General features: G+C 37.3%; 3 protein-coding genes across 4 annotated transcripts; 1 reads left to right on the forward strand and 2 right to left on the reverse strand.

Annotated features, from left to right (window-relative positions):
• The first annotated feature begins 969 nt into the window (after window positions 1-969).
• On the forward strand, window positions 970-66,261 carry chodl (chondrolectin). Of its 2 annotated transcripts, XM_039744960.1 has the most exons (7): window positions 973-1,260; window positions 37,316-37,634; window positions 49,922-50,079; window positions 52,090-52,137; window positions 53,349-53,435; window positions 59,599-59,695; window positions 65,838-66,261. In XM_039744960.1, exons 1-7 carry the CDS (start codon window positions 1,176-1,178, stop codon window positions 65,920-65,922), a joined length of 879 nt encoding a protein of 292 aa, XP_039600894.1. In that variant the 5' UTR covers window positions 973-1,175; the 3' UTR covers window positions 65,923-66,261. The 2 variants fall into 2 exon arrangements, with proteins under 2 accessions (XP_039600895.1, XP_039600894.1); XM_039744961.1 differs by lacking the exon at window positions 52,090-52,137 and having other exon boundaries at window positions 970-1,260.
• A 12,985-nt stretch (window positions 66,262-79,246) lies between these two features.
• Window positions 79,247-236,432, reverse strand: tmprss15 (transmembrane serine protease 15). Its single transcript, XM_039746291.1, has 26 exons — window positions 236,369-236,432; window positions 233,510-233,541; window positions 226,753-226,820; window positions 222,826-222,977; window positions 205,632-205,673; window positions 190,821-190,862; window positions 173,628-173,747; window positions 171,861-171,969; window positions 171,605-171,714; window positions 168,624-168,761; window positions 165,532-165,681; window positions 158,158-158,257; window positions 144,045-144,195; window positions 137,605-137,746; window positions 133,178-133,267; window positions 126,310-126,435; window positions 125,875-126,015; window positions 121,192-121,302; window positions 119,351-119,483; window positions 114,869-114,964; window positions 112,038-112,084; window positions 104,234-104,408; window positions 100,926-101,107; window positions 82,069-82,164; window positions 81,508-81,647; window positions 79,247-79,414 (listed from the first exon to the last, which is right to left on the reverse strand). The coding sequence occupies exons 1-26, from the start codon at window positions 236,430-236,432 to the stop codon at window positions 79,247-79,249; spliced, it is 2,925 nt and encodes a 974-aa protein (XP_039602225.1).
• A 10,539-nt stretch (window positions 236,433-246,971) lies between these two features.
• On the reverse strand, window positions 246,972-251,168 carry lyz (lysozyme). The gene is made up of 4 exons (XM_039744962.1): window positions 250,987-251,168; window positions 249,001-249,159; window positions 247,951-248,026; window positions 246,972-247,432 (listed from the first exon to the last, which is right to left on the reverse strand). The coding sequence occupies exons 1-4, from the start codon at window positions 251,114-251,116 to the stop codon at window positions 247,363-247,365; spliced, it is 435 nt and encodes a 144-aa protein (XP_039600896.1). The 5' UTR covers window positions 251,117-251,168; the 3' UTR covers window positions 246,972-247,362.
• Window positions 251,169-288,358: the final 37,190 nt, after the last annotated feature.

A 288,358-nucleotide genomic window follows, 5' to 3' on the forward strand; every position in this document is an offset into this window, starting at 1 on the left:
CAGTGAAATCACTACACTTCTAGCATTAAGGAGATGATTGAGATATCGTTGACATTTACACTTCCTAAATGTGTTTTTCTAGAAAACTGCCATTATCTCATAAAACATTTCTGCTTACCCAAAGACTTACAGCTTTTTAATGCAATTTGTTAATCTAATTTAGGGCATCCAAGCGTACTTGAGTTCTACAACAAATTCTAAGACCAATTTGTCATTTTAAAGGAATCATAACACAGTAGGGAAAATAGAACTCTTTAGAAATAGAAATAGAAATAGTTTAAGGGAATATATTATGAAAAGAAAAAGCTCATAATGCATTCATTTATTTTTTCTAATTTAAATTGCAAATTTTGCAGCAGCACATTATGCACATTCAGGTCACAGTTCAATAGTTGTTTTGACTGGGCTTCTAGACCAAAACCCACACGTGTAAATGGAGGTCTAGACTTTGAAAAAAGAAGGACCTTGTTAGTGTAAAGAGAGTTAATTAAGATTGTGGATAGATGCTATGTGGAAAATTGTTATAGCATAGTTGCAAGGATTCATTTTTTATTTGCATTTTCCTTTTTGTGCTATGAGCTGTATGCTTGCTTTTTAAAGTTACATTTTTTAATGAAAATGAACAAAGTGTTTTTAATTTGCAATTAGACATAATATATATGTATATATATATAAAATATATATATATATATGAATAAGTGTGTGTGTATATGAGAAAGAATGCGTTTTGCTTTATGTTTTCTCTACAAACTGCAAGAATACTTCATCACCTACTTAATCCTTTGTAACCCATTTTAATCTCAGAAAAGAAAATGCAGAAATCCACAATTCAAATTAAATCGTAGCTGAAACACATGCACAGTGAGGTGACATCATTAGAATGTTTATTGGCTTCAGAGAATTCCTGGCAGTTAAGGGGGAAATCAATTGCTGAGGAGGGCTGGCAGTTAAGAGAGTCACAGCTCTCTCTATTTAAGGCGCTCCTCGCCAGTTACGGTAAGGGACAAAGCTTTTAAGAAGTGAAAAGGTTCAGTGCTAACCAAACAGTGAGGATTGTATTTTCTTTATAAGATGAAGACTGTGAACCATAGAATCTAACAGGACTACATTGTGCTTCTGTTTACTTTGACATAATTACTGCTTTCATCTGTAACACTCACCTAATTCCTGGGACAATGAACCCGCTTCTGAAGTTAATCCCACTTTTATGTGGCTTACTTTCAAAGGTTCACATCTGCTATGGAACAAGAGTAGTGAGTGGTAAGTGACTTTTGGATTTTAACACTTATCTGATTGTAACAGTTGTTACTCTTGTTATAAATGCTTTCACTTGCTACAAAATAGTAAAGGATATATTTCAGTGAAATAAAAAATTGCAAATAAAACAGTATTCCAATAGGAAGCTGTTACTCATTCTTGAAGCATTCGGATACACACATTCAAGTTCAGTTTAGAATCATGAATTCATCTTACATGCACTCTTCAAGAAACCCAAGGACCTGGAGACAAGCATCAAGACTATAAACTGAACCCACATCTTTGAACATGGAGGCAGCTGTGTTAAACACTGCACCACCCTGCTGTCCTTATACTGCAATGATTTTTTCAAACACTGTAACTATAATTAATACATTCATGAACAAATTTAAAAGAAAACAATCTGTTAGTCAATATTCCGTTTGAGAGCATAATGATCAGGGCTGGATCTTTGTTAATAATGTTGCTGATGTGTTTTATTTTGAAAGTGTTAATTTAAGCAATCATTTTTAATGTCCTTCTGTAAATATTTACAATATAAAGCGTCCCTTTGTTGAAAATGAAGTTGATTTACTAATGCATCTGGTAGTAAGAATTAGACATGTTCTAATTCTATTAGATGGACCTCATCAATCAATTAGCCTATCTACATTATTGAATTTTTTTATATGCTTGTTATAAAATATATTTTTTTAAACTCGCTAGAAAGGGTGTGCGCAATATGTTTTCAAGGCTGGATTGACTTCATTGTGAGGTCTGCCTGGTTTGCTTTGTGTCTTTCCGTTGACTTTCCAGTTAATTGTCAAATCTAAACTCTCTTCAGTACATGTGAGTGTTCTTGTGTGTGTGTGCACTGTAATGGAAAGAAGGTCTGTAATTGAAAATATTTTTGACTTGCTGTTAATATAAGCTGTGGAATTTGAAATTAGACATGGAAACAGATGCATGATAAGCAAATTTTTAATTTGTCTGGTCAAAACTGAATATTACGTTCAAGATGAGTTAAGTGTTCTTTTTTCCTCCATTTCGAAATCCCATCCATTTACTTTCTGAACCTTCTTAATTCATTTATATAATTGTAGCAGCATTGGCCTATTCATCATTCACTCATTCATTCAAATTTTCCAAACCCATTTATTCCAATTGGAATACAATTTAATTCAGCTGCATCAAGTGTATGCTGGTAACCAACTTTAGATGGGGAATCAAAATAGCACACACACTCACAGCAAGCACACTCACACATTTAGTATTGCCATGCAACCCGCTTAGCAACGTGAGAGGAAATTGGAGGACCCAGAAAATACTATGTGGGCACAGTAACAATGAGCAAACTGACACACATAATGTGACCAGACAGGGGAACCGAGCTCAGAAATCGGATGCTGCATTAATATGTCTGATGGAAGCAACTGTAACAGAGAGTTTTTTGAACTGCCTATTTTATTGGAGGTGTTTATTTCATAAAGATCTTTTATGTAAATTGGAAATACATTTTCTTTAATGTGCAACATATTGCAGCAGTGGTTAACTCCAGGAAATTAGATCTGAACCATGGTGTGATTATTGTCTCTGTAAAGTTTGCATGTTCTCTCTTTGTCTTTGTGGCTTTTTCTCCTGGTATTCAGGCTTTCATCCATAGCACAATGAGGTGCACATTTAGGTTAAATGATGATACTAAACTGGCCTGGTGTGTCGATGGCGTTGTCACCCGCGGTAGATCTCCACTTTATCTCTGGCTGGTTCTTGACTTGTGCACAGGGCAGCTAGAGTAGCCTTCAGATCCAAGTGACCATGAGTTGAATAGAGCAACATTATGAAAGAAATGTGCAGATTGTATTCATTTGTAGTCTCTAAAGATCTTTAAAAAGGAATTTAAACAATGTTGAGTTAAATTTCAACAGAATTGTGAATAATATTTAAATGTTTAATATTCAGTGTAACACAATTGTTAACTTAAGTATATACAGTATAGGCAAATTAATCTATTTCCAATCTGATCACATTTTCTAAGGGGCTTTAAGGTTGAAAAAATTATAATTTATATTATAATGTATCATTGCTTATTTGTGTAATTTACCAGTATGCTTCATTCCTCTTCTTCTGGCCTTCTTGTCATGCACTGGTCCAACTTTCTTGCATGGTCTTGGACTTTTAGTTAGGCAGCTCCTCAGCTTTTGAATTTCCTCTTCCTTCATTCTCTAGATTTCATTCCTCTCTTTTAAAATAACCTAACACTCATTTCTTTTCACGTCTTCCTATCTGCCATAGATTATCTTTTAAATTATTAGATTTTATTTCTATTTTGACTTGTCCTGTTTAATTGTTTTTTTTTGTATTTTATGCTAACATGCTTATATATTATGGTTTTATCCACTTAAATTTACAGCAGAACATGTACCTAATTTTAAGAATGTAAAAAATGAATATACTATGCAATGTAAGCCTGAGGTCCACTTGATGTTGCTGCAGCCTTAGAGATCTACTGTCCTTAGTTCAAATTGCACACCCCATTGTTGTCTGTGAGGAGTTTGCATTGTCTTCCAGCACTCTTACAAATAATAATAATAATACATTTTATTTAAATAGCACCTTTCCCAAGGTATTTTATTGTTCTTTATTGGGTTGTTTGTTTCCTTTTACTTGACGAATCCCTGTTTCATTATTGGGATGGGTTCTTTGCCTATGAAGGTGGTTCTTGTGCTTTGTAAAACTTCCTAATATGTAGAAAAACACCTGAAATCTTTAATGGACTCAGCCGGTGTTACTGTATGCAGCAAGAGTTCTTTTAAAATCATGACAAACAGATATTTCACAAATCTGTTTCCATCTGTTCATGGTTATTTACTACTAGCTGTGTAAGCCCGTGGTGTAAAAAGCACAGGGTCCTTAAATCTATTGAAATTGTCAGGAAAAAAAATTGAAATGTAGAGATTTCAGGTGATTGAAAGGAACTACTCTGGGCATCTCTCTCCTAGGAGGTTTTGTTCTGCCGACGTGCTCACATCGCTTGTGCATTAGCAGCTAAGTGACTGTCTTTCTTTGGAGGTTTTGTTTTGCCGATGTGCTTGCCATGCATCTGTAATAGTGGATAAGCGAGTGACTCTCTCTTCTGAGGTTTTGTTTTGATGATGCGCTGGCCTCGCTTGTGTATCCTCGAAGGTGGAGCCCTTACCCCGACTCCATCTCTCACTTCCGGGCTGGACAGACCCACACTCTTCCCCATGTAGACGTTAATATATAAGATGTGGAGCCTGTTATAGATCTAAATAAATAAAAGATCTTTCTAGAGCCTTCATGTGTATGGGTCTTTTGGGAACTCCAAATGTCTACCCTATGGCATTGCTCCAAAGAACCACTCTGGCACTTTATTTTTAAGAGTGTATGTTTGTCTCAGGTCTCACATCATCAAAGATGTAAGTTAAATAAACAGCTTTGATGGACAAGTAGTTAAAACTTGTGGATGGAAAAGGATTTGTTCCCAAAAAAACAGTGATCCTGAATAATTACAAAAAAAAATAACATTAGTACTATTATTTTGCCACATCTATAAATATTGAGAATAGCATCATCTCATTTATAATAGCTACCTCAGTTTGATTGCTCATCCATTAACTGATGCTGTCTACTTAAGTCACCACTTCCACTCTGGAAGTACCTTTTTCACCATCATATTTCCTCTGCTTTAAAACATATTTTCCACATTAGCTAGAACATCATGAAGTTCTTTCAGTAATGGATGGATAGACGTACATTGCATAGTACATGCAGTATCTCTTGATAACAGTTATTAAAAATGAAATAATTTTTGTGTGTCTAGCACAGTGGTTTATGCTTTTACTACACAGCTACAGAAGGCAAGGTTCAGATACAGGGCTGTCTTAACACATGGGCATACTGGCAGTTGCTAATCTATGTACGTTGTGACTTGCTGAATGGTTGTCTAAGCACTGTTTGCCCTGGGGGCCTATAATGCTGTTAAGATGGCCCTGCTCAGATACCCAGTCATTGTCTGAGTGATGTTTGCAGATTTCTCTCCAAATGTTTGCTTGGATTTTACTTTGTGCACCATGTTTCGGCTTTTCATTTGTGAACATTGTGTGTGAATTTGTCCTGTAATGGAATGTCGTTCTGCCCAAGACTGGTTCTAACTTTCCACACAATGCCACTGAGAGAACCTCCAGCCTCCCTGACCATGACTTGGATAAAGATAAAGAGTGGATAGATAATCTCTCCATTTATTTTACAAAAGCACCTGTCCCATTGAGTGTAATAATGCAGACTAGCCCCCCTTAGCAATGTTTACACAAATATTAGTAATGGAGCACAACACACAAACATGACTGTTTTTGTTTTCACTTTTCCACAAAACATTGCATGCACCAACAAGACTCTTCTGCTGCTTTCTCAAAATGGATATACTAGAGATAAACTTCAAGATGCAGTAAAACTTTTATTTCTTCATTTTTAATCTGCTGCATTTACAGTTTTCAAAACTTGTGTATTTTATCATTTGTTTGGTTACTGACTACAGTCTGATGTTACTTGCCACACACTGCACCATGGCATCTGCCATTATCACTCAGGACCTTATATTGCCATGTGCAAAGCTACAGGAAACTGGACAGCCCTAAACAACTTGCTCTTTCATGTGTGTCAAACGTGGCAGCTTAACTTCGCAGTGTTTTGTGTCCACACTCACAACATGTCTTGTGCATGTATAGGTATTTCTAGTAACAGTGGAAAAGAACAGCTATCAGCCATACTGAACTGCAGCCTAGCTACACTTGTGAAAATATAGCTAGGGGAAATAGTAGAAAAAAAATGTATATTCGCACAAAGAGCAAGTTACAAACATCAGGTAGCTGAGCAATGCTTGTTTTGTTCTGTCAGAGACAAACAGCGAACAAGTGTAAATAGCATGTAAGCATATCAATAAATCATGTCGTCATTTTCTAACCTGCTTAATCCAGACTAGGGTTGTGTGGTGCCTATCCCAACTAGCATAGGGTACAAGGCAGGAACAACTCCTGAACAGGGTGCCAGTCCATCATACACCAGACACACACTAGAGCCAATTTGTTCTCACTGATTCACCTAACCTGTATGTCTTTGGACTGTGGACAGAAAACCCATGCAAACATGGGGAGAACATTCACACTCCACCCAGAATGTGAATCGTGGTTTCCTTACTACGAGACAGCAGCACTACCACCAAACCACCACACTGAGTCAGTCAACAGATCTTTATTCTTTACAGCACTGTTGGCTGACAGTACCACCAAAAGATACTTTACACAGCAAGATATATCACAAAGCAAAATTTAGACTTATGGGTTAGCCTGAAGAAAACTGGACTTCAAGCCAATATAATAATGTAGTAATGTACAGGAATTATTTTTTGCAAGAGCTTATTGATAAAGGCCTAATGGTATAGGGGAGTCAAAAAGAACAAATGATAAAGAATTTGTGGAACTGAATTTGACCTGGATTGTAAAAATACATGTTCCTTTTGTACAGTAATGTTTTTGACACTGCAGCAATGGACAGATTATATATAAACTAATGTTAGTCCTGGCATCTGTTGAAATGCTGCTCTTTGCATTGATATTTAATATCAATCAATCTAATCTTTATTGATATATTGCTATCATCAGAATCTATCATCATAAAGCCCTTTAAAAAGCAAAGAATACCATACAGCATCAAAAGTGCTGCATAATCAACCGAACAATCAAAAACAGAAAATACAAAAAGAAACAACAAAGGATATAGGAATTATAACATACCAGTAACGGCATACTACAAAATAACGTGCAGTGAATACACTTGCCTTGAGTATTCATACTCTTTCTCTGTCTCTGTTTAGCATTCGTTTGCTCAGAGGCTGATGCGCTTGCTACTTCCTGAGCAGCTCTTCTTTTCTCCACTCAAGCAGCCCGCTGCTTCTCTTCCTTCGTTGGCATCTTTTCGCGTTAAAACTGATTAAGTTAGTTTTTGTGTTGCAATTACTTAGTACATTTTTTTTAATTTTTCACTTAAGCTGGCACTTAAGTCTTCAATCTGCCTCAAGAATGATTAAAGATATGAAGAGGTAGGGGAAGTGACCGCGAAGGTGGTAGGGATGAAAACGGCATACGCATGCACCACACGGCCGCCCTGCTGCACGCTGCCAAGAGTTGATTCTACAATAAAATAAAAATAAAAAGAGTAATAAAAATCATCACCCCGAAAGTGGATAGTAGACTTCACGTAGAATATGTGTACTAAATTTCAAGTCAAGAGGTGAAACGGTTTGCGAGCTACAGGTGATTTAAAATCCTGAACAGACAAAACGAACAACCACGGTAGCGTATTATTTAAGAAGATTATAACAGCTCACGTAATCAGAGTCACAAGAGGCCAAAGCCTGCCCTAGCAGCAATGCATTCAAGTCAGGAAGCAGCCCTGCACAGTCCTTTACTGGGTCTGTCAAGTTTAAGTTTATTGTCAACTGTACATAGTACAATGAAATTCTTAATTTGCAGGTCTCTTCTGAATAGTGACAGTGAAACAACTGTAACAGACACACAGACACATAAAAGTTAATAAATACTTAGCATATATAGAATACAGTATGTATACAACATTACACTATTAATATTTACAGTATATTCTTTATTCTGCAGCAAATGTGTTAGTGAGCCTTCTTAACAACAGCTTGAAATGTATTGTGTCCACTTCAGTTCAGCACTGATGGTCATGCCACCATATTTAAAGTGGATCACCTTCTCAAAAACTTCCCCTCTGATATACTGTAGATGGATCTGCTTAATAAAATCTATCACCAGCTCCTTGGGTTTGCTGACATTTGGAGTGGCATTGTTGTGTTGGCATCATTGAATTACTAAGGAAACCTATTGTTTACAATAAAGTTTTATACACTTTCTTCATGTGCAGTCCCCCACTTAGGTGAATCATGCCATTCCAAACAAGGCAAAATAGGATACAATTTTATGCTGACTTTGACACACGAAAATAGTATACAATGGTCTGCAGTCTGACTGCCCATTTCGTAGTTGTCCCTAACTGTCTTGTCGTATAATGCTTGCCTAGCAGTTCTTATATGGTAATCCCTGAACTAAATCTGGCTCTGTGTCAACTGTGCATGTGAGCAGAAAAAGACAGATTTATTAAATATATTTGCACAAAGCACAGTGACATATTAAACGTATACACTTATTACAAGGATGCAATGCTGACAATCCAAACATTATAAGGTCTGCCAGTTTGCAAGTTCAAAATCCAATTACAGAGGGTGGCACTACATCCTAAGATGGGGAGTTTTAGTTTTAATGGTAGAACAGTGTTACAGGCTGAGCAATATGCTATAAACAGGACTCTGGCATACCAGGAGGAGGAGGAGGTTGGGAGCAAGTGCTGATAGTTTATTGCTGCACCCACCACACAACAAAGCCCCTGGATTGGGACCTGTGTGCAGTGGGTGACCTCAGCATTACACTGGAGCAGTGTCAGGTTTTTTTATGGTGGCTGGGGTGCCAATCCTGCCGCCAACCCCGAGGCTTTCCTTGTAAGTTGGAGGACCTCCTTGCAGGGCTGGATGCAGATTAATGTCACACCATAATGAAGCAATTGCAGGTAAAGGACTTTGCTCAAGGCCCCAACAGAGTAGAGTCACTTCTGGAGTTTACAGGAACCATACCAGTTTTTATTATCCAGATTTGCCAGTTCATATGAAGTGCAAGGGATATTACATCCTCCATGGGTTGGTTGTTATGACAAGCAAGCTCTAGTCTGTCCAGGCTAACTAGAGTATTCTGTTTAATGTTTCTGATAAGCAGTTTCTCAAAGCACTTCACATGAGGAATTACTGCTACTGGTCATAGTCATTGAGTCAATCCATTTTTAATTCTTTAGCAATGGAAAAATGTTAGCTTTTTTTTAAGCAGGTGGACACCACAGATTCTCTCAGTAAGATAGTAAATATATTTATGAAAACACCAGCCAGTGTAATTGGTTGGTACCAGGTTGGACATGGAAAAAGTCATGTAAAAATCTTTCCTAGGTCATACATAGAAATAGAATTGTGAGAAACTGCAGGCAGCAAAACGTTGGGAAACTTTTTATCACAATCAAAGTAGTCATTGCAGGCATTAAATTTATTGGGAAAAGAAAATGCAGATGAGATCAGAATAAATATAGGCATCTTCAAACTCTTCAAAATTTTGTGTGACTCATAATTATTACCATACTTGTACATGAGTAACTTCCTATATACACTCATGCATACCCTGATATTCATGCTCACAACCATTTTGTTTTGTAAATGCCAGTTAAAGTTAACCTAACTTGGCACGTCTTTGAGTATGTGAAAGGAAAAGTGGAGTAATTGGTGGAAGACCATGCAATCTAAGGTTCAAACTCGGAATGCTGGAGATATGTAGGACAACTGAATTACTTACTGCACCACCATGCTACAGGAATTATATCAAACCAACTTTAACAGCTTCTTCTTCTTTTGGCTGCTCCCATTAGGGGTTACCACAGTGGATCATCTTGTTCCATAATCAAACCAATTTTATCAGCAAACCCACCAAAAACAGTTCAAATATACTGTAGGCAATATATATGGGTATATGGCAAACATGAGAAAATTGCATTTTATTGGAATAAAAGAAAATAATAAACTTTTCGATAAAGCCTTCATAGCTAGGAGTGTCAGTAATGCAATACATGGTAGTGCCATTACTATCAAAATCAAGCGAAGGGTCTGATGATATATGGAAAATTAAGGGAGAAGAACTAAATGGCCAAAGGGAAGAGAGCTTAGCTGATGTCTGATTGTAAACAGAGATGAGATGTCACAAAAAGATCTAACAAGAGAGCTGCACACAGTAGTATGATCACTTGCCAAGAAATACACAAAACATTTTTGAACATTAAGAATACCTTATATGTTAAATAGGTTTATTCGGAATCGGCAGTAAAGACAAGGTTGATGAAGTATTGGAGTAAACAACTTTATCTGTTGATAATAGGTTTTGGAAGAGGCAAGGCTGTTATAGACCAGCAAGTTAGCAACTTTAGAAAGAAAAGTACTGAAATTAATAAGTTCTTAAGTTCATCAAATGCTGGAGTTTCATTTGGTATCATTTTTCAATATGGTTTTTAATGTTGCAAATAACATGTCACTATTAAACATCCTTTTTTTAGAATTGCAATGACAGGAGAAAGATTTCCGAAGTGTGTAATGCTTGATTGAAGGACAGTATAATCATGTACTTTTTTTAACATAAATACTGCAAAAATGCTTTGAATCCTTAACAGACTGTTATGTCTTAATGTTCACCACTTAAATAGCCTTAATATTTTCCAATGCTTTTCACTTGTGTGTTCAGGTGCCATTTAAAATAAAAACTTTTTTAGCTTGTGTGGAAATAAAATCTACCATATTTACTGGTATGTTATTTTAAACATAGCATAACATAACATCTTAATTCTTCTTAATACAGTGTAATAAGAGAGCTGAATACAAATAAAAGGTTGGTGTTATAACACCATTTTAACATAGGTGTGAAATTAAGAGAACAACGGGGTAATGGTGTCATTTGGTATGATTTTGGGTTCTCAAAGGCTGCTGGTGTTTGACTTCTTTGTTAGGTGTTCTTCCAGTATTGCTAGGGGTGTGTCCTCAGAGGTCAGGACTTATGCATAATTGATGAGATAATAAGCAATAAAAGGACGACAATGAGTGCAAATCCTTATCCAATCTACGGATACCAAATATCTGAAGCGTTCGAAGATTATCATTGTGCTCTTTTCTCACTTGTACTTTAAATTTTGATCCCCTTGTTCCCCCAACTACAATTCTTGTCTCTCATATCGGGCTTCAGTTTCATTTCACTTTATATTTTTTGTTTAGTTTTGTTTTTTACATGCATCTTCTAGTTTTTCCTCAAAAGTTTATTTGGAGGTTTTCGCACTTATGCAGAGGAGCTCCCTCTCTCTCAAGCGCAGGTTCATTAATGAATGCCAACTTCTGGTTCGATGCATAAAGGGTGGGGCTTTCAGAATGCCGAAGAAAATTATGTCATCTTCTGAGTGTGGGTCTTCAGGTCTATAGAATGAAAGAGAAAACATGCCAGCCACAACATCTGTCCACATCTCAGAGAATCAAGGCTTACCTTGTTGAAGTTCTGAAGGTATCTCCTAATCCCGTGTGTCTGACAACAGTTAATAAAAACAACTGGCAAACTGAGCAATATTTAGGTCAACTTTAATTTTGAAATACCAAGTCTTATTTTGTCTCCTGTGGAAAGTACTCTAAAGTTCTTTTATATATCTGTTCATTTCCAACTGTTTAACCTTACTTTTTTGCATTGGTCCCTTTTAATAATATCCAGTCATTTTCTTATTTATAAGATTACATGGCACTTGTAACATATCTGGTGAAATTCCTTGCTTTTGCATCTTTTGCTGCCAGGGTAGGCTTCCCTGTGACCCTAAGTGAGAAATCTGTGGCTTCAGCAAATGACGGACAAACAAATGTCATGAGTGATTCTTATGTTATAATATCTGGCAGGAGATGCTGATTTTGTTTTCAGTTTGTTCCAGGTGTTCCTTGCCCATAAAATATTGAGTATAGTTTTAGGATTTTTTGAAGTCATGGAAACTATTGGTAAATTCAATTTTCTGTTTTTATGTATGTTAAACAATGTTAAAAATGATTTATATTCTCCTGCAATGCTGTCTTGTTTTGGAATAGTTTTGTTGATGGTCGTATGTTGGGAAATATGAGATGGTAGCAGAAAAGACAGTGTTGTGCATTTCATGGTTATCCAAGGTTAGGGGCAAAAAATAAAAGCTGCATCTTCTGGTTGGGACCCTTTTTGTTTACCTTTCATACTAACATTTCTGTTTTGCGATTTGATTCTAGTTATGTTTACCCTTTTGGCTTTTGACTGCCACACCTTTCAACTCGGCTACATGTCCTGAGCTCTTTTATTTACTGTAAACTCACGTTTAAGTTCTCCTGCGGATAAGTCGGAGCTTGATTTTACTGTATCATTTCCAATAATTTATAATGTCAGTTGTATAAGTTGAATGTGGAAAACTCATGCTATTGGTCCAAGAGATTATGATATGCTAACGCGCACCTGAGAGAGTAAGCACGGAGCACACTGCCTTTTTTTGTATGTATTGTGCCTACTTGACCACATTGTAATACCTGAACTATTCCGAAGTGACGTTTGCACTGTTTGGTGTTTTATTTTGTATCTCACACCCTCATACACCTTTATCGGAAGAGCATCCCTTATCTACGATGGAGCGTTCGATCAGAAGAAAATATGAAGCTGGTTTTAAATTAAAAGTCATTGAAGTGGTGAAAGAAATTGGTAACTGGGCTGCTGCAACAAAATTCAATTTGTCTGAGAAACTGGTGTGAGACTGGAGGAAGCAAGAAGATGTAAAAAAAAAAATAAAAATAAATGTTGCATTTTTGAACAGGCATATAAGTCAGGGTCTGATTTTTCTGATTGATTTTTTGGGTTTCAAGACCCGACTTATACCTAAGTATATACGGTAAATATTGTCTTCCAAGTTATAACCATACAGTAGATTGTACTTTTGACCCCTTCAAAGAATCTTCCTATTACATTTACTCATCAAATTACTCTCACCCTATACAGACTGCACAACCTAAACATTTCAGTATATTTCTATTCTTATTTTATTTTATGCAGTCTTATTTTGTCTCCTCTGAACATACAGTAGGTTAAGAGTGCATACAAAGATTTCCAGGACAAATGTAAAACAAAGAAATTCACACAACATAACCGTGCATCATTTACATACAGAAATAAAAATATCCATCTTGATGCAAAGTAGCAGAGGAAGTAAACACTGCGTTTTGTCTATCAATTTATCCTTTTAAAAATAAAACAGGTTCTTCAGAGTGGTATCATAGGGGAACCATTTTTGATTCCTAAAAGGAACATCCACATGAGGTTCCAGAAAGAACCTTTATTTATTTACACCCAAAGCAGCTCCATAACTAAACATGAAAAGATTTGTAAAATAACATCATGTTCATGATTTTTAAATGACTCTTGCTGCCTACAATAACACAAGACAAGTTCAGGGTTCTGTGGTGGGCTGGCGCCATGCCCGGGGTTTGTTTCCTGCCTTGCGCCCTGTGTTGGCTGGGATTGGCTCCAGCAGACCCCCGTGACCCTGTAGTTAGGATATAGTGGGTTCGATAATGGATGGATGGATGGAAGTTCTGGGTTTGTTAATCTGTTAGTATCCTGCTATGTGGTCTACTATGTAATAAAGATTTCTGTTTTGTCTTTGGGAAATATTTCAAAGCTAAAAGAAAAAAAAATCCTATCTAAACAACGCAGAATGAAATGGTCTGTCCATGATTAGACCCTTTGTATCTATCTATGGCAACCACCAGGGGGCACACAATAGCACCAAACCACTGAGGCAGTAAAGCACCACAGGCTGATAGGATAAAATAAAGGATTAAAGGATTTGTATTCCTTTCCTAAGCACCTCTCCAATCCTACTTCCAATAACAAGCAACAAATACAATTACAAACACGATAAACAAATGAGTCTTCCCGTTCCATCCTCTAGTTGAGTGTTGGTCACTTTCTCCCGACTCTGACCCCAAGAGTTATGGAAGCAGGCTCCTTTTAGGGTGGACCCAGGAGTAATTCCAGTGTATGTTGCCAGTTAGAAGTATTTCTATGGGCTACAAGAAAACCAGGGGGATCCTCCCTCAGCAGTGTACTCTACCATTCCCCAAGGAACCTTACAGGGCTGCACTTCCAGACTCCAACTCCCATGCAACCCTGTGGGTATCCAGATTGGGACCCAACATGACGGACACTGCCACCTAGAATGGTGGGAGATGAATTGCGCTCTTGCTGTTTCTGACGTCTTTGGACATAACCATCAGGGGATGGAATCATAAGGCATCTCGGCCTGGTATTGCCCCCAGTTATTCCATCTTTCTTTTATGGCATCCCTGCCAGATAAAGAATTCACCTCTGTCATGGGTGAGACACCCACTCATCCTCCGGGGCATCTTCTATGTATCTTGTCATTGGCTACCTGCTTGTTAACTCAAATTGCCTGCTGTAAACCGCTAATCACGTTGGTACAACTCAATAAATTCATCATATGCTATTAGTTGGCATTTTGTTTAGTTTTTTTGTGCTGTTTTGTGATCTGATTTTCCCAATGTATGCATCTGTATAGGGGTTTTAAACACTAAGGCATCCAAACATAACATTAATTTTTAATTTTATAGTGATTTGAAAATATTTATCATTTTGCTTCAATACCGTTTTGTTTGACCTAAGATCAGTCATTTTGTGCACTTCTGTTGTGGCAATTGCTATGACATTAATATGGGTGATGACCTCGGTCCCGCTACGTGTGTCATTAGGGGCCAAAGGTATAAAGTTTAACTTTATTTGCTTCCTGGTATCCAAGATAAGTTAAACTGTGTTGTGCAAAATTTTTTTTCTTGGTTAAAAAACCTGGTTATGATATTTAGGCCTTTGATATTAGGTTGTTGTTTCAGCTTTTGATTACAGATTGGTTACACTTTTGGTGATAACTTTGTCTAGATTTTTGATCTGATACTTTCAATACAACATTTGCACTCTCATTCTGAGTACAGTGGTCAGGTGTGGCCAACAGGTTTAGATGTTAATCGACCATGGACAAGATGCATTGATTTAAATGGTTTTGACCAAGATTTCTAATGTCAGAGGTGGTAGTTCCAACATCTCGGTAACAACTGCCCTCTTGTACTATTCGCTAAAATCTCCAGAGTTTGCAATAAACAAAAAACATCTAGCAAATTATATCTTTGTGAGGGAAAAAAAGAAACTATAAGTGAGGGTAAAGGAAAATGAGGACACTCATTCAAACAGAAAGGCCACAAATACTAAAAGCTGTTTGAAATGATGGAGTGCAGAAAGTCAAAGTCGAATACACAATGGTACATCAGGCCTTGAAGCAGATGGGTCTACACAGTAGAAGAGCATGCTGGGTTCCATTTCTATCATCTAAGACAAGGAAGATGACTTTGCAGTGGTCACATCACCAATACTATATGAAAGACTAAAAAAATGTCTCCTAGTTGGTAGTTTGGTCAAATGGAAAGGCATTTGGTAGAAGAGTGATAACCTAATAAAGTGACCACAGCATTTTCTTTTATCATATATTATTGTTTCTATGGTCACTTTTGAAGCTCTGTAGTAGCTTGTAAGAGTAGTCCCTCAAGTAAGATTGAATAAATGCAGGTAACCTACACTGCTTAATGCTGTAACATTTTATATGTCTGAAATAGGGGTGTGGGCCTCCTCTCTGTCTTCAGTAGCTTCCTGGTCAAAGTTACACTTCCACTAACTTTGGTGTATGTTCTCCATCTCTTGTTGTTCCAGTATCTTCTCATATAAAGAAGAACACAGTCTCTGAAGCATCAATGGGTGTTTCCATGAGGAGATGTAGTTAGTTTTTAAAATAAATGTAATAAAATTAAAGAACGACGCAATCAAGTCATGGTCATACTGTCAGTTACAGGTTGCCACAGTTCAGCAACTGCATGCCCTATGACCTAGCCTAGATTTAGCTGCACTCCACAATATGTGCTATACTTTTTTATTTTTTTGCTATCAAATGTTTATGAGATAAATATGCAAATACAAATTTGAATAAATATAGTATAAGCTGCGTTGAACGTTTTTAGACCACAGATGATCACAAGCTGGTTTGAGGGTAAGGTAGAAATGACTGGCAAATTTCATATGCTGAGAAGATCTTTGTGTACAGAAGTAATTTTAAACATAATTTTGATATTTAAATATTTGATATATCACTACACATAACAATGATGTTTGTATGGGAATATATTTTTAACCCCCAAATGACTGGTAGCTGTAAATGGTTTAGACTTTGACTGTCAACTTTTCACTTCCAATACTTATTTAGTAAAATAAGCCTGTCCACATACAAACTATTTATTAGGTCCTTCTTTTTCCAACCCTTGCTTCTGGTTGGCAGAATCTGATTATTTAAAAATCTGCAGTTATTTTTTAATGCATCATCTCTACAACTCTGTTCTCTTGATAAAAACTCAAGATCAGAACCAATTCAACAACAACAACCTTTACTTATATAGCACATTTTCATACAAATGATGTAGCTCAAGGCACTTTACATGACGAAGAAAGTGAAAAAAGACAAAATAAATACGAAAATAGAATTAGGGAATACTAATTAACATAGAATAAAAGTAAGGTCCGATTGGCCAGGGAGGACAGAAAAGACAAAACCAGAAAAAACTCCACAGACAGTTGAATTGACTAATTGAACAGTTCCTAGTACCCAATTTTTTAAAGGCAAAGATTAAACCAAAGAGGGGGTTTGGTAGCCAAAATTTCTGGAAACTTCTTGGAACACAATGGAATGGTAGAAAATAAATCAAGTGAATGACTGAGCTAACACTAAGGAAAGCCTAATTGATATTGCTTCCTTACAAATGAAATGAAAGTAGAAGTCTTATGTGAAGCAGGGTAGCTAGGTAATAAGATGGACCTCGGAGGTAAAACTTGACCATAACATTTTTTTTTTTTAAATTCACTAGACATGCCATGCAGTGGAAGGAATAACATAAAGTACTGTTTGGGATACTTGTAGGACTAGAAATGGTATACTGTACAGCTTCCTTATTATGATATGACTTTACAAATATTTTCTATAAATATGCATTAGCAGATTGTTCTTATATTGTAAGTGATGACATGCTACTCCAAATTATATAAGAGATTCTTCTTTCTTGTTAGGTGTGATCAAAGAGTAACAGATCTCACTGACTTATGAAGTTTACATCAGTGATCCTTTCACTCATGGCTGCAGAGGCATGGATTTTAATAGATACATTAGACATGTGGCAGCAGTTGTGCCTGAATAATAATGGGTGTAAAAATATTTTACACAAGCATACTCAAAGTAGCCTAGAAGTGGATAACAAACATCTGCAACAATTATTCTTAAACTTTCATTATAAAAGTAAAATATGAAATTGCTGTTACTGTGTCTAAGTAAAATGAAATCCCTGACAAAATGTACTCTAAGGATCTAGAGGTCCTCTAATTGGCTTTTGAGCTGACGACGAGAACTGCTGAGTCTTCTTCTGAGCCCACAAATGAACACTGTAAAGCATACAATGTGATGATAATGCAAGTTACGCTGAAGCAATTACTTAAAGTAGCTCTAGTTCCCTGAGCTAATCTTTTAGACTTTATCAGTCTGTATATTAATCATAGGCAATTGACCACATCTCATATGTTTACAGCACGTTCTGATTTCTCATCAGAATTTATGACTCAGAGCAGTGGTAATATCTGTCTTGCTGGATGCTCTTAACCTCTGGCTCTCATTTTCACATAATATATTAAAGCTAAAAATTGACACCTCACAAATTTCTACTTGTCTTTAAAAAGTATCATTTTTGAATCATGTAAGTAAATTATGTAACATCTAAACAGTAAAAACCTGTTTTTATATATTAAAAAAGTTAAATATCAACATAAGCAGAATGCATTGTAGGGGGGCAGTCTTTTTTTTAATCAGTGAGCCAACTGGAGTATGGTGATCCTGAAGTTCTAAGCATTTGAAAAAACCTGATATACAGTGACCCTGTATTTAGGATATAGCGGGTTGGATAATGGATGGATGATATAAATTAGTTACAAAGGCTGTTATTAAAGTTGCAAAATTTGCTGTTTGTAAAATTCTTCTATTTGACATTACTTATAGGGTTTTTTGCTTGTTTGTTATATTTGTTATAACGGGTCAGTCACATCTGTCATATCAACACTACTGTAATGTGACCACTTGCCTATTGGGTTTTTATTTTGTTGCTGAAAGATTAACCTCCTTAATACTCAATTATGTCTTCAAAGTGACTAATAACTTCCAACTGTACCACCTGCCTTATTGATTCAGACAAGAGGATGATGCCAAGTCTCAAGGGTGTCAAGTATATGCACTCTAGAATTCGACAGTTTTTCCCAGGTCAACCATCTGCCAGTCTTGTGCAGATGCAAGGATCCCAGCAGATGGCCTCTTCTGGGATTGGGATGGCTCCCCCTTCCTCAAAATTTTGATAATGTACTTTGTGCCTAATGTTACCAATAGCATTGCACATGGTTCCAGCTAACTCCTTCTAAAAGTGTCTTTAGGCTGTGCTTCTCCAAGTGCTTTTAGGTAGCAACTGAGGATATGGTCTAAACATTCATCTTCCTTGGCTCAACGAGCATGCTGATGCTTCTGCTCTGCTCTGCATATAGAGGTTGAATAGGCTAGATAGAAAATCATAGAATGCTTGAGTTAGGAAACAATATCATGGGACGTTGCTTTCCAGAGCTCGGCCATGTGACCTTACACTGCACTTCACTGCTGCCTTCCATCTTATCCATGCTCTTTGCTGTCTCATGGTGACCACCTTTCTTGAATAATTTCCTGCCCACATATTTTACTGTACCAGCATTCCCTGTTCCTAGCCTTGGGCCCACCCATACTGCACCACCATGCAACTGATAAGGACAGCCCTCCCAATGAAAACAGCTCCCACAAATTCCCTGTGCCATAGATGGGATTCAGTCAGCTCCACTGCTTCCTGCACTCTCCACTTCCTCCAAGTCCTTACCTCATCCACATTTTGAATTTGTCAGGCAACCCTGACTTGTCCATTCCTGACAACCAAGATTCAATAGCTTGATTTGTTGCCTAAATCGAGGCTGAATCCTTAAGGCTTCAGGTGAGCACTTTTCCCAGGCTCCTCATAAGCTTTTCTGTGACCAGTGAGATTGGTGTTTAACTAATGTAAAATGGAAATACATCTGTGACCATACCTCTTCAGCACATAAAGATCTTCATTTACCCTCACACACCCTTGAAGAATCCACTATCATACTAGCACTGACACAGTACTCAGTCAGGTCATCTGTGAAAAATTGTATTGGAGGCCACCATAATCCTGACTTCGATAGAAGGCCTGTGTAATCTACTTTTACCACCTTAATTGCCATGTTCAAATAGATAAGGCAAAGAGTGTTGCAAAGGTGGTCCAGCACATTGTGATACCTTCCTCATGCTACTGCTATTCCAACGTTGTCACCCCCAGTAGTGACTTTGAAAAAATAGTCAAGCATAGGGTTCTTGAGTCTTTCTGGAATATAGTACTAGTGTAAAGCTTTCTCTACCAATTTATGGGGCATCAACCTATAAGCATTAGAGAGTTCCAGTGCACATCAAAGCCAAGGTTTTTATTAATCTCTCTTGACTTGTCTAATAAGAAGAGATTCATACCCATATGTTCTAAGCATCCAGGCACATTTGGAATCTCTTCTGTCTTCTACAATGAAGGGTGAATGTTCTCATGCTTAATTAGATACTCTATCAGCACCTGGGAAACCTTGATTAAAAACTGAATGCTGACTTCTGCTTTTAAATCCGTTGGCATCCAGACCACTCCAGCAAGCCTCCACTGATGGATCACGTTGCCATCACCTTGTCCCTGTGCTAGATTGTCTACAAGATCTTCCAGAGTCAGCAGAAAAGCTTTGGACACCCCTTAAAGATCTTGCAGGGTATTCAAATTGTTCCAAGGGCTAAGTCTGCTTAAGCTGTCCAGATGAATTCCTTAGCCTTCTTTCAACCTGACCCATTGCTGTTGATCTCTATATTAGGACTTAATTGTTTGACTAAATTCCTTGTTTCTTTGTGGTTCAGAAAAAAGGTCCTGGAGATACTTGCTGTCATCCTCCTTCATGCAAACCAGCGGCCCTCTACCTAAACAGTCTTTGTTATACCAATGGGTTTGAGATAAAAGCAACTTGCTTGCTAGCTCTCTTCTTCCTCCTTCTTCTTCTTCTGTGCGACTCTGGTCAGTTAAAGGGGTTATTTCTGACATGATTTAGAGTTGTTTGTTAAATACCTCTCTTACTATAATTTCCAGGATGCTATCAGTATCATCATCAAACTGCTGTCAGAAGTTTTCTCTGCTGGTGTATGTCCACTTGAAATGGTGATGTTCCTGCCTGGTGCAAGAGTATGTGGTACTTGAAGGCAAGTGTCTGTGGTTGCTCTGGACATTCTCCTTCTGCATGTTACCAAAAAGAACTGCTGCAAATTGTGCTGTTTGCTTCTTTCCAGGGAAGTTCATCTTGGCTTAATTTAGTCTGCAATATTTGTTTTCGTAAGGTCTGTCCAGTTTGGGTGTTCACCAAACCCCAATCCCTCGAGCAATTTTGGGTGCATTATTGCTGCTGGGTTTGTGATAGCTTGCTTGGGTTCCTCCTCACAGAGGATACAGGTTAAATTACTAACCCTTTCTTCCCAAGTTGTCATCCTTCAATGTCGTCTAGACCGTTTATCATAAATTGGATAGTTTATGATGAAACACACAGGTGTAAATGGACACAAGTTAAGATTGTGAACTGCTGGTTCTTTCCTCATTTGTATCTTACTGCTAATAAGGACGAATTAAAAAAACAGGAATGTAGATGTTTAAGACTAAAATAAGCAATTAAGACAACTATAATGAAGCAGAGAAATGTTGCTTGCGTAATAAGTATTTCATCAGCAATAACTGACTTATCCTTGCCTTCCAGGACCAATGTTTCCTACTCCTGCTGTATGAAATGATATGAATGGGATGTAAACTCAGAATAGAACATAGCCATCATAAGGGAAGAGTGACACACTGAACACATTTCTCAGCACAGACATTGTCACTTCCCACTAAATTGTGGAATCACTTCTATAGTTAGACCTTGTGGCATTTCTGCATCTCTGAATCTTTGGTAGTCCTTAAGTAACTTGGTCTAGCAGGCATCCTCTCGGCTGACTACTCCTAGCATGGAGCAAAATTATTCTGCCCACCTAATGAATGGATGAAATATTACTGGTTTCTTACCAGTATTTCTCAAGCTGACTTCTGAATGAGCACAGACATGACACATTTCTATGTAGGTCACCTCTCTCTCTGTGTCTTATGTGAAACTTCTTTCCATCACCTTTGACATATCTTCAGCATTCATCCATACATTTTTAGATTGGATGCTGTATTTTACTTTCTAATTGTCTTCCTATATGAAATGTTGATACATTAACATAGGTATAGAATTTTGCTACTGTACAGCAATGTTTAAATAAAACTATATATATATAGGTCTACTCTTTCCATATAGAAACGTTTAAGGGTTGACACTCCAAGGCCCCATTTATGGCAATTTTGTTGTGTAGAGCATTGACTAGAAAAAAATGCATCCCTGTCTAATATGAAATTATCTTCATAACTGAGCTACTGATTTGTAAAGCTGTTTTTTTTTATAAACTTTAGAATGTGTGTCAGAATAATCACCATAACTGGGCCGATTCTGGCCTTTCTACTATTCTAAATCCTTGGTAATTGTCTCTGGGGAAATGGTTATTTTTTTTATAGTAAACCATTACATTTTTTATCTGAGTGAAGATGGCACAATTTACTAACAGTAGTTTTTCTCTTTCATTACAAAACTTAAACAAGAAAGATCTGTTGAATGGTTGCTTAAATACAAAATGACAATGGTAATACTAATGTTAATTCACTTTGACATAACACCACATGGCCATACTACTCCATAATGATATCATCAAAGCTGAATTACTACTATCATATATCAAATTTGCTTAAGTGTATTCCTCTTCTTCTTAATTCTAGTTTAACATGGCATGCAAATGTATTATTTTCCAATTTAAATGCATTTGCCTTTTTTCACCTGGACTGAAAGTTTACTCTTTGATAATTAACAGTCTCCAGCAAACTGAAAAATTGTTGTTTGTGGCTCTTCTAACAAACTTATAAAGGGGAACAGCAGACAACTGTGATCACCACGCACAATTTCACATAACAACTTGATTAAAAATGACATCAGCACATCTGCTTTAACAAACTGTACATAACATTTAATATTCTAATAAGTCTTGGAGATCATTTTTAGTTGGAAACATTTTTTAGTGTACTGTATAATACAATATGTACAGGTGCGACTTCTTTTATATAAAGGTTGTTTCAAGATCTCACCTGGTCATTTCTTCTGCTCTCTCCACTCTCAAACCCCTGCGCTGAATGGCCTGATCAGTTTATAAATTAATCAAACATTTTCTTAAGAATTTTATTGTCTGTTATCTCCTCCTTGCTCTTGAGACTGTACTGGGAGACACAGCAAACCTCCTTGCAATGGCACGTATGGATGTGCATTCCTGGATGAGTTGGATTACCTATGCAACCTGCATTGGCTACAGGTACTGCCTTTTGCTGTCGGGAGAGACAAGAACACTAGCAAAACACAAAACTAGAGAAGTATCCATCAGGAAGGATAAGCAGAGAACAATTGTCTGTGGCCACCACCTACAAAACCATTCCCTTTTTGGGGGTTGTCTTGCTGTTGCCACTCCAGTACACATGTTGTCACTTTCATTCAAGTAGGTGACATTAAATTTAAATCGCTTGTACTTCCTAACTGAATAGATTGATATCCCATATATGAAGCTTAATTGACTTGGTGTTAGATTATGATGATTAAGTGTTCCCTTAATGTTTTTGAACATTGTTTGTTATGCACTGAAAAATGATAATCTTCTTTGTTGTTAATGTTATTTGAGGTGGAAACAACCCCAAACTATGTATTTGCTACACATTTTTTTTTTTTTTATTCTAACCAGTATTTTTTCTCTCTTCTTATTCCTTCAAAATAGCCAGACATTTATATTTAGACGGTTTATAAAGATACCTTTTTCATTATCCAGAAGAGGGAAAGTAGACAGCAAGAAAATACTTTTGCCCTCACTTACCGTAAAACTGGGGTTGATTAAAAGCTTTGTGAAGGTAATGAATTGAACTATGAAAGAATTCAAATACCTCAGGCAGAAATTTCCTTGCATTAGTGAAGCAAACATAAATGAAGGTATCTTTGTTGGACTTCAATTCCGGTAGCCTTTCAAGGACACAAACTTCAAATTAACGCTGTGTTAAATCAAAAAGGAGCTTGGGAGGAATTAGAAACTGTGTGCCACAATTTTCTTGGGAATACAAAAGCAGAAAACTTTGAGGTAGTTGACGAGCTTTTGTCTTCATACCTAGCACTTGGGTTCAACACATCTTTAAAAATCTATTTGCCACACTGGATTTTGATGTTTTCCCTGAGTACACGGGGTGAGATTCCACCATGACATCATTCAATTGGAGAGACGTTATTGTAAAAAGTGGAGTGAGTCTATGTTAGCAGCCATCTGTTGGTCATTCCAATATGAAACACAATCAGAGGATTGTAAGAGGAAAAATGTACCAAATGACTTCTCTTTGCAAGAAATAAGCATTTTTAAAACAATGATATATTTATAACTGTTTAAGTCTAAATAATTAATTCTATTCTTAATATCTAAGAAACTGCATGTGAAAGACCAATTCTCAGATTTCTAAAGAACATCCACGATTTTTAATAAATAAAAAACTTGTAGAATTGAACACAAAAGAACACTCTGAGAGCTCCCACATTTAGCAAAGTGTTTGCATTTAAAATTTTTGGCTTGACCTTACAACTACCTTCTAGCGGTCAGGGGCCACTAAGATTCACACTGTCAAAAATGATGGTGATTTATTTATTTTAATAGAGGAGACCCCAGGAACGTCCCCAGCCTTGGATCGACCCACACATACTCACAACAGAGAGCAAATAAAGCACACTGGGGACATTAAGCAATTAAGAATATAATTAATTTAAATGAAAACAATAATACCACCCGACCCATTCGGCAATATTACATTTAACAAATAAACACAAACACCACACAGCAAAGTCCATGTAAACCAAACTGGATGAAATGAGAGGTGATGAAGTTAAGTCCAGCGATCTGTATGTTGAAAGGGTGAAAGAAAACTCAGTCCTACTGGTAGTTACTGAAAGGATGAAGTCGAATGGATGGTTTGGGAGTGCTCCAATCTTAAGGAAAACCAATGAATTCCAGCAGAGTCCTCAGTGCACAGGTAGACAGACGACCGAGACCCCAACAAACGAATACAGTCCAGGACACAATGATTAATTAAGGTTTAAATAACAGCAGGCAGCACGACAGATAAATGTAACACACAATGCACCAAAACAAAACAAACTTTTTTTTTTCTCTATTGGCCCCCTGCCCTCCTTTTAACCTCCTTTGACCACCTTTGACCCCAACAGTCCCTGCAAGGACTGCTGGGAGATGAAGTTCTTCCTTAGTAGCACTGCTACAACCTTGCCTTCCCATTCCTGCTTGAACTTTTCAGATATGTGTCTTGTCCATTTTCAGCTAATATCATGTTTTGCGCACAACATTTTTGATCATACCAGATTAGGAACCATGCAATTACTCATCAGGATGAAGATCACGTACGCCCAGTCATTGTGATCCTTCAAATCTGTCTACAGAAAGAAAGTGCCTCAGATTAAATTCTTTAGATTATTTTGTGGGAGAAATCAAATCATCTAACACTAAATTGCTGATAGTCATATTTTAGGCAGAATCAAAAACACAGTGAATTCTAATTTAAAAAAAACATCAAAAGCTGGTGAGTGTAGAATTAAAATTTTGATTGCAAATATTGTGGTCTATCTTGGAGTTTCTTTCACCATTTTTAGTTTATAAGGACTATTTGTGATTTGGAATAACAAGCTCAATGTAAATTCTGTTTACTTGAAACTTGTATCATCTATAAAAAAGTAATAACAGCAATAATATAATAATAATAATAATAATACACATGAAGAAGTAGGAGATAAGACACAGCTAAGCAAAATTAAAATGATCAGCCTGACTATAACTTTCAGCTTTAAAAGCTTTGCTAAAGACTGGTTTAATTAAAAAAAATAAAAAACATCTGCCAAATGTGCTTATGTTAACTTCCATTAAAACTTGGCAAATATCTACCTCTGTTGTTCATTACCAAGTAATCACATCAATTTTTTGTTCACTCCTTGTTTGTGTATAATAAATCTATCTGAGTATTTTTGATTTTCCACATGAAATTGTGTTAAAATATTAAGAGCTATTTTTTATAAATTTTAAAAAATACTGTGTCTGTTCTTGCAGTTTAAAATAGGTCTAAAGGTGGCCTGGATCCAAACGTGAAAACAAAAGCCTTAAAGTTACTCAAAAAGTCAAAAAATGACTCATGCTTTTGCGCCCATATTGCAATATAGTATATCCAGTTCATTTTAGGAAGGAACAAAGCAAAACATTTTCATGATGTTCAGCCATTTTACAAAAGCGCTTCACCTCACTGCTTATCTTTCTCCCTTTGGTGCCAAGGGCAGAGTTTCAGCACTGAAATTAAAAACAAAATGGTGGTGGAAAATAGCCCAAATCAAAAATGAATTTTATCACAAGGTGAAAGGAACAAATGTATATTACAATCAAGAATATTTAGACTTTAAACATTTAGAATGAAGAGCACATTTTAATATTTCAGTTATATGCTGTAACTATTTTTGATTATTGTATACTTCTATCTCATGAGGTACATCATTACATTTCTTATGAACACCCTGAATTAGGGTGACTTAGGCTAATTCAGACTTTTTTCTAGTTTCCTTTCCTTTCAATCTTCACAAAGATGAATAATAAGCATTGAAGTCACGTTATCTTAAATCAAAACCTTTGCAGCTTCAAAGTGGATGTATTTGGTAAGTTTTTTAAGGCTTTTGTTTTAACATTTGGACTCTGGGGACCCTTAGTCCATTATAAATTGCCGGAACAGATGGGGTTTTTTTTTTTTAATTTACAAAACACGCTTCACTTTATAATACAATTTCATGTGGCAAATAAATAGTTACCATGCCTAGAAAGAAAGAAGTTTAACTTTGAAATTTCGGAAGCTATCCTTTAAGTCTCTGGGGTGGCTCGAAGTTCTTCAATCCCTGCAGATCACTGAATGATCTTGCTGCTGTGCATGTGGCTAATGGCAGTATATAAATAAAAGTAATCGCTTTTGCTTATTAAAAATGCTCTGTAGTCAACTTCCCATTTTAAAAACCCACTGATGTTGTGCATTGAGTGGATGGCAATTCTGTGTTCTCTGCTGACAGTATGTCAACCAAGCAAACTGAGCTGCAAGTTCAAGTGAGCAATATTGACAGGCATGGGCAGAGATCATGGTGATGTATGTCATGTCCTTTGCAAAAGTTTTTCCTTTAATGAGCAGTACCATTACACCTTTTGTGTCTTCGACATTTTTAAAAGGTTTGGAAGTGAATCTTTGACTCAAGAAGTTGGTTCAGCAGTCCAGCACCTCAAATACATTTTTCTCAAATAATCCTTGGCCTCAGAAAATTTATCATGCAAGCAGCGTGGAGGGGTCACTGCTATGGGCCATCTACAATTGGGAATTCATGTGCATTCTGCAGCACACATTCATAGAATCAGTGGAAGTATTCATCAGTGTGCTTACCATGAGGTGCTCTGACAGAACACCAATGTTCTTTTAGAAAAAAGACAGAGCAACAACTTCAAGCTCTAATTGGCTGAGTTAACCTATTTCTTTGGTTCCATTACAACCAGTAGCTGTCACATTTTGAAATTAAAAGAAAATGACTCCATTTGCTTTAAGTAACCATCTTTTAGCTAATCAGTTCATTTGTGTCAGAAACCTTTCAAGACGTTACCACTCCTACAACTTGTACAGAATGAGTTGGACCTCCTTATTCTTTTGGGTGGTGCTTTAGGTTCATAAGGTCCTTTGCTACATTCCTGGTGTCTCTGTACAGCTTATACTTTGTAAATGCATTCTGAAAAGCAAGGTTCATGTCTTGGGCTTTACTTTACACAAAGATGTCCTTCTCCTGAATGTACATAACCTCAGCTTGCAACCCCCGATGCATGCTCAGACATATTTTATTGCTCCATCATAACAATGGACTCTGTAGTCTGACATGACACAAAGCAATTACACACAGTTGATGAGCTTTGTCCCTCAATAACATTTGCACTGCAGTTCAGAAACCGATGCGCCGCACAGTTAAAATTGCTGCGCTATTGCTAGGACCACCAACAGGAGGAATAGGCTGATTATAAGCATGAGGTATTGCATCCAATTCAGTCTCCCTTGTCCCCCTTAGCAAAATTGTCAATCAAACCTCAAAATCAGTGATGTGTCATGATCAGGGATTGCACAGAAATCAGTGCTACAGAAGATCTCACCCTTCTCTACAGATCATTGCAAGGTCTAAATTCCATTCTCCATATTTGCAAGTGCTGTCCCTGCAGCAGGGAACCAATGAGAATGTGCATTTCTGCAGCTAAGTGACGAGTCACAATTGTGCGGCAATGCTTGATTGATTTCAAATCATAGAACAGGAACACTAATAAATGACTTATAAATAACGGCACACTGCAAGACATTGATTGCACCATGATAAAACTGGATAATGCACCTCACTCAATTTTGGTGAATCGCAACACAGTCTTCCTATTTGTCGAACTCTGCCATCTCAAACCCCTGATCATGTGATAAGCATTCAGATTTGCCTTTTCTTTTTTCTGCCAGCTGGTGAGGATTCGTTGTCAGTATATCATAGTAGTAGCAGGATCCATGTGAAATCAGAATCAAAGTCATTGCATTCAGGGATAGTTTGGCTTTGTCGGGCCCTCTGAACCCCTACAGATTTTGTTTTTTTTTTTTCCTCCATCCCTCTGGAGTTTTTATTTTTTTGTTTTTTTTTTCCTTCTAGCCATCTGACCTTACTTTTTTGTTCTTTTATTTTGCCTTATATAATTTCCCGTATTAGCAATTTGTTAGTATTCACATACCCCTTGGGGTCAGCCATTGTACAGCGCTCCTGGAGCAATTGAAGTTAAGGACTTGCTCAAGGGCCCAGCAGAGTAGGATCTCTTTTGGCAGTGACGGGGATTCGAACCGGCAACCTTTGGGATATCAGCTTCAGAGCCACCACTCCGCCCTTTATTCTTTATTACTTAGTATTGCCTAATCTTATTTTTACATTCATTTTTTTCTATAAACTTTTTTCTTTCTTCATCTTGTAAAGCACTTTGAGCTACATCATTTGTATGAAAATGTGCTATATAAATAAATGTTGTTGTTGCCTTCATTTCCTGTTCACAATTTATTATAAGAAAATGGCTGACAATGACATGTCATTTTCATAATATGCACTAGTTGAATTTGATCTTAACCCTCTTTTATATTTCAGTTTATGCATTAATAGTGCTGAACCATTCTGTGTCTGATCTTTCTTCTGTCTTTTTCGTGCTTTTCATCCAAAATGAACTTTTAGAAAAAAAAATATTGTGCCTTTCATGTTTTTGGACAGTAATTCAGTGTTTTTATTTGGTATATGAAAAAAGTAGTTATCAAAATTGTATATAAGAGTAAGCCAGAAGAAATGAAGCTGAAAACTCTGTTGTACTCATTTTGGCTCATGTCAAGCCCAAGTTTGAGATCTGAGGTTATGTTTGAGTAGACTGTCTCATTAAACCAACCTCTCTTTAAAAGCTGCTGCCAGTTCCTTAACCAGCCATCAAGAAAGCACAAGTGTGTCATGTGCCAGAGCCCAAAATCAAAGTACCAAGATATTAGGATGGACATGCTGAAAATCAGTCTGCATTTTAACCACCAGTCCTGTTCATTTCTCATTTTAAAAGAGAGAGACCTACACCGGTAAGAGAAGACCCCTTATGAGTCAGTGTAGGCAAACATCTGATAAGGCATTTGCTATAAGGGAGGATATCTGCCTTATAAGCTGGATTTCTGACATTTACAAAAAGCTGGATTTGACTTATCTATCATATATATTGGATATTTGATGTGGAAGTTAGACATTTTTCATATAAACTTAATTTGTGATGTATGATTAAGACATTTGCTAGAGAACTTGGATATTTTATATTTATTAGGGAAGCTGACTTACAAGAGGGTCATTTGTTCCATAAGATGGATACTTGATTTTTCAGACAGATATTTAACATGCAATACTTTTCATATAATTGTGACATTTGCCATATAAATGTGTTGTTTTGACATGTTCACACTAAAAAGTGTGCATTGTTTCATACAAGAGAAGACAGCCCTACTTAGAACTCCAGAAATGTCTACAACTTTCCAAAAATCCAAATGAACAGACACCTACAGCTTGTGAATAATATTCTGCGGTATTCTTTTGATGGGAGATGTTTGTTGAATTACACCCTGTACTTTGTGTTGCTAGTATTAATTTTCAAGTTGGTTTGCAGAGGCACTTGAAATTGTTGACTAAATATAAGTAGGTGTTTGAGTTTATGAGGTATATGTTGCTTTCACTTCGCTTATCCAATTTGAGCCTTGAGTGTTAAGAGTGTTAAACTCATTTATTCCCTAGTTCCCATATGGTTTAAATAAGGATTAAGCAGCCTGTTGAAACTGTTCTTCTTTGGCATTACAGTTCAAATTGTTAGACTCTTAATTACTCTAATTTAAAAAAATGTTCTGTGTAAGTCCAAGTTCAATACAAGTTCACAAAAAGCACTAATTATTCCATTACAGTTCTTCATTTTCAAAGCACCTAGGAATGGTGTTATAAAAACTAAAGTAAGATTGTTTGCATAAGTTCTGTTACATTAAGATCCATTCCTCCATTTCATCCTGCTTTTGGCTGATCGGGGCTTCAAGAAACTCAAGTCAATTCAAACATTATTTCCGGCGCCACATGCAAGTGGCAGCCATTCCAGCAGCTTGTGAATTTACCCTTGGGATTAATAAAGTATCTATCCTATCTGTCCGTCTGTCTGTAAGAGGGGAAACTGGCTTGTGTGGCATTGCAGATCTACAAGATGAAATAAACTTTATTCTGCATAGTGACATTAATATTATGCACCATTACAAGCCATATTCCATAGAAATAAGATTACAATTCAATATCAAAAGTAGAAATTGGTAATAAGACACGTCCATGAAAAGACTGACACTGGATACATTTAGAATTGCCAATGAATCTAATAAAATATATTTGGACTAAAGAATGTAAACAAAAATAACTGAAGAAAAACCATAGAAAGACAACAAAATAGCCACAACAATGACACCAATGATTGGAACTGAACTTGAATCCAAGGTTGGTGAAGCATCTGTGCCTTTTGCCAAAAATAAGAGATATTTGACTGTCTTGATTTTTCTATACAGTGGCATATCACAAACTCCACTACTATTATTATGTAGACCTTTGATCACCTGATCCTCCATTATACTCCTTCTTCTGATCTTCTTTTCATTTCTTGGTATGATTTACCATCTTTGAGGTAATATAACATCTTTCCTTGGCCTTCCTCTTGATTTTTTTTTCCCTCCAGTTTACCCTCCAACCCTATTTTCAACAGTCCTTCTCCTCTTAGCACATGTCCCATCCAGTTCTGATGCCTTCTTCTCACTGTTTTAAGCATGCACCTTTCTTCACCAGTCCTTTCCAGCACATTTTCATAAGATAATTTATCCATCCAACTGATCTTTTCCATCCTTCTCTATAGCCACATGTCAAATGCTTCCCCTCTGTTTACATCCCCTTTCCTCATTGTCCATGTATCTGCTCCAAACAACACAACACTGCAATTTACTGTTTTTATTATTGTGTTCTACCCATTCTTTTTGTTAGAAACTTTTGTTTTGTATTAAAAGGCTGCTTTTCCCATTGCTATAAGTATTTATATTTCTTTTTCACTTCTATCATTCCATGACTGCATACTTCCTAAATATTTAGAGCTGTCCACTTCTTCCAAGAGGTGTTCTTCAATTATTATTACTGGTTTTGTTGTTCTTTCCTTCGATTTTCGTTTCTTTGCATTGATCTTTATTTCATACATCTTGCATGTGGAATCTAATTTGTTCATTAGTTTATGTAGTCATTCTTTATTGCTTGATGTCATTGCTTTATTGTCTGCAAATCTTATTGATGTAATCCATCTTCCTCCAGTTTTCACCCCCAGCTCATTGTTTCTCAGGGCTGCTCTAATTTTTTCTCACAACATAGATGTTAAACAGGACTGGTTAGAGTGAGTATATATTATTATTAACACTATGTTGTAGTGCTCGCTTTTCCTTTTTGTTAAGGAATTTATGCCTTTGTTTTCATTTGTGAGTTGTATGAGAAAGCTTTTTTTAGGCTGGAAGAACGGCAGACAAACTTTAGTTTTACACAGGAGGGGCAAAACTCCTAGTTAGACACTGAATGGCTTATTACATCACAACAATATTCTTAAGTTACAAAACATGTCACCAAAGCCTGGCTTTTGAAGTTTTGGACATGCTGGAGCACCAAAGCCACTGATCTGCTACAGCCTGGATTATTGTGATCTGCTTTTTAAAAAGCACAATAAAAACACCATAAAAGTCTACACTTAGATGTTTAATAAGAATAATAGCATAAGAAATTTTGAATAACATAGCAGAACACCTCCTTCCCTCTCATTCATCTGATTGTATTGCTTGATCCCGATGAACCTAAGTTAATTGACAGCTTCTCGCTGTCTGTGTTTTTAAATCTAAGTAGCTCAAGGCAGATGGAGCAATATTTTGGCAGAGAAACCAGCCATACCACATATTGATTTCACCTTAATCTTTTAAAAGCAACACGCTTTATTAAAGATTAAACGTTATGAGCCTATTGAATTTTTTTTTTTTTGCTTTTTGGAAGTTAAGGTTTTCTTGATTTATACATCCAATTACCCTGCAATAAGTAAGAACAGCTTACATATAATTTTTTTCCCTTCAGTGAGTATTCAAAAGAAGTTCAAATGTCAGTTTAACAAATATTTCACTCAGAAATAGAGATTCAAGGGTGTGTCTGTCTAAACCAAGCTGATAATGCATGTCTGACTAGATATGATCCTGCATTGCCCTGCTGAGAGGCAGTAAGCCTAATGGGAATCATCAAATTCATTTTTCTCTCTTTTGGAGAAGCCTGCTTTAGATTTTAGTTTCACTTTCCTTTAATTAAGTTAAATATAGAAAATTGTTATATTGTTAAATTCCTTGTGTATTGGCTGGAGCCAGGGAAAAAATATGATGTTAACCATTAGTCATCTGCATTTTGCTCCCTCAGCAAGAAAACATTACCTAAACAAATACTTTTTACATCTTTATCCATGCATACATTGACAGCTTCTAGATACACATACCATTCATTGAAAAGCAGTACACCTTCTTTTACATATACATACATTTACATAAACTTTTTTTTACATATTGTGGACTTTAGGGGTCGCTGTCGCCCTGTTAAACCCAACAGACACGTAGTGTACGTAGACACAGGGTAAAAGCACATAAAAGATCTTTTAATTATATTGTCTTCTTCAAAGTCACTTTTAAGCACTACAGCCACCATACACAAATAAATCATTACAATATTGTCCTCCACACCTCCCAGCAACCTCTGTCCTACTCCTCCTGACTCCGGCTTGCTTGCTGGGTTCACACCAGTCCTTTAAATAGTCAGATGGAGAAGTTGTAATTTCTTCAGCCCAGAAGTACTTCTGTGCTTCCGTCCCCATGACTTTGGAGTACTTCCAGGCTATGTAGACAGTAAAGACTCCCCAGTCTCCCTGCATCATCTCCTGGTGGTACCCACAGTACCCAGCAGGGCTGTGAAGCTGAACTCCGGATCCCATGGTGCCCTGCGGGAATCCGGGGCACCACTGTTCTGCAAGGAAGCTGCCAACTAGCGTCCTGGGGGAGGCAGTGTCCCAAAGTAGCTGCCTTCCCCCATCCTTCCATTTCAGGGCTGTCCCAGCTGGGATGAGCTGCCGGCTGTCTCTTACAATATACAGTATAACATGATGTGTGGAGTACAAGTCCAAGGAGGTTCTGCCCAAGCTTTATAAAACACTGGTGAAGTGTCATCTGGAGTACTATGTGCAGTTTTGGTCTCCAGGCTACAAAAAGGACATAGCAGCAGTAAAAAACGTCCAGAGAAAAGTGACTAGGCTCATTCCAGGGCTACAAAGGGACGAAAGATTAAAAGAGCATTTTGCTTTCAGTTTAAGCAAAAGAAGATTAAGAGGTGACATAATGGAAGTGTTTAAAGTTATGAAGGGAATTAGTCCAGTGGATCAATTTATTTTAAAATGAGTTCTTCAAGAACACGGGGACACAGTTGGTAACTTGTTAAGGGTAAATTTCACACAAACATTAGGAAGTTTTTATTTACATAGAGAACCATAGACACTTGGAATAAGCTACCAAGTAGCGTGGTAGCAGTAAGACTTTAGGGACTTTCAAAACTCGGCTTGATGTTTTTTTTAGAAGAATTAATTGGATAGGACTGATGAGTTTTGTTGGGCTGAATGGCCTGTTCTGGTGTAGATTTTTCTAATGTTCTAATATGCCAAAATTGATACCAATAAAAAACAAAAAATAAAAATCTCTTATGCTGTTGTAAGCCAAATACATAATGTGTAATAGTGACAACAGATACACTGGAGAAGCAAGGGCAGGACAACCCCCAAAAAGGAAATGGTTTTGCAGGTGGTGGCCACAGGCAATTGCTCTCTCTTTTCCTTCCTGATACACTTCCAGAATGGCACATCCATTCTTGCCATCACCAGAAGGTTTGCTGTGTCCCCCAGCACACTCTCAAGACTATTGGAGAGATACCAGGAGACAGGCTGTTACATGAAGAGAGCTGGACAGGGCCGTAGAAGGGTATGAGCCTTGCAGTAGGACCAGTATCTACTCCTTTGTGCAAGGAGGAACAGGAGAAGCACTGCCAGAGCCCTACAAAATAACCTCCAGCTGGCTACTGGTGTGCATGTTTCTGACCAGACTGTCAGAAACAACCTCCATAAGGGTGGCATGAGGGCCTGACATCTTCTAGTGGGACCTGTGCTCACAGCCTATCACCATGCAGGTAAACTGACATTCACCAGAGAATATCACAATTGGCAGCCCAGAGATCTTTAATGACTAAAGAGAGTGAGGACTTTGGTTTTACATCTCATTTGAAAGATGACACTATTTTTACAGCACAGTGTCCCCTTCACTGCACTGGGGAATTGGGATCCATATTTAGACCAAATGGAATCCGCCACCTCCTGCCCCACCAAAACCTCTTCTAGCTGCAACCCAAGCTTTATCCTGGGTGGCTTTCCGTTCAAGTACTGGCCAGGCCCACACATGCTTAAATGAGAAACATTTGTTTAGAGACAATACAACTGTGCAAGGGACAACCATACTAAAAAGGTGAGGGTGCAGTTGGTGTAGCAGTTTTACCTGTAAATCTTACGCAATGGCAAATGCTAGCAGAGTGGCAAGACACAAGATGGTCATCCAGCATCATCAAAGTCTCAATCAAGTTAAAATTTCACACCAGACAGGTGTTTCCAGATGTGGTCTTTAGCAAAAACACCAACAAATGGGCAAGGTTGAGGGCTGGAAACACATTGATGTGCTACAGCAATAGTACAACAAATGAGAAATACATCAACTTTACTCCCCTTCAAAATCAAAACATGTCAGGTCAGACCTTGCAGAAACCACTGGGACCCTAGAACATGATTCTACAGTCTAGAGAAGTCTTATGAGGAGTGGTTTTCCTGGAAGAGATGAAACCAAAACCCAGTCCAAATGACTAACTTACAATCAAAGCATAAGAACTGAGGTGAAGAAAAATGGCAACAGGTGCTCTGGACTGAGGAGTCAAAATTTGAAATTTTGGGCTCTTACAGACAGCATTTTGTCCACTGAAGGGCTAGAGAGTGGTGCATTGATGAATGACTGCAGGCAATAGATAAGCACCTTGGAGTTAGTGATTTGATCAGTATTAATGGCAACATCACTAATAAGTACAGGCGGATTCTTTCCATCATGCAATACTATTCTGGAGGCACCTGATTGATCCCAATTTCATTATACAACATGGCAGTGACTCTAAACACATGGCCAAAATCATAAAAAAAAAACACTACAGTGAAAAGAGCACAAGATGTTTTGGTCCCCCACAGAACCATGATCTCAACATCATTGACTCAGTCTGGGATTACTTGTAGAGATGGAAGCAAGTAAGACAGCCAAGGTCTGCACTGAAAATGTGGCAAGTTCTCCAGAAGGCTTGAAACAACTAACTATGTAAATATCTTCAGAATGCAATTTGTAGCAGAGAATTGCTTCGTTTTCCAAGTGAAATTATCAAAGAAATTAAAAACAGCAATCGGTAAGAAAGATGCATTAGAAATCACCTGCGTCTCCAATGTATATATTGACCTGAATTTCCCCAATATGGTATGCATAGTTCTTATCTGCAGTCAAACATTCACATCAGAGGACACCTTCCAGGCTCATCAGTGGTATGTCGCACCACTAACATGTCATTTCCCTTTCCCTCTACAGCTCTGAGAAGACTCCCTTTGGGGGCAACTGATTTTGCCTCTTCGTCAGAGCACAATAAAGCTTGGGTTCCATGGAAAAGGGTGTCAACTACTGGAGCTTTTTCTTGACCAAGACAAACTTGATGAATAACAGTTATCTTATGCCTTTTTGGGCTTTTCTTTCCATTTGAAACTCACTGACAAGATTGTGTCATCATACGCTTTACTTAGTTATCATTTGTGGACTTAAACAGGTGGACCTGGCTGGCATTCAATCTTTTTGCATCTCTGGGCTGTTGTCATGGAGATCACAAAATTCCTGATAGCATGGGCATGACATTGGACAAAGGCTGAAAAACAGCAAACAAAATTGAAACATCTACAAAATCTTAAATTACTGTCACATAATCTAAATATCAGGTGTCCAGTTGTATGGTCACAATGTCCTAAAACATGTATTTTAGTTTAAACATTGTCCTTATATTGCTAAATACACCACTTCCAGAAAGAGCTCTCATGCATAACAGAGAAGCTCGTGCAGAGAAAATTGAGCTTTTAAACTACAAATAGAAGCTTGTGCTATGAGAGTTTATTGAATAATGAGTGAGTGGACTGTGCCGTGGAGTGAGTCTTATTTCGAGATTAATAACAGTTTTCTAACAGGAGACTTACAAGTAGTTAATGATTTATTAGTACAATAAGTTAGTCCTATTCAAAGCTGCAGTTGCCAGGGACTATGCCTAAACACAAGACAGGACTCAGGCCTGGATAGGGCACCATTCCATCAAACACACACAAACACATCCACACTCACCTTTTACCAGCACTTTACACACAATGATTAATCTAACATTAACAAATATTTGGATTTACACTAAGACTGAGCTGCATCTACCAGCTGATCACATCTGCACATGCAAACCACAAGTCTTATTCTTTGCCCTGTACACTTTCATTGCAAAACCTATTTAGTGACATACATTTGTCTTGGGCACTTTAGTTGCGGTGCTCATGGTAGAGGACAAATTTAGCATTGAGGCCCCACAGCTCCAGAGTCCTAGGTTCAAATCCCAGGCTGTTCAAAATCCCTAAGAAGTTTACATGATTTTCCTTTGTTCATGTGGAAGTTTTTTTCTGGATCCTCCCATTTCCATTTTCCTGCTAATAACATACAGTTAGATTGGCAAAACTAAATTGGTCTAGTAAGGGAGAGTCCAGCTGTGTGATAGTTTGGCTTCCTATCTAGAACTAATTTTTACCTTGTGCCTGATGTTTCTGGAAAAGGAACTTGGAATCAGTGGCCTTATATTGGTAAACAGTGCCTTCCAATTGTCTCAAACATTATGGTACCCTGAAATGGGGGATCATGTATAAAAAGTGCTATGTTCCTACATGGTGTGACTACAATATATACAAAAACGCTTAAATTAAAGTCTGAAAAGTGCAATTTAATCACGTCTGAAACGTTTGATTTAAAAGTTTAAGCTGTGGAGCACAGGGGTAAATCAATGAAAAATGTGTCTTTCTCCCAAACATTATGGAAAACACTGTATATGGGTTTGTAAAACCAAACAAAGAACTAAACATCTCTGTCTTATTTTCTTTATAGGTCAGACTGTTTGCTATGGAGGATCAAAACATCCATGTTATAAAATAGCTTATTTTCAAGATATGTCCAGCAGGGTAGCATTTAAAGAAGCCAAAAATGCATGTGAAATTGATGGTGGTACCCTACTCAGCATAGAAAATGAAACCGAACAGAAACTGATAGAGAAACTTCTACATGACCTAACATCATCAGGGTCTGGGGTTTCAGATGGAGACTTCTGGATTGGCCTGACCAGGAATGGGGATGGGGGAGCGCAGACTACTTTTGCAGCCTGTTCTGAGCTTTACAAATGGACAGATGGAAGCGTTTCTGAGTTCAGGTAAGTAAAATGCAGTCAACATATAGACTCAATTGAAAGATCAGTATGGTCCATGTAAGTGACTTTGCCATTGTTTTAATGCAGAGCTTTGTTTAGTTTCTTACCTCTGTTAATTCTAAATTTATACAGTGAGCTGCTTCTTCTTTTGGCTGCTCCCATTAAGGGTTGCCACAGTGGATCACCTTTTTTCATATATCCCTGTCCTCTGCATCTTGCTTTGTTACACCCATTACTTGCATGTCCTCTCTCACCACATCCATAAACATTTTCTTAGGCCTTCATCTTTTCCTCTTGCCTGGCAGCTCTATCCTTAACATCCTTCTCCCAATATACCCAGGATCTCTCCTCTGCTCATGTCCAAACCAACGCAATCTCACCTCTCTGACTTTGTCTCACAAACCACCCAACCTGAGTTGACCCTCTGATGTACTCATTTCTAATTCTATCCATCCTCATCACACCCAAAGCGAACTTTAGCATCTTTAACTCTGCCACCACCAGCTCTGTCTCCTGCTTTCTGGTCAGTGCCACTGTCTCCAGCCCATGCAACATAGGTGATCTCACTACCATCCTGTAGATCTTCCCTTTCTCTCTTGCTGATACCCATCTGTTACAAATTACTCCTGACACTCTTCTCCAACTGTCCTACCTTGCCTCTCTTTTTCACTTCCACAATCTCCATTATTTTGTACTGTTGATCCCAAGTATTTAAACTCATCCACTTCACCAACTCTACTCCTTGCATCCTCATCATTCCACTGACCACCCTCTCATTCACCCACATGTATTCTGTCTTGTTCCTACTGATCTTCATTCTTCTCTTCTCTAGAGCATATCTCCATCTCTCCAGTGTCTCCTCGACCTGCTCCCTACTCTCGCTACAGATCACAATATCATCAGCAAACATCATAATCCACAGGGATTCCTGCCTAATATCATCTGTCAACCTGTCCAAAACCATTGCAAATAAAGAGCTCAGAGCCAATCCCTGATTTAATCCCACCTCCACCTTGAATGCATCTGTTACTCCTACTGCAGACCTCACCACAGTCACACTTCCCTCGTACATATCCTGCACACTTCTTACATACTTCTCTGCCACTCCTGACTTCCTCATACAATACCACAACTCCTCTTGGGGCACCCTGTCATATGCTTTCTCCAGGTCCACAAAGACACAATTCAACTCCTTCTGTCCTTCTCTTTACTTCTCCATCAACATCCTCAGAGCAAACATTGCATGTGTGCTGCTCTTTCTTGGCATGAAACCATACTGCTGCTCACTAATCATCACCTCCCTTCTTAACCTAGCTTCCACTACTCTTTCCCATAATTCTTGCTGTTACCCTTACTACTTCTGCTGTAGTTACCTAGCTGTTTGGCACCTCTTCACTTCCACCCAGTGCCTCCTCCCTAAACTCAACCTTGCAGTATACCTTTTTCAACTTCCACCATTTAATCCTTGGCTCTGCCCTCACTCTCTTCCTCTTCTTGATCTCCAACTTCATCCTACAGGACACCATCTTATGCTCCCTAACTACAATTTTCCAATGCTCAATCTCCTTCAGATTGACTCTTATGCAAAGGATATAATCTATCTGTGTGCATCTTTTTCCACTCTTGTACGTAACCCTATGTTACTCCCTCTTCTTAAAATACGTATTCACCACAGCCATGTCCATCCTTTTCATAAAATCCACTATCATCTGATCTTTTTCATTCCTCTCCTTGACACCATACCTACCCATCAACAACAGCAACAACATTTATTTATATAGCACATTTTCATACAAACAGTATGAAACCCATCACCCATCACCTCCTTGTCTCCTCTGTTCCCTTCACCAACATGACCATTGAAATCTGCTCCAATCACCACTTTCTGTCCCTTAAGTACACTGTCCATCACTTAATCCAACTCACTCCAGAAATCATCTTTCTTATCCATCACACTCCCAACTTTTTTCATTATCATACCTCCACTTTCCAGCTTCATAATCATTACTCTGCCTGACACTCTTTTCACTTCCAAAATCATCTTGCCATACTTCAGAATAACCCCAACTCCATTTCTTCTCTCATCAACACCATGATAGAACAATTTGAATCCGCTTCTGATCCACTAGGCCTTACTTCCCTTCCATTTAGTCTCTTGCATACACAATATATCAACCTTCCTTCTCTCCATCATATCTGCTAACTCTCTCCCCTTGCCAGTCATACTGCCAACATTCAAAGTTCCTACCCTCAGTTCCACTCTCTTTACCTTCCTTCTCTCCTCTTGCCTCCGGAGATGTCTCCCCCCTCTTCTTCTTCTTCTTCTTTGTCTAACAGTAGCCCAATTTCCACCAGCACCCTGTTGGCTAACAGTACTGGTGGTGGCCATTGTTAACGCAGGCCTCAACCGATCTAGTATGAAAATTTGTATTGTTGTCTGTATATTGATCTCGCAAAATTTTACACTGGATGTCCTTCCTGACGTAAGTGCCAAAGTAAACTCAAACTAGTAATACAGCACCAAAATATACATAAATATCAAAACAGACAAAAACAAGAGAAAGGGTTGGGGATCCACCCGGTATATTATAAATATTGCTGGGAAGCCAAATTCAATGATGCCAAGTAATTTTCAAAAGACCGAGTCCAAAACGGGATTGTTGAGTCTGGAAACCTGGAGGTTCTTATAGCTGGGAGGAAGGAAGAGGCAGGTCTTTGGAACAGTAGCAGGAAGTGAAGTCAGGATCTGGGTTGTGACTGGAAGTACAATCTGTGGAGGACAGGTTTTGTGGTTACTGTATGTAGGGAGAGGAGAAAAGTCATTACTACACTCTGCCTACCCCCTGTGCGGTCCAGTATGTTTGATGAAGCCCATTGATTGTCTCCTATGCACATGTATGACAATAGATAGAACTTTTTGTCCCCAGGGGGAAATTTGGCTTTTTATAGAAGCATAAATAGGGAGATCAGCAAGTAAATAAATAAACAGATAGCTAAATAAATAAATACACACACTTTGGTCTGGACACAAACCAGAATGACTATAACGCAAGAAAAATAAAAAGAAAGAAGTACTGATTTGGCTGTCACAGTCACAGTGAGGCATTATGCAAATGCATTGCTGTTTGATATAAAGGAGCCCCAGTAGTGTTTCTTGACACAGTTCTGTTGAATAATTTGTTCCTTTGCTACAACCTCCAGATTGGTTACAAAGATGCCTTTCAACCAAAGTAAGCCATACAAATTGTAAGTTATGGCAGTAATTATTAAGGTCTTTAGGAGCAAATTATATTTTTTATTTACCTTACTGCCAATACTAGTAGGGTGACACCTTTTATTGGCTAACTGAATCAATTACAATATGCAAGCTCTTGAGGCAACTGAGGCCTCTTCTTCAGGCAGGTTGTAATCTATTACAATATATGACAACCTGCCTGAAGAAGGGGCTTCAGTTGCCTTGAAAAATTGCATATTGTAATTTGTTTTGTTAGCCAATAAAAGGTGTAATTTTTCTTGACTTCTCCTTACTGCCAATGTTAATATTTCAGTGTCACGTTTAATCTGTTTTATTGAGACACTTAATTTGGTGGGCTAAACAAAGCCAGTAATGCTACTGCTTTAATGCCCATTGAGCAGTCCCATGCCACCTATTGAGTTTAAGTGGTACGGTAAAGCTAAAATGTGTCTGACAGTTATCAGCAAAAGTACTTACTAAGTCTATAATACCTTCTGCAGAATTATTTGTAATATCTGTTGCAGAAGGCGAAACAATTGTATTAGCAACTCTTATTTTAACCATAACAGGACAAGAAAAGACAGAGTCCATAAAACATTCAAACTTAATGTTTGTAGGTTTAAACTGAAAAATGCAGAGGTACAGAAAAATGGTAAAAAATCAATGCACAAAATTTATCAATGATTAATTTTATCCATCCATCTAACCATTTATTATACTGGCATGTTTAATGCATTCACAACAGTGCATCAGTGTCAAGTGCTGTCTAGCAGAAAGCAATGTTGTGATATTGATTGGAAAGTTGTGGGCATTCAGGTCATGCATCAGTCAACTAAAGAAGAAAACATATTTAATTGTGGAATCAAGGAAGAATTGTCAAACAAAAACAGAGATAAAAACACCTACTACAGTCTTTAAGGACATTTTTAATAATTCCCTTCAGTGCACTTCAGCTTTTTTACAGACTTTGAAATATCTGGTGCAGGTCAAAGTCATCCACTGGCAAAAGGACGATTGAACAATTAAGTTCCATCTTCTGGAATTAGGTGGCACTGACAGGCAGGTGTTGATTACCAGCAAAGAAATTTTGTTCTTGATGCCAGAAAGGTGGCATTGTTAATACTTGATGAACAAATGACAGCTCGGCTAGGAACAATGAAGCTACTAAGACATAAAATTAATTGTGTGAAAAAAAATCAGGTTTGGGCAGCAGTTTCCTACTGGATTTCTTATCATTTTGCATTTTATTAATCAAATACATTTTAACAGGCAAAAAGCTGTAAAAGGATTAGGATGAATGTCAATAATTTCTTCATTTTCTTTAACTACATTTTCAGTTTGTGTTTGCTTAATAGTAAGAATAGCAGTACATTCAAGATACCTGAGCAGTATTTTATTTTGATCAGCAGCAATTATTTCTTTTTATAAATTCATTAACTGGTTTGTTAGGGGTGCCACATACACTGTAGTATGTAATGTTTGTCACAATGCTTTGAATTATTTTAGATTTGAGTGAAGCATCTCTGTTAACTTTGCATACCCTATCTATGTTTGCTCTGGTTTCTTCCTAGAATCCAAACTAGAAGTATTTGTTTGGAGGATGTATCTAGCATGGGTTCATACTTTCTGGAAAATAGTTCTTTAAAAACTACAGCCATTACAAAAATCATGCATTTCCCTCCTTTTGTGTGCTGGTGAGCAATTGCTTGGGTTACGTTTGTTTTCATTGTGAAGTAAAACAACCAGAACATGAAGGAATCGTTGATTTCTATTTATGAGGTTTATCCATAGTCCATCCAGGTAGCTGTGCATCACTATCATCAGAGCGGGATGACCTGAATTGTAACATTATCTCGGTGACACATAGCTGGTAATTAGCATAGTAAAAAGAAACAACATGGCTGGGCAAAGACCTTGAGCAAATGGCAGCAACCTTTTAAAGAATAAGACCAAATGGCACTGCTTGAACAATAAAAAGTAGTGTTGATCAGCAAAATTCACCAAAATATTTTTCACAACAAATATGTTGATGACCTTCTATGGTGAACATTTTCTTCGATATTAGCTGTGCAGCCAACTTAGATTAATATTTTTGTTTCCTCTCACCATTTGATGCTTTGGGAGGCTAGCATGACATCACAGAGCTATAGCAGCCATGCATTAAATTTCTACACTTGTATTCTGTAGATATACTCCACATCACATTTTACATAGTTGCCCTGTCTGCTTCACCATATTATATATGACTAACCATGTGCAACTCCAGCCCAAGCAAAACCTCTCAGTATTTTCATTTGAGTTGTACATTAACTGACCATAAGGAGAATATTATGAATACTGCCACTGAATATCTATTTCTGATCCCTCCATGCTGCATTGCTAATCTTGTATGCCTGCTGAATGCATAAGCAATTAGCTATGAATAAAGCAGCTAGTCAGAGAAAACCTTAAAGGAGACTCATCGTCATTGGTTACAGTATGAGACATGCCACCGTGAAGTCATAAGCGAACTTGATGATAGTGCTGCTGGAATAATTAAGTGTACAGTCATAAGTGTAAAATGGCATAGAGAAGTGGGCTCAGTACACAACCCTGAGGGGAACCAGTGAAGGGTGGAGAGGTTGTGGGTGCGAATTCTAACAGTTTGTGGGTGGCCAGTGAGGAAATCGTTCATCCAAGCACAGAAGGTTCTGGAAATACAGCTTATCAATTAGTATACTAGGAATGATTTTATTAAATGCAATCACTGTAATTGACAAATAACATCTTTACATAGGTCCCTGAGTGTTGCATCTATTTGATCTATAAGCAAACTTTTGAGGGTCGAAGGTGTCAGGGAAGCTGGTTGTAATGTGCTGACCAATAAGCCTTTCAAAACATTTCACAACTGTTGATGTCAATGCAATTGGTCTGTAGTCATTAAGGTTATTAATGACTGACTTTTGAGGGACAGGGATGATAATAGCTCACTTAACACAGGGAGGAAAGGTGGCCTGTGCCAGCGACAGATTCAATAAATTAGTAAGGCTCCTGCCAACCGGTCAGCACAAGCTTTAAGTACCATGCCAAGTATGCCATCTGGTCCAGCAGCTTTCCTCTGATTCCCTCTCTTGAGCACCCTTTAAGTTCCTGAAAAATGAGCATATCGCAGCTGGGAGTCTGTGGGGGCAGAGTGTCAGTGCAAGACCAACTTGCCTCAAAGCAGGCAAAGAAAATATTTAGTACCTCGGCCAATGAGGCATCGGCACAGATTGGTTCATGGGTACTGCTTTTAGAGCTGATGATTAGTTGTATTCCCTGCTATACCTGCTGTGGGTTATTACTTGTCACGTGGGCCTCTACTTTGCCATTAAAGGCCATTTTAGCAGTTTTGTTGCCTCTCCTCAGATTTGCTCTTGCTGCACTCTACTGGGCCTTATCCTTAGACTAGAAGGCAATGTTTTGATTTCTCAACATAGACTGAACCTCATTGGTCATCCATGGATTTTGGTTGGGGTAGACCCATATGTGTTTATGGTAGATGTAGGGCTCTGTTAGCATGCTTTAGGTTGAAATAAGCACTGTCCAGTGTGTGCTTCCCCCAGTGGAGTACTGTATGTATTGAACAAATTTAGGGAGTACAGTCTGTAAGGACATGCTTAATTAAAATCTTCGGCTACAATGTGAGCACTATCGGGATAAGCTTGTTGATGCTTGTTGATTACATTGTGTAGGTAGGCAAGGGCTGAGCTAATGTTAGTGTTAGGAGGCATATGAACAGTAGTAATGATCAATGCAGTCAGCCCCCTTGGTAGATAGAATGTTATTGCTTCCAAATCAAGAGAGCAGTGTGTGTATAAAATCTCACGGTTTGTACACCAGTCATTGTTAATATGCTTGCAAATACCCCCACCTTTCTTCTTGCTGGAGTCTCAGTTCCTGTCAAGGTGGTAGATGGTATGGCCTGCCAGTTGCCCAACAGTGTCCAGGATAAGTAGGTGCAGTCAGGTTTCCTTAATGATCATCACACAACATTTGCAAATACAGAGGTTTGCAGCCATTAGTAATTCCAGATCATCTAATATGTGGACGATGAATCTGGCATTTGTGAAGAAGGGGCTTATCCTGCTGCTTCCTTAGTCTAACCTTAAGGCCCACGCAGCATCCACGCTTCTGCTTGTGCTCCTAACAACGTCTGCACTGCCTCTCGGACCCAATAACAATTCAAGGATCTCCTGGAGGCCTCGCTATATCCTGGTGAATCTGCTGGTAACTGCTTGTAATGTCTATATGGCATCATAATCCAATTAAATATGTCCATACGCCTATACAGATCCATCTTTGCACACCTTGCGCATAATACATACATACACATTAACACAACCAAGCACCGAAACAGAGAGCCAAGAGCCCCCAAGGAGCTATATAAATGTTGTATTTTCTTTGTGATTATGGTTCCATCTGCATCTTTTGTTGAGTGATGCACAGTGTACCCATGGAGCACTGCTGCTTCACAGCTCAGGTCACATTTTCAGGCTCAAAGAGAATTGTTTGCATCTTAACATCAGCAAAACCAAGAAAGTGGTTATTGAATTTCACTGCACCAAAGAGCCTCTGGGTGCCCGTTCACTTTCCAAGGAGTGGATGTAGAGGTGGTGCACTCCTACTCTGGAATACAGAGGAATTACAGTATATAATAAAGGACAGAGCAGGCACTTTTTTTTCAGGAGACTGTGTTCCTATAATGTGGAAAGTGACAACTTTCACATCTTCCATAACTGTTTGATGGCCAGTGTGATTTTCTACATTATGGTGTTCTTGGCTGGTAACATCACTTCAAGAGAGGCCCACCAAATCAACAAGCTAATTAAAAGTGTGCTAGAGTTTCCATGGAGCAATATCAAATATGTTATATTATAGAACGCTTTGTTAAAAGAATGGTCAAATTTCAAGAAATTAAATGATAATGGACCTACAGTTAAGGGAGAGGGCAGCAGATCATCCTTGGGCATATGTGAATAAGGGATGTTCACCAAATAATATACAGAGAACTATGGGTATCATAATAAAGCAAATACAAACCCCCCAAATCCACACAAAAACCTAAAAGCTCAAAATAGCTTACTTCAGTAACTCAATAATTCAAAACTCAATTGTAAAAATCACACTGAAAGAATAATGCATGAATACTCAAACAAATGAATGAGCATTGAAAGAAAAAGAAATCTATAAACTGACACAGCTGTGTTCTGAACCTGACAGTAGCCATCCAACAATTCTGAAACTTCACTAAAAAGATAGGATAGGGATTCAGCTTCCCAGCAACCATGGCAACTTACACATGTGAATTTCCTCTTGGGATTAATAAAGTATCTATCTATCTATCTATCTATCTATCTATCTATCTATCGGCAGATCCATAATTAGGCATTTCCTATATATCTCCGACATCGACTGGAAGAGTTTTTCCCACTCCTCCACGCAGAATTCTTTAAGCTGCGTGATATTTGAGGGGTATATTGTGTGCACAGTCTATTTCAAATTTTTTTTTCAGCCATTCTTTGGTATGTTCAGGGACACTAATGTTCCGTGGTCCACTTTCTGTTAAGCTTCAGTCTTCTGACAGGTGGTCTAACAATATCCACAAGCTCTACCACACAATGGAGAATTCATACTGGATTCTATGATGGTGAACAGCCCAGGCCCTGATATAGCAAAGCAACCCTAAACTATAATATTGCTATGGTTGTTATGGTTGGAGGAAGTCGGGAGAAGCAGAAACATATGCGAGGGTGGTGCTGGATATGTATGAGGACAGTGTGACTGAGGTTGGAATGACAGACTGGTTCAAGGTGAATGTGGGGTTGCATCAAGGATTGGCCCTGAGCCCTTTCCTGTTTGCAATGGTGTTGAGTAAGTTGACAGATGAGGTCAGACAGAAGTCTCCGTGGACTAAAATGTTGTACATTTTTATCTGTAGAGAGAGTAAACAGAAGGTTGAGATAAACCTGGAGGTACACACTGGAGAAAAGAGGAAAGCGTGTCAGTTGGAGTAAGATGGAGTACATGTGAGTAAATGAGACAGAAAGTGGTGGAAGGGTGCGACAGCAAAAAGCAGAGGACGTGAATGTAGACAAATTTATATACTTGGGTTCAGAGAAAAGCCAAGCAAAATTACACCTTTTATTGGCTAACTAAAAGTTAGCCAATAAAAGGTGTCATTTTGCTTGGCTTTTCTCTACATTCATAATGGCTAACACGGTACAACAACCTAGTACTATATACTTGGGTTCAAAAGTCCAAAGCAACAGAGAGTGCAGCAGAGAATTGTAGAAGAAAGTGTGCAGGCAGGGTGGACAGGGTGGACTACAAGAGTGAAAGGGAAGGTCAATAAAACAACAGTGAGACCAGGTTTGGAGATGGTGACACTGACAAAAAGATAGGAAGCACAGCTGGAAGTAGCAAAGTTGAAGATACTACAATTTTTGTTCAGAGTAATGAGGATAGACAGGATTAGAACTGAGAATATTAAGGGGACAACACAGGTACAACAGTCTTGTGACCAAGTGGGAGAGGCTAGAGTGCAATGGTTTGGGTACGTGCAGAGGAGAGATGAGGGATTCATCAGGAAAGCAATGTTGAGGATGGAACCGAAAGGCAAGAGGAAATGAGGAAGGCCAAAGAGGAGGCTTATGGATGTGGAGAAGGAGGACATGAAGGCAGTCTGTGTGGCAGAAAATTATATAAAAGACAGGACTAGATGGAGATGAATGATCTGCTGTGGTGACCGCTAAATGGGAGCAGCTGAAAGAAGATGAAGCTATGGTTGATATTAGGTTCTTGTTGTAAAAAGCTGTTTTCTATTTTCAACAAACATGTCTTCTGGATCTGAAACCAAATAACTCTTATCTTTGCCTCATCTGTGTTATTGACTTTTTGCACAAGAGAAATCTGTGCTTATGTCTATTTAAATTATTTAATGGACTAAAAAATGTTTGCTATATCACCTTTACGTACAGATTCTAATGAATTTAAGATATGTTCAAATGTACTGTTTCACATGACAGTATATTACTTGTTTAGTACATGAACTGTATTTTTTTAGTTATGATGTATATTTCATGTGACATGTTTTTCAGTACCTTGTGTGTAATTTACTTAAGTTAGTGTAACATTTTATTTGCTGTAAACATTTTGAGGATATAATCTATATGCAGTAATTTCAATTTGAAAATGAATGCATTTTATCTAACAACTAGCAAAATACCCGCGCTTTGCAGCAGCGAAGTACTACCTTAAAATTTTAATTAAGAAGAAAAGTAAACCTTTTTAAACTGAGGGAAAATATACCAATAATTATTTGTTAAGGATCTCTTTGTATGCCATGTTGTCAGTTCGGCCCTCTGGTTGTAATATGACTAAGCTGTGCGCTGAGCTTACTCTTGAGCATGCAACGTACAGTTGGCCATGTGAACAGTAATCTTGTTTCAAATCTCACAGCTTTGATTGCTGCTGTTATAATCGGTTTGAGTTTCATGGTTTGTTTCAATTATGACAGTATTTGCAGGACTTGTGTTGAAGTGACATTCGGCATCTGTCAAGTGTTGTAAGCATACAACCGGTTTCATCGATAACTTCGCATCCAGCTTTTGAGAGTTTAAACATTCATAAACATCAAAGTGTCCACTACTGAAATCGTCACCTGTGAATCTAAGATGTTTAAGAGGCATTGATGGTTGTCCAAAGGTGTAAAATATTTGAAAGTGACAACCGAATAATTCAACTCACATGCAGAAGCATAGGTGAAGGGCTTAAGCATTTCACTCTTATAGTGCTCCTGTGTAGTATAATTATCTCCTGTATCGTCATCAGTCCACACCTTGAACCTGTCCCAGTCATTCAATACATAAGACACAATGGATATCAAGAGTGAGCCTGATATGGCCGTGCAATATGTAACACAGAGAATGTAAAAGGCAGGTGCCATCTCCGGGTATGGAAACCACTCGGTAAGTAACAGTTCTTTGATCGATGGTGATCACCTCGATAGACATGTTAATGGGGGTACAGTTGGAACGATAAAGGAAATGGGTACCTGAGCAATGTAAACTAAGTCTAAAATACCTACACAATAACTATAATCGTAATAAACGAACAATAAAACAGTGGAGAAGCTGTGGATTAAATAAAAAGGCTGGAGTTATCAGCAGGGAGACGTGAATCCCGTGGCGAAGCAAGGAAGGGAATGTAGAGGCTGGAGCAACGGACGGCCTTATATAGGCAGGAAGCCAACAATGTGGGAGGCGTTGGGATGGGGGACCCAACGGCGCCTCACACGGCAACCGAGCTGCAGGCAATGGACGTATATATGTACTGTGGTCCAGCTCCAGCCCCGGCCGGGACGCCCAGGAGGACCAGAGGAGGGCTTGTGCCTCCTCCAGACCGCGAGGGGGCGTCCGTCCTGGTTATGTTGGGGGCCTCGGGTACAGGGCTTGGAATCGGTGCAAGAGGCACTGGGGTTTGTGCACGTGACTTTAATTGTAAATATTGTAAATAAACAAGTGTGTGGTGGAACTAACGATGTCTGTCTGCCTGCGTCCGGGTTCAAGTTCACAGTACGTAAGTAGGATTCAGTTAGCTTTGGGAACCCGCGTACCAAATTTCTTGAAGATGGGCCCATAAGTAACAAAGACTGTTGGAAAGTTCAATATGGCGGCCGACAGTGGCGTCGTACCACCGAAAAAGTACGTACATTGGTTTCGATTAGCGCAGAGAAGCCGCCTACCAAATTTCGTGAAGATGAGGCCATAAATAAGAAAGTTCACATGGCGGACGTTGTCGACCATTATGACTGTATAATCGAAATGAAACCTGCTTAACGTTTGCAAGTAAGCTGTAAGGAATGAGCCTGCCAAATTTCAGCCTTCTACCTACAAGGGAAGTTGGAGAATTAGTGATGAGTGAGTCAGTCAGTCAGTCAGTGAGGGCTTTGCCTTTTATTAGTATAGATTATAAAACATGTATTCATCTTAAAACTTAAGGTAACATATTTCAAGTGTTTATGTCTCCCCTGCAGAAACTGGTATTATGATGAGCCTTCCTGTGGCGGAGAAGCCTGCGTTGTGATGTACCATCAGCCAACTGCACAGCATGGACTAGGAGGTCCTTACCTCTACCAGTGGAATGACGACCGATGCAACATGAAGCACAACTTTATTTGTAAATATGAACCAGGTATACATAAACTGCTGTATAATGCTGGGACTGGATATATGCGTCACATTAATAAGATATTCAAAATTTCAGTGTTCACAATAGGACATGTTCTATTGGCCATTTTTTTTATTCAAAAATTGACAACTGTCAGAGTGATGTCAAAACTAATTCTAACAGGATCAAATTTCTCATCAAAAGCAAGATATTTATGCTATTTGTTTTTAGGATTTAGCCAAAAGATTTCATAGTGTAAATAACATGACACAATCTTTAAATATAACTAAGCAATTACATTTCATATTGCAACAATCGACAATCGTGTAGCAGCAACCATTTTCATCACTATATAAAACATAGCTGCAGCCAAGAAAAATGAGTGCAAAACTGTGATGCTTGCGATGAAATTCCAATCCAACATGTCAGCACGGTGACATCACCATCTTAACGATAAAAATAAATAAATAACAGAAAAGAAGAATATTTGCATTCAGAAATATTCAAGAACAACAGATAGCAGACTACTACGAATCATGACGTATGCTGTTATTCATAGCTGTCATTCGGAAAGGGTAGGTAAACATTTTTATTTTTATGATGATACCATTCAGCTGTATTCATCGAGACACTCAAGTGAAACTGCTTCTACTGCTTCATTAATTAGTTGCTTTGGAGAGATGAGAAATTGTGTGAATGAAAAGTATTTACATTTAAATGTATAGAAAGAATGATTTTCCTTGAGTGAGTGGTAATTTTGCAAATAGATAGCACTGATTACTCCTGAAAGGCTATAACTTTACTTCAGCACGTGACATCCTTGGTGTGATTTCACATTTATTCAACACATTTCTGTTCTGCTTAAGTTCTGTTTTTTTCATCTCATACATATTTCAAAAGTAAGACATTTTTAACATGCAGGATTGAGAAAAGTTGATCAGGCTGTCAAAATTATTCCGTTTATAATCTATAGTTAAACTTTTTAATGGCCTATACTTTAAACTTTTCATGTTCACAGTGAGAAAACCAAGACTGTAAAAATACATTCCACCTCAGCTTTTGCTAAACAAATTTCTTTTGGCTCATTTTTGGATCCCACCTGCAAATGGGACTAATAAACACCAGGGTCGATTAGCCACATTCTTCAGTTTTGTCCTCGGTTTAGTTTCCACTGGGCGTCCACCTGAACGGCGCTGTCAGAGATCTGATGCACATTGAATGACTAACATCCTCTAATTGCTTATTTCACCTATCGCTAGTTGTACACACCTCCTCAATGGTCACTAAAATGCAGTTGCATTTGTTACTTTGGTATCTCACTGTTTGGTCTCGCGCCAATGGAACAACCCAGTACCACTTTCTATTTCACAATGGCTCATAAATGTATTATAATATCTAAAAAATGAAGGTCAATGAATAGGGACTTTATAAAGTTTTTCAATCTTTCCTTGGAAATGGCTCTTCTTTTTTGACCCCCAGGGCAATCTTAGACCTCCCTATTCAACTCCTAATATATTTTTAGTGGGAAATAATAGCAGGTGATATTGCAATTGGTTGATATTAAATGTTATTTTATCTACTGCCTGAAATGTTTTTGTCACTTCATTCATGATGCCATTCCATGGTTAATGTCATTCTGGTTTCTAGTAATGCTTTCCCCTTGCAGCACTGCTTCTGCTGAGAATGCGTCAATTGATAACGAGTTGAATCCCACCTTATTTAAGTGTGAAGAGTTGCTGACTCTCTTCTTCTGATTCCTGAATTAAGTGCTCACAATTATAATTTTTATAATTGTAATGCACATAAATCTTGCTACATTCTCTTATTTTGCAAACACCGATTCTGTTAATTTTAAATTGTAGAAAATGTAAGATGCTTTATTTATATTGTTACTTTCCACTAATTATTTTTTTTGGCTATGCTTTCTACAGTGAAGTAGAACTACATTGAGGTGTCCTTTATGGTCTTCAGACTTAGTCAGCTAGCCTAACAATGCTTACCAACTTATTAACTAAAATTTATTTTTCTATAAAGAGAGCGTCTTGGAGAAAGAATTAGGAGACAGAGCCGAGCCAGAATATGGTAAGATTTCATGATGGAGTATTTAGTGGTCTTTTTTCATGAAACACATTAAAGCATGTATTGGTTCAAAGAAGATTTAAACCTGATTTAGAAAGAATTTCTTAGATTTAGTATAAACATAAAAATACTAAACTTTGTGAATGTCTAGTTTTCATTTTTTTTTTATTGTCATATATGGAGTACAAAGGAAAAGTATATATCCTAGTTACCGTACATCTTAGAAACGAACACAAGCGAACTTGTCATTTTAAAAAATACACTTCAGCCTTTTTTAAAAGGAAGAGTCAAATACACTTGTAAAAATAAAGGAACCAAGGAGGTTCTTCTGAGCCATGTCACGGTTGCCAAAAGAACAATCCACCTGAATTTTCCAGAAAGAATCTTGATTTATTTAGATCTGCAACAGGCTCCATAAATAGCAATGAGTAGATGATAACAGATTTGTGAAAGAGCAATGAGTTCCTGATTTTAAAAGGACCATTGCTGCATACAATAATACCTGCTTTGTTTATGTAAAGCGACTTACAACATTTGTGATACAATTGGTTACAGTTTTTTTTATTCACTCATTTGGGACACAAAGTCACAAAGTGACTTGCTCAGGGTCAGTGGTGGGATTTGAAACCACAGCCTCAAAGTTTGAAGTCCAAAGCCTTAACCGCCACACCACACTGCCAGCCTGCTTGAGCACAGGTTTTCTTGATCTTCTGTAATCTGATCTGTTGTATTCTAGGTATCCTACTATACATTAAAGGTTTCTGTTTTGTCCAAATATTAGGAGCCTTTTTAAAGCCCAAAGAACCACATTCATATTCAAAGAACCCTTTCCAGATGGAAATTTATTTTTGTCGAGCAGTGATTCTACGTGGAACAACAAAACCCATTGAAGTGCCATTCCAGGACCAGTATTTTTAAGAGGGTATTCATTTTACAAACTGTAGCAGCCAAACTGAATCACATTTGGTGCTGCACCTGGAAATTTCACCAATTTAATATTGAATATATAATTTTATGAAAAAAGCAAGGTTATACCTTTCCATTAGTGCCACTAACTGCATAAAAAAAGTAAATCATGAAGTAACTTTCGAAATTCAAGGAAAACATAAACATTGGAAAAATGATAGAAATCATCATTTATTTGGTGTATAATTCCAAACTATTCTAGAATCTGCTTTGTAATATTATAAAATATTATTCCTTCTTTTTTGCAGAAATATCGACATCACGAGAACCTACTCAAAAAGACGAATCTGGCAAGACTGAGGAGGATGCGCAGGTGGTGGCAGCAAAATCTTCAGGTCAATTTTCAGCTTTACAATTACAGTATCTGGGGTAGGAAGAGGCGAAACTTAACATATTACCTTTATTGCCAGTATTTATTTGAATAAAATACTGCTAATAAAAAAAAAATCAGTATTGTTTCTGATGTGAAATATCTAGAAGAGGGTGATTCAAAACATTTCTTTAGTTATATTCTGAGCTGATTGAATACTCTTCTCAGTTGTATTTGAGACAGAAAAATCAGTGCAGTCCCCTTTACAATAAAATTATTGCGTATAGACAATTTTATGGGAATGACCTGTGCTTCATTTGTAAATAGGATTCTGTCTAGATAATTAGGTACTCAACCTCAGCCGCTAAAAAAATAACATTAATAATTCTGTGAATTCTTAGAGAGATAACATCAATAATTCAGTGGGTATTTGGTGAGAAAAAAAGCAATGTTTCTTTCTCTAAGACTGGGTAATGTCTATAGACACAATTTTTATAGGTATAACATCTGAAAATTATAGGATTCTGTCTCAAAATTGTGTTTTGTTCCAGAGTAAAAGAAATAATATTCATAAAAACTATTTATCTACATAAATAGTTTTTGAGGACATATTTATCCATTTTTCTGTTTTTTAAATATATTTCCCCAAGCAATTGGGCTCCTTCTAAGCCAGCAAGTCTCACACAGGAACCAAATATTGACAGGACAAGAATTCATCACAAATCCTACTAACATTAGACAAAACAGTTCAACAAATAGAACAATTTGAAAATGGAGTAGGACTCCTCAGAGGAAACCACTGCAGGGCTGTGATATAGTGGATCCGTGACTCAGAAGGGAAAAGGGTGGCTGATTATTTAATAAATAAATAATTGAATGGCTGGCTCAATCTTCGTGGGTGTCCATGCGTGTGGGAGGTCGGTGAGGTTATTGAGGTGAGATGCACCTGCACGTGAAGGTACAGTCTGTTTCAGTTGCTTTATTGACTTTCTGCAGTTTGCAATTGAGACACTGCACCCACTGAGGCAGATAAAAAGAGAGTCGGTACAGTAATCAGGGATTAGGAAAAAAGAATCAAAACAAGAAAGAGGAGGAAAAATAGACTGTTCAGAGACAGAACAAGAAGACGAGCGAGAGATGCAGGTTAAATGGAAAGAAGACAGAGACACAAAGAGAGAGACCAAGAGTGTCTGTGTTGCAGGGTGTGAGAGGCAGGTGGTCTGGAGTGAATTTCATGACTGCAGGAGCCTGAAGCTGAAGAAAGAATGCTCCTTCTGAGTGATTGCCAGGAAGTAGGAGTGGCCCAATTGACTGGGTCTCTTGCAAGGGCCAAGTGTGAGCAGCAGGAGAGGTGTGTGTGGCTTGACAGGTTACCCTGTGCATGCTGATGTAAGGGTGGCAGGGAACAGAGACAGGTAATGAAGGTTGACTGCGCCTTTCAGTTGGGCATCTCCTCAGTTGCTAGATTCCATGTGGGGTAAGCTGAGGAGACATCAGCTTTCAGAAGATGGCATTGGGACATGTGTGTTTTAAGGAGTAGTGGGCTGTCTCTGGTTTTAAGATCCGGTTTTTACAGCATATTGATAGGATTGTAGCTTTTGTTAGATTTTAATAAATGCACTAGATCACTTATACACCTACCCCTTGCTGGGTGTGTTTTGTCTTCATCTGCTGGCTCATCCTCGGGTATTTTATTGATGGTAGCAGGTTCAAGAGGCTCCCAGGATGCAACCGGTAGCATTTAGCCAACCTGCACCGTCACAAGGTTATCTAGCTAAAAACCATGAACCACAAATAAAGACTTGCATCATTATACCACCTAGCTCTTTATAACTGCACAATTATTGATTATCAATTATGTATTTTCTGTTATGCACAATTTCTACTGGAATTTAATGACTGAACCCTGACATGTGTAAGGCCTATACTGTGTTTCTAATGTGTTGATTCTTTGAGAACATTTTGCATCAGGAGTAGAAAAGGAAAGGTCAAAAATAAAACAAATGATTGCACCATCAAAAAAAGAAATATTAGCTTTATTTTATTGATTAGGAAGCTACTTTTTTAACAAAAGCAGAAAGAAACATGTCCATTAATTTCAAGCCTGGCTGGAACAGTGGTCTTCAAAAAGTACCCCAACAAATATTTGGTCTGCTAACAAAAAACACTTGCAGGCCTTTACAAAAGGGTCTTTTTTATGATTAATTCAGTGTTCCATCCATCCATCCATTATCCAATCCCAGCCAACACAGGGCATAAGGCAGGAAACAAACCCTGGGCAGGGCGCCAGCCCACCACAGGGCACACACACCCACACACCAAGTGCACACTAGGGACAATTTTTAGAATCGCCAATGCACCTAAACTGCATGTCTTTGGACTGTGGGAGAAAACCGGAGTACCCGGAGGAAACCCACGCAGACACGGGTGTTAATAGTAATAATTAAAGCTTACAGTGCATCCAGAAAGTATTCACTTTTTCAACATTTTCTTATGTTACAGCCTTATTCCAAAATTGATTAAATTCATTTTTTTCCTCAGAATTCTACACACAACACCCCATAATGAAAATATGAAAAAAGTTTACTTGAGATTTTTGCAAATTTATTAAAAATAAAAAAACTGAGAAATCACACGTATATAAGTATTCACAGCCTTTGCTCAATACTTTGTCAATACACCTTTGGCTGCAATTACAGCCTCAAGTCTTTTTGAATATGATGCCACAAGCTTGGCACACCTATCCTTGGCCAGTTTCACCCATTCCTATTTGCAGCACCTGTCAAGCTCCATCAGGTTGGATGTGAAGCGTTGGTGCACAACCATTTTAAGATTTCTCCAAAGATGTTCAATCAGATTCAAGTCTGGGCTCTGGCTGGGCCACTCAAGGACATTCACAGAGTTGTCCTGAAGCCACTCCTATGATAACTTGGCTGCGTGTTTAGGGTCGTTGTCCTGCTGAAAGATGAACTGTCGCCCCAGTCTGAGGTCAAGAGCGCTCTGGAGCTCAGAATTCTACACACAACACCCCATAATGACAACATGAAAAAAGTTTACTTGAGATTTTTGCAAATTTATTAAAAATAAAAAAATTGAGAAAGCACATGTATTCACAGCCTTTGCCATGAAGCTCAAAATTAAGCTCAGGTGCATCCAGTGTCCCCTGATCATCCTTGAGATGTTTCTGCAGCTTAATTGGAGTCCACCTGTGGTAAATTCAGTTGATTGGGCATGATTTGGAAAGGCACCCACCTGTCTATATAAGGTCCCACAGTTGACAGTTCATGTCAGAGCACAAACCAAGCATGAAGTCAAAGGAATTGTCTGTAGACCTCCGACACAGGATTGTCTCGAGGCACAAATCTGGGGAAGGTTACAGAAAAATTTTTGCTGCTTTGAAGGTCCCAATGAGCACAGTGGCCTCTATCATCCATAAGTGGAAAAAGTTCGAAACCACCAGGACTCTTCCTAGAGCTGGCCAGCCATCTAAACTGAGCGATCGGGGGAGAAGGGCCTTAGTCAGGGAGGTGACCAAGAACCCGATGGTCACTCTGTCAGAGCTCCAGAGGTCCTCTGTGGAGAGAGGAGAATCTTCCAGAAGGACAACCATCTCTGCAGCAATCCACCAATCAGGCCTGTATGATAGAGTGGCCAGAAGGAAGCCACTCCTTAGTAAAACTCCAGCCCGCCTGGAGGTTGCCAAAAGGCACTTGAAGGACTCTCAGACCATGAGAAACAAAATTCTCTGGTCTGATGAGACAAAGATTGAACTCTTTGATGTGAATGCCAGGCGTCACATTTGGAGGAAACCAGGCACCACCCATCACCAGGCCAATACCATCCCTACAGTGAAGCATGGTGGTGGCAGCATCATGCTGTGGGGATGTTTTTCAGTGGCAAGAACTGGGAGACTAGTCAGGGTAAAGGGAAAGATGACTGCAGCAATGTACAGAGACATCCTGGATGAAAACCTGCTCCAGAGTGCTCTTGACCTCAGACTGGGGCAACGGTTCATCTTTCAGCAGGACAACGACCCTAAGCACACAGCCAAGATATCAAAGGAGTGGCTTCAGGACAACTCTGTGAATGTCCTTGAGTGGCCCAGCCAGAGCCCAGACTTGAATCTGATTGAACATCTCTGGAGAGATCTTAAAATGGTTGTGCACCGACGCTTCCCATCCAACCTGATGGAGCTTGAGAGGTGCTGCAAAGAGGAATGGTTGAAACTGGCCAAGGGTAGGTGTGCCAATCTTGTGGCATCATACTCAAAAAGACTTGAGGCTGTAATTGCAGCCAAAGGTGTATTGACAAAGTATTGAGCAAAGGCTGTGAATACTTATGTACATGTGATTTCTCAGTTTTTTTATTTTTAATAAATTTGCAAAAACCTCAAGTAAACTTCTTTCACCTTGTCATTATGGGGTGTTGTGTGTAGAATTCTGAGGAAAAAAATTAATCCATTTTGGAATAAGGCTGTAACATATCAAAATATGGAAAAAGTGATGTGCTGTGAATACTTCCCGGATTGCACTGTAATTAATAATTAATTAATGTTTAATTATACATTTTTTTCAAAGGTTAAAGACTTTAATAACAACACATCTGCAGTAAATAAGAGATCCATACACTGGTGAAATGAAACCTTGCACAGTAAAAACTTCCATTTAGGAGGCATAGTTGCCTAAATCTGTGATGAAAATAGCAGTTTAAAACAGGGACCTGATATGAGGCAATGAAACTCAAATATAAAAATAATGAGAGCATTCAATATATCAATATAGGAAATATTGTAATAAGTAAAGTATGCATAAAATATATGAGAAAACAAAGTTTTTAGATACAAAGTTCAACGGCATCAAACAGAACGCAAAATTCAAACACTACAGTATTTGACATTTACAATGCACATGTAACACTAGAATCCTTGAAGCCAACGAAAAAATGTATAATCCCAGCCCACCTTTAATCCCTTTGCACCTCTCCATTAGTGTCTTTTGTTTTGTAATTGTGTCAATCAGCACAAGCAGCAAGTAGCCTGCTATCCCATCCCCCACCTTGAAGGAGCTCACCTCAGGCAAAAACCTTAACCAGATTTCTTTTTCTATAGTTATATTGTTGAATAAAAGTGCACTTGTGTTGTTATACTTGTACCTTTTGCGAAAGTGTTTATTTGATATTTGGACTTCAGTCTTCACACATTATACAGTTCATGTCTGCATTTTGTCAATTATTACTAAAATATGAAGAATGTTTCTTTTTTATTGCGGTGGGCTGGCGCCCTGCTCAGGGTTTGTTTCCTGCCTTGTGCCCTGTGTTGGCTGGTATTGGCTCCAGCTGACCCCCGTGACCCTGTAGTTAGGCTATAGCGGCTTAAATAATGGATGGATGGATGTTTCTTTTTTAGTTATGTGTTCAACAATTCCTGCCTCACATTTCATCCTACAATTTACAGAGATTGCTGTAGATACCGAACACACATGAAATGTATGCATTCCAAATGACAATATATTTTTCACCCTGTTCAACACCAGGCACCACATACATAGATAAGGAGCCTAAGCTTAAGCTGGGAGAACTTTTTGCCCGAAGTGAGCTTCATCGAGGGGGAATGGGATAGCAGGCTCCTTGCTGCTTGTGCTAAATGACACATTTACAAAACAAAAGACACTAATAGAGAGGAGCGAAGGGATTTAAGGTGGGCTCGGATTACAACTTTTTTGTAGGCTTCAAGGATTCTAGTGTTACATGTGTATAAATAAAAACTTCTGGTGTAGAAGAAAGTAAATGCCACATATGTAATTGTATGGGATCATGCAAATTCTGTACTGGTATCAGAAGAGGAAAAGTCTTGAGATACTTTCGTTGCATGAGTGCAACTTACAGTGGGTGCCCAATTAGCTGGCATCAGGCAAAAAAAAAAACCTCTGAACTAGCAGTCACACATTTGCACATTGTTGGGCCTTACCTGACTGAAGCAATGCTCTGAAGTGATTTTTGAGCAAACCAGTGCACCTCTCACCTCTCAGTGTCTTCTATGTGATTTTTCTCTTTATAAAAACAAAAAAATGTTTAATGTTCACTAGAGGCAATGTAAAAAATAGGACTCTATAGAAACATATGGGTAAATCAGAGAAAAATATCTTTATGCAGAATGTAATAACTAAATACATATTTTATTATATTTTTAGGTCTTCTTCTTGTATATGTTATAATTCCAACAATACCATTATTGCTGTTAATACTTGTTGCTTCAGGAACCTGCTGTTTCCAGATGCTGACCAAAAAGTAAGTTTATTTTTTGTTATATGTCTGATAACTAGTATGGATGAAGTGGTGGCTCTGAGTCTAGGGATCTGCGCTAGCAATTGGAAGGTTGCCGGTTCACATCCTGCAAATACCAGAAGTGACTGTACTCTGTTGGGCCCTTGAGCAAGACCCTTAACCTGCAATTGCTTCTTCTGGGGTATGATGTTAATCTGAATCTAGCCCTGAAAGCAGGTCATACAATATGCAAGGAAGACCTGGGGGTTTGTTGCAGGATTGGCACTCCAGCCACTGTAAATTGCCTCACACTGTTTCAGTGTGGTGCTGAGGTGTCACCCACGTCCAAATCCAGGTGGTTCGTCATGTGGTAGGTGTGGCAACAAGTGGCATCAGTGCATGCTCCCAATTTGATAACTAATAATATAATATTAGCTAAAAAAATTTGGAGAAGCCAAAAATATTGGAATGCTTTACTGCTACAAATGTTAAGGTATAATATCAGTAAATCTTTATTTTTTGTGTCATTAACTGAGTACATCATCACAGGGGTCATTATGAAACAAACAGATGACACTGGGTTAAAATGAACACTACACTGCTGTTTAAAACTAGAATACAATTTGAGCGTAGTACTGGAAAAAAACAGGAGTTGCTAATAAGGGATGAGCTTAGGAAGAGGCAATATTATGCCTGTTCTGAGTAAATCTCACTTTTGATGGACTGACTCACAGACTAAGAGAATTAAAAATATATAGAGGACTGGATGTTTGAAAAGTCAAAAGAACAGGCTAAGGTAAGAAATTGGATGCACCATCATAAAATACAATATGCAATGAATGTGTTTAAAAAAAGAAAATGCCCTGACTCTCTAAGATTCCATTTTCCTATCTTGCCTAAAGTTGCTCCTAACATTGAAAGAATGCCGAAAGTTAGACAAAGAACAATCTCACCTGCTATCCTTACAGTGTCACCAGATAATGAAGTTATAAATCTCATTGTATGTGGCAAATTCATAATAACAAGGGCATGGTGTGAAAAGTGGCTTCTGCTGCTAGAAAATAAAACAAAACCAGTGAGAATCAAAATGAAAACCAATATGGCAGTGCAATATCCCAATCAACAAAATGAAAAATACTTTTCACAACATTAACATTGAATTATTATTAAAACATAATTGCATGCATAATGTTTTTTAATGCTCAAAAACGATAAAATGACTGAGCTCTTTTCCCAAGGCGCAGTCTCCAGATGCACACGTTGGTCCCCTCAAGAGTTTTTTATCATTAAACATTACCCAGGAATGACTCTGGGAACCATAACCTTGCCAGTGAACTAAATAAATCACTGCTGACACATGATGTTGTGAATCCAATTTTTTCATATATAAATTCTTCTGTTTTTCTTCAACCTCTACAGGTAGAAGAGGACTATCTGTCCTCGCCAATGGAATAGAAAACACTGATTTTAATCTCAATACATGAAATATAAGATGAATCTTCTAGTGAGCAGGCAATGCCAAACACTAAGAACCAATATATTTCAGAAGTAGTTTCTGAGACTTTACCATTAGGTTGATGTTTTGCATGGCATGCCACTCCTTCTGCCCTGCCCTACACCCTGGGGCTGGTCTCTTCTTGTGGTCCACAAACCACTGGGCAGAGGATGCCGCTGTCGTTAGGTTTACCACAATTTTCTTTAACCTGATAAATACTCTGTCAGACTAGGAATGGATGAATCTGATAATGGTATACCTAGTCAGTATTATTATCTTTAGAAATTATACATTTTTCGTATATATCAAAATGGAACATCTATTTAATGATATATGGAATATAGGGTTTTCGCACATGGAGAATCTTCATATAAAGTCTGTTTTGTTGAACCTTCATTGATAGAAAGCTCAGAATTTGTTTACATTTTATTGCAGCAGACAACACTGTTTTAGGATATTGTTATGACCATCTCCATGGAAATCCGCCACAGAATTCCCCAGGGTGTGCTCATCTGAGAAGTCATCCGGGAAATACAGAAGGTTAAAGGTCATCCTTGGTTATTCCGGGTTATCTGAACTTGACAAATTACTCTAAGTTCATAAATGAAAAAAATTGATTTTTTTGACTTTTTGGCTAAAAAATATTTTGGTGTTTTTGCCCTCAAATTTTCAGTGGTGTTCTTGAGTTTGAAGAAACTTCTTTTTGACTCCCAGTTTTGATTTGACTGTGCTTTTTCCAGTCTTTTTTAATTTTTTCTGTTCCTGTCACTTGCGAGTCAATATAGTTCAGATGGTTTAAACACAGGCATACATTCAAATTGTAATATTTTAATTGAAGAATTAGGTTACACAATGCAGGAGAACTGTGATAATTTATCCAATCTTCCTTAAAGGCATTAACCGTTGTGACAGATAGAGGGAGTTATCGTCCTCTTGAACCCTGGGACGTCAGACACCAGGTAAAAGTCCAATAGTTGACTTTATTAATAATCAACAGTGCACAAGGCACCATCCTCTCCACAATACTCATTCAATAAATTCACAATAATCAATAATCGCAATCCACAACTCCCAGACGTGTTGCCACCCTTCTACCCAGCTCAGTTCGTCGTCTGGGGATTTCCCACAGTCCTTTATAGTCCTTGACCCGGAAATGTTTCGCTCTCTCTATCCATGTGACTAGAAACACTTCTGGGTCAGATAAAAACTCCTTTTTCTTCAACCCAGAAGCACGTCATTCCCCTTGTCCATGTGACTCAGACGTACTTCTGGGGTGTAGGGCAAATACTCTTTGTTCCTCCCTGCAGTGTCCTCTAGCAGCCCCCATGGTATCCAGCAGGGCTGTGAATAAACACTCCAATGTCCATGATGCCCTGCTGGAATTCAAAGGCCCTCCATGCTACAGGGAAGGCTCCATCTGGCAGTCTGGGGGTATTGGCCGGGATGAATGGCCGGCCATATATAACACCATACACCACAAAAACTTCTTATTTAACTCTTTGCGTCTGGCTCTTTGTCTTTAGGTGATATCCAGATGTTACGTTTTATGTCGAAACTTTGAACAAAAAAAAAAAAAAAAATCTCCAGAATTGACAGCTACAATGTGGGGCTCTTTAGATTATTTTGGAAAGCTTTAATAAACAAATTAATCAGATCCTTGAAAATGAATAATAGGCAATCTTCGAGAATCGGTCAACTACAACCAGAATAAGGTTATAATGGTGGGAAGGTGGGAAGTTTGTAATTATTCCCAAGAATAATGAGCAAGGAAAATTGATTGTAAGAAACCCACTGGCAACATTTGACTAGATTTTGCTTTATTTCAGGTTTCAAAGGAGTGTAGAAAATTTCTGATATCATGAACCGCACTGTTTTACAAGGTGATATTTTGCTTAAATTGCTAAATGACTCTTCTACTGCAGGTGTCCAAGAAGAATTGTTAGAAGATTTTTTTTTTTTTGTTAAAGTGGTGATAGGGGTGATCATCATACTAAAGTTATTGATACAACATTTATAATGGGCAAAGGAAAACACGTATTTGGACCAGTTTTAGATTTTCTGGGACATCCCATTTCAAAATAGAAGTTAATTTAGATTTTTCATCAAAAACTTGATTTTTATAACCTAAAAATGTGCATTATTAGTTATCCAAATTGAAATATTTGAATATAGACTTCTTCTATCTGGAAATTCACTATCAGACACATTTTCAGCAAGATTAGGTTCAGATTGCAAGGGATAGCTTCATTAGGCTGGTGTGACACCACCTCACTTTCAGCTAAAGAATAGATCAGTTACTGAATTTCATTGTCTTTACAGACATCAGTCAGATTGTAAGATTAGGAGTCAGAGGGGATGACAGATTATATGAGTCCCTAACAACTTTTCAAAGAGACCTTTATCTCAACAGAGTTAGCAGCCAGAAGCAGTGCATCATAACATCATGTCCTCGCCTGTGGCTACTCACGGAGTTCTCAGCATCTTTTAATTCTGCAATAATTTAACCAAGGTGATGTACTCAGAATAGTAGAACAGCATTTCAAATTACTTTTCTTCAAACAATTAAAAAAAAATGTAACTGTAGTGGTAAGAGAAATGCAAATGTCAGTTTGTAGAAGCTCTGTGTAATTTGTCTCATACAACCAACATTCTCCAAATGCAACTTTAGCAAGTTTGTGTTAAATTTTAAACACTGTAAAAGCCTGGCAATTTAGGTAAATTAGTGAGGAGGTTAACATTCCTATTTACAAAGCCTCTTTCACGCATACAGTTTATTCACAAATTACTTACCAGTAAGAGGTATGTTGGGAAAGTTAAGCTGATGCTGCAGTGGGCTACAAGTTTAGAAGAAGGAATCTGCCAGTATTGCTGGAAAAATAAATGTATATGCGGCTTCAGACTGCACTTTCCTGAAATTAACCCAGGCAAAATTACAGTATATAGAACGGCAACAGTAGCAATCAATCATTTCTGAGCATTTTTGATATTTAACAATGATCTTTATCTTGGTTTTTGACGAGTCATTCTTAATACTCTAACATTACATGTAACAGCTTCTGGAGTGGAAAAGTCATTTAGCTCAATAAGAAATAAGAAAACCTTGAAAATATTGGCATGAAACAAGAGAGAGAGTTTGGGAGCATACACTGATACAGCGCGTTGCTGCTCCTACCACAACAATGAACCACCTCAGGATCCCAGATCAGGACTCGCGTGCAGCTGTGCAATGGGTGACACCTCAGCACCACACTAGTTCAGATGGAATGGAACGGTGTGAGGTGTTTTTTTTACAGTGGCTGGAGTGCCAATCCTGCCATCAACCCCCGGGTTTTCCCTGCAGGTTGAAGGGCCTACATGCAGGGCTGGATGCAGATTAACGTCATAGCCAGGACTGAGCAATTGCAGGTTAAGGGCCTTGCTCAAGGGCCCAACAGAGAGGAATCACTTCTGCCGTTTATGGATTTCAAAGCAGCAACCTTCTGTTTGCTGGTGTAAATCCTTGGCCTCAGAGCAACCATTCCGCCCAAGGACCAGGACAATACATTTTCCTTTCTGACAAATTTGTGATTATACATTAAGATATACTCTTACATAGTAACATAAAAGACAGGATGGAAGACAGATGTCACAAACAAACATAAACTGCAGAAGAGCTCTTAGTTTCTTTAGAGATTTTCTGGTTATACAGAAAATAGGTTTAATTTCTTGATTTTATGGGCTTTTCATTGAATGATTTCCTTTAGAAATTTTCACATAACATTACAGTTAGTTCCTTTTCCAGTTTTAAGACCCAACTGGGAATGAGAGAGGGATTACATATTACTTTGAAAAACATCTTGCTATTTAGGATAAAAGCTTGAAATGTGCTAAAAGTTTACTTGGCACAGATATTCCCTAAGCTTGTTGCACAGTACCAGTTAAACATAAAGTGATAGTTGGATACTTATAAAAATAGAGAGTTTTATCTTATCTTGCCAGACATTTAAGGAGACATCAGATGCTGTGTGGTTTCCTCTGGGTTCAAGCGAGGAACTTTTGCTTTGTCTTTGTCACACGGCCCTTTGTTGATTTCTGTGGTGTGGTCTTCGTCAACTCACCTTAGATGGTAGGCTTGTGATTGGGAGCCCACTGAATTAGGCAGGAGGTCAGCTTCTGGTTACCACAATTAAAATAAATGTCCTTCAAGGCACATTTTAGTCCAATAAAGCTTGCAAAGATTTAACCATATGCTTTTTATTGGAACTGCTATTAATTAAATCAATGGACAAGTTTGGTATATTTCAAGTCAAAATTATTTCTTTGATTTGGCTCTCCTATATAAACACAAATGTTTACATTTTTTTTTTTAAACAATTGTTGACGTTGTAATTAAATACTGCGGTGGGTTGGCACCCTGCCCAGGATTGGTTCCTGCCTTGTGCCCTGTGTTGGCTGGGTTTGGCTCCAGCAGACCCCGTGACCCTGTATTTGGATTCAGCGGGTTAGAAAATGGATGGATGGATGTAATTAAATATTTATGAAGTGATATCCAAGGCTGTAGTAATAAACTGTTACAAACTGTTAAAAAAATGAAATTGGTGAATGCTGGCAGTAGGCCCCTAAAATAAAATGTGCTTACTTAACACATCATTACTCCTATAAGTCAATGTGATGGCTCTTTTTCTCCTGCAGCAAACCCAGGACCAAAACGAGTGTGGACCAATCTACTCTTTGGATTACAAAGGCACCAAAAAAGGAGAACAGTATGGAGGTGTAATTAAAATGAAGAAGAATGATTTATTTTTCCAGCTTGATAAATGTATTACACAAACTTCTACGCTTCCCTCAAAAACGAACCACAAGTAAAATTGATGAAACCTGAAGTAAAGAAAGATTATTTATGGACAATTTTTTCTTACTCTGAACTGCAATTTGGCTGAAAGTTAATTCTGCAAACTCATTCCACAAACATCAGATGTTTCAGGCTATTCTGTGGATGTTACATAGGACTATTTAAAACTGTGAACTTCTCCTGTGTTTATGGATTCTGCATATTATGTCTTGTATTGTGTGTACTTATTAACTACAGAATTAAAGTTGACTGAAAGCCCCTCGATATATTTTAGTGAATGAAGAAAGCACATTTGTTAAAGTCAGATTCCAACTCCATTACTTAACTACCAGTAATGCCCCCTCTTTTATTTTTCATTATTTTCAACAGATCTCCACCTTGAATGTTGTAAACAAAAGAAAAAAACAACTTTCTCAAAACTGCTTAATTCAGTTTACGGGGCTAGAGTCAGACCTGAATGGAACACCAATCCATTGCAGAACTTAAACACATAAACACATCTATAGGCCTGTTTAGAAATAACAAGTGACTGAAAACATTTTTACAATGTGGGAGGAAAACTGAAGATACCCTGAGAAAAGACCCCCACAGGCAGAATGAAAAGGTTCAGACTCCAGGACACTGGATCCATGAAACAGCACTAACTACCTTAGCAAATACTGGCCTTCCACAGGAGGGTGTTTGTGTTTTGCATCACATCATGTGAATTACATTCTTTAAATGAGTAAAAGTAATATTTACTTACACACACACACACACCAATTACTTAAATGCACTCTAATGATTAAAATGGACTATACTTAAATACAATTGAATTTGATTGTTCCAAGAGGGAAATTTGGTTTGTCAGCAGGTTTTACAGAGAGACCACAACATTAAAAATACATCACAGAGAACACAACCATCAAACATAAAGTTTGTGCAAATAAAGTATAGCAGTAAATACAATACTTATTAGATGACATCTGATTCAGCATATTAGACATAAAAATTAAACCAGCAACAAGACTTGATTAATGATTTATGGAAGTGCTAGCTGTTCATCCCATGATTTAAGCCTTCGGCTGTTTATTCACATTTATCTAATGTTGGGATGCAGTAGTATTTGAAATGGTTGCTTTTTATCCTTGGAACTTTGAACCTGGGAATCTGACGGCAATAAATGGAATTGAGAATGGAGTGGGTGGGTCCTGTCTGACAGAATACGCTTTCTGTATTTGCTTATTAAACAGGTCTGTCAGATTTGACTGTTGAGACTTCGTTATTTTACAGTTTGACTTACTGTATTTTGTTTTTGTTGCTGACCTTAAGATATACAAACCAGGCCAGCAGAACACAAGCAAACACAGACTCAATACAAGATTTATAAAAGAGTGACATAATGGAAGGAGTGGCGGCACGGTGGCGCAGTGGTAGCGCTGCTGCCTCGCAGTTAGGAGACCCGGGTTTGCTTCCCGGGTCCTCCCTGCGTGGAGTTTGCATGTTGTCTGTGTGGTTTTCCTCCGGGCACTCCGGTTTCCTCCCACAATCCAAAGACATGCAGGTTAGGTGGATTGGCGATTCTAAATTGGCCCTAGTGTGTGCTTGGTGTGTGGTTGTGTTTGTGTGTATCCTGCGGTGGGTTGGCACCCTGCCCAGGATTGGTTCCTGCCTCTTGCCCTGTGTTGGCTGGGATTGGCTCCGGCAGACCCCCGTGACCCTGTATTCAGATTCAGTGGGTTGGAAAATGGATGGATGGATAATGGAAGGACGTGCACCAAAAAGACTCCACTTCCTTAGATAGTAGAGGTGCTGCTGTCTCTTTTTGCAGATGGCTTCTGTGTTTTCCTTTACAGTCACTTCTGAGTTGATGATTGTCCACTGGTATTTACAACTGTCAACAATACCCACTGCTTAGTCTTTAACTAGGCTGACCCGCCTTTTAAGGCGACTGACTTTTAAGTTGACCACTTCTTAAGGCAATTCAATATGTAGATCAATTTGATATTTTATACAAACTCATTAATTTGGTTATATTGCATTTGAGCGGTATTACTTTAATACTCATAGTTTCTGTTATTTTTGTGATGAAATTTAAACTTTTTTTCTATATTGAGGTCGCCCTTTTGAACCCCCCTGATATTTACTATGCGGTGAGGCATTTGTACTCCATCAACATTAATTATTTCCAGAGACATAATTTTGTCTATTTTTCCAGCGCATCGCGCACAAAAGCAAGGGAACGATGGGAGCACCAGAACTCTGCTCACATCATGTCGCCTGCACCGCAAGCTGCAAGTAGTAAGTCTGTGATAAGTGGAATACCGCTACGCTTTGCACTCACGGGACGGAAGGACAATCCCGACCGCTTTCATATAGTAAGAAAGAAGAAGATATCGCACAGTCTGGAGTAGAAAATCATCTTTTACCTTGAAAAACAAAACTACAAATCCCATCGTGTGTTGCAAAATGGACTGGGCGTGTGTGAAATTCTGCGCCTGCGTAGCACTCACGGGACGGAAGGACAACCGACCGCTTTTATATAGAAGGATGTTATTTTTTTTGTGCGGGTAAATGTTGTTTCTTCTAAAATCAATTATTAGTTCCTTAATCTTTGTAATGTTTAGGTGTAGAAAAGACTCCCCATGCCATTTAACAAAATCACCTACCACTGGACCATGACTAGTTTCATTCTCATTAAGGAGACATACAATCACTGAGTCACAAGTGAATTTAAAAATAATTCTGTTTTCAAATGCATTGTGATAAATAGTAACGTAGAGAATGTACTAAAGCGGTTAAAGAACAAACCCTGAGGTGATCCTGTGGAGGAGGACAGCATTGTCAGACAGACAACCTTTGACTTCTGCACATTGACTCCTGTCTGTTAAAAAACTGATCAGCCAACCTACCAAACTGTAGTGCAAATTAAAATCTTTAATAAGTCTCTCTGCAAGAAGGTGAGGCTGGATGGTAGTTAAAGATAAGTCTACAAAGGGGAGCCTCGCACGAGTCCCTAGGTGGCTATATCACAAATGAAACAAAGTGACAATGGTGTCCTCTGAACTTCTACTGGACTGGTAGGTAAACCAAAATGGATCTAATATATCTTGAATTTTCTCTGTCAACTTTATCGGTAGAAGTTTTTCAAATTATTTCATAACCAGTGATGTCAAAGCCACTGGGTCTGAAGTTATTAAAGGTTTTAGTAATTTTTTTTGTCATTAGCTATTAGAATTTCTGTAGCCTGTTTTCATAGCTTTGGTACTATAGAGTGTAAAATAGAAAGAAATTAGAAATCAAATTTTTTTTCTTGTGTTCTGCTGTATATCTACAGATTGAAACATGTAAATGTCCCAATGTCAATAGAGCTTACTGTGGTGCATAACACAGGAGTAACATGCTACGTTACTATAATATACAGATATTTAAAACACTGAGTTCTATTTACTTAAAGAGAAAATTAGTATCTACAAATGTTTTGACAAAAGCATTAACGCATTATTAAAGTTTTTTTGTTTTTTTTTCAGAAGATGGATATTCAATTTACAGAAATACTTGTTTTTATTGTGTAGTCACTAATTGCTTTTGTGATGGTACTTGCTATAAAAGTTGCAATAGAAATCTAAATATAATCCTTAACTGTAGTGTAGAGTACAGTACAGTAACAAGCTTTCCAACTAAGACAATTTATTATTTATTTATTTTATTGATTTTATTAAAATAACATGCCATACAAACAACTCAAGTTTTACAAAAAAAGGTTCAAATTTTATTTATTATGATAAAAAAGTATTCAGTAAAGGACTCAATAATTTATTCATATCCAGTGTTTTCTACAAAACTTTATTCAAATGGCACCTTGTGTGTAATTTTGAAAAAACATCAAATAAATATGTTGCAAATCATCAGTGCAGTTTTTTTATGGTCAGTTGTTGGGACATTTTATACAAAGGGTCCTTCTGATTTCCGATGTGATATAAATCAAGTGCTGCAGTGATGGTATAATATTTAAGAAGCCAGTTTAATATATGGGTTGCCCCAAAAATGTAGAACATTTTTTCTACTTTCATCCAAGAAGTTAATGTCTACAAGAAGCTGCATTCTAGCACTTGCACAAATGGCTGTGTTTTTAAATGAACATAAATCTTGAGTAGGCTGATGTTGCACATTCAACTGTTAGCACAGATCTTTTGCAGTCTGATTTCCACTTCTTTGGAGCCATCAAACATATCATCCATGGGAAAAGGTCAATGAAGAATGGCTGTGATTGTAGACTGGTACAAAAAGAGCATACTTGGCTTGTTGTTGTTGAATATTATGTAGAAAAATAAGGAGTGAGGCAACTGCGTCTAGGTATCCCATGGGAATTTAAACAAAAAGAAATCTGTAATAAATTATTAAAATAAAGCAAAGTGTGTTTCTGGCTAATGCTTCTAAAAGTCTTACTTCCTCAGAATTCTGTTAATGAAGTAGCTGACTCCCAAGGTTGTGACCATTTTTTGAAAGTTAAAGCATGATAAAAAGGTCAAACTACATTCCAAAATTATACCCGAAGAAGCTTTCCTTCATAACAGAGAATCTGTTATTCAGATGTCTCTAAAAAGACCCAAACGTTACATTGCAGACAATAATCACTGTCAGTTTTGAACCCAGGACAATTTCTTGTGTGTTCATACAAGTAAGTAATTTTTATGGTGGGTACCACATAACAGTCTCCGGTAACTGAGCAGGGAATCTTAAAGGTGCACAAATAACCACAAATGCTGGGGGTTTGTTGTTTCTGTCTAAATCAAAGTAGTTACATGAGCAGGGAGTCAAGTGCTGTATTTCCCCTGTTATTATACATTTTTCACATGCTTAGATCACATTTTCACATTGCAAACATAGCTTTTGTAAGGATTCCAAACTAATAAAAAGAAGCATCAGACACAACCCAGGATGGCTTTAAAAACAAACTTGCATTTTTATTACTGTCAAAGTTTAATCCTTGTTTTCTTCCTATATGATATGAGCGCAGCGCTGTCTTTACCGCTGAAAAACAGCCATTGCAGAGCAGATTGCACAAGATTGTGCCTCATGTTAATAGCTTTGAAACAAGTATTTCTTAACCTGGATGAACTGCAGCTCTGTTCAGGATCAAAAAGATTTCTGGACACTTTCTAAACAGGTAACCTAAAATAAAAAAGATTAGAAAAATACAAAACAAGCAAGGTTGTCATAGAGCTTCATCATAATTGGTTGGGTTCCTTCCGAATGATTTAATCACAACAATGTCACCAAATCATTTCTGTTGCTACACATAATTACATGCTAGTCCAGCCAATTGTATGGCTACATCTAGAAACAACACTCCATCTTTCGTCATGTATGTATTTGAGATGCAATTTACTTTTATATTCCTAGCACAGTCTGTACCTTTGTGAAACTGACTAATATGAAGATAGGATATGAACAAATGAGTGGCTAAGTGGCAATATTTTTCTTTTGAAAAAGATTGATAAAGGTTAATTTCTGTATTGTATGTTTGGCTAATAAATAATACATTTATTACAGTCCTTCTTTATCAGTGTATTTTTACTATTGAATAAATATTGATGTGCTTTATTTTATTTTATTCAATTTAATAAATATCAGGTATCCCTCATACTAGTCTTGGTGCTGGGGAGTTTCACTATATGCCTCTAGCAACATATATCATTAACATATTTGATTTAATTAACAGAAACATTTCTAATCAAATGGCATTAATAAACAAAAAAGACATCTAATGAATATTATTCTTTTTTGCTATGAAATTTCAAATACTCTCTGACTGTTGATGGGCAGAGGCTGTAGTAGATGTGCTTATAATGGAGTTAATTTTTGGACCAATTAGAATATGTGGGCTTCTGCTCTGTCACTGTGTGCCTACAAGACAATGAGTGTCTATTACTTGTACTCTATTTATGAACTTTGAGGAATGAAAAATCAAAAGTCACAGGTATACCCAAGGGTCCAAGGTTAATCTTAAAGTTCTTAACATATCTTTTTTTAAATTGCTTTGTAAAATGCATAATATTGTACAGTATTTGACACCCTCACTTCTAAAGATATTTATGCATTATTTATATTTAGGATGTCTTTAATTATACTATACCATTAACGGCACACTGCACGATAATGTGAAGTGAATACACTTGGCTTGAGCATTCCTACTTTTCATACTCTTTCTCTGTACGTTTAACATTTGTTTGCTCAGAGGTTGATGAGCTTGCTCCTTCCTAAGCAGCTCTTCTTTTCTCCACCGCTAGCGGCTCATTTCTTCTCTTGTTTCGTCGGCATCTGTTCACGTTAAAACTGATTAAGTCAGTGTTTGTGTTGCAATTACTTAGTACATTTTCTTTCATTTTTCACTTAAGCTGGCACCTTAATCTGACTCAAGAATGATTTAAGATATGAAGAGGTAGGGGAAGTGACGGTGAAGGTGGTAGAGATGAGAACAGCACCTGCACACATGCACTGCATAGCTGCTCTGCTGGCGAGAGTTGATTCTACAATAAAAAAAAAAATAAAAAAGGAATAACCTTGGAGGTCAATCATCACCCCGAAAGCGGATAGTAGATGTCACGTAGTATATGTGTACCAAATTTCAGGTCAATTGGTCAAACGGTTTGCAAGCTACAGGTGATTTAAAATCCTGGACAGTCAAACGGTGGTATAATACGCAGCTATGGTAGCGTATTATATATAAAGAACAAAGAGCAATGTAATGAAACATACAATATGTTGAAACATTTGTTTATTGCAAGCTGCTTTTTTAAAGGGAATTTTATTTCTAATTATTCCTAACTTCCAGTTTCAGTCCAGTGAAAGGCAGTGGATGTAAAATCCCCTAATTAAACTTTAAACATTCTTACTTTTAAATCTGTTGCAGCTCAAAGGTAGTTTTTGGATTGGACTTATAGTTTGAGGTGACATTATATTTCTATAAGCCAGAAACATAAAAAGTAAAAGCAAAATAGTATTTTTACCAAACATACCAGATACTCAACAGCTTCATTATGGAGAGGAAAGGTTCAGTTAGTCTTACTGCTTTACATCATTTTCATTTGTAACTACAGAGACTGTAGACAGCTACGCTGAATTTTAGGTTATTTTCCACGTAGCCCCCCTTAAAGATTCATATAGTAGACATAATCACTAAGAAAATAACATGAAAACTATCAAATCAAGAAAATATTTTGAAATATATACTGTATTTTGAATAAAAATATTTCAAAATAATATTTTGAAATGTACATATTTCAATTTCAGAAACTACGGTGGAACATGTGCAATCTACTTTCTTGTCGCTTTTCAAACAAAGGCTGTTAGGCTGCATTTGAAATTTGAAATCACACATTATATCACACCAAAACCTGTAATAAATCAGGTTTAATCTTGTTAAGAAAATGTCTTCCAATTAAAATATTTTATTATGTAACCTAATTATACATTACATGCTTAATATGACGTTGTGGAAGACAGAGCCAAAGGTTTAAATTTGATTTCTAATTGAAGATTGTAATGTTAGGTTTGGATGGCATGTAGTTCCACATGAGTTGAAACCCCAGGTTAGTAACTGCCTACACTGAGTCAACATGTTGTCCCATGAATGTGGATTCCTCTTTCATCCCAAAGATGTGCATATTAGCTTAAAAATGGGCTCTAAATTGGTAAGACTAGCTGAGAATGTGTACTGGCATTCCATTCAGAATTAGTTCTGACCTCTCATCTGTCTGCTGCCAGAAAAGTTATCATTCAATGGAAAAAAACAGGTTTAAGAAATTATGGATGTATGGTGGATGGATATAAAAGCATAGCAGTTTTATTAAAATTTTATTATAAAGTGGTAAACAAATCATTCAAACTGTCACTACATCAATTGCACAATAGTGTATGTTATGTACAATCCACAATAATTTACCCTCCTAAGCAATGCGACTTTTTTTTTTTAAACAATTGTCCAAATTTGGTTAGAATTTTCTTTTTGCTTGCAATACTGAACCAAAGTCCCTTAAATTTACAAAGCACTGCTAAAACAGAGATAGTAAACTGAATATACATCTGATTCACTGTCAATCTGATTTGACTGGTTAACCTCACACCTTAAAAGCAGCTCAATTTGCATTATCGAAGAATATTGAAAATGAGAATTTTGGAAAATTTGGTACTTTCTTTAATTTATGAATAGTGGCACTGAGGGCTAACAGATTAGTGAGACCACCGATTATTTTGTCCTGCATGGGACATAACACTGACATTTTGCTTCATATGATGGTTTCTCCATACAGACAGTAAAATGCAGACTGTATTTATATATATATATTGTGAACTTTGACCCGGACACACACAGACGGACATCTTAAATTCACCACACACTGTTTATTTACAATATTTACACAAATAAGTCACATGCACAAACCCCAGTGCCTCTTGCACCGATTCCCCCAATGTCCAGGCCACACAGTCCTGTGCCTCTTTTCCTCCTGGCCGCCTCTAGTCCTCACTCCAGCTCCGTCCTCTTCCACCCAACTTCCACTAATGACTGGAGGGAGGCGGCCCCTTTTATAGGAACCCGGATGGGCTCCAGCTGCTTCCCGGCAATCTCCGCGGACACACCCCGTGTGGCGGAAGTGCCGGCTGCACACCCGGAAGCCGTCCGGGTGTCCCCTGTCGTCTTTCCCCCAGCACTTCCTGGTGTGGGGGAAGTGCCGGCTCCCGGGATAATAAGGCACTGGGCGCGCCTGGCGGTGGCCATGGGCCCCTACAGGGCTGGGCTTCCAAGCCCTCTACCCGAGGCCCCCAACATAACCAGGACGGACGCCCCCTCGCGGTCTGGAGGAGGCACAAGTCCTCCTCTCGTCCTCCTGGGCTGGAGCCCGGCCGGGGACCACAATATATATATATATACATATATATATATATATAATCTGTTTGTTGTTATAGTGTCAATACAATTACTAGTGGCAAATACCACTAAAATGCAAATGCACTTTGTTTTCTCCCAGATTTTCTGAAATAAGCATTGCACTCAATGACATACTCTAGTAAACAAAATACATGAACTTGATTTACTTCAGTAATTGCAGAAATATGTAAACTAGCTGGCAATATATGAAAATGTAATACTTGTTTTTAGTTTGTTTTTTTTCTAGTAGTGATGCTAAAGAAAAAGATTTGGTAAGATATACATTTCACGTTATGTAGTTAAGTCTATGTTTACCTGATTAAACTACAACATCTCTACAAATTTAATATCTTGTTAAACCATTGACACTTACAATATGTGGGTTTCTAATACTTAGCATGGAAGAACTCACATATAATTGTTGTAAAGAAAACCTTGGATTTCGTAAGTTTTTCCTAAGTATTCCTGCTATGCTTGAAGTTTAGTCCTGTAATTTATTCATTTTCACTTAATTTCAATTTGTACGCTTTGGAATTTGGATAGAATCTTTGTTGGCACAGTAGTTATCTGGGAAATTATAAAGTTATTGCTGGGTGGCTTTTTCATTTACACTTTTAAGAAATTGTAATAATTAATGCTGCTCCATTACAAAGCAATAGTCAAGTCAAGTCAAGTTGGGGAGCATGCACTGGTACAGTGTGTTGCCGCACCCACTACTTGGCAAAACAACTCGGGATCCCCCCAGACAGAAACACGGTCCAGTCCCACCCACCGGAAATGACCCTCCATCTGTCTCAGCCAGGTGTTATTTGGGCGACCCCTTGGCCTGGTCCAGCCACTTGGGTCCCCAACAATGAGGATCTTATGAGCCGAAACACCCTCAGGGAAACGCGCCACATGGCTGTAGTGCCATAACTGATGCTCCCTCACAATGTAGGTAATGTGCCTCATTTGGGACTCCATGAGCAACCGCTCATTCGACACGAAGTCAAACCAATGGTACCCAAGGATTTTCCAGAGAGACACAGTACCAAAGGAGTCCAGTCTTCATCTCAGGTCACTGGATAGCGTCCATATCTCACAACCATATAGCAAACCAGGACTCTAAAGACTTGGACATTCATCCTTTTGCATAGATATCGAGAGCACTACACACCCCTTTCCAGTGACCTCATGATCCCCCCCTTGCTCTCCCAATCCGTCTACTGACTTCACACTGCCAAGGTAAATAAACCTCTCAACAAGTTCAACGCTCTCTCCGCAAACAGACACACTGCTGATGGCTGTGCCCAAGAGGTCATTAAAGGCCTGGATCTTGTTTTTTTTCGGGGACACTCGCAAGCCCAGACGCTCAAACTCCTCGCTCAGTCTCTCGAGTGCCACGATCAGAGCCTCCATTGACTCTGTGAAGATCACAGCATCGTCATCAAAGTCAAGATCCGTGAATCTTTCTTCACTAACACATGCCCACAGCTGTTGGACCCACGACCTTGTCCAACACCCAGTCCATACAAGCATTGAACAGAGCAGTGAAAAATTTAAATTTCAGAGTTGTAAAATAGATTTTCCAACTTTTAACTTAAAGAGTAGCAACAATGAAACTTACAAAGTCAAACACTTTAAATGATGATCTTTAAAGAAAATATACATCTTTTGATACTGCAGTATATGTCAAACTGCTATCTGTTTAGTGATGATTGTTATTCTCCGACCCAGGATGTGGGATCTGTGAGGCTGTAGTAACTGAGCGAGCTTGGTGAAATCATAAATATATTCCCATGAGATAAGTCAGTCATTGTCCAACCCGCTATATCCTAACACAGGGTCACGGGGGTCTGCTGGAGCCAATCACAGCCAGCAGACGGTACAAGGCAGGAACAAATCCCAGGCAGGGCACCAGCCCACCGCAGGACACACCTACACGCACCTACACTCCAAGCATGCGCGAGAGACAATTTAGGATCACCAATGCACCTAACCTGCATGTCTTTGGACTGTGGGAGGAAACCAGAGCACCCAAGTCTCCTTACTGTGAGGCAGCAGCGCTACCACTGCGCCACCGTGCCGCCCCCCCATGAAATAAACAGTGAGTAAATAAATACTCTAGTAGAGTCTAAAAATGCCAAAACAAAATCTAACAATGCATCTTAGAATTGAAAGGTATAAATGGGTGACACAAAATTACGTGTAAAAAAATTAGAATAATAATAATACAATTTTTTTAGGAAGTGTGTTTTAGGTATTTCATATGTGTCTAAAAAGTCAAATAGAGTGTAACTGGCCATTTCACATATGTCTTTACTTAATGGTGACATTGATAAGAAATTCACCATTCATATTGTTATTTAGTCCAAACATTTATTGTGCCATTCATATTAAATCATCCAAATAACACCATAGAGTTGCAGCGAGCCCCAGTGAAATTTTCGACTGGGATGCCTACTGTGTAGGTTTTTCATATTTTTCTTGTTTTTATGGGATTCCTCCCACAGTCCACATACATACTATTGTGCAGGATGTCAAAAACTTAAATATAGCCCAAATTAAATTAATTTCTGTCGTGTGGTTTTCTGCCAGGTCCTGGTATTGTTCGATGATTTTGTACTGGATAATCATTCAGAAAATACATTTATTGTATATTGAAATAAAATCAAACAATTAAAAATAGTTAATTTGCAATACCAATGATTAAAGAATGCAGAAAAGTTTCCAAAGTCATATTTCAAAAGAAACATTGATTCCAGACAACAAAGTCATTAACAGCAAATAAAATCTGTTTCTGATGGGAAACGATTTCTGTCATGTATTATACTAATGGTGCAGAACTGTAGCCAAAAACCGAGTGGTAATGAGTTCTGAAATTATGTTTAACTGTATTGTGCGATTAATGGGTAATTCTAAGGAATTAAAAGCTAATTGGCCACATCTTCTGTTTTCAGTAGTTTTTCATTCTTTTAAACCAACATTAATCCACAGTATTTTAGAGGAGATTCAGAGAAAAGACATCACTAAGACTTGCATATTGTTCATGGAGGAAGCTCTGCATGGGAATAGTAAATTCTTTATATTAACTCAAAGCAGTGACTTTTACAAGGTAAGTAGATGTTACATTGAAACTGAACTGTTTAGCAAAAATCTAATGCTAGCAATCATAGTTAATTACATTTCTTTCCACTATTGGAAAGTTAGGAGGAAGCAATAATATTTCATATGTTGACTTATTTACCTATTGCCATTATAATGTAATAAAATCAGTAAGTGGTACAGTTTAAAACCCAAAATTAAATTGCATTTGACAACTATAGTTACATTATATAAAGATATTCATTTATTTAGCATACAACAGTGATTTCAATATTTAGACAACATACACAAAATAAAGAACAACATTTCTGTAATTAAAGGTAGAATTTTCTAACCAACCCTATGAACATATTGCCAGCTTTCCATATTTGCATGCCACATTTTTTCTCAATTTGACTCTTTCTCCCATCTTGATATATCCGTTTATTTTTTCTTTTACAGTTAGTTGTAATCTCTAAACCAGGTGACTTACTAGCATAGCTACCTTCTCAATGCACTGAATTATCATATACCTTGCAACTAGAATTACTGCAGCACTGCCTTCATTATTGTTTTCACCTCAAACTCCCAATAGGCCCTCTTCCACAAGTGAATTTGAAGGTATTGTTAATCACATACAATACATGGATAAACATGTGTCTCTAAAGATAGCCCCTGCATTTCCCAATTCTCAAACTCTCATGAATTCTGTTTACAAGAACAACAATTTTATTTATTGTAGAGCCCAAAAATCACACAAGGAATGCCTCAATGGACTTATAACGGGCTCTGTGTTTTGACAGCCCCCCAGCCTCCTTAAGAAGACAAGAAATTTTTTTTTTAGAAAAGATACAAGCCATTTCTGTGAAACAAATCAAACAGAAGGCACAGCTTATGGTGACTAGGATAGCTGATGTGCTGACATGACATCATCTTGCTGTGAGTCTCCTCTTTTTGAAATCTGAAGCTCAGTACCTGGTCTGGTCACTCAATGTTTTATTTTCAACAGACCAACAAAAAAAGCACAGGCTTATAAAGTACAGAAAGAAAAATGTCAGAGAAAATGTCTTCCTCATGCTTTGATTTACACATTGTATACTATACATTCTGGTTATGTGCTTGGCCTCTCTTCAGTTTTAAAAAGGCAGCAACTCACATTGTAAAAATCTAATACTAAACAAAAAAATACCAGTATTAATAATCCAGTAACAGGAAAACAGAAAAGCATTCTGCTGTTACCAGGGGTGAGTAACTGTAGTAAGAAAACAATAAAAGTTAAATTAAAGACCACTTTATTATGGCCTGAATCCAGTCTAAAAATTCAGTGACACGGACATACACACCAGGACGAAATGGCTGAGCACACCCATAACCAAAAGAGGTGACACCTGCTAATATCCACTGTTTATCTTCTTGACACATGAGAGGACCCCCAGAATCTCCCTGCCAGATTAAGAACACAAAACACAAATTACTTAATGGTTTCCAAATATTAGATGATGTACAGTTATCATGTCCAGTAACAAATATGGTATAGCGTTAAAAAATCCCGCACCCCAAGTAACAAAACCAAATAGGGACCAATATAGCCCAAGTACAAATAAACAGTGTTTTATTTTAAAGGTAAGATCATTGACATGGAAGTAACATAAAACAGAAAACTACACGATTATCCTCAGCATCCTTAGGCTCCTTGAACAGTGAGACTGCCTTAAAAACCAGTGTACCACTATACACTCTTCTGACTGCATCACAGTGAGATATGAATTGATCCATGGCAAGTTACTAATCACAGCTTAAGTAGCACAAGATCAGAGCATCATTTGCAAATGGAAGTGGTATAGCCATTGTGTTTCAAGCCTCGGCTAAACCTTGATATCCTGTTGATAAATACCACAATCAGCACTGGGGATAAGATACTCCATTGACAAGGTGTTACACCTTCAATGAATTAAGTTGACTTGAAACCAACTTAATCCCAACATGACTTTGGGACTGAATGCTATTTACGTGTGGCCCTAGAACTCAATACTTTTTCAGCATTTTTCATAATATATTGAGGGTTACACAGTTAAACTTTATATACAGTATCTACAAAGTACTGGTAGACAAGATTGGCAGATTCCTATAACCCCTAAAACATCTACGCAAGGAGCAATATTGAACAACAAAAAAATGGTCTTGTCCTGGCTTCATTGTAAGTAGCTTAGCCTAGGCTTTCCAAGGAGGTTGAGAGATGTGATGTCCCAGTAATTGGAAACCACCATCTTATCCTTCTGTCTCCCTACATTTGCTGAGAGCAGCCAGGATGATGTCCCAGCTACCCATTCTATGCTATCAAGAGATTTACCAGAATGTCTTTGAAGTCTCCCAAAATTCATAATCAGTGGCCTCATCAAACTGCTCTCACACTTCAGCTATTACTGCAACTGCTGCCTTTGTGGTCAGTCAGCACCACTCAGGCATATCCATGACCATCTTGGTAAAATTGAATGAAAACCTTCTTTCTTTAACTTGACAACTTTTCGCACCACTGCCATCATGAGGAGCATAAACCATATTTTGCCCACAGACACACCCTGGTTGCATCTATGAAGAATTTCTCAACTTTGCATACTGTATTTGGTCTGGCTCCACTCCTGACAAATACAGAATGATCCATTTTCTAAAAGCCAGTCTCTATTTCCAAAATCTAATATGTCTAAATCTACCAACTTCAACGCTTTGCCTTGTAAGTGGCAAGACCACATTGTAGAACCACTTAGCTTTTTTGGGCTGAGTTTAATTGGGTTATATGCCTCATACATAACAGCAACCATTGGTATGGGCCCTGGAGTGGATACTGATATGCCTTTTCAGGTGAGGCATGAAAAGATTTGGTAGACCTTTATGGATTTCTCTGTGCCTGCTCCCTCTCCTTAGACTGGTATGGGTGACCTTTGGGAGAACATTACTGTAAGTATCATTAAGAAACATAAACCAATCTACAACATCAATATGACATTTCTAAGAAGCATCATTTTTACTGAACGAGTTTTTGAAAAAACCCCACAGTGATTGAATGAGAAAAACAGAAGGCCTTAGTGTGTCACATACTCTCCAAAGTAGTTGAAATATGGTATTTAGATATAGACAATAATCATGTACATTACTTTTTTAGTTTTTTACTCTAGGTATATTTTTTCTACAGTTGATTCCATACTTTATCATTGTCAAGACAAATAACATGTATGGAGAGTCTGTTCTTGCTGGACAGGGAAGTTGTATTGCTAGTGTTCCAGTGGTAAAAGCATGGAAAATATTTATAGAATGTGCTTGTGACTTACAAATTATTTTGGATAAGAGCATCAGATGAATAAGTTGTACTCTAATTATCTGTTTGCAGTAGAAAATGAAGAAATACTTTGTGTCTGTAAAACATTACCTGTGTACCACAGTTGTTAGTATAACACATCTACGAGAACGATCTAAGAGAACACCTTTCTGTTTTTAATAGCATTACACATTGCTCATTACAAATCAACATCTAATTGTACCTGGCAAGTGTCTATGCCACCGTCATCATATCCTCCACATATCATTCTCTGAGTGATATTGTATTCAGGCATCCTCTGCTGACAGACATCATTTGCTATTATTGGGACACTTGCTTCTTGCAAGATATTTGCAGCAGACCCTACATGAAATTAAAACATGACAAGGAAATGGTAAATATTAATCAGATACTCAAATCTAATGACAATGGACCTAAGGTGAGAGCTACTGACACAGAATGTGACTACATGCACATTACTTAATGCTGTGCTTGGACTAATCCTAACTTGTAGTTATTAATACTTTATTAAATATAAAAATGCTCAATTATTATTATTGTATACATTCTGTATGTTAAGCAATGGTATACAGTACAAGTAGAGAATACTGTAAGTGGAAAACCTAAATAAAGAGAATTTAACAAATATTTTACTTTAATTTTACATTAAATAAATCCTACAGTTTGCAACACATATTGAATATGCAGAACTATAACAACAAAGGAAAAAATACACTTTCCATATCCTTGTATTTATAGCCTCTTTTTACTAAGGAGAACTTACCATACTCAACCAAGTAGCCCCAGCCAGCAATAAAGCATTTTGTTCCTGGCTTAAACTGCTGATTTTTTTCAGGAAGACATATGGGTTGAATATAGTCTGTGAAGACATTAGCATAAATTAATCAAGACCTCTAGTAAAATGTTATCATAGATGTATTTATTATTATTATATTAAATCTTAATTGTATCCTTCCTAGAAACAATGTCCTTAGGTGATATCGGTGTAGTGTCATAGTTGTTTAGTGGACTTCAAACCCTGAGGTTGTGGATTCAAATCCCTCTACTGACACTGTGTAACCATGAGTAAGTCACTTTTTTCACCAACCTGTGCTCCTATTTGAAAAAAAAAAGAAATATAACTAATTGTATCTCAAATATAGTGAGTCGCCTTGGATAAAGGTGTCACCCAAATACAATAAGTAAATTTAAATGAGTTCAAGGGGCTTGTATATTCCATGGATCCTAAGAGCTATGTTTCCTGTAACAAGCCCCTTCCATCCTACCATTAATAAATTTTGCTGAGCTGTTTGCTGCTAAAGGACTCTAGCAGTATATAGTAAGCGAAGAAGTCTGCTTCACCCTCACTCTAAAAGGACAACATAAAATAACTGTGTGAGCTCAACAACTCAAACATAATGTGGGTAAGAAGCAGTGCGAGTTGAGGGACGGTCTTGAGATTAGTAGGCCTTTGCAGCAGAAGTTCTTAAAATGTGGAGCACAATTTAAACAGCATGCAAAAGGTTCAAAAGTTCCAGCTGGATATAAGAAGACATTACTCTAAGCCAGGGATTCCCAACCTTTTTCACCCTGTTTACCTCGTGGAAACTTTTCAAAAGTAAATTTATTCCCACCTTGTTTTGTTCAGTAATTCGAGTTTATACTATTACCATAATAAGGCGATCCACAAAAAGGAACTTCTAAGATAATGTTTTTAACATTTTTAAGTTTAAATAAGAATAACAATAATAATAGCAAATAGTAATGCTGTTTCACTTATTTAAAAACAACTAATGATGAGCCAATACTAGTATACTAGAACAAAACACACTCGACTGATGTGAACACATCAATGAGTGAGATGCTTGTTCTTGCTTTTAACCTACGTTTTTGGATGTTCTTGGCACAGCTGTTTAGAAAGCAAGTCTTGTTTCATCTTTGGGAACTAATCGAGACTGTCACAACTGCATCTATTTTTAAGTGAACTTATCCCTGGCTGAGAACCTCTGCTCTAAGCACAGAATTGGCTCTTGGACCAGACCTCTCAAGTGGGGGTGTACTCATTTGAGCTATGTAGCTAATGAATGTCAGAGGTCACAGGTGGGTCAGACACTTACAACCCATTTGTTTGTTTTAGTGGATTTGGCTCGCATATTTGTTTTGTCTTTTAGACAAATCATTTTCATTTCTTGTTTTTGCTTCCTAGCTATTTTCAGTTAATAAATTTGCCATTTATAAAGATACTTTTGTTTGGGTTGTCTCAAACAGCCAAATGTTTACAGTAACCCTCTACCCATTTTGGCACATCTTTTATTGCATTTTAACCTTTTAAAGCCAGTTCCCTATTTAGGGATAAGTATAGATTGAAGCCTGCTGGTAATAGCTGGGGACTGGCTTTCTGGCTTTACTCGTACCACAGCAAGACTTTGACTATGTTTGTTTAAAAAGCATTGTGCACCTGCAAGGGGTGTAAAGTTAAATCCATTTGCGGAGCATAATAAGTAGGCAAGACAATTATGAGTTTGTTCTCACTACAATATTGATACTTGCTATTTGTTTTGAGTGATGGGAGAAGTACAGAGGATATATGCCAATAAGCTGGGACCGTGCGCTGATAGCGCGTTGCTGCACCATCACACGACAAACCACCTGGAATGGGTCCCAAGTGCAGTAGGTGACACCTCAAGAACAGTGTGAGGTTTGTTTTTTTTTTTTTTAAAATGGTGGCTGGAGTGCCAATCCTGCCACCAACCCCCTGTAAGTTAAAGGACCTGCTTGCAGAGCTGTATGCAGATTAATGTCATACCCAGGATGAAGCAATTGTAGGTTAAGGGCCTTACTCAAGGGCTCAACAGAATGGACTCACTTCTGGTGTGTACAAGATTTCCAATTGTCGGCACAGATCCCTAGCCTCACAGCCACCACTTTACCCAATAGAAGGAAAATAGAAGGACATTATTTAAAGGAATAGAAGGATAATTATATGATATATGATAATTATATAATATATATTGCATGATTCTATGATAATAGAATGAAATTATTTAAAGAAAGATTTTTTTAAAAATGAGAATAGCTAGTAGACATACTGTATATATAATTTAGGCTGGTAAAAGTTCAAGAAGCAGTTTGTCAAAAATGTGACTGTGAATAAAGAACAGAAAAATATTTTGTGACATTTAAATAAAACACTTTGCTTCATCTTAAGAATGAAATGTGTAATGTCATCTTTACTGTTAGAATGAATATTCTGTGTTACATGACAGAGATGCACTGTCTAAAAATCAAAAACTATTAGTACGAGGCTGAAGGAAGAAAATAGTTAATGAAGTTAGGACATTTGTCTTTGTTTTTGTCAATGTCATAATTTTCTTGGCCTTTATATGATATGTGTTTCACTTTGCTTTTTCACTTTTTCAAGTGAAATATGAATTTTGAATCTTAGTGTCTCAATGCAAATTAATAAAACAGAAGAAATATAGTACCTACTTGTAAAAAAATATTAATTGTTTCTCAAAATAATGAAAAGTGGGTGTTAAAAAAAAATAACATTAAGTTAAATGACGACCACATTTCTGACAAAATAAAACTTGTCTCAATAACTAAGTGATGCCTGGTCAATAGCAATATGTTTACATGATACACTGATTTAGGGACCTGAGGATTGTATCCCTTCAATTTGAAAATGATGTTGACCTCTTGGCCTCATATCTTAAGTAAGGCCAAGGAGGAGGTCTTAAGAGTGAATAATGGATAGAGCTGGGCTGGTAGTATTGCAGGCACTCTAGCAGACAGCAGTAAGGAAACAAGAGCTTGATTTTCTAGCAAGTTTCTTAATTTACCGATTTAACTGCTCTCTTAAGACTAACTATTCTTGCTATAGAGAGCTCAGCTGTTCACATTGCATGGCTCTACTGGCCAGGTGTAATGAAAGGATGTCCATCTTGAATTTAATTTATAATTATGGCTCAAGACTATTCCTTATTTACGGAGTATTTTCTCAAACAGTAATATATCCAGATCAAGACTATAAAGGCTACGGTGTGCACTTCCTGATTGTCTAGGACTGGAATCAATCAAAACCTTAAAACTTGAATTCCTTTGTTGTTTTGAAATTTTTTGGTTAACAAGTTCCGGCTTTGCTTTTTGACTGTTATTTAAGATGAATTATCTGACTTTTGTTATGTGTGTGTTTATTGTTTTTCAAATTCCTGACCTCTCTTTTAAATTTACAATTTTTGTGATATGTATTGAGGCGTGGCAATTTGTTTTTTGACTTCATGATTATGACACTCCCACTCACTGCTGGGGTTTTGAATGATCTCCAGATTAGTTTCCTTACCACATTTTGCATTTGTCCTGTCCAGTTAGAACAGTTACACCCATGTTGCATCAGCCCCTTTGGCATTTTGAAAGCAATGTTGTTTCACTTTTTCTACTGTTTCTTTTGTTGATCTTTGCTGGAACATCACTTTCATGATGTGAACTTTAGACTTTCACTTGCACTTATTTTGATTGACCCTAATCCTTGCGTAAAAAAGGAGTACTTATATTTCAGAATACTCCCGATGAACTTGGGGCTTTCTGTGCTTGTCCCAGAATCAGTACCAGTAAAGAAAATGAAGGGAATTTTGCACTTAGAACAGAAACACATTACTGTAAATTTTAATATTAATTAAAAAATAAGAAAAAGTACTATCCTAAGAATAAATATTACTGGAGTTTTTTTTTTTTTCTTTTTTAATGGCTATTAATTTTTTCATATTGTACTATTGATTAAAGCACAAATGTATTCTATTTTCCACATGTTAATAGCAAGCACCACTATGTTCTAATCCGATCTACTGAAAATAAAAATACAAACAATTGTTTTACAAATAAACACAGAAGCACTAACAATTCAGACAGTAATACATTTGCTTCCAAGCTTACTTGCACAGGTGTGGAATTCTGTTTAGCATCCACCTATGATTCATCACTAGGTCAATACACATTTATAGAACACTTTAAATTAAATAAAAAAGACAAAAAAACTACAGATTAAAATTCTGGTAAGTATCATTATGTTACCACTTTAAAAGCTCTGTGTTAGGTTTGTATATTTTTACGTGTAATTGCCAACAATTCCAGACTCTAATTGTATTAGAAGCAGTGTTCAAGTTCATCCACTGAAATATGGAAAATTCATTAGGCTTGGTTTAATGTTTTCAGAGATGGTAAATTACACAGAAATTAAATTGTTGCAGATCTTCATATGTAGTAACAATCCTTTCATTAATCAACTTTCTTAACAATCCTATCCAGTGCAGGCTCTTGGGGATGCTCAAGCTCATCCCATCAAGCACAGGGCACCAGGCCTTTAAAGGGTGAACACTTTAAGAATATTTATAATCTGATTTATAGTAAAGTGTTTCAAATGTCTAAACATTGAACATGGTCATTTCAAGTTCCATGGTGTATGGACTGAGGTGAATGTATCTCTTTGTTGCTTCCCTTCTCAGGTGGTGAATAATGCCATTCTACTTTATTTAACGCTTGTCTATCTAATGTCCACTTATTGGCAAACAAACACAGTTGATGAACTGCAGATGTTAATATGTACTAAAACTGACTTTTCTTTATCATCTCCTCTGTGCGTCACTGAAACATGAATGACTATTTCCCAACTTCACACTGTACCAAGTGGACCATGAGTTTTCCTCAGTAATTCTACTGTTTACATTTGCCTTGCGCTAAAGCTCATGAAGAGTAGTGGCAACTTGCTGATGTAATCACAGAGATTGAAGAAGATAACCCAGACTCAGAGATCATTATTTTGGGTGATTTTAACCAATCAGTTTTAACTATGTCCTTCCTTAATATCAAGAGCAAATAAATGCCCTACCAGAGATTAAAATGTTGTAGATCACTGCTATGCAGCTGTTGGGAATGCTTACTGCGCATTCTCCTGTGTTTGCCTTGGTAATTCTGACCATTCTATGACTCACCTTATTCCTACTTACAAGCAAAAGCTGGAAACTGCAAAGCCAGTCAAAAGAACAGTTAAAAAGTGAACCTGCAGGGCAATAGAGGAGATTCATGGCTGCTTTGAAGACATGACTGGAGTGCCTTCAAAACTACCACCTCCAATATACTGCACATCAATACACTGATGTTGTAACTTCATATTTTAGTTTTTGTGAATATGTTTGCATTCCAACAAAAACAATTGTGAATCCTTGGTTCACCCCAGAGCTCAAGAGAACTGCTCCAGGACAAAAAGCGTGCTTTCAGGTCTGGCAATTGTGAGGAATAAAGGAAAGCCAAGTATATCTTGGAGAAAGGGACTAAAGTTGCCAAATGAAATCTGTTTGATAGTCACTTTGAAAGGCAATAGGACATAAATCTACCTGATGGTTTCACAGTTACTACTCTACACTCCTCTTCTTCTCAGGTGCCCCCTCCTGTCATCACTGTAAAAGATGTGCACAGCTTATTCAAAAAGCAACATATTAAAAAAGCTGCAGGCCTGGACCTTATTTTCCATTTTACACTCAGGCACTGTTCAGACCAGTTGTCTACGGTATTTGCAGACATTTTCAAACAGTCTCTGGATCTGTGCACTGCCTGCTTCAAGACCTCCTCATCAAACCAGTAACAAAAAAAAAAACAAAGTCACAGGCCTGAATGACTACAGACCAGTAGCTTTAACTTCTATGGTAATGAAGACCTTTGAACACCTTATTCTGAATTACTTCAAGAATGTTACAAAAGACTTTCTTGACATATTCCGTGCATACAAAGCCAAACAGTCTGTGGATGATGTAGTGAATTTACAGGTGCATCTCAATAAATTAGAATATAATCAAAAAGTTAATTTAGTTCAGTGATTCAAATCAAAAAGTGAAAGTTGTATATTATATAGAGTCATTACACATAGAGTGATATATTTCAAGTGTTTATTTCTTTTCATTTTATTCATTATGGCTTAAATCTAATGAAAACCCAAAATTTAGTATCTCAGAAAATTAGAATATTGTGAAAAAGTTCAATATTGTAGAATCATGGTGTCACACTCCGCTCAGCAAATGAACCCAAAAAATCTGAAAAGGTGTCCTGAGCCTTTAAATGGTCTCTCAGTCTGGTTCAGTAGGCCACACAATCATGGGGAAGACTGCAGATTTGACAATTGTCTAGAAGACAGTCATTGACACCCTCCACTCCTCCTGTGACAAAAGGTCATTGCCAAAGAAGCTGGTTGTTCATAGAGTGCTGTATCCAAGCATATTAATGGAAATTTGAGCGGAAGGAAAAAATGTGGCAGAAAAAGGTGCACAAGCAACAGGGATAACCGCTGCCTTGAAAGGATTATGAAGCAAAAGTATCTGGGACACGGGCTACAACAGTCGCATTCCTTGTGTCAAGCCACTCCTGAACCAGACACAATGTCAGAAGCATCTTACCTGGGTGAAGAAGAAAACGGACTGGACTGTTGCTCAATGGTCCAAAGTCCTCTTTTCAGATGAAAGTAAATTTTGCATTTCATTTGGAAATCAAGGTCCCAGAGTCTGGAGGAACAGTGGAGAGGCATAGAATCGAAGTGGCTTAAGGTCCAGTGTGAAGGTCCAGTCAGTGATTATTTGGGGAGCCATGTCATCTGCTGGTGTTGGACCACTATGTTTTATCAAGTGGAAAGTCAGCATAGCTGTCTACCAGGAAATTTTAGAGCACTTCATGCTTCCCTCTGCTGACAAGCTTTATGGAGATGCTGATTTTATTTTCCAGCAAAACTTGGCACCTGCACACACTGCCAAAAGTACCAATAACTGGTTTAATGACCATTGTATCACTGTGCTTGACTGGCCAGCAAACTCGTCTGACCTAAATCCCATAATGAGTCCATGAGGTTTTGTCAAGAGGAAGATGAGAGACACCAGATCCAACAATTCAGTAGAGCTGAAGGCCTCTATCAAAGCATCCTTAGCTTCTATAACACCTCAGCAGTGCCACAGGCTGATTGCCTCCATGCAACGCCACATTGATGCAATAATTCATGCAATAGGAGCCCTGATCAAGTATTGAGTGTGTACAAGGACATGCTTTTCAGTAGGCCAACATTTCTGTATTAAGAATCTTTTTTTTAATTGGTCTTATGAAATATTCTAATTTTCTGAGAAACTGAATTTTAGGTTTTCATCACCTGTAGGCCATAATCAGCAAAATGAAAAGAAATAAAAGCTTGAAATATATTACTCTGTGTGTAATGAATCTATATAATATATGAGTTTCACTTTTTGAATTGATGTAATGAAATAAATTTTCGAATATTCTAATTTATTGAGATGCACCTGTATGTCTGATGTTAATAAGCCAGGGGCATATGTGAGGATTTTGTTTGTGGAGTTTAGTTCTGCTTACAATTCAATCATCCCAGAGCTCCTAATAAATAACTCACCCATATAAACCAGCCATTTGATCACAGATTTTCTTAGAGATAGGAAACAGTATGGGCAGTTGGGCACACACATGCCCCTTAGTATTAGTATTAAACTTCAGTATTGAAGCACTACAGCGATGTTTCCTTTTCCTAATACTCTTCTCGTTATATACAAATGACTGTACCTCTGGTGATTTGTCTGTCAAACTTCCTAAATTTACAAATGACATCACACTAATAGGTCTCATTTCAAACAATGATGAGTCCATATATAGACAAAAGGTGGAAAATCTGACATTGCAGTGTAGCCATAATAATTTTTACCTTAATATTTAAAAAACTCAGGAGATGATCAAAGATTTCAAGAAACAGTCACCTGCTCAATTATCAATTACTATAAATGGCTCAACCACTGGAATGACAAAGTCATTTAAGTTTCTGGGCACTGTGCTGGCACAAAACCTTAAATGGGACAATAACATCACATACAGTATATTATTAGAAAAGCCCAACAGAGAATGTTCTTTTTGTGTCAGCTGAGGAAATTCAGTTTCCCTCAAGCAGTATGTAGTCCAATTCTATTCAAACATCATCAAATCCATTCTGACCTCATCTCTAACAGTCTGGTTAGGTGTTGCTTCTGTTCAGGCTTAGTTCAATCTGCAGCGCATCATGTAAACCTGTAAAACGATTGATTAACTGACATTCTAGGTCTATACAGTATGAGTCTAGGGTAAGGAAGTGGGATGCAAAGATCCCTACTGATCTGACTCTCCGAGGGCATCATCTGTTCTAAAGTCTTCCCTACAGCAAACATCTTTGTGTAGTGAATGCTAAAACAATACGTCATCTAAAGAGTTTTTTCCACATCCAGTTATTCTGACTAATCAGGCCTGAGCTTCTACTTATTATCTATTGTGGACGATGGCCCAGACACAGGCAGGCGGACAACGATGGTTCACCCAACACATGTTTATTTTCCATATTCTGCTATATACAAGGTGCAACACACCCCAAAACAACTCCCCCAAAAGTCCAGGCCTCTACTCAATGCCTCTTTCTTCAGGCTGCTTCCACTCCTCTCCAACAAGACTTGGTCCTCTCCTCACCCAGCTCCAGCCACTGAATGGAGGGAGGTGGCCCCTTTTATCTATACCCGGACTTGCTCCGGGTGCCTCCCGATTAGCTTCCACCGGCACTCCCCAGTGTGGCAAAAGTACCAGCTGCGCACCCAGAAGCACTCCAAGTGTCCCTGGTCTTCTTCCCCCCAGCACTTCCGGGTGTGGTGGAAATGCTGAGGGCCAGGGCTCCTCAGGCATTGGGGCGCCCCCTGGTGGTAACCACGGGCCAAAATAGGGTTGAGCTTCTAAGCTCTGTTCCCATGGTCCCCAAAGCCACCGGGGCGGTTGCCCCCTCGTGGTCTGGAGGAGGCGTAAGCCCTCCTCCGGTCCTCCTGGGCGTCCCAGCTGGGTAGCACCCCCAGCCACTCGCCACACTATGTATACCTGCACACTAGACTGCCTGGACCTCTTAATCCTACTCTCTCTTTATTTTTTGCATTGCCCTTGTATGCTGCATCATATTTGATCATTTTATATTTTATTTTCTCATAATTTACCTTTTGTATTCTGTGTTGCTCTTGATATCAAGAGTACAACTACATACTATATTAATGAACCTGGCCAATAAAATGAATTCTGATTCTGATTAAACTGCCTTTCATTAAAGATCTCAGTACCTCTTTTGTTCTTTGATCTATCAGATTAACAAATATAACATATGCATAGTCGTTTAAGAACATTAGGTCTGCTTGAGTACAGATTTCTGTATGACTGATTTGGATTTTTTTAGCTGTGTATTTGCTACCTTCAAATTATTGTAATTATTGGTTTACTTTGTTTAAATTTTTTGTTATGTCTCTTCCATGGACATATGACAATAACCAAACATAAACCTTTCTGAGCATATAAATAAAATATTTTATTTTGACTTCCATTTATACAATGCATACAGTAAGTCATCTGCTTGGGATATAAACAATTAATTCTAGGAACATTTCCTTTTTCACTAAGACACATGGCATAAAATGAAATGCACCTTGGTTGCTATGGTAATCTTTCAAGTAATGAAGTCAACACTGCACTGAATATGCTTAATAGAATTTCTCAACACATGTCTTAGATTAGCTATTCCATGATGTTACTGGTATCATTTGGGAAAGGAAATGCATTAGTCTGCAGAATGACCCTGCTTCACAGTAACTCAATGTAGAAGGGTTAATAAAGAGACAAAATCAAATAAACATGGTCTATTATCAAGGAATTGCAAGTAAACTTCTTCCTTTTTTGTAGGTCAAGCATAAAGTACTAACCCAATTAAGCACTACTAAACAATGTAATAATGTGTACAAAAATGTAACTCACGTTTGCATTTCTATTTTCACCATTGATGATTTATGTTACGAATGTTCAACAAGGGGTGCTCAAATTACTGTGCCTGCATAAGTAGAGCTTAGCTCGTGCCATGTCAGACAAGTGAAATCATTACCGATCCACATTGGTGCAACAATGTTCTTTAAAGTCATATATTTTACAAACTTCTCATTTTACAAACCTACTGTACATTATACTTATGTCCTAGGTGAGGGATGAGACAAAGAGTGGTTCAACCAAACCTCCTATGAAGAACAAAAACCTTGGACGATGTTTTCCCTCGCCCAGACACGGGTCACTGGGGCCCCCCTCTAGAGCCAGGCCTGGAGGTTAGGCTCGATGGGGAGCGCCTGGTGGCTGGGCCTGCACACATGGGGCTCGGCCGGGCACAGCCCGAAGAGACAATGTGAGTCCCCCTTCCCATGGGCTCACCACCTGTAGGAGGGGTCAAGGAGGTCGGGTGCAGTGTGAGTTGGGTGGTGGCCGAAGGCGGTGACCTTGGCGGTCCGATCCTTGGCTACAGAAGTTTGCTCTTGGGACGTGAAATGTCACCTCTCTGAAGGGGAAGGAGCCTGAGCTAGTGCGCAAGGTCGAGAGGTTCCCGCTAGATATAGTCGGGCTTACCTCGACGCACAGCTTGGACTCTGGACTCCTTGAGAGGGGCTGGAATCTCTACCACTCAGGAGTTGCCCCCGGTGAGAGTCGCAGAGCAGGTGTGGGCATACTTATTGCCCCCCGACTTGGAGCCTGTACATTGGGGTTTACCCTGGTGGACGAGGGGGTAGCCTCCCTCCGCCTTCGGGTAGGGGGATGGGTCCTAACTGCTGTTTGTGCATGTGCGCCAAAAAAATGTTTGGAGTACCCACCCTTTTTGGAGTCCCTGGAGGGGGTGCTAGAGGGCATACCTTCTGGGGACTCCCTCGTACTGCTGGGAGATTTCAATGCTCATGTGGGCAATGACAGTGAGACCTGGAAGGGCATGATTGGGAGGAATGTCCGCCCCCCCTCTCCCCAAACCCCCTCCCCGTTCTGAAGCCGAGCGGTGATTTGTTATTGGACTTCTGTGCTCATCATGGATTGTCCATAACGAACACCATGTTCAAGCATAGGGGTGTTCATATGTGAACTTGGCACCAGGACATCCTAGGCCTCAGTTCGATGATTTGTGGTCGTGTCATTGGACTTGCAGCCACATGTCTTGGACACTCGGGTGAAGAGAGGGGTGAAGCTATCAACTGATCACCACCTGGTGGTGAGTAGGCTTCGATGGTCGGGGAGGATGCCGGTCAGGCCTGGTAGGCCCAAACGTGTTGTGAGGCTCTGCTGGGAACATCTGGCAGAGTCCCCTGTCAGAAGCAACTTCAACTCACACCTCTGGCAGAACTTCGACCACGTCCCGAGGTAGGTTGGGGGACATCGAGTCTGAATGGGCCATGTTCCTTGCCTCTATTGTTGGGGCGGCTGACTAGACCTGTGGCCGTAATGTGGTCGGTGCCAGTCGTGGCGGCAATCCCTGAACCCGTTGGTGGACACCGGCAGTGAGGGATGCCGTCAAGCTGAAGAAGGAGTCTTACCGGACCCTTTTGTCCTGTGGGACTCTGGAGGCAGCTAATAGGTTCTGGCAGGCCAAGCAGAATGAGGCTTCAGTGGTTGCTGAGGCAAAAACTCGGGCGTGGGGGGAGTTGGGGGAGGCCATGGAGAACGACTTTCGGATAGCTTCGATTAGATTCTGGCCCACCGTCCGGCGACTCAGGAGGGGGAAGCAGTGCAATGTCAACACTGTATACGGTGGGGATGGTGCGCTGCTGACCTTGACTCAGCGCGTTGTGGGTCAGTGGGGGAAGCACTTTGAAGACCTCCTAAATCCCACTAACATGCCTTCCAATGAGGAAGCAGAGCCTGGGGACTCTGAGGTGGGATCCAGGCTCTGGATGTTGTACAACTGTCTTGGTTGACAAATCTCTGCAACATTGCATGGAAATCGGGGAATGGCAGACCGGGGTGGTGGTCCCCCTCTTTAAGAAGGGGACCGGAGGGTGTGTTCCAACTACAGAGGGATCACATTCCTCAGCCTCCCTGGAAAAGTCGATTCAAAGGTTCTGGAGAGGAGGGTCCATCGGACAGTCAAACTTCGGATTCAGGAAAAACTGTGTGGTTTTCATCCTGGTCGCGGAACAGTGGACCAGCTCTATATCCTTAGCAGGGTCCTGGAGGGTGCATGGGAGTTTGCCCAACCAGTCTACATGTGTTTTGTGGACTTAGAAAAGGTGTTCAACCTTGTCCCTCGGGGACTCCTGTGGGGGGTGCTCTGGGAGTATGCTGTACTGGACCCCTTAATAAGGGCTGTTTGGTCCCTATACAACCGGTGTCAGAGCTTGGTCCGCATTGCCGGCAGTAAGTCAAACCCGTTTCCAGTGAGAGTTGGACTCCGCCAGGGCTGCCCTTTGTCACCAATTCTGTTCATAACTTTTATGGACATAATTTCTAGGCGCAGCCAGGGCATTGAGGGGGTCGGATTTTGTGGACTCAGGATTGGGTCACTGCTTTTTGCAGATGATGTGGTCCTGTTTGCTTCATCAGGCCGTGATCTTCAGCTCTCTCTGAATCAGTTTGCAGCTGAGTGTGAAGCAGCTGGGATGGGAATCAGCAACTCTAAATCCAGACCATGGTCAAAAATGAGAAGAACTGTGGATCAAAAAGTACTTTTCACCAGAGCCAAAACACAATCAAAGATTTGTAGTCAATATAACTAGAGCAGAAACTCATTAACAAGTAAATTCATAAGTAAATAGTCATATCACAGTGGCTCAAGGATTTATCTGTTGTGACAGACGGCTGGGACCCATGCCCGGCCGGGATGCCCCTTTGGCACTGAATCTGGGGGAACTGCCATGAGCTGTATACTACGTCCTCCTGGGTTACATTGGGGCCACAATCCTGGAACACCAGAGCTCAGTCAGGGGGAGCTGCATGGCTTTCTGAGCCCATCTGGGTGGTGATGCTGCCATACCCAGAAGTGCAGCCTGAAGTAGGTCAATGAGCACCTAGAGCACTTCTGGGTGGGCTATAAGAGGACCCTGCAGCCACTACTCGAGGCACCAGAGTTGGGTGGAGGAGGAGGACAAAGCTGCTTGGGAGGAGTAGAGGAAGAAGAGTGCGTTTTTTTCTTTTGTGTGTGTTTTGGGGACTGTGTAGAGCCCGTGGGACACAGGGAAGATGTGCCCCACAGCTGAAAAAAAATAAATCCTTTGTTTCATTTTTACGTGCCTCGGTTATCTGACTGTGTCGGGTCAACGCCTATATAGCGCCTTTGCAACACTGTCAGACTCGATTGTATACTCTGTTACCTATTTGAAGTTGCAAATGAGAGTCACATGGCGAATTCCAGGAAGGATTACCATGAAAACTGCCAGTGAATAAACATAGCAGTGCCCATATTGAAAAGAAAAAGGTGTTACAATAAAATGCCAATAAATTACAAACTTTGTCAAAGTTCATTATAGACAAAAATATGCATCATATTCTACATCTCCTAGTCTCAAATCATCAGAAACAATATATAACTTGCCATAATTTTAGCAATAATTTAAAAAATACTTTTAAAATTTACAGATGAATTGTTTCTGTTGTAGCTACTGTTCAATAAAAAGATTTCTTGGAAACAGCATGTTATTGTGGTAGCGGTCTTTAGAAAGACTTCTTTGGTTCATCTGAGCCAACATGGTCAAAAATTCCAAAAAGCTTCAAAATAGCTCAACATAACTCTGTAATGCTGGCAAAACAAAATAAAAGAAAGCAAAACAAAGGGACAGAAGCACAGAATGTAACTAGTGTTCAAAACAATTTGCAAAATGTGCATACTAAGGGGACAAAATGCTAACAATAAAAACAATAAAACAATGTCACAAGGATAACACATGGCTCTCTAAAACAGCTCAAAAAAGTTGATAGCTTCTCTTGTGCTTCTGTCTTGAAATAGTTTGCTTATTAATTCATCCTGATCTCTAGAACTTTTTCTTTGGGGCATGTTTATTTTTTATTAGTGTTTTGAAACATCAGGAACTTCGTTTCACTTTCATGTTCTATAGCAGTTCTGATTTAAGGCTTATTAATTTATTTTTTCATTATTATTTTAAAATTACAAGCCAGTAATTTGGGCACTGCCATTTTGGGTATTCATTGTTAAGGCTACTACTCACTGCTAAGGGGCATGGACCCAGAAGGTACTTCATTATAATCATGTACTTTCTCCAATATTTAAACTGCGGCCACACAATACTCTGCATACTAGCTTGTGGTTAGCAGTGGTGGCTGGTGAAAAAAATTTGGACGGGGCACGATTTTTGGGGGGATAAATTGAAGCAGCACTTACTGTATCCATTATATAGTGCCTTTCACATCTATCTATTATATAGTGACATTCATATCTATCTATTATCTAGTCATTCCACATGCTGTTGTGGTCCTCATCATAGTGCCAATACACATCCTGGCCAGTCCAGTACCAGACCCATAGGACCTTTTCCACCATGCTGTCCAAACTGATGCCAGTTTTCCAATTTCTACTGTGCTTCAAAATTTTCAGTCCATGATATCCCCAGTCCACTTATGGTTCCCATAACTTGCCCTATAGATGTGGAAAGGAACAGGTGCATCTGCACCCAAATTTTATAATACACTCTCTCTAAATTCCCCAGACCTCTGCCAATTTGCCCATTTTCCCATTCTGTCAAAACCCACTTTATATTACAAGCCCAGCTCTGTAATCTTCCATTAGCATGCACTTCTGTCTGTCCTATAAAAAACACATCCATAGCATAAGTTCAATCTAAATCTTATTGTGCCTCTGCTAATAGTGCCCAGTCCTTGGCCATTTCCACTGTACTCTATAAATCCACATCATACAATCACTAGTCCTCTGATTTTTCTCAAGTCTTACATCCTAGTTTATCATTTACCTCACTCATAGAGTGATTTCCACCCTAATTTTATTCTACACTTGCTCCCGGTCTGACCAGTCTTATGCAGGTTTTCCAGGCTACCTCTCACCTCGGCACAAATTCACACTGCAAGATGCACAGACCCACCACATCTTAAAACATAACTCGCCCCCAACCTGTCTTGTGGTACCCCCACAGGATAAGTCCAACCTAAATTTTATTCTGCTTTTAAATAACATAAATTTTGTTCTCTGTTCCTTCAGGCCTGAAAATCTATCAATTAATAAGACTGCCAAAAAACTTTGCCTCATATTATTGTCTGTATCAATGTATCTCATACACTTGCTCAAATGCCAGAAGTGGCAGGACTGGAGAAGTCGGTTAAAAAGGAGCTCAGAGATCAGCATTCAAAGACATGGAACTTAGTGAGCACTTTGGTGGCATCTACAAGCTGCTTCTCCCTTTTGCCCGACCCTCTCTGCCTCAGAGGCAAATCCAATGCCCACTGTCCACCAGTGCTATAAGGCTCACTGACAAACACACACCCAGGGCAGCTGGACATTAGCAACCTAAAGACGCATCTGAATTGCACTAAGTGCTGTGTCTGCAACATAGCAATCATGGAGCTGCTTTTATACCAGCTTCTCCAGGTAGACCTATCCTCCTCAGACAGGTCTCAACCACTTGCAGAGCTTGTCCCTCACAGGTTCAGACCCAAGTGCACTACACTGTTATTTGCAGAGCACAACTGGGTAGCACTTACCGCATGCCATTGTGACATGGCACGCTGGTTGAAAAACTTGGGTCTTGATGACGTAGCTACTTTCTTGCCACTTACATTTTTTAGAAGGATGTTTCAGGTCTCAAACCCTCGTTGCTGCCCAGAACGCTTTCACTTTTTGAAACAGCAAACAGAGAAAGCAAAAAAAGGCATTACTTACAACACATCCAGTTAGCCAACTCTGTTTGTCATAACAAGAGTGGAAAAAGTCCATAAGTAAGGTCGTCCTTGTTGACTTGTCTGCTGCTGAATTCTTAAATGAAGTTGGTCTGGCCCAAGCATTTATGAATGGATGTTTCATTAAAGAAATATACCAAATTTTCTTTGATTTCTGAAGTTCCACTTGAAGTTGCCATCACCATAAAGTCATGCTCACTCTTATGTTAATGGTGAATGTGAACTGTAAACCATTGATGTGAACTTGAAATAGTACATCAATGATTTTCCAATCACATTAGATAAAAAAAAATAAAACAATACTAATGTGGGTGTGTCTGGGGTACAGAAAGCTATATTCAGTAAGTACAATGCACATTACTTAGCGTTTAATTTGTCGGCCACTTTTTGCCAGCCATCTTTTCTGGTTTGGGCTGCTTTTGCAGTATTATCCCTTGCGCATATTAAATCTTGAAATTCTTCATATCCTTCAAATAAAAGGCCCTGCTCCGCTTCTGTGAAAATAAATGCGCCCGTTGTTTCATCATTTTGTTACAGCCTATCAAAGACTTGCTGATCATGTTTTCTAGACTCAATATATATGGACTTTTCAATCAGCCCACGGGTCCTCAATCACGGTCCAGGAGAGCCGCAGTGGCTGCAGGTTTTTGCTCCAACCCAGTTGCTTAATAAAAAGCACTTATTGCTAAAGTAACACTTCTGCTTCACTTTAGTGATTTTGAGCCCTTATTGCTTAATTTTGTCTTAAACAGCTATTTTAATTGCTCCTTATTATCAATAATATGCAAATGACAAGAGAGAGCAGCATTTCTCCATTTAGCTTATTTACATTTACACCTGTGTGTATTTATCTGCACTATTGGGTTTAATTAAATACTTGGAAGAAAAATGAAGAGAAAAAAGTGAAGGACTGAGAATTACTCGTCCATTTTAGCCTTCAAATCATTTGCATGATAGAAAGGGAAAGAAAATCTAGGATATGAGAATGACCTGACATAGCAACCTGAGTTAATTTAATTTCATAGCTTGTTAGTGCTTTATTGGCAAGAATTGCTTTCTAATTAAGCAACCAGGTCAGAACAAAAACCTGCAGCCACTGCGGCTCTCCAGGACTGAGATTGAGGACCCCTGAGCTTGACTAATCTACTACACGGCTACGTTTGAAAAACTGACTTATCCCAGATGAGTTTCACCGGCATTCATTCATCCAAGATGAGGCATCTGATCTCAGATGATTTAAGTGACGTACGGAAAATACCTCCCTGGTGTCTATCATACAATATCTGAAAATAAAGAAAGATGAAGGACTCAGGAATATCAATCTCCTCAGGACCCCAAAACATTTTAACAGTGCTCTTAGAAAGAGAACATCAACAATTTCAGAAATGTCTGCTAATGCACCACAAGAGCAGCAATAAGCCACGAAATTAAAGAATGGGTGTAATTAATGACAAGAATCCACGCCTAATTATGGAGCTGGTTGAAGTGAAATTAGTTAGAGTTTGAGGCCCTGACTTCGTTGGTCTTCTGTTGGCTCCCTCAATTCACATTTCATTTCTGTTTGGGTGCAATTTAAGGAAATAAATGAAGCAATTAAGAGGAATGAAGAAGAAATTCAGGGGAAGAAATCTGAAAAAAGCAATTCAATTAAAATTAATTCATAAGAAGTTAATTAGCAGCACAAGCAGGGCAGGGTTAGAATGAAAACCTGCAGCCATGGTAGTCCTCCAGGACCGGACTTGGCAACCCCTGAATTAAAGGGCAGCCTTAGGTCACTTGCTTGCCAAAAGATCAAGGACTTTCCTACACTCTCATTTAGTTGGTGCCCTTCACCTAGGAAATATAGGTATTCATACACATTCGTACAAATTGGAATCAATTTTGAATGGATGTTGACAAGTACTGACATTAGGCATGTTGTGCAAATAAATTTATTTCATGATTATCTTGCATTACCTAATTAATTTGAGTCAAATTTTAAAATATTCTGGGGAGGAGGGATGCCCCAGCACCCCACATTGAAAACCACCACTAGCGGTTAGCCTCTCTAAAACATTTGATAAAATTGTAATTTAATAAGATTCTCTATAAAATACCAGTGCTTTGACAATTCGACTATTGAATGTTTCACCTTCATAATTGTTTTTTTATTTTTTATTTATTTTTTTTTTGTTTTGGCTATGACACATTATTGTCTGAATAAGACAAGAGTAATTTGTATAAATGTAAATTACAAAATTGTTTTCTGGTTATGAAAACCTGTTTTGTTTTTTGACAAATGTTTAATCTCCCAGTCCACTTTGCTTATCTTTGCCTGCCAAGTTCAGTCCTGTGGCAGTACAGCTTCTGAGCGCCTTTAATGGAAAAAATGGTACACATGATGTCACACACTGCTGCACATACAATTCACACTAATAAGTTAATGCAAGCCCAACCTTCGGCAACATAAGTGAGACAATAATTGCCTGAGAAATGTCTTGAATGCACACAATTTTTTGAAACCAAAAGACTGGAGACCACCACCTAGATTAAACAGTAGGAACATAAAACTTACAAATGATAAAAAAAAAACTGACTTTGAACCAGACAGCTAATTCTTGCTTTTGAAGGGCAACCGGCATTATGGTTAGTCAAAAAAGGCATTTATTCTGTTTATTGTTGATTAATTTTGTCATGCTTGCATAAATTAATTCTTAGGGACATTCTTTTCTTCAGTTTTTGACATCATAAGAAAAACGATACAACCATATATTGTAAATCAGATTTTTATCTATGGCTATGTGCTATCCAGGGCCTGCCAATGCTATTCAAATAATTTAGCAAAAAAAAAAAATTCAACTGCAAAGCATCTGTTGTTTGTATTTTGGTGTATGATATGTAAATTACCCCTCTTACCTGAGAAATGTACAGCAGACTCCAGATGTATTAGAGCAATGTCACTGTCTTTTGTTCTTTTATTATAATGCGGGTTCATGAAAATGTTGTCAATCTGACACATAACTGTCTGTGGATATGTTAAATTAAGCTGAGTGTGAAGTCCAATGACTGCTTTCCATTTTGAATGATCGAAGCTTCTCCTAAAATAAATCATAAAAGCACATAGTTTAATATTTGCATGACAGCTAACTACTACAAAATTCATATTTATTAATTCATAATTAATACATCAGTATAATGTTTAGCTGAATTCTGGTCAATTGAATTGTGAGCAATAATGCATTTACATTTATACAAATTACACTTGTCTAATTCAGATTATGAGCAAATTATAACCAGGAATTTATCTACACTTTGCTAGCTGCTATTAAAGCCTGCAACCTTACGGTATTCAAATACCAGAATTGAATGTTGCCGTGTAATACATAAATGTAATTTTATAAGAAAAATAAAAATAAAGTGAAAACAATTACTTTAATAATTCAGAAACAGGTACTTAGTAAGAGCTGTGTTCTTATTTTAGTAATAACCTACAGGTGCAAAATCAAAGCTTCCTTTTGGTGCTCAACAACGACACTAAACAGCCTACTTAGAAACTCTGAAAAAGTATTTTCTTGGTGATCCTTTTCGGATACTCTGCCCTAATGTAAATACCATCAACCTTGAATCTGACCCATGAATATGATTACACACACTTTCAGGCAGAAATTGCCCCAGTGCAAATGAGCTCCAGTCTATTCCCAATTATTTTTTATCTTTTCTTAATCTGCTGCACATCAGCAGTACAGTTACTGTCTACACATTCATATTTATTTATACAGTTGGTCCATAAATATTTGGACAGAGACAACTTTTTTCTAATTTTGGTTCTGTACATTACCACAATGAATTTTAAATGAAACAACTCAGATGCAGTTGAAGTACAGACATTCAGCTTTAATTCAGTGGGTTGAACAAAAAGATTGCATAAAAATGTGAGGCAAATAAAGCATTTTTTAACACAATCCCTTCATTTCAGGGGCTCAAAAGTAATTGTACAAATTAAATAACTGGAAATAAAATGTTCATTTCTAATACTTGGTTGAAAACCCTTTGCTGGCAATGACAGCCTGAAGTCTTGAACTCATGGACATCACCAGATGCTGGGTTTCCTCCTTTTTAATTCTCTGCCAGACCTTTACTGCAGTGGTTTTCAGTTACTGTTTGTTTGTGGGCCTTTCTGTCCGAAGTTTAGTCTTCAACAAGTGAAATGCATGCTCAATTGGGTTAAGATCAGGTGACTGACTTGGCCATTCAAGAATTTTCCACTTCTTTGCTTTAATAAACTCCTGGGTTGCTTTGGCTGTATGTTTTGGGTCATTGTCCATCTGTATCATGAAACGCCCAATCAATTTGACTGCATTTAGCTGGATTTGAGCAGACAGTATGTCTCTGAACACCTCAGAATTCATTCGGCTGCTTCTGTCCTGTGTCACATCATCAATAAACACTAGTGTCCCAGTGCCACTGGCAGCCATGCACGCCCAAGCCATCACACTGCCTCCACCTTGTTTTACAGATGATGTGGTATGCTTTGGATAATGAGCTGTTCCATGCCTTCTCCATACTTTTTTCTTGCCATCATTCTGGTAGAGGTTGATCTTGGTTTCATCTGTCCAAAGAATGTTTTTCCAGAACTGTGCTGGCTTTTTTAGATGTTCTTTAGCAAAGTCCAATCTAGCCTTTCTATTCTTGAGGCTTATGAGTGGCTTGCACCTTGCAGTGCACCCTCTGTATTTACTTTCATGCAGTCTTCTCTTTATGGTAGACTTGGATATTGATATGCCTACCCTGGAGAGTGTTGTTCACTTGGTTGGCTGTTGTGAATGGGGTTTCTCTTCACCCTGGAAATGATTCTGCAATCATCCACCACTGTTGTCTTCCAAGGACGGTCTTATTGCATTGCTGAGTTCACCAGTGCTTGCTTTCTTTCTCAGGATGTACCAAACTGTAGATTTTGCCACTCGTAATATTGTAGCAATTTCTCAAATGGGTTTTTCTGATTTTGCAGCTTAAGGATGGCTTCTTTCACCTGCATGGAGAGCTCCTTTGACTGCATGTTGTCTGTTCACAGCAAAATCTTCCACATGCAAGCACCACACCTCAAATCAACTCCAGCCTTTTATCTGCTCAATTGATAATGACATAACGATGGACTTGCCCACACCTGCCCATGAAAATAGCCTTTGAGTCAATTCTCCAATTACTTCTGAGCCCCTGAAATAAAGGGATTGTGTTAAAAAAATGCTTTAGCTGCCTCACATTTTATATGCAATCTTTTTGTTCAACCCATTGAATTAAAGCTGAAAGTCTGCACTTCAACTGCATCTGAGCTGTTTCATTTAAAATTCATTGTGGTAATGTACAGAACCAAAATTAGAAAAAAGTTGTCTCTGTCCAAATATTTATGGACCTAACTGTACACTTGAGAAGTTAATGGAAGTTTAAAACGATCGGTGACTATCTCATTTTATGTTTCTTCCTATAGTAATAAATAGACTGATTTGGCTATACTAATTGTTTTTTTTTTATATCTGTTATGACCTATTTGAAAATATAGAATATTTTAAAAACCATGTAAAATCACGGTAACTAGCTTGATCCTTTCATTACGCTGTTGACAGCTTTTCAGTCAGCTAATGAAAATATTCAGTTTCATAACCTCCTTATCTCATTCTGGTTAGTGAAGCACCATTGCTAAAGACTACTTAAAGTACACAAAACACTAACCTGCCCTGCTCTGAATGAAAGGCTGGATACTCACAAAGCCTAATATGCCAGACACATTTCATGGTGTCATATTAACTGCTTGTACTTCAAAACTATAGAAAAAACAAAGAAACTTCACATTGAGGGGCTTCAGCCCAAATTCAGACTTAAACCAAAACACTCACTATAGGATGCCACGCTCCCACAATAAAGTGTACTTTAATGAACTAAATGAATCCTGGGATTCAAGGAAAGTTCATATACACACAATTGAAAAAGCTTCTAGTGCCCACAGTCCTTCTCATTAGTGTTGGGGGTAGATTACTTCTTTGCTAAAAACCTTGTTGCAGAGGTTTTATTGTTCTAATCTATGAGTGGCTGAAAATAAAGTAATGCAAATAGCATGAGAGAAAGCAATAATTCTATCATAACACATACAGGAAAAACTTTTTTATTCAAGAAAAATAACATGCAAAAAGGATTCTTCAGAAATCATGCAAAATAAAAATAAAGATTACCCATAAACACAGTGAGCTGCTGTTACCAGCCATTTCTTATTTAAAAGTGAAGCTCCACAGATATGTTTGCCATTAAAATACAGAGAAACTACCCAAGGCCATGCACCCTCCTTGGCATTGCTGCCCCCAACTATCCTGCCATCAGATTTCATGAAGACCTTTCTGGTTCCACATTCTGAAAAAGAAACAAGCACAGATAAAAAAATATGAATGAATTATCTCTCTCTTTCACCTGTTTCATAAATACTCATTTTCTATTACAGAGTTGTAGAAAGGTTTTTCCTTATCCTGTCAGAATGTGGAACAAACCTAATCCAGATCAGGCTGAAAGACTATTATAGCCCACTCTCACTCACACTCAGCCAACAGCATCACCATGCAGACCAGGGGCAGAACAGACATTATCCAAATAGACCATGACATGGCCAGGAACTGAAACAAATCCCTGGAGCTGTGAGGCAATGGCACAAACAGTTGCACCAGTGCTGTCCATGGAGGATATACAAGCAGATTAGATTAGTAGACATGCTGGATCTGTCTCGTGGGCTTTCATTTTTTGAGCGTTTCCCCTTTGGGAGAATTAGTGTCGTGCACATCCACCCATTAATCATTGAACCCAATTAATCAAATATACTGGATGGCTCTTACAAAATTACCAAAGAAATGAGGAATAGTAAAAAGACTGTTCAGATGAATGATAAAAAAATTAAACAAACAAAAAACAAAATCACAGCTATAATATACGTCACCTCTTTTTGTACATTGCAGATGAATGATGGATCTGTTGTTACATGTAGTACTGCAAAAAAGAACAAGTGTTTTAAACTCATATTGACTAATATCAAAGGCCATATATTATTTAAATGTCCCCTACCATCCCTTTAAGTAGTTTTTCAACCACAAAGCTAGACATTTCCCTTTGGAATTCATGTTCCATTCTGTTCTGTAAATGCTATTTCCTTTAAGTAGAGGCAGCTGCTCAGAGTCATTACTTAAATGGGGTTCATTTGTTAATGGTGGACACAGAGACCCCTTTAACAAAATTGCCTTACAATTACATTTGATCTTTGTGATAGAGCTGAGGGTGACATACTGTTAATTCAGTGATCACAGAGCCAAAAATGCAATTAGGAAAGTAAACGTAGAATTGCTTTTATGTCTTAAAAATCATTTCAGACTATACACTATTGTAAAACCAAATAAAGGAAAGCAAATAATGGTTCATCTATGGATCTCTTGTTCTTTTATATAATTTTGTGCAACAAATGTTAAGAAGCAGGCTTGTTTAATAGCTGGATGAGGTCCAAATAGATCAATACTTGAGTTATCTTAAACTATAAAGCAAACATAGACAAAACATTATGAGTCCTTTAGCTTTTACCATGAATCACTGAGGACCACTCAATAAAATCATGTCACTTTTTAAATACATATTACATTCGAAAAAAAAAAAAAAACATACTTCATTATTTCTTTTAGATATAAACAAAATGAGAAGAAAAGTTGCCTTCAACTGTACATGCAAAGTACTGCACTTCCATTTTAGGTACAGAATAAATTCATTGTGGGTAAAAAGAAACAACATTTGCAATAAATGTTATTACATCTATATACAAAATAATTAAAAAATGTAAACAATCAAATAAAAGACACTGATTTAATTTCTGCATAAAACAATAAACTAGTATAAAAACAAATGTACTTTATAATGGTTTGAATTTAAAACTTTTATATATGACAGAATACCTTTCTGCACTTACCCTTCAATGATTATAATGGAAAATGTGGGATCAGAAAACAAATGAACCAACACTCTGATAATAATGGATTTTTTATTAATATAGTGCATTTTGAAAGCCAAAGTACCTAAATACTAAAATCAGATTTAAAATGTTAACAAATACAGACAGCAAGCAAAAAATCCATCCGAACACCGATTTTCTGAACCAGTGTATTACATTATAGGGTCATATGGGCAGAGACTATCCTAATGGCATTAACTAGAAATGCTTTGTATTTTTTTCACTGCTAGTCATCAAAGGATACACCAAGTGGCGTCTGAATCCTTTTGTTCTCACAAACAATCAGCTCGGCATCCTGATAACATACCCTACTCCCAAAGCCAGAGAGCCTAAAACGCCCTGACTGATTGTGTTTGGGATATTTCCAGATGGGCTTAAAGTGGAGAAGGACAAACAAACTGTAATTGCCTTTACAACATTATTGGCACGCAGACTTATCTTGCTCAATTGGAAGAATCCTAACTCACCTATACTAAGTCACTGGGTACGTGATGTTGTTATACTATTTGAAACTGGTAAAAGTCTAATTCGCACTTAGAGGATCTGTACAAAACTTTTTCAAAACCTGGCAGGATCTAATCAATAACATTTAAGAAAAGGCATTTAAATTTAGGAAGCAGGTTTTCTCCCATCTTTTACTCCATTTATCTTTATTCATTTATTAATTTATCTATTTACTTATTTCACTGGCATAAAGTTTTACACTGCTGGCCTAGCTCTCTTTCTCTGGGGTGGGGGTTGATTTGTTCAGAACCTTTTTTTTTTGTAAAACTTGAGTTATTTGTATGGAATATTATTTGATTTTAATAAAATCAAAACAATTATAAAAAATAATTAATTTCTTGGCACACAGCATATTATTTTAACTTTAAATCCTAGCATTATTTTCAGTTTTAAAAAAAAATTCCCAGGGTACACTGACAAAAACTGCTTTGGTATTTACTGTATTTACTATATTAGTGAAAAGCAAAAAAGATTTCAATCAGCTGGGCACATAAAATTTAAAAAAATATATAGATTTTTTTCTTATACAAATAAATTATAAAAACTGCAACCATGTTTCATGAAAAATGCAGATAAAAGGAAAGCCGTATGTCTAACTGATTTTAAAACTGTATGTCCATCCATCCATTATCCAACCCGCTATATCATAACTACAGGGTCACAGGGGTCTGCTGGAGCCATTCCCAGCCAACACAGGGCGCAAGGCAGGAAACAAACCCCAGGCAGGGCGAGCACACAGGCTCACTTGCAGTGTTTCCACAGACCCGACCATGTATGCAAATGCCAGAATGAACAATGGGATTTCTTTATGGACATGAAATGCTGGTACATGAATTAAATTACATATACCCATACTTACTGAATCACATACACATGGTTTTCTGGCAGATTTAAGAAAAACAACATCATTGCAGTTTCTGAATTGGAAAAAAGTTACAACTTCATTGGCATTTGCAAAGCATCTATTTAGAAAACATCAAGGAAGGATAAGAATAAACAATGCTAAATGGCATTAGCCACTGCACTTCTAGTGTAAGGCTAAAGGCACAAGCCAACTCTAGATTATATTTAGAATCAAATATACAGAAACCAAATTAAATTATTTAGAGTCAAATATACAGAAACCAAATTAAATAAAGACAGAAAACAAGGAACATACAATTAGAACAAACTGCCTAAAATAGGACTGGCAATTTGAAATTTTTAAAATATTAGTCCTGAGCACAGGGCATCCAACAGCTAAATCTATAGGCACTGAGGTTCTCTCTATCTATTCCATTACCCAAGCAAAATGGCATCATGGAAAGTTGTTAAAACACTTTAATAATTTTCTTTTACGAGATATTTCCTAACAGTACACACAAGCTGAGCATACTTTGTGGTTATCAGGAGATCCAGTTAGTGCTCCAGTGTTCCCTGACCACTGTTGTACTCTGTTGTTATCACTTAGGATAGGTGTTGCATCATATGTGGATACACAATCTGCAAACAAAAGCCTTTCCACCTTGCATGTTTAACCAGCATCACGAAGAGCAAGCAAGCACTTTTCTATGAGACATAGGCACTTATATACTATGTCTGCTGAGTTAAATTGGCTATTTCTTCATGTTCATTAAGGTAATTAAACGTTGGGGATCAGTCCACCACACTGCCACAGGTCTGGTTAGTTAACAGCAAAGAAGCCAGCAGGATAATATTTCAAGAATAAAACAGTGTTACTGTGCAACATAAACACTGTCAGTATCAGCAATCTCTATCTCTTGCTGTCTTCCATCACACGCTTCAGCATCACCGAGACCAAGCACTAGCAGCTGCTTTGGGGTTCCTATTCATACATTTTCTCCAAATACAGTATCTCTGCCCTATTTCACAAATCATATAACTACAGACATGTTTGCGGATGGAAAGGCAGCTGGCACTTAAGCATCTAACCCTGCTCATCCTGTGAAGAACTTGTAGACCACTATCTTGCCACCTCTGAAGAGTTACTGCATCTTCCAACTATTGTAATATTTTCACACAAATTTAGTAAAGAGTGTGATTTGTAAAACCATCATGTTTTTATAATTTATTTTCAGGGAGCCCTGACAATTTGGATTTTTAAGCTTTTACGGGGGTCTAAACTGTTAAATATGGACTCCCAGAGCCCTGGTACCCCAAATATTTTGTTCCTTATTTTTAAGCTCTTGCTGTTTTGCTCCCTAGTACACTCTCTTACTCCTCTGCAGTTCTAAAAGCTGTTTGGTCTTCTGTTTTAAAACATTTACCCTTATATAATCTTCTACTCATCCTTTCATAAGGCAAAACATTTTCTAAGCAGTACCAGTCACAGAATGAGAAATGGTAGACGGTATTTTATGTTTCTTGCTCTTCTTATCATGTGACTGCTACATGATTACTTAGCAATAGACACTGTTAAGATCAGCCTGGTATAAACTGCAGGCATAAAATGAGCTTACCCTACCAAAATCTGACAATTGATTGTTTCAAAAGAAGCCACTGTATCAGAACCAGCATAGCCAGGTTGTGCTACTTATTATAAAGTAAAGAGAACCTTGTTTGGTTCCAAAAAGGAAACAAAAGGAAAAAAAAGTCAAAGATTATCATTAAAGAATGAAAGAAGGCGTTTAGTCATCTTCATTACAATGATTTCACAAAAAAACGTATATAGCACATAAATTACAAAATGTAAAAGTCTGTCTTTAAGTACTCCCCATTTAATAAATACCACACATGATTTAAGGGATCCAAAGGTAACAAAGTGCTGAGTTTCACAATAATGAGACTGAAATCTGTTTAGAAATGTACAATATACTAAATCAAAAGGAGCGGCAAACACTTGAGCAGTTCAGAATAATTTATGCACCCTGACACCAAGAGAAAGTAGTACATTTCAAACCATAGAATAAATTGCTTAGTAATTCATTCAGATATTTCACTGGAGCACTGTCTTTACTATTTTGCGTTTAGACCTTGGATAAAGTTTCTTCAAGATGTGTAATTGGTGCGGTTTTTATATTATATGCAATGCTTCTAAAAGATAAGGAGCTGTTCACAAACAGGCCAGTGTACTAGTTAAGACTGTTAATAAAATTCTAGGTAAAAGAAGCACATTTATATTTGGCTAACATTTATGGCTTTTGTGACCTTATTTAAACCAATTAAATTTACTTTAAAACAGTTTTATATTGATTATCTAAAAGAAATAATATCAATCTAAGACATACAGTAAGTGAGTCACTGAAATGACTAGAGCACATTACCAAGCCCACAGAATACGGATAAAGGAAAGTAACACAGCATGTGTAAGTGATCTGTTGTTATACTGGATTTCGATAATGAAGAAGGACTTTTCCCAAAATATGATGCAGCTAGTAACAATAACTATGAAAAGTGTGAAATATTAAGGAGAGCAGGGCCACATGAAAAAGCCACACTGCCATCACATTTCTTAAAACGAAGCTGTTGAGCAAGCTCTCCATCTTAGCATATTACTAGACATCATTTTTTTATAAGCATGTAAAATTATGGTGGAAAAATACATTAAAAAGATTGACACTATAATTATTTACAGGAATGAATAATTATTTACAAAGAATGCAGTTCCTAATTATTTCAGTGGTCTTTTGACATTTTTGTTTATATAAAGCTAACAAATTTTCAGTTTTGAAGAGGATGAAGATCTTGTGAGAAAACAGTCACATTCTTTTCAGTTCTAAACTATTAACCTTTAGCTTCACTCTTCAAAGGGCTGCAATGGAAATTTCAACATTTTTACATATTCAGTATTTATAAATATTCTCTTGGTCACCAATTTGCAACAGCTACTACCTGCCTGTGCACAGGGTCAATGTGTGCTCCATATATTTTATTTTTATAATAATCATACTGCACTATACAAACTATATGCAGTGCTTTCAGGATGTTTTAAGAGCCCAAACCATGAGGCTGAAGGAACTGTCTGTAGAGCTAAAGCCAGCTGCCCAGCCAAACTGAGCAATTTGGGATGAAGAGCCTATTTAAGAGAAGTGACTAAGACACTGATGGTCACTCTGTCTGAGCTCCAGAGAACCAGAGTTGAAAAACTTGTAGAAGGGGAAGCACTACTGCAACACTCCACTAATCTGGGCTTTAAGGTAGAGAGACCAGATGACACATAAAATCCCCTTAGAGTTTGAAAAAAAAAAAACACTTAAAGTATTCTTAAGATATTAGAAGCAAGAAGTTCTGGTCTGATTAAACCAAGATTATACTGTTTAGGACTACACATCATGTCTATAGTAAACCAGGCACCTCTCACCCCTGCAAAATACCATTCCAGAAATGGACCAAGCCAGCTTCAGGCATTATGCTCTGTGGTTTGTTTTTCAGTGGCAGGAACTGGGACATTTATCAGGGTTGAGGGAGAGCTGAATGCCACAAAGTACAGAGATATCCTTAATGAACAGCTGTTCCTAAGAGTTCTGGAGCTCAGAATGGACTGAAGGTTTACTTTTCAACAGGACATTGACCCAAAGCACAAAGGATAAACAGCACAGGTGTGGCATAGGGTCAGCTCTGTGAATGTTCATGATTGGCATAGCCAGAGCCCAGACTTGAATCTAACTGAACATCTCCACAGAAAGACCTGAAAATAACTGTCTACCTCCAGTCTGACAGAGCTTGGTAGAAAATCTTTAAATACCAATGTGTGAAGCTTTTCATGTCATTCACGTCATTGGTGCACTGCCAAAACATGTGCTGCAGTGAGGTTGGAGCTAGATTGCAACATTCGCAAGTTGGATCTTCCCCAAATACATTTTGGACATTTTTAAAAATGATATATGTGATCTATGGAAGATTTTAAGTTGAATAAGGGAGTGCTTTGTGCATATGGAGCAAGAGAGTATTCTATGCATGGCTTCCTTACACATCTTTTCTGAGATTTTAAGTGAAAGATCCTTTTCCCACCTTACCCACGGCTCTTTGAAAGGAAAAGACTTTAATATGTTGTTATATATTATTGAGATGCTGTCTGAGTCTTCAATACTGATCAATATTTTTCTGGAATAGAAATGGATGGGATCCTTTAAGCAAAGTAGTGGACAAAATTGTGTTGATGGGAAGTTAAATTTAAAGCATAATTGTTCATAAGATGCAAAATCATTACAGTATCTATATACAAAGTGTTTTAAGACATTTTCTACAGATTAAATACTGTATAGTTTTGAGTGGTTAGAAAAAGGTGATTATCATTTAAAGGTGCAAGCTTCTCTCCACTGAAGTGCGTATTGTATTGGTTCCATATTCTGAGTGATTGATGGACAATTGGATTATTGGTATACTGATGAAAATTTGTATTTACTGTGGCACCATGCAGGGCATATAAAGAAATAAAGCAAGATTGTATCCCTATTGCAGACCATAAATGTGTATATTTATCAATTTGTGTCAATGTCCAGGCCTTCATAGCTTCTATATTTGGTAATAAAATTGAAAGTTAGGTAGTGCCTTGTTACCTTCTGCTTTAAGTCTTGGTAGAGTTGCCTTTTTAATGTGTGGACATCTAGAATTCCAAATAAATAAGGTCATAACTGTGTCTAATTTCTTAAAGAATGGTTTGTTAATGTAGGGATACTATGAAATAGATAAAGAAGCTTGGAAAAGATGCTCATCTTGGCAGTACTAATTCTCCCTGCTAATGTGACATGAAGGGTCTATATCTGTTCATATCTTGTTTGATTTTTTCCATGGTGATAGCAACATTTTTATATCATCTTTATATTTACTTATATAGAGTAGGTTTATCCATGCACATATATTTGGACCAAACCCAAATGTGTGCAATGTGGTGAAGGTAGTCCCATTCAACCATGTCAAATGCTTTTTTCTGTGACCAAAGATAATATGATCTCTTGTGTGTTAAATTTTATGGGATTGTATATTACATAAAACAGATGCCAAATATTTGAAGCTAAGTGTAGCCTTTAATAAATCCAGTTTGGTCTTGTGATATTACAGAATAAAGCACTTTATCCTTCCTTCTAGCTAGAACTTTATAGAGTATCTTAATATCATTAGTCAGAAGTGAAATTGGTCTGCATGATACACATTGTAATAAGTCCTTATTTGTCTTTGGAAAGATGAAAATTAATGCTTTGCAAAAAGTTTGAGGTAGAATTTTGTTGTCTCTAGCCTCTGTAAATGTCCCTAATAATAGTGGAGCTAACCTATTTAAAGTTTATAAAATTCCATTGGGTAGTCATCAGGGCCTGCTATACACTTATCTGATGGCTATTATATGGTATTAAATGCAGGAACTATCATTTTGAAATTCTCTGTGAATACAATTATTTTTCAAAATGTTCTGAGTTTTAATTAATGTGTTCAATTGTTCTTCTGTACAAGATAGCATGGGCTGATTAATTTAGCAATTTATTTTTGGAGCTACTATAACCCTGTAAAGAAGATGATCTCTTTGTAGGGACATGGGTCTCCAGGTATTTTCCTGAGAAGGCAATGTCCGGGAGATAAACGGCAGACAGAAATGTAGTGTGGGACAGGCAAAGGTGAAAACTAGAACCATTGTGAGAAATAATGAAGGCAAACAAAAAGCAAATTTTAGGGAAAAAGGAAGTTCAAAATCGACACAGAACCTATTGCGTATCTTATTTGAGAAATAAACCACACTAGAGTTTATTTGAAATATCCACTGAGGGATGAAGCAACATGGCAAAACCACCAAATTTATAGGGATGTTCCACTGACATCACCGGAGCACCCTTGTGGTGATGTGATATATCTCTGAGCATCACATAAACAAAAGACAGCCAAAGCAAAATAAAATATAAACTACATCAAAGTAAATAAAAACAATTTTGGGCATGTATAAATAATTTCACTATGTTAAAAAATTAAACTACCACCCAAAACAAATCATTATTATGTAACTCTTTGCCCAAATGAATACAATGATACTGTATCAATATCTTTTTAAATGTTGCAAGACTTAGGACATAACAGGACATGAATGACAAAAACAACAAATTGTACTCCAAGTTATTTTTCTAATATTCTAATGTGCTGTAATTAGGATAGTAAAGTGAAAATTGGTGTGTAAGATGTCCTATTTTCAGGCTATGCATCCTAGTTTGGCTAAGAAGATGTGTAATTTTTTCTGGGATGTCCACTTTCTATGCATCACATCCCGTTTTATGCCTGGCATGCTGGATTTAAACAAAATTTCACATTTTTCCATTTTTTAGGAGGCCAAAAAGTGAAAGGGGTCCTCCCTACCCCTAACATCAATTACAGGTGGATTTTTACAAGGCACGTGAAACTCTGTGGGGAAACATTTTCAATTTCATGTGTATTTCTATAAATGCTCCATGAGGGCACAATTTCAATTTCATTTGCAGTTTTTACAAGTCACATAAAATGTCATGGGAGAATTTCTCCCCACCATCTAGAGAGGTCTTTAATTTTATTTGTACCTAGCACACTTGCTTGATTAATGAGCTGTGTCTCAATTTGGAACCATAATAATTTGGTCAATCCATGCACAAGTGTCCCAGTTTAGGACTATGAAAATCTGGTCACATTAGTGTCTTACGAAAGTTACTTTAAGATGGATCTTTTCTTCATTTTAAATAATTTCATTGTGAAGAAATTTCTCCTTAAAGATTTCAAATAGTGACAAGTAACAAACAGAATACACTGATGTAAAGGACAGTAAATGTTGATGACAAACAGCTTATTTAGAGATGCTTTTAACTTGAAAATAATAAAAGATCAAAATCTTAATAAGCAAAATAAAAAAAAAGCTTTTAATACTTACAGAATTCCTCAAAAATTAAACAAATCCTTTGGGACTTTAAGGAAGTAAACTTAAAAAAGTGTAAATGGGAAATTACAGCTGATATTAAGCACTTTTGTAATACAAGGAAACGATCTATTAGACTCTGGAATAAGTGCTTTGAATTTACCTTGTAGGATAAATAAACTAATACAACATAATGTAATATAGTATAATGTTATTAAACATGCTTATTCCAATTCAAAGGTTATCAGTGTCAGGGGGGCAAGGATAGTAATACCAGACACAAGGCAAGAAGTTAGGATACAGCCCTGGACATGGTACCAGTTCACTGCAGCTTCCATTCATGGTGCTTTCACACAAGGACAACCTAGAATCAGAAGTTAATCTAACTCATATGTCTTTGGACATATGTGCTTTAACAGTTGCAAAGCTGTTTCATATTAAGTGAGAACATTTAAATCTCAAATAAATGAATAAGATCTGACTACTTGTATTTTAAGGCAAGTTTGTTAAAACTGAAATTGTCTATACCTTGTTTCAACTTGGAGGGTTCCATTTTTTCTTTGTGTTATTGTTACAAACTGAGTGTTGTTCTGAGATGATGGAACCAATGTTGCTTGTCCAGCCCTGAAAATATAAAAGAATACAATGTTCAGGAATTAGATTTATGTACATTATTTACCATAAATCAATATTAAAATGCTGTGTTTTTTAATATGGTGCATCTTCTGTCACTCTTAACATGCCACATAAAGAAAATACATAAAAACACACAAGTTCTACATTTGTTTTGGTTTTTCTTGGTTTACTTTAGGATTATGATACTGTAGCTCTGTGTTTTCTGTGATAGGATTCAGGCACATCCCTCAGAAAAGAGACACATGGTGTAGATCCAGAACAACCTGGAAAGATCATAACTCTGAATTTTGACAGGATCCAGCCATTCTGAGTAACAAAGCTTATTAATCCTATTCTCATAATTCCTCCAAAATAACCCTTCAAGATTCGAAGGTACCTACATTTTTAACTTATTTTATAAAACTGAAAATTATTGTTAAACTTTAATCAGCTTTAATAGGTGCCCCTGTGTTCTTATTGAAGAACAGATTTGAAAGTGTTTTAAACAGGTTGAATCCACTGTACTAATTCTCTTCAAGACTTTAAACGTTTAACCTGTTAATCTCCACTTTTCTAAAACTGAATAGGTTAAATTTCTCTAATCTTTGAGAGCAAATGCTTAAGAAAATATAATAGGAGTACTGTATCTCTTTTCTGTTGAAAATGTTGAATGATATAACCTCCAACTCCTCCTCTCTCCACCGCCTTGTAATTCAATCATTCCCAAAATCCATGTTTAGTTACTCTGGTGTTTATTCACCAAGTATTTGTGCGTCCAAGTTGCTAATTAGTATAGCAACAAGAATTAAAAATACACTTGCTACTTCCTCTTTAGAAGCATTGCATCTGCTCGATTTTTCATGATTCAGCAGATATGCATTTGCAGAATTTTTGTTTTGAAATATCTATCCATTTACCAACTTGCTTAGTCCAATTCATGGTCATACAGATTGGGATCTTGGAATTATCAGGTGCACATTTTCATTCTGCTAATAAGTAATTGTTATCAATTAGTGAACTGGTTTTCTTACCAATGTAATCCTGCTCATAATTAAAAACATCCTAAACCTTAATCAAGTACCAATGGTAAAAGACACTAAGACACTAACTAGGAATAAGCAAATGCCGTGCAATGAGTACTAGAGATATGAGGTAACAATGCTACTTATGTAATTTGTCACCCATAAATAAACAAATGTCAAATCAATCAATCATTAGTTATTATTTAATACAAATGACATATTAAAAGTCACTGTAAATGTAAACAGAAACAAAAACAAAAAGAATGCATTCCCCACCAGAATTTAGTAAAAAATATTCTGGTCCAATTCTGCCATCTGGTGTAAATTTGCAAAACTGCCATAGAATAAATCAAAAATTACCAATTGCTTTTTGCTTTTGTTTACATATGGGTGTAAAATCCAAAATAATATATAATAAAATATATTTTATTATAAGTTGGAAAAATATTTTACCAAGTGTCAACATAAAAAGTAATGTATCTGTAAATTAGAATAAGTTGTCACATTCATGTGAATGGGAGACAACTTCAAGCTTATTGTATGGCAATTCCACCCAAAGCGGAGGGTTGCAGCTGTTATTTACTGCTTTCTTTTCACCCACAGACTAGAAGATCAATGACCTGAAGCCTGCTGACATCACCTTCTGGAGACCTAAAATTCACTTCTTCCTGCCAGGACTCCACAAACAGGGCATCACCACCAAAACTTGTTCGTCATGACTTGGACTTGCGGTTCAAAAATGTCACTAAAAAGTCTGGCTGTTTATTTTGCAAAACCTTTTTTCCCCCTAAAGTTCCAAATTATGTAAGGTTCATCATTTGGTGCTCGAACCTTTTGTCTTGTCTGCTTCTTTTTGTATTCACAAATCATATTATAATGTTTAACTAATTAATTGTATTTAGTAAGATATGTCACTATTTAAGGCCTAAAAGTTAAGGTGTTGACTAATATAATATAATAATATAATATGGTAGTTGAAGATGGGTATTAATAGTAAAGGATTACACTTTAATATATGGTAATAATGATACCAGGTAAAAGAAAACAATTATCTGTGACCAAATTGCATCTACATAAGAGAACTTCAGTGTTGTTTGTTTGTGACATAACTTTCTACAAGTATTGACAAACAGAAAATTGCCTTGACTTATATTGTTGGGTTAAAACAACTTAAATGATCGATAGAAGCTCATAATTAAAAAAAAAAGAATAATTCATCACACGTGATAATAATAATGACAACAACAACTGATAGAAGAAATATGCTGCTTGTGGAGAATGGACAAGACGATCACTGTACCTATTGCTGTATACACCCCAAGTGTCACCCTACATACACTACACAAAAATCTACAGATATTACATTCAAACCAAATGACATATTTAAAAGTATAGAAAGCAGCCATTTTAAAAACATGCCACATTGTAAGGAAACAAACACAATCCCATAAAACACATCACATAAAACTGCCCTATGTCTTGGCCTAGGCCTGAAATACAAGAGGACTATCCCAGAAAATACTTTGAATGATGACAAAAATGATAATATATTTTATTTATAACATGCCTCTTACAGCCCAAGGAAGCAGTATGAAGCATAGCAAAAGAGGTTAACATACATAAGGATAGTAGAAATGAATAACAAAACACTATATAGTACGTAAGATTTATCAAATGTTTTTAAAAACTGGCGACTTCATAGAGCTTCTGAGAAAGAACATTCCACAGGGTTGGAGCTGAGACACAGATTGCTTTCACCCATAGTTTTCTTCCTAGTCCTAGGAATGATAAATATAGAGTTGGAAGGCAGGCTAATACAGGTGTAAAAGATCAGAGAGAGCTTGGTCATTTAAGGCTTTGAAAGCTAACAGAAGTATGTTATAGTGAATACAAGATTCAATGGGGACCCAATGTAGTTCCCTCAAAGTTGTCACAGAATGTTCTTAGGGCTTGGTGTAAGTCAGAACGCTAGCAGCAGAGTGCTGCCATGTCTCATAATTTTGACAGAATTACAGATGATAAAGTCACTAATAACTTCAGCCTTCTCGTTTAAAGAACAGGCATTAAGCAGAGTGATTTTAATTCAACTAAAATTGCAGATTGGCAACGGTTAGTCAATCATTTCAGCAGACAATGCCACAGGTAGTAATACTGTCTGTATTATTTACTCCATAGCAATAGGGAACATGTACTTTTCACACTTTCTGTCAACACCAATGGTTTGAAAATATGACTGGAATAAAACAAAACAACAATGTTTTCATTGAGTGAAATCCGCTCCACTCCTCTGCTGTGGATAACAATGCTAAGATACCAGTATTGAGGCAGCAGCAGAGGATAAAAATGGCATCTTGTCCTCCAACAGAGAAGATCCTTAAAGGAATATTTTAACACACCCACAAGACAGAAAGGTAGAAGTAAAAGCTGGACTGGGGCATACTCCAGTAGAAATGTCAGTAGAAATTAAAGGGAATTTATAATAGTGTGTGGACTTTTTTTCTTACGTCTACCATTATCTAACTACAAGTTACAATCACATATATTGAATAAATAGATGTGAGGTTTCTAAACTCTTTTGGGACTCCCCCCATAATGGGATGGCACACCAAAGAGCGTCCCGAAGCGCAATCTCCAAGTCTGTGGAAGACTGTTTATCTGTTGCCAGGACAACCGCAGGCTCACAGTGCTGCGGTGGTTTGCCGCAGAAGCAAATCCGAGCCGATCACGGTCGCACTATAAGCACCTGTCGTTGATGGGTGATGCAGGGAACAGTATTACTTGGTCAGACCTGCCTGACTGCTTTGTCTATGCAAAGGAGAGTGGTAGATCCTGCTACAATAAATAACTGTGCTGTTCCTTTTTCAAGCTGAATAAAGCTGGTTTTGCTAAAGTACTGAGACTCAGCCTCGTGTTTTGGGGTGCAAGACAGTGACTCACGCGTCACAACAGATTGTTGTTCAAACTGTTTTTTTTTTCCATCCATCATTTTTTCCACAACCGAATTGGACAGGTGCAACAGTTCATCCCAACACATCCAGAAGCACACACCCATATTCACTCACACTGGGCCAGTTTAAGTACCATAAATAGCCAAACCAAACTCTTTTGACCTATGGAAATCCACTTGAATGGTCCAGAGGTGCGCCAACTAAACTACTGTTAAGCTACTATTCAAGCACTAGGAGGTGGCAACACTATCTGCTAACTAACCAACCAGTGCAATTTTTGTTCATCACCTGATATTGATCTTCATTTAAAGATACAACTGTATATGTGTTTAAATTGTTTTTTCACAAATGGTCAAAGAAAGATTACAATCTTTTGCAGCTTATACATTTAGTAAATACAGTATATAAAATGAGGAGTGTCTTACCCAAAACCTAAATATTGACAAAAGAAATTAGACAGTTGAGGAGCCCATGTTTCTGCACAGACTCTGTACCATTCATGCTTAACCATCAACTGCATTTGGCCGTCTGTTACCTGAGTACCATTGAGGAGGCTCACTAAAAATAAAAACAAATGACAAAATAATAATGAAAATGTCAGTATGTCATGAAATCAGCAGCCTTTGAGATTCATAACAATTGAAACATTTGAAGATTAAGACTTTTAACACTGATAGCCACCCATTTCAGCTAACATCCCAAAAAATAAATATACATTTCAAAGCAGCTATCAAATGCATCTTAAACATTTACTGAATTTGTCAGCTTTTGCTTCTTAAAGAACTGTTATACTTCTGAAACAGATGTGTGTTGCTTTAATAGTGCTTATTATAATATTTGGTGGAAAGAGAAATTGAAACAAAGTGAATTGCTTTGCTTGCAGCTACTACTAAATAACACACAGGATGGACAACATTTCTTTGGAATACCTATTGTAAAAATTACTAATATACTTTAAAAATTGCTTAGACAAAGAAAGCTCACTTTACAACCTGATGACGGTGGCAGTGGCAACATACAGAGATGGACAGACCAGATTATTTTATCTTTAGCAACTGTTTCCACTACCTCCCAAGAAAATTTCCAGGCACAAGATGAGTGATGAGTCTCAGCTATGCTTTTTGCAGACAAACGAACAGCCACGGTAGCATATTATATATAAAGATTACAATTACATTTACAGTTTTTGCCATTGTCTTGACTTTATTTGGAAAAAGGAAACATACAATATAAACCATGAATGCAAGAAACTCACAATTAACATCTTTTAGAACATAAGTTGTGAACTTTGGCTACGTACAAATCAATCACTGTAGAATACCCAAAGGCTCGAAACATCATGTTCAACTCTCTTATGTGTAATTAAATAAAAATAGGCTGATGCATGAGCAAGGGTTTTTAAATTAAAAAATTAAACCACTCTGCCACCACAGAGGATGAGGTAGAATTCTTGATGTAAATAGTTTTCTGTGATTAGGAATAAAGTTTGCATCTCTAACTTACCTTCTTGACCAACTTTTTTGTAGTTTTAATATTTTGCTATATTTTTGTACTTAGACTGTGCCTTTGTCTGTAACATCGTTCTTAGCCTTTATTCCAGATTCTTAACAAACACTTGGTATTATATTATACAAGCTACACTTCCTTGGGAAAAAACTTAAATTACACTATTCTTAACTTAAATGAATTGAAAATGCTTACCTTAGTATTACTATAATGAGAAGGTATCTGTCTTAACCATTTCAGGAGTAACTACTTAATTCATATAGCTACAATTTAGGATTGTAAAGTAACCTAACATGCATATCTTTGGGATAGTTTAGAGTACCTGAAGAAAAAACTGAGACTGAGAATATGCGCAGAATTTCAACAACAACATTTATTTATATAGCATATTTTCATACAAATAGTAGCTCAAAGTGCTTTACATAATAAAGAATAGAAAAATAAAAGACACAATAAGAAAACAGAATAAATCAACATTAATTAACATCGAATAAGAGTAAGGTCCAATGGCCAGGGGGGACAGAAAAAACAAAAAAAAAACTCCAGACAGAAACCAGAAATACTGTATGCCTCAGAACTAGGACTCAAGGAATCAAGGTATGTAAGGCAGCAGTGGAAATAGAAGACCACGACAAGTGCATCTACTTAACCCAGGAGCGAATTCAACCAATTCTATAATAAATTACTACCAGTAAACCTGATGTTGTAAAACTTTCTAGACAGCCCAAGTATATGTAGTGAAAACATACAAGATGCTTACCACAGTCAGCTTCATCTGATGCATCTGGACAATCTAAATAACCATCACAGTGGCTGCTGATTGAAATGCATTTGCCTCTGAGGCACTGATATTCACCTGATGAACAAGTCCCTTGCAAGAAAAATACAAGTTAGTTTAAAAATGACCAGCATTAGGAATGACAATGTTAAGTACACAAAAGAACACATAAAATTTTGATAAATTATATTGCAGCAAGGCAGATGATTATAAGGAAGAAACAAATGTAATTAGAAGATGATCCTATATTTTTATCTGGCAGCAGGCTATGCAAGGCATGAATCAGCCTTTTTCATGCTCCCTCACTCGCATTAGAGTGAGAGTTGACATGTCTCTGTATTTGAGTGGTGAGAGGAAAAAAAATCACTTAGACAGCAGGAGCACATGCAAGCTTCACAGAGAAAGTGACTGGGCCAGGATTCAAAGCCAAGGCTTCAAACTAACTACCATGCCAATATCAAATAAACTCATATTTTGTGCTATTATAATTACAGAAAAATAAAGAAAATGGCTAAACATATGTAGAAAAATGACTGTGAAATATTTTTTTTTTAGCATACAGGAAAATGCAGGTGATCACCAATGCATCTTGCCTTCAAGAAAAAAAAGTGTTTTCCATAATACACACTTGTGATTGAATATTGATACAAAATTCTTGTTATTTAATGGTGTGCACTGAGGCAAAATTACCAGTACTTATAGATGTAGGACCCTCACACAACATAGTGTACTGAATTAATAATAAAAAATAAATAAATAATGGAGTGTTCTTTTTGTGTGTTTAGTAACTTGGTAGTGTGTACTGTCAGTGATTCTGAAACAAATTTAAATATTTCAGTCTTATCAATACATCACATAATTGTTGGCAGTTATGAAATGCACATAAGTGGACCTGGACATTTATCTGTGCAGCACAATATGTTGTTTAGACAAGTCATAATTACTTTTATTGAAAGTATAAAACATCAGTATCCATCAGAGCATCAATTGTACATTTCTGATGAGTGATGTGCCTAAAACACATTTACTTGTAGAAGTTAAGTCAAGTCAAGTTGAGGAGCAGGCACTGGTACAATGCGTTGCCGCTCCCACCGCATGACAAAACAGCTTGCATTCCCGGTTGGAAACCCCCCCAGGCAGACATGTAGTCCAGCCCCACCCTTTGGAAATGACCCTCTATTTGCCGCAGCCAGGTGTTAAGTGGGCGACCCCTTGGCCTGATGCAGCCACTCGGGTCCCCAACAATTAGGATTCTATGAGCTGGATCACCCTCGGGGAAACGCGCCACATGGCCGTAGTGCCATAACTGACGCTCCCTCACAATGACTCCATGAGCAATCGCTCATTTGACATAAAGTCAAACCAATGGTACCCAAGAATTTTCCACAGTGACACAGTACCAAAGGAGTCCAGTCTTCATCTCAGGTCACTGGATAAGCATCCATATCTCGCAACCATATAGTATCTATACTAATAAAAGGCAAAGCCCTCACTCACTCACTGACTCACTCACTCACTGACTCATCACTAATTCTCCAACTTCCCGTGTAGGTAGAAGGCTGAAATTTGGCAGGCTCATTCCTTACAGCTTACTTACAAAAGTTGGGCAGGTTTCATTTCGAAATTCTACACTTCTTGCTATATACAGTATAGTATATATATATATATATATGTAGATATATATATATATGTATGTATGTATGTACAGTACAGGCCAAAAGTTTGGACACACCTCCTCATTCAATGTGTTTTCTTTATTTTCATAAAACCTTATTTCAGGTGACTACCTGTTTAAGCTCATCGAGAGAATGCCAAGAGTGTGCAAAGCAGTAATCAGAGCAAAGGGTGGCTATTTTGAAGAAACTACAATATAAAACATGTTTTCAGTTATTTCACCTTTTTTTTTAAGTACATAACTCCACATGTGTTCATTCATAGTTTTGATGCCTTCAGTGAGAATCTACCAATGTAAATGGTCATGAAAATAAAGAAAATACATTGAATGAGGAGGTGTCCAAACTTTTGGCCTGTACTGTATATATATGACAGCAACACTCATAACTGTGACAAAACAATTACATTGACAATAATGTTACGTTATTTTTAAAATGTTTCCTTTTCTTTTTCATAACTTCTTTAACACACTACTTCTCCGCTGCGAAGCGCGGGTATTTTGCTAGTTATAATATATAGTAATACAAGTAATATAATATTACTTGTAGTAGTAATGCAAAAAAAAATCAGGAGTCAACCCATCTCTCAATATATAAAAAAAAATCCTGGAATGTAACAGCAAGGTGACGATACGAGATCTTCTCGGAAGTTCTCGAAAGACATTTTAAAGACCTGCGAGACAACAAAAACTGGCCACGGAGTGTCTCGCTCTGTGCTCTCAGCAAAGAAGATAAAACAGCGTGGAGAAAAGAGACCCAAGGCACGATACATATGCAGAGAAAGGTACAGAATATGAAAGCAGTAACAGTCGAAAGTATTGTAGCATCCCAGCCAAGCTGAAGCCTTCTTTGTTTTAAGTGACTGTTAGGTCCAATCGAGGGAGGGCAGAGTACAGCACGGCAGACTGATAGCTGGCTGCTGATTGATGTGGTAAGGGGGAGGCGAGACCCGTGGGAGGAGGGGTTGGAGAGGGTGCTAGAAAGTTGTGTTTGGGGTTACGAAGTCAGCGATTATTCAAGTAGAACTTTTGTGACACTTTATTACATCAGTCGCTACAGTATCAAAAAAAAAGATAGCACAGATCGCATTGATGCAAACAAAAGGAAATTAATTTAAGTCATTGAATTTCAAAAATGGGGTTTAACTCACATGCATTTATTGGTTACTTTGCAAAAAAAATTATTAACTGCTGATGATGTGGATCATTTTGTCTGTGCTGAAATTTCAAACAGAGAAACCTTTCCTACATTATGGTACAAAGTCATTAAACACAAATCTCACAGACCTCATTTAAAAGATTTAGCATATTGGGACACGAAAGATTTCAAATATTGTTTTTACAGAAGTTCTGAAATAAAAGTGAAACTAATGAAACAGCAGCAATTCAAAGAAAAAACAAATCTTACAAGTGTGTATCCGGAAAACCAAACACAGGGGTTCGTGAGCGAAGCGAGCAGGGGGCGAAGGTCATTCAGCAAACTTACAGAAAAATAGTTAAAAAACAGTTACATTCCTGTATAAGTCACCAACATATATCAAGTTGACTGATTCTTATGACCAAGAGCTCTGCACTGAAAAAGTTTTGAAAAAGAAGTGTACAGTTTAAACTCAGAGGGTATGTACTGTGCTTATTATTTCTCTGTGTGTATTATAGAGATTGGTAAAAAAAAAAAATAAGCACTGCATAATAGTTTCAATTTACAATTATAATTACATCTCAAGTATTAGGAAAAACTACTATTTAGACTGTAAAACAAAACTTAAAAATATATGAAATTAACTGCATATTTTAACAGCATGATGGAGGCATGCCCAGATCAAGTTCATCCCTTCATGACACCTATTGTACTGTATGTACTCATCACAAAATAGCCATTTTCAGTAGAGTTAGGCCTTGTTCACACAGGCGTTAAGTTTTTGGATAAACGAACTTGCTCTGAACGCAAGTTTTTTAATTACTGTCGGATGTCGGTTTCCACTTTTGATTGTCTGCTGCAGCTGGTGCAATGCCACATTGCACGCCGATCAACCAATATGCGACTTGGTGTTAGCCCTGAAGAAACACTACTTGTCACTTTGAGGTAAGGAAACAGTAGTCGAGTGTGCGCTTACACCGGTGTTATGCACTGAAATGCCCCCCCGCCATGGATTGCCCCCTGCATAATCGTTATCAAATATTATATTAGAACATAAATTAATAGGTTCATGGTTTACAAATTACATGAGACAATAAAATAAAATAAGCATATATGAAAATATATATATTGTATATGAAAACATAAAAATATTAATATCATGGGATATATCCGGTCCTCCGAAGCGTAAAATAAACGCACAGAAAATGAACTAGAAGCGGTTTCCTTGCGTTCGTTGGGTTTTGAACGCCAAGAAAAGCTGCATGCAACGCTTTTTGATGCGTATAAACGCGCTGCGGACAAACGCCGTCACCAAAGCCCGTGTGAACACTCTCATTGACTCCTACGTGTAGAAAACACTCGGCGCTTGATCCACGCTCACCGGGCGCTACGAACGCAAAAAAAAACGCTCGATTTTAACGCCCGTGTGAACAAGGCCTAACACTTAATAAAACAGGGACCACTTCTTAAATTAAGAACAGATGAGATAGAACAAGCTATTAAGAGTATTTTGCAACAACCATGCATGTTTATATCTTTATACACATTTGAAGACTTTCTGTATTCATGACCTGATGAATTCAGGCAGCTCTACTCTTTTTTTCCTATTTTATCTAATTTATTAAAATTAAGTAACATTCCATACAAGCAAGTCAAACTTGACAAAACTAAATTCAATTCAACCCCCACCCATGAAGAACAGAAGAAGGTCAAGAGCCAGAGTAAAACTTTAAGAGCAGAACAAAAGGCAGCTCTGCTCTCAATTAAGAGACCAACTTTGGATTAACTAAGTCAGTCTAAATAGTGTCCATTCAGAGAATTTAGCACACTTCCTATCTGTTTAAAAATGACTTACCTGGAAAACCAAGATGATAACCAGTTGTAAAATTTGCCAGAAATCCCTTTCTTGTTATTTCCTTATTTGTTACAAAGTGCACTGTCATGTGATTTGTGGTTGAGTACACATCCCGAAATGACTCCTTACCTGAAAACACATCTGAATAAAGATATAAATTAGTAATCAAAAAGGCAGTACTTCCTAGAGCAAATCCATTTGAATAACAAATTAATAGTGTCCTTTTTAAATGGTTGCCCATGTAAATGGTTCAGCTGACATCTTGCAAAAACATTTTCCATGAAAACACAGCTGAAAAATGTACTGACAGGAAAACCTAATGATCAAAGCGACACTGGTAAATTAGACAACTTAATCTAGTACTAACAGACATACTTGACCCACATAATAAAAATAGTTTCAATAATGAACTCTAAGATAAGATGCTGTGCTCACCAAGCAATAAAGATTCATCTCCCCTTCCATCTCTTACTTCAACGACATCATTAATATATTCAAGTTCAAAGTCAGAGAAATGGAACTGAATATTTTTGCCCTCTTCTGCATTTAAATGCCAAGTGCCTAATAAAACAATTGCATATTAGTAATGAGTCAAGTGAATAGATCATGATTTATATTGATACAATATATATATATATATATATATATATATATATATATATATATATATATATATATATATATATATATGCACATACACAAATACACACACATACAGACCTCTGGAAAAAATTAACAGACCACTGCAAAATTATCAGTTTCTGTGATTTTACCATTTATAGATATGTTTTTAAGGAACATTAACATTTTTGGTTAATTCCATAAACTGACATTTCCCCCAAATTCCAAAAAATAATGGACAGAGAGCATTTAATTGCATAAAATTACAACTGGTCAAAATAACAAAAATGATGCAGTGGTTTCAGACATCAAATAATGCATAGAAATGAAGATCATATTCAATTATAAACAGCACAATACTAATGTTTGAACTTAGGAGGAATTCAGAAATCAGTATTTGGTGAAATAACCCTGATATTTAATCATAGCTTTCAAGCATATTGGCATGCTCACTTCCAATGCTTCACATTGTTCTTGGGTGACTCTATGCCATTCCTGGTGCAAAAATTCAATCAGCTTGGCTTTGTCTGATGAATTGAGACCACCCTCTTGATCACAAAATCCTAGTGGTGTTCAATGGGGTTCGTTTCTGGAGATTAAGCTGGTCATGACAGGGTCTTAATCTTGTGGTCCTCCATCCACACCTAAATTGACCTGGCTGTGTGGTATGGAGCATTGTCCTTCTGGAAAACCCAGTCCTTAGAGTTAGGGAAAATTGTCAGAGCAGAAGGAGGCAAGGTTTCTTCCAGCACATTTCACAATAGGTGTGAGACACTGTGGCTTGTAGGCCACTCCAGGTCTCCATCTAACCATTAGACTACCAAGTGATGAGAAAAGCTGAAAACTGGACTCAAAGAAGATGACCTTGCTCCAATCCTCTACAATTACAGTCTTTAACAAACCTTGGTCTGGCTCTTTTTTGCTTCTCATTGATGAAGGGCTTTTTTCTAGGTTTGCATGACTACAACCCCACCCACAGGAGCCTGTTTCAAATCATCCTAACCATGTACTTAACCCCAGCTGCCATTTGCCATTCTTTTTGTAAGTTACTTGATGTTATCCTATGGTTGTTGAGTGACATTCAAAGGAATTGATGATCATCCAGGTCTGTGGAAAGTGTTTTCACCCTCTGTAACATTGATGTCCCCAGTGTCTGCTGCTTGACCTTATTCATTATGAACTGCTGTGTTTGAAATTTTGAGGATGGAAGCAACCTGACGCTTACTGTATCCTTCTGCTAGTAAAGCCAGAATTGCACCCTTCTTTTTCTCAATCAGAACTTTTCTTTTTAACTCTTTTGGCATGATGAATCGATATTTGTGTATTTCAATTATATTTAAGGTACTGGTAGCACTGTTTTTGCCATCCAAACTGGTCCTGTTGCAAGATGATAGTGATGACCACAGTTGTGGTTTTTATACTTTTCCTCGTTAAATAAGATTTTGTTCAGGTGATCACCTTATCAGTATCTAGTAAAATAAGGTGTGCTGTGTTGGAATCCCATAACAAGCATGATGGAGCTAAAGCTTGTCTGAGATATGCCAGAGAAATGACAACAGGTAGCCAAAATAAACTGGTGAAAATCAAAAAAGCTCTTCAGTGGAAATATGCAACATTGGTCCTGTTGAAAGGTGAACTAAATACAGTGTGGCAAGCGGCTGGGGGTGGTACCCAGCCGGGATGCCCAGAAGGACTGGAGGAGGGATTATGCCTTGGTGCGTTTCCCCGAGGGTGATCCAGCTTGTAAGATCCTCATTGTTGGGAACCCGAGTGGCTGGACCAGACCAAGGGGTCGCCCACGTAACACCTGGCTGCAGCAGACAGAGGGTCATTTCCGGAGGGTGGGACTGGACCCCATGTCTGCCTGGGGGGTTGCCAACCGGTATCCCGAGCTGTTTTGATGTGTAATGGGTGTGGCAACACATTGTACCAGTGTATCCTCCCCAACTTGACTTGACTTGTTAAAGTAAAACATTCACTGGGTGATAAATGGCCCATAACCAGGGGTGTTGAGCCTTTGTATGGTTGAATATATTCCTGGAGACCAAAGATAATAGTTTAAGTCTGAGATATATCCAAGACATTGCACATTGTTCATGCTTATGATAACTCTCTTGGGAGTACTAGGGAAAGCAGATTGTGCATGTGTTATTCATATTGTACTTGCGGGGGTTAAAATGTTAGGGAATAACATGCATGTGTTTATATCTTTCATATGGTACATATGCGTATATCTATGAATGTGTGTTAATCTTAAAGTGCAACAGTAGACCAACCTGGTAATGAACTTGATGAATACACTTACTCTTAAGGAAAATAGGTAAAGGGTAAGTAGAGGGAAATATCACGATAATACAACTTGGTTGGTCTTAAACTACAAAACCCACCTGAACAGGGAAGACATCTTATGGAAATAAATGCAGTTGGCATATCAAGATATTTTTAATCACATGGAGTTGGTGCAACCACAATGTGAAATTAGCATATCAGAATCTTCACAGCAATTAATTAGTATCAGTCCTTTAGAAACTTCAGAGCATGGGTTTTTGTTCTTTTGTATCAGAACCATTAAAATTAGAACTGCTCCGCTTGGATGACTATGAAGTGTTAGCAAGATGTAAATGGTAGGCTGAAGAAAACCATATAACCACACTAGTATGATTTTGAATTTCATGTAAATGGAAGTTTGCTGATGGGGTCAAAAATTTGTTATTGAGTTCAGATTCTAATTCTACGATGTATAAAACATCGAGTAAATTTGATTTTAGTATGGTGTCTGTGTGTGTTTGTGTGCCTGTGGAATATCAAAATTTATTTTCATGTCTTAAAATTTTTTGCATAAAATTGTGCTGTTTTGCTTTGTAGAGCTCCTGGATGACTATATCCTAACAAACAAAGGATATTATGAAGAAGCAGTTTCTGAGATATCTACCCTGCATTCCAAGACCCAGGTACAATGATAAAGTTTAGAAAAAATGGGCCTGTTTTTATCAAGCAAGTTGCATCATATTTGTCCTGCTATAGGCTCCAGGCCTATTGTTTTTGGTTCAGTTTGATCCAGTACTTATTCTCATATCACTCAAAAACAATCTCACCTATGCATAACAATAACTGCCGTAGAAATTGTTTCATTTAACTGAAATATTTTGCAGCCCTGCTTTTGTCATGGCACCAATGATTTAATTGCATGAATAGTTTTTGAGAGATGCATCATTTAATTAAATATTGTCCACTAGGGGTTGTAACAGCCCCATATAGGATAGGAAACCAAGCAGTCCATTCTTGCTAGATTTGTGTTTTTGGGACTTACCTGCTTTGGGATTGCGCTTGAGGCAACTCTTGCTATGCTATTCTTTCTCTGTGGAACATTTTGCTAAGACAAAAATATATATTTTTTTCAAATAAGTATTAACAATGCATCTTTATCTGCACTTTAGAAATAGAAGATGATGGTTGATGGGACTTTCCTCTATTGGAGGCTTTTTGCTAATTTGTCATGATTTTATGTTAAAATTCTACCACGTTTATGACAATTAGCAGTCCAATTGTTCATGAGAAGGACCTTAGGTTGTTAATTTCTGCAGTCTGTTTTCATCAGTAGAGTCTAGGTAAGTTTGTTGGGTAGCAATACTTACTAGTACTCTACTCACGGAAGGTTTCCTACCTCATTTTGGCAAATTTTTTTTCTCACCCCACTGTAATTGTATCAAGTCAAACTTGTCTCTGAATCATGGTCACCACAGCACTTTGATATGTAGGTACTTGCCAGCCAAATAGAGAGCCAGGAAATCCTGCCGACTACTACAACTGTGTGCTGTAGGGAGCGTCATAAAACCCCAAACTCGAGGCACAATTACCCAGTCTATAGTCTGGGTCCAAACAGATGTTCTCAAAAGAAGGGAAAAAAAAACTTGTGCAAGGTTTGCTTTCCTCAAAATCCATATGGTTGCAAAATATACATGTACACACTGTGATGGATGGCTGGCAGCTCAACCCAGCCAGGATGCCCATAGAATGAAAGGATGGGGGAAGGCAGCATCTTTTGGACACTGCCTTCCCCAAGACGCTAGATGGTAGCTTCCCTGGAGTATAGCGGTGCCCTGCATTCCTGTAGGGCATCGTGGAACATGGAGTTCGGTTTCTCAGCCCTGTTGAGTGCTGTGGGTGCCGACAGGGGGAGCTGTCGAAGGACCTAGGGAGTCATACTTTCCCTATAGCCTGGAAGTACTAATGGATCAAGCAGACAAGAGCCCCGAAGTATTTCCGGGCTGACTAAAGAACCTGAGTTCTTCATCTGACCAAGAAGTGTTGACAAATTACGTGGGAGGAAGAACAGAAGCACTTTCAGGTCGGGCACTATTTAAAGGACGGCTGAAGACCCAGCAAGCGAGCCAGAGTTGGGAGGTGTAGGAAAGAGCTTGCTGGGAGGTGTGGAGGAGAGAATTGTGTTATTTATTATTGTAATTTGTGATGTAATTGCCTGTTTATTGTGGCTGGGGTGCTTGAAGGCACTATTTATAGAAGAACACTTCTTATTGCTTTTGCTTGGTGTCTTGAGCATCTGTCTGTTGGGATTAAAGGGGCAATAGCAACCCCTAGAGTCTACGCATTTACAGCACACATAAGGGTACTTGCACACATGTAAATACATGCACATACACTCTCAAAGAGATTTATAAGTGATAATAAATTTATTTATTTTTTTACAATACTTGTTTACATAATTCATGTGTGTGTAGGTGTGTGTGCTTGTAGTGGAGAGTATAATGATTCCATCCATTCATCTATTGTATAATCTTATTCAGCTGAGAGTCTCAATAATAACCTTCATAGGTTAGCAGTGTCCAAATTGTCAAATTGTACAGTGAAATTCTTAAGTGCTTAGACTGCTCAATATGCAACACATTGTCACACTCTGACAACATGATCAGAGAGTATTAATTACTGCCTTACCTCAACATGTCCAACCTCCTTAACTTAATACCTTTCTAATCTGAAATGACTCCCTCAAAGTTAGAATTTACTTGAATGACAGGAAGACACATGTAAAGATTATAATCTTTAAGGGCATCCGGTGTAAAATTTTGCCAAATCTATATGCGGACAACAATTTTGGATGATCTGCTGTGGCAACCCACAATGGGAGCAGCCGAAAAAAGAAGAAGAACCTTGCAGCCATAATTTTGCTATCAGTACGATATTCCATTCACCTAACTCACTGTTGCAAGTGCTTTAGACAAAATCAGCATGTGCTCTATGGTAGTATAATTTAGTCAGGCTAATAACCCAACTTTAGAATTGACTTAATAAAGACCAGAATCTTTATTAAATTGAGCCATCACATCTGCCGAAGTAAATGAAAGTAAATGTTGATATATTTTTGAATATTTAAATGTAACCTTGATATGGAGAAGTATCAATCATATCACCTAATATGGCCAAACAGCACAGTACAGAACATGCTTTCCAGTCAACTCTAATTGTCCAGCTATTGCATTGTTAATATCACAAAAAAAATAGCATAAAAAATCCAACACTTCTTAAAATGTGTTTTCACTGCTATGCTTGAGATGACAAGAAAATATTTTTCTTTCTTAAATAACAATTTTTTTTCTGGACTTGGAATTTTTAGAAAGAGAATTGCTGGAAAGTAAAGTGCCAGGTCAGAAAAACTGCTGTACTGAACACAAAAAGTGACTTTGTTCAAGTGTTAATTACTCCTGGATTATTCTTAAGATTTAAATGAAAAATGAAAACAGTATCACAAGCATCACCAAACCCTACAATACCCATACTACACAATTATTTATGAAATCAGTATCATGAACAGTTTAAATAGTTGGTTATAAATAATTTACAGAAGTAAAGGGAACAATTGATATGAGACAAGCAGTATGTGTAAAGATTATTGTGAGAACTGTGAGTGGTTAGGAATAGCAAAAACTGGGAGATAAAATCAAACAGGCTACCAAAAAGGAAAATGTACATCAAGAGATGTAGTCAAAAAGTCAGAAACTAAAAAAAGACATTTATCCTACTGTCTAACTGAAATAAACTACCACTAATGAGAATAAAAAGTAGAGAATTTATCAATGAATAATGCACTGTAAATTTGTTGAGTCTTTGTAATTAAAGTCTGCGATTTTGCAGACTTAATGATTAATGTCACAGTGATGCATCCTGGCCATGTTGCAAAAACAAACTGCTAATCAAAATAATTTCTACCAAAATAAGTCAGAACGAAAAACAAACCAGACAAAAAAAAAACACAAAATAGGCCAAAACACACATATAATATAAGTACTTAATACTACAAAAATTATACAAGTTAATGGTTCCATCTATTTACCTCTGAGTTGACTATGTTTGTGTAATAGATAATCATTCAGTGATATTGTAGTTTTGTGAAAATGAGGTGACTTACAGAAATGTGAAAAAATAAATTTAATCTAAGCTTAAACCATTATGGTCTAGTTTAAATGCTTTAGTCACTGTGTTTGATTCTCCTAAATGGCTCTTGTCCCAAATTGTTGAAAGAAGTACAAATTAACATATCCTGTTATATATATTTATATTCCCAAACATGCAGTATTAACAAGTAAATATGAAAAGCTACTGCAGAAAGGGTCACAAATACATTAATTGCAAAGAACACTTTAAAAGACATAAAAACTAAACTTACAGAATGCTCTGTTCACATAATTGTTGGGATAATTGGGCGAACTGAATGTATTATTTGATTCCCAGAGCTCAAAAGGACCACCACAGTCAGCTGAAAAAGAAACAGTAAAAAGTGGGAGTGTAGTTTACCAAAAGATTAAAGACTAAGACAATAGCTCAACAATTAAATTATTATTGTTTGGCCAGTGGTTAAAACACTTTTTATCACAACATTCAGCTTAAATTCTACAGACAGGGGACAATGAAGTCATGACAAAGTAATTGTGCCAACCTTTTGGTTAGTTTGTAAAATAAAATAATATAAAAAATGTTGGTTGTAAGAATTGCTGATGACACAAGGGATGTTATCCACTTTTATTTGATACCTTTTCATCACCTTGGATTTGGCTACATTAAAGTACATTCAATACTCAAGATTTCCCAAGAAAGCTTCATCTTTATACAGAGATGTCCTCTAGAATAGCAGAAAGTCCTAATCACATCTGAACAATGCAATAATTAGTGCTGGTCATTTCTTAACTATGCAAGTTTTTTCGCTGCTTGTAGTATTATCAGATTATGCCATGAGTCTAGAGCTTCTTATATACACAACTTTCTTGTTGTTTTCTTATTATATTTCCTCTTGTCTGATCTTCACTGACTGCTAGTTGAAGCCCATATTATATCCCACCATTGTTTCAGCTGACTGAGGCACGAGACAACCTGTTCCTTTCTACCACCATTCGTATCACAGCTATTTCTTGTTTTGGTGACATGTTTGCAATCAATTTCTATTGATGTCTTTTAATGCCATTGCAGTGGTCCAATATAGTTGCTTGACAGTTCTTGGCCTCATAGTGATGCCGCATACTTCCATAGTTAGAACTGATATCATTTACTACAGTATAGCAGCTGGAGCCTGCCATTTTAGTGCCATCTATACAAAAAACTGCTTTTGGCATCTAAATGTTCCTGGCCTAATGAACTTCTATTAATGTGCTGTAAAGAACAGCAAGCATGGGCTGGCTTTGTGATGGTTCAAGAACCCCTACCTAGCCAGGAGGCTAAGCCAATAATTGAAAAGGAAGGAAGGCAGGCAGGATGTTCCCTGTCTCAGACAGAAGACTGTATAGGAAGGTGTCAATACCACTGTGGAGATGCTGGAGTCCTGGATGGGCTCAGTTAAGGATCCTTACCCGGCCTGGAAGCCAGCATGCTAGAATGACAGGGGAGAATAACTTATGTGAACTATTCAATTCCCCAAGACAATAGAGTGCAGCATCCCTGGACTATGGTAGCTGTGCAGACACCTACGGGGCATGCTGGGAACTGTAGTCCCATGGACTGGCAATGTTGGGTTCCAGGGGTACCACCAGAGGGTTCTGCAGGGACTTGATCTCCCTACTTATGCGAGACTTCTGTCTGATCCAGAAGTACTTCCTATGGGCAATGCCTTGGTCCAGGAAGTACCTTCTAGATCTTGTATAAGAGCAGTAGCTCTGCTCCACACAGATGGAGTGGGACTTGCAGGTGTGCGGAAATCCAGCCCGACTTGTCCGACACGTGTAAACTGACCGTCGGACAAGCGTGTTTTCTGGTTTCAGTTGTCCGCGGACAAGTGCAATTTTTCTGGAGAAAAAAAGAATTAAATGTGCAGTGCAGGGCACATTTTTACCACTACTTTCAATTTTTAAACATTTGGGTATGTACTTTGTGCGGAAACAGTTTACTTAGGCATGTTCTTCATGTCTCAGATTGGTATTCAATATTGTTTACAAAATGATGGCTGATTTTTCAAAGGGGAAGCACTCTTGTGGTCTTACATAAGTATTTTACCCTACTATTTACACGCTTGGAGATGCGGTCATTTTTTCATGCCGACATTACGATGTAATTTGATGATTTTTCATTATAATCGATAACTTTTATATATTAAAAATAAATTTTTTCTACATAAAAATGCGGTCATTTCACCTACAATGCAATTGTTTTCGCCACATAAAGCTTGTTAAGCATTTGATCCTTTATGAAATTTGCGATTTCACGTAGGTTGTGATATATTGAGGAGTTAAGAAATTTATTGCGTGACATCAATTTTGACGAGCTGTCTATAGATCGTTTTTGATTAGAGAATTTTTCATATAAAACAAGTTGGTTTCGTGCTGTCAGCTTTTTAAAAATAAAGAAAACATTCTGACGGTTTCCAAATGTTATGAAATATCAATAAAAATCTTCACTTAGACGCGATTATTTTTTTTCCCGACAACATCGGTAATATTCTTTGGAAATGTAACCTCTTGCTGAATTTCGAATACGTCATTAGGAATTACCTGCGTAACCCATAATGCATTGCGGTAAGCACGTTGTTATCGCTATATGCGTGTTGTTGAAACTGAAGTAAGTAGCATCACGGATGAGAAATGGATCATTTCTTGATTAAAACTGGCAGAATAGGCCTTGAAAAACCTAAGGAAGCGTAGTAAGGCCACTGTGAAAAAATACGGACACAGTGAAGACAAAAAAATGTAAATGTTGAGATTAAAGTCGACATGTTGACTTTATTCTCGTAGTTTATTTTGTCAGTGGAATGTCGCAAACTAAATTTCATCTTAAAATGAATGTTTCATTTACTAGATTTTCTCAAACCCCGTCATAATTAATGTAGCACATTAAATGCTTTATATTAAGTGTTCCCCGACCTAGTTGATAATCTCTGCGCGCTTCTTAACTGACTTTCTCTTGCAGTGAGAGGCGCCGGCAGCAATCGCCACACATTGACTTCATGATATTCCTGCTCAATGAACATTCAGAATACTAAGAGAAATACTTGATATCTTTTTCACGATGAAATGCGTTAAAGCATGTATTAGACATGGGTGGCGGGGGGCACGGTGGCGTGACTGTAGTGCTGCTCCCTTGCATTAAGGGGTTCTCAGGTCTACGTTCAGTGTAGAGAAGTTTATGGCAGGTGTGACGAGGCTCCAAAAAACTGGATACTGTATTTGAATGGGTATCGCACAGGTTTAACTGAAATATTGTGTAAATGTTGGGTTCGTGATCTGGAGGTAGGAGATACGAACGAAGAATTAAATGGATGTTTTTCTGAGCAGGCTTTTTCTTTATTGCATGTTTGCTGTGTCTACGTACGTACTAAACCCCAGTTCCTAGCCTTTGTCTTTCTCCATATAACCAATCACCACACGATAACGTCTTTGTGAAATTAAAACTAGTTATAAACCTAGATCTCAGTTTTCAGAACTTTAAAAACAATTTTCGTTATACATGTTTAATTATGCCATCCATTCAGAGGTCTAAGCTTATAACTAGTTTTAATTTCACAAATACGTTTATCGTGTGGTGATTGGTTATGTGCAGAAAGAAAAAGGATAGGAACTGGGGGTTTAGTACGTCAGATAGTGACATGAGTCTAAAGGTAAGAAAAAAGTTGGTTCAATTGAAAAAGCGTTTTTTAAAGCTGAACGCTCGGAGGTTGAGCGTTATGCTAGGCTGTTCAATACTGCTTCTTTAGAAGAGTTTGACCCATGACCAGCTGTGGAATTCTGGCTGTCACCTGGCAACAGGCACATCACTCATAAAAAACCTGAAAAGTCATCAGCATCCACTTCTGCAGGACCATCAGTCCAGGAACCATGCAGTTCAGCTCAAGCAGAAATGAACAGCATTCAGCCCATGCTGTCTGAGATGGTAAAGATTCTTGGGGGAGAAGATGTTGCAAGACAAAAGCTGAAGAACATGAATCAGGGCAGTGTTCTGTTATGTAACTGTAATATATGAAAAAAGAACTAGTGTAGCTATAATGAAGGCATTGTTTATATAAAAGATCCCCTTATTTTAACTGGCTAATAATGTTCTAGAGCAAGGTGGCAAAATACTACTCCCTGAAAGAACTTTTTTCAGTTTTAAAATGGAAGGCAGTTTTGGTATCAATAAAAGAGATCAGAAAAAATAAACTATTTTTCACTTTTGTTTTTTGTTTATGGGCAAGTGAATTTAACTGGCGGACAAGTGGATTTTCTAAGTTTACTTGTCCGTGGAAAAGTAGAAACAAATTTGATTTCCACACCCCTGACTTGGGAGAGGAACTGGACAACAACATGCTAGGGAGATGTGAAGAATAGATAGATAGATAAGAGAAATAATTACATTTCTGCACTGTGTTGTATTAGGTAGGTAGTCTGTTCAATAAATATTTGCATTTTGAACAAGAGACTGTGCCTGTGAGGTTGTGTTTAGGGTCTGTAGTGCTGCAGTGCCCCCTGGTGGTTACAGTGTATTTAAATGTATTTTTATTTTTCTTGTTTAAATATATATATACCTTTATATATGGTAAAATACTCCAACAAAGCTGGAATATAAATGGAATCATTACTAAAATAATATTGTAAAAACTAAGGATTGATTATTTTTTATTTTAAGAAGTTGGCATACTTGGTTCTGAAGGTGGTATAGTTGGCTGTGGGACATGAGTAGGCTCTGGTACATCTTCAACACAGCTTGTGTTTGTTAGTTTGATGTCATCTAATGCTATGGTGTTCCATCTTCCCATTCTCTTTTCAGCTTTGATTGTAATCTGAAAGAAAATTTTATTTTTTTCAGAAAAAAACAGTGAATGACAATTCTTGTTTGTAAAGTCATTTAAATCCTAAATTTGTTGTTGGCCTTTTAAATAGCATTTATGATTTATAATTATTTGGAATTGATTGCCATTGTTTAATATTCCATACCTGGGGATCCATTTAGCTTATATAGAAAAAAAAGGAAAATAATTATTTTCAAATCCAAGAGCTTCAAAATTCAAGGGCAACTTTTACAAAAGGATGTCAGGGTGGTTATCAGGTGCAAAGGAGCTGCAGCGGAAGCAAAAGCAGAGTGTAATCCAGCAGGAAATCTTCAAAATTAAGGAACTTTCACAATGGCCACAAAAATGTCATTCTTGGGTGACAAGAAACATGTGGATGTGGGAGCCGGTATCATTACTTCTGGTTTCCCAGAAGTAAAATGGGTACAAGCATCAGTAAAAGAAATAGAAACTCTAAAGAACTGTCAGTCAATCATTATCCAACCTGCTATATCTTAACACAGGGTCTGCTAGGGCCAATCCTAGCCAACACAGGGCGCAAGGCAGGAACAAATCCCGGGCAGGGCATCAACCCACTGCAGAACTCTAAAGAACTGATTTGCTAAATTGGCTGTAATATATGTGTGTGTGTTTGTATGTGTTCACCCTGTGATGTATGGGCACACCCCATTCAGGTGTTGTTCTCCAGGATACTACAAAAAACATAAACCGCCAGGCCCTCTAGTTAGACAGTTATAGAGACAGAGAAAAAACAACGAAAGAAGTATCAACAAGGTCCTGCCTGAGGTGAATGGGATTTGCTGTTGCTTTATAATTTACACCTGCCCTGGACATAACCTTTTAAGAGTAACTAATGGCTTAGAACTGTAAGGAAACCAGGGGACAATATATGGAATTCTAATATGATGTCCTTGCAGTTAAACAGGGTTGCCTTTGACCTCATACATGTTATCTGATCTTGTCTTGACTAGAAATGAAGCAGGGAAGGAGTACAAGGCTGAACCCAGGCATAAGAAGGACAGAGAGAGAGAGAAAGTGGTGAGAAGTGACAGGATTTAGCTTGTGTTCTGCCTCAGTTCCTTATTTTGTCAGTTGTCAGTTTTGTCATTGTAGAAGATGGAAATAAAAAGTGGGAACTTGGGTGAAGGCTTTGCTCAAGCATTCCTTACATTACAGGCTTTGCTAAAGCATCCAATCAAGCTCCCCAAATGTCCATTGTTTCCATGTCTTTCCATACTTTGTAAACTTTTTTTCTAGATTTTAATTTAGTGTAGTGCCTTTTTTGTATTATATATGTTTTTGTATGACCTAATACTTGTTTTTGACTTCACTCTTGTATTATGGACTTTAACATCAACTGTATTTTACCTTCTTGACATGCTTCTTCTGTTATCAGCTTATAGTGATCTGCACTCTCACAATACCACATTTATCATACCAAGTTCAATGGGACATCATCCTACTCCCCATCTTAAAAGTGTAGTTTTCTTGCCTGTGAAGCCACAGCTGGAGAAGCAAACTGAGTAAAAGATTTACTATGAGTGCTTGGTGAAGTACTTCAGGGGTGGGCAGATGGATGTGTCACCTGCAAAACAAACTGAGACATATCTCTGTTTACTAGTGGAGGCTTTGTTATATTTTTTTTTCCTTTTTTCTTTGTGTTCACCATTTCAGTGGCAATCCCTTGGGTGTTCAAAAATAAAGTCAATGCTTTTGATGTTACCCAATTCTTTTTGGGTAGGCTGCAGTCCTTGTGACTCTGAATAGCATTAGGCAAATTTGGTAATGGATGGAGAGGGACAAACAGTTTTATGGTCTGTGTCCCTCTTGGCAGTTCATCAGGTATCTAACAGTAAGTGCTTTCTCTTAACACTAGAATTACCAGAGCCTACGAGAAAGCTCGTAAATCCGGCCCACCTTAAATCCATTCTCACCCCTCCGTCAGTGTCTTTTGTCATGTAAATGTGCAGATAAGCAGCAAGCAGCTTGGTATCCCATCCCCCCGCCCACTGCTGCAGTTCAATTCGCAAAGAAGTTTCTCAGTGCTCAGTGTTTATCTTCAAGTGAACTGCTGGAGCTTTATAGGTTAAAAAAAGTACATCATCATTTGGAATACATACATTTCATGTGTATTCCGTGTCAACAACAATCTATGTAAAACATAATTAACGCAGGAATGTTTTTCATGTTTTAGTAATAATTAAAAAAATGCAGAAATGTAACGTATAAGGTGAGAAGCCTGAAATACAAATATTATATAATCACTTTCACAAAAGGTACAAGTACAACAAAACAAGTGCACTGTTATTCAAGAATTTAATCGAAGAAAAATGAAAGCAGGTTACGGTAAGCGGTTGATACGACAGCTTGTTTGGTGCAATGCTAAGAACTGCTGCCTTCCAATCAAGAGGTCGCGGTTTCAATATCAGCTGCTTCCCAAATTTACCATTTTTAGTAGTGAGCTGCTCTTATTGTTAATATCATACAATAAAAGCATACGTTTGATTTGTGTCTGTAAATTTATAGCTAAAGTAAAGTGTTTTTTTTTCAGTTTTATTCTCTCACGTTCAAGCTCCCACACACCCCGGATCTGATGCCGTTTTCAGATAAAGACGTGGTATAACAAACAAACTTGTTTTGTTACACCCCCTCTTTATTTGAAAATCATGTCAGATCTTGTGCGCAAATGAGACTGGGTAAACTTTGGACATGGATGAGAAGGGTGTGCGTGACTGAGAATGGCTGTGGATGTGAATTTTTTTATTCAGTTTTATTCTTGAGTGCTCCTGCTCATGCTGAATTAGTATGCACCTTCTGATCCATGATGTCAAAGAAGCACTGACAAAAAAGAGAGACTTAGGTATATATGGCGTTTGAAATAATTAATTTTATGACCTGTATTGTACATTTCGGAAAACGTTGTTGCACTAATGCAACATTATATTCATTTGCATACTTTCATGCGGTTGTAGTTAGTGACCACGTTTGTTTTTTTGTTCTGATTTTGTTGCTGCATGTTGGTATTTCTTTTGAACTCCAGGACATGCAAAGGACAGCATAGTACAGAGAGGTCAGTTCTGCACTAAATACAATCATCAGATTCAAATGTTAACAGTTCCCACACACACCCAAGGACCGTCGTTACGACATATTTATAAGATGTGAAGGCTGAAGTCCAAATATCAAAAAAACACGTTCACAAAAAGTACAAGTATAATAAAACAAGTGAGCTTTTATTCAAGAATATAACCGAAGAAAAAAGAAAGCAGGTTACGGTAGGTGCGATACATTGGCGAACTCTGTAAGCCGTGCTGTTTCTTTGAAGGACAGGTGATTGGCAGGATGACGCAGGAATTTGTCCTGTATCCAAACGGTGCCATCTTTCACCTTTACACCTGGTGCAGCTACTTTGTTCTTATATGTGAGTGGACGTTTCTTCTGGGGAGGGCTTCTGTTCACGTTCTCCAATCCGAGTTCACCTCTGTTATAGCACGTCTTTATTTGAAGACAGTCGTGTCAGATCAGGGCGAGCGTGAACGCGACTCAGAGAATAAAACTGAATAAAAAAAACGCTAACCTTTACAAGTACCATACATTTACACCGTCTGTTACAGACTCAAATTGAATGTATGCTTTTATTGTACAATAGTAACAATAAGAACAGCTCACTACTCAAAACATTTATTTTGGGAGACGTTAAGACTCAAACCCAGAATCTTCTGAATTGGAGTCAGCAGCTCTAACCAGTATACTACCCGAGAAGTCAGGACAACAAGCAACACTAACCTGATTTCTTCTTCTTTAGTTATAGTCTTGGGGGGGAAAAAAGCACATTTGTTCTTTTAAAGTTGTATCTTTTGTGAAAGTGCTTATTTGATATTTGGACTTCGGTCTTCACACATTATACACTTCATGTCTACATTTTGTTGTTAGTTCTAAAACATGGAAAAAGTTTGTCTTTTAGGTATGTGCTCAACATTTCTATCATCCTACACTTACACAGATCTTTGTGGACACGGAACACACATGAAATGCATGTGTTCCGAATAACAATATATTTTTTAGCCTAGGTACCTGACTCACTGATAAATGAGGCTTCATTTGGGAGAGATTTTTGCAGTTTCTCTGGCGGTGGGGGGGGGATGGTATAGCAGCCTGCTTGCTGCTTGGGATTATCGACACATTTACAAGACAAAAGATACTGAATGGAGATATGTGAGTGGATTTAAGGTGGGCCGGATTTACGAGTTTTCTCGTAAGCTTTGGTAATTCTAGTGTTAAATTTGCCAAAAGAGTTGCAAAAATATTTAATGTCATTAGAATGTTTACTTCTAATCTGGGATTCAATAAAAATTTGGATTAATGTGTATGTGAAACTTTGAAAGAAAACGTTTTTATCTATTGATTCAGTGTACTGAAGATTTAGAATTAACATATGCTGGGGTTTATGATTTTCATCACATACAGTGTTTACTGCTCAACAAAATATGGACATCTGCTTCTTCTTTCAGCTGCTCCCGTTAGGGGTTGCCACAGCGGATCATCTTCTTCCATATCTTTCTGTCCTATTGTTCTGTTACACCCATCACCTGCATGTCCTCTCTCATCACATCCATAAACATTCGCTTAGGCCTTCTTCTTTTCCTCTACCCTGGTAGCTCTATACTTAGCATCCTTTTCCCAATATACTCAGCATCTCACCTCTGCACATGTCCAAACCAACACAATCTCACCTCTTTTACTTTGTCTCCCAACCTTCCAACTTGAGCTGACCCTCTAATGTACTCATTTCTAATCCTGTCCATCCTCATCACACCCAATGCAAATCTTAACATCTTTAACTCTGACACCTCCAGCTCTGTTTCCTGCTTTCTGGTCAGTGCCACCGTCTCCAACCCATATAACATAGCTGGTCTCACTACCGTCCTGTAGACCTTCCCTTTCACTCTTACTGATACCCGTCTGTCACAAGTTACTCCTGACACTCTTCTCTACCCATTCCAACTCTACTCCCTGCTTCCTCACCATTCCACTGACCTCCCTCTCATTTGCACACATGTATTCTGTCTTGTTCCTACTGACCTTCATTCCTCTCCTCTCTAGAGTATATCTCCACCTCTCAAGGGTCTCCTCAACTTGCTCTCTACTATCGCTACAGATCACAATGTCATTAGCAAACATCATAGTCCACGGGGACTCCTGTCTAATCTTGTCTGTCAACCTGTCCATCATCATTGCAAATAAGAAAGGGCTCAGAGGCGATCCCTGATGTAATCCCACCTCCAACTTGAATGCATCCGTCACTCCTACCACAGACCTCACCATGGTCACACTTCCCTCGTACATATCCTGTACAACTCTTACATACAGTACTTCTCTGCCATTCCCGACTTCTTCATACAATACCATAGCTCCTCTAGAGGCACCCTGTCATATGCTTTCTCTAGGTCAACAAAGACACAATGCAACTCCTTCTGGCCTTCTTTAAACTTCTCCATCAACATCCTCAGAACAAACATTGCATCAGTGGTGCTCTTTCTTTGCATGAAACCATCCTGCTGCTCACTAATCATCACCTCACTTCTTAACCTAGCTTCCACTACTCTTTCCCATAACTTCATGCTGTGGCTCATCAATTGTATTCAATAGGTAGAAAAATTGGAAATTACTGTGCCTTTTACAAGTAAGCTGTCATAATACATGCTGAAATCTAGTTCAGTTAGGAAACATTTATAATTAATAGATTTTTAACTAATATTCATGCTTAATAACAAAAAGACATCAAATAATGAAAAGTTATATTTTAGCAGGGTATTACTCATTTAGATGCACCTAAGTAATTACTAATGCTGTATTTAATTTTCATGTTTTACTTGTTTTAATATTTTATCATGTGAAGGTTACCACATCCTGTCTAACAGAGATCCGGTTTTTATCCAGTTTTCTGAATACAGTATTTGTATTAAAGAGCTTAAACACAAGATTTTAAAATTAAAACACTACAAAATATGTCTTGTATATAAATATATATTGCTGCGTCCAGGGTTGTCGCATGACTTGTGCCCAATATTGCTGGGATAGGCCCCAGCCCTTAGGAAACAGAATTAGAAAAATAAAAATGGATGGGTGAAAGGATCACATTTACAAAGTCGTAAAGCAGATTGTAAAGAACATATAATAACTGAGTTAACACTGTTACCCATTAGATTTTTCAGTAATAAAGAAAATTTTAAAATATACTGGATGAACCTATCTGGTATTTTTTGAGTCAGTAGAAAAAGGTACTTACAGAAAAATAAGTTGTTCCATTTAGTGTAATCTGAGCATAATTCCAGTGGTCTCCATAGTTGCCAATTTTTTCAAAAATAGTGCTTGTTATTCCCAAGGGACTGACAAGAAGCACACTTAAACGATAGACATCTGATCCATACATATGGTACCTAAAATAAAAAAAGACAGATAAGGTATTATTTAAGAAAGCACAAACAAGCTTTTCCTTTTATTTTTATAAAGCTAATATGGATTTCAGAAGTCAAATTCAAGAAACAGCACTATCATTTTTAGCATAATATTACTTTTAATTGTTTTATTCCTTTTGCAGGAAAATTGGTAGTTATAAAGCAAGTGGTTTAATACATCTTTTATTACAGCTTTGGCCATGCTCCTCCATTATTTATCATTGGCCACATGTCCCATTTGCCTAGCAATTGTAATAGTGAGAAGCAGGAATATCTACAGTAAGTAACAATTTAGCTTTTCCTTGATCTTTAAGCAATTATCCCAAACCCTCTACCAGCATTATTCAGAGTGACTCTGGTTGGTCAATAACCTGTCATAAAAAAACCTAGCCTGAAATCTCTCATTTACTGACTTACCTTGCTCACTTGGAGGACTCCCATACTACTCTACGTACTGTATGTCAGTCAGAAAAGGATGCCTTACTTTATATAAAAAAGAAAAGATCAAATTTTCTTTGTGATGAATGGTTGAAAGCCGTTTCAAAATTTGCTAAGAGTTTATTAATGGTGTATGAAAATAAATTAAACTGGGCCTATGTTACATTTTCTGATGTTTCAACATCCAAAGACGGGATTACTTTATATTGTGCTTTTTGTTTATATACTGTAAATCTCCAAATTGGATATTGAAAGGGTGCAGATATTGATTTGATATGGAGCATAAATGTATGAAAAGTGTTATTGATTGAATTATTGTTTGTCCTGTTGCAATGTGCTTCAGCAAGCTCATTATAAAGAAATGTGTTGGAAAGTTGCCAGCTACATAAGCAAAACAAAAGAGCTACACAAGATGCATAAGAGCTTTGCATTGGTCAGGTGGTGCCTTACAGAATTCTCTGAAGATATGTGATGCACTGTTATAGACCATCTTTTTTTCTTTTCAAATCCAACTAATTGGTCTGCTATATTGACTAATCTGTCACTTTTACCTACTACGACCATTGCATTAACTTTATCACTTAATATTAAGGTATCCTAGAACTTTGCTCCTTCAGTCACAGACAATGCACATTCCCCGTAAAGCAACACACAGTACTTTGTTGATTCATGTTAAAAACAATGTGTTACAAGTGACAATAGTTTAATCACTGCAGTATGTTTTTCTTTTTCTTTTTTTTTTGATTTGCACCAAAAGACTGGACATTCATTTTCTTGTATATTTCTTGCATACTTTATTTACTACAAAGGTATATTTTAAATGTCCTCTTTACTTTACAATTGCATTTCATTGTTTCTCATCTGATCCCCATTTTAAACTGCTACTTTCACTAAAATTTTAGATGACCACAGTTATTCGTATGAGATGTCATATGTATATTGTTAACTGTTAGTGATGTCTGCCCCTACCATTTGTATTCATTAGATATATGTGTATATAGGTGGTGCTTGTGTTCTTCTTGAAATAGTAAAGGAATTCTTGCAACTGTTTTTGTGGGTGCCTTTTCTTTGTCTATATCAGGGTCCCCAACTCCAGTCCTGCAAAGCTACTGTGGCTGCAGGCTTTCATTCTAACTCTTTTCTTAATTAGTAACCAGTTTTTGCTGCTAATTAACTATTTCCATTTATTTTAATAGACTTTTCTTGAGACTCTGACTGTGGAATTGATTATTTTTTCCTTAAACAGCACCTAAACATAACTTTGATGTGAAGTGAACCAATAGATGACCAACTAAGGTGGGGCCTCAAACTCCAACCAACTTCACTTCATTTAGTTTTTAATTTGAAGCCAATTCTCTTTGCTAATTAAACCCGTTATTTAATTCAATGGCGCTCATTCTGCCATGACAGACATTTCCAAAACTGTTGATTTTCTTTTTAAGAGCACTGTCAAAATGTTTTGTGGACTTGAGCAGATCAACATTATTGAGACCTTCATCTTTCTTTATTTTCAGTTACTATGCAGTGGGCGAGGTCATTGTTTATGTGTTGGTACATTTTTGTCTTAATATTGTTTGGCTGCTAATTAAGGAAAAATTTAATTAAGGGGCCTGACTCTTAAGTTGTACATCAATTAAAATTAACGCAGAGTCAATTAGCAGCAAAATCTTGTCACTAATTAAGAAAAGGGTTAGAATGAAAACCTGCAGCCACAGTAGCTCTCCAGGACTGGAGTTGGAGACCCTGGATTATATATAAAAGAGGCTTATATTTTCTTATAACAATTAAGAAACAAATGAAAGAGCTTATTGAGAAACTAGTGAGGAGAGCGTGAGTGAATGACTCAACCATTTGTCATCAAGAAACCTGCCGTAAGTCTGCACATTATAACCTGTTTTACTTTCCTTCAGGTGAATATACACCACCTAAATAGCCACGTGGCAATTTGTAAATTGTCTATATGTTAATGCTCTACAATCATTAAATAAATTCCATTATGCTTTAAATATCACACACTTCTTTGGACAGTGCACAGTGTGTTTACTTGTCAAATATAGAGAACAATGAATATAATGCACTGCAAAAGAACACGATTTATGAAGACAGCGTAACAGCATTTTCCAAACACAGTAACTAGTATGTCTATACAATGCATTCCACTATGCTGCATGTTTATTGATGTGCTGCATTACATTTTTCCTCACTGCCTGACTGTTAGTTGCAGGTGTCAACAGGTATGGATGAAGGGAACACCAACTATCATTGTACACCATCAGACTCCCGATTATTGCATTTTACACCCTGTCGAACTGGCTAAGATGAAGAATCTGTTGGTACACCTAAGATACCTTGCCATAATATTTATAAAAGTTCTGATTGCAAAATCACCAGTGCATTCAGTGCAGAGATTCATTACAGTATGGATACCAGTTATAATCCTACTGGGTTAATTAAACAACGTGTAAATGCTCATGAGGTGATTGTTGGAAACAAAGGCACATAATTCAATGAATATTCTTCTAAATGGGCATTCTTTATTGTAGCTGTACTATCTCTTTCCAAGTGTACCAAACCTCAGCTCCTATCCTTCCATGTTTTTTTTTCCTGCTTCTTTTCTCTGTCTGTGGCTGTGGCCAGCAGAAGGAGTAGCCTGTTAAGAATAACTTAGCAATTACAAGCTTTGTGGTGACCAAGTAGATTATGAAGGGCTTAACATGCCACTTTATTGATGGGTTTTGAAAAACACTTTCAAATTATTGATCATTCTTAAGACAGAGTTTATGATGTTCTTAGCATTACAATGCTTCCAGAAAAAGCAGCCCTGACCTGAATAATCTACTCCGTATCTATATAAAATCCTAAGCCTAAAAGTGCAACAATTTTATGTGATGTTTTTGTGTCACTTTTTTGTCACGCTTTAAAATCGGGCTTATTTTAAAACCTACATACTGTATATATGTTTGGTATCATTCTTTTCCATATTTATCGAACTTTAATGTGATGTTATTAGATTTTTAGATTCTTAGTCCGCTTTTAAATTGTAAACTAAAAATATCCAGAACTCACATCCCGAGACAAGAGTTTGTGCCAAGAGATTTAACTATGCCGGGGCAGAAATAAAAGACAAAGAGTAGGACAGCTGCTGTACAGGCTTTTAAATATTTGAAGCACTATGCGAGGCGCAGATCACGTGGCACGGCAGCAACAGCAAGCCAGCAGCTGATCGAGCAAAGTGGAGGTTAAAAAACTGCATTTGTTTACCATTATATCACCGTTTAAAAGGGGTTTGAGCAGTGACCGCATCTCCTTGGGTGCGTTCAGCCCCCTTCATACGCGAGCAGCAGAGACACAAAGTGGCTGGCACTTAGCGCAGACTGGGGGTTGGCGAATGAAGCAAGCAGTGGAGAACCCCTAATAGCCATGTTCATTACAATCAAAGAATGAATACAAAACCTTTTATTATCAAGGCTATGTATGGTGCTATATTAGAAGACAGCTAATCTGACTCACCCTCACAGCAAGTACAATTTTTTTTATTATTCTAATGTACTTTGATAAATGGATAAAAGTTAATGATAAAACCTTTTTGTATTGAAGTGCTTCTCAAGGTGTCACTGCAACTGTGATGGTACCATAGGATTAAGAAAGACTGACATTGAGCAGCCAAGTTTCTACAATTTAAAGTGACTTTTATTCATCTGTAAATGTATCTTCACATAAAAATCCTTCTACACTGTAAAAAGAGAAAAAGGTAATTTTAGTAGTTGTAATGAACTATATTAATATGTTTGTTCACCTAACGAATTTTTTTGCCTTACTTCACAATTGAAAAACCTTTACATAACTTCTTCTATTTAGTCTAATGCAAAAATCGCTTTGTAAGTTTTCTGACGCCTCGCAGTACACAGTATGTCCGGCCTTAATAGTCTCATATCGTAAGAATTCATGAACAACTGTGCAGTGAGCAGCGACTGGCGCCATTATATTTGAGTTCTGATTTTGAGGCGTGTGTAGAACGAGTTTGAACATTGCACGATTATTTGGAGTGATATAAAGTTCAAAAATCTGTTTGTTTTTTTGTTTTTCCCTACAATTGTGAATATTTGCTATTCACTGTTTAAGTAGAGCTGTGATATAAGTTAAGGTTTAACTACAGAAAATTATCTCAGCGACACCATTAATGTGAAATATTCTTGTAATGTATGCAAAAATAGCTCGGTTTAAAATAACATATCGTACCCTTTAATTTCTTATTTAATCGTTGCAATTGCCTCATTTGTTTCTGGACTGACGTGAGCAAAATATAAATTACTTTAAAGTTTGTTGCACCACTCTCGTTTCTGAGAGTTCAAAGTTCAAGTTAAGAAACACATTCTAATGAGTTTTGAGAAGATTTAACGTAACTAATCATCATCGTTATTTATATTAAGTGCCATAATGTAAAAATGCAGACTGAATCAATATGCCCCATCATTTTGGTGTTATCCTACTGCATTTAAGTTGTATAAGACTAGCTGTATGCAGTGTTAACCAGGGCTGTTGTAGCAATTTCTTTTCCACCCTCCCAATTACAAGCAATGTTTTCTTTGAGCATGGTGGGGTTAGGGTATCCCTGTTTGAATATATATAACGCTGATATGTACATTCTGTATTGAAGAGTTGTTTGAGGTTAATAGGGTAGCCCTCTTAATGGTCAGAATGTGATGTGTCAGCAGCTGAAACTGGAAAATGTCCGTATGTAGTAACAGTGTGTTCAGGCACACTGCAAACCCAGGTTTTAAGTATTAACCAGATATAGTACCAATATCTATACTAATAAAAGGCAAAGCCCTCACTCACTCACTCACTCACTCACTCACTGACTCACTCACTCACTCACTCACTCACTCACTCACTGACTCATCACTAATTCTCCAACTTCCCGTGTGGGTGGAAGGCTGAAATTTGGCAGGTTGATTCCTTACAGCTTCCTTACAAAAGTTGGACAGGTTTTATATCGAAATTCTACGCGTAATGGTCATAACTGGAAGCAGTTTTCTCCATTTACTGTAATGGAGATGAGCTTCAACGCCGTGGGGGGAGTTTCGTGTGACATCATCACGCCTCCCACGTAATCACGCAGTACATAGAAAACCAGGAAGACCTCAAAAAGCGCTCAAGAAAACATGCATTATATAATTGAGAAGGCAGCGAAACAATAAGAAGCGAGTTCTGCTACTGGAAACAAAGCACGATGTAAACCTACACTTTAAATTAAGTTCATAGACAGGCTGCCGCTGGCGTTTGTAATTTAGTGCCTGCCCATATAAGGCCATCCGTCAGCGGCAATCCAATAGCAAACTGCCACGGGTAAATATTCACGGGTGAAGGACTGTGCTTATGGAGAGGAAGATGAGATGGTCAGGGTGGTGTTTGACACAAACTCAGCGAAACTGCGAGAGAAAGTTTTAAGTGCCAGGACTAAGGTAACATTAAATAAAGCTATGGACATAGCACGAGATGGCACCAGCACAGCTGGGAACCTTCATGCAAGTACACCGAGTGGCTCACGTGAACTGATGCAGTGCACAGATAAAAGCAACAGTTCCAAAGAGCTGAACAAAACCGAATTACACAATTGAAAAGGCAGCAAAAATATGAAGCGTCTGATAAGCATATTCATAAATGCAGCTACTGTGGAAACAAAGCACACGTGGAAAAAGTCAATGTCCGCTAAAGGAAGACAGCGTAAAAAAAACCCGTGCATGCAGTTTGTCACATCACAGATAAAAGGAAGACGAGCTGTTTATTGATGCAGTAAGGAACTAATCGATGAATGAAACCTCTTATCTTTACAGCGATTGACAAACACGGAATGTAACTTGAACACATTGTACAAATACGAGCCTGATTGAAAGAAATAATGATAATCAAATCCTTGATGACAGCAACATTCAATAACACTCACAAAACAATTACTGTATATTGACAATCATGTTACGTTATTTTTAAAATGTTCCCTTTTCTTTTCATAACTTCTACTTCTCCACTCGATACACGGGTATATATATATAAATGTATATCTATAGCCCGATCTACAATACATACTTTAGCATAGACAAGCGGTGGCGCAATTGTAGAGTCTTAAGCCTCTAACGCCGAGGTTCGATTCGAGAGGGATGTACTGACTATGTACGCGCTACCGATTCATTTTACCTTCCCATCTCCTTGGTTTGGGACGTATGAAAAATATTAGGTTAACGCAGAATCATGTTACGTTATTTTTAAAATTTTCCCTTTCTTAGCACAAGCACAGTTGAGAAGCTTCGATGCATGTACTCCATAACGCGTTAAAAATAACGCATTTAATCACACTTTCAATTCCAAGCAATCGGGAACTTTTGTCAATGCATGATTTCCTGGTACATCCATTACACTGATGCACACATCACAGCTACAAAAATGTTAGAGTCGGAATAAAGCGCGTTCCTACGACTGATCATTTCGACTACCCGAAAGCCTTGATAAAAGCATGGTTTTGTGCACACTGAAAAGCAAGCAAAATTAGATGCATTACAGAAAGCGGACTTTGTGGCTCTTACTGGGGATCATTGGACTTCCGTGACCGTTAGTAATTCTAAATACATCTAATTACAAAATGTTCAATGATCACACTGTTTTAGCCTAATGTACAAAATAATTTTGGCTAATGTTACTCAGAGTTTAAAGAGTAAGCTGGTCAAATTACCTTTTATGTTTCTGACTTATTTTTTAAGAAGAAAAACTGCACTTTATGGTGAAATTTTGGTTATTATTATTTAAAGACAATACTATTCTGAAAATGTACTTAAAGTACTTAAACTACCACTTTATTTTTAAGTCTGCCCAATTTTAACCAGGGATGATATTTTTGTTTCTGTTTTGAATTCAAATGCAGTTTAAAAGCTTTTTTCAGAAATTAAAACAGCTTCAGTTTACAATATTCATGTCCATGTCTATTATTTGATTCTGTAAGCCCACTAAAACCGTTTTAAATAAAAAAAAAACATTTGCGATTTGGGGCAAATTTACGTGTGCGATTACATACGATTAATCAAGATTAATTCTTACACAGCCTCTAATTAATTGGATTAATTTTTTAATCGAGTCCCACCTAATATATATATGTAGATATATATATGTAGATTTATATATATATGTGTATATACAGTATATATGTAGATATGTATATGTTGTATATACAGTATGTATATATATGTGTGTGTATATATACAGTATGTGTATATATATGTATATATATATATGTCTGTGTGTGTGTGTATATATATATATATATATATATATATATATATATATATATATATATATATATATACCAGCAACACTCATGACAATTACAAAACAATTACATTGTCAATCATGTTACGTTATTATTAAAATGTTTCCTTTTCTTTTTACTTCTCCGCTGCCAATCGCAGCTATTTTGCTATATATATATTTATATATATATATATATAAATAGATAGATATGACAACAACACTCATATCAATGACAAAACAATTACATTAACAATCATCTTACGTTATTTTTAAAATGTTTGCTTTTCTTTTCATAACTTCTTTAACACACTACTTCTCCGCTGCGCCTGGTATTCTGCTAGTTATTACAATAATGGGCATATTTATTGCCTTGGTCATTCTAATGTATTCAAAATGTATTTTTGTTTTGTTAAAATTATGTGTTTTATATAACTGATTATGTAAAAGTATGATGGTATCAGTCCAGTAAGACAGAAATAAATTTAGACGTTCATCAGGTCATCATGAATATAGATGGACAGGCATGTATTTGTCCCTGGGGAAATTTGGCTTCTTAAAGAAGTTCTTTAAATGAATAAAAACATAAATAGGTAGATAAATAAATGATTAAATAAATAAATAGGTATGTAAATAAATAAATATACACAAACAGTTTGGACTGAACACACACCAGAATGACTATAAAGCAATAAAATTGAAAAGAAAAGTTCTGACTTGGTTGCCACACTGACAGTGAAGCATTATACACATGTACTGCTGTTGCTATCAGGGTATAGTAACAATAACATAACAAACTTATTTATGTTGAGTAGACAATAGTTGCAAATGTTCGGTAATAGCTGATGTGACTCTGATGTCTACTTTAGAATTTGAAAGCGTTGCATTGAGGCAGCGATCTTGAAATCATTGGCAAAAATGTATATATTTTTTTGTTTTGGCCCAAATGAATTGTTTTTTTTTGTTTGTTTGTTTGTTATAAATTTCTGGGTCAGTGAATATTAATAAATGTGTACTTTTGCATCAAGAAAAATGACGTTAACATCAGAAGACAGTACGTGCTGAGGTCCCTTATTATTTACCTTGGTGAGGATGACAAAGATCTGATCAAAGAATATTTGATAAGGCTTAGCATGCAATTTACCCTTATTCATTTATGCTATTTATTTGTTTATTAACACAGATTTGTGTTTTTCCTCTACTAGATTTCACAGTATGTTCAGTTACAATTCTGATGTAATATTCTGTATAGTCACTTGTGCAAGATATACTGCCTTATTGTTTGGTATTTTGAACATACTACTTATATGACACTAAGACATTAGTATTCAATGCTTTAATGATTTCTAGGGTTTATTTATCTTTCTCAAAGTTCACTGTATCATAATGGATGAGTATTTGTGCATCTTTATCTTTTTCTTGTAGGATACAGTAGGAGACGATGCTAAAAAAGAAATGAAGACACTCACAAAGGCCATATGTGTCACCTGTAAAGAGGGTGAAGGACCCTTTCACATGCCTAAGAAGTTGGCATTGTTATTGAAGGTGTAGAGGTGCTAAATGGACTATAGCCTGTTGCAGCAGCTTGTGCAATGTTGTTTGGTCTAATGTATAAAATAAACCTGAGATACCCTAAGGAATTAAAATCCACTTGTGAAGTTTTCCAAAAAGTTTTTATGGAACTGGACGGAAATAAGAAATCTCCCAGAGTGCAGAATCTAAGCAGCAAGCTTCTCAGCACAGATTAATTGATGATGAATATATTTATGTTCAAGTTTTAAGACTACACCACAAACTGTTTGTTGTTTGGATAATATTATTTCTTGCTTTTTGAATTTGATGTATACTTCAAGTTTTTTCCAGGACATTATTTAGTTTTTGTTTACCAGGGAAGTTGTTGTTGCTGTTAATCCCTTCCTTTTTGCATTTCCATCTTCATGGACGTTAAAGTTCAAAATGTGAAATTATGTATTTAATTGTTGTTAATCAGCTACTTAGTCTGGTTTAGGTTGAGTACTTATTTTTATGTAATATAATAATACAATATACTTTTTATATAAAGTAATATATATATATATATATATATATACACTATATATATATACACACACACACACACACATACATTTTATGTATACTATGTAATGTTATGCAATGTACAAAGTATAAGGTGTATTCAGTATATGTATATATAATTATTTCATAGATATTTTATGTATAATTTATAAACATTTTTTGTGAAAAGCTTATATATATATACTGTATATATATATGCAGTATACTATATAATATGTAATATATAAAATATATTGTGTGTTTAATATGTATATATGTATTTTTTGAGAAATGTTTTTTCTGTAAATATTCAGAACATGTTCAAGGAATAATCAAAAAATTAATATTTTTGTGTTGCAAATATTCAGTAATCTAAAACAGTTTTACTATTATGTCTATTGTACTTCATTTATGTTTGTGAAACAGAACAACTAATTAGGAAGAAACTAATTCAATTGCTGGTTGGTCCTGGATGCATTCTAATTAAATATGCTCAATTAAAAAAAATGCTGAATGAAACTTAAACTATAAGTTAACATAAAAAACATAATTAGTTAACATAAAATTAAAACTTAGTTTTTTGTTCAAAGGAAATACCACTTTTTGAGTGGAAGAAATTAAGTTTCCTCAAATAAAATTCTTTCTTTGGTTGAACATTGATAAAAATTGAACTGACATGAAAAAACATTTTAATATTAAATAATAACATGCGTTGAGAAAAACTGCTTCAATTGATTGTTACAACTTGACATAATTTTTTTAATTTACACCAACACATAATTTTTTTACAATGTATATTGCAAACACTTAGGAAAAGTTTCTTAATGAACAAGTAAATACAGACAGATGGAGAATACCTACTGCCTCTCAAATGCCACGCACTACAAAATTCACCTTTTTCTAAATGTTTGGCATTTTAGATTGACCATGCTTATTGCTGTATTTTGTATATCTCCTGTCAACTTGGCCACAATGTTTCTTATACGCACTTGTTACCACAGTTGATTTACATGTTAAGAGAAGGATATTTTTTCAATAAGCAGCTTTGAGGTGCACTAAAGGGGGTTCTAATTGTAATACATTGCCAGAAACACCAATCATATTCAGAAACTCACCAATTACATGAAAACTTTCTTTGACTGTCAGCGGGTCATGCTACCGTATTCTTTCTTGAAATGGCCTCTACTCACACGGTAAAGGAGCAGGTTACTGAGAATTAAGGAATGTATCCATTCCTGATGCATCACCTAGAACATTCTGAAAAGAACAACTGACATGGAATCTTTGAGTTACCAGACCTTTAACTTTTTTAGTCAGGGTTCATTGCCATCTTGTTTGCCTTTTAACAGAGGTTTGTAGTGTAAATGTTCTATTTATTTTTTTTGCTTTTACTATTTTGACTTTATTTACTCTCTATCAATATTTACCATATATATAAAGTATATATTCTGTTGAAAAATGTTTTTTCTTCTTTTAAAGCAACCAATTTGCATCTACCAGCACAGTGAAAATCATGTAGATTCAACCGTCCGAAATCAGATACGATGATTCTAACCCAGGACCACATACATCACTCTTATCGAGAAAAGTTCTTCTCACCAGTGTTAAGGCCCTTCATACAAGTGAAAGCTGCTCAAGAAACCAGACTAGCATTTACTTCCTTATTCAGTAGTATATCACAATGGAAAAAAATGTGTTATATATACAGCCTTTCACATCAAGGTCCATTATAAAGCAATTTGCAAGGCAGTGCCCAATAATAAAGCAAATAACAAGATATTTCTACATTTTGGTGTATTTATCTTTGGAATTTTCTTTACATAATTTTTGCTCCATATGCTTTATTAAGTGTATATATATTACACTGCATTTAAAATTAATTATATAATTGGTGGTCTTTTTGTTAGACAAATATACATTTTTTGGATTTATTTTTGTTATTACCATCACATTTTATTTTCCTGTTACTGAATTCATTTCTTTTTCTGACTCATTTATGCAACATATTGCTACTATATAAGATGTGCTTTTGGCAAATGTTTAATGTTTTTGACATAACCTAGACAATATCTTAGTTTTGCTTTAACTGATTTTATTTTACTTTTGTGTTTTTTACTATCCTGCTTATACAGCATACTGCATTTTCTCCAGGGGTTTTTTACCTGTTTATTGCTAAGATGATTTGAACTTTTACAATAAAGAAATTTCAAATCTAAAGTAAATTACAAGGTAATACTAAATTCTGCATTCTCTGTATATAATGATATAAATTAGAATATTAAACAATATTTTAAATATATACAGTTGTGCTTGAAAGTTTGTGAACGCTTTAGAATTTTCTATATTTCTGCATAAATATGACCTAAAACATCACCAGATTTTCACTCAAGTCCTAAGAGTAGATAAAGAGAAACCAGTTAAACAAATGAGAACAAAAATATTATACTTGGTCATTTATTTATTGAGGAATATGATCGAATATTACAGATTTGTGAGTGGCAAAAGTACGTGAACCTCTAGGATTAGTTAGTTTGAAGGTGAGATTAGAGTCAGGTGTTTTCAATCAATGGGATTACAATCAGGTGTGAGTGGGCACCCTGTGTTATTTAAAGAACAGGGATCTATCAAAGTCTGCTCTTCACAACACATGTTTGTAGAAGTGTATCATTGCACGAATAAAGGAGATTTCTGAGGACCTCAGAAAAAGAGTTGTTGATGCTCATCAGGCTGGAAAAGGTTACAAAACCATTTCTAAAGAGTTTGGACTCCACCAATCCACAGTCAGACAGATTGTGTACAAATGGAGGAAATTCAAGACCATTGTTACCCTCCCCAGGAGTGGTCGACCAACAAAGATCACTCCAAGAACAAGGCGGGTAATAGTCGGCAAGGTCACAAAGGACCCCAGGGTAACTTCTAAGCAACTGAAGGCCTAATGTTCATGTTCATGAATCCACCAACAGGAGAACACTGAACAACAATGGTGTGCATGGCAGGGTTGCAAGGAGAAAGCCACTGCTCTCCAAAAAAAACATTGCTGCTTATCTGCAGTTTGCTAAAGATCACATGGACAAACGAGAAGGCTATTGGAAAAATGTTTTGTGGATAGATGAGACCAAAATAGAACTTTTTGGTTTAAATGGAAAGCGTTATGTTTGGAGAAACGAAAAAACTGCATTCCAGCTCAAGAACCTTATCTCATCTGTGAAACATGGTGGTGGGTAGTGTCATGGTTTGGGCATGTTTTGCTAAATCTGGGCCAGGATGGCTTGCCTTCATTGATGGAACAATGAATTCAGAATTATATGAGAGAATTTTATAGGAAAATGTCAGGACATCTGTCCATGAACTGAATCTCAAGAGAAGGTGGGTCATGCAGCAAGACAACGACCCTAGGCACACAAATCCAATTGAAATGCTGTGGAAGGACCTGAAGCGAGCTGTTAATGTGAGGAAACCCACCAACATCCCAGAGTTGAAGCTGTTCTGTACAGAGGAATGGGCTAATATTCCTCCAAGTCAGTGTGCAGGAATGATCAAAAGTCACAGGAAATGTTTAGTTGAAGTTATTGCTGCAAAGGGGCGTCACACCAGATACTGAAAGCAAAGGTTCACATACTTTTGCCACTCACAAATATGTAATATTTGATCATTTTGCTTAATAAATCAATGACCAAGTATAATATTTTTGTCTCATTTGTTTAACTGGTTTCTCTTTATCTACTTTTAGGACTTGAGTGAAAATCTGATGATGTTTTAGGTCATATTTATGTAGAAATTTAGACAATTCTAAAGGGTTCACAAACTTTCAAGCACAACTGTATGTGTTAGTTTATAGTGTCATATCCAAGGTATTGTCCCAATTTATACGTTATTTTGCTTTGATTGGCATCTGCCCTTTGCAATTAAAATTCAATTAAGTGGGTTAATGGTTGGGTATATTATACTTAAGATTTGCCAAACATCCACTCTGTAAAGCTTTGCTTATCCTAAAATATCTTTTAATATCTTGATTTCAGTATCATCTTCACACTTAACCTATGCATTCATAAAATTGAGATCTAATTCTTATATAGAAATGAAAAAAAAATAGTGGCCCCTACAGTGAATATATATTTGGATTACATATATTGTATACCTAGTTCTTGTACTTACCAAAAGCTTAGACATTCTGGATGATTGGCAGAACTCAGGGCAAGACTAATGAGGTTATAACTCATTATTCCTGGCTCTTGATTAGTGGCAATATAGAACCCTGCAAATGTAAATATAGGAAATTCTCCATAAATATGAGATGCTGCACTGCACATTACAATAAATACATGGAAAAAGTTGTTATGTAGACTTGTGACAGTCCGGGTTAGCTGCACATTGGCAGCTTGAACCCAGAGCCATCGATAGTCGTAACCAAGGATGAAAAGGGCAAATGATAACTGATAGTCAGATAAAATGATAGTGCTCTTCATAATAATACCACATACTGTAAAACTGGTGGTGAAGGTTTAAAATCTCGAAATAAATTGCCAATAAATATTACAAAAAGGGGTGTTAAAATCACAGGGAGTTCCTTACCTTAAAACTGTCAAAAGCCAAATGAGACCCATGCATCAATGGGGAAAAGCTGAGCAAGGTTGTTATAGTTATCGAAAACTAAAATCAAAACTGAAACTATTATTAAAAAAACATTTTCGTAAACTGAAATAAAATAATTTACAAATCTGAAATGAAAAGCAAAAACTAAAAGAAACTATATTCTTGCAGTTAGTCTTTAACCCTTGTAACTTTTATCTCTAAAACAGAAAGTCATCCACCATGAGCCACCCGCATATAGTGAACGGCTGGTGACAGAGGGTGGATGTTCACACAGCACTTGCAGTGACAGAGCAAACTGAATACCGGTGTGTAAAGCATGTGAAACAAAAAATGATTTATGTGAAGCCTTTCTTTGTGCTTGTGTATATCAAGATGTAATTCAAATGCCTGAAATCGTAATGTGCTGGTCAACAAAACCTTTAACGTATGGACAGAAAAATCAAGAGAGAGTAACATTTCAGTTTATTTCTCAGGTGACTACTTTTTGTTGACAATAATTCACCTGCCACTTTGCAGGGAAGGTGCAAGGAAATATCATTTTACTTTCTCGTATCAGCACAATTCTCAATTCGACCTTGAGATTTTAATTAATCTTGACATTTTAGACCTCCCTGAGTGCGAAAATACTGTTTTTTGGAATTATCTGTGTATGCATGTGTCTGCGTGTGTGTAAACACAATTACTCAAAAACGCAATGAGATAGATGGATGAAATTCGGCATGTGTTTGCTACACCAAAATTGTAGATCTGTATTAACTTTTGGGCCAAATCCATCAACTGGAAGTGGTACTTGAACACATACTCAATTTTTTTTTTTTATCTATGTAGCTGTAGAGTCCAATTTATTTAACTTTACTTTTATAATAATTGTTAAATATATTATTCATTTGATTTGATTCATTGTTGATGGTTCTTTAATGTACATAATATAAAAAATATACTCATTGTTTTGTGATTTACTCCTTAGATATCCATCCCCATATCTGAGTATATGAGAAAGTCTAGGGGAGTCCACTCCCTATTTTTGAAAATTGACAAGGTCAATCACTTTTGCTTTAAAAATGTCATTTAACACCGAAGCGATACAAACTTTATAAAATACCTGAGTTGGCAAAAAGAGTCTGCCAAGTGATGGCAAACTAAACATTCTAATGTGTTTTTGCATTTATTCCATATTTATTCATTTATCTTTTTTAGTTCATATTCATAGCACAAAATACCCGATATTGTGAAATTAATCCAGCTGCAGAATTATACAGTATTTTAAAATACTTGTCCCCCTTTTTTCAATGTTTCTATCTCTCCCAAAATAGATAGTTGAAATATCATATTCTTTTTGCTTTTAACATCAGCCATATCATACATATTGCATATCAGGGATTTTTCCTGCAATGCATACCTGCTGGGGTAGGATCCAGGTTTCTTGCAGTCCTACTCTAGATAAACAGGTTTAGATAATGTACAGTATATATTGTTCTTAATGTCAGATGCTGTCTCTGTCATTTTGTGTCTGTCCACACTCCTATTACCTGCTCTTCCTCTGCTCATTAAAGGTTTAACATTCTTATACTTTGGCTATTTAAGTCTCACCACCCCTAACCTTCACACTACAGTACATGCTTGTTTTTCTTTGTTTCCCTCAATACAGCTAGGTGGAGTCTGCACACTGATTCATCTAAGAGTCATTTTCTTCCTAAGCTCCAATGATTTTCATGATCACACCTGTCAGGACACAGTAGAATCTGTTTTCTGATTTTTGACATCTTTTCAGGCCTGCAAGTGGCAAAATTCTGTCTATAAATTGTATGTTCCTGAGATGGAATCAGAGATCAATATGGCTGGTAGAAAATAACAAAGCCCAGTATTGGACATTTATGAATGCAATATTGAAGGCATTCATTATGAGCACATTGTCCTGGAGAGGGATATATTGTGTGTTGTAGACATACTGAGTAAAAAACCCTCAAACCTTAAAATTCATCTAAATTTCATTACAAATTGACCCATTCTAGGCAATAAAAGGAAAAGATAAAAAGTGTCAACAGTCAGCTATCATTTGTTCAGCACAAATGACATAGAAAATATTTAAAAAATTATAAAATTGTGTAAAATTGTTCATATTCAGTATCTGGTTTTGATTATACAAAAACAAAACCAGATAGTAAAACATGTAGTGTAGTAAGCTTCCACTAACATTAAACTCATATCCAAATCCATTAAGTGTAAAGTTCTGTCTGACTGTGACACAAAACTAAACTCCATAGGAGCTCCATGCCATAATTACTGAAACTAAAAGATATAAAAAATAAAATAAAAATGTCTTTGTGAAATAAAAACTAAATTAAAACTAAAAATACACGATGAAGGAAATTCTAACTAAACTGAATTTCCAAGTAAGGTCAGAAAAAATATAGAAATAAAAAGCAATATAAAAAGGCAAAACTATAATAACCCTGCAACTGAATTAATTGTGCAGGTGCAGAGCTAACAATCATTTTGCTGTCCCCACTGAACTCTCTTCAACTGCACAACGGAGTGCTGCACTCACATATGCAAGCCTAGCTGCACCTCTTATAATTATTTATTTTTTAAAGTAGCATACTATAAGACTGACAAAACATGGGCCATTTCACTATAATCTATACTAATAAAAGGCAAAGCCCTCACTGACTCACTGACTGACTCACTCACTCACTCACTGACTCACTTATTACTAATTCTCCAAGTTCCCGTGTAGGTAGAAGGCTGAAATTTGGCAGGCTCATTCCTTACAGCTTACTTACAAAAGTTAAGCAGGTTACGGCCCCATCTTCACGAAATTTGGTACGTGGCTTCCCTTAGCTAACCAAACCAATGTACATGCTTATTTCGGTGGTATGATGCCATTGTCAGCCGCCATATTGAATTTTCCAACATCACTAATTCTCCAAATTTCCGTATAGGTAGAAGGCTGAAATTTGCAAGGCTCATTCCTTACAGCTTACTTACAAAAGTTAAGCAGGTTTCATTTCGAAATTCTACGCGTAATGGTCATAACGGTCAACAACGTTCGCCATGTTGAACTTTCTTATTTATGGCCCCATCTTCTCGAATTTGGTATGCGGCTTCCTCCACTAACTGAAACCAATGTATGTACTTATTTCGGTAGTATGATGCCACTGTCGGCCGCCATATTGAACTTTTCAACAGTCTTTGTTACTTATGGACCCATCTTCAAGAAATTCTATCGATCAAAGAACTGTCACTTACCGAGTGGTTTCAATGCCCGGAGATACCACCTACCTTTTCCATTCTCTTTGTTACATATTGCACGGCCATATCAGGCTCACTCTTGATATCCGGAGGAACATTCTGTCTTATGTATTGAATGACTGGGACAGGTTCAAGGTGTGGACTGATGACGGTACAGGAGATAATTATACTACACAGGAGCACTAGAAGAGTGAAATGCTTAAGCCCTTCACCTATGGTTCTGTATGTGAGTTGATGGCTGCCGCTGAATTGTCGGTTGTTGCTTTCAAGTGTACAAATGGCCAAATATTTTACACCTTCGACACCCGCCAATGCCTCTTAAACATCTTAGATTCACAGGTGACGATTTCAGTAGTGGACACTTTGATGTTTATGAATGTTTAAACTCTCAAAAGCTGGATGTGATTTTATCGATGAAAGCGGTTGTGTGCTTACAACGCTTGACAGATGCCAAATGTCACTTCAACACAACAAATCCTGCAAATACTGTCGTAATTGAAACAAACCATGAAACTCAAACCGATTATGTCAGCAGCAATCCAAGCTGTAAGATTTGAGACAAAATTACTGTTCACATGGCCAACTGTAAGTTACATGCTCAAGAGTAAGCTCAGCGACAGCTTGGTCATGTTACAAACGGAGGGCCGAACTGACAACATGGTATACAAAGAGATCCTTAACAAATAATTATTGGCATATTGTCCCACAGTTTAAAAAGGTTTAATTTTCTTCTTAATAAAATTTGAATGCAGTACTTCACCGCTGCAAAGTGCGGTATTTTACTAGTTATATAATAAAGGTCACATTTTGTTATCGATTTGATGTATGTAGTGTGAACAATTTAAATAGAATCACTTGTGAGCTGAGAATAAACTTTTTTTATGGTAATGATTTCTTTATTGTAACAAAATGTGCAATAAAGTTTTCACTTATTTCTTCACTTGATTTTCACTCCGGGTAACCAGGGGCCTCATATATAAACGGTGCGTACGCACAAAAATGTTACTATGAACATTTCCACGCTCAAATCACGATGTATAAAACCAAAACTTGGTGTAAAGTCACGCACATTTCCACGGTAGCTCATATCCTGGCGTACACAAGTTCTATGCTCGGTTTTGCAGACTGGCGGCACCCAGTGTCAAAGCAGTGTTACTGTTCCAGTGTGGTTTCCTTTTTGTATTTAGATCCACATTCCTGATGTGGCTTTATAAAAATACTGAAATTAACCGCATATTGTTTATTAGTTTAATGCATCTGATTGTAATTAACCAGTAACAATATAATGGTCCACAGAATGGTCAAACTATTCTAAATACAATAGCAGCTTTAGTGTTGTTACTCTCACTGTACCTTTTTCTTTCAGCTGCTTCCGTTAGGGGTGGCCACAGCAGATCATCTTTTTCCATATTACTCCCACTGCACCACTTGGAGTATTTATATCACTGTATCTGAGTGGGGAATCACAGATCTACAGCAGCTGACTGAAAAGAGAATTATCGGTATACAGCATCAAGCACACGCTGCCTCAGCCATGCTGTTGTCTATTGAACTGCTCTCATACAGCAAACGCTTCAGAGCCTTTCCTCGCGGTTCAGAAAGTTTCATCCCAAGAACTATAAACGCATTCAAACAGTCCATCAAGTGCTCCTTGTAGACCTGTTTGTACTTATAAGTACAATTACCTCACTGTAAACTTGCGATACAGTTATAATATTGCACAACCTGAGCCACCTTGTAAAGCGCGTATTTATATTTGATGACAATATCATTTTTAAGATGAAATGCAGCAAAATAAAACTTTAACTTAATTTAAAAAATCTATATTGTTAATTCATAAACATGTGAGGACACAGTGTCGCAGCGCTAGCAAGGAGCTGGCGTTCCGTTCACGGATTGTTCCTGCCTCGCACTGTATTCTTGTTGGGACTGGCGCGACATGAATGGATAGAATAATTTAACATATATTACGAAGATATTTCAATGTTCATTAAACGTTCTGAAGAATCTGCGTTCTAAGCTTACAGATGGCTTAACGTCTATTACAGAGCTGATTGTGTGGCGATTGGATATTTGGAGAAAGAAAAGTAAGGACAGGAATTGGGGGTTAGTACATTTTAAAGAGACAGTACTGCTGCAATAAATTATTTCATCGAAGGTTGCACATGGCGCAGCAAGCATCTTGCATGAGGCATGAACAATCACTGCACCACCATGTTCCCATGTTTAATAACATGGTTTAACGCCTATCATCATGAAAATGATATCAAGTATACATCTCAGTATTTTAATTATTCAGAGAGCTGTAATATCACGAATGTAATGGATTCTGTGTCCTGTCAGAGAAAGAGAAAGCCGGTTTAAGAAGCACGTAGTGATTCACGCATGTAGAGCATATAGAAGATCAAATACAAAATAAAGCATTTAAAGTGCTACTTTAGTTACGATGGGATTTGTGAAACTAGTAAAACTAGTAAATTAAATGATTTTAAGATGAAGTTTATCTTTAATGACAAAATAAACTATGTGATTAAAGTGGAAATTTAGAGAGTTGACATTTCATGCTTTTTTCCCACTGTACCCTAATAAGCTTTCATATGACACTCAGACGGTGGGTTACGGCTTGCCTTCTCACAGCAACTTTAATATCTGACATATTCTTTTTTATTTTGGGCACTGTGCGACTTTGTGAACTTGAGCTTTCAAGTTTCTCTGACACTCTATGTCACTCGATCAACTTCCTTTTGTTGTTTATACCACTGTTTAAATCAACAAATAGAATGTTTTTCCTTGCCTCCACTTGGTATTCGCTGAAATTGTTCTATTTCCCCCCATGCTTTTGCCATTGCATTTTCACAGAACGCTGAGCTTAAGGGATATTTATATTGTTTTGCATATTCAAAGAGGCGTAATTCTGGGAGGAGACGGGGCGGGACAGCAGGCACGTACACGTGAGTTACTTTTCACGCTGACTGGGATTTATGTAGCGGAAAAACGTGTAAGTTGGCCTTCACACAGATTTATGCATCTGAATTGTTTTGTGCATAACCACATTTCCGCTTTTATGCTTAGGGCCATGTTATAGTGTGAATTCTACGCACGCCGTTACGCATGAGGCCACAGGTGATTACAACTTTGGCTTGGGAAAAGCAAAAAACTGGCCATTCATTGGATCACTCCCTACTTAAATTCTAGGTCCCTACTTTGAATTTTGGATTCATCTACTTATTGTTATTTCAAAAGTAATAGAAATAAATAGCTGTGGTTCATTGGTATTAGAAACAGTGAAAAAGAATTTCTTTTCTGTTTGAATTTATGACATGAGTACATGCAAGAATTATGCATTTTAAGGGAAAATATAAGCACAACCTATTCCAATTTTTAAAATGGAAAAGAAGGCTAGGGGAAAAAGGCTTTGGCTTTATAACCATAGTCAGATGTGTTACTAAAAAACAATTGCTTGTAGTATACAGGAAGGGAAGGAGTGAATAAAGCTGAGAAAGTAAATGTTGTGTTAGAACAGAGTGTGGTATAAGCAACAACTAAAGAACAGGGAATAACTAAAAAGCTAATAATTTTTAGGTAGTTAAGCACACTTTCATATGTTAAAAGATGATGCAGAAGCAATAGAAATACCGTAGCATAGAAACCACAGCAGGTTTAGGACAGTTTACTGATAGTTACCCGTGCTATTCCCAAAGGTATGATCAAATTCAGGTCCAGAAAATGGTGGGAATACTCCACTATTGAGTCGTGTCCATTGTCCATTATCTTTCAGGTCTTGCGTCCAGTAACACATCCCCTCTTCAAATGAACAGTTAATTTTCTCCTCATCTGTAGAAAAGAAAAATAAAGAAGGAATTACATTTAATTAAAATATGTTTAAACCCTGAATTCTGGATCTGTCAGCAAGCGGCTATAACTGCTTCCTCTATGACAGTTCCATTTTTTGTATGAGTTGTCTCTGAACGCTCAGGTTTTGCTCTACAGTGCAAATTTGTATTTAAGTTAATCAACAACTATAAATTGAATGAGAGTGAGGGTGTCTGATAATGAATTAGAGTTCCATATAAATGTTTGGGTTGACCATTTGTGATATCACACTTTCTTACTTGGTTCTGTTTAAGTGCACTTTAGGTAAGAGGTCTGGGTGAAATGGATCATTGCAGTTGAACTGATCTACACAACAAGCAATTTAAGATTTTTTTTTTCAAGAAGATAAAAAGCAAAATATATATATATTCCATTTTTTTCCCTACAGAGGTTTTTTTTGGAAGTTTTTTCTTGTTGTCTTGGGGAGTCAAGGCTGGTGGTCTGTCAAAACATAGAGCCTAGTAAAACCCAATGAGGCACTCCTTGTGGGAGTTTGGGCTATGCAAAAAATAAACTGTTGTTGTTTTTGTTGTTGTTGTTAGCCCATATGTGGTAGTTGTCACAAATAGCCCACTGCATATGCAAAAAGTGTGTGAATATTTAATCGGGGTGACAGGAAGCCATCTACAAGAACAATGTCTCCTGCACTCCACAAAACAGGGATTATAGTCACTAACATTCCTGGATTTGTATGTACTGTATAAATAATTACACTATAATACAGTATATCTTGGGAATGAAAGCTGCATTTTAAAGCAAGTTAAAAATATATATATCCTTTTGTGCCATATTTCAGTTGACTGATTATTTCCGCCATGGTTACTGAAGGGCTATATATACAGGTTCAAGTATGTCCTGTATTTCTAAAAAGGAAAACATTCCCTGGAAGCAAACACCCCTTACTTGGGACAACATTCAGCACTATTGACTGTATAATCTATAAGTATTTGCCAGTAATTCTATAGTATTATATTGTATTAACATATTGACTAAGAGTGTCAGTACTTCAAAGCACCTAAACACAAAGTAAAAGTTATATTTTTAACAGATGTGACAGAGTTTGTATGTAACTGTGCTGATCCTGTTTTATATACAGGCAGTCCCCGGGTTACGTACGAGATAGGGACTATAGGTTTATACTTAAGTTGAATTTGTATGTAAGTCAGAAAGGTACATTATTTTAATAAATCCTATTGTTGGCCGACTGTAACCAAGTGCTCTGCCAATGAATGATGGAGTTTCAGCTCTCTCTGACCTTTTTATCATTTCTACTTTATTTTCAATGGTGATGGTTTTTCTCTTCTTTACTGTATCACCAGCACTTGCATCAGATTTGTGTTTCAGAGACATTCTTGAAGGGTGAAGACAAAAGGTTAAGATGAGCTCTTCTGCACAGCACTGTACATGCTATCACAGCAGGAAGTTACCCATCAACACATCTGATGTACTGAATGAGAGACAACTTCCTTCTATGTGCGTAACAGTACAAGCAGGCTTACTATTGAGAATGACTGGGGGCGGCAAAGGGGGGGTTCATCATTCGTCCACCACACAGTCACCTCCACTACAGTATTCTGCCTGCAGCATCCGCCCACCGAGAATGAACACAGTGCAGCCAAAGGCGGGTAGGTAGTGAATCGGCCAACCCCAATTCAACAGGCAGCCATCCGAGGCACATTACACACCCTCAATGGCCTCCATTCAGCCACAACCGGGTCACCGCTTGCAGCATTACCAGCCATGTGTGCTGGGCGGGCAGTGAAACACCCCCCTCCACTCCATCCAGCCTGCGTCCAGTCAGGAGCAGTAGCTGCGGCGGCGTAGTGGGCGGGCAGCAAACCATCGTCCTGCGCACAAGCAATAGCTGTGGCCCCAGTAACTATGGACCACAGGTCACCGCTTGCCGCCGGGAGCCGCCCGAGGGACACTACACAGCAGTGAAATCGCCCCCCTCCAGCCACCGCTTGCAGCGTCCCCAGGCTGAAGATGACGGAGAGGCAGTTACTGAGGCGCATGCGTTGCAGCTGCAGCCTCGTTCATAAGTTGTAGGTCAGATGTCTGTAACCTGGGGACTACCTGTACTTGGACTTGGGGATAAAATGAATGCTATATTTTTAGAGTCAGTAGAATCCTGTCTGCAATCATTACATTTCTTGTTGTGATTTTTCTGTGTTAAGAGTGCATTCTAAAATTATAAAGAACCAATTGCTAAAAATAGTTTCAGTTTTTTGTGATGTTAATTTAAATCTTGGGAGTGTATCATTCACAGTTTTTCTTGAGCTCCATTTTAAATTGTGTTCTGTATTGATATTATAATTATCCTTGTAATTAATTCATTAACTTTCATAGTGTGATTATTTTTATTTTAAGTTGTCTTAAATGTGTCTACTAAAATATTATTATTATTATTGTTATTTTTAATAATAATAATTCTTCATGTTTGATTTTCTCTTCTTTAATATCTATGGTTAAATAGTAAACATTTTCCTCCGTGCATAGCTGTTGGTTCACTTGCATATTTTGAGCCTAATAGTATCCATTCAATGCTTTTATTTGATGTTTTGTTTTTGTGATGTTAAATGTCATACATTTGATGCTTTTTTTTAAAGATTTAATTAAATCTTTATTTCTTTAAAAATTTCATTTTTAATTCAGTATCCTTTGTAGTAATGTTTCCTTGTTACTTTATTTAATTCTTTGGCGTTTTAAATATTTATTTAATATGCATATTAAACATTCTGTAGAATTTTAATAATGACAATGATACCCACGTACATACTGTATCTGCTCACAATCCTATTTGTTCAAAGCTACTCACTTGACTTGGCCAACTGTTCCTATTACTGCAATGCTCCCCCACCAAACAAAATATCTTAATAAAACAAAGACATTGAGCTACTTACTTGTAATGTTATTAATGTATTCTGCCTTGTATGTTATGTTAAATCCACTAAAACTTGTATATTCATTTGTGGAAAACACAACACTCGCTTCTTCAGAAAATATCATGAGAGATCCTGAAACAGAGCCTGACAGTGAATCTGAAAAAGTAAAAAAACAAAGAATAAAGAACATTCTGGGCTCAGGTGGCATTGCTGCCTATCGGATTTAGCAGTAATATCTTACTAAACAATATTCATTTGATAAAACTAAGGCCCTTATTTTTCAACATTGTAATTAAAAATACATAAAAACAACAGAAATTATACAATACAGGCGCAAGTTTCTCAAAAGTATCATGAAATTAAGTAAACTCAATTTTAAGATCAAACATTCATTTAGAAGGCTTTCCTGAAATCCATCATAAGTGGATAACAAAGTAGCACAGCAAATTCTTTGTAATTTTCAGGCTGTCTGACATGAAGAAGGAATATGGAAGGACATATGACAGTTCGATTAGGATATTGCGGGTTGGATAATGGATCGATGGATAGTATGGCTGCGTAAAGAGTATTTATTTAGTTACAAGTATGTGTCTCTGACCACCATAAACCTAACTCTGAATAAATTTATACTTTGAGATGGTATAATATTCCTGATGAAATGCATTAATAAGTTTGAAGGATCATATTCTGCAGATACATTAGTTTAAATTATTCCTACTGTCAATAATGACAATATTTCTATGTTCTTTAAAAGTTTTGACGTATTTGTGTTCCAAGGTTGTAACTACCTTTACTTTAACAGAGACAGTTTATGTATAGCAATTGGTCATACAGAAATGCAGAAATAAAGAAAAGGAAAGGGTCTGGCAGAATTTGGGGGGCTATAGTAAGGCTGTCATTAAGAAAAGCGAATGAGAAGAATGTCCATTGAATTATATCAGTGTCTCCAGCCACCAAGTCAAAAAAATCTAACAATCGCATATTACTTAAGTTAAATTATGGAGCTGTGTAGCTGATACAAACATATATAGTTATCTGTCACCATTGTGCAGGCTGGTTGTCATCTGTAATTAATCTACAGATACTGGCCAAATAATAATGCAATACAGCACATCAGCAAACTTGAAATGTGCTGGAATACAATGTATAGATATTGGCATAGTTACAGTATATGGAACATTTCTTTTCCAGGTGGCATCAGCTGATCTAAATAATTGTGTAAATGTGATATTTCATTTTTTTTTTTATTTTTAACAAATTTACATAAAATCCTAAAATCTTATTGGCACTTTATCATTCTGGAGTACTGAGTGTTGCTAGATGATGGAAAAAATTAAATGATTTTAGCTGTAACATAAAATTTTCAAAAAGTGAAGGGATCTGCATACTTTCTGAAGGCAGTGTGTGTATATATATATATATATATATATATATATATATATATATATATATATATATATATATATATATATATATATATATATATATATATATATACAATGTATAAAATCTGAGATGCTGTTTCTATGTTTTCTTCTGGCTATCTATTCAGCTACTGCATACTTTTACACTACTTGCTATTGTACCTATTCAAGTATAAGCGAATCCTAAGCTTTCACATTATAAACTAGTTATTCTGTGGTTCCCTCAGAACAGGTAGATATGACCCTAACAGTGATTCAACTCCTGAATCCCCCTCCCTCATAAGTCTGCCTTTACGTATGTCTGTCCATCAAAGACTCATCAATCACAGAAAACTGTTTCTAATCTATGATTATCATTTAAACAGTGCAATATAGAGCGAGTGATCCAAAATTGATTACTCATAGAGACTAGCGTGCAACTTTATGAGAAATGCAATGCAGAAGTATCACTCAGTAGTTGTCCACCATCTAACTCGTTCTTTCTTACAATCTGCCACAATACTAATATCTGTACAAAACAAAGAACCTTCACAGTAGGTGTGATTAGGCTCAAAAAGGCTTGGAGAATGCTTGAATATCAGCTACAACGCAAGGATTTAAGTTAATTAACATCCAAGAGTTGGGTTGTAGGTGACAAAGAATTCAAAGGATATTCCTCTCAACAGGTTGTTTTTCTTACAACTGTACTATCTACAGATAGTACAATTATATAGTTACAGTATATAGGTGCAACCTTATAACATAGGTTCTTCAAAATTTAAAAGAAAATATAGAAATATCCTTAGCTTACTCTTGTGTAGCTATTGAGAATTGGGAAAATTGAATTAGCAAGGAATTTATAAAATATAATGCACATGCCTTAATGTGTTTCATCATGAAAATTATATAATATCAAGTATAAACCTTAGTATTCTAAATGTTCAGAGAACTGAGAAAACATGAATTTAATGTGCTCTCTTTGTCACTATGGTTTTCAACCGGGGTGAGCAGTTTAAAAAGCATTTGGTGATTGATGTGTGGTTCAGGGAGCACATTCAGTGGATTTACCATGGCAGTTAAATTATGATGAGTTTTTGGAAATCCCCATAAATTGTTAATTGGTTATACAATTTATGACTTTCTAAGCATTAATATTCTTTTGGAAAACATACCCATGTAGTTATAGTAAATCACTAACACACATTCTAAAGTATACTTTCGAATACCTAATAATATACTATTACACAGTTCTTGCAATACATTATTGTAGTTCTTCAATAACAAAGTAGGAGTTTTACTCGCACTAGTTTCAACCCCAAGTAAGTAGTAAGAGTCTCACAAGCTCTTCTCACCAATGTAAAACATTCAAGAAACCAGCCCATGATCTGCTGTAAGAGTACCATATATTGAAATTAAAATAAATGTTCATTCATTTTTATCAGAGGTATTTTTACTGCATGCTGTACATTACAAATATATATTTGGCTTTAGATTATGTGACATTAAGCTGATTCTACAGGCGGTCACTAATAAATTTCCAAGCAAAGCAGTCTATTTTGAAAATAATGATCCAATCAGACATCTTTCATAACTTACATATTAGAATTTTGCTCTTTCCAGTTCCTGAATACACATTCAAGGTGTCAATTAAATCTTCTGTTTGAAATGTCAAAATGTCTAGTTTAATACTGAAATCTTTCTCAACCCTGTATAAAAATAAATGGTAAAAACATGTAGAAGAACTCAGCATTTTATCATAGAAATTATTGTGTTAGTTAGCATTAAATAGTGTAATTTACTTCTCCATCGATACTAAGTAGTCCATTTTGGGAAAAAGAACTGATAAATATACCGTATTATCCACTGGCATTGTAAGTTTTGCTCATATTGTGAAGGGAAATTCTTGGAATGGAAAAATCCAACTGGCCCTTCCAAAATGAACTGTCCATCACAAGGCGTTGCTGTAAGAAGTAAAAAATGATTATACTGTGTACACATCAAGAAAATGCTATACAGTAGAATTTGAATCTAGTGAAAGCTAGCACATAACTATTCAATCTAAATCACCACACACAGAAAACACTTATTTTACAAATTAGGCTACACTTGTGCCAATCTCCAAAGCAGGTGCCCTTTTCCTCAGTTGCCAACCCTTGTAGGAATATGGCAATCACCTGGAGCAAGTGCTCTTATCACTATACCTTGAATATAGTTTTATATATATTGTAGATTCCTGTGTTCATTACTTTGGTTTGTCTGCGCCACAGTTACTGTTAACTATATTGTTTATGAGTGTTAGGTATCTCCTTTATAGCGCCCCACATGTACACATGTAGCGCCTTACCTGCACATGGACAACTACCTCAAGGAGAGACTTGCTAGCTGTGCACTAGCAGACCAAATTATTGCCTGTAGACCAGAGCTACACCTGTGCAAATCACCGCACTCTCATAGTGCTGCTACTATTGGAAAATGTCTTGTCCTCAGCTCCTAACACCTGTAGGAATATGGCAGTCGCCTACACTAGGTGCTCTTATCGCTATACCTTGACCCAATCAGACAGTATAAAATTATTATTCTAAAGCAACATTAATAAAAAACACAATAAAACCAATGGTAGCAATAAGTAGGAAATGTATTTGAAAAGAGAGTTTAAAGACTAAGAAATGTACTTTAAAAGGAGTCTTATTGAAAATACTTATGCATAAAATGATGGTGATAGAAGTATGAGTCATAGACTGGGTGCAGTGTTGTTTCAGACTGGTTTTCAGTCCATGAGGTCCTTGTCAATTTCTTTAGGCTATTCTTCTGCTCTGCGCTCCTTGTTTTTTCTCTCTTCTGCTCTGCTGTACCTTCCTTCCTAATCTGCCCAGCATGCACCCCAAACTTAAAGACCTTAACAATTAACAATGATTACAAGAATAATCAATAAGCATTTGCCCTTCTTAGGCTGTTTGTCCATTCCTATCCCAATTAAAAATCTGTTTAAGATTCTACAAGAATGATCTAAAAGACATAATGTTCAAGTCAGTAAAAGGACAAAATTTAAAATCAATCTATAGAAGCTGCTTAAAAATATACAGTACATGGAGTGTTTTTAGCATGGGGTTAAAAAGTGCAGAGTTATAAAGTTCAAGGAAACTCCATTCAAATGGTGGAGGTTTTCTAATTGCTGGCTGTGTCTTTATTGCTGGCAGGTTAATCAGTGTGAATTCACACAGTTCACATTTTAAGCTCTTTTTTTCAGTCTATTTTCTTATTTTTTATATTGATTAAGTTTTGACCATTAAAATGGCTTATTTTTTATACCAATTCACAACCTAAAATATAAAGATAAATGTATTTTTTACATAATTGTTTTATGTGCTTTGACCAGCATTTATGTGGAAAATGTTTATAAATCTGTATATATTGTCTATCCATAATTTTCATAATGAAATTTGTTTCAAGGACAGAGCTCTTCAACAAGACATTTTCTGCTTACAGATATATTAAGACTTAATGATCTTAACACTATTAAATTATGCAACTACTGTATTTAAACCTATACAATTTTGCATTAGCAATTGATTAACTTAAAAGCTTGCACTGCATCTGAACCTTGTCATTATGTACTTACCACAGGAGTCTGGAGCTTCATCAGAGCCATCAGGGCAGTCATTTTGTCCATCACAGAGTAATATTTTATTTACACATGAAATTTTATTTCCACAAAGCACAAAGCCGGGAAAGCAACTTGCTAGAAAAAACGAATGCATATGTAACTCTTAACAAGACATAACAAAAAGATACTGTAACTATTGTCAAGTCATTAGAATTTTAGCTAAAAAATTCTAAGCATGGATAACATTTTAGAACACAAGAAATAACATTTAAAAATTGCACCTACATTTTAATATAATAAGCAACTAATCTTTAAGGATAGATTCCTGCTTTGCGGTAGTGCTTTGCTCTTGCACTTTACAAATTTCATAAGGATAAAAATGGTCCAGTAAATTTACAAAATGATTTTTACTTATTCACTACTATTTTTTTAAAAAACCAAACATCTGCTAATCAATATCAAATTGAATGTCTTTCAAATGACCAAATGTCCGAAAACAGCAAGGTCATAACATGCTGATGGGACTAATGCATCCTATAAACCAATTAAATAAAGTAATATACATTTGCTTTAATTTAAGTTCTTAACAAGCATTTCAATCGCCATATAAAAAATCCAAAGCAGGATACTAATCTATCAGGAGACACACTCTCAAAAACCCCCACACTCTCTTTGGTAAAAGTTCTAATTTCTATTAACCTATCATGCATGTCTCTGGGATGTAAGGTATTGACTAGAGTACCTCAAAAATATTCAAGTAGACACAGATTTGGCTCGATATTAAGCAATTTCCTGGACATAAGAGGCAACAGCACTGGATAAAATCAAGGAATTGTGTTTACTCATATCCATTCTGTTATAAGTCTTCATTGCATGAAATGCAAAGAAAAAGTAGTATTTATGTTGAATAAAGTGGATGTATTCTTCACATTTTGAAAATATTATACTTGTTTACAAAGTACTGTTGCTAAAACCTACTTTGATGGAAGCAGATATAAAAACTTTACCATGCACAGGATGTCAGCACCTTAAATAGTGAACGCACACTTATCTTCCAATACATATTTTTGTAATGTCAATAAAAGCATGCCTTTGGAATGCATATCTATTTTAAAAAGTAATTGATGTAGCTGGCACATTACTGCATGCTTTGTCCTACCAGAAACAGATCTTCGCCATATGTCCTGTAAATCTGCTGTCCTACCAGAATCCAAGAGAATTCCGTTTTGAAACATGAGATAAAAGTGCAAAACTGCTTTAGTGGAAATATTTTGGCTTTTAATTAATCAATTGAGTTGGAGCAGAAATCTGCATCCTCCATGACTCTCCAGGGCCAAACTTGACAACATCTACCAAACACCAAAACAGTAATATCTTTTGGATATATACATTGGCTATAGTTCTCAGCAGCATCCCTGAACAAATTATAAACACTATCTGTGAAAAAAAACAGTTTGTGGTTTTCTCCTGTCTTATATCAGAAAACTATTGTTTAATTATGTAGAAAATGTATCTTACTTGAAAAGTTGTCTTGAATCGAAAGGAAGGCTACAGTAGCAAAATATGCACTAGCAACCTACTGTTTTCCTAAATTATGCATTGTTGTTAACGTATGTTTGTAAAGATGGTGTTTGGGTGGTCATATTTTTACTTGTTTTAAAAAACAACCTCAAATGTATTTCTGGTTACTAGCCATTTTTTCAGGTACATCATATAAATCAACAACTCTGTTCTTATTTTGATACCAATTTAGGGTCATGATTGGCTACTTATCCTACATATACTGTACATTTTCTCGAAAAAGTTTTTAAAAAAGATAACTTTCAAATGGTGATCCCACAGTTTTAATGAGAACCATTTGGATTTTTAATTTTTTTAGAATTATTTGTATTGTCATTTTAACATTATTAATATCAGGTCTTTAATTACTTTGCCCTTTAGTCAATTGAAATGCTAATTTTTGTAAGAACTAAAAAAGTATTTGTGTGGTTTATAAGCATGGATGAACACATTTTCTTGAAATGTTCTTTGAAATGCATTGGTTGTTTGAGCCATTTCTAACTATTAAGCTTATTATGCATGCATTAATGTAGAAACATCGCTTCTTATTCATTATTTGCACCTTTAGCTGTTCTTTTTTCTATCTAAATATATACAAAAATTGAAAGATTCTTATGGATGTATAAATGTATAACCAAAAATGCAATTCTTTCTAAATATCTAAGAAAACAAAGCTATATGCTTTTCTGACTACAGTATGAGAATAGAAAGGTCATCTAATTGAACACAATATCATTAAAATATAAGATATCATTAAAACATATAAAAACAAACAAAAGTGAGTCATAAATTACAAAATTTGCTGTAACAAACACTTAACCACAGAAAATGAGTTTGGAAACACTGAACAAATAATCTGAAACAGCTAACAGACATTAAATGATAAACATACAAGGTAGATACCTCCAAATACAGCTGAACAAGTAAAACTGTGCCTACAGTAGCTGCTTGATTATGTAACTAAATAGAAAAAGACATGCCTGCATTTTTGAATTTGACATTGGCAAGAAACCTTTAAATTTTAAAGGAGTTTTGTCTTTTTGTGTGTTGCATACAGCTTTTCTCCAAATGAATCAAGCAAAATATAGATATCTGACAGAGAGTTTCACCAGAACCACACATAGGTCAAGTCACCTGTATACAGGTGATATCACAATGTTTTACGAAGAATGACAATCAATGGCAGCACTTGATTAGACCTGTGAAGACTTCAGCTAACCTTCAGGGGTAAAAGACATAATTTCAATATTCTGACCATTAAATATTATGGAGAATGTATAACTCTAAAGTCCTGGGGCCTCACATACAAATGGTGCGTACACCCGTTTTCACGCTCACATCGTGATGTATAAAAACTAAACTTGGTATAAAGCCACGCACATTTTCACGCCAACTCAATCCCTGGCGTGCACAAGTTCTCTGCTCGGTTTTGCAAACTGTCGGAACCCAGCATCAAAGCATTGCCTTTTATCCACTGTGATTTCCCTTTCTGTTTTAGATCCACATCCCTGATGCGGCTTTATAAATATACTGAAATTAACCGCATATTGTTTATTAGTTTAAGGCATTTGATTGTAATTAACCAGTAACAGTATAATGGTCCACAGAATGGCCAAATTATTCCAAATACCATAGCTGCTTTAGCGTTGTTACTCTCACTGCACCACTCAGAGTGTTCACCCCACTGTATCTGAGTGTGAAATCACAGCTCTACAGCAGCTGATCGGAAAGACAATTATCGGTATACAGCATCAAGCAAATTCTGCCTCAACCATGCGTACTGTCTATTGAACTGCTCCCATACGGCAAATGCTTCAAAGCCTTACCTTTACGGACCTCGCGGTTCAGAAACAGTTTCATCACAAGAACTATAAATGCAAACAATAAGTCCATAAAGTGTTCCTTGTGGAACTGTTTATACTTACAGTGCTTCCGGAAAGTATTCACAGTGCATTACTTTTTCCACATTTTGTTATGTTACAGCCTTATTTCAAATTGGATTAAATTCATTTTTTTCTCAGAATTCTATACACAACACCCCATAATGACAACGTGAAAAACGTTTACTTGAGATTTTTGCAAATTTATTAAAAATAAAAAAAAGAGAAAGTACATTTACATAAGTATTCACAACCTTTGCCATGAAGCTCAAAATTGAGCTCAGGTGCATCCTGTTTCCCCTGATCATCCTTGAGATATTTCTGCAGCTTAATTGGAGTCCACCTGTGGTAAATTCAGTTGATTGGACATGATTTGGAAAGGCACGCACCTGTCTATATAAGGTCCCACAGTTGACAGTTCATGTCAGAGCACAAACCAAGCATGAAGTCAAAGGAATTGTCTCGAGGCACAAATTTGGGGAAGGTTACAGAAAATTTTCTGCTGCTTTGATGGTGTCAATGAGAACAGTTGCCTCCATCATCCATGGAAGAAGTTCAAAACCACCAGGACTCTTCCTACAGTTGGCCGGCCATCTAAACTGAGCGATCAGGGGAGAAGGGTCTTAGTCAGAGAGGTGACCAAGAACCCGATGGTCACTCTGTCAGAGCTCCAGAGGTCCTCTGTGGAGAAAGGAGAACCTTCCAGAAGGACAACCAACCCTGCCTGGAGTTTGCCAAAAGGCATCTAAAGGACTCTCAGACCATGAGAAACAAAATTATCTGGTCTGATGAGACAAAGATTGAACTCTTTGGTGTGAATGCCAGTCGTCATGTTTGGAGGAAACCAGACACTGCTCATCACCAGGCCAATACCATCTCTACAGTGAAGCATGGTGGTGGCAGCATCATGCTGTGGGGATTACTAGTCAAGATAAAGAGAAAGATGACTGCAGCAATGTACAGAGACATCCTGGATGAAAACCTGCTCCAGAGCGCTCTTGACCTCAGACTGGGGCGACGGTTCATCTTTCAGCAGGACAACGACCTTAAGCACACAGCCAAGATATCAAAGGAGTGGCTTCAGGACAACTCTGTGAATGTACCTGAGTGGCCCAGCCAGAGCCCAGACTTGAATCCGATTGAACATCTCTGGAGAGATCTTAAAATGGCTGTGCACCGATGCTTCCCATCCAACCTGACGGAGCTTGAGAGGTGCTGCAAAGAGGAATGGGCAAAACTGGCCAAGGGTAGGGTGTCAAGCTTGTGGCATCATATTCAAAAAGACTTGAGGCTGTAATTGCTGCTAAAGGTGCATCGACAAAGTATTGAGCAAAGGCTGTGAATACTTATGTACATGTGATTTCTCAGTTTTTTTATTTTTAATAAATTTGCAAAAACCTCAAGTAAACTTCTTTCACGTTGTCATTATGGGGTGTTGTGTGTAGAATTCTGAGGAAAAAAATGAATTTAATCCATTTTGGGATAAGGCTGTAACATAACAAAATGTGAAAAAAGTGATGGCGCTTTTAATACTATCCGGATGCAATGTATAAGTACAATTACCTCACTGTAAATTTGCGATATAGTTATAATATTGCACATCCTGAGCCACTTTATAAAGCGCATATTTACATATAATGACGCTATATTTAAGATGAAATGCAGCAAAATATGTTTATTAAATTATACAGATAAAATGTTAACATCATTTGAATAATCTACATTGTTAATAATTAAACATGTGAGGACACAGTGTTGCAGCGGTACCAACGTGCTGGCTCCCCGTTCAGGAATTATTCCTGTATGCTTGCTAGGACTGGCGCGACACTGGAAGGATAGATGGATAGAATAGTTATACATGTACTATGAAGATATTTCAATGTTCCTTAAAAGTTTGAAGAATCAGCATTCTAAGCTTGTAGGTGGCTTAACGTCTATTACAGAGCTGATTGTGTGGCGACTGGGTACTTGGAGAATGAAAAGGAAGGGCAGGAATTGGGGGTTAGTCGTTTGAAAGAGACAGTACTGCTGCAATAAATTATTTCATCGAAGGTCGCGCATGGCACAGCAAGCATCTTGCAGGAGGCAGGAACAATCTGTGGACAGGGCACCAGTTCATCACTATCATTGCGCCACCGTGTTCCCATGTTTAATAACATGCTTTAGTTCTTATCATCATGAAAATTATATCAAGTATACATCTCAGTGTTTAAACTATTCAGAGAGCTGTAATATCACGAATGTGATGGATTTTGTGTCCTGTCGGAGGAAGAGAAAGCCCGTTTCACGTAGTGATTCACACACAAAGACCACATAGAAGAACACATACAATACAAAGCATTCAGTGTGCTACTTTAGTTACGATGGTGTTTGAGAAACTAGTCAATTAAATGATTTTAAGATTAAGTTTATGATTTTCTACTGTGTGCCAATTTTCTTTCTTTTCTCTGTACCCTAATAAGCTTCCATATGACTCTCAGACGGGGGGCTACAACTCGCCTTTTCACTGCGACTTTGATATCTGACATCTTTTTTATTTAGGGCACTGTGCGACTTTGTGAACTTAAACTTTCGAGTTTCACTATGTCACTGGACCAGCTTCCTTTTGCTGTTTATACCATTGCTTAAACCAACAAATAGTATGTTTTTTCTTGCCTCCACTTGGCATTCACCGAAATTCTTCTATTTCCCCCGAGCTGTTGCCATTTTCTTTTCACAGAACATTGAGCTTAAGGGCTATTTATATTGATCTGCATATTTAAAGAGGTGTAATTCTGGGAGGAGTTGGGGAGTGGCGACAGGCAGAATTTATGTAACAGAAGAATGTGTAAGTTAGCATACGCACCGATTTATTTATCTGGAATTTTTGTACTTACGCACATTTCCGCTTTTGTCCATACTCTTTGTTTTAGTGTGAATTCTACGCACAGCGTTATGCATGAGGCCCCTGGTGTAAAAGACAGGTGAAGGGCAAGTAGTTCTGGTTGCATGTTAGAACATTCATTGTAATTTTAAGCTCCACCACACTTATTTCAACACACTTTTAAACACAGTCAAGCAAGTCAAATTCCAAGCCTGCAACTTACTTCATAAGATATGGATGCCAAGTATAGAATATTACTTGTCTTCAGAAATGAAGGGGGCATCACATACTTATACAAAATTCATGCTACACACCTAGAGGACATTGATCATGCCATGAATGTGCATTTAGAGCAGCTCAGTAGTACAGTGTGCAGCCTACTGCCATCAAGTTCTAGGATCAGTTTTCAGCAAGTTCTCAATCTGTGTGGATGTTGTTTAGTTTCCCTGTGTGTGTATGTCTTTTTTCTCTGGGTACTCCTTCTACTACAACATGTGTAAATGAGGTGAACTGGTGAGTCCAAATCACCTATCCATGAGTAAACATAGGTGTAAGAGACATCGATCATGTACTCTGATGTATTGGTGTTTTATGTTGCTTGCTGGGATATGGTCTAGACTCTTGTGAACCCAAACTGGAATAAGAATTTCTGGAAAAATTATGAATGATGCCCATTTTTAATTAAAGTAATTGTAACACAAGATTGGCAAGGCCTAAGTTAATCTCATACAAGGTTTGGATTCCATTCAGCAGACCCTCATGTCCCTGCATTCCTAAACTTTTGTTGCCTTTAAAGGGATGGACCTCTCTGGCCTCCTTTCAGCTGCTTATTTCATTAAAGAGTCAGCAGGGTCCCATATATTGTATGGTGTAATTGTACAACATGTGGTGTGTGAAAGGAAAGTACTAACCACTCACTAGCCCTCCCTGAACACACCCTCAAACACACAACCTGGCCTTAGGTTATGTAGTACCATCTTCTTGCTCTGTATTCTTGAGGGGAAAGTGTCTCTGTTACTTGCTGAGTTGATTGCGCACTTGTCCGGGGGGAACATTGAATACTTTTATTTAAGATACCACTTTCTGTAACTTATGCTTTCATTTAACTTCTGAAGCACACATATTGTATGAGGACTTGACACTCTTGTGACCCTAGCATTTTCACATTGGAATGAAGTGGAGCTTGTTGTTAACTAGCAAAATACCCGCGCTTCGCAGCGGAGAAGTAGTGTGTTAAAGAAGTAATGAAAAAGAAAAGGAAACATTTTAATAATAACGTAACATGATTGGCAATGTAATTGTGTTGTCATTGTCATGAGTGTTGCTGGCATATATATATATATATATACACACACACACACATATAAACATATATATACATATCGTATATATATACATATATATATACATATATATATACACATATACAAATATAGACATATATATATACATATATACACATATATATATATACACACACATATATAATCATATACATATCTACATATATCTATACTAATAAAAGGCAAAGCCCTCACTCACTCACTCACTCACTCACTCACTCACTCACTCACTCACTCATCACTAATTCTCCAACTTCCCGTGTGGGTGGAAGGCTGAAATTTAGCAGGTTCATTCCTTACAGCTTCCTTACAAAAGTTGGGCAGGTTTTATATCGAAATTCTACGCGTAATGGTCATAACTGGAAGCTGTTTTTCCATTTACTGTAATGGAGATGAGCTTGAACGCCGTGGGGCGGAGTTTGTGTGACATCATCACGCCTTCACGTAATCACGCAGTACATAGAAAACCAGGAAGACCTCCAAAAAGCGCTGAAGAAAACATGCATTATATAATTTAGAAGGCAGCTAAACAATAAGAAGCGAGAGTGAGTGACATATACAACCATATTCATGAGTTCTGCTACTGAAACAAAGCACGATGTAAACCTACACTTTAAATTAAGTTCATAGACAGGCTGCGCTGGCGTTTGTAATTTAGTGCCTGCCCATATAAGGCCATCCGTCAGCGCAATCCAATAGCAAACTCCCACTAAATATTCACGGGTGAAGGACTGTGCTTATGGAGAGGAAGATGAGATGGTCAGGGTGGTGTTTGACACAAACTCAGCGAAACTGCGAGAGAAAGTTTTAAGTGCCAGGACTAAGGTAACATTAAATACAGCCATGGACATAGCACGAGATGGCACCAGCACAGCTGGGAACCTTCGATGCATGTACACCGAAGCGCTCACGGAACTGACGCAGTGCACAGATAAAAGCAACAGTTCCAAAGAGCTGAACAAAACCAATTACACAATTGAAAAGGCAGCAAAAATATGAAGCGTCTCATACATACAAGCATATTCATAAATCCAACTACTGCGAAACAAAGCACACGGTGGAAAAAGTCAATGTCCCGCTAAAGGAAGACAGTGTAAAAAACCCGTGCATGCAGTGTGTCAGGTCTCAGATAAAGAAGAAGACGAGCTGTTTATTGATGCAGTAAGAAACGAATCGATGAATGAAACCTGTCATCTTTACAACGATTGACAAACACGGAATGTAACTTGAACACAACACATCCTACAAATACGAACCTGATTGAAAGAAATAATGATAATCAAATCCTTGATGACAGCAACACTCAGTAACACTCACAAAACAAATACTGTATATTGACAGTCATGTTACGTTATTTTTAAAATGTTCCCTTTTCTTTTCTAGCTTTTTAACACACTACTTCTCGCTGCGATACGGGTATATATATATATATGTATATATATATCCCGATCTACATACTCGAATAATGGATACTTTATTCGCCATCAATGATTGTTTTGGTAAAGCCATACTCAGTGTATTCATTAGATGAACGGTAAAAAGTAAGAGCGAGGGAGGATGACTTATTGAGGCATGCAGGCTGTAGTGCGTCAACTCTATCTGAATTGCGATCACATTTGAAAAATATATCTTTTCAAGTTCTATTTAGTCCATATGTGTCAAACTCAAGGGCAGGGCCACATCCGCCCGGCGTAATTATATCCGCCCGCAGATCATTTTATATACTGTATTATTGTTATTAATGGCCCGGTATATGAAGCGCTGGTAACACAATAAACTACAGATCCCATAATGCAGCGCTTCAGCTGCCTTGCCAACACTTACCGTTAATCAAGTCTAGCTTATGATGCTGCAAGTTATTGCGAAGCTAGCTCACACGATGCTGAAGAGAAAAGTTGATTCTGAAAATAGAGCCTTTCAAAACCGATGGGAGGCTGAGTATATGTTTACTGAACCCGTGTGTCTCATTTGTGGAGCTAATGTGGCTGTAATTACAGAATTTAATCTAAGACGGCACTATGACACAAAACATCAGGGTAACCTGAAAGACCTGAATGCAATGCAGAAGATACAGAAAGCAGAAGAATTAAATAAGAATCTGACACTTCAGCGGACGTTTTACCCGTGCACAATCACAAAGTGATTTCAAGTGAAGCTGCTTTTATGGGAGACACAAATGCACCAGTGCAACTTGCCCCACTTTCCCTGTTGCCAAGTAATGTTAAACCAAGTCGTCACTACGGTGTTCCCAAATACGCACTTTGCTGATAAACTGAGCGCACTGAGTTTGCACGGCGCTTTGGTGACTTTGAAGAACAAAAAGTCCGCCTACATGCGGCTCGAACCTTGTGCATGTTTGGTAGCACATATCTGTGTGAGAAGCTCTTCTCAGTGATAAAGACTAACAAAACAGCACACAGGAGTCGCCTCACTGATGAGCACCTGCAATCCATCCTGAGAATCTCCACAACACAGAACCTCACACCAAACAGAAACGAACTTGTTGCCAAAAAAAGATGCCAGGCGTCCAGCTCTAAAATGACATATGAGCAAAGACAACTGAATGATTTGATTTGTTATTGCTGAAAGGAACACATTTTATTTATATTTCCAGGTTTTGTTATGCAGCATGTTCATATTTGAATTTGTATAATTTTGACAGGATATATTTTTATGGAGACCAAAATCTTTTGGGATATTTAAAATCTAAGTTTATTTTTATATAAAATTACATAAGAGTAAAGAAATTTGAATGTTTGTTCTTTTAACGTTTACTGTATTTCTAACTTGTATAATTTAGACAGGATATATTTTATGGAGAGCAAAATATTATAAGTTGTTTAAGGTTTGAGTTGATTTATTCACGAATAATATTCCTGTCTGTTTTTACCATTCCTACCAAAGATATTTCTGTCGACTAAATAAAAATTCCTTCTATTTAAAATTTAAATAGAACTTGAACAAATACGATAGTTCATAATATCCACGCAGACTTGCACGTAAGAGCGGGTGTCATCCGTTTTAACAAACAGCTTATTGCACTGATACGAAATAGCTGTGTGTGTATATATGTGTGTGTGTGTGTATATATATGTGTATATGTATAGATATGTATATATATATGTTTGTGTGTGTGTGTAAATATATATGACGGCAATACTCATCAATCACAACAGTGACAAAACAATTACACTGACAATCATGTTACGTTATTTTCAAAATGTTTCCTTTTCTTTTTCATTGCTTCTTTAACACACTACTTCTCCGCTGCGAAGCGCGGGTATTTTGCTAGTACTGTATATACACATATACTGTATATATAGAAATCTACATATATATATCTACATATATATATTAGCGGTGGGACTCGATTAAAAAAATTAATCTAATTAATTATAGGCTGTGAAATAATTAATCTTGATTAATTGTATGTAATCACACATGAAAATCTGCCCCAAATCGCAAATGTTTTTTTTTATTTAAAAGGGTTTTAGTGGGCGACAGAATCAAATAATAGACATGGACATGAATATTGTAAACTCAAGCTCTTTAAATTTCTGAAAAAAAATGCATTTCAATTCAAAACAGAAACAAAAATATCATCCCTGGCTAAAATTGGGCAGACTTAAAAATAAAGTGGTAGTTTAAGTACTTTAAGTACATTTTCAGAATGGTATTGTCTTTAAATAATAATAACCAAAATTTAATAATAATATTATTATAATTAATATAATAATAACCAGTTTTTCTTCTTAAAAAAATAAGTCAGAAACATAAAAGGTAATTTGACTAGCTTCATTTTTAAACTCTGAGTATCCTTAGCCAAAATTATTTTGTACATTAGGCTAAAACAGTGTGATCATTGAACATTTTGTAATTAGATGTAATTAGAATTACTAACAGTCATGGAAGTCCAATGATCCCCAGTAAGAGCCACAAAGTCCGCTTTCTGTAATGCATCTAATTTTGCTTGCTTTTCAGTGTGCAGAAAACCATGTTTTTATCAAGGCTTCCGTCGGGTAGTCTCTTGAAATGAAATTTTCCTCCGATCAGTCTTAGGAACGCGCTTTATTCCGACTCTAAAATTTTTGTAGCTCTGATGTGTGCATCAATGTAATCGATGTACAGGGCCGCTGCTGGCCAAATGGGTGCCCTAAGCAGAAATTTACTTTTGTGCCCCCTCCCCCAAATATTACGGAAGTAAAAATAAAATAATAAAAGAAACACCTACTATAAGGGCCAAAATAGAACTTTATTCAAATAAAAGTAAATACATAAATAAATTGTATCATTTATAAATTACAATTGTAGCTGTACAGCAAAAAATACAAACTAACATTAATCTTTAAATATAACATTTATAATAAATAAAATAAACAATAATAAACTGAAATAAAATCAACACTGTCATCTGCTGGAGTTTTCCAAAGTTCAAAATTTACAAAGGCACACTTCTGCTTTTTCTTGACGCAAAGTCGTAAATGAGCTCTTCATATGATAAAGCCTTTGCTAATTCAGAGTTGATGCTGACAATTGCCAGACCACTGATACGCTCTTGTGCCATAGAGGAGCGCAAGTACGTTTTGATGAGCTTCATTTTAGAAAAACTTTGCTCAGCAGAGGCAACAGTTACAGGGAGCGCCATTGCTATGCACAGAGCTATCCAGAGATTTGGTTACATGCATGTGCTTCATCTTGGGCTTTTTTTTTCTTTCGTTTCTCGGCGCCGGACTGTTGATGTCTCTTTCCAGGAGCAGGCATATTGTTCAATTATTATCATTTTTGACTAAATAGGCAGCCGTAACAGAGGTGAGGGTGCGCGCGTCATCACGTGTGCTTAGCCTACTCTGCGTTCACCGTAAAATGCAATATACACGTTTAAATTTTTGTTTATTTGTATATGTATATTATTAATATTAATTTATTATTATAACATATAAAAATTATTTTTTTGAGCAGCAGGGATGGTGACCCCCCTGGGAGTTGGTGCCCTACGCAGACTGCGTACTCTGCATATAGGGAGCGGTGGTACAGTCGATGTACCAGGAAATTATGCATTGACAAAAGTTCCCCTTTGCCTGGAATTGAAAGTGTGATTAAATGCATTATTTTTTTAACGCGTTATGGAGTACATGCATCAAAGCTTCTCAGCTGTGCTTGTGCTAAGAAAAGGAAACATTTTAAAAATAACGTAATATGATTCTGCGTTAACCGCATATTTTTTCATATGTCTCAAATCAAGGGGATGTGAGGGTAAAATTAATCGGGAAGCGCGCGTACATACTCAGTGGATCCCCTCTCGAATCAAACCTCGGCGCTAGAGGCGAAGCCTCTACCATTGCAGCACAGCATGTGGTTTGTCTATTTGAGAGTATGTAGATCAGGGTATATATATACATATATATATATATATATATATATATATATATATATATATATTGTGGTGGATTGCCGGCATTTTACTCCGGCCCTCACCCCCTGGTCGCTAGGAGGAGCTCTCCCGCGAGCATATACGGGCCCCAATTCCAGCAGGGCCTCATGGACTATGTAGTTTTTATACACAGCCCTGCTGGATACCTTGGGGGCCACTGGGAGTCGCTGTCGGGAGGCCAATAGACTCATTTGGACATCATGACCCGGAAGTTCGTCACAGGAAGAGCGACGGGCTTCCGGGGTGAAGAAAAGTACTGTTTACCCTGACCCGAAGGAATAAGGACTTGTGGAACTGTTGGGCAGAAAGACTTCCGGGTCAGGGGGAATAAAAGGACTCTGGGAACTCCCAGACAACGAGCTGAGCTGGGTGGTAGGAGGGCAACGTGTCTGGGAGTGGAGGATTGTGATTATTGATTTATTATTGTGTATTGATTTATGAATAGTGTGGAGTGGAGGGTGCTTAGTGCACGTAATTATTATAATAAAAAGAATTATTGTGGCACTTTTACCAGGTGTTTGGCGTGGTACCTGAGGGTTCAAGGGAACACTACTGCCCCCTACTGCGACACTGGCGTAGTCGGCAGGATTCTCTGGCCGTCCGTTGGCAGGGGACCTGCATTTAAAACAAATTTTGTGTACGCAGACGACCCTAAGAAGGTCCCGCTCGAACGTCCGACGGTAGGAACACTACCCTCTACAAAGAGCGCTGCATTAGAAAGCCTGTCTAGACCTCGGTACACCATGGGGAAAAAATCTGGGAGGAAGAATGTGGATCGCCCAAAGGAACAGCCCCTAGATGATGTCGCGAGTACGTTGACATACCTGACAGGAAGCGAGGAAGACCGGGCAATGATTGAAGCCGAAAGACTACCTATATGAACTGGAAAACCGTAGTCAAGGTTCAGAGGTAGGTGCCGAAGAAACGCCCACTGCGCCGGGGATTTATTATTCCTATTTTTCAGAGGCCTGTCTTTTCGTTTCTGACGATGAGTCGGAGAAATACTTCCCACCTAGGCAAGATGGCCGCGATGACGAAGAGGCTAGCCCATCTAGGTATCGAAAACGGGGGATCCCATTCGACAAAGAGAGTCATGTGACCTATCCCGGAGCAGGCTGGGATCACCTGAAGGATGACGGTCGATCATATGACCATGAAGGTCGCCTTCTATTCGTCGAAAGTGGGCACGTGATTTCCCCAGATGGATTATGGGAAGGAGAAGGTCGGCAGCAGTACGGAGGTGAGGTCAGCGTTCCCTCAATGGAATCGAGATCCCTGAAGGGGAAGGGGGAGGCAGGCAAAGCAGCGCCAGCTGTATTTAAAAGTAATGAGGGACGGGACGTGACTGAACGATCCGCCGACAAAATAGAAAAGGTGGATCGCAGTCGGCCAGTCGCGCCACCCCGGCCCTCTAATAGAAACTCCAAATCCCAAGAGCCTTTGCAAGACCCAGCCGAGCACGTGCCAGGAGCGGACGTGCTTATTGGCTCCCGGCCGGTAGGAAAGGAAAAAGTGGAAGTAAAATTACCTACGGCCGAATTAAATGATAAAATAGAATTGCGGGATCTCGAGAAATTGCTCGAGCCCATATGTGCTTTATTACAGACATTAATAAACATTAAAAATCAAGTGGAAGAGTTGAGAGAGACGGCCGAAGCACCGCTAAAAAGGATATGGCATTATCTACAGCGTTTTGGTCGGGAGGCTCCAGTCATGATCGATGCGGGAATACAGGTGAGTCCGGCCCGTATCGTACAGTATAAAGGGACACAGTGCGAACCGGCACCGCGGTTAATAAGTAGCGGGTGTCAAAGCACAGTGTGCCCGACAAGAGAGTGGGGCGTGATGACAGACGGGGCGTGGGAAGCACCGATCGTACCAGTACAGCTGAACAGTGCTGGTACCTGGAGCGATGCTGCACTGATGACACCGCCTCCAAAAAAACACAAATCAATGGGCGTACAGACAGCAAAGGGGCTCTCTCTTTATGGTAGAGAGTCCCCAGCTGTATCCAAGCCCCAGAGTAAACAGGAGATCCCCAAAGTAAAGCGCGGGTCTCCTGACAAGATGGGGAAAAGAATCGAGAGCTGCGAGGCAGCTGTAAAACCCTCCTTAGCGGAGGAAAGGGTGGAACTGACAGAATTCCCGAGATGTTTCAGGTCTCGGGAAGAGAGACAACCAGGAGGACGTCGGCGATGCTACAACTGTCGGCAACCAGGACACATGTGGCGAGATTGTTCCCGGAGGACAGGGAGCGGTGGGATAGAAGATACACCGCTCCCCAAGGTTCGCCGAGGTTTAAACAATACGCCAAGGTCCGGATGACGCGTCCTCCTGGAGGAGGACGTCCCTCGCGGGGATCGACGCTCCGCCCCAGTTAACGTCGCTAAGGGGGGGTATATATACCCGCGTTTCGCAGCGGAGAAGTAGTGTGTTAAAGAAGTTATGAAAAAGAAAAGGGAACATTTTAAAAATAACGTAACATGATTGTCAATATACAGTAATTGTTTTGTGAGTGTTGCTGTCATCAAGGATTTGATTATCATTATTTCTTTCAATCAGGTTCGTATTTGTAGGATGTGTTGTGTTCAAATTTCATTCATCAATTTATTTCTTACTGCATCAATAAACAGCTCGTCTTCCTCTTTATCTGAGACGTGACACACTGCATGCACAGGTTTTTTTTACACTGTCTTCCTTTAGCGGGACATTGACTTTACACCGTGTGCTTTGTTTCCGCAGTAGCTGCACTTATGAATATGCTTGTATGTATCACACGCTTTATATTTTTTTGCTGCCTTCTCAATTGTGTAATTCGGTTTTTGTTCAGCACTCTTTGGAACTGTTGCTTTTTGTCTGTGCACTGCGTCAGTTCACGTGAGCTGCTTGGTGAACATGCATCGAAGTTTCCCAGCTGTGCTGGTGCCATGTCGTGCGATGTCCACGGCTGTATGTAATGTCAGCTAAGACCCGGCACTTAAAAGTTTCTCTCGCAGTTTCGCTGAGTTTGTGCCAAACACCACCCTGACCATCTCATCTTCCTCTGCATAAGCATAGTCCTTCACCCGTGAATATTTAGCAGCAGTCTTTCTATTAGATTGCCGCTGATGGACGGTCTTATATGGGCAGGCACTAAGTTACGTGGGAGGCATAACTCCGCCTCCAACGGGTATCAAGCAGAAGTCTATTATAGTATATGGACGAAAAAATAGGTTCCAGTTATGACCATTACGCGTAGAATTTCGAAATGAAACCTGCCCAACTTTTGTAAGTAAGCTGTAAGGAATGAGCCTGCCAAATTTCAGCCTTCTACCTACACGGGAAGTTGGAGAATTAGTGATGAGTGAGTGAGTGAGTGAGTGAGTGAGTGAGTGAGTGAGTGAGTGAGTGAGTGAGTGAGTGAGTGAGTGAGTGAGTGAGGGCTTTGCCTTTTATTAGTATAGATAAGACAACCTTTGCTTCCAAGCATTCTCCCTTCCACCATGGATTTTTTTTGTCACTCATATTCAACTGCACTTTATGGACTTGTTGGCATTTCTGTCAGGTATGCACTCTGTCACAGCATTTACTTACATATTATTTTATTGGTGGGTTATGCATAGATTTATATAAATCCAATGTAAACAATTTTCCTAGAACAGTAAAAATACTAAAAAAAATAAATCATCTATTATGTTAAGCATCCATCCATGCATTATCCAACCCGCTATATCCTAACACAGGGTCACAGGGGTCTGCTGGAGCTAATCCCAGCCAACACAGGGCACAAGGCAGGAAACAAACCCCGGGCAGGGTGCCAGCCTACTGCAGGGCACACACACCCACAGACCAAGCATACACTAGGGACAATTTAGGATCGCTAATGCACCTAACCTGAATGTCTTTGAACTGTGGGTGGAAACCGGAGTACCCGGAGGAAACCCATGCAGACACGGGGAGAACATGCAAACTCCACGCAGGGAGGACCCGGTAAGGACCCAGGTCTCCTTACTGCAAGGCAGCAGCGCCACCATGCCACCCTATGTTAAGTATTTAGAAGCAATTGCATTGAACAACTAGAGGACTAAGTGCTGTTTCACAACAAAGATGAAAATACAAAAGAGTTCAGTTGACTATTTTCGTGTATCTTACCTGCTGTGGAATAAAATGGGGTTGTGCCAGTTCCATCTGAACCTATGAATAGAGAGCACAATTTATCTTGGTTAGTAAAAAGCAGCATTGTGAAAGCTATGTTAAAACATAATAGACACATAGCAAAACTCTGCAGTGTTAAATTTTTAACTGAAAGTCTATATGTGAAAATAATGTCCCCACAGATACTGTACTTTTTTATAGATTAATTTATCTCAATGTGAATTAATTTAACACTCATTAATTTGACTAAAAAGTCATATTTAACTTTTTTCTGCTAAACGAACAAAAAGCATTTACCATTTAAAATTATACTATATATATATATATATATATATATATATATATATATATATATATATATATATACATACATATACTTACATACACATACTGCATATATACACAGACTTACTATATATATATAAATATATATAAATTTATATATATAAGTATATATACTGTATATTATTTTTTTGTCTTGGGGTGTATGCCAATCTCTTATAAAATAAAATTCTTGGAAGGAGACGAGACGTGATTTTTCTCACGGAGACACTTACACATCTCGCGAGAAAGATTTAACCATGCTCAGGGCTGGAAATAAAAGACAAAGAGTAGATGACAAAGTAGAATGTCATAAAGAATTAAAAAATGTTGGTGTGGTACACATGCAGAGCAGGTTAGAGATAATGGAAGTACGAAAATTCGAAAGTGTCAAAAAAAGGATAGTAAAGATTGCATTAACGCAAACAAACAGAAATTATTACTCGGTGAAATAACGGAACAGCGAAAAGAGATCGAATATATTGTTCGGATTTAAACTTTAAGTTGGTGACTTGTAGATCATCTAATTTGTGACTTTTAACATGAGATTCCTTTAAGTCACACTCTACTTACAACTATTTTCAAACAAGACCATGGTCATCTAACTTCAGTCATGTGAATGCTTTTGGTAGACACACTTCCTGTGCTCTCGGCTCATAAATTTTATTAGACAATAATTTTATATGTTCTAGATGACACATCGACAAAGCGAAGAAAAAAGAGCATTGGCAAACATTTGAAAAAGTCATTTTATTTATTAGAGAGAAAGAAATGATATTCACTCACAGGCAGTTATACATTGCATTGTCACAATGTAAGTCCAAACACAGAATCAAAATTCAGTGCAAGGGAAAAACATGCAGAAGAAGAATGTGCAAAATCTGTATGGAATTCGAACTATAAGCCTTTCAAATAATTTAATTGTTTGGTCAGGTCCATAGGAACCTGCAGCCTAATTAAACTGCCACAAGTGAAAGACAAACTTATTCTGGGTTGAGAAAAATTTTAATAAGTTAGCAATGCCACTGAATTTAATAGAATTCTTTGTACCATGACAAAAAAAAAATGGGTGCTTCTGAAAGAAAATCATGCAGGTGCCAGGAAAACAGTTCAGTGTTTTAAAAAAACAGACTGCAGTCTGAGGTGGAATCTGAGGTGAAACACTGTAAGATGCCACACTACTCACCATACTACCATGCTCTATTTCAGTACAGACTTAAATATGTTTAATAGACAGCAATAACACTGGATACCCAGTAGCCTTTAAGGTACTGAGAGCAAAACGGGCAAAAATGAGTATATTAAACTTAAGCCACTAGATGTCAGTATCACCATTTTATATAAGAAAAAGCCAACAGATTAAAAACAAAGCTCTCTAGCAAAAAAGTCAAGGAAGCGTTTAATGTTAGTGTCTTTTTGACTAGCATTGACATTGAGCTTTAGGTGTATTATATGTATATTTAGAGTTTTTGCATCACAACAAATTCACCTCTAAATGAATTTTATTGTGATCAAACTCTAATCACACTGTTAAGACAACCACATATTCAAATTACATTAAATCTGAGCATATTATTTTACCATTATAAATATAGATAACTCCAAACTAACACAGTAAGTAGAATTTACAGGAGGAAGACAAATTAGTTCATTGTGAGCAAGAGACTCGACACTCTGTACTCAGGGACAGGATATTTGCCATGGACGGTTTAGTGTGTTTCCTCCTCCTCCAGCAAGTTTGCATGAGCCATAAATACAGTAATAAAGTCTGCTTTGTCATTATTGTTTCCCAGACTTGCAGCACTTTATATTTTTTTTAAAGCTGACCTCATTATTTTTATTAGTTTATGACTTGCATCTCTAATTTACTTGAGAAACATTTCTGAGAGACGAAACCAAAACCTTGATTTTCAACACAAAGGTCCTACAGCATAGGGGTTGCAGTTGGACTGAAACAATGCCAAGTAGCTACTCTATCCATTCTGCTGCCGTACCACCTAAGAAATTATGAATGTGCTGTTTGTGCTATGTCAAAATTGCTCATATACAGTATATAATAATATTCTGCTTATATTAAATATAAAAAAAAAACAAATTAAAATGTTTCTTGGGTTTGAATAAAATATACTAAGTAGCAATCATCACACCCACTCATCACTCATTTGACTTTCTCTGAACTTTTCATTTGATATTCCTGAATACGAGTTCCTTGACCATATTTTTCAAAAGGAGAACATTTTAATAAGGAATGTTATAAAAAAACACTATTCTAGACCCACTTTCTCCTTTAAAGAATTGTGGTGAGACTGAGACAATTGTGGTAGGAATTTGAGGCTACTGTCTTCTTGCATTTGTCTGTATACCTAAATATTGCTATAGATAATGTAAATGTAGATTTGGAACTTCATGTTTTACTACTGGATTGTCAAAATTTATATTTTGAGACTACAAAAGAAATCAGAAGTTACATTCTTCAGTTTTTGCACAGCATTGTGTAATTAGTCTTAAAATTGTTTATTGCACACATCTTAAAGATTTAAAATTTTCTAAAATCCTTATACTAATAGTAAGAGATGTGCCCATGCACATGCCTTGCTAGATCATATGTTTTGGAAATTTTCCATCCCAATGAGCAGAAAATAAGACCATTTTGAGGAAAATCATGTCAGATAGTTTTAGATTCTTAATTGCTTCTAATTTTTAACAGCATTATTAAGAGTAAGGCCAGGTGGGGTAAGATTTTGCAAAAGTTAATCTAATGTGATCTCCTATAGTATTTTGCTTTGGTGTTAGTTTGTCTTGCTCAGCTGGAAGAATCCTAAGCCACCCTTGGAATGCAAGGTCTTTTATTTTTTAAAAACCTACAAATAATCAATGTTTTTTTTATATGGAATATTGCAAAGTCTCAGAATTTTTTTAAGAATTAAGATTTTCCAGAAAAAAAGCACACTGAGCCTACTGTTGTGGTTTACTCTCAATGTTTTATTATACACTAGCAAAATACCTGTGCTTCGCAGCGGAGAAGTAGTGTGTTAAAGAAGTAATGAAAAAGAAAAGGAAACATTTCAATAATAACGTAACATGATTGACAATGTAATTTTGTTGTCATTGTCATGAGTGTTGCTGGTATATATATATATATATATATATATATATATATATATATATATATATATATATATATATATATATATATATACATACACACACACACATATAAACATATATATATATATACACATCATATATATATACATACATATATATATATATATACACATATACAAATATAGACATATATCCATCCATCCAGTTTCTAACCCGCTGAAACCGAACACAGGGTCATGGGGGTCTGCTGGAGCCAATCCTAGCCAACACAGGGCACAAGGCAGGAACCAATCCTGGGCAGGGTGCCAACCCACCGCAGGACATAGACATATATATACATATATACACATATATATACACATATATATATATATATTGTCACGCACGCGCGAGTGGGAGTCCGCGGAAGGATCTTGACACACCTGGGAAAACATTCGCCGGCAGGGAAAGGCGGGGTACTAACTATCTCCCTATGCTTCCTTTCAGGAAAAAAGACGCTTCGCCACCATAAGCCGGGTTTGCCCGCACTACGATTACTTCCGCCCTTCCTCCGCCATCTTTCCTGACATCATCAATCCCATCCTCCCTCACGCTTCCTTCCCAGTATTCCTCCACCTCCGGCTCCTCCTCCATAAAATGGCCGCCGACGCCATGTTTCGGCGTCGCTTATGAACAGTTTTTGTTTGTAAATTTTGACCAATTTTCTTTATTGTGGATTGTAAACAATATACGGGGCCGGAAAACCCCAAACCTTTTTGCTGTCTCCTCCTATCTCTGTTACAATATACAGCTATATATACATATACATATATACATATACATATATATATATATATACTAGCAGAATACCCGCGCTTCGCAGCGGAGAAGTAGTGTTTTAAAGAAGGTATGAAAAAGAAAAGGAAAAATTTTAAAAATAACGTAACATGATTGTTAATGTAATTGTTTTGTCATTGATATGAGTGTTGTTCTCATATCTATCTATCTACCTATCTATGTTGTTCTCATATCTATCTATATATATATATATATATATATATATATATATATCTCTATCTATCTATATATATATACCTCTATCTATCTATCTATATATATCTCTATCTATCTATCTATCTATATATATATATATATATATATAGCAAAATACCCGCGCTTGGCAGCGGAGAAGTAGTGTGTTAAAGAAGGAAAGAGAAAGAAAAGGAAACATTTTAAAAATAATGTAACATGATTGTCAAAGTAATTGTTTTGTGTATTTGGTGGCAGCGTCACAAAGTTGTTTTCGTAGCTGCATCAGAAAATGTACCACGCGCCTGACACGCCTCCTTTTACTGTTTTCTCACAGCTTGATTGTTGCTGTCATATATATATACACACACACATACACACATACATACATATATATATAATATACATATATATATACACATACATATCTTCATATCTACATATCTATATACATATCTACACACACAAATTATATATATGTGTGTATGTATGTATGTATGTATGTATGTATGTATGTGTGTGTGTGTGTGTGTATATATATATATAATCTAGATAGGGGTGTGTGTGTGTATATATATATATACATATACTTGTGTGTATGTTTGTATGTGTCTATATGTGTGTGTATAGCTTTGGTCACTGAGTGCAAGGGAAAAATAATGAAATATAGTCTATAAGTTATTAAACAGTAAAACATTAACGTTTTAAGAAGTACAGGTACATTGAGCACTACTGGAGTGGTTATGGGTAAACTACATTTTAAAGACTGTGTAACAAACAGGTAAGTAACTAACAGCAGCTAAAATGTATATGGATCATCTCTGGTAGTAGATCCCTTTTGAAAGGCGCTACACGACGGCTGTGGTATAGAAATTACATTTTCTATGTGAACGTTCAAATTTGTGCCTCTGGTAATGTGCCTTACCGCAATTAAAGAAAATTATTTTTGTGTCCTCTGCCGTGTTAAGAGAGAAAGGCTTTGGTTTGGGATAAAAGGAAAAAGGTGTAAAGAAAGGAAAGTTGCCTTTTCTTTTATATAGTATAGAGAGATGTGTTCGCTGACGTTATGATCGCCTTTTGGCGACAGTCGCGGTGGGTCTTGTGTAGACTGGTGAGACGCCCCGCCATTAATCGGCTGTGATGGCACTGTCAGTCCTCCACTCGTATGCGTGTGTTCATAATCCGAGCTGAGGACCTGATAATCGTATACGTGCAAAAGAAAGTGTGAATCGCCTTAATATTATTTTGCCGTGGTGTAGAAAAGGGGTCCCGTGTTTGCACTTGTCTGGGCTATAGCTCAGGGGGAGGATGAAAAAAATTAAAATTGCTTACTTTGACTTAAGGCAGAAGCTCAGTCAGCGCCTCAAAGGCCGGCACAGCTATGCACGCTGGCTGCTCGACTTTTGCTGGGCAGGAGACCCAGTTTTGCAGACACGCTCATGATATCAAAAGTCTCAGCGCTCTTTGGAGGTCATTCATATATATATATATATAGCAAAATACCCGCTACACAGCGAGAAGTAGTGTGTTAAAGAAGTAATGAAAAAGAAAAGGAAACATTTTAATAATAACGTAACATGATTGACATTGTCATGAGTGTTGCTATCATATATATTCCTGCCTAAATAAGTCACCTCGCTTCGCTCTTACTTTTTACCGCTCATTTAATCATGGCTAGTGGCGGAAAAATTATAAAATGGAAGGAGGATGGCTTTACCAAAACAATTATTGATGGCTTAATCGATTATTCATAAAGCTTGAATTGGTGATCTGTTTTTCTGTGTTAACCTCATATTTTTCATACTTCTTCTCAAACTAAGGTGGTGCGAGGGTAAAATGAATCGGGATGCGCTGATCAATGTAATCGTGTACCAGGAAATCATGCATTGACAAAGCTCCCCTTTGCTTGTAATGCAAAGTGTGATTAAATGCATTATTTTTCAACGCTTATGGAGCACATGCATCGAAGCTTCTCAGCTGTGCTTGTGCTAAGAAAAGGAAAGATTTTAAAAATAGCGTAACACGCTTGTCAATGTGACCTTTTGTAAGTAGTGCCTGGAGGATTCAGTGTGTTGAAACTCTAGAGACAGCGTGTGTATTAACTTGAGGTAAATGGGAGGGGAGATGATGATGTGACTCCCCCACCCGCCTTTAACTGTCAATCCCCCACAAACACAGTCTCTGAATTTGCATAAGCACACCCTTCACCTACAATTTTAACTTAGTTACAAAGTGATCAAAACTCTCGCTTATATCCCGCGCCCTCTCATTAAACTTGTATCCCGCATTACCTGTGGGCATGTGAAACGCCAGCGTAGCCTGTCTATGAACTTAATTTAAAGTTTAGGTTTACACCTTGCTTTCTTTCCGAGGTAGCAGCACTCATGAATATGGTAGTATATGCCACTCGCTCGCTTCTTATTGTTTCGCTGCCTTCTCAATTATATAATGCATGTTTTCTTAAGCGCTTTTGTAGGTCTTCCTGGGTTTTCTACGCACTCGCTGACAGTCAGTTCACGGATTACGTGGGAGGCGTGATGATGTCACACTAAACTCCGCCCCTACGCCTTTGCAGCTCTACTCCATTACAGTTAATGGAGAAAAATACCTTCCAGTTATGACCATTAGGCGTAGAATTTCGAAATGAAACCTGCCCAACTTTTGTAAGTAAGCTGTAAGGAATGAGCCTGCCAAATTTCAGCCTTCTACCTACACGGGAAGTTGGAGAATTAGTGATGAGTGAGTGAGTGAGTGAGTGAGTGAGTGAGTGAGTGAGGGCTTTGCCTTTTATTAGTATAGATATATATGTATATATGTATATATACTGCTCAAAAGAATTAAAGGAACACTTTTTAATCAGAGTATAGCATAAAGTCAATGAAACTTATGGGATATTAATCTGGTCATTTAAGTAGCAGAGGGGGTTGTTAATCAGTTTCAGCTGCTGTGGTATTAATGAAATTAACAACAGATGCACTAGAGGGGCAACAATGAGATGACCCCCAAAACAGGAATGGTTTAACAGGTGGAGGCCACTGACATTTTTCCCTCCTCATCTTTTCTGACTGTTTCTTCACTAGTTTTGCATTTGGCTACAGTCAGTGTCACTACTGGTAGCATGAGGCAATACCTGGACCCTACAGAGGTTGCACAGGTAGTCCAACTTCTCCAGGATGGCACATCAATACGTGTCATTGCCAGAAGGTTTGCTGTGTCTCCCTGCACAGTCTCAAGGGCATGGAGGAGATTCTAGGAGACAAGCAGTTACTCTAGGAGAGCTGGAGAGGGCCATAGAATGTCCATAACCCATCAGCAGGACCAGTATCTGCTCCTTTGGGCAAGGAGGAACAGGATGAGCACTGCCAGAGCCCTACAAAATGACCTCCAGCAGGCCACTGGTGTGAATGTCTCTGACCAAACAACCAGAAAGACTTCATGAGGATGACCCAAGGGCCCCATGTCCTCTAATGGGCCCTGAGCTCACTGCCCAGCAGCATGCAACTCGATTGGCATTCGCCATAGAATACCAGCACAAGGCAGGAACCAATCCAGGGCAGGGTGCCAACCCACCGCAGGACACACACAAACACACCCACACACCAAGCACACACTAGGGCCAATTTAGAATCGCCAATCCACCTAACCTGCATGTCTTTGGATTGTGGGAGGAAACCGGAGCGCCCGGAGGAAACCCACGCAGACACGGGAGAACATGCAAACTCCACGAGAGAGGACCCGAAATGAACCCGGTCTCCTAACTGCGAGGCAGCAGCGCTACCACTGCGCCACCATGCCGCCTATATATATATATATATATATATATATATATATATATACATATATATATACACATACATATACACATACACTCACCTAAAGGATTATTAGCAACACCTGTTCAATTTCTCATTAATGCAATTATCTAATCAACCAATCAAATGGCAGTTGCTTCAATGCATTTAGGGGTGTGGGCCTGGTCAAGACAATCTCCTGAACTCCAAACTGAATGTCAGAATGGGAAAGAAAGGTGATTTAAGCAATTTTGAGCGTGGCATGGTTGTTGGTGCCAGACGGGCCAGTCTGAGTATTTCACAATCTGCTCAGTTACTGGGATTTTCACGCACAACCATTTCTAGGGTTTACAAAGAATGGTGTGAAAAGGGAAAACATCCAGTACGCTGGCAGTCCTGTGGGCAAAAATGCCTTGTTGATGCTAGAGGTCAGAGGAGAATGGGCCGACTGATTCAAGCTGATAGAAAATCAACTTTGACTGAAATAACCACTGCTACAACCGAGGTATGCAGCAAAGCATTTGTGAAGCCACAACACGCACAACCTTGACGCGGATGGGCTACAACAGCAGAAGACCCCACCGGGTACCACTCATCTCCACTACAAATAAGAAAAAGAGGCTACAATTTGCACAAGCTCACCAAAATTGGACAGGTAGAGTCAGAATTTGGCGTAAACAGAATGAGAACATGGATCCATCATGCCTTGTTACCACTGTGCAGGCTAGTGGTGGTGGTGTAATGGTGTGGGGGATGTTTTCTTGGCACACTTTAGGCCCCTTAGTGCCAATTGGGCATCGTTTAAATACCACGGGCTACCTGAGCATTGTTTCTGACCATGTCCATCCCTTCATGACCACCATGTACCCATCCTCTGATGGCTACTTCCAGCAGGATAATGCACCATGTCACAAAGCTCGAATCATTTCAAATTGGTTTCTTGAACATGACAATGAGTTCACTGTACTAAAATGGCCTCCACAGTCACCAGATCTCAACCCAATAGAGCATCTTTGGGATGTGGTGGAACGGGAGCTTCGTGCCCTGGATGTGCATCCCACAAATCACCATCAACTGCAAGATGCTATCCTATCAATATGGGCCAACATTTCTAAAGAATGCTTTCAGCACCTTGTTGAATCAATGCCACGTAGAATTAAGGCAGTTCTGAAGGCGAAAGGGGGTCAAACACTGTATTAGTATGGTGTTCCTAATACTCCTTTAGATGAGTGCATATATATATATACACAAACATATATATACATATATATATACATATACATCCATCCATCCATGTTCTAACCCGCTGAATCCGAATACAGGGTCACGGGGGTCTGCTGGAGCCAATCCCAGCCAACACAGGGCACAAGGCAGGAACCAATCCTGGGCAGGGTGCCAACCCACCGCAGTATACATATACATATCTACATATATACTGTATATACACATATATATATATAGAAATCTACATATATATATTAGCGGTGGGACTCGATTAAAAAAATGTATCTAATTAATTAGAGGCTGTGTAATAATTAATCTTGATTAATCCTATGTAATCACACATGAAAATTTACCCCAAATCGCAAATGTTTTTTTTTAATTTAAAAGGGTTTTAGTGGGCGACAGAATCAAATAATAGACATGGACATGAATATTGTAAACTCAAGCTCTTTTAATTTCTGAAAAAATGCTTTTAAACTGCATTTCAATTCAAAACAGAAACAAAAATATCATCCCTGGCTAAAATTGGGCAGACTTAAAAATAAAGTGGTAGTTTAAGTACTTTAAGTACATTTTCAGAATGGTATTGTCTTTAAATAATAATAACCAAAATTTCAACATAAAGTGCAGTTTTTCTTCTTAAAAAAATAAGTCAGAAACATAAAAGGTAATTTGACTAGCTTCATCTTTAAACTCTGAGTAACCTTAGCCAAAATTATTTTGTACATTAGGCTAAAACAGTGTGATCATTGAACATTTTGTAATTAGATGTAATTAGAATTACTAACGGTCATGGAAGTCCAATGATCCCCAGTAAGGGCCACAAAGTCCGCTTTCTGTAATGCATCTAATTTTGCTTGCTTTTCAGTGTGCGGAAAACCATGTTTTTATCAAGGCTTCCGTCGGGTAGTCTCTTGAAATGAAATTTTCCTCCGATCAGTCATAGGAACGCGCTTTATTCCGACTCTAAAATTTTTGTAGCTCTGATGTGTGCATCAATGTAATCGATGTACAGGGCTGCTGCTGGCCAAATGGGTGCCCTAAGCAGAAATTTACTTTTGTGCCCCCTCCCCCAAATATTACGGAAGTAAAAATAAAATAATAAAAGAAACACCTACTATAGGGGCCAAAATAGAACTTTATTCAAATAAAAGTAAATACATAAATAAATGGTATCATTTATAAATTACAATTGTAGCTGTACAGCAAAAAATACAAACTAACATTACACTTTAAATAAAACATTTATAATAAATAAAATAAACAATAATAAACTGAAATAAAATCAACACTGTCATCTGCTGGAGCTTTCCAAAGTTCAAAATTTACAAAGGCACACTTCTGCTTTTTCTTGAGGCAAAGTCGTAAATGAGCTCTTCATATGATAAAGCCTTTGCTAATTCAGAGTTGATGCTGACAATTGCCAGACCACTGATGCGCTCTTGTGCCATAGAGGAGCGCAAGTACGTTTTGATGAGCTTCATTTTAGAAAAACTTTGCTCAGCAGATGCAACAGTTACAGGGAGGGTCACTGCTATGCACAGAGCAATCTAGAGATTTGGTTACGTACACCGGCTTCATCTTGGGCTTTTTTTTTCTTTCGTTTCTCGGCGCCGGACTGTTGATGTCTCTTTCCAGGAGCAGGCATATTGTTCAATCATTATCATTTTTGGCCAAATAGGCAGCCGTAACAGAGGTGAGGGCGCACGTGTCATCACGTGTGCTTAGCCTACTCTGCGTTCACTGTAAAATGCAATATATACATTTATATTTTTGTTTATTTGTATATGTATATTATTAATATTAATTTATTATTATAATATATAAAAACGATTTTTTTGAGCAGCTGGGATGGTGCCCCCCTGGGAGTTGGTGCCCTACGCAGACTGCGTACTCTGCGTATAGGGAGCGGTGGTACTGTCGATGAACCAGGAAATCATGCATTGACAAAAGTTCCCCTTTGCCTGGAATTGAAAGTGTGATTAAATGCGTTATTTTTTTTTAACGCGTTATGGAGTACATGCATCGAAGCTTCTCAGCTGTGCTTGTGCTAAGAAAAGGAAACATTTTAAAAATAACGTAACATGATTCTGTGTTAAGCGCATATTTTTTCATACGTCTCAAACCAAGGGGATGCGAGGGTAAAATGAATCAGGAAGCGCGCTTACATGCTCAGTGCATCCCCTCTCGGGAATCAAACCTCGGATGTCGGCATTAGAGGCGAAGCCTTTACCATTGCACCACGGCATGTGGCTTGTCAATTTGAGAGTATGTAGATCAGGGTATATATATACATATACCTGCGTTTCGCAGCAGAGAAGTAGTGTGTTAAACTTTATGAAAAAGAAAAGGGAACATTTTAAAAAATAACGTAACATGATTGTCAATATACAGTAATTCTTTTGTGAGTGTTGCTGTCATCAAGGATTTGATTATCATTATTTCTTTCAATCAGGTTCGTATTTGTAGGATGTGTTGTGTTCAAGTTACATTCCGTGTTTGTCAATCATTGTAAAGATAACAGGTTTCATTCATCGATTCGTTTCTTACTGCATCAATAAACAGCTCATCTTCCTCTTTATCTGAGACGTGACACACTGCATGCACAGGTTTTTTTTTACACTGTCTTCCTTTAGCGGGACATTGACTTTACACCGTGTGCTTTGTTTCTGCAGTAGCTGCACTTATGAATATGCTTGTATATATCACACGCTTTATATTTTTTTGCTGCCTTCTCCAATTGTGTAATTCAGTTTTTGTTCAGCACTCTTTGGAACTGTTGCTTTTTGTCTGTGCACTGCGTCAGTTCACGTGAGCCGCTCGGTGTACATGCATCGAAGTTTCCCAGCTGTGCTGGTGCCATATCGCATGCGATGTCCATGGCTGTATCTAATGTTACCAAGTCCCGCACTTAAAACTTTCTCTCGCAGTTTCGCTGAGTTTGTGCCAAACACCACCCTGACCATCTCATCTTCCTCTGCATAAGCACAGTCCTTCACCCGTGAAAATTTAGCGGCAGTGTTTCTATTGGATTGCCACTGATGAAAGGCCTTATATGGGCAGGCACTAAATTACGTGGGAGGCGTAACTCCGCCTCCCACGGGCATCGAGCAGAAGTCTATTATGGATGAAAAAATAGGTTCCAATTATGACCATTACGCGTAGAATTTCGAAATGAAACCTGCCCAGCTTTTGTAAGTAAGCTGTAAGGAATGAGCCTGCCAAATGTCAGCCTTCCACTCACACGGGAAGTTGGAGAATTAGTGATGAATGAGTGAGTGAGTGAGTGAGTGAGTGAGTGAGTGAGTGAGTGAGTGAGTGAGTGAGTGAGTGAGTGAGTGAGTGAGTCAGTGAGGGCTTTGCCTTTTATTAGTATAGATAAAAAGAATCCTCCATGGATTTTTTTTGTCACTCTTATTCAACTGCATTTTATGGACTTGTTAGCATTTCTGTCAGGTATGCACTCTGTCACAGCATTTACTTACATATTATTTTATTGGTGGGTTATACATAGATTTATATAAATCCAATGTAAACAATTTTCCTAGAACAGTAAAAATACTGAAAAGTAAATCATCTAGTATGTTAAGCATCCATCCATGCATTATCCAACCCGCTATTATGGCAAGCAATTAACATTTAGAGATATCTCAAAATGGATTTTAAGATATCTGAAATGCATTTTAAGATATCTGAAACTCTTTGAGATATCTTAAAATGCATCTATTTTAAGATATCTAAAACATTTTATGATATCTCAAATAGTATTTCAAGATATCTTGAAATGATATGCTGTACATTTTGAAATATCTGAAATGCATTTTAAGATATCTTTAATGAATTTTCAGATATCTTGAAATGACCTTTCTGTGCATTTTAAGATATCTCAAAATCATTTCCTGAGATATCTTATTTCAATAACTTCTTGTTTATTTCAAGATATCTCAAAATGTATTTGAGATATCTCAAAATCACTTCCTGTAAGATTTCCTATTCTTTCAATGGGACTTCCTAAATTATTTTGAGATATCTCAAAATGAATTTGAGATATCTTGAAATACACAGTGTCCTTTTAAAGTTATTTTAAGATATCTTGAAATGTATTTGAGATATCTTGAAATGTGCAGGAAGTCATTTTAAGATATCTGAAAATGCATTTCAGATATCTCAAAATGAATTTGGGATATCTTAAAATGAGAAGGAAGTTATTTTGAGATATCTCGAAATATAATTTAGATATCTTAAAAAGCATTCAAGATATCTTGAAATTCATTTTTTTCAGATATCTTAAATACATTGTTAGATATCTAAAATTAATTTCATGATATCTTAAAATGGGTCTCTGCTCCATTTCAGATATCTAACAATGTATTTCAAGATATCTCAAATTGTATTTCAAGATATCTAAAATGCATTTTAAGATATCTTTAAAAGGACACTCAATTATTTCAAGATATCTCAATAGCATTTTCAGATATCTACAATATATTTAAGATATCTCAAATACATTTCCAGATATCTTAAAACAGCTTCCTGTCCATTTTCAGATATCTCAAATACATTTTAAGATATCTTATAATAAACAAGTAGTCCCATTGAAATAATAGGCAATTTTACAGGAAATGATTTTGAGATATCTTAAATTCATGAAAGGTCAATTTAAGATATCTGAAAATTCATTTGAAAGATATCTTTAAATGCAGACAATTATTTTGAGATATCTGAAACTGTATTTGAGATATCTTGAAATACATTTGAGATATCTCAAAATGTATTGCAGATATCTTAAAATGTAAGGAACGATTTCAAGATATTTTGTAAGATATCTCAAAGCATTTCAGATATTTCAAAATGTAAAGCATACATTTTAAGATATCCAAAATTCATTTTGAGATATCTCTAAATGTTAATTTATCTTAAAATAGATGCATTTTATCCTAACACAGGGTCACAGGGTTCTGCTGGAGCCAATCCCCAGCCAACACAGGGCACAAGGCAGGAAACAAACCCCGGGCAGGGTGCCAGCCTACTGCAGGGCACAGACACCCACAGACCAAGCATACACTAGGAACAATTTAGGATCGCTAATGCACCTAACCTGCATGTCTTTGAACTGTGGGTGGAAACCGGAGTACCCGGAGGAAACCCATGCAGACACGGGGAGAACATGCAAACTCCACGCAGGGAGGACCCGGTAAGGACCCAGGTCTCCTTACTGCAAGGCAGCAGCGCCACCATGCCACCCTATGTTAAGTATTTAGAAGCAATTGCATTGAACAACTAGAGGACTAAGTGCTGTTTCACAACAAAGTTGAAAATACAAAAAAGTTCAGTTGACTATTTTCATGTATCTTACCTGCTGTGGAATAAAATGGGGTTGTGCCAGTTCCATCTGAACCTATGAATAGAGAGCACAATTTATCTTGGTTAGTAAAAAGCAGCATTGTGAAAGCTATGTTAAAACATAATAGACACATAGCAAAACTCTGCAGTGTTAAATTTTTAATTGAAAGTCTATATGTGAAAATAATGTCCCCACAGATAATGTACTTATTTTTAGATTAATTTATCTCAATGTGAATTAATTTAACACTCATTAATTTGACTAAAAAGTGATATTTAACTTTTTTGTGCTAAACGAACAAAAAGCATTTACCATTTAAAATTATTCTATATAGTAGAATACCAAGGCCAAGCAGCGAGAAGTAGTGTGTTAAAGAAGTTATGAAAAAGAAAAGGAAAAATTTTTAAAATAACGTAACATGATTGTTAATGTAATTGTTTTGTCTTTAATATGAGTGTTGTTGTCATATCTATATATCTATCTATCTATCATATATATATGAAAATACCCGCGCTTGGCAGCAGAGAAGTAAAAAGAAAAGGAAACATTTTAATAATAATGTAACATGATTGACAATGTAATTGTTTTGTCATTATCATGAGTGTTGCTGCATATATATATATATATATATATATATATATATATATATATATATATATATACATATACATACATGTGTACATACAGTATATACACACACACATATACTATGGGGTGCCAAACAGGCAAATAAATAGATTTTGCGAATATATAAAGTCGGCGTCAGAATATATAAAGTCAAAACTTGAATATCTAAAGTCATTCCCGAATATATAAAGTCAAAAGTTGAATATATAAAGTCAGCGTCAGAATATATAAAGTCAGCGTTGGAATATATAAAGTCAAAAGTTGAATATATAAAGTCATTGCTGGAATATATAAAGTCAAAACCTGAATATACAAAGTCAGCATCGGAATTTATAAAGTCATTCCTGATTATATAAAGTCAACATCAGAGTATATAAACTCACTCCTGAATACATAAAGTGAAAGTCAAAATCTATTGATTCAAACGACTCTGAACTGAACTAAGTTAACAAAAACATATTCAGAAAGATAAATTAAAAAAACACTGTTCGGTTCATGTTTTGAAAATGATGCATGTGCCCTGCCCAGGATTGGTTCCTGCCTTGCGCCCAGTGCTGGCTGGGATTGGCTCCAGCAGACCCCCGTGCCCCTGTGGTCGGATTCAACGTGTTGGGAAATGGATGGATATTCCAGCGCTGACTTTATATATTCCAGCGCTTACTTTATATATTCCAAAATATTCCAACGCCGTCTTTATATACTCAGGTTTTGACTTTATATATTTGGGAATGACTTTAGGCTATATATTCAAGTTTTGACTTTATTTATTCCGACAGTGACTTTATATAATCAAGTTTTGACTTTATATATTCGCAAATGACTTTATATATACAAGTTTTGACTTTATATAGTTAAATGTAGTCATCATTGCATAACTTTTTCTTTACCATAGAAATTTAAAGACTAAATTCAACTTCCATTCCAAACAAAGATATTTCTGGCGACTAAATAGAACCTACTTATATCCAAATTCGAGCTATTGAGCCTGCCTGCCTGCCTGAATAAATCACCCTCGCTTCGCTCTTACTTTTTTACCGTTCATTTAATCATGGCTAGTGGCGGAAAAATTATAAAATGGAAGGAGGATTACTCTAAGTATGGCTTTACCAAAACAATTATTGATGGCGAATCGATTATTCATAAAGCTTCAATTGGTGATCTTTTTTTCTGTGTTAACCTCATATTTTTTCATACTTCTTCTCAAACCAAGGGGGTGCGAGGCTAAAATGAATCGTGAAGCGCTGATCAATGTAATTGGTGTACCAGGAACTCATGCATTGACAAAAGTTCCCCTTTGCTTGTAATGCAAAGTGTGATTAAATGCATTATTTTTTAACGCGTTATGGAGCACATGCATCGAAGCTTCTCAGCTGTGCTTGTGCTAAGAAAAGGAAACATTTTAAAAATAACACGATTGTCAATGTAACCTTTTGTGAGTAGTGCTTGGAGGATTCAGTGTGGAGAAACTGTAGACACAGCCGTGACGATGTGAGTTCTGGCTTCACGCTCCCATGGCTGTTTGGGAACCCTTGAACCCAACTCCGTCGATAATGGTACCGAGTGAGCTAGTCAGTGAAGGCAAATAATTGAGCATCTTAGCAAGGGGATGGTTAAAAGTGAAACAGTGCTTTTATTTAAAAACAGTCAACAAAATAAACAGTGTTCATAAAGTGCAGTTCTTTCTTCATCAAATAAATAATCCATAAAAAGAACACGTGGAGGTTAAAAATCAATAAATAGAAAAAAACACAATCCTTAAAACCAGAGGTTAAAATCTTCTTTAGGAAGCAGTCTTAAAACAACAAACAAATCCGGTGTAACGTTTCTGTTAGCGTCTCACCTGCTTATCCCGTTTGGGCCAAGCAGCAGGCAAGACGCTCTCTGCAGCTGCCATCCTCTACACTTTCGCGAGACTGGAGACCTCCCGATCCATGGCTTCGGTATGGCACTCATCCCAGCCTCGGAGAACTTGGTTTCCACCAACGGCCAGGTCGCCCACGTTGGGGATTCCAGAACCAAGGCTCCCGACTTCTGCTGCCTTTCCGCGGCCTCTCTGCGGCCAGTCGCCTTCCCTTGGTCACTCCCGCTACATAATCGCTCAGCGGGAGCGACATCCAACTGAAACACCTGGGTGTTGGCCCAGCACCCAGCTTCCTTACAGCTGCCCTAGAGCGCTCGATCGCGCGCTCACCACACGCACGCACCGCCTGCTTCCTCGCTCCCTGTAACCTCCGTCCTCTTTTCCTTTCTTTCCTCTTTTCATCCTCTCTCCATTTTTTTCCACCCACAACCGACTCGCGCTTCTTTATAAATAATCAGGGGCCATCACAGCCTTAGCATTGGCCACGGGAGCAATCACGAATGTGGGCAGTTCCTCACCTGTGCACACGGTGAGAAACGGCCACATCGACGACTGCCCCGCAGCTCTCCACAACATCGCCCCCCGAAGCCGCCTCAGGTGCGGTGATTATTTAAAAATGGCCTTTGCTCAGTGAGCTGTGGACCCATAACACCACAACAGCGTGTGTATTAACTTGTGGATTTTTCTGTGAGTATCTGGTGGCAGTGTTACAAAGTCATAACACTGCGTTAGCTGCGAAACGCAGCTCAGAGCGAAATGAGATAAATGGGAGGGGAGATGATGACGTGACTCCCCCACCCGCCTTAACTGTCAATCCCCCACAAACACAGTCTCTCGGAATTTGCATAAGCAGAGCCCCTCACCTGCAATTTTAACTTAGATACAAAGTGATCAAAACTGTCATTTATATCCTGCGTCCTCTCATTAAACTTGTATCCCGCATTACCCGTGGACATGACAAACGCCAGCGGCAGCCTGTCTATGAACTTAATTTAAAGTTTAGGTTTACACCGTGCTTTGTTTCCGAAGTAGCAGCACTCATGAATATGGTTGTATATGTCACTCGCTCACTTCTTATTGTTTCACTGCCTTCTGAATTATATAATGCATGTTTTCTTCAGAGCTTTTTGGAGCTCTTCCTGATTTTCTACGTACTGCGTTGACAGTCAGTTCACGTGATTGCGTGGGAGGCGTGATGATGTCACACGAAACTCCGCCCGCCGCGGCTTTAGAGCTCAACTCCATTACAGTATATGTAGAAAAATAGCTTACAGTTATGACCATTACACGTAGAATTTCGAAATGAAACCTACCCAACTTTTGTAAGTAAGCTGTTAGGAATGAGCCTGCCAAATTTCAGCCTTCTACCAACAAGTTGGAGAAGTTGGAGAATTAGTGATGAGTGAGTGAGTGAGTGAGTCAGTGAGTCAGTGAGTCAGTGAGGGCTTTGCCTTTTATTAGTATAGATAAAAAGAATCCTCCATGGATTTTTTTTGTCACTCTTATTCAACTGCAGTTTATGGACTTGTTAGCATTTCTGTCAGGTATGCACTCTGTCACAGCATTTACTTACATATTATTTTATTGGTGGGTTATACATAGATTTATATAAATCCAATGTAAACAATTTTCCTAGAACAGTAAAAATACTGAAAAGTAAATCATCTAGTATGTTAAGCATCCATCCATGCATTATCCAACCCGCTATATCCTAACACAGGGTCACAGGGCTCTGCTGGAGCCAATCCCAGCCAACACAGGGCACAAGGCAGGAAACAAACCCCGGGCAGGGTGCCAGCCTACTGCAGGGCACACACACCCACAGACCAAGCATACACTAGGGACAATTTAGGATCGCTAATGCACCTAACCTGCATGTCTTTGAACTGTGGGTGGAAACCGGAGTACCCGGAGGAAACCCATGCAGACACGGGGAGAACATGCAAACTCCACTCAGGGAGGACCCGGTAAGGACCCAGGTCTCCTTACTGCAAGGCAGCAGCGCCACCATGCCACCCTATGTTAAGTATTTAGAAGCAATTGCATTGAACAACTAGGACTAAGTGCTGTTTCACAACAAAGTTGAAAATACAAAAGAGTTCAGTTGACTATTTTCATGTATCTTACCTACTGTGGAATAAAATGGGGTTGTGCCAGTTCCATCTGAACCTATGAATAGAGAGAACAATTTATCTTGGTTAGTAAAAAGCAGCATTGTGAAAGCTATGTTAAAACATAATAGACACACAGCAAAACTCTGCAGTGTTAAATTTTTAATTGAAAGTCTATATGTGAAAATAATGTCCCCACAGATACTGTACTTATTTATAGATTAATTTATCTCAATGTGAATTAATTTAACACTCATTAATGTGGCTAAAAAGTCATATTTAACTTTTTTGTGCTAAACGAACAAAAAGCATTTACCATTTAAAATTATACTATATATACAGTAATCCCTCCTCGATCGCGGGGGTATGCTCCAGACCCCCGCGATAGGTGAAAATCCGCAAAGTAGAAACCATATGTTTGTATGGTTATTTTTATATATTTTAATCCCTTATAAACTCTCCCACACTGTTAACATTATTAGAGCCTTCTAGACATGAAATAACACCCTTTAGTCAAACGTTTAAACTGTGCTTCATTACAAGACCGAGTTTTAGTTAATATGTAATACATGCTCTGATTGGGTAGCTTCTAAGCCATCCGCCAGTAGCGTCCCTTGTATGAAATCAACTGGGCAATCAAACGGAGGAAGCATGTAACCTAAATTAAAAGACCCATTGTCCACAAAAAGCGGCGAACCAGCGAAAAATCCATGATATATATTTAGATGTGCTTACATTTAAAATCCACGATAGAGTGAAGCCGCGAAAGTCGAAGCGCGATATAGCGAGGGATTACTGTTTACACATACATATACTTACATACACATACTGCATATATACACAGACTTACAATATATATATATATATATATATATATATATATATATATATATATATATATATATATAAATTTATATATATAAGTATATATACTGTATATTTTTTTTTTGTCTTGGGGTGTATGTCTCTCTCTTATAAAATAAAATACTTGGAAGGAGACGAGACGTGATTTTTCTCACAGAGACACTTACACATCACGCGAGAAAGATTTAACCATGCTCGGGGCTGGAAATAAAAGACAAAGAGTAGATGACAAAGTAGAATGTCATAAAGAATTAAAAAATGTTGGTGTGGTACACATGCAGAGCAGGTTAGAGATAATGGAAGTACGAAAATTCGAAAGTGTCAAAAAAAGTATAGTAAAGATTGCATTAACGCAAACAAACAGAAATTATTACTCGGTGAAATAACGGAACAGCGAAAAGAGATCGAATATATTGTTCGGATTTAAATTTTAAGTCGGTGACTTGTAGATCATCTAATTTGTGACTTTTAACATGAGATTCCTTCAAGTCACACTCTACTTACAACTATTTTCAAACAAGACCATGGTCATCTAACTTCAGTCATGTGAATGCTTTTGGTAGACACACTTCCTGTGCTCTCAGCTCATAAATTTTATTAGGACAATAATTTTATACGTTCTAGATGACACATCAACAACAAAGTGAAGAAAAAAGAGCATGGACAAACATTTGAAAAAGTCATTTTATTTATTAGAGAGAAAGAAATGATATTCACTCACAGGCAGTTATACATTGCATTGTCACAATGTAAGTCCAAACACAGAATCAAAATTCAATGCAATCTTGAAGAAAAGTTAATTCCATGTATTGTTTTTACTAAAGTTTTAAAGTAAAAGTGAAAATAATGCCTATGTAACAACTCCCATGAAAATAACAATCTCTTTAAATTGTATATCCGTAAACCAAACCCCGGAGTGAAGCAAGCAGGGGGCAGAGCCCCTTAGTTTAAAGTAAAGAAAATCATTATGAAACCTACTTAAATCCAGTTCAGATAGACAGGGACCAAAGAATACATCGCCAGGACTGTGTGAGGAGCAGGAGCCATCCATTCATGCACACCCCAATCACCCACATAGCACCAAATTAGAGTAATTTAATTTGCATGTCTTTGGGATGCAGAACAAAGAAAACTATCTAGGGAAAAACATGCAGAAGAAGAATGTGCAAAATCTGTACGGAATTCGAACTATAAGCCTTTCAAATAATTTAATTGTTTGGTCAGGTCCATAGGAACCTGCAGCCTAATTAAACTGCCACAAGTGAAAGACAAACTCATTCTGGGTTGAGAAAAATTTTAGCTATGCCACTGAATTTAATAGAATTCTTTGTACCATGACAAAAAAAATGGGTGCTTCTGAAAGAAAATCATGCAGGTGCCAGGAAAACAGTTCAGTGTTTTAAAAAAACAGACTTCAGTCTGAGGTGGAATCTGAGGTGAAACACTGTAAGATGCCACACTACTCACCATACTACCATGCTCTTTTTCAGTACAGACTTAAATATGTTTAATAGCCAGCAATAACACTGGATACCCAGTAGCCTTTAAGGTACTGAGAGCAACACGGGCAAATATGAGTATAGTAAACTTGATTTCATAATAAGCTACACCGATGAGAGTGAGATAAAAAAAAAAAAACAAATAGGATGTACTTAAGCCACTAGATGTCAGTATCACCATTTATATAAGAAAAAGCCAACAGATTAAAAACAAAGCTCTCTAGCAGAAATGTCAAGGAAGCGTTTAATGTTAGTGTCTTTTTGACTAGCATTGACATTGAGCTTTAGGTGTATTATATGTATATTTAGAGCTTTTACATCACAACAAATTCATCTCTAAATGAATTTTATTGTGATCAAACTCTAATCACACTGTTAAGACAACCACAAATTCAAATTACATTAAATCTAAGCATATTTTTTACCATTATAAATATAGATAACTCCAAACTAACACAGTAAGTAGAATTTACAGGAGGAAGACAAATTAGTTCATTGTGAGCAAGAGACTCGACACTCTGTACTCAGGGACAGGATATTTGCCATGGACGGTTTAGTGTGTTTCCTCCTCCTCCAGCAAGTTTGCATGAGCCATAAATACAGTAATAAAGTCTGCCTTGTCATTATTGTTTCCCAGACTTGCAGCACTTTATATTTTTTTTAAAGCTGACCTCATTATTTTTATTAGTTTATGACTTGCATCTCTAATTTACTTGAGAAACATTTCTGAGAGACGAAACCAAAACCTTGATTTTCAACACAAAGGTCCTACAGCATAGGGGTTGCAGTTGGACTGAAACAATGCCAAGTAGCTACTCTATCCATTCTGCCGCAATACCACCTGAGAAATTATGAATGTGCTGTTTGTGCTATGTCAATATTGCTCATATACAGTATATAATAATATTCTGTTTATATTAAATATAAAAAAACAAATTAAAATGTTTCTTGGGTTTGAATAAAATATACTAAGTAGCAATCATCACACCCACTCATCACTCATTTGACTTTCTCTGTAACTTTTCATTTGATATTCCTGAATACGAGTTCCTTGACCATATTTTTCAAAAGGAGAACATTTTAATAAGGAATGTCATAAAAAAAACACTATTCTAGACCCACTTTCTCCTTTAAAGAATTGTGGTGAGACTGAGACAATTGTGGTAGGAATTTGAGGCTACTGTCTTCTTGCATTTGTCTGTATACCTAAATATTGCTATAGATAATGTAAATGTAGATTTGGAACGTCATGTTTTACTACTGGATTGTCAAAATTTATATTTTGAGACTACAAAAGAAATCAGAAGTTACATTCTTCGGTTTTTGCACAGCATTGTGTAATTAGTCTTAAAATTGTTCATTGCAAACATCTTAAAGATTTAAAATTTTCTAAAATCCTTATACTAATAGTAAGAGATGTGCCCATGCACATGCCTTGCTAGATCATATGTTTTGGAAATTTCCCATCCTACTGAGCAGAAAATAAGACCATTTTGAGGAAAATCGTGTCAGATAGTTTTGGATTCTTAATTGCTCCTAATTTTTAACAGCATTATTAAGAGTAAGGCCAGGTGGGGTAAGATTGTGCAAAAGTTAATCTAATGTGATCTCCTATAGTATTTTGCTTTGGTGTTATTTGGTCTTGCTCAGCTGGAAGAATCCTAAGCCATCCTTGGAATGCAAGGTCTTTTTTTTAAAAAAACCTAGAAATAATCAATGTTTTTTTTATATGAAATATTGCAAAGTCTGCATGTTCTCCCCGTGTCTGCGTGGGTTTCCTCCGGGTGCTCTGGTTTCCTCCCACAATCCAAAGACATGCAGGTTAGGTGGATTGGCGATTCTAAATTGGCCCTAGTGTGTGCTTGGTGTGTGGGTGTGTTTGTGTGTGTCCTGCGGTGGGTTGGCACCCTGCCCAGGATTGGTTCCTGCCTTGTGCCCTGTGTTGGCTGGGATTGGCTCCAGCAGACCCCCGTGACCCTGTATTCGGATTCAGCGGGTTAGAAAATGGATGGATGGATGGATATTGCAAAGTTTTTCCAGAAAAAAAGCACACTGAGCCTACTGTTGTGGTTTACTCTCAATGTTTTATTATACACTAGCAGAATACCCGCGCCTCGCAACGGAGAAGTAGTGTGTTAAAGAAGTAATGAAAAAGAAAAGGAAACAATTTAATAATAACGTAACATGATTGACAGTGTAATTGTGTTGTCATTGTCATGTGTGTTACACACACACATATAAACATATATATACACATCATATATATACAGTATACATACATATATACATATATACTCAGCAAAAAAAGAAACATCCTCTGACTTTCAACTGTTTTTACTTTCAGTAAACTTAATGTGTAAATATTTGTATGAACACTAAAAGAGTCAACACCATAAGAATATAAACTAAAAATGTTTCACAATGTGTCCCTGAATGAAGGGAGGCTCAAAATCAAAAGTACCAGTCAGTATCTGGTGTGGCCACCAGCTGCTTGAAGTACTGCAGTGCATCTCCTCATGGACTGGACCAGATTTGTCAGTTCTTGCTGTGAGATGTTACCCCACTCTTCCACCAAGGCACCTGCAAGTTCCTGGACATTTCTGGGGGGAATGGCCCTAGCCCTCACCCTGCGATCCAACAGGTCCCAGACGTGCTCAATGGGATTGAGATCCGGGCTCTTCCACTGGGAGGATGATCAGCTGTCCTTACTGTCTCCCTGTAGCGCTGTCTTAGGCGTCTCACAGTGTGGACATGGCAATTTATTGCCCTAGCCACATCAGCAGTCCTCATGCCTCCCTGCAGCATACCTAATGCACGTTCACGCAGATGCGCAGGGACCCTGGGCATCTTTCTTTGGGTGTTTTTCACAGTCAGTAGACAAGTCTCTTTAGTGTCCTGCGTTTTTAGAACTGTGACCTTAAATGCCTACTTTCTGTAAGCTGTTAAGGTCTTAACGACCATTCCACAGGTGCATGTTAATTAATTGATTATGGTTAATTGAACATGCATGGAAAACATTATTTAAACCCTTTAGAATGAAGATCTGTAAAGTTATTTGGATTTTTAAAACATTATTGTTGAAATACACAGTCCTGAAAAAGGGACGTTTCTTTTTTTGCTGAGTATATATATATATATGTACAGTGCTGTGAAAAACTGTTTGCCCCCTTCCTGATTTCTTATTCTTTTGCATGTTTGTCACACAAAATGTTTCTGATCATCAAACACATTTAACCATTAGTCAAATATAACACAAGTAAACATAAAATGCAGTTTTTAAATGATGGTTTTTATTATTTAGGGAGAAAAAAAATCCAAACCTACATGGCCCTGTGTGAAAAAGTAATTGCCCCCTGAACCTAATAACTGGTTGGGCCACCCTTAGCAGCAATAACTGCAATCAAGCGTTTGCAACAACCTGCAATTAGTCTTTACAGCTCTGGAGGAATTTTGGCCCACTCATCTTTGCAGAATTGTTGTAATTCAGCTTTATTTGAGGGTTTTCTAGCATGAACCGCCTTTTTAAGGTCATGCCATAGCATCTCAATTGGATTCAGGTCAGGACTTTGACTAGGCCACTCCAAAGTCTTCATTTTGTTTTTCTTCAGCCATTCAGAGGTGGATTTGCTGGTGTGTTTTGGGTGATTGTCCTGTTGCAGCACCCAAGATCGCTTCAACTTGAGTTGACGAACAGATGGCCGGACATTCTCCTTCAGGAGTTTTTGGCAGACAGTAGAATTCATGGTTCCATCTATCACAGCAAGCCTTCCAGGTCCTGAAGCAGCAAAACAACCCCAGACAAGCACACTACCACCACCATATTTTACTGTTGGTATGATGTTCTTTTTCTGAAATGCTGTGTTCCTTTTACGCCAGATGTAACGGGACATTTGCCTTCCAAAAGTTCAACTTTTGTCTCATCAGTCCACAAGGTATTTTCCCAAAAGTCTTGGCAATCATTGAGATGTTTCTTAGCAAAATTGAGACAAGCCCTAATGTTCTTTTTGCTTAACAGTGGTTTGCGTCTTGGAAATCTGCCATGCAGGCCGTTTTTGCCCGGTCTCTTTCTTATGGTGGAGTCGTGAACACTGACCTCAATTGAGGCAAGTGAGGCCTGCAGTTCTTTAGACGTTGTCCTGGGGTCTTTTGTGACCTCTCGGATGAGTCGCCTCTGCGCTCTTGGGGTAATTTTGGTCGGCCGCCACTCCTGGGAAGGTTCACCACTGTTCCATGTTTTGCCATTTGTGGATAATGGCTCTCACTGTGGTTCGCTGGAGTCCCAAAGCTTTAGAAATGGCTTTATAACCTTTACCAGACTGATAGATCTCAATTACTTCTGTTCTCATTTGTTCCTGAATTTCTTTGGATCTTGGCATGATGTCTAGCTTTGAGGTGCTTTAGGTCGACTTCTCTGTGTCAGGCAGCTCCTATTTAAGTGATTTCTTGATTGAAACAGGTGTGGAAGTAATCAGGTATGGGGGTGGCTACGGAAATTGAACTCAGGTGTGATACACCACAGTTAAGTTATTTTTTAACAAGGGGGCAATTACTTTTTCACACAGGGCCATGTAGGTTTGGATTTTTTCTCCCTAAATAATAAAACCATCATTTAAAACTGCATTTTGTGTTTACTTGTGTTATATTTGACTAATGGTTAAATGTGTTTGATGATCAGAAACATTTTGTGTGACAAACATGCAAAAGAATAAGAAATCAGGAAGGGGGCAAATAGTTTTTCACACCACTGTATACATATCTAGGGGTATATACTGTATATACACATATATATATATACACTGTAGAAATCTACATATATATATCTACATATATATATTAGGGGTGGGACTCGATTTAAATAAATTATCTAATTAATTAGAGGCTGTATAATAATTAATCTTGATTAATCCTATGTAATCACACATGAAAATTTGCCCCAAATCGCAAATGTTTTTTTTTTAATTTAAAAGGGTTTTAGTGGGCGACAGAATCAAATAATAGACATGGACATGAATATTGTAAACTCAAGCTCTTTTAATTTCTGAAAAAAAAAATTCTTTTAAACTGCATTTCAATTCAAAACAGAAACAAAAATATCATCCCTGGCTGAAATTGGGCAGACTTAAAAATAAAGTGGTATTTTAAGTACTTTAAGTACATTTTCAGAATGGTATTGTCTTTAAATAATAATAACCAAAATTTCAACATCAAGTGCAGTTTTTCTTCTTAAAAAAATAAGTCAGAAACATAAAAGGTAATTTGACCAGCTTCATCTTTAAACTCTGAGTAACATTAGCCAAAATTATTTTGTACATTAGGCTAAAACAGTGTGATCACTGAACTTTTTGTAATTAGATGTATTTAGAATTACTAACGGTCACGAAAGTCCAATGATCCCCAGTAAGAGCCACAAAGTCTGGTTTCTGTAATGCATCTAATTTTGCTTGCTTTTCAGTGTGCAGAAAACCATGCTTTTATCAAGGCTTCCGTCGGGTAGTCACTTGAAATTAAATTTTCCTCCGATCAGTCATAGTCGTAGTTGCTTTATTCCGACTGTAACATTTTTGTAGCTCTGATGTGTGCATCAATGTAATCGATGTACAGGGCTGCTGCTGGCCAAATGGGTGCCCTAAGCAGAAATTTACTTTTGTGCCCCCTCCCCCAAATATTACGTAAATAAAAATAAAATAATAAAAAAAACACCTACTATAGGAGCCAAAATAGAACTTTATTCAAATAAAAGTAAATACATAAATAAATTGTATCATTTATAAATTACAATTGTAGCTGTACAGCAAAAAATACAAACTAACATTACACTTTAAATAAAACATTTATAATTAATAAAATAAACAATAATATTTTTATTATTATTTTATTATTTATATTATTAATATTAATTTATTTTTATAATATATAAAAACAATTTTTTTGAGCAGCTGCGATGGTGCCTCCCTGGGAGTTGGTGCCCTACGCAGACTGCGTACTCTGCATATAGGGAGCGGTGGTACTGTCGATGTACCAGGAAATCATGCATTGACAAAGTTCCCCTTTGCTTGGAATTAAAAGTGTGATTAAATGCGTTATTTTTTTTAACGCGTTATGGAGTACATGCATCAAAGCTTCTCAGCTGTGCTTGTGCTAAGAAAAGGAAACATTTTAAAAATAACGTAACATGATTCTGCGTTAACCGCATATTTTTTCATACGTCTCAAACCAAGGGGATGCGAGGGTAAAAAGAATCGGGAAGCACATGTGCATACTCGGTGCATCCCCTCTCAGGAATCGAACATCGGGTGTTTGCGCTAGAGGCAGTATGTAGATCGGGGTATATATATACATATATATATATATATATATATACTCGCGTTTCGCAGCGGAGAAGTAGTGTGTTAAAGAAGTTATGAAAAAGAAAAGGGAACATTTTAAAAATAACGTAACATGATTGTCAATATACAGTACATGTTTTGTGAGTGTTGCTGTCAACAAGGATTTGATTATCATTATTTCTTTCAATCAGGTTTGTATTTGTAGGATGTGTTGTGTTCAAGTTACATTCCGTGTTTGTCAATCGTTGTAAAGATAACAGGTTTCATTCATCGATTAGTTTCTTACTGCATCAATAAACAGCTCGTCTTCTTCTTTATCTGAGACCTGACACACTGCATGCATGGGTTTTTTTTACACTGTCTTCCTTTAGCGGGACATTGACTTTCCATCGTGTGCTTTGTTTCCGCAGTAGCTGCACTTATGAATATGCTTGTATGTATCAGACGCTTTATATTTTTTTGCTGCCTTCTCAATAGTGGAATTCGGGTTTTGTTCAGCACTCTTTGGAACTGTTGCTTTTTGTCTGTGCACTGCGTCATTTCATGTGAGCCGCTCGGTGTACATGCATCGAAGTTTCCCAGCTGTGCTGGTGCCATGTCGTGCAACGTCCACGGCTGTATTTAATGTTAGCTAAGACCCGGCACATAAAAGTTTCTCTCACAGTTTCACTGAGTATGTGCCAAACACCACCATGACCATCTCATCTTCCTCTGCATAAGCACAGTCCTTCACCCGTGAATATTTAGCGGCAGTGTTTCTATTGGATTGCCGCTGACGGACTGCCTTATATGGGCAGGCACTAAATTAACTCCGCCTCCCACGGGCATCGAGCAGAAGTCTATTATAGTATATGGACGAAAAAATAGGTTCCAGTTATGACCATTACGCGTAGAATTTCGAAATGAAACCTGCCCAACTTTTGTAAGTAAGCTGTAAGGAACGAGCCTGCCAAATTTCAGCCTTCCACACACACAGGAAGTTGGAGAATTAGTGATGAATGAGTGAGTGAGTGAGTGAGGGCTTTGCCTTTTATTAGTATAGATGAGTAACAATCCAATATTTTGATAGTTAATAGTTCTGACAACTGGTTGTGGATGGGAAGTTAACTGTTCATATGATTTAATCAATCTCAGTTTTTCAAAATGCAGTGATTGTATTTTTGATTGAACTTAATGTAGTGTGATGAAGTGTAGCGTTAATCGTGAATAAAGTATCTACAGTATCTTAATAAAAACTGCATTTACGTCTATAGCACATTTTCATACACAGGATATAGCTCAGAGAGCTTTACAAGATGCTAAAGAAAAAGTCATAAGAATAGAAAAACAAATTCAAATTAGAAAAGAATAATAATGAATAAATATACTCAAAATAATTCAATTCATACATATATAAAATATTAATAGTAGGCTACTAATTGTGTTCAGTTTAGATGTTTTAATTTCTATATAAATCCTGGGCTATCAATCCAGCTTCTCAATGAACTTAATATACAGTATTATAAAGTCACAGATAGGCAGAACCTATCATGACAGCATTAGGCACAAGGCAAAACCAGCAGGAATATCTATTTGGCACAATGCATACACACACACACACACACACACACACACAATTAACATTTACATCATTGCAAAACATTGCCAAACACACATAAACCAATTCAGGTTCACAGGTGGACCAAAACCTATCTTGGCAGCACTGGGAACAAAGCTAAAAAACACGTAGAGGCTGTCAGTCTTACTGTTGCCACTCGCACAGGGCCAAACTCACCAGTTACTCTAACACACACCTCTTTAGGTATATTAAGGGATAGCCCATGTAGACATGGCAAAAGTGTGCAAACTTCATATAGACAATCCACAGATAATTTCAGTAAGTGAGTGTGTTGCTGTATTTTTTTATAGGAATCTTTAGTAATTTTGTTGATTTGCTAAAAATATGTGTTGTTCTATTGAACCCGTTTCTCAGTTTGGAAGATAATGAAACTGAGTGAATAATGTAATTTAAAATCTGCTTACATTCAATTTTTAAAATGTTTGTTGTGAAGGAGTTGGAGCCTTTTTCATCACCAATAGTCGAAAGGCAGGTGCCAGATCTAGACTGGACACTGGTCCATTTCTCGCCATGCTCAAGGGAGACTAGATAAAGGTGCCAATTAATTTAACAGCATGTATTTAGGTTATGAGTGAGAAAGGGAGATTATACAGGATATCCATTCAAAATGTGCAGTCAATTATCGGCACCCCTGGAATTTTCCCAGAAAATGCAACATTTCTCCCAGAAAATTGTTGCAATTACAAATGTTTTGGTATACACATGTTTATTTCCTTTATGTACATTGGAACAACACAAAAAAACAGAGAAAAAGGGCCAAATATGACATCATGTCACAAAGAACTCCAAAAATTATTGGCACCTTTTCAAAATTGTGGGTAAATCGTTTTATTTCAAGCATATGATGCGCGTTTGAACTCACCTGTGCAAAGAAACAGGTGTTGGCAATATAGCAATCACACCTGAAGCCAGTTGACTCAACCTTTCTGTTGTGTGTCTGAGTGTGCCACACTAAGCATGGAGAACAGAAAGAAGAGCAAAGAATTGTCTGAGGACTTGAGAACAAGAATTGTGGAAAAATATCAACAATCTCAAGGCTACAAGTCCATCTCCAGAGATCTTCATGTTCCTTTGTCCACTGTGCACAACATAATCAAGAAGTTCACAACACATGGCAATGTAGCTAATCTCCCTGTATGTGGACGAAACAGAAAAATTGATAAAAGACGCAACAAAGGATAGTCCGAATGGTGGATGAACAGCCCCAATCAACTTCAAAAAATATTCAAGTTGTTCTGCAGACTCAGGGTGCAACAGTGTCAGCTCAAACTATCCGTCGACATCTGAATGAAATGAAACGTTATGGCAGGACAGCCAGGACCCCACTGCTAACACAGAAGCATAAAAAAGCCAGACTGGAATTTGCCAAAATGTACTTGAGGAAGCCAAAATACTTCTGGGCGAACGTCTTGTGGACAGATGAGACCAAGGTAGAGCTTTTTGATAAAGCTCATCATTCTACTGTTTACAGAAAACGGAATGAGGCCTACAAAGAAAAGAACACAATACCTACTGGCAAACATGATGGAGGTTCTAAGATGTTTTGGGGATGTTTTGCTGCCTCTGGCACTGGATGCCTTGACTGTGTGCAAGGCATCATGAAATCTGAAGACTACCAAAAGATATTGTGGCACAATATAGGGCCAAGTGCCAGAAAGCTAGGTCTGCATCAGAGGTCATGGGTGTTCCAGCAGGACAATGACCCCCAACATACCTCTAAAAGCACCCAAAAATGTTTGAAGACAAAGTGTTGGATAGTTCTGAAGTGGCCAGCAATTAGTCTGGATCTAAATCTGATTGAACACTTATGGAGAGATCTCAAAATTGCTGTTGGGAGAAGAGAGACCTCGAGCAGTTTGAAAAAAAAGAGTGGTCGGAAATTATAGTTGAGAGGTGTAACAAGCTTGTTGTTGGTTATAGGAAGCGCTTGATTTCAGTTATTTTTTCCAAAGGGCGTGCAACCAAATATTAAGTTGAGGGTGCCAATAATTTTGTCCAGCCCAGTTTTTGAGTTTTGTGTGAAATGATGTCAGATTTGGCTTTTTTTCTGTGCTTTTTGTGTTGTTCCAATGCACATAAAGGAAATAAACATATGTATACCAAAACATTTGTAATTGCAACAATATTCTGGGAGAAATGGTGCATTTTCTGGGAAAATTCTAGGGGTGCCAATAATTTCGGCAATGAATGTAGATGACATGCAAACTAAATGCACAAAGCTATTATTCAGCAGTGCTATCTACTGTAATACCACTTTTATATCAATCATTTTATGGGTTTTTTCCACAAATTTTACTTACTTCCAATTTCCACACTTTGAATGTCAATATGAAAGTTGCCTAAAACTCCTCCATTATTTTCCTGAATGCCACCGATTAGGACTTGTTTAATCACTTCATCAGGCACAGAAATCCTAAAAGTTAGTTCCATGTAAGTCACAACACTTCCATTTCTGCAAGTTAAAAAAAAGTATTTATCAAAAAAGCAAAACCCTGAACCAAGTATTCCCAGATCCTTTCAACAATATTATGTACTGCGTAAATAAAAAAAACACTTGTAAATTTGTAATGTTTCTAAAACAACTTGCTGCTGGAGTCTCAATTGCTCCACATGCATCAAGGCCAGCTTCTTCCTCAAGACCATACATAACGTTACTGAACTCTTGGTAACCTTTTCATACATGTTCTGCACTGTAACCACCTGCTGGTTTATATGCAACTGTACTCTATGTTACATATGTACGCCATCTACTTTTCTTTACGGTTTTTACTGTATTTATTTGCATTCTGCTACTCTTATTTACTGTAATTATTTAAACATCATCTTACTGTCTTATTGCATATTATTGCTTGTAAATACTTCCCTGAACCTCAACCCCTCTCTCCACAACTGTAGTACAAGGATTTCCCAATACCCCCACAGTGTATGTGCCAATAAAGATCTCTAAATCTAATCTAAGGTCATTTTATTGTTATATATTAACTTGAGATCCTGAGGTATTTCGTCATGTGGTGGGTGTGGCAACACACTGTATCAGAGCATGCTTCTAACCTCATACCTCAAATTCTTATACACCGGTAATGGCATGAGAGTAGCCCTGTGGTTTTTTTTTGGTTTTTTTTGTCGTTGACACAGCCAGGATTGGTTCCTGTTTTGTGTTCACTGTATCCAAACTCTCTGTCTTCCTCAATAAACAATATGTGTATGAAAAATCCAGCAAAATAAAATAACTTTACTGAGCAAATATTTTTGTAAAAACACATTACCACATAAATTGTATTATAAAATCATAGTCATATAAAGTTCTATCATACAAAACCTATTTCTTGCCCTAAACAGAAATTTTTTTGTTTCTTGTTTTCCCAGTGCTCGTGTACAAGATGTTATAAGAAGAGTGGCAACAGTCTTCGAGAGGTACAAGAACAGGGCAGTGGGAACCATTGTAATACATGCCGGGGTAAACGACATGAGATACCGATAGTTAGAGATTCTTAAGGCAGATTTCGTAGCCTTTATTAATGCCACGAAAGAGAGGACCCCGGCTGCATGAATCTTCCTCTTGGGTCCATTACCTCTGGCTAGAAGATCAGATGGGTACTGCAGTCGTCAGCTGGCATTAAACATCTGGTTGAAAGGGTTCTGCGAGGGACAAAACATTGGGATCGTGGACAACTGGGATCTCTTCTAGGAAAGGCCGCGTTTCTTCAGGTGGGATGGTCTGCATCCTAATAGATTCAGCACCCAAGTCATCTCTGAAAACATCCATCCATCCATTACCCAACCCGCTATATCCTAACTACAGGGTCACGGGGGTCTGCTGGAGCCAATCCCAGCCAACACAGGACACAAGGCAGGAAACAAATCCCGGGCAGGGCGCCAGCCCACCGCAGGGAACGCATACACACACACACACACTAGGGACAATTTAGAATCACCAATCCACCTAACCTGCATGTCTTTGGACTGTGGGAGGAAACCGGAGTACCCAGAGGAAACCCACGCAGACACAGGGAGAACATGCAAACTCCACGCAGTAGGACTGCGGAAGTGAACCTGGGTCTCCTAACTGCGAGGCAGCAGCACTACCACTGTGCCACCCTCTCTGAAAACATCTGTAAGGTAATTCATCTCCCTTGAGTATGTACTTTTAATCCTAATTCTTTCCATAACGCCATGCAAGGACACACTAACTCTGCAGCGAATGCCAACTCAAATTTGCACTGCATCAATACTTTAATAAACAACTTCAGTTGATGTAAAAAATCCACACAGTGCGGCATTAATATGAATAACTTGATTACCATTTCAAACAGCCGGAACGCTCCGACAATTCAGTTCTGCTCTTCCAAGACTTTAAATATGGCCTTATTAAATGCTAGAGCGTTAACCAACAAGACATTTTCCATCAACGATCTTATTAGTGAAAAGAAAATCAACTTTATCACATTAAGTGAAATGTAGCTTGTCACTGATGGTGCTGCTGTATGAATCGAATCTGCACCTATGAATTACAGCTTTACTCATGTGGTTTGCCAAGGGTAAGAAACTTGGCAGTTTAGCAAATATTTTTTCACGTTAGCTAAAGTGTAAAGATGTGAGCTTTGGTACTTTTGCATCTTTTGAGTATCCAGCCATTGTTATTCAAGGAATTTCTCAGTCTCTAGTATTGTCTGTATATAGACCATGTAAATATAATGAGTCTTTCTTAGAGTAATTCTCAGACAATATCAATTATCATATCTAACTATGACAGGTTCCTAATTGTTGGCGACTTTAATTTTCATATTGATAATCAGTGTGACCCGAAAGCAAAAGAATTCATGAACCTCCTACACTCTTTTGATCTGTGCCAGCACGTTACTCAGCCAACATACAAAGGGGGACACACACTGGACTAAGTGATTACTAAAGGATTACAAGTTGATGTTAGAAAGATCGTGGACATCGGTTTATCTGACAATCTTCTCTTACTATTTAATATAGAAATACTGATAGATAAAATTAATGAGAAGTGTATTGTTAAAAAACGCTTCTTTGATTCATTTGCTGCTTCAAAGTTTACAAACGTTTTAAGTATCCAGTCCGTTAGTAGTGCTTACTACAATAGTGATAATAATGTAAATAGTAAGGTGGTCAAATTTTATGTTAAAGTGAGAGCTGACACTGACATAGTCACTACTGAAAAAAACAGTTAAAAAATTCTCCAGCACTGTTACAGCCCAAATTTGTGTCTGATTTAAAGAAAACATGCCAGAGCGTAAATGGAGAAAAACTAAATTGATCATTCACTGTGAAATATTGAAGGCTAAAATAACAGAATACAACAACATTGTTCGTCTCGAGAGGCACTTCTGCTTCTCTAAAATTATAAATAATAATGCTCATAATCTGACAGTTTTAATCTCTACAATTTATCATTTTCTAAACCCAGGTTACTCAATGGAATGCCTGCAAAAAACTTACAGTGAAACTTGTGAGGCTTTTGCAATATTTTTTCATCACAAAATTAATGACATCAGAAATAATATAGTACATCCAACCAATACTGATCCTATTAAACCCTGGTATTCCATTTTAAGCTAATTAAATTTTTTCACCATGATAGATTTACCCGATCTACAGTATATAGAATAATTTCTCAAATTAAACCCTCCACCTGCATCCTTGACCCAATACCAACAAGTTTTTTCAAAGAAGTATCTGGGGTACTAATTGATAGTGTTCTCAACATAGTAAATTTATCATTAGATATGGGGTCTTCCTAGACTGTCTTAAGACTGCTGCTCAAGAAAAATAACCTTGACACCTCTGTTTATGAAAATTTTAGACCTTTTTCTAACCTGCCTTTCTGGAGTAAAATCCTAGAAAAGATCACTTGAATAAACATACTGTTCTTGACAAGTTTCAGTCAAGTTTTAGAACAAATCACAGTACAGAAACTGCACTCATTATAGTTGTTAAAAAATTATCTAGCGTGGTGGTTGAGTGGTTACCGCTGGATGACATTCTGTGTTTTTCTCCAATTTCTTTCTGTGTCTGCTCTATAAGGATTTTTTTAATACTTTGGATTTTCTTACGCTTTCCATAGATGTACAGGTTAGGTAGAATAGAGTCTTTTAATCGGCCAGCTATGCATACATATGGATGAGCGTTACAGTTTGCTTTGTAATAGGCAGATTAATTAACTGGGTTCAGAAAATCGATTGAAGGATTTGAAAAAGTCATACCTGAAATATAAAACTTTGCAAGAACTGTACTGGTTTTTCAAGGTACTTTCCAGGTAAATGTTTGATATCTAAATAAATAAATACATAAAAACATCAGCCACAGATATGGAGTACAAAATTAAATAAGCCTAAAAATAAAAATAAAATACTGAAAAATACTGTTGTAAATCAAAAATGTTGACTTTAATATTATCTGTTTTCATTTATACTGTAATGATATGCATCATCACAAGGAGCTTTACAGAGCACATAAGATTACAAAATATTATTGAAATAAAACATTCTAACCAACAATAAAAACTACATATTTTCAGGCAAGAACAATGACAAAAACTGGGCAGACCTTGGAAAGGACATAATGTCAAAAGTATGACCCTGCAAGCCAGGGTCTCGGGACAACTGGCAGTAAGGGAGAAGCCAACCCAGGGGTCTTATTTATAAAGCTTGTGTGCTCACAAAAGGAGGCTTGAAAAGTGCATACACAACTTCTCATGTAAACGTTGGGATTTATAAAAGAAAACTTGATGGGAGAACTTGCATATATTTACAGCAGTTCTGACCCATTTGTATGAAACGTTTTTTAGAAAAGTATAAAATGACAACATCCTTGATCAAGGAGTGAAATACAGCCAAATCATCTAAATGGTAATAATTATTATATTACAATATATTATTATAAGGTATTTTAATAAGGCTCGGTCATACAGTATGAATTATAATAATTCAGCTCACCAAGCCATTATTATGGGTATTAACATGACAAACTTATTAAAACTCAAAAGTGATGAATATGATGCACAGACTGTATTTCAGTTCTCTATTATCAGGGTTAATGCTGCACATTTTCACTTAAGATCTTTTGGTTTTTCGTCAGTTTATATTGACTACCTGTTGTCACTTCGGGTCAGGAATATCTCAGCCAAGCTTCACCCTATCATCCCAGCTGTGCTGAAAGCCATTAGCTGACCGCAGAGACAGGGCCGTTTGAAGGAATTTGGAGGCCCCAAGCAAAATGGACATGGAGGCCCCCGCGCGCATAACGACGCAAAGGAACCACAGCATAGCCATACAGTTTAAATTCACTCACACTTTATATAAATAAAAAAGGTTTACAGTGCAAATACTGCTGTTGCATATACTGTGCATAAATAAAAAAAATGTTTAGAGTGCAAATACTGCTGTTGCATATAAAGTGCATAAAATTTGAACATTTTCAACAATTGAACATTTGCAAAAAACACCACTGTACCATAAAATCAAATATACATTAAAAAAGTGCACAATAACTAAATCCAACATACTTAAAAACACACACACACATACATACTCACATTAACATTTTTCAGTTCTCTCAAACATGTGCAAATTATCTAAAACTGCTGTTTGCGAGCCTTGTTTTCTGCAAAGGCAATCACAATGTCCTCCATGTCCAAAGACTGGTGAACATCCCGCTCAATTGACATAAGTGCCAGTCACTTTATAATAATAACAATCATTAATAGAAGGTAAATTGACAGTTAATTAATCTTTAGTCTTTAGCTATGCATTTACTGAATGAGCACTGTGCAGCTGTTCGTCCGACTGTAGTGTATTTTATTTATTTTATTTATTTATTTTATTTGCAAAATTGCACCATTTGTACAAAACAAGTAGAGCTATTTTATGTGTGTAATTTATCACTTACCACTGTCTTGTTTTTTCTTATCCTCCTCTTCCTTTCTCTTCTTTCTATTTTGGCTTCCTGAAGCATAATTCCGCTTCATGACTGCCGAGGAAGTTTTGTATTTTGCCGGCAGCAGAGATCGCGTGGTTGGCTAGCTGCTGTCAGCGAGGGGGGCCCCCTTGAGGGGGATCGCGATAACAGTGTCATTGCACTTTACTGCATTCACTATCAATGGGGCACTCACACAGTTTGTCGCTGCATTTTATTCTTAACCAGTCGTTGTCTTGGGGCCCCAGGCCAGCTCGGGGCCCCAAGCAATTGCTTGGTTTGCCTGCATTGTCGCGACGGGCCTGGCAGAGAATGTATATCCAGTTTTCTTCATGGTATGGTTGTACATACATACTGTAAAATGTAACAATTATTGCCAACATAAAATGGCAATTTGCAGTAGTGTCCGGTTCTTCTAACCTAATCAGAGCACATCACTGCACTCATATTGCAGTTAGGGCATCGAGAGAGAATGAAGCTGCTTTTGTTAATTTTGTTATGTAGATGTTATATTAATTCACAAGTCATATGTGATACCAAGAAGAGGCTGACAAACATCACATCTCAGTGGCCTTTGTTAACCCATGATTAATTTATTTTGAGACAAACTTGACAGACCTCAGTTTTTCATATATTCTGTACTATTTGTTGTATTAGTAATTGTGTCATTACATGTGCCATTTAATAGCGGCTGTCTGCTCAGATGATGGCATAATAAGCCTTTCCTAGACCCTAGAAAACAGAGGATAGGTGTGACAATGCCACACATGATCTTGTGTTCTTAGGACTGCAGGGGGATGCTCCTGAACACAGGTGGGGACATGATACGTCAGGAGGAACTCTGCTCTACCACCCATTGAACATTAACAGCATTGTGATTACATATGTATGAGGCTGATTAGCATTGAGGCGTATTCACAACCTCACATTCACAAGGTGATTATGATTTACAAAGGGTGAGCTGCATGCAAATCTGCATATTCCAGATTTTATAAATCAGATTTTGTGTTTTTGGCATATGCATATTTTCACAATTAAATCTACGCAAAGTTTTACAAATGATGACCATGAACTGAATACCAGTTCATTGGAGGGTCAATACTTAACAACAACAACTTAAATGGATGGAGAATAAGATACTTCTACTAAATTTATTACTAATTCTTTACTGCAAGTATCAGCAAAAGTTATCTATCCTTTGAGTCATTTCAGACCATTGTTCACAAAAGCCCCACTTCAGTGTTGTCTTTTCCCTGTTTATTTCTAAATACATTACATTTTAATATTTCAGTAATCACTGAATTCTCCCGTAAGCCACATTTCACATATGCAAAAATAATGTTGCCTCCTCTCAACTATAGTGGGTCTTTAGAATGATGAAGTTTGCCCTCTTCACTTTAAAGTCTCAAATTACATCTAATATAAGAGTTTATGGTAATACAAAAGTCCAGAACGTAATTCTTGGACTACCTAAGTTGACTGCAGTACTTACTGTACAATATTTGTTCAGTAGAAGAATTTGGAAAGTGAAAGAGCTTTCTGCCTCTTGATTCTTGTGGTTCTTCAATTTCCTTTTACATTGTAAACTTGGAGATTTCATTTTAATTAGTGCTATAAATCAACATTGTCCATTTAGGAGGAAGTACTTGCAGTATGTGTGCATTAGTGTAACTTTTGATGTATTAGCGTACTCTCCAGAGATGGTCCTTTTATACACTCAACTCCTAAAAGAGTAAAGAGCTACAGAAAATGGCTGGACTGTTTTTCTTTTCTTTTTTCTTTAGGATGTTTCTTTATTTGCATTGTGACAGACGTCCAGGAACCCTGCCCCGCCGGGACGCCTGGAGGAAGGACGGACCGGGAGAGCAGCACTATTCTTCCCTGATGCCTGAACGGTCCTTGAACCCTAGAGGACAGCGCTTCCGGTACACCAGGGCACGCTGACAGACCAGGGATGGTGTATGCCCGGAGTGCTTCCAGGTGCAAGGGCAGCACTTCTGCCACACTGGGGAGTGCTGCCAGAAGGTCATCATTGTGCACCTGGAGATAAGAGGCGCCGACTCACTCCAATCGGGTAGCCGGAGTCAGGTGGAAGAGGACAGAGCTTGCGAGAAAGAAGTGGAGGTGGCTGAAAGGAGCAAGGACTGTGCAACCACTGTAAATATTGTAAATAGGGAAAATAAAACGCGTGTGTGTTTTGGACATTCTGGTGTCGTGTCTGTGGCCGGGCTATCTTTTGCAGCGTGCAAACAGTAAATAAGGAAACTGATGACATTAGCTAAATTTAATGCAACTTTCAAAAACTGACAAAAGCTTTTTCATTAAAATATTTCTAAAAAAAATGCACACAAATTGTTATTTAAAAGATATTCAAGACATTGTCTAGCTTTGAAAAACTGAAAAATTATGCTGGTTTTGTAATAAGCATAAAACAGATACACCTGTTGGTTCATCTGGAAGTACCGAAACTGAATACAGTCTTGCTTTAGCGGAAAGTTGTCCAAATTGTTTTTATTATTGCTGTGCAATTATTCAAATTACTACAGCAAGATATAACAGAAGAAGTAGAACAGTAAAACTCCTAAAGGATCTGAACATAAGAATAGACTCAAATGAATTAACAAAATTTTCAAATGACTTACGTAACTTACTAATACCTATACCTCAAAGATTTCTCTATAATCATAAGATGTAAGTTTTTTAAATATTAACAGGATAAACTATTGTACGAGGAAGAAACTTCAGCTTTGGAACTTCTAAAAAATGAATAATCCATCTGACAGTAGCAGAGAAACTCCATTAATCTTGACATTTTTCATTTCATTTTTAGCATTGTGCACCCATGTTTAAAAGATGTAAACAGAGACTCATCTTTGTTAGTGACAGACTCAGCATCAAACCTTTATTATATTTCAGCAAAATCATAAACACTAGAACAATAGTGAAAATGAAAAATGTTCAGACAGATGCCGGACACCTGATTAGTCTATTCATTTTTCATAGTCTCTCTTCATTCTGTTGTGAACATCATTTGTTTCATATGATCTCATGTCATCTGCTCTCCACCAAGTGCTGTATGCTCATAGTATATATTCCTATATTCTTATACAAATAAAAGGTTCAGGTTCTAAGAGTCTTTTTAAAACAATTGAAAAGTCATTGTGCAAACACATGATTTTATGTACACATGCATGCCGAAAATGTATTTTGTGTTTAATGTGATTTTTTATGCCCTGTCCAGGGTTTGTTTCCTGCCTTGCACCCTGTGTTGGCTGGGATTGGCTCCAGAAGACCCCTGTGACCCTGTAGTTAGGATATAGCGGGTTGGTTAATGGATGGATGTGATTTTTTAAGGCTTAATTATAGGTTATTTTGTGCTTTATACTGACTATTGATACATTTAATTTATGTAAGAAATTAACTAACTGAAAGTAGAAACAGGGTATGTTTGAGGTTTAAAATGTTGGACACAAGGTTGAATTGGAAATAACACTTTAATTAAAGAAATACTATATGTGCAGACCGTAATTCTATCATACGTCCGTTTGTGAAGGAGAGACATGTCCACTCACTGTAAATCAGGCAATCCCAAACTAAAATGTAGGAGACTGGTAGTAATTGAACATTGTACTGTGTATTTAGCTATTAAACTACTGGGCTAGATGTTAAACCCAAGATCCTGGAGATAAGAGATATTGCAACCACTGTGCTATTACACTGTAACATAAAACAAATTTTAAAAGTTAATAAAAATGAAAAAAATATAAAATGAAAATAGAATATACCTGAATAAATAAATATTAAATACAATTTACTTATTTTACTTATCCAAATCTATGCTTTTTGTGGGCAGTTGCCAGTGATGGCAGAATTGAGAGCAAAGGAGAATCAAACCCTGGTTACCCCTGGGCCCATTCACACAAAGCCCACACTCTGCCCCACAGTGGGCAAATTTATAATCTCTAATCAACTTAACATATGGGTTTTTTGGGATTTTGGCAGAAAATTAAAGTACCTGGAGAGGAAAAAAAGATGCAAACGCAACATTGTTAACAACAATAAACCCCAGGATGCCTGATCAGTGACACATCAGCACTATCCACCATGCCGCTCCTGTAATTTTGAGTACAATGACTGCAAATAATTATAATCATTAATACAAATGTAAACATGTAGTAGAAAATATAGTATAAAATGTTCTATTGTTTTGTTATCACAGTTTTCAAGTATTTTGAGTACAGTACATTGGTTTATACGGCCTTATTCTTTTAAGGAAGTACTGTGGGTGTTAGCTTTTAAAACTCTGATGATTGAAATAAGATCTTTTAGGGTTAGTAGCCTAACCTTCTCTGTTGCTTGAAATGTTTCCATATCTCAAGTATCTTTTTAATGAAAACAGAACATTTACAATATGTTTTCCTACAATACATAGGCATATATGAAACTTTCTCTGTAAATATTGTTGCCGGTCAAAACCAAATGCAGAATGTGTGTTAAGACATCTAAGGTTACACGAAAGGATAATATATTAACTACAATTCTTAACATAAAGGAGAAATAACTCAGGAAAGGAAATAATAAACTTGTTGCCCCTCTGGGCCTACTTATAGCAGATGTTGAATCACTGACTAACCCATGGGGTGCATAATGAACTTGCCTACACACAGTATTCCATCTTCTCAGCTACTGTATTAGAACCTCTGGTCTCTCTTCCTCTTGGCAGATGAGTTCTTGTTATCTACACGTATTCCAATAGCATATTCAGAGCAGAATGGCCCCCAGTGCTCTTGTACTTCTAAGCCCTATTGACAGGCAAACAACCATTCACTTGACTTTACAATGTGTAGCAAGGGACCAATGTCCAATACACCTCTAAATAACATTTTATACAATTATGAAACATTATGGCATTTAGCAACAACCTATTTTCTTCTTACCACTAACTACAGCCCTGGTCCTAATAGGTCCTTCTTGAGATTATGTTCTATACTTTGCTATTCTGTCTTTTACCATAAACCTTTTTAATGTTTATTCAGGAAAACTGACTTTCTCTGACACACTATCATTAAAGGACTGATCTGAAGAAAAAGAAAGAGGAAGAAAGAACATGAGTAATAGGAACATTCCTACAGTAACATTTCTGACAAAAAGTTCTTAAAGCAAATTAATGGCAATGGCTAAGACATTTTATGGAAATTATTTGCTTCATTGAGACCAATAAAGATTCGTAGAGGCCAAGTCAGCTGCTTGTAAATGGAAACAGGCTTCACAATCAAATATGTATTCAGAGTGTCAACAATTTCTTTCAATCAGTGACAATATTAATAACCTTGCAATTTAAAGCAGGTAAAAAGGTGCCATCTGACTGTGTTTTTGTAATTCAGACTAAGAATAAGTAAGGCTAAAAATATAAGTGGTATCAGGCGCAATAGTAGGAGAGCATCGGGAACATTAGCTGTTCTAGCATTTTAGCACTGTAAAACCTTTTACTTATCTAAAATATGCACCAGGTGATGAAAAGACCAGGAAACGGTGAAAACCTCTGTAGTCCATGGTTTCTCCTTGTTGTGAGTTAATAAGAAACTGTAATGATTTAATACATTTCCAGGGCAAATTTTATGTCAATTTGAGGAAAATCATATGGCAATATTTGAGTGCCTTTGTCAATCACATTCAACTATGCATTACTGTAGTGTATATAGCTAATGTTGTGTATACATTTTCCAGCAGGATAATGCTCCAAATTTCAGGGATGGGAAATTGATTGAATGGTTTAGGAAACATAACTGTAGGTTTAGCTTAATACGGAGGCTTTTCCAGTTCCTTAATCTCAGCTCAATTACCCATTTGTCGAATGTGATGGTTTGATATGAGACAAGCTATTCTGAGTAGAAATGTACAACCAATAAATTTAACCTACTGTGGAACAAAATTAAAGCTGATTTGAGGTGGCATCCTTTTGTTGAAGTTCAGACACTTTCTTGAGTTCCTGACCACACACTGTGGTTTCCATTATATATTGTACAAGAAAATGAGACTGCTTTGTCCAAAACCTGGTATGACCACATTATTAAAAACCTGCATTTAATAATTGCATGCATCATTGTGAGATGGGTAATGCAGTGGTTAGGACTACAGTCTCAGAACTGCAGAGTTCTGGTTTACAACTTTTCAATGTAGATTTTCTAAATATGTAGCAATTAATGATGAGATCTCAAGAGAAAGACAGCCTGCAACATAAACCAGATTGCTGACTACCATCCGCTGTAGAACTGCTTCATGTAGACAATCTTTTCTTCTTATGGTTTTCCATCCATCCATTTTCTAACCCACTGAATCCAAGTACAGGGTCACAGGGGGCCAATCCCAGGGCACGAACCAATCCAGGGCAGGGTGCCAACCCACCGCAGGATACACACAAACACCAAGCACACACTAGGGCCAATTTAGAATCGCCAATCCACCTAACCTGCATGTCTTTGGATTGTGGGAGGAAACCGGAGCAAACCCACACAGACATGGGGAGAACATGCAAACTCCACGCAGGGAGGACACGGGAAGCGAACCCGGATCTCCTAACTGCGAGGCAGCAGCACTACCACTGTGCCACCGTGCCATCTTATGGTTTTGTTAAATCTAAATATTATGTGTTTCAAAATGTTTTTCCCCTCATGTCACATTAGCGTTGCAGTGCAAGTGTTTATAGTTTATCTTGCACACTAGGGCAAGCTTATTAGTGAGCCCCTTGTTTTACCAATTAGTTTTGGGGTTTTTTTTTAATTGAAATGATACAAAAGGAAACAATAATTTAAATTTATATATTAATTAACATTTATTGCACAAAAAACGGCACATAGATTACATAATCAAATTTAAAATTGTCTTGCTTTTTCAAAAAATCCTTCAAAATCCAGTGAGGAAGGTGGGTCATCTTCACTTGAAAGTGTTGCCAGGTTTACAGGTCTGTCTTGCAACATTGTTGAGCACAAGTAAGTTTTGCTAAGTTTCAACTTTGCGAAACTACGTTCGCCACTTGCCACTGAAACTGGGAAGTGCTAGCAGTATTCTTGGGGCAGTGAAAACGTACAATTGTTTGCGTGTCAGAAGACTGTGCTTCCCACGCCAAAAACAAAATTATTCAGTGAAGATGGATGAGACATCTGCGCAGTCAGATTGCCCGGAGAAGATAGAAGACGGAGACACCATGCCCTTAAAATGATTTTTTTTTTCTTGCGGCCAGAGTTAACTGCGGCATCTAAAATACAAAGTGGGAATCTATACCTTTCTCATTTTATCTCATTTTATTTCTATATTTTGTAATTATCTGTTTATAAATAATTACAAATACAGACCACTTCAGAAAGCAAACAACCATTATCGTTTGAGGCCAATGCTGTACTCAAGGCCAACCAAGTGTTTGCTAGCTAAACCATGCGGCAAGGTTCCCCCGCCTGCCTTTATGATCTGCACCCTATAGGCAAATGCCTAATTGCCCTTAATGGTGGCACCAGCCCTGACTGTATGTACAGTACAAATAGCTTTTAAACGTTAATACTTTTACAGTGAGATTTGCTCCCCCTACTGCGCTGTGTGCCGAAATTCTGTTAACGTATGGGTAAGTATTGCTTGTCCGCAGCAGGTGCAACTACACGTTCAGACACTCGCCGCATAACACGTCTGTTGCCTGCTGGTTGATGCAGGAAATATTTAATACCAGGCGCTGACTTGGCTGTGTGTTCACTTGCTGTTTTCACACTTGTGCATGAAGTGTGCCTACTCTTTTAATCTGAGAGAGGATCGACTGCAAGATGACAACGGCGTCACCACGTGCATGCTGGGGTTTGGATAATTTTAGATAACTTTGATATGACAATAAAACTGACCTTTTTAGAAATCTGGACTCACCTTCTTCTCTCTTAAATCTCTGCTTAAGTAAAAACTCACTTTCATCAATAATTTCCCAAAGCATTTCGATAAAATCAGTTACCGTATCTGAACTCGCTGCCTCGCCACTTAATTTTACGTTGTAAAGGTTGGCTCAAGCCTTGAAAAGATGAAACCAAGCATGGATGGCATGAAGAGATGTGCCCTCTGATTCTTCGCCGTGTTTTCTTCTTAAGGTTTTCATAAAGAATTTTTGACTTCTCATGAATCAGTATTAAGCTGAGCGGTACTCGACAATGATGCTGATCCTGCATCCACACACTGAAAAGTTTCTCCATCTCCTCCATTATTTTTTCTTCGACATTATTGTCGATATCATCAGCACAGATGACATGTCCCATGAACTTGTACTTGTTCTTTAGAATTCTGCCAATGGTTAAACGGTTCATTTTATACGATTATTCAACGTATACGATCTTTTCACCTCACTCCACTCTCTCAATTATCTTCATTTTTGTTTACTGCGTTATTGCCTGGCGCTTCTTGGCAGTACCAGCTACATCACCACTGCTTTTATGCTTAATTCTGGACATCTTGGGCTTGAAATAAAGCGTGTTAACTCAAAGTAATAGAGATACAGCCAAAAGCACAACCACTTGTAGCGGATGCACGCACGTGACTGAGAATGTAAACAATAATAGCGTGGGAGCAACGAGAGCAACGAGTCAACCGGTTAAATATATGATTACACCAAGAGGCAACAACAATTAAAGTTGATTTTGTTACACAAATGTTAAACAACATGCGTTTTTTCCGATTTCTTGTTAGGGAGTCACAGTGCTCCTGAGAGGAGACTTTGGGAATGTCATTGTTTCACAGGACCATCACATTGGGGTGTTTTCTGTGTGGAGTTTCCTTATTCTTTCTCTGCTTGCAAGGAATTCAGGGTGTCAGGCTGGAAGTAAGTATGGTTTGCAGTGGACTGACATTCCATCAAAGTTTACTTTCTACCTTGTTTCTGATACTGACAGGGTGGGCTGTGGTTTCCTGAAACCCTCTACTGCACAATGGTTCAATAAATTTAATAAGTTGTCACATACAGTATGTGTGCCTGGGGACCATCTTCCTGATTCTGGAAAGGTAAGCACTTCCATCCCAGGACCAGAGGAGGTTCTGATGCTATATGGTCTATTCTACTTTTCCAGTAGCACAGGACAACAACCCAATGAGGCCTCATTCCTTGTAGTGAAATGATAAAAAGGGGCTGCTCCAGGCATCTCATTTGGACCCTAGTCTTGAAGGGTGACGGAGTTCCACCTTGTTTTGACTAAAATCCTTTAACTGTTGGTTCTTTGAAAAGACCCTGTAATGCATTACTAGCCCAAGCAGCTAATTTTCCATTTTTTATTTTGACTAAATAAGCATGCCAATCTTTTCCCAGCCACATTTAAAAAGTAAACAATTCAGTGTATATATTTTCAACAATAATCTATATAGGATAACCTTCTTGTATCTTTGCAAATGAGGACCTTCAACATTCAAGATTAACATATATGTGACCTGTACTTATGACCACAGAAATGAATGGTTATGACAATTATGGCCTAAAGTACACATGAAAATTAGTGTCGATTTGATTAGGTTGCAAAAGGGGAGTTAAGAATATTTATCTTTAAGAATTTCAGCTGATATACAGTATAGGACATTATTTGACTATATAATACATATGAAGGCATGGATGGTTGAAAGATTGTATACTAAATCAGTTCCTCACTTTGTAATGAAATTATACTTAGATTACATTGATAGAGAAAAAATACTTTTCAGGAAAATTAATATCTGAAATTTAACTATCGTATTATTTTTTTCAAAGTACCTCTTTTTCTAGGGTGTCAAAACAGTTTGTACTGGGAAAATTTGTGAAATGGGTGCATAATCATTACACAAAAACATTTAAGACTGTGATTGCCCACCTAGAAAGATTTGATCTCTTACCTGGCCTGATAGATAGATAGATAGATAGATAGATAGATAGATAGATAGATAGATAGATAGATAGATAGATAGATAGATAGATAGATAGATAGATAGATAGATAGATACTTTATTAATCCCAAGGGGAAATTCACATAATCCAGCAGCAGCATACTGATACAAAAAGCAATATTAAATTAAAGAGTAATAAAAATGCAGGTAAAAACAGACAATAACTTTGAATAATAATAATAATGTTATACATCTTTGTATGTAAATTTGAACACAGTAAGTTGAAGAATAACCATGTAAGCTGCAGTTGCATAATCAAGGATTAGCCTGATGACTGTTGGTGTATATGTGAGTGTGAGGACCTGTGGTGTTCTTTTCATGGTTGGATGTCACCTTGTACCCAATAGCCTTAGACATAGTGGATTTAGAAAATGGATGGATGGAAGGGGTTGGCACGGTGGCGCAGTGGCGCAGTGGTAGCGCTGCTGCCTCGCAGCTAGGAGACCTGGGTTCGCCTCCCCACATGGAGCTTGCATGTTCTCCCTGTGTCTGCGTGGGTTTCCTCCCACAGTCCAAAGACATGCAGGTTAGGTGGATTGGCGATTCTAAATTGGCCCTAGTGTGTGCGTGGTGTTTGTGTGTGTGTCCTGCAGTGGGTTGGCACCCTGCCCAGGATTGGTTCTTGTGTTGGCTGGGATTGGCTCCAGCAGACCCCTGTGTTTGGATTCAGCAGGTTGGAAAATGGATGGATGGAAGGGAAACCATCTTTTAATACATCAAATGTTGCATTAATGTAAAGTAAGTTAATTGCAGCTCCAGAATTTCTCGAAATTTTTATAACTGATCAAAAAGAAAAAAAAAGTTATAGTATTTTAGTTTAACTTCTGCTTAAATTATTATTAAAAGTGCCAGATTTGCAAGTGTTTACAACATTTTTTTGTCATTTACTAAATGCTACTTTGTTTTTTTACTTTAACCTGTGGCCTGGATAGGCACTCTTGAGACATGCATTTACCCAAAATAATACCAAGGACTACAACAAAAGGTATATTTATTATGAACATTAATAATACAAGGGAAGCAAATAGGCACAAGGCAGCGCAAGGTGTCAAAATTAACAACCATCCAGCTGTCACACTCGACCGAACTCCACAGGTCTTGAACCCCTGTCTAACAGATAAGCTGCCTAGAGCACAATTACTTTCTCCTCGTTTACACCTTCTGTAAATTTTTTATGACACTTCACACCTTTCTGTCTTCCACCAGTTAAACACTTTTCTCATGGCTAGAGAGGACTTTCATACTCAGGTTAAATTCAGCTGTTACTTCTGGGGTAGAGAATGATTTATGAACTTCCTGGAGTGTTTATGCTAGAATTTACCCTATTAGTCTAAGGTGTCTCTGTAATCTTAGCCCCAGTTTTCTCTTAAAACTGTTTATCATGAACCAGAGTAGGGAAGTATATGATACATAAAAGATCTCATTGTTATCATCTTACAACTTGTGTTACTCTTGACCTAGACTCTGTCACCCTAACCACTACCGTCTGCTAGCCATATTTATGTCTCAAGACTAATTAATTCCTAGTTACCATACTTTATGTTGGAGCATAGCACCCCTTACCAATGGTGGCTTCATGTTATTTTATGCATCTTGCAACCTGCTCTTTTAGGACTACTCAAATTCCATTGTAATTTATATCCCTACCAGGCCCTCCATCACCAACCTTATTGTATTTTGTCACATGAGCAGGGAGAATCCAGGTGACTTTAGTAAGAACTCTAAGGTAAGGAGTCTTAACCTGGTGTCTAGAGATGCTAACAGCCTCTTTAGTTTCACCTGTAGCCAGGATGACTTGGCATCACCTCTGGCCCAGCTCTGGAGTTCCCACCTCTTCTGCTCCACAGGATGATTAAAACACAAAGCCCTCAGAAGTCAGTGTTCAGTCTCAGACTGGATTCTGAAGTGCATGGACATCCATGAAATTAGAGGTAAAAACACTTGAAGAATGAGGCATCACAGGATGAGGATGTCAGCGATCATTTCCAAATATTCATTGGACTTTTCTTTTAATTTATTTTGCCAGCATCAAATGGAGTACCAGCTGGTCCTCCAACCCTTTACTTTCTTCCCCTTATTCTTTTATACGTTACAAGGCTAGGCATCTGCACTGGCAATCAGAAGGTTCCCAGTTCGAATCCCATAAATGCCAATAGGGACTCTGCTCTGTTGGGCCCTTGAGCAAGGCCCATAGCCTGCAATTGCTGAGCGCTTTGAGTAGTGAGAAAAGCGCTATATAAATGCAAAGAATTATTATTATTAATTTGTAAATATTTTCAACAATCTAAGCTTATTAAAAAGAGGTGTACTATATTAAAATAAAGTGAATTATAGTACAAAAAACATTGGTTACACATACCATATGTTCAACATCAAAAGCAAGAGATTTAAAGTCCATTGAAGATTTATTCAGAAGATTTTCACTGAAGATTGCTCCTTTCTGTATTATAAATCTTCCTTTCCTGTGTTCACTTGTTCCATTACTCTCATTTTGCTCTAAATGAAAAAGATTTTACTTATATTTTAATTAAAATTCTCCAGCTGTATATTGACACATCTTAAACAAATAAAAAATATAAACCAAAGCAATACATGAATTTAAAATGTTAAAAAAAAGATTTACAAAAGAATGCTCTAATGTCAATGTAAAAGGCTATATATTTAATAAAGGCATGTTACAATATCAGTTTAAATAATACTTTATCATGATCTCCGAGTTCTAAATGTATTGAAAGGAATTTATAAAAAGCTTTAAAGGCAACATTGACAATGATGATGGTGGTAAGTTTAAAAAGGACTATTAGAGGATTTTGTCATGTAGTGCAAGAGTACTCATCAGCAGTTGATGGAGGTCTTGCAAACACATCATCAAACTCATCCTCTTTGGTTATTGTGCGTTTTATATGTTGGGTTTTATTGTGCAGTACTTTGGTAGGCCCTGATATTGTTTTTAAAGTGTTTTATAAATAAATAAATAATTAATTAATTAAATCATTAACAATTGGCCTGACTGGATACACTATACAAACCTGCATTATAAGAAGTGTTATAGTAGACAATTCTTTTTGAGGATGTTCATGTCCTTTAATGCTGGGGTTTCCACCTCCAGTCCTGGAGGGCTACTGTGGCTGTAGGTTTTCATTCTAACCCTTTTCTTGATTAGTGACCCGTTTCTGCAGATAACTCTTTTGCCTTCATTTTAATTCACTTGCAATTTAGGATTCAGAGTCCTAAATTGTTTGTTTCTTCTTTAATTAGCAAGCAAACAATAATGAAATAAAAAAACAAGCCAACACATGACCAGTAAACCTGTGTCCATCATACAATATCTGAAAATAGGTGAAGGTCTTAGTAATGTTGAGCTGCTCAAGACCACAGTACATTTCTTAGAAAAAAGAAAGTTGACAGTTTTGGAAATGTCTGCTGTGGCAGAATGAGAACACCAACAAGCCCTGTAATTAAATAATGAGCTAAATTAACAAGAATTGGCTTCAAATGAACAAATTGGTTGGAGTTTGAAGCCCTGACATAGCTGGGGCCTCATGTATAAACGGTGCGTATGCACAGAAATGCTGCGTAAGAACTTTTCCACGTTCAAATCGCGATGTATAAAACCTACACTTGGCGTAAAGCCACGCACTTTTCCACGGTACCTCATACCTTGTCGTACGCAAGTTCTCCGCTCAGTTTTGCAGACTGGTGGCACCCAGCATCAAAGCAGTGCTACTGTTCCTGTGTGGTTACACCTTATTTTCCTGACGCGGCTTTATAAATACACTGAAACTAACCGCATATTGTTTATTATTGTAACGCATCTGATTGTAATTAACTTGTAACAATATAATGGTCCAGGGAACAGCCATAGTATTCCAAATACCATAACTGCTTTAGTGTTGGTACTCTCACTTCTTCTTCTTCTTTTTCTTCTTCTTCTTCTTCTTCTTTCAGCTCCTCCCGTTAGGAGTTGCCACAGCGGATCATCTTTTTCCATATTACTCTCACTGCACGACTCGAAGTATTTATATCACTGTATCTGAGTGTGAATCACAGCAGCAGCTGATCGGAGAGAGAATTATCGGTATACAGCTTTAAGGACACGCTGTCTCAGCCATTGCAAAACGTTTTAAAGCCTTTCCCATACAGATCTCGCGGTTCAGAAACAGTTTCATCCCAAGAACTTTAAATGCACTCAATCAATTGCACCTTGTAGAACTGTTTGTACTTATAAGTACAATCACCCCACTGTAAACTTGCACTATAGTTATAATATCGCACAAACCTGAGACACTTTATAAAGCGCGTATTTACATATGATGACGATATCATTTTTAAGGCAAAATGCAGCAAACTATGTTTGTTAAATTATACAGATAAAACTTTAACTTCATTTAAATAATCTATATTCTTCACTGGGAGTGTCGTTAAGGATAGAATAATTAAACATATACTACGAACATATTTCAATGTTCTTTAAACGTTTTGAAGAATCGGCGCTAATCTTACAGATGGCTTAACGTCTATTACAGAGCTGATTGTGTGGCGATCGGTTACTTGTGGAAAGAAAAGCAAGGACTGCAGTGGCGGCTATGCCAATATATGTTGAATATAAAACAGAAAGAGAAAATAACAACACAGCTAAAAACGCAGCGACAAATTTCGGCAAAAGTTAAATGCTTGTGTCATGAGCACAAGGCGGCTATGCAGTGTCTGCAACAGATGTGGCCATCCACCGTGATAAGCTACCTTACTGACATTGGCGGGCGAAGGAGCCACTGATTCTTCCTCTGCCCAGTGCCACCACAAGCCTAGAGCTGCCCCTGAGTACTGCTGCAATAAATTATTTCATCGAAGTGAAACACATGTTTAATAACGTGCTTTAACTCCTATCATCATGAAAATGATATCACGTATACATCTCAGTATTTTAGTTATTCAGAGAGCTGTTAGTTAAAAATGCTGCAATTTTAGTAAACTCTCTAGCATAATAAAATTTGTAGCATGTGTGTTCATGAACGTCATGTGCTTGTCTCATCGTATGTTTCTCCTACTCGTGTGTAATCAGTTTTGAAAGTAATAATACATTTTATTTATATGGTGCCTTTCCCATGCTTAAGGCGCTTTGAAGTGATACTGATAAAAACTTTTCGTCTTTGTCATCTTCGTTACATATATTTAGGTTATACACTATATTATCCAGTATATTACTTATATACTTATAATGATTTCTTATAGTTCATTAACATCTTAATTTTTTTTTTTTTGGACGCTCCCGTTCTGTTATTTTTGGAAATCTGGCAACCCTGACACACACACAAACAACAGACCTCCCTTACTGTCTAGCTGGCTTTTTTGAAAGTTCCCGCCGGCCCTTCTTGTCCCCAGTAAATCCTTCGCCCTCATAGTAGTCCAATCAGGGCCACCTCAAGGACCTCTGGGAGTTGAAGTTCTTCATTCAAGTAGTACCGCCACGCTGTGCTGTCTTTATTCTCTATGTTGCTGGTGCAGCAAGTGAATTTCTCACAATGTACTTCTTGTATATTTTAAATTACTACACAAATGATAACAAATCTCATTTAAAGTCATTCACATGCAAATTATAAAATATAATGTTTATTCTCAAAGTGACATAAAGTATTAATTCCTGTATTTATTGAACATAGTCATATAGCCATGGGAACTTAGCGGAATAATCCTTTGTACCAGAACCAACCCTAGTGTGCCAATGCATTAAATGGAATATGCATACAAACCACACATGCCCACCAAGTTAACAGTCAACGGTAAGCCGTTGCTGCAAGTCTTGGAATTTAGGCAGAAACTGGTGCACCAAATGAGAAAGACAGAATATACAAACTCCAAATAGATAGTCATCAGACTGTGAGTTGAATCCTGTTCTTTGGGCAAGATGAAGCAAAAATGTGATCATTGTTGATACCCAAATTGAAAATAAAAAAATCAATTTTATTTAACATCTGCTGTAATTTTTTAAAAAATTGTTCAAAAACAAAACTGCATAATTTCATACACCATAAGACTGGAAGCTAATAGAAATGATGTATCCTCCATATATAAATAATGAAACATTTCCATCACACAGAAAATAGAATTAGCCTCAGAAAAAAAGTAATAGTTAAAAAATTGTTTCTTACCTGTTGACTGGTTGTTAATTGCGAGCCATGATATTGCTATCAAACCCCCGCAAATAATTAATAAAACAATAAAAAGAATTGACAAGAAAATTTCACCAAAGGAAAATTTGTTCTTTACTGTAAATGTTCTCATTTTATATCTAAAAAGGTTGACTTAAAGAAATGTTCTCTTAGACAACAAATGAATAATTCTTGCACAGCGAAAAGGAAAGGCATTTATACTGCACAGTGCTCGATAAGGACACAACAGCCAGAGACACGTAATCAAAATAGTAGGCCCCATTCATGTCACACAATGATATGGCAAGATTATTTAATGGTGGAGCAGTGAATTGCATGTCCATAAAAGAAACCCTGAGCTAGAATGTTTACTCATTACACAATGATCATTTAGACAGTGATAAGAAGATACCTTCTTATCTTTATTCCCTTTTACATATTTGTATAAGGAATAATAAGCAAATATATTGCTTGTTTCTATATTTATATGAGGTATATCTTATGTTGTTTGCTTGATACAGTAAAGGAAAAACAACAACACAAAACATAACATGTGAGGTTAGTACCCAGCTGGTAGGAGGCTGCCAGAGCAAGGGTTCCAGGATGGCACCGGGCAGAATAAAATCCCACAGACTGTGCACAAGAAGAAGAGAGAGAGTCACTGGCATCCGGAGAGCTCCTGTAAATACCAGTGCAAAAACCTTTTTATAATACACTTATTATTTCTGACTAATTGTGATATGTATTGTTCACTTGCTGGGGCAGTTTTATTCTAACAGGTAGAAGGTTAACTAGGGTACTGGCACAACCTCATTTATTTAAATTGTTCACAAGTATATCTTCTTTGTTATTTAAGAGTGGGATAACTTTATGTGCCCCTTAGTCAAGATAATGGAAGGATCAAGAGTAAGTGGGTGACATACATTTTAGCCCTATGGCATCATACCCCCAACCCAGCTGATATTTTTATAAGGGCAATGCCATGTATAGCCCCTTTTTTTTCTTTTCTTTACCTCTGTTTTATCGTTGTTGTCATTTATCTACTTGCCTGTAAAAAATACTGCTAATTCTTTAACTTTTGTAATATAAAATATTATTCTCAGATTTGTTTAATCCAGTTATGTATATCCAGGCAGCATCAGGTGCAAAGTAATATCCATCCATGGACATGCTGCCAGTCCATTGCCTAGAACACCACCTGGTCACAATTTTGTTATTCTCCATTAACTACCATTCTAGTCAACAACTGATATAGATATGGGTTTTCTAAATCCACTTTTATCCAGAGTAGGGTGACAGGGAAGCTGGAGCTCATCCCAACAAAGATCTGGTACAAGGTAAGACAAATCCCTGGACAGGACACCATTCCATTGCAAGGTGAACACACTATGGACCAATTTAGCATTGTCAGTCCACCTGCCCTGCATGTCTCTGGACTGTCGGGGGGACATCAGAGCACCTGGTGGAAACCCAAGCAGAAAGCTCCAGGCAGGGAGGACCCATGTCATGGGTTCTGCTCTGATAAACAAACTTGCATTTACATTGTGTGAATGGACAGAATCTAAGTGTCAGTGTAGTATTAGGCATGTGGTGTAAAGCGTACTGTAGAGCCTTCAGGTCTTCACTATAAAATGTTCAAGAAAACAGAAGATATTTAATGTGTAGAGACTAAAAAAACAGCTTTAAATGGTTAGAGCAGACTTAATATTTGCCAGGCAAACTTTGCTTTTGTAATATAACTGCTTGCCAATGGCTTAAAGGTTGGAAGTGAAATCTAGGCAGGAATATGTAACCTAAAAATAATATGCTATAGACATTTATTGAGCGATTTTTTGGAATACTACAAATGCAAGCCTAAGTGTTACTAAAGAGATACCACTTTGAGACAAAGATGCATGTTGGTTAAAAAAATATCCTAGACATTATTTTTTTAAAGCAAACCTTCAGAAACAAAAAGGTGCAAGAACTTTATCTTGCTGCTTGACTGTTATTGAAGACACCAGGACACTGTTAACCATACATTTTGTAAACCGGTCATATTTTAGTTAGAAGTAATTTAGTATATATTAGCATGGCATTGTTTATATTTCACTACTAAATGTATAGAAATTTACTTAAGAATTTGTGCATCTGTAGTGATTTTGGTGAAGGGTGCTGCCTTTATTCTAAGCAGTGGTATGTGGATGTGTGTGCTGTAAGTGTGTGGATTAGTTGTTACAATACTGGGCAATGCCCATCAAGAGCAGCTTACTGTGTCAAATAAACATTATTTACTATAAATTACATTGTCCATTGATTTACGGAATACCTACAAGTATTTATGTGCATTGAGAATTTTTTTTACCCATTGGTTGTTTGCTGTTATTTAGTCATGGCAAACAGCTATAAATCACAGTTTGTTGTATACTACTTCACTAAAACCCAACAGAGCAAGTTAAAATATGCTAGCCTTTATTTGCCAGTAAAAGATTACAGAGTTAATTGCAAAATATTCTGAATCTGCGGTTTTCAAAAGTTTTTGTACAAAAAATGAAGATACTGTAGTAGATAGAGCGTAACCATCATAACATCTTTCCACTTCCCCTTGCTGAAACTTTGTATAATAATATTACTTTCATACTGATAAGCAGATCCCATATTACAAAATCATCAGCATTAAACGAATACATTAAAATGCATCAATCAATCCACCAGTAGCAAGCAAATTCTCCTAGTTTATGTGTACACTCTTGAAACGCAACTGAAAGCTGTTACAATGAGATGAAGCAAAACTAATGGGGATCATTTCTATTTATATGGCATGTTGAGATTGCTCTGAACTTAGTAAATATCACATCCTTTAGTCCATCTTCTCATGTTTCTTCCATCACAGTATTTCTCCCAAGTAGACCTACAGAAGGAGACAAGAATTTGAAACATTACAGGGACATACTATTTCTCAGATCTGTAATGTTTGTATTGTTATATCATGTTTCCAAGAAATATCAACTGGTGCTCTGCCCATGGTTAGTTCCTGCCTTCTTCTTCTTCAGTCCCATTGACCTTGGACTAGATTAAGCATCTACAATAACGAATGGAGTGGTGTATAGATGGAAAATATGAAACCGTTAACTTCAAAGATAGTTTAACAGATAATGACTTAACCTCACAACTTTTCGTTCACTTAAATAACTTCGAGGCATTCTGAGTTTTCATGCTTTTTATTTGGATTATTCCAGAATTCAATCAACAGCCCAAGAAGGCAGTGTCAGCTTGGCTGTCAATGGTAAACTGGCATGAAGTAAATATGTATGTCCTTCAATGGACTTGCATATTGGGGCCTTCCTTATACATGTTACTACTATAATTCACACCACTGAAAAACTGCATCTTATATGCTTTAATTTTTTATTAATAAATTGTACATACCATGATTTGAGTCCTTCTAGCTTTACAATGATCTTGGCACAGTCTACTGAAGCTTTTAGATCATCACCCAAGAGGTCTGAAAAAAAGTGTTTGTTTGGAGTTTTAAATAATATTTGTAAAAGCAGTTCTACCCTGGAGACAAAGATAGATAGATAGATAGATAGATAGATAGATAGATAGATAGATAGATAGATAGATAGATAGATAGATAGATAGATAGATAGATAGATAAATCTTTATATCTATCTATCTATCTATCTATCTATCTATCTATCTATCTATCTATCTATCTATCTATCAGGGTAAATAACTGTGCTGCAGTCCCTTTAAGAGAAGAATAACCTGTATAAAATGATTTTAAAATGCCACACAGCAGTTCAAATAACTTTGTGAGAAATGAGCACATTACAAGCACAATTACAATGATCTAAACAATTAAACAATAAGCACACAATGCACCAAATAAGAAAAATGCTACATTTCATTTTATTTTACATAACCTGCAAATAAAATTTCAATTGTAGAATAGTCATAGATAACAGGTATCATGTGTTGGAGTTTATGAATTGAAGTAACCCCTGTGGCCTCTGTATTGGCTCAGTCGCATGCAATTCATTGAAGTTTCCATCATAAACTGCTTCCTTTCCTATTTTGTCACTTCCCTCTCTGTGTGTTGCATGCAGTATACTTTTCCCTAACTTCTTCATATTCTAGTGATAAACATTTTTTTTTGTAGATTTCGGTGTATCTGACAGTTTGCATTCCCTTTCTTTCAGCATATATTCCCTTCTGTCATTCACCCATTCTTGTAGGAAAATCCAGTATTAATACCTGCAGAGCTTCTACAATGCAGTATGTTAGGGTAAAAAAAAATGAAGATGTTTAGTTATGCAAATTTATTTCAGGCAACAAAGTTCATTAAACAGTTAATTTATCCAGAGATATAGTGCAGTAGTCAATGTAAAATGACAAACAGCTGTTCATGTTTGGCTTGGGAATGGAAGTGCACCATATAAAAATAAACAGAATTGACCTGCATTTTATTCTTACCTCCACACTTGATTTTGCAGAGATTTTTGCCAGTAGGAAGACCATCATCACACCACTTGTAGCTGTTGATCTGAAAGATGCCATAGTCTTTTCCTATATTGTCACTGGTTCTCACTTTATGTGTTTTGAAATGGCTTTCCCAGAATGCCATGCATATATCTAAGAGCAATAAAGGGGAAAAAAATTAAGAACTCTGTAAACTACATTGCAATCATGTCTGCACAAAAATGTTGTGTGGCCTGAAAAGGGGACAGAAAGTAATAGAATTTTACATTACATTAATGTATTTTTACTCATGACTTTTCACTGTTACGCTAACAAGAAAGCATCAGTGTGTGTGTCTATGATTCTTAGGTGGTGCGTGTTTGTTTGTAAGTCTGAAGAACATTACCACAAAACAATTTAGGCTGATAATTTGTTGCTAAAAGAATGAATGAATGTGTGTTCGTAGTAGTACAGTAACAATATATAATTAATATAATTTTCTCATAATGTAATATTACATATAGGGGTGGCACGTTAATGCAATAGTAGCTCTGCTGCCTCGCAGTAAGGAGACCTGGGTTCACTTCCCGGGTTCTCCCTGCGTGGAGTTTGCGTGTTCTCCATGTGTCTGCGTGAGTTTCCTCCGGGTGCTCTGGTTTAATCCAAAGACATGCAGGTTAGGTGCATTGGCAATCCTAAATTGTCCCTAGTGTGTGCTTGATGTGTGTGTGTGTGTGTGTGTGTGTGTGCCCTGTGGTCGGCTAGGGCTCTGCCCAGAATTTGTTCCTGCCTTGCTCCCTTTGTTGGCTGGGATTGGCTCCAGCAGACCCCCGTGACCCTGTGTTAGGATATAGCAGGTTGGATATTGACTGACTGACTTTCTCATAATGTAATACCATACATAATAATATTTTTTTCATTTTATTGTTTCTTTTCCATGCTCAAGGTGGTTTATACCACAACCATCACTAAGACAATCAGAAATGAAAATGAATGTATAGCTGTTTGTACTAATTTCTGTAGAGGTTAATCATATTTTAAATGTTACAAAAATATAAATCATTGTTTACTCTTAAAGACACCACGTAATAAAATAAAATGGCAGAAGATAAACTAAATCTTAAACCTACTTTTTATATTCCCAGCAAAAATTATAAAAGCAACTATTAAATTTTACCCTTCACTTTCCTGCTACACTTCCATCCATCCATTTTCCAGCCCGCTGAATCCGAACACAGGGTCTCGGGGGTCTGCTGGAGCCAATCCCAGCCAACACAGGGCACAAGGCATTAACCAATCCCGAACAGGGTGCCAACCCACCGCAGGACACACACAAACACACCAAGCACACACTTGGGACAATTTAGAATCACCAATGCATAATCTGCACGTCTTTGGACTGTGGGAGGAAACCGAAGCACCCGGAGGAAACCCACGCAGACATGGGGAGAATATGCAAACTCCACGCAGGGAGGACCCTGCTATACTTTGATACCCAAATGAATAATGGTAATAGTAATACATTTTATTTATATTGTGCCTTTGGCATCAGACCCTTTCTGTCTTGACAGGGTTTTTTCCTATTCCCTTTGAGCTTCTCTGAGTTCCATGATGTCTCTATATGCATTGTGTGGTGACACAGCATATACATGCCAAATGGACAAAATGCATTTCTACCTTTCATTTTCAGCATGGAATGCTTTTATCCCTTTTGCAGATGCATTCTTTTGCTGCCTTCCGTTAAATATGTAACAAGGGAATAATGATAGTATCAGCCATTAAGTAGTATTAATTGATTTTGTGAAAAAGGAACTTCTTTGTACACAAAGCTGTTTCAATTACTATTCAGTTATATCTTAAGAAAGGCTGGATTTTCAAATTATAATTAAAAAACAAACACATACATATATATATATACACACATACATATATATATATGTTTTTAATCATTAAGAATTGAACAATTACTAAAATAGGAATAAATATATACATTCAACTTACAGTTTCCTAATCCATACCCTTCATACCCATCCAGTCCATTTTCTTTGAAAATGCGGGCAACTGTGCACCGGCCTAATCTCTTAGCACTGGTCACAGCTATCAGAAGAATGAGGAAAGCAAAGACCTTCATCTTTCAGAAGTGTATTGTGTTCTCTTGTTTCACCTGCTGCCACTCAATATTTATAGATGAAAACATCAGCATGTTTTGCAAAAGTAAACCACTTAACAGACACATTAAAGCCACCCCTTGAAAAAAGGGAAGTTAATAACAGTTTGGTAAGAGTATACTCAAGAGTATAGTCAAATAATGTTTCCACATGTGTTTGAGAAAGATTTCAATGTTGACTTTTATTTCAATAATGTGGTTTTTAAAAGAAGAAGTGATTATTGCATGTTTAGTTATAAAAGCCAATTTAATGTGGTGCATTAAATGCATTCATTACATTAATTTACTTAAAAATAATACACAGCCCACCCTAAAAGTGTCTCCAAGAAATGTTGAAATATACACATGTGTATAAAACACTGGCTCAAAAAAGAAAAATGTCAGTAATGGTAACAATTTACCAGTGCCAGTTTTAATTTATCTAATGAATTTTATTAAAAATACCCATTACAAAGCAATATACTTTAATGATTTTTCTATACATTTATCTGTGTGGATAAACTGCATGCAATGCAATAATATTTAGAAATATATTAATTGTTGCTTCCACTGTAACCACAGGAATATATATATATATATATACTGTATATATATATATATATATATATATATATATATATATATATATATATATATATATATATATATATATATATATATATATATATATATATATATACAGTGGTGAGAAAACTATTTGCCCCTTCCTGATTTCTTATTCTTTTGCATGTTTGTCACACAAAATGTTTCTGATCATCAAACACATTTAACCATTAGTCAAATATACCACAAGTAAACACAAAATGCAGTTTTTAAATGATGGTTTTTATTATTTAGGGAGAAAACAAATCCAAACCTACATGGCCCTGTGTGAAAAAGTAATTGCCCCCTGAACCTAATAACTGGTTGGGCCACCCTTAGCAGCAATAACTGCAATCAAGCGTTTGCAACAACCTGCAATGAGTCTTTTACAGCGCTCTGGAGGAATTTTGGCCCACTCATCTTTGCAGAATTGTTGTAATTCAGCTTTATTTGAGGGTTTTCTAGCATGAACCGCCTTTTTAAGGTCATGCCCTAGCATCTCAATTGGATTCAGGTCAGGACTTTGACTAGGCCACTCCAAAGTCTTCATTTTGTTTTTCTTCAGCCATTCAGAGGTGGATTTGCTGGTGTGTTTTGGGTCATTGTCCTGTTGCAGCACCCAAGATCGCTTCAGCTTGAGTTGACGAACAGATGGCGGACATTCTCCTTCAGGATTTTTTGGTAGACAGTAGAATTCATGGTTCCATCTATCACAGCAAGCCTTCCAGGTCCTGAAGCAGCAAAACAACCCCAGACCATCACACTACCACCACCATATTTTACTGTTGGTATGATGTTCTTTTTCTGAAATGCTGTGTTCCTTTTACGCCAGATGTAACAGGACATTTGCCTTCCAAAAAGTTCAACTTTTGTCTCATCAGTCCACAAGGTATTTTACCAAAAGTCTTGGCAATCATTGAGATGTTTCTTAGCAAAATTGAGACAAGCCCTAATGTTCTTTTTGCTTAACAGTGGTTTGCGTCTTGGAAATCTGCCATGCAGGCCGTTTTTGCCCAGTCTCTTTCTTATGGTGGAGTCGTGAACACTGACCTTAATTGAGGCAAGTGAGGCCTGCAGTTCTTTAGACGTTGTCCTGGGGTCTTTGTGACCTCTCGGATGAGTCGTCTCTGCGCTCTTGGGTTAATTTTGGTCGACCGGCCACTCCTGGGAAGGTTCACCACTGTTCCATGTTTTGCCATTTGTGGATAATGGCTCTCACTGTGGTTTGCTGGAGTCCCAAAGCTTTAGAAATGGCTTTATAACCTTTACCAGACTGATAGATCTCAATTACTTCTGTTCTCATTTGTTCCTGAATTTCTTTGGATCTTGGCATGATGTCTAGCTTTTGAGGTGCTTTTGGTCTACTTCTCTGTGTCAGGCAGCTCCTATTTAAGTGATTCCTTGATTGAAACAGGTGTGGCAGTAATCAGACCTGGGGTGGCTACGGAAATTGAACTCAGGTGTGATACACCACAGTTAGGTTATTTTTAACAAGGGGCAATTACTTTTTCACACAGGGCCATGTAGGTTTGGATTTTTTCTCCCTAAATAATAAAACCATCATTTAAAAACTACATTTTGTGTTTACTTTTGTTATATTTGACTAATGGTTAAATGTGTTTGATGATCAGAAACATTTTGTGTGACAAACATGCAAAAGAATAAGAAATCAGGAGTAGTTTTTCACACCACTGTATATATATATATATATATATATATATATATATATTCATCAATCTATTATCCACTACAAGGAAACATTTTGCATGAAATCTCCAGAGAAAACAAAAAAGAAAGAAGAGAGGGAAAGAAAAAGAAAGAAAATGAGAGTTTCACATTGGCAGTGGGAGAACACTTTTGCACTGCAGTGTAGTGTAAAAATATTTAAAAAGCAGCCTCTTTCATATACAGAATGGTGTCCTGAAAATAACATCCCAGCCAGAGAGACTGTTAGAAGAACCATGGTGCTGGTTCTGTTTACTATCCTACTATAATAAGATTGTAGCGGGTAGCTGTAATTAAGTTTATTTCTGAAGTGTCTCATATCTTCCTTTTGTTTTGTTAACTTGTAACTAATATGAACATTCTACTTTATAATAAAATCCATGCTTGTGCTTCTATTTTTATTTTTGTTCTTGAAAGGAAAACTATTTTAAAATGCGTTTTTTTTCAAATATTCATAAGGTTCTATAGTGGGATCCCATATTCTTGCAAAGCAATTGACAGCCTTACCTAACTGTAAAATTCAACATAATATTTCTTCTACATATTTTTTTTGAACAGTTTGAACATTTATCAAAGCTATTTTAGGCCTTATTTAGGGAAGGCTTCATGTATTCATTAATTTTTAGTGCTTGTCCTGTAAACCAGTAAGGTGGAAATTTTGAATGCTAAGGTGAGAGCTGCAGCTGACACAGTGGCCACTAAAAAAATGTTCAGAAATCTTTCAGCACTAAAATATCTTGGAAGACTCATTGAGTGTTTGAGCTTAATAAAAAATGCCACAGAGTAGAGCTTAAATACAGGAACACTAAACTAACCATCCACTGTGAAATATTGAAGGTGCTGTGATGGACAGCATGCAGGCCTGCAACGGTATAAAAACAGAGCAAACTTTATTCTGCTTCATCCAGGAGACAAACTGAAGATACCAGCATGCTAGTGGGGTACACTGGCATCCCAACAATATTGAACCAAGGAATAATATCTGGCCAGGAGGCCAGTGTAGTAGAAAGATAATACTACATGCAAGTCCAATGCTGTAGACTACAGTCCCTTAGGGCAGCCTTGTGGATTGGTGATGCCAGGGGGTGGTGCAGGGCTTCATTTTCCCTACTTGGTGGGACTTCCGTTTGACCCAGAAGTACTTCCATTAGCCTACACCATAGCACAGGACATACTCCCAGTGCAAAATAAAAGAAGCTGTTCGACCTCATCCACAGAAGATGGAGTGGAGAGGAAGAACACAGCATGCCTGGAGGAGAGAAAAAGAGAAGAACTGCATTGTATTGGTGGTTTTCAAAGCCTTTTCTGTAAGCTATTTGTTAAACTAAACCTTTTTTTTATTGTGCCAGAACTTGTGTCTGTGCAGTTTTGTCTGAGGTTTGGGGTGCTGTCCTCCCCTTACTGGTGACAGCACATATAGTAGTAAATGATAAAGCAGTGCGACTTAAGAGGCAGTCTAATTTTTCTAAAACTATAAATGATAATGCTGGAAATCCAAGAGTTTTGTTTCAACCATTGATCATTTTTTTAAACTCAGCTCAATCTGTGGAATTCCCCGGAAAACTTCTAAAGAAACTTATGAGGCTTTTATAGCATTCTAGAAACACAGAAAAAGCAATTCTAGTCATATAATATATGCGTAAACAATTAATCCTCTACAATCTTGGTATGCTCTTTTTAATTAATTAAATTACTTCACTGAAATGGATTTTCCTTAACTCTGTACAATATTCTTTCAGCTAAAACCTTCCACTTGTGTCCCTGACCCAGACTCCCCTATTCTAATTGATATTGTACTTCACTATCACAATCATCCCAGATTCTGCTCAAGATATACAACCTCTGTTAACCTTCCTTTCTTAAGTAAAATTCAAGACATTGCAGTTTTTCTGCAGTTAAATAACTATTTGAATAAACAATCTATATTTGATAAGTTTCAGTAAGGTTTTAGAACAAATCATAGTACAGAAACTGTAATGGTTAAAGTAGTAAATGACTTAAATGGTGTAACACACGTGCAAATGGGAGTCAGCTAAAGGGCTGAATGAAGGCAATTCCACACCAGATCAGGGGGTGGCAAAGTGGATTAATCCTTTCTCTCTTTCTACTGCAGACCACTTACGGGAAATTCCACCTGGCCCTGATGACATCACTTCTGGTTTCCAAGCCCAACAATGGCACTTCCTCTGCTTGCCCTTAAAACCTCCATCTTTACCTCCGTCCTTCAGTTCTGTTTTGGACTCTAACCTGTACACATCTGTACTTCAATTCTATCCATTTTGCAGCCAGGAACAATATACGGGTGGCTACCCCAAACCTTTTTGTTGCTCCTTTTTATTTGTCTTTGACATGAGTTAATGTGGACACAGGAAACATATCTGCTCCTGTTCTGTTAGACTTGAGCATAGCATTTAATAACTTGGACTACAGTACTCTTATAAAAATACCAATGGGTGGGCCTCTCTTGCAGAGTCTTAATTTGGTTTTAGTCTTACTTAACAGGTAGAAAGTTCTTTGTTAATTGTGGTGATTATAGTTCAAAGGTCCATGATATTGTATACAGTAATGCTGGCAATCATAATAAGGAATCTACAAAGATCTATTCTGTGCCTGCTGTAATTTTCAATCTACGTACTCCTATTAGGCCAGATTACGTTGAAATACAAGGTGAACTACCACAGTTATGCAGATGACATGCAACTTTACTTATCTATATCACCTGATGACCCTGACCCTCTGGGCTCTCTGATCCAATGTTGTACTTGTATTTCTAAATGGAAGAGTATTAATTTTAGGTGTTAGCAAAAGTGAAAATACTGAAAGGCTTGAAAATAAACTTGATCCCTTAGCATTAAAAGTCAAGGCAGAAATAAAAAAATTTAAGTAAATTTAAGAACTCCGACCTAAACATCAAATCACATATCAACCAGATTTCTAAGACTGCATTTTTCCATTTAAGAAACATTGGAAAAGTTAGAACTCTTATAATACTGCAAGATGCTGAGAAACTAAATGACATTGTTGTTTTTAGTTGCTTATATTACTGTCATGTACTCCTATCTAGAAAACCAAGGAAGACATCAATCAGATGCAATTAATTCAGAATACAGCAGCAATAATCTTAACCATATTGTTACATTGTTTGCCCATGTTCTTTGAAATTTACTTTAATATACTACTAATGCTACATATATATGGTATATAAAGCTTTAAATACTATTGTTCCTTTCTATATTTTGCCATGCCTACATTGCAAGTTGTAACCTTACATCTTTTCAAAGTGGTCTGCTTAGTATTCCAAAAGCTAAGCATAATAAAAGTGGTGAGGTGGCCTTTTGCTGATATACACCAAAAATCTGGAATACTTTACCAATAAAGATACACCTGGCTAGCACTGTGGATCATTTAAAAAAATTCCTCAAAACAAACGTTTTTAATTTGAAATTTTTGTAGCTGCATTTTAGTTGTAATCCTAATAGACTGAGCATAGCATTATCATATTATTCAGGGATTTGCAATCATTGCTAGTCTGTGGTGACCTTTTGTACCACCACCACCAACACCACCTGTGCGGTCACCTGTGATGCTTGAATGAAGGTGAATGCCCCAGCAGTCTAAGAGACTCAATTGAAGCCTCTAGATAGAAGACTAAAAGGAACAACTTAAGTACATTTATGTCAGGTAGAATGTCCACATAGAGCTGGGTGGTCTTTTTCCGGGGAACCCCTGAAGATTTGTTTCTCTCCAGCTCTAGAGTGTTTTTTTTTTGTCCTCCCCACCTATCTGACCTTATCATCAGACTCATTTGTAGAGACATGAAAAAGATACTATATATAACAACTTTTTCTTTCACCTAATTATATATCTATTTTCAGTAAGTCTGTTTTGCTTTATTTTTAGTTATTTACTCATTACGGTTCTTGCATAACTTTATTTTTATTTTTTGCTATTGGAACTATTTCTTTGACATCTTGTAAAACACTTTAAGCTTTGTGTGAAAATGTGCTATAATAAATAAATGTTGTTGTATCACACTTTTTTTTCTTTTTCTTCAGTACTTTTAATTTTAGGTTATTTAATTATATTCATTACAAAATGCCTAAACTGAGTCATTTGAATGGTGTTTATTGACTCTCGGGAAAGTGTACTTTTCCTAGATTCTTGCTCCTCTTCTTCATCAGCAAGCAAGACATACTGTTCTTTGTCTTTATTTCTTCCATTTGATGTTTGTTCCTTGTTCCATCCATTCATGGCCCTCTTTATTTCACTCAAATTATTTTCTCTAGATTACTATTTGCTACATTTCTTCTGCTTCTTTTCCCTCAGGTGGATGAAAGAAAGCTATATTCATTTCCCTCCTCATCTTCTTCATAATTTCTAGTTAATTCTCCTGTAACATTTTGTTTTTTCAATATATTTGTTAATTTTTTCAAGCAGTCATTAAAGCTCTACAACCCAACTCCAGATTCAATTCTTCACTGAAAACAAGAAGCATGTCCATGCTTTACATAAAGTCTTTTATAATTCTCTATTGACAGGTGCCATCTGTATTCTATTATGTTAGCTTCAGTTAGCTAACAACTCTGCTGCAAGAGTTCTCACTTAGACTTGCAGCAGTGAGCAAATCCAGCAATGTGTCTTCTCTTCAGTCTTCACTGGCATCCGGTGTCTTTCAGGATGAAATACAAATAATTTAGCCAATCTATAAATGGTCTTCCACTTCAGTCCCATTGATAAGGGTGGTCTTTTGGTGCTCAAACTAACCTATACACTGAAGTTGACAGAGCCCTCAATTCTATTGAAATTAGATCTTAGAATACCATTCATAAAATAAGTTGATCACCTGACTCAATTCATTCTTTTAAAAGGCAGATTAAAATCATACCTGTTTAACTTACAATGTCATTCTTACTTTTTTTCCATGTTCACCCTGTCTGTCCAAGGTCTTATGATGGTACTCTGTATCACAAATTATGTTTTATGATAATGGTCTGGTAGCATTTTATGTTTAATTCCTTTCTATTTTTCCCTGTGCTAAATCAGTAGTATTACTGTACAAGAATTTTTAATGTATTTGTTGCTTAATGGTTTGATACTAGTTTTTTTTTAGAACTAATTACTGATTTTTTTCTGTGAATCTATTCCTGCAGTGTCCTTCTGAATATCTGTGAAGTGCTACATTAATACAATGTGTTAATATTATTTTTAGATTATCTGTTTTTTACATTCCCTAATTGTATTCAATATCATTTTGACAATTTGTACACTTTGGATTTGCATTTTTATGCCAAATGTCTTGGGTAGAATATGAGATCTACTTCTTGTCCCCAACATGGATAGTGTGGGGTAAGTGTTTTAATGTCTCTCTTTATCTTTTAGAAGTGTTAACTGAAGCTTCTAATAGTTTCTGGAAGTGCCATTCTCATCACCTCTATCTGTCGATTCAGTTTGTAATATGGATAATTTATAGGAATGTTATATCTTCTAATGTAACTATTTGGAGAACATTGCAACCTTTGCTATTCTGAGCTTAGGCCAGAGCCTGTAATATACACTTAGTATAAGTAGATAGATAGATAGATAGATAGATAGATAGATAGATAGATAGATAGATAGATAGATAGATAGATAGATAGATAGATAGATAGTGTGACAGAATTAAGCGCTTTCTCGCACCCTTGTACCCTCAGACCACACGTCAGACACCAGATAAAAATCCAATAATTATTTATTATAATAATAATTGTGCACAAAGCACCACCACTCCACTATTCTTCAATAAACAATAACCAATAAATCACAATCCTCCACTCCCAGACGCTTAGCCACCCTGCCTCCCAACTCATCTCATTGTCTGGGAGCTCCCACAGTCCTTTTATATTCCCTGACCCGGAGGTGTTCCTGCCCAACAGTCCACAAGTCCTTATTCCTTCCGGGTCAGGGTAAATAATCCCTTTCTTCAACCCGGGAGCACGTCATTTCTTCCTGTCACGTGACCGTGACGCACTACCGGGTCATAGGGCACATAAGAGCCTACAAGCCCCCTTACAGCGACGCCTGGTGGCCCCCAAGGTATCCAGCAGGGCTGTGTACAAACACTACATAGTCCATGATGCCCTGCTGGAACTCGGGGCATGATCATGCTGTTGGGAGAGCTCCTCCTGGCGGCCTGGGGTTGACGGCCAGAGTGAAATGCCGGCAATCCACCACAGTTCCCAAACCCCCAGCGACGACAACTGGGTGGAGCTTCGATCCCCGCGAGGGACGTCCTCCTCCAGGAGGAGGCGTCATCCGGACATTGGCTGTATTGTTTAAACCTCCCGGCGAACCTTGGGGGAACGGTGTATCTTCTATCCCTCCGCTCCCCTGTCCTCCGGGAACAATCTCGCCACACGTGTCCTGGTTGCCGACAGTTGTAGCACCGCCGACGTCCTCCTGGTTGTCTCTCTTCCCGAGACCTGAAACATCTCGGGAATTCTGTCAGCTCCACCCTTTCCCCCTCTAAGGAGGGTTTTCTGGCCGCCTCGCTGTTCTCCGCCCTTTTTTCCACCTTGTCAGGAGACCCACGGTGTATTTCGGGGATCTCCTGCTTACTCTGGGGTCGGCGCACAGCTTGAGTCTCTCTATTGGGAAAAGAGAGCCTCTTTGCTGTTTGCATGCCCGTTGACTTTAAAGAAATCAGAGGCGTCATCTTCAGCACCACATCGCTCCGAGAGACAGCACTTTTCAGCTGCTCTGGTACGATCAGTGCTTCCACCGCCCTTCTGTCATCACACCATATTCGCTTGTAGGGCTCGTAGTGACTTGGCACCCGCTACTAATTAACCGCGGGCCCGCGTCACTCTGTGTCCCCTTATTCTGTACGGTACCGGTAAAACTCACCTGTACTGCCAAATCAATCATGAGGGGAGACTCCCGACCAAATCGCCGTAAGTATTCATCCAGCTTTCTTAAAGGCGCTTCAGCCGCTGCTCCCAAGTCCCCAACGATCTTCTTTATTGTTGCCACAACCTGTAGAAATTTGTGCACGGGCTGAAGCAACTTCTCCAGCTCGTGCACGTCCCAAAAAGTTACTTAATTCAACCGGAGTCATGCCTGAGCCATCATTAGCCTTACGCTCCGGCTGGGATCCAATAAACACGGCCGCTCCTGGCACGTGCTCAGACAGGTCCCGCAAGGGAGCCTGGGATTTAGAGTTCTTTTCGGAGGTCCGCGGTGCCGCTTTTGGCTGACTGCGATCTGTCTGTATCAATTTATCGACGGACCGATCAGTCATTTCCCGGACCTCCTTACCTTTTTGTAGGGAGAACGGTGCTTTGCTCCTCCCCTTTCCCTTTCGGAAAAACCAAGTCCGTCTTTTCTTGGGCGAAGCCACAAATAGCTGGACATGGAACGTCACCTTCCTGTAATCCCTCGTGGTACGCCCCGTGTCCCTCGCCGGCACCCGTAATGCAGAAGTCCTTCAGGTTACTCGGTTGCCTGAACGAGAGCGCGCTATTGCCTTTGGGTATGTCTCCTGCCTCCCGCAGAGCCTTCGGATGGAAATCTGGGAGGTATGTACACGGGACAACATGTGTTAAATTAAAAAGATTCCCAAGTACATTTTCCGCACATACCTCGTCGGAGATGTCCTCCTCCAGGAATCTCTCCCGAAACGCATAGCCGCTCCAAGGCTCGTCTTGAGCGCAGGCAATGCCGAGCGCTAGACCTCCGCTGCTGCTGGCACTCTGCTTTGTCTTCTTCTTCCCCATGACGTCGTTGGTAAATCGGGTTGCTGGCGATTTTACCTGTGTGTGTCGACGCTGTCTTCTTGGGGTATACTGTCCACAATAAAAATTTTTTTAAATTCAGGTCCTCTGCCAAACTGACGGCCAGAGAATCCTGCCGACTACGCTAATTGTGACAGAATTAAGCGCTTTCTCGCACCCTTGTACCCTCAGACCACACGTCAGACACCAGATAAAAATCCAATAATTATTTATTATAATAATAATTGTGCACAAAGCACCACCACTCCACTATTCTTCAATAAACAATAACCAATAAATCACAATCCTCCACTCCCAGACGCTTAGCCACCCTGCCTCCCAACTCAGCTCATTGTCTGGGAGCTCCCACAGTCCTTTTATATTCCCTGACCCGGAGGTGTTCCTGCCCAACAGTCCACAAGTCCTTATTCCTTCCGGGTCAGGGTAAATAGTCCCTTTCTTCAACCCGGGAGCACGTCGTTTCTTCCTGTCACGTGACCGTGACGCACTCCCGGGTCATAGGGCACATAAGAGCCTACGAGCCCCCCTACAGCGACGCCTGGTGGCCCCCAAGGTATCCAGCAGGGCTGTGTACAAACACTACATAGTCCATGATGCCCTGCTGGAACTCGGGGCATGATCATGCTGTCGGGAGAGCTCCTCCTGGCGGCCTGGGGTTGAGGGCCGGAGTGAAATGCCGGCAATCCACCACAATAGATAGATACTTTATTAATCCCAAGGGGAAATTAACATACTCCAGCAGCAGTATACTGATAAAGAACAATATTAAATTAAAGAGTGATAACAATGAAGGTATAACAGACAGACAATAATTTTGTATAATATTAACATTTATCCCCATATAACATTTTATGCTTCAAAACCTTCCATGAATCTTCACTGTGAGCACTTACTGAGCATCAATATTAACTGATGGGCAGTAGGAGTCAAGTGATGATGCCATCCGATTGCTCATTTTGTGTGTGACAGCCGGAAGTGGATTTGAAGGCTCATTCACTAGCAGTAAATGAGTATACCATACTGAGATCAGCTGATGGAAAACAATGGAAATAATAAATAACTTTGCTGTTGTGGTTAAAATGCACTAGAAATCTATATATAACAAAAAAGCAAGTATTTAGTTTTAAAAGCACTTTCTTGTGTACTGCACAGTATAAATATGATTTCAATAGGAATTGAGAAGAGGTAGGTTAGGAATGCATATGTAAGCTACCTGATAGTGTAAACAGCGGTATCAGCTGACAAAAAACAGTGGAAACAAAATAACTTTCTGTTGTTTACTGTTAAAATACACAAGAAATCTGTAACAAAGTACAACTATTACGTTTTAAGTTTTCATTTTCTTATGTAGAAGTTGTTGTACATGTGCGTATTTTCTATAGGAGCTTAGGTTTGGGGGTTGCATTTTGTTCGTTGGGTGTCTAAGCTACCTTTGCTGGATTTTTGAACAAAGTGGACTTGCGAAAATGCTCTTGAAACGGAACTCATTTGTATATAGGGGTTTTACTGTACTGTATTTGAACATGGTATGCTTGCTGTACAGCAATAGAGGGGAAAGCTCTGTAGAGGGTAATATAGCTTTCTGCTCTCCCTGAAAGATATCTCCAATGCCCAATGCCTCCGCAGAGCCAGGAAAATAATTGAAAACCCTTCCCATCCTGGCCACTCACTGTTCACACTACTACCTTCTGGCAGGTGGTACAAGAGCATTAAAAGTAAAACAGAAATGTTAGCAGATGTAGTTTTTATCCTTGGGTCATCAGAATTTTAAATTTTAAGAACTCATAGACATTTTACAATGTTTTTGTTCTCCAGTACATATGACGATTACTTTAGTGAATAATAATTTCCTGTCCCTCATTTATTTATGTATATTTTTTGTCATAGGATGTGTATATTTTTTGTTTGAAGTTTTTTGTTGTCCTTGAACTGTTTACATAGGTAGCTTTTAAAATTTCATTGTACAATAAATTCTTCCTTCCTTCCTACAGTTTATCATTTGTTGAGGTTTGTTCTATTTGTAGTGTTTTATCAAAAATGTTTTAGATCTTTTCTCTCAAGGACTGATCACTTCAACCCTAGCTTCCTTTCCACTTTTATATAAATGTGGAATTCACCTTACACCATGAATACCTTTTTCTGATTACCGTGTGACACATGTGTGCCTAGGAGACAACTTTAGTGCTCATCAAATGGTAATTCCACCCAGAAACAAGGGTTGATGCCGTTGGCTAATGCTTCTTCTTCCTTCTCTTCAGCATCTTTGATGATATACAATGGGACAACAACTGACATAATTTCCAGGTTCCTGTTCCTTGTCCCACCCCTTCTTCCTTGACTTCCTCTTAAGGGGTTCCACCGCTATCTTGAATCAGTCCCATTTGGGACTTGCATCTTGAAAGATGTCTCATCAATGATGTTTTTTTGGGTTTTTTTTTGCCAAATATGCAGAGTTCACCTTGCAGTGCCCAAACTCTTTATCATATCTTTTTTTATCCATTTCTTACACCTGTTACATGTAAAGTTGTTGTTTATATGTGATGATGAATGTTTGTCTTCTGTACTATTTAAATTTGCACTACATTTTACATGTATTCTTATTTTTGTCTGTCCTGGACTGAAAGAAAATTCAATCATCTATTTTTGTGGTTTCTGACCTAAACTTTAAATCACATATTAACCAGATTATGAGAACTGCATTATTTGACTTAAGGTATACAGCAAAATTTAGACCTCTTATAACTTTACAAGACACTGAAAAATTAATTCATACTTTTGTTTTTAGTTGAATAGATTACTGTAATGTACTTCTAATAGAACTACCTAACAAAGATATCAATCGACTGCAATTAGTATGTTGCTGAATTATGCATTTTTTTTGTTAATATCAGTATCCAACAGGTTGTTGATCTGGCTTCTGACTTTTTAGATGTTTTCTGTGTACTGTATAACCCAAATACTACGCTGTGGTAGATTTGTTACTGAATGTTTAAGATAGTCACTAATCTACATTTTCATTAGCAACTCTAAACTGACATTTTGTGAGGGACTGTGGATTTTTAAAACTGTACACTGTGACGGATGTCCTCAGTATGGAGTTGGTTCCAGGCTTGCCCCCAGTACTGTTAGGGTATGCTCAGACATCCTGTAACCTTTAAATTGCATACATAGGTGAAACTGTATTCTTTCTTCTTCTTTTTTTGATTTAGTAACATTTGCACAAGAAAGCTTGAAAAATCTTTTCATAGTTGAGTTTACATAAAGAAAGAAAACATTGAAACTACAGATTTAAATCTAAAAAAAATCTTACAAAAACACAGTCACAGTATTTAAAACAAAAACACCAATTTCATATAATTTCTTTAATAAGAAATTCTTATTTAATCTGTGGCATCTGTGCCTAAATAATTTATAAAATGTAGTTCTTTTTCTTCTTCTTTCGGCTGCTCCCATTAGGGGTTGCCACAGTGGATCATCTTCTTCCATATCTTTCTGTCCTCTGCATCTGGCTCTGTCAGCTCCAGCTCTGTCTCCTGCTTTCTGGTCAGTGCCACCGTCTCCAACCCATATAACATAGCTGGTCTCACTACCATCCTGTAGACCTTCCCTTTCACTCTTGCTGATATCCGTCTGTCACAAACTACTCCTGACACTCTTCTCCACCCATTCCACCCTGCCTGCAATCTCTTTTTCACCTCTGTTAAACAATCCCCATTACTCTGTACTGTTGATCCCAAGTATTTAAACTCATCCACCTTCATCAACTCTACTCCCTACATCCTCACCATTCCACTGACCTCCCTCTCATTTACACTCATGTATTCTGTCTTGTTCCTACTGACCTTCATTCCTCTCCTCTCTAGAGCATATCTCCACCTCTCCAGCATCTCCTCAACCAGCTCCTTACTATCGCTACAGATCACAATGTCATCAGCAAACATCATAGTCCATGGAGACTCCTGTCTAATCTTGTCTGTCAACCTGTCCATCACCACTGCAAATAAGAAAGGCTCAGAGCCGATCCCTGATGTAATCCCACCTCCAATTTAATTTATAATAATATAATATAATTTATAATTTATAAAATATAGTAAACTACATAAAACTGTGCAAATAAGATACCCTACAGAGATGCATTATACATTTGTATACAGGTCTATTAAGTGCAAATATTAGGCATTTTAGAAAAAAATGACACCAAAATGTTGAAAAGTGTTGAGAAAATTAGTATATTTTGAACAATATCTTACAATATTAATATAAAGTTTTTCTAAGTTTACACCACAATGCAATGTAAGATGTAAAGTTCAACAGGGAATTCACTGGTAATTATCAATTTATTTACTTTAATGCAGTATGTCACACAAAAAATGGAATTATCGCCTTCAGTAAAACAAGCAAACATATAATACCTTCTACAACATACATTTTACCAAAAAATGTAAATGACTTAGTGCAGTAATAAAACAAATTTGCATTATTTAGTAGCTTCTCTTTGATTTTACTGTCAGGCAAAATTCAGGAGTGGAGCACGAGCTTCATCTAAGGTCATCTGGCCTTGGAGTACCATAAGCAGCCAGCTGTTAAGATTTTAGGTGTTGATATCTTTAGGCAAAATAAAAGTAATTATAATTACAAATACAAATTATCTGTTTACTCAAAACCTGCAGTCTTCCATGTACTAAGCTGAGTATCTCTACCATATGACTGTCGATAATCTACAATTACTATACTGTATGTTCCTGTAGGCTCATTCAGACACGCACCTCTTCTTTATGTAGCAACTGGCAAATTAAATAACACTTTTTAACAGATTATTGAAATGTCGAGTAAACATTGCCACATTCCTTAGTCTTTACCTCTACATTCACGCATACTGTACATACATAGATGGGTATACTATATTGTATAAAGTGTTTATAGTACGCTTTGTTTTTTATGTACAGGTAGTATCAATAAACAGTCAAATATTTGAAATATTGTGAATTTCAAAATTTTAAAAATTTGTAACTTGTGTCATAGTCACCCATTGAAAATATAAAAAATTCAGCACTATTAATAGTAATTAAGCTTCCAATAATTTAGCTGAACATCAATTCATGACTGCTTAAAGTGCACACACATTTCAAAATTTCAGCTGCTCTTTTACCTATGGGTGGAATTATTACATCCTGCTGATAAGTAACCTTGCACTTACTTTCTCATAAATTATTAATCAATAAATTACTCTAATTACAATAAAATTATATCTTGATTGAATTCAGTGGTCATAAACATTTTGATCTTTGGAACAAAATAAAGTACTTAGTTGTGACAATACACGGCACCAAATAATTTTTCATATATTAAAATACCAAAGGGAAAGCTTTTCAAGTTACACTTTCCATTAACATTTTCCAAATGCGCAGTGGTACATAAATTACGCTTAAGTTGTTACTAAGAATTTTAAATGATTATATTTTAAGTGTATTTTCCAATTAGAAATTACATTTTTTTCCAAAGAAACATAATAAAGATAATTCACACAATTTTTCATTTGCACTTTCATTATAACAACATCATATTGAAATGTGCATTTTGCATTTTTTGAGAATGGGAAAGGTACTATATAAATAAAATGTATTATTATTATGATTATTATTTATTATTTTTATTTATAGGTAATACTTAACCTTTGGCTGTTTTGTAATCTACACACAGATCCTTTGACAAAGAACAGTTTTTGGTTACTACTTCTGTTTTCGCAATGTTGATATTAGCTGTGAATTAAAGGTCGTTGGGAATTACACAGACATCTGAAATAGTTTGAGGTCTACCACAACTTAACTGACATGGAGAAGTAAATTTCACACTTGCAATATATGAACTGAATTATGAAACTGGTTTGCACTTGACTGAATATAGATTTTACTGATGGATGGAATGTCACACAGTACTTGCTTTTTGCCTTATTAAATGTAATACATGGAAATGTAAACTAAAAGGTTTCTACAATATGATGCGAATAAAAATGGACAACTTCTAAGCACTTGTTCTGAAGCTTTTCAATTTAAAATACCATGACTCTTTTGTTTATTCCACTATATTTGGAAACAAAACATTAAAACAGGATACAACTCAATGAAACGAATAAGATTAACATAGCATATATAAAAGTATGATTTAGAATCATATTAATGTTTTCTTGCCCAAAGTTTTGAACAGATCCTATTAAAGAAAATTCTATATTATTAAAAATTATATTATTATAAAATTATAAATTATTCCCAAGGCACGATGCAAACTCTGAGGCGATCAAGCTTTTTCAGTTGCAGCCCTAAAACTGTGGAACGATTTGCCATTGCACGTTAGGCAGGCTCCTTCGCTAGCTGTCCTTAAATCCTATTTAAAAATACATTTTGACTCTCTGGCTTTTAACCCAGTATGATATGTATTCTGTATACTTTTTATTAAGAATTTATTCAGTTCTTATGTCTTTATGTGTTTCTGTTTCGTTTACCCTTTGGTTTTGTGTGTCTGATATGTTGGGTTTTCTTTTTTTTATTTTACAGCACTTTGGTCAGCCTTGATGTTGTTTTTAAAGTGCTTTATAAATAAATAAATATATAATTTTTTTTTTCCAATTTGAGGTATAGGAGCTTAGGGAGAATATCCATGTTAACAATATTAATTCTCCCTGCTAATGTTAAACAGAAGGTAGACCATCTATTAATATTGTGCTTGCTTTTTTTCCATTGTAATACCAAAATTGTGATTAAAAATATTGATATCAAATAATACTTACCAAGTCTGGTATGAATTCACCTGATAAAGCTCACTTTTTAAAAAAGTAATATTGATCTCACAGATTTAATGAAATTCACATAGCAAGTTTAAAGTGTAACAGTAGAGATGATACGAGATCTGAAATATAAAGCATCATATCAATGCCATAAAGAGAGATTTTCAGTGAAGCCCTCCTCTAATAATTAATTATCTGGTTTTTATATTTAGTGCATAAATGTTAAGCAGAATTAATATGGAATGGAATAAATTCCCACCACCATGGCATATCACCTTTCAGGACTTGATACTATGTTGGATGTTATAAGTGAGACAGTTCTTTTAGGTTAAAGAACAAGCCAGTTTCTTTTTGATTTAATGTGGGTCTCCTGACCTAACACTATCTATCTATCTATCTATCTATGGATTATGTAAATTTCTCCTTGGGATTAATAAAGTATCTATCTATCTATCTATCTATCTATCTATCTATCTATCTATCTATCTATCTATCTATCTATCTGTTATAACCAGTATTGGGTGACACTAAGCCCCAAATCCCAGACATAATCACACCAAAACTAGTCACGGGTTCAAATACAGACACTTTTTATTAACACATGTCATCTTCACAGACAGAATAAGACCTCCAAATCACAGACAGCCCAGAATGCAACCCTTTTCATCCACACTCCACTCGTCAAATCTCGTCCACCTTATCCTGACTCTAATTTCCTGGTAAAGATGACACAGCTCCTTTTATCTTTGATCCAGCAGCACTTCTGGGGCTAGGTCATAGTCCAAAGGAAGCTTTTTTGGGTCAGACCATGTCCCCTTGCAGTGCCAGCTAATGGCACCCGTGGAACACAACAGGGCTGTATTCTGGAACTCCAATTCCCATGATACCCTAAGTGTGTCTGAACAGGACCTGAATCTCAGGGATGCTGCCTTCTAACTTATTGGGGGCCTTAGTACCCAGATGTTAGGGTCTCATCTGGTCCTCCCAACATACTGGCCTCCCTGCCATGTAATAATAATAATAATAATAATAACAATGATAATTTTTTACATTTATATAGTACTTTTTTCATTACGCAAAGTGCTTTTACATAGTGAATTGGGAGCCTCTTCAGTCACCATTAATGTGTAGAATTCACTTGGATGATGTGATGCCAGCCATTTTGTTGCCAGTATGCTCACCACACATTAACTGTTAGGATGTGAAGGGGTGAGAGATAGTTAACCAGTCAGAGACAGGGGATGATTATGGAGCCAGAATGACCAGGCCATGCTGAACAATTTAGCAAGAACATCAGTATACACCCTACTCTTTAAGAAGGATGCACAGGGATATTTTATGACCACAAAGAATCAGGTCCTCAGTTACTTCTCATCTGAAGGATTGTGCCATTTTTACAACACAGTGTCCCCATCACTGTACAGAGGGATTGGGATCAACATTCAGACCACAGGGTATGCGTCCCCTGCTGACCTCACAAACATCTCTTCCAGCAGCAACCCAAGCTTTTCCTGGTTGATCTCCCTTCCGAGTACTGACTGAACTTGCTTTGCTACAGGTGGATGACCTGTTCAGAAGTGCATGTGGTATGGCTGCTAGATAAGGTTTCTTGTTCCCAGCCGGGCAGAGCACCTGTGCCTCCACTTTCTTTTATCATGGCATCCCATTCGGTTAAGGAATCACCCTCTGGGACACCTCTCCATCTCCTGCACTCACAATATATACTGTATATACAGTATATAAACGAACATCTGTGATGCAATTTGCATATTTGTAACTAGAAATCCACAAAGGGAGAAAATGAATCATGCATCTTACAATAGTCTTTTATCCCTGAGCTTTCGACACCTATTAGGAGGGTGGAAGAAAATTTTAACAGACACCCCCACTGGAATGCCCTGGTTTAAGCAATTAAACACAGGCAGCAGAAAGCATCAATCATTATTCTTTATCTAAACTTTGCAAGAGGCAACAGCATATTTTATTAGCAAGTGTTGCAAAGGAAAAGAGTGTTCTCTGCGCTATATTTATACAGTTCATTGAATAGATCACTACTCAAAAAGGAATTCATTACATAATCAGAAAACTTTTAACATGATTGGTTACACCCAGTTACTAACGGGACATGACAAACGTTGAAGCCTTAAATAACCATAATTAACAATGTCCACTAGGTTGATTGGGAATACGTGCACAGGAAGCATATATATTTTATGTTCTGAACCATATGTTTCCTAAGCTTGCCATCAACAGGAAACTTTTACCGCATAACAATTGGACAATGATTATACAGTGATCCCTCGCTATATCGCGCTTCGTCTTTCGCGGCTTCACTCCATCGCGTATTTTAAATGTAAGCATATCTAAATATATATCACGGATTTTTCGCTGGTTCACGGATTTCTGCAGATAATGGGTCTTTTAATTTATGCTACATGCTTCCTTAGTTGGTTTGCCCAGTTGATTTCATACAAGGGACGCTATTGGCAGATGGCTGAGAAGCTACCCAATCAGAGCACTTATTACATATTAAATAAAACTCCTCAATGATATACGATGTGCTCCCCTTTTGGTGCTTGATTGTTTGCTTTTCTCTCTCTGTTACTCTCTCTGCCTGACGGAGGGGGTGTGAGCAGAGGGGCTGTTTGCACAGAGGCTGTTTGCCTAGAGGATACGGATGCTCCTCTACAAAATACCACTTTATGTATGTATGTATGTATGTAAAAACCCAAAAGCACATATTGATTTGTTGATTGTTTGCTTTTCTCTTCTCTCTCTCTGACATTCTTTTCTCCTGACACGCATTCTTTGAAGAGGAAGATATGTTTGCATTCTTTTAATTGTGAGAAAGAACTGTCATCTCTGTCTTGTCATGGAGCACAGTTTAAACGTTTGACTAAAGGGTGTTATTTCATGTCTAGAGGGCTCTAATAATGTTAACAGTGTGGGAGAGTTTATAAGGGCTTAAAATATATAAAAATAACCATACAAACATATGGTTTCTACTTTACCGCTTTTCATCTATCGCGGGGGGTTCTGGAACGCAACCCCCGAGATCGAGGAGGGTTTACTGTACCTTCAAATATAACATTTTCTTTTTAAGCTTTTTATAAAATTAGGGGGTTCGCCCCCTGCTTGCTTCACTTGCCAACCCCCCCTGACCTAAAGCTCACGTTGTGAAGAGTAGGGGCTGAACACACCCCAAGGAGACGCGGTCGCTCCTCCGAAACCCCCTCTTAAACAGTGATACAATGGGAAACAAATACAGGTTTTTTTTCCTCCTATTTGCTCAATCAGCTGCTGGCTTGCTGCTTCTGCCATGCCACGTGATCTGCATCCCATGTGGTCTTCAAACATTTAAAAGTCTGTACAGCAGCTGTCCGGCTCTTTGTCTTTTATTTCCAGCCCCAGGTATGGTTAAATCTCATGAGCTCTTGATATTTTTTAGTTTATAATTTAAAAATGGAATTAGAATCTGAAAATCTAACAACATCACATTAAAGTTTGATAAATTCTGAAAAGAATGATACCAAACATATATATGTAGGTTTTAAAATACGCCCGATTTAAACTATGACAAAAAAGTGACATAAAAACATCACATAAAATTGTTGCACAAAATCGTTGCACTTTTAGGCTTAGGATTTTACATATAGAGAGTAGATATCTAAAAATGCATTTACCATATTGAATAATAAAATAACAGCTTAAGCATAAGCTCAGAAGAATATGAGACTCAGCCACATGCTAGGTGCACATTGCACTAGGGTTCAAATTCAGCTCTTACAGGTGTCATCATTGGAGGGAAATAATTATAAATTATAAAAGCAATATATAGCAAATGAGGATAATAGGGTTACATGTGTGTAAGAGGGGTAGATTAGTAAACTGGGGTGTCATAAAGTCTAATTTAATATGTGGATGTGAGGTGGCTTTAGTGAATCACATGTTTCTTGATATTGCATTCTTCAATATAAAACCTGTGAATTTTTTTTTGATTTTCTGTAAAATTTTTATTTCCCCTTGAGGACAAATGAAGAATAATTTAATTTAATCTGATCAATTCCCTATGTAACATAAGTAAATTCTTGGTACATTCTAATATAACATAGAAACTAGGAAATAACTGCTTATTTAATTAGGCTATGAGTTCAATTTAAACAGATGCTGGTTGAAACAAAAAATCTGGGGCTGAGTTTGATAACCACTGCCTTAGAGAGTATACTGTGCAATGCCAGCATTTGAAATGATTTTGTTAAACATTGCTGTAGACAGCTGAAATATCAATAGTTTGGGGCACAGCTGTTTCAGTCAGTTGTGCTTCATCTATTTTATATATTTTTTAAATTTAGTTTTATTGGATAATCACACATTCTGAAAATTATTTAATTCCATGCAGAACTGAAATTATTGTATTTTGTTAGTGTCCATAAGATAAACATGGGGGCACAGTGAGTCTTGGGCTAGCACCAAGAAAATATTGGAGGGGAAAAACAGGTACCTGCACAATGTCCATTCTCATCCCACCTGAACTCCATCCTGGGTTTGAAGTGATGTCACCGCTAAAATTTTTTATTGTTGCCATGGTCTTCTAACATAGTAGTCAAAAGGTATGAAAATACTAAATGTCAGTCGGTGACATATTGCATCATTTAACACCTTTATGTTCAAGTAAGAAGAACACCTTGGTTTATTTATTTAAACAAATATGTAGCCATTTAGTATTAGAATATGTAGGGATAAAACATTTTTTGGCATTTCATTAGCAGTAAGTCAAGCTGATTTGTACAAATTTTGTGTTCTGTCAATTATGGCTAACAAATATAATATAATGTTTAATATAAATCGCATGTAAGTAAACTACATTTCAATGTATAAATAATGTAATGTTTATAACAGAATTCATTAGCAATGAAAACAAAAAAGCGAACATTTAAAAAAAAAAAAAACATGCTATGGTATTGAACTGCTGTATGTAAAGATGAAAGAGACAAAATTAACAAAAGCAAACATATCTGAGTGACAATTAGAGCAAATTGTGATATTTACCACCAAAAAATCTCAAGTCCGACTTTTATTGATGAGTGGCTGTTCTTTCAGTTGCAAAATATGTAGACAGGTCCTATTATGGAAGGAACTGATTGATATTCCTGTTATTTTTATAGTTTTCAAGTTATTAAACAGTCTGTTCTTTGGACTTTGCTATGCCTAAACTATGCTTTCCAGCAGTTCTTACCAGTTTCCGGGCACCAGCTGTTATCTGATGCCAATGTACCATTTTGCTTTGTTTCAGTACACCTGACAGGACTTACCTTAGTGCTTGTGTTTAATAAGACTTAACCTGATTTGTTGTTCTTAATTTTTATCATTATATTACGCTAAGGCAAATTACAAAAATAAATCATTTTAGAGAGCGAAATTTGAACCAGAAATGATGGAGTAGTACAATAAGTCCCAAAGATATATAAAACAGCACTCAAACAAGATGGTTGAAACAAGCAAGAGTGGTGAAAGCAAAAGTATAGAAACAATCAGAAACAAAGATAAAACCCTAAATGAAATGTTAAAGTATATAATGAAATGTTAAAGTATATAAAAAAGTAATTAAAAGCCATCAGACAAGAGTTTTAATGATTAATTAATTCTTTGTTAGTTGTGGTAATTATAACTCAAAGAAGCATAATATTCTATGCAGTGTTCCACAAGGCTCTATCCTGGGTCCGCTGCTCTTCTCAATCTACATGCTTCCTTTAGGTCAGATTATCTCAGGGCACAACGTGAGTTACCACAGCTATGCTGATGACACACAGCTGTATTTATCAATAGCATCTGATTCTCTCGATTCACTAACACAATGTCTTACTTGTATTTCTGAATGGATGAATAGTAATTTTCTCAAGCTAAATAAAGAGAAAACTGAAATTTTAGTAATTGGCAATAATGGATTCAATGAGGTTATCAGAAATAAACTTGATGCATTAGGATTAGAAGTTAAAACGGAGTAAAAAACTTAGAGGTAACTGTTGACTGTAACCTAAATTTTAAATCGCATATTCATCAGACCACTAGGACAGCATTTTTTTCACTTAAGAAACATTGCAAAAGTTAGACCTCTTATATCATTGAAAGATACTGAGAAATTAATTCACGCTTTTGTTTTCAGTAGACTAGATTACTGTAACGCACTCCTCTCAGGACTACCCAAAAAAGACATAAATCATTTGCAACTAGTGCAGAATGCAGCTGCTAGAATCCTAACCAGGAAAAGAAAATCCAAGCACATTTCTCCAGTTTTGATGTCGCTACACTGGTTACCTGTGCATTCAGAATCGACTTTAAAATTCTGCTTATGGTTTATAAAGCCTTCAATAATCTCATTCCATCTTATATATCAGAATGTCTGACACCCTATATTCCAAATCGTAACCTTAGATCCTCAAATGAGTATCTCCTTAGAATTTCAAAAGCAAAACTTAAAAGAAGTAGTGAGGCGGCCTTCTGCTGTTATGCACCTAAAATCTGGAATAGCCTGCCAATAGGAATTCGCCAGGCAAATACAGTGGAGCACTTTAAAAAACTGCTGAAAACACATTACTTTAACATGGCCTTCTCATAACTTCACTTTAATTTAATCCTGATACTCTGTATGTTCAATTCATCATAATAACTATTCATGGTGGCTCTAAAATCCGTACTGACCCCTACTCTCTCTTCTGTTTCTTTTTCTGGTTTCTTTGTGGTGGCGACCTGCGCCACCACCACCTACTCAAAGCATCATGAAGCTCCAACATTGATGGACTAAAAGCCAGAAGTCTACGTGACCATCATCATCAAGTCCTTCCATGAGAACCCAAAATACAAAGAGGACATGGTCTGGAATCCCTGCAGATTTTATTTTTTTCTCCAGCCGTCTTTTTTTTTTTTTTTCTGTCCTCCCTGGCCATCGGACCTTACTCTTATTGTATGTTAATTAATGTTGACTTTTTTTTATTTTCTTACTGTGTCTTTTATTTTTCTATTCTTCATTATGAAATGCACTTTGAGCTACATTTTTTGTATGAAAATGTGCTATATAAATAAATGTTGTTGTTGTTAATTAAGGCATAACAACAAATCAAAATAAAAGTATGTCATAAATAGTAGAATTATTTTGCAAAGAAATATTCAAGGAATAGCGATGAGTGAACCCTGCTTAACTCACATCATCTCAAGTTTTCCAAAATTACAGAAATGTTCAGCAACTTCAGCAAACTCAGAGAAATGCCCTGAAGTCAATCAGGGAAAGAGGACCTGAACTAGTTTTGATTAGATTATAATGGTGCAATGGTCTTTTAAGCATCCCTGATGGCTACGAAAGCATCTGAAAACTATGCTGAACTGATTATTGTGGCCAAAAATGTGACCTGAGCTGTGAAGCAGCAGTGCTAACCACTATGCCTTCCAGAGATAAAACTGTACTGGAGTCTACAATACTCTGAGTACTCTGTCTCTGTCTTAGTATCTTCTGAGCTCTTATCACTACGACTAACTAACACCCAAAGAAACTGTGACGCAAAGAAGTAGCATTATATACTTGATTCTTCTTCTTTCGGCTGCTCCCGTTAGGGGTCGCCACAGTGGATCATCTTCTTCCATATCTTTCTGTCCTCTGTATCTTGTTCTGTCACACCCATCACCTGCATGTCCTTGATTATATACTTGATTAACATACTTAATTCAACAGTGAAGATTATTTTCACACAAAGGGTATTATGGTCAGGTGATGAAAATAGTGCAGATTGTGTATATACATGCTGTCACACACATGAACATGGGAGACAGTTTACAGGCTTGAATACTTGTTTTTCCCTGCCGGACAATGGGGTTGGCGCTCCTTTCTCCTTTTCCCCTGCAGATCTACAGAACACCAGTATCTTATGTCCTCTCCTCCAGTTCACAGAAGTCTTCACTTACCACTTCCTCTTCCGTGCCTCCAGATCAAACCTCCTCATGACGTTACTTTCGGTTCAAGACTACATCTATCTATTAAATAATTTCTTGTCTATCACATTATATATATGGCAGCTATTTTGTAACGACAGTTCTATTTAGAGCTCATGCCTGTAAAGACAAATCATTTTCAGCCACTGATTTCAAGTATATGGGGTGGACCCCAAAACCTTTTTCTTTTGTCTTTGTGATTATTTTACAATGTGCAATTCAAATCAGATTGTATGTAATTTAATGTTGAATGATTTTTTTAAAGTATGTATGTATATGGCATACATTATTCACATATGCACAAAACAGATCAGGCCACATAGTAAAGTGTGAGATGGAGTATGCTTGCAGAACACAGAAAGTTCTACTCATGCACGATGCAAATTAAGCAAGTAGTACAAATCAGACTTCCCCATTCAAAATTGGCTGTTAGAGCTCTGTGATGTCATGTTGAACTTGCAAAGCATTATGTGGCAGCCGGAAAAAAATTGCCTAGGCCAGTTGCACAGCAAATTTTCAGGTCACTGGCAATTCAGCAAATTCACTATGAAAATGATTTGGCAAAATTTGCTGATCAGCAGCAGTGAGGAATAAGGATTAAGTTAGGCCCACGAAATGGCAGTTTCATTGGTTTGATTTTACTGCTTTGCTCTCTTGTTTTGTCTGTGGTTTCATCCATTCCTTGATTTAGTTGTAGAAATATTATTTTTATTTTGAATATCTTGGTCTTCTGGTTACAAGGCAACTTGTACATATTAAGTTTATTTTGTACATCCTTCAAAGGGCCAGTAAAGTTGTCTCCTTTCCAAAGGTTTCTTTGGGTGTCTAATTGCATGCTCTACTTCTAAAAAGCTACACTATTTTTTTTTCAGGTTTTAGGTGATCATTTGGTGTGCAGAATAGTCAATCTGAAGGAGATTGAAGACTGCAAAGTGGTGGCAGGAGAAAGTGTAGTTAAGCAGCATAGGATGGTGGTCTGTAGGATGACTTTGGAGATCAAGATTAGGAAGAGAGTGAGGGCAGAGCTAAGGATCAAATGGTGGAATTTGAAAAAGGAAGACTTCAAGGATGAGTTTAGGGAGAAGGTGAGACAGGCACTGGGTGGTAGTGAAGAATTACCAGACAGTTGGGAAACTACAGCAGATGTAGTAAGAGTGACAGCAAGAAGAGTGCTTGGCAAGACATCTGGACAGAGGAAGGAGGAAAAGGAAACCTGGTGGTGGAATAAGGAAATACAGGAGAGTATACAGAGGAAGAGGATGGCAAAGAAAAAGTGGGATTGTCAGAGAGATGCAGAAAGTAGAGAAGTGTACAAGGAGATAAGGCGCAAGGTGAAGAGAGATGTGGCGAAGGCTAAAGAAAAGGCGTATGATGAGTCGTATGAAAGGTTGGACACTAAGGACGGAGAAAAGGACCTGTACTGATTGGCTAGACAGAGGGACCGAGCTGGGAAAGATGTGCAGCAGGTTAGGCTGATAAAGGATAAAGATGGAAACATACTCACAAGTGAAGAGGGTGTGTTGAGCAGATGGAAAGCGTACTTTGAGAGGTTGAGGAATGAAGAGAACGAGAGAGAGAAGAGGTTGGATGATGTGGAGATAGTGAATTAGAATGTGCAACGGATTAGCAAGGACAAAGTAAGGACAGCTATGAAGACGATGAAAAATGGAAAGGCCGTTGGTCCAGATGACATACCTGTGGAAGCATGGAGGTGTTTAGGAGAGATGGCAGTGGAATTTTTAACCAGATTGTTTAATGGCATCTTGGAAAGTGAGAGGATGCCTGAGGAGTGGAGAAAAAGTGTACTGGTGCCGATATTTAAGAATAAGGGGGATGTTGAGGACTGTATAACTACAGGGGGGTAAAACTGATGAGCCACAGCATGAAGGTATGGAAAAGAGTAGCGGAAGCTAGGTTAAAAAGTGAGTTGATGATTAGTGAGCAGCAGTATGGTTTCATGCCAAGAAAGAGCACCACAGATGTGATGTTTGCTCTGAGGATGTTCATGGAGAAGTATAGAGAAGGTCAGAAGGAGTTGCATTGCATCTTTGTGGACCTGGAGAAAGCATATGACAGGGTGTTCAAGAGGAGCTGTGGTACTGTATGAAGAAGTCGGGAGTGGCAGAGAAGTACGTAAGAGTTGTACAGGATATGTACGAGGGAAGTGTGACAGTGGTAAGGTCTGTGGTAGGAGTGATGAATGCATTCAAGGTGTAGGTGGGATTACATCAGGGATCTGCTCTGAGCCATTTCTTATTTGCAATGGTGATGGACAGGTTGAGAGATAAGATTTGACAGGAGTCCCTGTGGCCTATGATGTTTGCTGATGACATTGTGATCTGTAGCAATAGTAGGGAGCAGGTTGAGGAGACCCTGGAGAAGTGGATATATGCTCTAGAGAGGAGAGGAATGAAGAACAGTAGGAACAAGACAGAATATATGTGGGTAAATGAGAGGGAGGTCAGTGGAATGGTGAGGATGCAGGGAGTAGAGTTGGCAAAGGTGGATGAGTTTAAATACTTGGAATCAACAGTACAGAGTAATAGGGATTGTGGAAGAGAGCTGAAAAAGAGAGTGAAGGGAGGGTGGAATGGGTGGAGAAGAGTGTCAGGAGTAGTTTGTGACAGACGGGTATCAGGAAGAGTGAAAGGGAAGGTCTACAGGACGGTAGTGGGACCAGCTATGTTATATGGGTTGGAGATGGCGACACTGACCAGAAAATAGGAGACGGAGCTGGATATGTGCAGAGGAGAGATGTTGAGTATATTGGGAGAAGAATGCTAAGGATAGAGCTGGCAGGGAAGAGGAAAAGAGGAAGGTCTAAGAGAAGGTTTATGAATGTGGTGAGAGAGGACATGCAGGTGATGGGTGTAACAGAATAAGATGCAGAGGAAAGAAAGATATGGAAGAAGATGATCCGCCGTGGCAACCCCTAACGGGAGTAGCCGAAAAAAAAAGAAGAAGATGATCATTTGGCATGCACTAATAGAAAGCAGGACTAAGCAGGTTAGAATGTGACTGATCGACTGACATACAAGCAGACTACATAATATGGGAATAATCTGTTTTGGGCAAGGAATTCCCATAAAATATTCAATTAAAAAAGCAATCTATATTCATTAAATCTCAAATGCTATTTCTTTGCAAACTCATTATACTGTGCTCATATTGTAAGAAGTCATGAGAAATGTGCCTCCACAGTGTTGTTTTCTTCCCATACTGGAGAAATATTAGGGGTGTGCAAAATGTGCTTATTTGGAAAAGCAGTCATATTTGTAGCAGAGACAGCTGAAATTGAATTGCCTCATACTGATCTGGAACTGTACTACTACCTTATCAGAAGGAATGAATGCCGACTTCTGACTTTGCAGGATTTTATATACTTGACATGGTGGAACAGGCAGGAATTAGATTAGGGGCAAAAATTACATTAATCCTGCTGCCAGATGTTCTCATTTCTGTAGGTAAGAGATGAGAAGGTATTACCAACAGCACCACCCTCCATACCACAATAGAATTTGCCTTAACACCAGCAAACAAGGCAGATAAATCCACAAAAAGGGTGTGTTGTTGAAAAACAAGATCTGTCTATAGTTTTGTATAAGTTTACTAGTTATATATGGCCTAGAAAAATTAATCATTTCAGACTGAGGAAGCAAGGTGTAACTGGGAGTTTTGACCACTTTGTGAAGGATTTATGGCTCATACTTATGGATTGTAAGTATGCTGACCGAGATGATATGTTGAATGATGCTATAATTGCAGGAGTCCATGAAAAGAGAGTGCAGGAATGGCAGCTGGATAAAGGTGAGAAATTAACTTCGGCTAAAACCATAGAAGTTACACAGCAGTCACAAAGACAAATAAAAATTGTTAGAGAAAAAATGTTCAAGTATCAGCAGTATTTGCCTGAAAGATGTATGCAATATACAGTAAAATGCCAAAACATTAGGGACAGCCAAAACACATTGTCACAAGAACAACAAAGAGTCGTTGAAAAGGTTTGGGGCAGCCACTCATATAATATTTCCTGGCTGCAAAATTGATTAAATTGAACAGACATGTCCACAGGTATGAGTCCAGAACAGAACTTACTTGCTGCCTTAAAATGGCAGCCTTTAAATGCAAGTAGAGGAAGTGATGTCATCAGGGCCGGAAGTCGAATTGACATCATCGGCTGTCCCGGAACTGGGCGGGATTTCCTGAGAATGTAAGGAATTGAGAGAGAGAATCAATGCACTTTGCCGCACCCTGGTCAGGCATGGAATTACTTTTATTCAAGCCCTTTACATACTACAACATACTACATAATCAGAACGAAACAAGTCATACTAAAAGCTACACAAAGTGTGGGAAAACACAAGTGGAATAAAGGGAAATGCCCATATAACGGCTCAGTTTGCTTCTGCTGTCACAAACCAAACCACTCGGTGGATATTTGTTGCAACGGAGCAGTTAATTCTGTGAGTGTGGAGCCAGACAAGGACCCAGCAGAAAACAAAATCTTGGATATAAACCTGAAACAAAAAGTTATTCCAGCAGCTGCAGCTGCAGATGGTAAGTAGGCTGTAGTGACACAGGTACTGTTACAGAATGTGCATTTTAAAATAGATAAAGGGGTACAATGCAATACAATGACCCCAACAATTACCAGACACTCTTCCACACAGGGGAGCTGAAGTGCCCAAACAGAATACAGGAATGTGCTCCTATTCTAGCCACAAAATGAAGCCCATAGCTGCAGTAGACCTAACAATTAAGTATCAGGCCTGTGAAGTTAAAGCAGTGTTTGAAATTGTGGCTCTGCAACAGGAAAATGTGCTCTATGGCACCTCAGCTGAAGCTATAGGCTTAGTAGTTTGTCTTGACTCACTGCTGAGTAATACAAAAGAGAATAAACCAAATAGTGCAAGTGCCACCAGTGTGAAGCACGGTGTACCAGTTGGACTGAATGATTTTCCCAGAACTAGCAACAACCACAGGAACTCTGCCAGGTAAATATACAATCATAATTGAACCAGATGCAAAAGGTTTAGTACACCCAGTGTGCTGCCAGCCAGCTGTGCTAAAAAAAATGGTGGAGAAACTCCATGAAATGGTAGAGAATGACTACATTGCCAAAGCAGAAAAATCTACAGAGCAGATGAGTTCTATTATAGTGGATGTGCACCATCGGAAGATTAGGATTTGTATAGATCCCAGGAACCTGAAGTCATAAACAAGGAACATTATCCTATGCACACCATAGAAGAAGTTGTGTCCACCATCAGTTTTAGATACAAAATCTGGCTTCCTTAAAACAGAAGGAGACAAGCCATCATCATTTCTATCAGCCTTCAGTACCCCAATTGGAAGCTTTAGATGGCAGCATATACCCTTTTGTCCGAAATACACACCCAAAATCTTTCAGCGTATAATGGCTGAAATGGTAAAAGGCATTAATGGAGCTGTGGGTATCAAGGATGATATTCTTATTTTAGCACCTACAATGAACAATCATGACTTAGTTCTCCATAAAGTAATAAAAAGGGCTGCAAGCAACTGTATAGTCTGAAGCTTGATTTCAGCAAGTGTCACAGTCGTCAAACTTTAGTGCCATATATGGGACATTTAATAACAGCTGGTGGCCTGAAACCAGACCCAACAAAAGTGAAAACAGTGTAGTGTATGCCATCACCAGTCAACAAAGTTTGCAGTTTTTTAGGCTTTGTAACCTATCTGTCAAAATTTATTGTGTACCTCAGTGAAGTAGATGCTCCACTACACTACTCAAGCTACTCAACAGCACAGCAGAGTTTCATTGGCAACTAGCACAACAAAAAACCTTTGACAGAGAGGTCAAAAAATTGTGTACATATCATCCAATACTTACATTGTTCGATCTGATAAAGCCTGTAGAGATATTTTGTTTTGCCAGCAACATTGGGCAAGGAGCAGTTCTCCTTCAAGATAATCAGCCTGTATCTTTCATATCCAGATCTTTAACAGAAGCAGAAACCTGATATGCACAAGACATGCTCTCTGTAGTTCACGCTTGTATTACGTTTCACCACTATATATTTGGGTAACATGTCTACAATAGCCATAAACCCTTTGAAGACACATAGAAAAAGCCACTGTTATGCCCTCCTAAGAACCTCCACAGAATGCATCCGCGGCTTTAGTGGTACAACCTAACCATCAAGTACAGAAAATGAACAGACATGGAACTTCCTGACACCTTGTCTAGAATGCAACTTTCAGAGAATAAGCCAGAGCTGGATGGCTTGGAGTGTATATCCATGCTTACTTTTGTTTCAGTTAGTGATCAAAAGTATGTAGAGCTGCAAGAGCACACAAAGGAAAAGCTATGACCTCTCCAACAGATAATTCAACAAGGCTGATCAGACTTCAAATGGGAAGTGCTAACTCCAGTTCAGCCATACTGGTACTCTAGAAGCCAGCTGAGAGTGTTAGATGGTATAAGAGTGTATAAAGGACTGCGTATAGTAGTAACCTCCACCATGTGAGAACATATGCTCAAGCTTATTCACTCGTCTTACCATGGGATGGTAAACAGTAAGCAGTGTGCACATGTAGTGCTACAGCGGCCGGGAATTAATTTGGATATTGAAAACCTGCTAAGTAACTCTAGTCTAATTTTCAAAACAAACTACCCTGACAACCCTTCAAACCATCAGTAAAACCAGACCTACCATTTGAAGAGGTAGCCACAAATTTGTTTTAATTTGAGGGTACCCATGATGTCATTCTAGTGGATTATTACTCTAAATGTTTAAGAGAGGTGACCTGAAAGACCTGCCCAGCCATTGAGTTAAAGAGGCTTTAAAAGTTCAGTTCAGCTGGCATGGCATTCCTGCAACTCTTAGGCCAGACAATGGTCCGCAATATGCATTAGATGAGTTTAAAGGCTTTTGTAAGAGCTATAGCATGCTCCACAAGACTTCTTCACCACATACACCTCACTCTAATGTTGAAGCAGAGTGAGCAGTACAGACATTTAAGAAGCTTTGGAGCAAAGCCCCAGACAAATGCCTGGTACGGCTAGACTGCAGAATGACACCACTTGAGTCTGTAGGCCTCGCAATAACTTACTTGCTGCTTGTGTGTTTCTTAAACCAGCTTCCTATGAACCCTTCAAGGTTAAATATCTGCTAGACAAAACAAAAAACACTCAAAAATTCTATTATGAGCAGAAGAAGGCAGGCCATTCCTGAGCTGCTCTAAAACCCAAAGATGAAATTAGGACAGCACCTCATGATGGTAGTTACAAATAGTCCCCTGCAGTTGTTGTCACAGCACAAAGTGCTCCATGATTTTACAGGTATATTGTAAACAGTGGAGGTAAAGAATTCTGCCGCAACATTCGATGTCTCAGTTCAAGCACTACAACTGCCAATGAGTCACAGCATTTACAGTAATATGTAATGAGCCTTGGAGTGAACCTGCAGATTCACCATTGGGACAACAGGTTCAATTCCCATCTCACTGGATGTCACCTCAGTCACCATAAAAGGAAACTCCAGCTTCTGCTCGAGTTCAACAAGTCAAGCAGTGTGCAACCAGCCTGGGCTGTGTTGTGAAATCTCCAATAGACTGAACCTGTGAGTCCTTCAAATTAGGAAGTTAGTTCTGAACATTAAAATTCATTTCCTTAGTGCAAAATAAACAACTACTGTAGATGAAATAAATCGGTGTTGTAAATAATTGCAGATTTACTGTTTAAAAATATGTAATATTTTTCATTTGTTTTCTGTTTAAAAAGGGGAGATGTAATGTACTGTGTGTAGAACGCGTGACATGCACGTTTGGCCGGTATTGTTCCTGCTAGGCACCCATAGTCTATGCTTGTGTGAGTTCGTATTAAAGAAAGAAGTCCTTCACAAAGGGCTTTCCAGTGGCTTATTATTATTGTTGCCTAAACTCTTCTTCTCTTTTAGATATTTCACAGACCCTCAGGTGGTTCATGTCACACTGGTTTTGGTGTAATGGTAATGTGCTTTTTTCTATTATAAAATGTATTCTAATCAACAGTAATCTGCAAATATTATTCACAAGGAAATCTAATAACATTGAATGTTGCACTTAATCTAATTTATAATTCAAGTCACTTACTAATTTAGGTTAAATCTAAATAAGTTCTGATTTTTCTTTGTTTGGCTGCAGTACCTAAACCAGCAGCAGCCCATGTAGTCTCATAATTCATTTTAACATATCCCTGTATAATGGTTTTCTTTAGGTTTGAAGATCTTATCTCAAAATTATTTGTGTCAGGTTAGGAGTGCAATTCTTTTACAGCTGTACTGTAATAAATAATAACTTGTAATCTTTATGACAGCCCATTTCTTGAACTCTGAATTCCAACAGTAATAAAATCTCAGAGAAGTTAGAAATTTCAATAATAGTCATAATATATACAAATGAAAATACAAAAACTTCTGTAAATAATTTCTGATAGTGAAGAAACTCTTCATAATAGAATGACGGAGCTTTTTGCAATTTCCCTTTTCAGTTTAGCTAATAACTGACTTAAAAATGTAACTTTGCCTTCCTCTCTTGTTGTTCTTCATTCGGGCACATCCTTCAAACCTTACACTGGACTTTAGTCCTTTTTAACCTTTCTTCAAGTAGCCTTTTAAAGGGAAACATATAGATAATGATGCAACCTTACATCAAAGAGCAGCCAAATACCAGGTATGAAGGTAAAAATCAAGATAAGGATTATACTTAAAATAACAATACAGAAAACTGGAAAGCAAAAGACAATCAGGAGACACAAGTATTAACAAAAATAACCTAGAGAAATAAACAGCAGAAAATGTAATGTCATACTCTGCGTTACCAATAAAACACCACCAAGAACCTACACAGGGAAACCTTGCAGCTCTGCAATTGCTGAAATGATGCAAGGGGAAAAAACAAAAGCAGTAAAACAAGAGACAGTCACCCTCCAGTGTATGAAGCACACAAGTATTAACAGTGAATAAATAATCAACCTTAATAAAATGACAAGTGTCTCTGTGTCTGTCTGTGTGTTCATCCAGTTGCTATATCTCTGTCATTCCAACAGATGGTTCATCTCAACCATTTGTAGTATTAAAATGCGTTGCATTTGTCATTCAAACAGGTAACATATCACAAACATTAACACTGATTTTATGAATCCCATATCAAATGGCATATAACATAGGCAGATTTACTTCATTACTACAAATCACTACAAATAACTAAAAATGCTGTGGTCTGTGGCGTCAAATGCTGCTCAGGTCTAGAAGAAGAAGAGCAGGCAAATGGTCTCTATATACATTAACCCACAGTTCATTTACTTCTTTAACCAGTGTAGTACTATGATTTGTACTAAAATCTGACTGAAACTTATCAAGGATAGAATGTTTATTTAAATAGTCATTTTATTGCGAAAAAAAAACTGCACTTTCTAAAATTATATTTAAAAAAGGCAGGTTAGAATTAGGTCTGAAGTTGTCAAATATAGCGGAGTCAAGATTATTTTTCTGGAGCAGGGATTTAACTGCTCCAACAATTAGGCAACCTGGGAAGATCCCCGTGTCTAATGATAAGTTCACTATGTCAAGTACCCTATCAATAAGGACATCGGAAACTTCTTTAGAAATGCCTGTTGGAACTGAGTCAAGAATACAAACGGAAGATTTTAGTCGAGCAATTATGTAACATAGTTCAAGTAAACTTATTTCAGTGAAGGAAATTCATTCTCTAAAAAGAGCATGCTGATGTTCAACAGAAATCATTTTGGAGGGATGTATTTATATTACTTCTAATACAGTGGAACCTTGGGTCACGACGGTAATTCGTTACAAAACTCTGGTCACAACCCGATTTGGTTGTGACCCGAAGTGATTTCCCCCATAGTACTGTATGTAAATACAATTAATCCGTTCCGGACCATACAAGCTGTATGTAAATATATTTTTTTAAAGACTTTTAAGCACAAAAATAGTTAATTATGCCATAAAATGCACAGTGCAATAGTAAACTAAATGTAAAAACAGTGAATAACACTGAGAAAACCTTGAACAGAGAAAACTAACCTTGCAGTCTCTTTAAAAACAAGCCCAGCGCATTCTTTAATTGCCTTCTCACTCTCTCTCTCTCTCTCTCTCTCGCACGCTCGCTCTTTTGCTCGCTTGCTGCATAGGAAATGCACAGGGCGAGACTGAACATGTGCGGAAATCATTGCCGCATACGAACGGGAAGGGAGACTCGCTTGTTTGTCACCCGAGTGTGTGGTCGTGAACAGATGCAAACATTTGGCAAACTTTTTGGTCGTAAGTCAATTTGTATGTGGTCCGAGACGTTCGTGACCCGAGATTCCACTGTATCTATTTTGTGTTTAAAAAATGTGGCAAAAGTTTTACAAGTTTCACTAGAAGATTTCAGGAGGCATTCCATTGAATTAACTGGGTTTAGAATGATAAGCAAGCATTGAGAATAAAACTCTTGGAATTCCAGCATTATCATTTATAAAAAAAATTGGAATTGCTCTCAAGATGGACCATTTTGTTATATTCAGCTATGTGTGCCATTAATATTTCAAAGTGTACTGTTAATTCAGTTTTTCTCCATTTCTGCTTAGCACTATGGCATTTTCTCTTAAGATCCCACACTCTACATGTTTTCCAAGGTATTTTAGTGCTAGAGGTCTTCTTAAGAATTGTTTCAAGGGCCATTATATTCACCTTAGACAAAAAAATTCGGCCTTATTTGTAACATTTCTGGCTGTGCAAGGACAAGCACTAAATTCAGAGTGGTCATTGAAAATATCAATAAACTTAGATCAAAGTAGCATTTTTTAACATTATGCTGCTCTTTAGTTCTAGTTATCAGTATTTCTATCTGAATAGAATGCAGAAATGGTCGGAGATAATGGTATCCACGTCTTGCCTCATGTCAACTTTTAATCCCTTTGAAATGACTAAATCCAGAGTGTGTCATCTCTTATGTGTAGGCTGGCTGACAAGCTGGCTAAGATCAAATGAGTGCAACAAGTTCATACATTTTCTTGCTTTATGGTCACACTGAACATCCATATGAAAAAGAAAAACTCTTACAATTAGGAACCTATTGTAATTAGTTATTATTATGAATACTAAGTCTAAGAATTCAATAAAGAATATGTTATCTATCTGGGGTCTATAAACAATCCATATGAGGGACAGAGTCACTCCTTAAGTAACTATAGCAAGATACTCGAAAATCATGAAAGTGCCAAAAAAAAAGTATCTTTACCATTAAATCTGCTCAAGAAAATACACACTAACCCATCCCCTTTTTTACCTTGGTGAGCTAATAAACAAAATTGTAATTCAAACAAAGCTGCTTCAGTTCAATTAACACTGCCACCCTGAGAGCCATGTTTCACTCAATGTAAGCACGTATATTTTCCTATTACTTATAAGATTGTTAATGGAAAAAGTCCTAACGCTCTAATATGTAGCAAAGCTTCATAGCCCAGCTGTATTAGAGTGTTAGCGCATCTTAAAATAGCAATTACGTTATTTACATTTTACTATCTTTCTCCAGACCTTAAATCTTACCCTAAATGAGTGATTCTGGAGAAATACACAAACAACACAAAAACTTGGGCAAAAGAAAAAACAAGGCAGAGGATTGTAAGTTACAAGAAGAACAAAAATAGGGTAAGTGACACACACAGAATCTGGAAGGTGACAAAAAGAGCTTACGCAAAGTCATAACACAAATATCAAAATAGAAAATGCATCACTATGTTGCCCTTTAAAAGAAGGGAGCCAGGAGCACTGCTTAAGATTGGTCATTTTCCTCTGGCTAGTTTGGTGGAAGCACATAGCCCTGGAATGGAAGGCATGGGACTATGTCATCTGAAGACAAGATACAGAGTATCACAATCACAGGGTCTGGTTGAAAGCACTATGACTTGGTGCCTTGAGATGCTATAAATTCTTCTCTGGCCACAGAAGTAATTCTGGGCTTGGTCAGAAGAGAATGTAAAACCTCTTAAACAATATTGTGTCAAAATCTGAAGTCTGAAAGTGAATGGGGGATACAGGCACACAGGTAGGTGAATGGTAGGTTAGATTTGCATGAAAAGGGGAAGATGGGAGACAGAGGGAGAAAAAATGGCTTGGTGGAAAAGGGAATGTCATTTTGTGTAATTTATATATTTTTTGAGCTTTGTGTTCTTCAGGTATTTCTCACTCTCTTGTGTGATGCAAATAACTAAACTTAGCATTCCATGTATATTTTTGATCTTGATTTTTTCTGGGTGAGAAAATTTATTACAAGGTACTGTTGTATTAGGAAGGTGTACTGTATTAGTGGTTTACGACTAATTTGTTATAGACATAGTTGCCA

This window comes from Polypterus senegalus, chromosome 2 (assembly GCF_016835505.1).
Source record: "Polypterus senegalus isolate Bchr_013 chromosome 2, ASM1683550v1, whole genome shotgun sequence".
Lineage (NCBI taxonomy): Eukaryota > Metazoa > Chordata > Cladistia > Polypteriformes > Polypteridae > Polypterus > Polypterus senegalus.

Coding starts and splice junctions, on each gene's coding strand:
- chodl (XM_039744960.1), top strand. CDS start 1,176: ATGAACCCGCTTCTGAAGTTAATCCCACTTTTATGTGGCTTACTTTCA. Junction 52,138..53,348: donor CAGAGCCGAGCCAGAATATG/GTAAGATTTCAT, acceptor TCTTTTTTGCAG/AAATATCGACATCACGAGAA. Junction 59,696..65,837: donor TTCCAGATGCTGACCAAAAA/GTAAGTTTATTT, acceptor TTTCTCCTGCAG/CAAACCCAGGACCAAAACGA.
- tmprss15 (XM_039746291.1), bottom strand. CDS start 236,432: ATGCTTTGGGAAATTATTGATGAAAGTGAGTTTTTACTTAAGCAGAGA. Junction 168,762..171,604: donor AAAGAGCAAAATTCTAATAT/GTAAGTTATGAA, acceptor TTACTTTTTCAG/ATTCACTGTCAGGCTCTGTT. Junction 126,436..133,177: donor TTATGTGAACAGAGCATTCT/GTAAGTTTAGTT, acceptor TTGTTTTATTAG/GCACTTGGCATTTAAATGCA.
- lyz (XM_039744962.1), bottom strand. CDS start 251,116: ATGAAGGTCTTTGCTTTCCTCATTCTTCTGATAGCTGTGACCAGTGCT. Junction 248,027..249,000: donor CTGCAAAATCAAGTGTGGAG/GTAAGAATAAAA, acceptor ACTTTTTTTCAG/ACCTCTTGGGTGATGATCTA. Junction 247,433..247,950: donor CTAGAAGGACTCAAATCATG/GTATGTACAATT, acceptor CTCCTTCTGTAG/GTCTACTTGGGAGAAATACT.